This window comes from Anastrepha ludens, chromosome 3 (assembly GCF_028408465.1).
Source record: "Anastrepha ludens isolate Willacy chromosome 3, idAnaLude1.1, whole genome shotgun sequence".
NCBI classification, from domain to species: domain Eukaryota; kingdom Metazoa; phylum Arthropoda; class Insecta; order Diptera; family Tephritidae; genus Anastrepha; species Anastrepha ludens.
This window is the reverse complement of record NC_071499.1, coordinates 53,705,478-53,993,835: the sequence shown is the minus strand read 5'-3', so window position 1 is coordinate 53,993,835 and position 288,358 is coordinate 53,705,478. Positions and strand designations below refer to the sequence as shown.

The window sequence follows — 288,358 nt, the reverse complement described above, 5'->3', positions numbered from 1 at the left end:
AACGATCACAGGTATGGAGCCACTTCATTAAGGGAACACCCAAGTAAACCTGTTCCGGTGCATATCCTTTACTTTCATTAATAGAGAATGAATCTGTCAATTACTTACATATAACCTTAGATTGCAGCACCTTAAGATTTCCGGGTTTCCTTAAATGTGAGCATTTATTAAACAGTTTTCCACTATTTCCTCCGCCTCTTAGGAAATTTTCGGATTTTTTCCCAAAAGGTTGTCCTAGTTTTTGGGTAATCTACTTAAAAATTACCCAATTTTTAATTTCTTCTGCATGCTTCTTAACAATCAGTAATCTGTCTGATGTATTTCAGATTTTATTAGGTTTCCCAACGTCGGATAATTTTTGAAGAAAAGCAAGGACCTACTTAGGGTGTAATAGGTATTACCCATGACTTCTAACAGTCGATCAAAAAATTCACATGATCTCCTGAAATTTAACAAAGCCCACTTCAGTGTCTTGTTGAAGCCAAACGTATTCCAGATAATGCAGAATCACTTCTGGGTAAAACAAGTTATTGCTGTTATTCTTGTTATATCGCATAAAACATAAACGTCTTTGGGAAATGCTGATGAGCTGACAGCTGATGAATCCGGGCCGACCGGCTAACATATAACCAACTGTCGGGGGAGGCGGGCAAAAACTCCTTGAGCATGGACCTATCTCGGTTACCCGGTATACCGCGTTTTAGTTCGTATTTGAAGAAGTGCGGTTCAAGTAAACTTTCGGCTCACGAATCGCACCAAACAGTGCTTTTTTGAGAGGGCATTAGTAGCTGATGAGTGAATTTGTGAATTGTGTACCTCTAAAACGCGATTATTTTGCTTAAGCACATAGCCACTAAGTTAGAAGTGAGAATGATGTACATATTATATGTCGTACTGAGTGTCTTCTGTTACCTGGAGAATACGCTTCAGAAGGCATATCATGAATACGGGAACCTAAGACAATAGCAACCAAGCAGAAACTTACCAAATTGCCATTTTCAGAAAGCCAATTTAGTTGCCTAGAAAATGTTTTCTTTTTTTTCTTGTTCACTCCTCTCGGGAGCATAGGGCCTCGACAAGACCTGTCTTGCGTTGGTTTCGTTAATCTATTTGATTTCTGACAGGGTAGGTGATTAGCCTGCAGTTATCAGTCCTAAGTAGTGGGAATGCCCACGTGTCGTTGCTTTGGAAAGACGCCTTCTTACTGCTTGGAGCGCCATCTGTGTTTCACGTTTTTCTGGCAGAAGGATCACACAGATGGTTGAGGACTTCGCTAAAATGGTGTGTCTGCGCTATTACCGCCTAGAACAACATATCTTTCTTAAATATATTCTTTAAATGCAGAAAACCTACACAACACTAACGACCTATTTACATGCACCTTAAATCAACTACAACTTCAAATGATCTAACATGCCTATCTTTTTGGTGTGATCTCGTCAGAATAGCACAATTTTTGGGGTCAAATGTTGAATTATCGTCATAACAACAATTCAAAGTCTCACAGGTGTTAAAATAATAAAAACAAAAGCCATGAAACCAAACAATTAATCGAGTTACAAGAGGTAAGACTAGACTTGCTCGGAAAGACGTGAAACATGCAGCTGACAGATCACAAAACTTGAGGTATTAATGTGCCTAAAGTAATACTCAACCATTCATAGCATTTACTGAACTTTCAAAAGTAAATTCTCTTGTCTTAAAGTTCTAAATTTCTTACAAAAACTCGCTAGACATACTAAATATATGTACATATATAAGTATAATATTCATCACAACAAGCTTATATTTACATACTTTGCTGACTATGCTGATGCAGAAATATTTTACGTAATTTGCGAAAGTAAATATTTATTAAATTCATGTAATCAAATTAGAAAAATTACAAAATTCTCAAGGAAATTTTCGTAAGCTGGAAAAGACTCTACGTCCTCGAGAGGTAAACAAGCCAGATAATATACGCATGGAAAAGCTCATATATAAGTAAACAAATTTGTATGCGTGCCGGTGCACTGCAGGAAAAACGTGAGACGAATTTGTGGTGTATTATCGAATACACCTCTTTCTTCTGTATTTAACTGGCATGGCCTTGTGACGTTTTGCTGTACTCATTACTCAAATAAGTGCGATTGAGAGATTGAGGCGATAAAGAAGAATTCGCGAAAGGAGCTGAAAGGGACTCCAAAAGTGATTTCGAAGAAGTGTTGTAAGATGAGTACTGGCTAACGTGGAGATTACTTTGTGGGGTATAAAATAAATATCAAAGAATATAATTGAACCATTTTCGTTTATTTTCACGAATTCCGCGTACTTTTTGAACAAATTAAGAAACAAATTCTAGTTCGAAATTCACTATTTCTCGAGTAGGTAGCTAAGAGTTTCCCAACAGGGTGTGTTCCAAAAGTACATACGCCCACATGCGAATTTACAGCACATAAAAATGCACGTATACAATAACAAAATAAACAATGGAAATTCCCAAATGAAATATACGAGCAGTTGAGCAAACGTTCGTAATTCTCCAGAACGGTTTTAAAATTTGGGTGAAGTAAAAACTATGCGAGTGAAAAAAAGTAAAAACAAAAAATTCACATGGAGAATTTTTCACAAATGGAAATGAGAGCAAAAGAACAATTAGCCGGCCAAAAGAGGCAATCAGTGGTTGGAGTAAGCAAATGTGGAAATTCGAAGCGAGTTGCTGCTGATGGAGTGGACGCATGGGGGTTGCCATGGTTGCCATGCCATTTCAGTGCCAATTATTCGATGCTGAGACCCTATTTACTTTTTTTATCGCTCCGCTCTATGGTTTACATAGTCAATAGCCACCTTTCACAGTAACATTTGCTCGTTCTTTCATTGGCAGTCTATTTTCTGGCTTGTTATTGCCATTTCGTTGCTTGTTTTCCTTTGCTTTTTCGCAATTTAATGGGTCTCTTGATTTTGGAATATTTCCAGAAGTTAAAACTTTTATTTCAACAGGCAGACTTGGGTTGCGCGTCGCAGCTCAGTGAAATATAAATGAAAGCGATGAAGGGGCAGGGCACAGCAACAGGGTACCGGTTTCTACACAAATACAATACAGTGGCAGTCACATAAAAAGCAGTGCCCACATTGTAAAGTTTTTACTACTGTTTTTTTCTTTTTATAACAATTTAGTTCAAACTAAAAAAAAAAATAACTGAAAGTATCAAATTTGGACAAAATAAAAAAAATATATACGGGTAATGAGTACTTTTTCTTATTTTTTGATCTTTCACCGAGATTCGAACCGACGTTCTCCCTCTGAATTCCGAATGGTAGTCACGCACCAACCCATTCGGCCACAGTGGCCACCAATGAATACCTACATATTTAAAGTAATTAAATAAATAGTAAAATTAAAAAAAAATATATAAGAACTCTGAAACGAACTTTACCCGACAGAGCATTTAGTGATTATCATAAGCGGCATATGTCTAATAAATAAGAGTCAAAGGTCATTACATTATTGCCCGTTCAGTATATACATATAAATATTTATTTAAATTAATATAAAAAAAATATTAATTTTTTTCTTTTCCTCCCTTTTTGCTGTGATATAGAGCTAATTATTTCTGTACTAGAAGGGATTAATATCTAATCTATTCCAGCTGTAATTATCTGTAATTATTTGTGCAAAAACTCATTCAACTAACGAATCTATTTTTATTCGAAAATAGTGGAAGCATTAGAAACCACCAAATTTAACAATTGTGCCAAATTTCAACAATGTCTATTTTGGCAAAATCCTAATTCGAACTTAGCTAAAATAGCAAGTGCAAGCAAAAGTGAAGTGCATAAATATATCAAAAATCCGAAAAATAACCAAACTTTAGAAGGAGTTCTTAAGAAAATTTATACTGCCTACCTTCACCAAAATTAAATAAAAATGTATTTTTCTGCCAAGAAGAAGGGCTTGTAAAAAGGTATATTTTCGATCTAGTAGTGGGCGCCCAATAAAACTCTTTTGAAGAATGCTATTACCAAGCAAAATGGTGTAAAGTACTGCAGTGTCTGAAAGAATAATTTTTATGCAAACAGAAATCAAGAAATCCAACAAAATGTTAATGCTAGATGCTTCACTATCAAATCATCAATACGAAGTCTCAGAAAAGCTACAAAGGACTTATGGTACGATTTTCTAAACTACAATAAAATTCATGAATCGAAGCAATCCTGTAAGTCCAGCAGGTATAATATATACCTTCGTAGGTTTCCACCGATTGCTACATCGCACGGTAATCATAATTTTAGGTACAATAATAATAATAATCGAGGACTTTTAAAGCTTTTTGAGGTTAGGTTTGTATAGTTTGTATGGGAGGTAAATATGTTTTAAATTAAACTTATTACAGCCATTTTATGGGCGCTTACATATATTTTTATTATAAATAAAGGGTGGTTAAATTTCAAGGGCGGATGTTCTGGTTTTCATTTGACATTTTTCAATTTCAGACTAACTCAATTTGAACCATGGAAAGATACACAATTGAGCAACGCGTTAAAGTTATTCAGGCTTATTATGAGAACGGGTGTTCCAATCAAAATGCATATCGCGCACTTCGTGAAGAAAATCATCTTCAGTGATGAGGAACATTTTCACCTCAGTGGATTCGTCAATAAGCAGAATTGCCACATTTGGGCGAATAATAGACCAAGAGTGATTGCCGAAAAACCAATGCACCCACAAAGAGTGACTGTTTGGTGCGGTTTATGGGCCGGCAGCATCATTGGGCTGTATTTTTTCCAAAATGAGGCCGGTCAGGCAGTTACTGTGAATAGTGTTTGCTATCGTGAGATGATAACGAGCTTTTTATGGCTCGAATTGGAAGATATGGATGTGGACGATATGTGGTTTCAACAGGACGGTGCCACTTGTCACACAGCTAACGAAACAATGGCTCTTTTGCGTGAAAAATTTGATGGCCGAATAATCTCAAGTGGCGGCGATGTCAATTGGCCGCCAAGATCATGTGATTTGACACCGTTGGACTTCTTTCTTTGGGGTTATTTGAAAGAAAAGGTGTACGTCGATAAGCCAGCAACAGTTCAAGAGCCAAAGGATGAGATAATTCGGCACATTAACGGCATAGAACCTCAATTATGCCTCAGCGTCATCGAAAATTTGGACCATCGGATGGAGGTATGCCGCCGAGGCGTAATTGAGCCATACCAATATTATCATAATAAAGAGAAATTACAATAATTTCCTAAAAAAGTTGTATTTTATTCAAAATCAACACCGGCCCTTGAAACTTAACCACCCTTTTCATTTCACAGTTGAACGTTCATCGTTGCGCTTTTTATGCCATTTTGAAGCGTTATTGAGGTTTGTATTGTTAGGTTTGTATGGGAGTTATGCGTTAAAGTAAATCGATTTGGTTAATGTTTTGTATATTTACTAACTATATTATTGTAAATATTATATGTGGACGAAATTTGGGAGTCCAATATTGATTGGTGCCCTTTACATGACTTCTTAAGGCGTTTTTAAGGTTAGGTTTGTAAAGGAGGTATGCGTTAAAGTAAATCGATTAGGCTAGTTTTTTTTATACTTATTTAATAGGTAAAATATTGTAAATATATAAAAGAAACTTTAGATCCCTACATTAATCGGTGCATTTTACATCATAGTTTTAACGCAATTTTGAGGCTAAATTTGTATGGGGGTATGCGTTAAAAAAACCTTTCACGCACATTTTTCATTTCTTTCTTCATTTATGTCTATAGAGATAACATAAGAAAAACTTAAGCCAAAAAATGTAAGGGGGTAAACCACTGTCAGAAAGAAAAAACTGAATTCGAATGCCATACAAAACCACATACAGATAATTTTTCAACAAATTCTGATTTAAAAGCTTGACAATCTGTTGATTTTTGTTTTTTAATTTCGTTTACGAATTTTTATTTTGCGAGTTCGAAATCGGTTTAAAATTTAAACAACAAATTAAATTATTGCTATTAATTTTTTATAACCAATATTAATTTTTGTTTTTAATTTTTTGCAAACTTTTCAACTTTGAGTTATATGGTTTTTGTTGTAATATATTTTTATAAAGGAATAAAATCTAAACAAGCAATAACTATACGAATAGACAAAACTCTGCAATATGTCGCACTGCTAATGTTGTGACCGCCACTGTACGGGTGTTTGTATGGGCAGAGTGCTACTTGACGGCAAGTTCATATTTTATGGCACTTGAAGTTGGTTATTTGGCCAGCGTGTATCCAATTTAAAGAAATTTAATGAACGCCAATACGCTGTACAAATGCCCAGCAAGTGTCTTGCGTACATGCAAAAGTGTATGCATGTATGTGTTTGCCGGTTTGTACGTGTGCCATGAACGCATCACTACCCCAAACCCCAAACGCCAGGGCATACAGGTGGATCAACTCAATGGCTACCAAAAAACCAAAGCAAAAGGCTGCTTGCTTGCGAGTCGCAGGTGAATAATAAATATGGCAAATTATGTAAGAAATATGAGAAAGCACTCGTATACTTGCAGATAGTGCATAACACACTACAACTGGTGGCGTGCGGATATATGCTTTTACCGTTTTTTTGCTTTATTATAATTTTCATTTATTTATTTATATTTCCACTGAGGAAGCTATGCGGCTAAATGAGCAAAAAGTAACAAACTTTGCAGTGAGTTATTAATTTTACAATTTATTTTTTCTCTCGAATCCCATAATTGGGAGTCACGCTCGGGCAACTAGCAAAGCCGAGAATGGTTGTATAAATTTACTGCATGTGGAAGTTCCCAGAAATAAAGTAAATGAATATGCACGCAGCAGCATGTGACGTTTAGCAACGCATGAGGGTAAAAAAAAAATTAATTACGAATAGTTTTCATAATTTTTTGGTATTGCGAAGCTCTAAAATTTAATGAATCCATTTGCATGCGACGGATGTGGCTATGGCTGTGGCTGCAGCAACAGCGGCTGCATTAAGGCTACCACAATTCACCGCAAAAACAACTACGGAATCAACAGCTGCTCCAACTAAATATTGCAAATACTGCAGCTACTGCATGCTGTCATAGCGGCATTGGTAATTATACTGAAATTGAAGCGGCGACGAAATGTGGCGTGGCACTTTTTGCCATAGAAACTTTCACGAGCGTGAAATTGTGTGGCAAAACAGTCGTATAATAATACTTCTTGCGTACATTTATATGGATTGGGTAAAAAGTATACGGAAATTTTAATTGGCAAGACGTAAGGAAGAAGAGATATCGCCTGGTTTTGTCTTCAATAGAATATACCTTTGGAACCATTGGGGGTGTAACAAAGAGTGCAGGAGTAATGTTTTTTCACCCCAAGCAGATTAAGAATAGAACGGAATAAAATTGAGGAGCCCAACATCTTATGCCTATATATAAAGGGTGGGGCAGAACTAATGCCATAATGCGAATGTGCCATAATGTTCACAAATGATGTCTAATGTCCGTTATTGTGCTTCGAATTTTTTGCCATATATAGACAGAGAATTGACAGAGTTTGAATTTGCAGTCTGTGGATCTAACACAACGTCAATCACATCGTCCTTTTACTGGTCACCGAATTCGGCTGAGCACCTCATCATCAAATTCATATAAATCGAGTGAAATCTGCACACAAGGGGTTTATTGGTTTTGATTTGCGTTCCCTACATTTCTCAGAAACTTTATATATACAGTGTACTCTATATTAAGCGGGAACCTAAGGGACTGAAAAATTTGACCACTTAAGAGAGTTTTCCGCTAATGAGAAAAATGCAAAAAAAGTTAATAACATGTTATGGGTTGGTTATCCGCTCAAGAGAAAAAAATTAAAAACAAATCTTAAGGTTTTGTGGTATGTACTGCATACGTTTATAGGAGGTGTTCGCTTAGAGAGGCGTCCGTTAGCAGATGTACATATATATTGTATATATATATATTAAATATATAATTGGCGCTTACATCCTTGTTTTTCCGCAAATTGAACTTACAGTTTGTTGGTAGATGTTTTCTCTTTATGAGGACCTTTTTCTTTCATTTGGTGGTTCAAGCCCGTCTACCGAAATGACAGTTACGCACCAACCCATTCGGCTATGGCGGCCGCTATTTAGAACGGCAGCTCAAAACTTTTGCTCGGTGCCAGCTGATTCATTTAATGGCACCACATTTAATCACCGGCTCAGTTGATTGTTCCTCTCTGTTGAGTAGAATTAACTTTAATATGCCTGTAGTCTTGCGTTATTTTTTGTTGTTGTTGTAGCAGCATAAACATTCCTCATATATGTTTGGGAAATACTGCTGGAGTGACAGTTCTTGGCCGAATATATGTAAATTCGAGTCGTGCCGGTAACGTACAATCGACTGTCGTGGGAACGTGTACTCTTGCGTCATTTTGATCTGTTTTACGTCAACACTAGCAAGATTGAATATAGTTTTACGCTGCGATTAATAGAATAATCTTCGAGTCGAATAAGTTCTTTGTTTCACTGGATTTTATTTTCAAAAAACAAAAAAAAGGTGGCAACACCGGCACAAGTTTTTTTTGTTAAACTACTTAAAATGCATTAAAAAATAGGAAACATTTTTTTGTTTGGTAAACTACCTTAAAATGGATTAAAAAAGGTGGCAATACCAGGAAACTTTTTTTTTTTGTTAAACTACCTTAAAATTAATTTATTTGTTATCTACATATGTCTTATTATTCATCTAATATACAATTGGTGATAAATTGCTATTTTGCAATAAAATTCAGGTGGCAACGCTATCAAATAATCTTTGTTTAGAAGATTTTTTTTTTTTAATTAATATTTCCTATTATAAACATGCTGTAATACTAAAGTATATTTTTTAATAAATTACTTTAATTTTTCATATAAACAGGTGGCAACACCCTGATAATCAGCGATATGCAACAAGCATTACAGTACACAATGTACGAGGTCAGCGGCAGCCAAACAGGCGATATTTGACAAAGAAATGGACTCTTAAGTCGTAGTGTGACAAGTATGGTGGGAGGGGACAAGCCCAACTGTGGTGGTTTCGTTCGAAAGTAAACAAAACTGGGGGAGGATTAAAGTGCATACAACTTTCGACGGACTGCATTGAAAAGTAACTGACGTAGAGCTTAGTGCTCAATAGCCTCTTACTTAACGGTAGTGCCGGGAGGGGATCGATGCATTGACGGTAGGATGTTTGATTTGGGTTAAAGACCCACACTGACAGGGTAAACGCTTTCGATGCTTCCTCCTCGTAAAACAAAAAAAAAAAACAAAAACCCTGCTGAAATGAATGTTACACATAAGCCATCTACGAACCATAGGCTTTCCGTAGGTGCTAAACACGAGGTAGTAGTCCTTGAGTGATGATCTTTCGAAGAAATTAACGAATATGCGAATTTAGCGGGAAAAATTACCAACTTGGTGAGAGAAAAAATCATCAAAAATCAATGAGAATTTTCAGCCAAATCAAACTTACTTTTTATTACACTTATACCCCCTGTAGTGTAGAATTAAAAAAAAATCGAAATTTTTTTCTTGCATATTTTCAAATTGAAACATTTAAGAATATGTCGTTAAGAGGATTTTTAAAAATTCCTATTACTTCATGAGTTATAGCCTTTTTGGTGACACGGCATCGGTTCCGATCCGTCTTGTCTGAAAACTTTGAACGCATTTTTCTCAAAACTACTTTTTTCGAGCTGGCGGTAAGGATATCTCGAGTTCTAATGTACCGGATTACTTCAAATTTGGAGAGGATGTTCTTTATACATTTTTTCATAGCCATAGACCTTAGCTCGAAACTATAGCTTTTCATTTAGTAATTTAAAAAATATCGGAGTTGTTGAAAAAATATGCAAACAAATTTTTTTTTTTCAAACAGCCGCCATATTGTGAAGAAATTTTTTTTTAACTTGTCCAAGGCTTATTCGATAGCGGCATCTATAGTGATTAAGAATCCGTTTAGTTTTTATTTTCCAGATCACCAGGAGGTTTGGAGTCATGCACGCCAGGACACCCTCTTTTTTTGGGCGCCCTACTTTCACTGCACATCATTTCGTCAATTTTAATATTTTTTGTTTTGGGTTATTTTTTAATGTAATAATTAATAATCAATAAACAAATAATAAAAAAAATTGATGATAAAAATTTTTTTGTTTCCTTTGTACAGCGCTTCAAAAACTGGGCGAAATTCATGCCTCTGTACTAGAATACCCCTTAAATTAAATGGGCTTTAAAACTGCGTAGTAGAATTTTTTTAACTCTGATTAAATTTTGATAAAACACATTTCTGATTCAAATCTTAATAAAAATTTGTCGAATTTGTATAAATCTTGTACACAGTTTTAAACTTTGATTTATATGATATTTGTTTTAGAATCAACTTTGTTTTCAAAAAAATTAATGAAAATGAAAAAAAAAAAACAAAGGAAAAGTAGTCAAAACTGATGAAAATATCGCGTAATTATTATTTTCACCGTGGGCCTCCATCAGTTTAGAGATAGCTGAATCGATTTTTGAACCGATTTTGAGTGGAGGAAATTTAAATACATATGTAGGCAAGAAGTATTAAATTATGCTTGAAATCGCAGCACTGTTGCGCGTCTAAAATAGATTTCTCCCTATGCAACAAAAAAAAACATATGTGAAGGAGATAAAGCGTTTGAAAAGAGATAGATTACGTTTGAAATCGCAGCATGCTAATTCTTTTATACATTTCAAATGAAACAATCAATGCAATTAGAATCGCAATCTTAGAATGCCAGCGGTACCCAAATGCATTCAAGTCAATCGCTAGCAGCCGCTTGCAGCAGCCTGCTTAAATTGTGCAACTACCCAAAAAATTGTCGCTTTGCTTTATTTGCATAATATTTATATTACCTAATTAGCCAAAATGGATATTGAAATACAAAATCATTAGGGATGTCAACCAATTAAATTGACCTACAACTCGGCAAATTTGTGGAAAACTCAGAAATAAATGTACATACATATACTCATATATGTATATATGTATGTACATATGTATTCAAGGCTTTCGCTTTAATGAAAAATTGGAGCGCGAAAGTTATACCGCAGCCACTCACTGATGTAATTTTTCTCATATGAGAATAGGTGTAACTTATCCTTCCAATTCATAGGCAGGCACGCGGCCTGCCTGCTATGCATATATGTATGTATGTACCCAAATGTATGTAAGCATGTTACACATGTGTGGACATATCATTTTACTGTTGATTGCGCTGTGAAACTTTTGTGGTGCACTTATTGTTGTTATTTTTGCACCCACGAAATTTTAGCTCAATGCCACATTTTGGAAACTTTTTGCGGCAAGTGGTTATAGAGTTTGCGTACGTCATGCACACAACCACCATAAAAATGTATCTATGTATGTGTATGGGTGTATATATGCTCATATATTTGCGCTCATAAGGATAAGGATATGTGGGAAAATGTAGCACATATAGGTTCTTCATTCTTTGTGTGCGCTACGCTCAAATTGCCAGCAGCATTTAAAGCACTCAAGTGCAGTTGATGCGAAAATTTTCTGTGCCTTCCTATGTCGTAATTCGGTAGAGTAAACAAAAATCCGCTGCCGCAACATTCATCATCTCGCTTTACGGGAATACACCAAGCAATAATCCCATTCAGCAGCGTATAACCTCCACTTGCTGCTCAGCTTAGCTAGCGAAGCGAACGAAAGTAGTTTGGGGGAAAACTTTTGCGTGCTATTTCTCTCACTTTACCTTAACCCTTCCCTCCGCTCGACTAACGTCTGATTCATAAGTAACGCGTTTTACCTACTGTGCTCATTTTTACAACAAGTTTTCGATGCGCATCCAGCTTTGTAGTAGTTAACTTTTTGTTCAAGTTTAATTTAATTTGATTTCGTTTAATTCAATTTAATCCCATTTCATTGTGATTACCTCCCTTGGCACACTCTTGGCACACAATTTTCGATTGATTACTACTTTTCACTTCAGTTTCTTAACTTATTCCTTCTATTGCGCTGTCATATTCTTTGTCTTGCGGTGGATATACACCTCTATATGCATGTTGTATGTATACATATATGCACTTACGCATACACAGTTTGCTCACACACATTTGGCGCAGCAAGGCGAGCGAAGGAAGTTCTAAAACAGCACATCAGTTCAACAATTGTATACCTGCAAAACTTTTAGTGCTGTGTTTGAAGAATTATTTACACTGTGCAACATCAAAAATTTTATGGATTATTTTTTCTTAGGAGATGCATGTGAAACGAAATTTTATGGCGAACATTTTTATATAATTTTTTAAGTTCTTTTCGGACACTGAAGAAAAGCCAGAGTGAGATAAGCTGTGGGGATCCTACAGAGAAAGAGACTGTTGAGAACTTTCTTTGCAAATGTCCGACTCAGGCGGCTAGGCGCTTGATATTTCTTAGCGTGCCCTTTAGGGATGGCCTGAGGAAAGTCTCCAGCCTAGATCCTTTTTCTTTCCTTGACCACATCAACAGTACTGGATGGCTTTAGATGGTTTCTCTTCCTTAAATTTTTCGCAGGTAGGTACGTAACTACTACTTGCAGTGTACCTGGGGTACACAATCTAATCTACCTGCCTACCTTAGGTTTTTTTTTTTTACAAATTTCAAAAACTTGATTTTTATTTGAGGATTACGAACGATTACTGAGCTACGCTTGTGTTAACCGCTTTATGCTGCTGATTAGTTCATCATGTTTTTAATATCCAGTCCCGCTATCTCAGCGAGTGTAGCAAATAACTAAGAGACAAGATGTCTAAATCTTAGCCCGTGAGAGCAGGGCAGCTAAGGAGAAGCTGCTGAGATGATTCCACCTCGCAAGAAGCACTCGAGTCTTACAGCATGTATACCTAAGGATACGCCGCTAGTGCCCTGTGAGGACACCCACGGGATTCGAGAGCTGAGATTTTGTCAACCCCAGAAGATCCCTCGAACGACTCTGATCCACAAGTGGCCAGAAAGATTTCGCGACCTTATAAGTTTGTGTACTGCTCATCGCTCGCTGAGTTGACGCGAAGCCCACCTTTCCCAGATCAGACCGCAACTGGTCAACGCGATCCGAATTCTCTCCTTTCGTGCCTTGTCTGGCTAGCTCATCTGCCTCGCAGTTTCCGGCAATGTCGCTATGACCAGGTACACAGATGAGCTGTGACAGTTATTACTCAAGTGAGTAGCCAGGCTACTGCTTCATTGATTGCGGTTACCTCTGCTTGGAAGTAACTATAGTGGTCCGGCGGTAACTGGAACTTGAGTATGATGGGGATCTCCTCCCAGAAAGCACCTCCGCCGACCCTTCCTTCCAACTTCGATCCAGGCCCTGTCTCCAAATGCTGCACCCCACGCACTCTTCCCTTGATGGAATGAGATTGGAGAATTTTCCGGTTGGACTAAGCGAGGGTGTACAGTGATCCCTCGTCAAGGGGATGAACCCAAAGTTTCTAAGGATACTTGATACCTTGGGTTTAAAAGTTTTTTATTTAAAAGTGTATTTTTTAATACGAAATTAATTGAATAAAAATAGGTAAAGAAATTGAAATAAATAAAAAAAACATTGGTTTAAAAGTGTTTAATTTAAAACTTGGTTTTAAGGATTTTTATTTAAAAGTGTATTTTTTTAATATAAATTTAACCAAAAATAATATATATTACAAAATAAAAATACTTTTGGTTAAAAAAATGGACCAAAAACAAAAGAAACAATGTTTTATTTGAATTTATTTTTCATATCAATTTAAAATTTTTGTTGTGAGGTTTTATAGAAATTCATTATTGAAATTTCATTATTGATCAGTGTTTTTGTGTTTTCTTTCCCACTAATGTTTTTTCTTATCAACCATGCAGAATCCACGCCAACCACAAATTCGCACGTAACGATACAAAAGACCGCAACGTCACGTGAAATGGTTCAAAAAGTGAAGAAGCGATTTGAGCGAAATCCCTGCCGAAGTGCCAATCAAATGCTGAAAGAACTGAAAATATCTGACCGTAACATCCGCCACATACTGAAAAATCATCTCAAAGTTAAGCCTTACAAGATCCAAAAGGCGCATGGTCTCACACCAAAGCAGCAACAAGTCAGACTTGAGAGAGCGAAGGAGTTGCTTCGCTTGGCCGAAAGCGGCGAAATGCGAAATATTATCGGGAAAGTATTCTGGAGGTTGCTTTGAAGCATTTGAAGGCAGACCATGAATGTTTCAACAGGACTCAGCACCGTCTCACATAGCTCGAGTCAACCAAAAGTGGCTAAAAAAACAACTTTCCGACGTTCATAACGTCCACACAATGGCTCTCAAATTAACCAGACGCGAGTCCGATGGATTATTCCCTTTGGGTAATTTTGGAGAGGTCCGAACTAAAAGATTCACTAGTCTCAAGGCGCTGAAAAGAGCCATTGTCCGTGAGTGGGACAAAATACCTGCAAGTACATTCGGGCAGCTTGCGATTCGTTTCTAGACCATCTCAAGGTCATAGTCAAGACTCTTGATTCTTAATTTTGTATTATTACACTTGATTTACTTTGGATTGAATAAAAGTAATTTTCCAAATTAAATTAATGGGCTTTTTAATTGGTTACACTTCGAGTGCCGGACCCTGTATAATCGTATAAGTCGCCTTATTTTGAAATTCGAATATCCTAATGTTTATTTGAGAAATCACAATACTCTTACACCGATAAAAGACAATTTAAAATTAAATTTTAAAAGAAAATTTTGGCATAGTTGCGGGTCAATGTCAATGTAATCAATGCCGCTATGTAATCAAGAATAGCTTTTCAAAAATCCCGAAGAAAAATGGCATCTAATAATCAATTCGCACAAGGCGCTGCCGTTTTCTAACCGCCTTTGCGAAACTTTCACCATTTCGGTAGTGGACTTCCATATTTTCTAAATATTTTCGGTCGGTGTAATTCTCCATGACTCAAAGTTCACACATAAACTCTGCCCCACATAAAAAAGATGGCGCTTAATTTAAAATGGGGCACCTAAATATTACCAGTACATAACTAACATTTACTCAATGTCGTTTATCGCAAGCCATGCAAAAATTTATCGGTTTGCCCTGAAATATGGCGCTCCAATAAATTTGTTATCAGCCAACCGATTCGCGGTTGGCTTCCATTGTTGACGTGAGTGCTTCGAGCTTCGAATAACTCTACTCGTATGTCATCGACACTCAGCCGGCAAATCCCATGTTGGCATAACCGTGAAACAATCGCATTAATCACTACTTTGTCGGTGTAGCTAAAAGGTGATCGAATACATTTTTTTGTTTTTGTTCCTCTGCACTTGACAAAAATGCGGCGAGTACGATGTTTTTTTCTTGTTTCTGGTTTTTTGCTGTTTGCAATCATCACTCGTTCTTTTGAATTAGTAATTGAGTATTATTCAGACTACTGAATTACCCGGCTGACAGAAAGCGTAAAGTGGATGGCATAAAATTTTGACAATTACGTATTATTCGTAATGAAAACAACAAAAAAACAAAGACACTAAAGACAAATGAAAATGAAAAATATATTTGTAACATTTCCGCTTCTTCCAATTCCGAATTGATGATTCTATTATCTTGTTTGACTTTATTCAAAGCACTGCCGGTGGGAACAAGGGACAGGTTTTCGTACTAAGTTTGCGATTGTAAAACTAGAAGCAATAGTAAAAATTTAATTGGCATACAGTGTGTTTCAGCTTTGCTTTGTTTTTAATCTGCGGTAGAATTTTTTGTTTGTTTTTTTTCGTGGTATATCTGTTACAAATCCAAGCATAGTCTGTGCGATCAATAATGAAATCCAATATCTGCCAAATTGGCCATCCATTTAAGGTACTGGATGTTTTTTAGCTGCATGAGCACTATCGGTACCGAAAACTATGGTTTGCTAGCTGTGAATGGCGAACTGTGTTGACATTTCTGTTCAGTATGGTTTGACGAGTCACCTGGAATCGTTTACCGGCAGAACAACGCTATAGCGGCGAAAAATAGACATATTTTGGGATTTTCTTAACGGAGCAGTGAAATAAAGAAAAACACTTTTTTGTTTTCAAAGTAATATAAATGAAAATAGCAGCTGCACAACTATTTTTCAAAACCAACCAAATCCAAAAACACATCCATGTCGAATGTAATTGAGAATACGCACAAAAATACGATTTTCTTAAATTGTCGACAGTGACCTCACCAATAAATGAAAGTTTGAGTATGGTTTACAAGTGTATAGCTCGTGGTGCAAGGTTAATAGATTTACCAGGTTTGGCCATTAGCTATGGGGAAAAACAAAATTGTGCGGGCAACTTCGTCCGTCACATCACAGCACCCTCGGCAACCGATTTCTGCTTAAGGTGATAGATTACCATGTTTTTTATTTAGCCATGGTGAAAAAGAAAATTGTGAGGGGAACTTTCGCTGCCACGCCACTTGGGAGATTCACCCGAACTCAGCACGATCATTTCACATATTGTATATTCACACACTCGTGCAATGAGTCGTTGTTCAACAACAACGAAGAAACATGAGCAATGGCTGAGTTCATTTTTTTCGTATATCACCAACACAATCTCAATTTTCCCCAATCTCATATCCTCTGTTTCGTCAACCTATCAGCTGATTCTGTCAAATTCCCTACGCTCATGGTGGTGCGAGTTGCTCTGGGTACCGTTGGCTACAGCCTGCGGAAAACACTATAGTATCATAGCATGTTGACCAGTTTTGACTAGTTTTTTCTTTTTTTCTTTTTAATTTTCATACATTTTTATAAACAATATAGTTTATAACAAATAGCAAACAAATCAAAGTGTCAAACTTTGTACAAAATTTATAAAAAATCGAAAAATAGTCAAAAAAAGAAAAGTAGTCAAAACTTTAGTTTTTCCGCGAGTTGTATTATTTCATAAGCCAGTCAAGTAGCACAAAAGCGCCGTTTTGATACCATTTTGAGACCTCCAACAGGCAGATATCTACAGCCAGACAGAGCTGTTTATAGAATTGAGAAGATTGATGGGATTTAGGTAGGCACACTGCATTAGGCTGTCGAAGAAAGTAGCACCCAGTGATCATAATCGTCTAGCTGTCAAGCCCAAACATTTACAGAGAAAGTGCTCAACGGTCTCCTTCTACGAAAGGCCCCCACAGTTTCTGCAATGGGGGTTAAATGGTAACCCTAGCTTTTCCGCGTGAGCGCCGATCGTCCAGTGACCGGTAAACACAGCTACGAGTTTGGAAATTGAATGGCGAGGAGTCCAAGGGACTTTCTGCGTCCTGCCTTTATTGTACCGGAGCCAAAGGATTTTCAAAATAGCACATGAAGAAATGCTTTTCTGCGCTTTTCTGAGAAATAAATTGAGCAGTTACCCTTTAACAAATGTCAGGGGGATGCAGATGCCCGGGTAGGAGGTATCTGAGGCCAATTCAGTCCCCTTCCTGGCAAGCTCATCAGCAATCTCATTTTCCTCTACGTTCCTATGTCCTGGAACCCAACTCAGAGAAATGTTACCTGCACACCCACGAGATTTGATCTTCTCCTTACAGGAGTTTACTAGTTTCGTTCTGCACCATGGCGTCGTCAGAGCCTTGATTGCAACTTGACTATCGGAGAAAATGTTAATATCTCCCTCGCACCCACGTTCCCAAAGCATTTTGCATGCCTGAAGGATCGCAAAGACTTCTGCTTGAAAAACAATAGCAGTATTTGGTAGTTTAAAGTAGATAGATAAATTGGCTGATTTAGAGAAAACCACTGTGAAGACAGTGAAGACAGAGGTGCAAGCTTCGGTGCAGATTTTCCCCTCCATCGAATCCTGCTTATTTGTTTAATACTAATAATACTAATTGTACAACGACAACCGATGACCTCTTTTCATTCTATACGAAGTCTTGCTTTTAAGGGAAGAGCACGATCTAGTTGCTTCTTTCAATAATATATTTCAAAAGCAGCTTGAGAATTGCACACTTTTGAGCTATGCGAATGAAATAATAAATAAATAACTCATTCGCTTAAACAGAAGCGTAGCTAATCTTATTCAAATATGTGTACCACTTGATATCATTCAAATTCACGAAATTAATCTACCAACAAACTTTCCATGCAATAAAGCGATTCTTTGAAGAGCTGAATCAACTGTAGCACCGTTTCTATTAAAAAAATTAGTCAACCAACCAATATTCGACGACCGTTTATAAAAACGGTTACATAAAAAATTCTTGGTCAGCTCAGGAAGCACTCCATACAAACATCTGCTTCGAATGAAGAAGTTAACCCAGTAATTCGCTATAAATTTAAAACTCTATAAGCGGAAGTTTAATTTTTTATGTAGTCAAAAAATATAAATTGGGCCTTGTCACCTAAAAGATGTTCGAGCAAGAATTGGAGTCAAGTTTTTGAATGTTCAAATCCATTCAGTAGCCACCGGATGTAACAAGAAAATCTCATTTACACTAAATAAATATATACAGTGACTCACAAACGTTGCCAGGCTACTCATTAATACTGAAACACAACAAAGCAAATTTCCGTCAAAAGAAGCAATAACATTTTTAACGATATATTTTAGTCAAATGAATTTTGTGAGTTTGCTCAACAGATGTTACTTTTTTTTTTTTTTTTTTTTTCAGGCCATTCATGTCATTTCACAGTGATGGACTTTGCAATAATCATACAGTAGTAGGGTATGGATTAATGAGTTTAAAATGGAAACATTGTCGCTCATATAAACATAACGAGTAGGGCCGTGAATTTGAGGCGCTAAATGGCCACTGCATGTGTCGACCAGTCATGTCACATGCTGACGATTGTTCGATAATGGCTAAATTCACGGCGACCTTCTTTACCACCTGGAGAAACGCGGTCAAACTGCAGTTAAAGGAGAAAGTCGATGGCACACCAAAACCTACGGGCAATAACTCCAAAATTTTGCAGCTACCAGAGCGTTCAATAATGTGTGTGACTGACAATTAGATGGCGGCACTAGTACTAAATCAATATTTTTTTCGAAAGTTGGCAACCTTTTTAGGCTTACTGTCAAACTCATATGTTAATCCAACCATTTTTTTACAAAGTGCTTTAAGTGACGCTACTTTTGAGTTTTAAAAAAAATGAATTCAAAGCAATTCCGTGTGCTGATTTATCATTGCTTTTTAATGAAAAAAAAAAATACTGTTCAATGCCAGGAATGGCTTGAAAAACATTATTCGGACTCTGCTCCATCAAAAAGAAGCTTTTATTATTGGTATGCCGAATTCAAACGTGGTCGTACAGACACCGATGACATTCCATCTACTGGAAGGCCAAATGACGCTGTTATTCTGGAAAACGTTGAAAAAGCACTGAAAATCATTATGTCCGACCGTAAAGTGAAAGTGAGGGAGATTGCTGACATTCTAAAGATATCAGCAGGCAGTGTACACACCATAATACACGAACATTCGGGTATGAAAAAGGTGTTTTCCAAATGGGTGCCGCGTTTGCTCACACCGGAAAAAAAACAACAACGAATCGATGATTCAAAGAGCTGTTTGGACATGTTTACGCGCAATAAGTCGGAGTTTTTGCGTCGGTACATCACAATGGATGAAACATGGATCCACCATTTCACTCCAGAGTCAGAAAAAAGTGTTGTTCCACCAAGACAATGCACCGTGTCACAAATCAATGAAAACGATGGCAAAATTGAACGAATTGGGCTTCGAATTGCTTCCCCATCCACCGCATTCTCCAGATTTGGCCCCCAGCGACTACTGGCTCTTCGCAGGCCTCAAAAAGATGTTGCGTGGGAAGAGATTTGGCTCAAATGATGAAGTAATCGCCGTAACTGAGGCCTATTTTGAAGGCAAAGAAAAATCGTTTTACAAAGGCGGTATCGAAAGATTGGAAAAGCGTTGGAATGATTGTATCTCCCTAAAAGGGGACTATGTTGATGAATAAAAACGAATTTGGCAAAAAAATGTGTTTTAATTAATTAGTCACACACATTATTGAACGAAGGTAAGGTCCAAAACCGCAACAAGACCGTCAAATCGCTAGCAACACTTGGGGCAAAAACAAAGTAATGTTGCTGGCGACATCTAAAGTAATTGGCCAGTCGGTTCTAAACTACGAAACGGCAGTCGAAACGCATTTTTTTTTTTTGTTTTTTTGTCGGGACAACTAGCAAGTGCAGCACTCAGACATTAATTAAGTCCATTGTACTACACTTGGACTCCCTTTTAATTTTCTTTAAATCTACCCGATCTCCGAAGAAATCTGAGTAGATCTTGTGGTGCCAAGGAGCCAAGATGGTCGCTTCTTAACACATCAGTGCCAAAGACCTCAAACCTGATTCGAGCGAAAGCGGTACAGACACACAGGAAGTGGTCCGCCGTCTCATCCTCCTCTTCACAAGTTGGGCAGAGTACACTGTCTGAGATGTCCAACCTTTCCATGTGCTTTGCCCACCTAAAGTGGCCCGTCATTAGTCCAACCAGCCGTCTGCACTCCCCTCTGCTTAATGACAGAAGGGTTTGCGACAGTCGATCGGACACGACAGGTAACATCAGTTTAGTCCATCTGTAGCCTCTCTCAGCCTGCCAAGCTCGCTTGTGGGTGGTAGTTACCCATTTGCTAACCGTGGCTGTGATGGCCGCAGAAGGGAGTGGCAAAACGGGCTCTGGGCCAAAGAAGCTGACCTCAGAGCCCATCTTAGCTAAGGAGTCAGAGGTCTCGTGCCCCGGGACCCATGTTAGCCTCAGGCTATTATGTCTACCGACATAGTTCAGCCTGGATTTACAGGACTTGACTACCCCTGATGTGGTTGGAGGGCTGTCTAAGGCGAAACGCTTACTTGTGGTGTCTTACAGTAGATGCCAAAGCCAACTTCAACGTCAAGCTTTGAGCCATCAGTAAAGAACCGTAACAAGTTTTTCCGACCAGGTATGTTGTATTGTCAACCCACTCACGCCTACCTGGAATTCTAGTACTAGATAACCTACTAAAAAATGGTTCATAAAAACAATAGTCAACATGATTAGTAGGACCCGAACCCAGTGTTATTTCAACAGAAAAAAAGGGTACCAAATTTTTCCTACACTTGTTTTTCACCTTAAGAGCCTGCAACCGTGGCAACTTTTGACGCTATACGCTTTCCTAACTAAAATTTGGTCAACTTTTAATTTTGCGACAACAGTCTCCCATCATGCAAGATAGGCAACATTCCTGCATTGAACAGAAACAATGATAGCATACATCTGACCGCATATTCGTACAAAAAAAAAAATGTTTTTTTTTTTCAAACACCAAAGGTTATTGTTAAAAATTTCGCCAATGAGAAGCTTCACTCAATGTATCGAGAATGTTTTTTTTTTTTAATATCGAGTTCGCAAAAGCATTGCCTATCAAATTTTCTGAATTTCAACACATACACAGTGCCACATAGTACACATGCACAGCATTGAAAACACTCAGCAAGTTTACTGAAATTCTGACACTTTTTATTGTAGCCGACTAACAGCCACACTGCAATTTAACTAAGCCATCTACATATGTATGTGTGCACGTACGCAGGCACAGAAGAGCATGAGCGAACCTGCATTATACATATACCTATGCACTTGTATATTTGCTGTCCAGTTGTACACCCGTTTTCCCCACGTGTGGGTGCATTCGCATGTGTGTATGTATAGCCATTCCGGTCGCCCTTACGAGTGAATAGGTATTGAACGACGCCGAGGCCAGGGTCAGAAATCACCACAAACGCACATACACACTCACATACATGCACATAGAAACAAGTATTGTATTACGTACCATCAAAGTCAGCTGGCCAGGCGTTTGGGTTAGGTGACATTGAAATGATTAAAAGCAACAGCAAAAAAAAAAAAAAACTCGTAACAAAAACTACTGGAATCGCAAATCGAAAAAAGAGCTATAAAAGTGGCTTGAAGTAGAAAGAATTGAATGAAAAGATGACCAGTTGATGGTCGTGTCGTCAGCAAGCAGCAAACAGTAAACGCAAGGCAAAACATAGAGAAAGGAACTGCGAGGAATTCGAGTTGGACGAAGCAAGTTCGTCTTGAGCTCTTGAACTGGGTTTATGGTATCACAGTGTGTCAAAAGCGATGACAAGCGGATGACTACAAGCATGCATACATACATACCTACTCGGTTTTTAAAAACAAAAATAACAACCAGTAAGTAAAAATGCTACGCCGTCAGTGTTAAGCCCTGTTGTCACATGACTCGTTCTTCCTGTACGCGAAGATGATGGCTACTGCGTTGGTCGACAGTCACTTTTTTGACTTAATCGACATACAGACATACTGTACACATACATATATGCATGAATGCATGAGTGGTTGTTGCGAGTCGCAAGCTTAGCACTCCGTCCACACCATCGGAATCGTATATTGAATTTTCCTTCACCTCCATTTTCATTCAATTAATTTCACACTATTAAGTTGAGTTTTGTTACTAGGTGCCATAGGTTTGGTATTTTTCGCGTTTTGTTCAACTGGCAGCCAGCAATTGGCAGCATGTCAGCGTATTATTTGCTCCTACCCACTACTATTCCTGTTGCTTTTATTTCTTTTCGACATGCTCTTAGCGCTTAGCGATTTTTCTTTGCCGCGTTGTACTACATACATATAGTATATCGACTGGGTGGCTTAGTCATCGATGCGGCCAACTGCCTGAACGGTGGCGATAAAAAAAAATGTTTGCATTGCGGTCACTAATCAAACTTAAGCACAACAAATAAAAACTAAATATATATTTGAACAAGACGTTATCAATGCAAAGTGTCATAAAAATGTATTTAGAAAATGGGTCTTTGACATGAGCCATATTAAGTAAATATACACTTAAAGTGCCGCAAAACTATCACATGATTTCCTTTTGCTGTAATTCCCTAAATCATTGAAAAAATGTATTTTATAATGGCCTATGTTTTTCAAAAAAACTTTAATATATCACATAAGATAATCAAGTTGTATGCAAATTTCGGCACTTCATTCATCAAAGTCTCCTCCACTAGATTATCGATTTCTTGCCAAAAGTTATTACTACGGGTCTTAAGGATTTACGGCTTGTTTTCTTAGACCAGCGCTTGTGAGTAACTGCATAGAAAGTAGTCAATGGTCATCAGACCTCGCGGGCCAACCAAAATCCCCTCAGAGAGAAATCACAAACGTCCTGGAAAATTATTTTTATGTAAAACCTCATTGCTGTCGCACACTGTGTATGGGGTGGCGCCATCTTACTGGGCATAGATACATATTCTCAAAAGTCCATATCACTCAGTTTCGACATTAAAAACTCGTTCAACATAGATGGAGCCGAAATAAGTTATAGTCCAGCACGAATTAGAGAAACCTAACAAAACGGCATCCGTGATCTAGTCGAAGAACAGCGCACAGCATTTTAACGATTTGAAGTGTGTTGTTGCTGTTGTTGTAACATCATTAACATGCTGCTAGAGTGACAGTCCTTGGCCGGATTAGGAGCCCTAAGAAAAAACGGTTATGTTGCGGCTTCGTCGAGCATATCACCATTGATATAATTTTTAAAATTCCGAAATATTTTTTGGTATCTGTGAAGACTTAAAATTAAGCAAATAGCAAACTAGGATTCTACATAGCTTACAATGGGAAGAGTGCAAATTCACCACCTATAACAGGAGAAAAAAGGGCGGATGAGTTAAGTGCATGTTTGAAGAGTTCAAATCTGTGGCGATTTTGCTCAAACTTCGACACAATGCATACATGTCTAGAGAAGGAAAATGTTATGTTCTATCCTAACGATATTGTCGACTAAGAGAGGCCGTTAAAATCTCGCGCAACGTATTGGTTAATAAATGTCCAGGTATAACGAAAGTGTGCGCAGTGGGGCCTAAGACAAAGCAGAAATGATTTGCTTGTAGGAAAGAAGTAAGAAACTTTCCTGTCTCTCTAAAAGAAAGTCTTTTATGGACTTTTATGGGCTTTCTTTTATGGGCTCTCCATAATAAAGTAACGCAACTATGATTAGCTGACTAATGTGCAGCTATCCAAACTGAGGACGAATTTTTTGCTCAAAAGTTATGCTAAAAGTAAAAATTTTAATTTTTGTGCATTTTTGTTTGTAAAATTCAAACAAAATATAAAAAAAATTAAGTTTTGTTCGATATTAAAAATAAAATAGGCTTATTTTTATAATTAAAATTTCTTACTCGATACTTAAATGTAAGCCAATTTTTCAGTATTTGATACTTTGCTTCGATATCAAAAACAAGTATAAGTATTGAGATGTTGGTATCGAATGATCACTAGGCCTAGCACCAAAACGAAAAATTAACCGTCCCACAGTGCGGCCGATTCCCGAAAAGCTGGCCAAAACTCAAAAAATTAAGTAATTGATTCAAAATTTCTTACTCGGGGGTTGTCGGGGTCGCTGATTACGAATTTGATCTTAAAATTTTGAAAATCCACCCCCTTCCACCCCTATTGGCCACCCCCTCACGTGAAATAGCGTATATTCAATAACATAATCAAGATGCATGTAAATTTATAGTTTTCGGGGTCGCAAGGTAGCAAGTGGTAGCAGCTGAATCTTGTTTTATTCAGTAACCATTACTTTTTTGAGTAACCTTTAATAGGTTTCAAAGCAGCATATGACGGCGTTGTATTACTATACAGTTTGAAAACTCAAATTTTATAAAAAAAATTTCAAAAAATGTATCTACGTATTGCTGCAGCTAAAAATTTTGTGTCGAGGTATTGATATGTACTAAAGATTTCTCGTATTTTACTAACCTTCCGAAGATGATTCCATTTGGTTTAGTTCAATTTACTCCATTACAAAATCTTTCAAATGTATACAACTTTCACTATTCATCGACAGTAATACGATGCTCAAACGAAGGCCACGTTGCGACTGAAAATACAGAGGATACTTAGGGTACAGGACGTTGCTATGAACGGTTTTCACTACTCAAGGCATTACTGTAGCCAACCCAAAGACAAAAAAACTCTATCTAGAAACTTTTTTTTTTCGACTTTTGGCCAGCTTTTTGGGAATCGGCCGCACTGTGCGTCCGTCATGTGGACTATTACTCTCGTGTCAGTTGGGAGGGTGGAGCAAAAGTATTTTTATTTATAAAAAGTAAAGTTCAAAAAAATATTAAAAAAATTATCAAAAAATAATAATAAATAAAATAAACAAATAAATAAATTTAAAAAACGAACAAAAAAAATTAAAAAACAAACAAAAATAAAACAAAAATAAAAGAAATTGAAAAAAATTTTGTATTCATTTTCATACGACTATTTTAAAACCAGCTCACAGAAAAAAAATATGTGGCTTAAATTTAGTTGCTACTCAACCTCAGCCTATAACTGGTATTGAAACATTAGGCGCCTTCAATTCGCCGCGCATTAGCAAATGGCGAATAGATGAAGCAACTGGTATAAATATGTTGGTTGCACTACAAAAGAACTGCCGAAAATTGCATTTGTTATGCACGCGCTCTGTCAGCACCGTTTGTGCTCTCGTTCCTCTCAATGTTGTTGTTGGCTCTAGACCAAAAACTAGCAATTGCAAGGTGCATATAAAAACAAGACGGGAACACCAAAAGAGAATTCGCAAAGTTGAAGCAACAAAATTTTGCTCTATAGGAACGCGATCTAATGAATCTTGTCGAATATGAGGAAATAGAGTTGGCAGCATTGAAAATAATGAGTTATACCAGTTACTCGCTAGCGACACTCTTCTCACTGACACTCTTGCTCAATAACCATGTTGTTGCATTCACATGTCAATTTTTCGTCGGGCGAGCAGAGGCCAAATATAGTCGAGAAGTGGCGAATCGAAGGCGCTTATTATAAGTATGGTTGCCTTCCGCTGGAATCGATCTCAATAACGGCCCTGTATATAAATATATATTTATGTATGCATTATATAAGTTTTGAGGAGAAAGTGAAAATGTTTGCATTTGCAATGAGAAAGCTTTCAAAATAAGAACTTTCGCGCGCCATTTCGATTTTCATTAGAAGCAAAAAACAAAAACAAAAATCGGGTTATAGCAACACACTCCGGTTCCCATAAATTAAATGATTATATAACATTATTTATTTAATGCCTGAATAAATGGCTGTAATTTCATTCAAACGAACTTGTTTTTGTAGACAATACATTCCAGAGCCTGTATTGTGTTGTTTGCAATTTGCTATTTGCTCTGCAATTGATTTTACAGATGTTATTTATTCAGCATTATTGTAGCTGCTTCAGTAATTTCTGTTATTGCAACTGGTACTGTTTTTTGTTCTACATAGTTTCGATTTCTATTATTTTCTCAATAAATAAATACATAGTCAAGTGCTTATGCATATATATGTGTGTATGCATGTATGTATGTATATACATATATTCCACAGCGAAGAACCAAACTGCTCAGCAAACATTCCATGTAGTTCATGAACTGGTATCTGATGGAAGAAGTCACACAGCAAGTAGTTCACGAGGGACCAGAAGTGTACCAGTTGCAAATTGACCAATTTGGGGGGTTTTTGAAACATAATATTCTTCTATATATATTACTATAAATATAATAAGGGTAAACCTCCAATAAATCTAAATCTAAATAAGTGGGAAGGCATTAACGATAAGTATGCACGCAATTAGAATTTGATGATCATAAATGTCGATTAAGACAAGACTATAACAACACTAGTACACAAATATTTTCTTAAAAAGTGGTACCTCGTTAACAAAATGTTTTTCAGACTAATTTTGACTCCCTGAACACGAAAATGAGTTCCATTTACTGCCAAATAACTAGGCATTCATTTGGATAAAAGCGCAAAAGGAAAGCCTTATGATAAATATTTCGAAGTATATATGTATTGGCTGTTATACCGTAAATTCCCGCTCTCAGTGGACAAGAAGCTTATCCCTATTTTGAGCTCAAACGAGTCTGGACTTATGGAATCCAACAGTGGAACACAGCAACAAATTTGGCTATTTTGCAACGCTTTCAAGACACTGCAAGGCTCTGCATGAATTCAGACACAATTAGTTCAAATAATTGTAAAAGGTATCTTATGAATTATAAGTATAGACAGAATACGAATTAATTGCAAAAACTAAAAATTATTTCCAAAGACAAATTTTGAAATATAGGCAAAAAATCAGTTTTCTAGGTAATTTTGCAAAACTAGAGACTCTCATAATGCCCGTTCCAATACATGGCGCAGAAGCTTGGACGATGACAATATTCGATGACTTGTCTCTGGGTGTGTTTGTGAGAAAGATTCTGTGGAATATTTTTGGACCTTAAACGCCGAGTGTCGTAGGCGATGGAACAATGAGCTGTATGAGCTTTACGACGACATAGACATAGCGCAGCGAATAAAAATCCAGCGGCTTCGTTGGCTGCGTCATGTCCTCCGAATGGAAACAAACACTCCGATTCTGAAAGTATTCGATACGGTACTAGCTGGTGGTAGCAGAGCAAGAGAAAGGTCTCATCTACGTTAAAAGATCAGGTGGAGAAGGACTTGCCTTCACTTGGTGTGCCCAACATTTTTTATGAGGAGCTTTTTTGTGGCAAAAATGCACTCGGAGATTTACCATTGACTGCTAGGGGGTGACCGCTATTAGAAACAATTTTTTCTATAATTTTGGTGTTTCATACACGGAGTTTTGTCCTGGGTACTTCCGAATGGTCGTCCCGCAACAACACTTTGCTTTGATATATTTTCAACTACGGACTTTTAAATTCGAAATATAAGAACATTTTCAAGCTTTTTCGAAAATTCTGTAATGCTAATCATTCTTTTTAGTTGATAAACTTTATAAAAAAATTCTCATTTTCTGGAGTTTTCTTGGCAATAACTGCAAAAACGCCTAGAAAACACATTTTTTGGCTATGTCTTGAGCTTGCTTCTTTGGGAAAATAACTTAAATTAATTTCAGTGTTTAATGACGCCAAATTAGACAAAAAACAATTTTTAAGGAAGCATTTTTTTCGCATAATATACATTACGATATTTTTCTTAAATAGTTTGTTTATTTTCAATTGAGAATGTCATCTACGTGTATAATTTATGAAGGAATAAAAAAGTGAAATATGGTCTGAACTAGTTCCTTGACTGTTATAGTGCTGATAGAGAGACCAACAAGTTCATTAAATGGTATTGTCTAAGCTGACAGTTGACATTTCGAGGAACATCACCAGCCTAGAGCATCGAGTTGCTATGTTAGCATTGAAAAAATATAGAAAACGAACTACTTCAGCTGAAAAACAAACTTGTAGTAAGGCAGTACAGAACTAGTAGGTTCAACTCCAGGGTAAGAATGTGCACAACCTACGGTGGTGAGTTGTGGGATGGTTGTTGGCTGATTCACTATCCCACCTTCTGACTAAGCATATTTTCAGTATTGCGCGAACCAACAAAAAACCTGAAATGTTGCTTTTATTATGATTGTTGTAGTTGCTACCAGGTATTTTTTTTTTAATTTCGCGTTTTATGATCATGACTGTTACCGATACTGTTGCTCTAATATATTCCAATTGTTGCTATAACAATACCAAGCATTTCAACCATTCTGTGTCGTGTTAACGCGTTCAAGTCTGTTTGTAAAAACAAATTCGAAAAAAAAAGTACATATATTTATTTTTATTTGGTCGTATGTATTACCATGTATTTTTAATTGTTTTTTTATTATTGTTTTTGTTTTTTTATGTCGTTGTACTTACATTTAAGGTATTTTATGTTTGCCACTCTGCCCTACCGCACACTTCATAATGACACACATACATACATACGTAGGCTTCTTTATAAGTATGTACACAAGTACATAGATAGCAATCAGTAAGTGTATAATTAAATATTTTATTGTTTACATGAAGCAAACTAGACTGAATCTGTTCACACATACAAATTTTAGCCCACATTCACTTGTATGTTTGCTCATAAGTAAGTAGGAAACACTATTTATGGAGTGCTTGTACAGCTGTAGGGCTGACATGTAGCAATTGCGTATAACGCCTTGGCAATGAAGGGTACACGAAATTGCTGTCAACATAACTGAAGTCAATAGTTGAACATTTCACTCTTCCTCTCTTTTCTCGAGGGGAGTTCGAAGGGGTGTAGGAATGTAGGAATGTAGAGATTGAAAAGGAGAGAGGCGATTTTTGCTTGGCGCTTATTTGTGATTAAATTAAACAACAATTCCTAAATTAAACAACAAATCTTCTTCTCGAATGTGATGCTGAGATGGGGAGAAGATAAATTAGATGCTACGGCCAGATGTGGCCAGAAGAAAGGCGCATACGCTAATGGATAAAAGTCTTCGTCAGGATAAGATATTTACACTTTGATGATAGGGCACGCCCACAAAACAATTACACTTCTTTTTTTGTTTGTTCCGTTTTTTATTTTTTTTATTTTTAGGAGATTCAATAATTATTTTACATCATTTTAGTACTAATAATTATTTATTCATATTTGAATAGCTCATAAGAAAATTGATTAAAATAAAATAAGGTACTCATTCATGTGGACAAAAGTGTTCGTCACCACCATCGTCTATTGCATTTAAAAGATGTAAACATATTATGATGATATGGCAGCTTCAAAATCGATCGACTACATTAAAAGTAACTGTATTTCTATTGATATTCGTTAAAAGAAAAGTTGGCTATGATGATTCAAAAGAGAAAAAAAAACTACGTTTGAAAAGCGAAAAGTTTTAATGCCTACAAAGCCAATAAAAAAACAAAAAAAAAAGGAATTAGTGCAAAGACCTCGAACGACCATATTTAGCATTATATAATAACTCGCCATAAAAATGTTGTGGAGTTTGAGAATCACCCAAGAACCAGGCGGCCTCCCGCGCACTCAAAACGTGAAAAACGAGAGATAATTACAATTATAAAAGAAGAACCCAAAACCCTACAAAGCCAATAAGAAAACAAAAAAAAAGGAATTAGTGGAAAGACCTCGAACGACCATATTTAGCATTATATAATAACTCGCCATAAAAATGTTGTGGAGTTTGAGAATCACCCAAGAACCAGGCGGCCTCCCGCGCACTCAAAACGTGAAAAACGAGAGATAATTACAATTATAAAAGAAGAACCCAAAACACTTATCATCATGGCAACAGTACTGAACTAGATGTCTGGGAGCAATGTACACCCTCGTAATGTCTGTATTGTGTTGTTGTTGTAGCAGTAACTTTGCCCTGTCAGTGTAGTGTAAATCACCGGTCGTCTTCGTCTAGCTCATCTAACGGTAGACCCAGAAAACTTGCTCTTTCGACAAGTTGGGCCCAGAGGGAGAGGGGTGTTAGATGAGTGGGTTTGATAGGGCATGTGAAAATGTGCTTAGTGTCGTGCGGGGTGCCTTCACATGCTGGACATATGTTTAGTATGTCGGGGTCAATTCTGTATAGGCAGGAGTTAAGCTGCTACAGTATGCAGAACGCAAGGTTACGCGGGACTCTCGGGAAAGTTGGAGCTCTGCAATGGGTGGTGGTTTAAATCCGATGACGGCATTCGGGGCTCGGGGGCTTAAGAAGGTGGTAAAAGTCTCCCGATGAATATCGCTAATTGTCTGTCTGTACCCTGCCCGATCCAATAATTGTCGGTCTGTTTTGTCCTAGATCTCGTCTGCGTAATTGAGGTGGTGCCTCATGAAGTGCCTGGGAGGCGGCTCAGACTCAAGCAAGTGTTTGCTTGGGTGGATTCTGCGGTCTGTAGTGCGTTAAACCCTGCCGGCTACAACTCCCGAGTTTGCCGGAAAAAAGCCTTTGATAACCAAGATGAATCAAATAAAGCAACTCTGCTTTGCTTAAAACCATATAAACAAGGGAGGTGACTTTTGGGACATGGTGGTATTTTCCGATGAAAGTAAGTTTTGCGTTTATCGGTCGGGTGGGCGTATTTTGGTTTGGAGAAGATTGAATACTGCAATACATCAGAAGCATCTTCAGACGACGGTTAAACACAGTAGCGGTAGAGTCATGGTGTGGAGTTGTATGTCGTGACAACGACCCCAAACATACTGCCGAAATTGTTCGGATAAGCGAATTAGGGAACGCCACATAACATCAGATAATAGACTAAAAGAAGTTTTAATGGAAGAATGTAATGATTTTAATTAAATATTTTATTCCAGCAAGATCTCATATGCTGACGTTTGTTCGATAATGGCGTCCGGCAAAGCCATTGATGACTTTTGTTCCAAAGTGAAAGTTAAAGTGCAGTTAAAGGTGAAAGTCGACGACACATCAATACCGAGATTCTCGCTTCGTTTACCTTCCCTTAAAAGTGAATTTTGGTGTATTAAAACATCGGAAAAATACCTCTCCTCTGCACCTTTCTGTTTCTGCAATAGGCGACGGATATCGGTGGACGGAAAACTGTACGCTTTACGGCGTTTACTACAGAGACATTGTACAATTATTACATCGGCTAACGGCTAGCCGTCTATTGGCTTAGTGCTTTGCGGACTGACTGTGACTTTCGTAAAATTTCTAAGGACGTTCGTCATTGCAGGACTAATCTCGGTAGACATTTGGCAAAATAAATGAAAATAGTATAAACATATAAGGCTATCTGAACGCGACGTTAGAGCAAGACGTATATAAATTGCAGCAGAAGAAAGGCGTCGTTCGATCGCCTACTGGCAAGACCAGTGGAATAGTTCACCTAAGGATAGATGGACGTGTAAGTTAATTCCCATCCTTACGATGTGGTTAGAAAGAAATCATGGAGGAATAAACTACCACCTAACTCGATTCCTATCAGGGCGCGCGTTAGAAAATACCTCTATAGATTTGGCCATGAAAATTCACCAAACTGACCAATCTTCACGGACAGGGAAGGAGATGTTAATCACGTCTTATTCCAATGCTCACACTGTGCTCCCGAAATGTCTGAAGGCTTAAACAGAGAAAATATTGTAGATTTTAAGCTGAAATCAGGTGACAACTGGAAGGGAATCTGCTCATAGCTAACACTTATTCACAATGATCTAAGTCGCACGGAGTTTCGTAGACGTCAATAATAACTACGAGCTTCTGAACTAACCAGTTCCGTGAGGTAATACCTTGTTGGCAGATCTGCGGAGAGAGTGGTAGATTGTGGAGAGGTGTTTACTGCATACTACTTTGACGATACAGCAGTACTCATGAAAGTTTTCTCTTCACGGACGTCATCTCATGCTGATTATTAGGGTATCGTATATTTTTTCATCGAATCGTGGCTTTTTTACATGAAAGATAGTTACCGCTGTATATACAGTATCTACTACTTGCATCTTTGAAGAAAATCGATAACTAGAGCTTACAAGAGGATAGGGCGATGCATAAACAAAGTTTGCCACGAATAATCTGCAGCGTAATTCTCGGAAATGTCCCTATGACTAGTGAAATATTATAGCAAAACTAACTGAATATTGAAGCCTACTTTTTCATAAATATGATTTGTATACCAAAAACATCACATTAACTTGCCAAGAACCGATCGATTTGAACCAAACCAACTTTTTATTGAAGGTCAAATGCCGACAGCATCCAAAATTATAACCAATAACTCGGCCAGCTGAACTCAGCAATTGCTCTCTGCTACCATACCAAAAACAATAGAAATATTTGATTTTCTATGACCATTTCATTTCCATTAGTCATTAGTGATGGCAAAATGATTATTCGAAGTGTGTTTTATCACAATAAAGTAGCTCAGTGAAATGATTATTGTTACGCTGAGCATGAAATTTTTTTTGTAATTTTGTGATAGCCGACAAAGTCAACTGCTACCGCATAAACGCAATTTCATGACACATTACCTACTTTGATGAGCACCGGCAATTCAGTAGCATACCCTTTACTATACATCCCTCCACATTTTCCAAGGCATTGGCCGTGACTCGCACTTGAATCTTGAATGGAGTAAAGGCCGAATAAAATATAAAGATAATCAAAGTTGCGGGTGCCGGTTGTTATAGCAATACTAAAATTATGTCACTAAAACTTAAACGTGTTGAAAATTTGACAAATGGATATACTTTTGTTTTTGTAATGTACATATTTGTATTTTCTCCAACGGTCAGTAAACAGTGAGTTGATAACAAATAATTTGAGGAAAAAAGAATATAGGAACACGCCCAAATATGCAAAATTGTACATATATTTCAGCGGATGATTGATGAGTTCTAGCCAAGGGAAAAATTCAAACAAAGAATGAAAATAAAAGTTTCAAAGAAAAAAACTGCACACAAAAAAAGTTAAGTGGAAAAAAATATAAAGAAGGGAATTTACAACGACAGGCATAAGAGAGTATAAATAATACAATAAAACAGCGAACATATGTTTTAAACAACAGATAAGCAAAACTACGATATGGTATTGAATAGGGTGTTTTTGTTGGTGCCATATTCACAGTAGCAAGCTAACTCATATTGGGTAGTTAAATTGATATCTGTAACTGAGCGTAGAAATACGCTGATTTTGAATGCTCGAAGAAGTTAACAGGCAAATTCCAAGAAAAATATATTCACGTCGCGCGTTTTCAATTAAATGAATTTTGATTATTTTAAAGATTTATAAGTTATGAACAATACAGAAGACTCTACAAATAAATTTTCCAATTTCTAATGGACCAATCAAAAATTAGAAACTAAGACTGCGTTCTTACGACAGTCGGTTTTACGCTAGGGTAACTAACTGGACTGCCACTTCAGCAGCATTTCCAAAAAAAAATATATGGAGATGGTTTATGCTTTTAGAACAACAAGAGCAGCAACAACAATCATACTAAATATAAATTGATTTACATATTTATTTTTATTCAAATATACAACCATAAGATGAGTTAGGAGGGCAAGCAGAGAGCCTTGAGGGACACCTCTAGTTATAGGTAAGCAGTTGGATGCAGTGTTACCAAAACATACTGCTTGTAATCAATCACCAAGGTATGTCTGCACAAGAGTTGACGCCGACGTTTAAAGAAATGAAATAGCGAGTTTTTAAGTTTTAATATTAAGAGTTTATGGTTCACAGAGTCAAACGCTTTGGAATGAAATATAAAACAATTTTGTTTACTTGGACCGCTGGTCAGGCCAGACGCCTTTATATAGGTAGAAATGCATATTGTCGATACATACAGGGTGAGCCAAGTAGTGTTTGGAGTTTAATATAAGGCCTCTGCTTTTGCCAAGAACTAGCAAGTGGCGAATAGATGAAGCAACTGGTACAAATGAACATATGTTGGAAACGCGGGAAGAGAGCTGCCTGGGTAAGGCAGTGCAGTTTACCAGTCTAATGACATTCCCATGACAGCCGGTTCTACGTTACCGGAATGACTCGGGTTTTTTCCGACCAAGGGCTGCCGCTCCAGTAAACTAGCCCAGTGTAGTGTACCGTACCCCAATAGTCTAATGAGCTATAGCCATACTCGCTAGCGGTGAATCTTACTCGATAACTTTGTCGTTGTTGTAGCAGCATAAACATTCCCTATGCATATACGAGAAATCCTGCGGAAGAGACATTCATTGGCCGGATATAAATCCGGTACGTTCCGGTTACGTAGAACCGAGTGTTGTAGGAACGCTCGATAATTTTGCTGTTGCTTTCGCATGCAAAATTTTCGTCAAGTTAATCGAGCATAGAGATAGTAAGCGGGGAAATGGCGAATAGAAGAGGCCTTTAATGCGGCTTCATGCATACATACTTTTGAGTGACCCTTTCTTTGGAAAGTGTAAATATTGTCATTAAACATGGAATACAATTCCATATAATAAAGGGTTATTCAATAGGTGCGCTTCAACTTTTTTCCGATAGGGAGGACGAACGACGCAAAATTTTTTATTTTTCGCTTGTCATTTGTAAACTTCATTAGTATACATTTCATCATGGAACGCTACACACTTGAGCAACGATTGCAAATCGTGCAAATTTTTTATGAAAATAATCGTTCTGTTGCTGCTACTTTAAGAGCATTACGGCCATTTTACGGTACATTTAACAAGCCGTCCCGTTTTGGGGTTATGTGAAGTCATTGGTCTACTGTAACAAGCCGGCGACGATTTGTGAGCTCAGAGCCAATATTGAACGTGAAATTGCTGCAATTTCGGCCGATTTATGCAAGAGTGGTCGAAAATTGGGTTCAACGATTGGACTTCGTAAAACGTGCACGCGGTGGTCATGCAAAAGAAATCGAATTTCATACTTAAATATATATGTACAAACTCGATAATAAAAAAAAAAAATAGTTAAAAAAGTCAAACCGTTTGTGTTTTATTCAAAAAAGTTCAAAAGTTGAAGCGCTCTTACTGAAAAACCCTATAGATTTCCACGGCTGTCTTTACAGTAACTCGTCTGTAAACCCAATTTTTCAGTACTCTTTCGCGAATTCGCGCACTTATCTCACCAAAGACAACTTCAATTTCATGTTTTGCAATGTACAATCGTCTCCGGATGATTGGCTCAACATACGAGGGTTGCTTTTTATATTTCTTGCAATGGAAAAATGAACATTGTTGGTTGAAAACGGTTTTGTTTTGCAAAATAGTCTACATGATAACCAACACACTGCTGCATTTGTTTGAGTTAATTTATGAAACACTTTGTCCGATCACGCTTCCTGGGTGTTTTATTAAAATTCGTGAAATTCAACGCGCACACACCTTTTTTACCACAAAGTGATTATGCCAAATCTTCTAGATATGCGCCATAATAATGTTCAATCTCACAATATGTGACATGGCTATCTTGCTCAATTATTTCACGCATAGCATCGGTATTTTCTGATACAACTGATCGTGGACGACCTTCTCGCAAAACGCCGGTGTGCTAAGAGCAACCGTAGGAAAATTCATTGTGCCAGTTTTTTAGGGTCCTAAGCAGAGCGCTTACTCGCCGTATAATGACTTAAGTTCACCGATGCATTCTTATCTTATTAATCCACGGCGAAAATTTTGAAAAATGTTCGCACAAAAATGTTAAAGGCTTAATTATAATTTTTTGGCGAGATACATTTTTATAGTAGCTGTAGCTAAGATAACTCAAACATTAAAACCTTCTGAGTACTTTTATGGTAAAATATGTCAAACTATATCTACTGGCAACGTAATATGGCACTTGGCAAGACCTGAATAACCCAAAGACAAAAATATAAACAACAACCCTCGTATAAAGTGTGTTTCATAATTATGAAAATATAGTTCTACTACAAATATCAAATAAATTACAATTCAAACATTGAGAAAATACGAAAAAAATCAACAAATTTTCATCCAGATTTCAAACTTTTTAATCAGAATTTTTAGAAAAATTTCCAATATGCAGTTTTACAGCTTAATGGAGTCAAATCGCTACCATTAGGCGGCTAATTGCCATTATCGCTTAGGAAGATTATTCGATTTTAGTATTTCCCCAACTTTTTTCATTGATCAATTCTGTAAATTTACTTAACCATAAACTAAACTAACACGAAATACACCACAAATTTTATTTCAGCAATCAAAGTCGATAGTGCAAATTGCATCTACATAAGGTAAGGCACCCTGTAAGAATGTATGTACATATAAAGCTGTAAATATAATATTATCGAACTGTCATTTAATTTGTGTAGTTTATTTGCACTTTATCGAAGATGAGGTTCTTTAGAAACCATAAAAAGCAAAGAGAAGCAATAAAAATATATATTTATGTAAGTCAGAAACGTTTAAAATCCATGATAAACTTACTCACAAACAGCCTACCAAAGGCAATATTACAATAACAGCCATCATAATGACTTAATGCAAGGTCCAACCGATCGAGATAAAATATATTCATTTTAGTACTAAATCCAGTAGGGTATTTATAGTTGAAGAAAGAAGAAAGCATGGGGTAACTGCCTAGCAACGGCAGCTACACAGTTTGATTAACAGACGATATTGAATTGCCAGCAAAGGCTTTTTAGTTGACTATTACATAACGGATTATAGAATGAAGTGATAAGCGAATTTAAAATATCTTTCTCGTTACATACTATTGTAAATTTAATTTAAAATGTAAAAAAAAATGTAAAAATTTAGAAACGTGAAAGTAATTAGGCATGAGAAACGAATACTGATTTTTAATTGTCAAAGCAAGCTTGGCACGAACGGCATGAGTATTCTTTATTGACAAGACAATTTGCCGGTTATACTTGAAGCTTTTGTGAAAAGTAAACAAAAACCAAATCATTATCAAATCAATAGCACAGTTTAAGCGGGGTAAAGTAAAAACACGATTTACAATTGCCAACCTTAACAGAACCCAATTTCTGTTTAAAAAGTACCCCTTATATACATACCTATTAGGGCGGGTCGATTTAAAAATCGCTCATTGCTCTGTGAAAATCGTATTCTAGGGATCAAAATAAGAAACTTTGTCGAAGGAACCATATCTCTAAAACGAATTCTGATGTCCCCCAATTTGGGTCGAACGAAAAATCCCACTTTGACCCATTTAGAGTGCTCCAATCGAGTCCAAATGTATGACCGACCCTCACTAACTTTGGACGGCCGATCCACCCATGCCAGTGGCACACCCCCTGGAACTCCCCTGGGGGGTTCCCCATACAATCAATTCAAAATATCACCATTTTTGGCCTTTACATGAGAAAAGAAACTAAAAAGTTCGACCCAAATTGGGGGACATCAGAATTCGTTTTAGAGGTATGGTTCTTTCGGCAAAGTTTCTTATTTTGATCCCTAGAATATGATTTTCACAGAGCAATGAGCGATTTTTTTGCCTCCCCACAAATCGACCCGGCCTAATACATATATTTCATAGCCTTCCAAGTGAAATCTATGGTAGTCGTGGCAGTTATTCCAACACTAATATACAAGTATATGTAAGACCAGATATTCAAAGTACGCTAAAACTTGGAAAAGACCACGATTTTAAAGCTGCATTCGACTGTACGAAAAGGACCTCTCCGTGCCGTTTGATGCCAAACGAGATTTCAGACAGGATGACTCGCATTCGTGTGACTTCTCTCTCCTCCGTTGGACACCTTTTCTAAAATCTTCGGTTTGACTTCTTTTTCGCCCTGTTCTAGGATCTTTTTTAAAAGGTTATATCCATGAATCGAATAAAAATTAAATTTTAGGAAGCTACCGGGAAGCTCAAGTCGTTAGCTATAATAGAAATATATTAAATTCGCGTCCAACGGCGAAAAAGTCTGGCCAGACCCGGGTGCCCAACGCAGGGTTAAAGAAAAAAAAGAAAAGATCGTGCTGGAAAAGATCGCTCAGGCACACTGTTTTTTAACAGCGTACAATTGTTGGCGTATGCCGGTAAGTTGACATCAACCACGCTGTTAGTTCCGCCTTTTTTAAACGATCGAGGTGGTAAGAGACTTCGTTGCCGACGACGAGTATCGCAGGCGATTGAACGACGACATAGACATAGCGCAGCGAATAAAGGTCCAGCGGCTACGTTGGCTGGGTCATGTCGTCCAAATGGTTACAAACGCTCTGGCTCGGAAAGTATTCGATGCGGTACCGGCTGGCGGTAGCAGGGGAAGAGAAAGACCTGCTCGGCGTTGGAGAGATCAGGTGGAGAAGGACTTGACTTCACTTGGTGAGTCCAACTGGCACCGGTTAGCACGTGAAAAATACGACTTGCACGCTTTGTTAAACTCGGGCAAAATCGCGTAAGCGGTTATCGCGTCAATCAAGAAGATGAGAATATAAGGAATGACCGAATATCGAAATATTTTTAGGTCGAACCGAACCAGAATAAAACCTTTTCTTGGAATTTGTTCTTAAGGTATAAAAATTAAGAAATCTTAGCCCAAAGTTCGCCGACGCCGAACCGAAACTTGATAGAACTTTTGTGGCAGGCACGACATTCGGTTCTATGTAACCGGAACCTCCCGTATTTACATATATCCGGTCAAGAACTGTTACTTCAGCAGCATTTCCCGTATATGTATGGGCAATGTTTATATTGCTACAACAACAAAAACAAAAACCTTTGTGGCTGAACATGGCCGAGTCAAAACCAAAGTTCGGCTAGTCTCTACATATTTCAATCTTCAAAACTCTTTTCACAGACCAATTTGTGGCCTAAAAGGTAACTTCACCGGTGGGAAGAGGAAAATGTTTGGATTTTCCATTGACTAAGCCGTGAATTTTGGGTTTTGGGTAATCTGAGATGCGTCATGCTAATCATTGTTATCTTTTCGCTATCTGCGGCACAGGTTCGAAAACAAAGAAAAAAACCGAATCGGTTGGTCTTCTTACTTTTCCACTACCTACCTTCCGAGAGGTGAAAGTACAACCAGCACCTGATTTTCAGAAAAATGAGAACACAAGACCATTAGTTCATCATAAGATTAGCACTTGACAGAAGAACATTTTCCCAAGTCTGTAAATCAGAACCGGCTCTCACTATTCTCACATGTGTATCATCAGCACTAGCGCAACAATAAAATATAAATCATTTAAGACTTGGGAGGGATATAAAGTAGGTATATATATATATGTATATTTTTTTTGTAAAATACGAATGAATGTCGAAATAAAAAATTATAAAAAAAGAAATAAAAAGGGTGAGCGCAAAAAGCTACTTTAGCTCAAGTGCAAAAAGTACAACAAAAGCAATTTATTATTGAGAAAATGGGCAGAATGCTTAGACGTAGACAAAATAGCTTTACGTAGCATGCAACTATGACTCTGCGATTTTAGTACGATTGTAGATATAAAGTAGCTATATAATCAAATATTCGTGCATATAGTACATCTACATATGTATTTAAGTGTATGTGCGCAAATATATATGGGCATATAAGATATTTGCAGCCGTTGAGCATTTCTCAATTTCTCATTCGTATGCCAGCAAGCATATATGCACTCGTATTTATGGGCACAAATATGTGCATATGTATGTATGTATGGCTATGTATCCAAGAAACAAGTATTATTCATCCACCACATACTATGGCGCGTATGGCCACTAACCGGATGCCGCGCCAGAAGCCTCACTCCTTGATTGTCTTTTATGGGATGCATTATAGGGAGACAGACATGCAGTCGAGTCGCACTGTCTGTTCATATGCTAGAATGCGCAGACGTGGCTGATTGCGGCAGATGAGAATAGGGAAAAATTTGAAAGCAGAAAGTGCGTACCGCACTTGATATACGATCTTCAATAGAACTATTCACATTTTGCCGTTATTAATGGCTGGACTATTCATTCCACTTTAGTTGCAACAGACATTGCTTAAAGTTTTTCTACAATTCTTCTTCTTTTCGCTTGATGGTGTAGCGACGACGTCAGCTTGGCTGCGCCAAAATAACGACACATTAAGCAAAATCAAGTATACTTTTAGGGGATAAAGCCGTAAATTTTTGTTTTGTAGGTGAAATGTAGAAAAAAGTTTGTATTGACGCGTCGAAGAAACTTTTGCAAATCAAAAGTCTTCTTACGCTACTCACAACGTGGTGTAAATATTTACTATAATTCGTTTATGTACATATTTATTTACTTTTATTTGCTTACATTTGAATGTATGGCTGATGAGACTTTTGCATTGATGGGTTTGCAAGTGAACCGAAAAGCAAAACAAGAAAAACCAAACAAAAAAAAAAAAAAAACAGAAGAAAATAAAATGCCCATGCACGCAGTAAAATGTTTTTTTCCCAGCCTAGTACATATGTACGTACATATGAATGTATTTATTCACAAACGTTGAAATTTATGTTGATAAGACTTAATGACTGGCGCTTTGCTAAAGATTTCTGTGTTTACCTAACCTAATTAGTTGGCTAACCAAACCAGTTTTCGAAATTTTTGTAGCAAAACAAAATTAGACGTGGAAAATTTTGCGTGCCTGAGACGAATATGGGCACAAACTTTTTTTACGCAAAAAAAATTGTATGCAAAGTGCTTGGGTGTTTACTAAGTTCCTATGATAGACGCTTCTATGCTTCCAGAGCGATTTGAAATCACCTACATAGATATATCCGACCAACAACTAAGAATAATATGAAAAATAAAGCAAGACTGCACAGATCCTGGTGTAATTATGCGAGTAATTTTGCCCTGACGCAATTCTAGTTGAACTGTAAGAGAAAACTGAGTGGTTGCAGTCGAAATAGTGAACTTTCGTGAGCAATATTGAAAATGTAAGTTAATGTAAGAATAGGAGGGTATTTGAAACGACATTGAAAATTAATATGAATTATTGAAAATTAATTAAATTAATAAATTAAACTATTAAGGTGTGCAATTAATAACGAAACATCCAAATCGTTTAGCGAATTACAAGACATGGCTCGTAACAGAGAGGGCTGCAAATGTTTTGTAGATAGGCTAGTTTCGTAATTTTGTAATGTTAATTAAGATTTTTATTAAAGTAAAAATAGGAGGGAGCTTAAAAGGTCCCTGAAAATTTTTATGTGTGGAAACAAAACTTTAAAATTACATCAAATCATCTTCATGTTCTGTCAAATAAACCAAGCAATGCGAAAAAAGTAATTTTAAAAGAAGAATAACCCGGTAAGACTCATGGGAGCTCACGAAATTAAACAATTTTTATTCTTTGTTTTGTAAATGGTCATAAACCCGTTCTTCATAAAGTAAATGTTTTTTTTTTATTTAAATATACCAGTTTACCAATGGCTTTTTAAGAACGAGTTGGAAAATTAAGAAATCAACCAAAATCAAAAGTTTAATATCTGTATATCAGTAGGTTAGGTTGGGTTTTGGTGGAAGGGACCACTTAGACGGACGGGGGTCCACACTGACGCCTATTGTGATACTATACAACAAAAAATTAGGTAAAAATTGAGATCTCTCCACGAAACTTTGGAGAAATATTATCCGCCAATTCATTATCGCCACAGATGTGTCTGGATATAGTGAACGTCCGATGTATTGAACACATTGATATAGTGAACATTGATTTTTTTAAATGGAATATTCTAAATTGTGAACAAAATTCCACAACAACAGCTAGCTAAAAAGCACGCAAAATAGTGAGAAATGAAAGCTGGTATTGTCTTACATTGTAATCTGACGAATGCTATTTTTTGTTGTTGTTGTCGTTTTATTAATAACGTTTTCAGAATGCTAATAAATTTATAGTGTCATCATATATTCGACAAAATTACTTTCTTTAAGGGGGAAACCAGTTTAGCAGGCTGAAGTTTTGGAGTTTTTCCTGAATTTTTTGAACAAGGAAGGAATAATCAGAAACTGTTTAAATATGGCGTGTGTTTTATTCATATTTGTAAGTACACTTTAAAATTTTTTCAAGCCATTACCGCCGGAAATAGTGGCGTTAGAGCGTGCTGTCCATGGACGATCGCCATCAGAGTATCTTGTTGGTGGCCATTCCTGAAATTGCAATTTTTCTCTGCAATCTACATTTCTTTTTTTCGTTCAAAACATGTTTCCTAAGAATATGAACCTAATAAAATAATATTGAAAATTGCAAGTTTCTGAGGTGTTTGAACATGTCATTTTTTCAGACCATATTTTTTCATATATTTTGCTTAAAAAAAATTTGTAATGATAATACCTATAATCCCAGAATTAGGTCATATGAATTGAATAAAGAATACTTCAAAAGAATTTCATAACGATTGGTCGATAGCTTTTTGAACTAAAGTGCCCACCAGTTGAAAAAAGCCCTCATAGAATCGCGAATAATGCGAATTTCGCTTTAAAGTTTTTACCACATATTCTTGAGTAGTTATACTAACAATTTATGCAATAAAAAAAATGTTGATTTTTGATCAGTCTAAACTGGTTTCCCCCCTTAAAGGAAAACTTTGGAATCATTGTAAATATTAAAGTTCAGGAAAATCGGTTGCTTCATCTTTGGCAAAAACATAAGCAGTTTTGAAAATAAACAACAAGAAACGAAAAATTTTACCTCTCACCAGACAATTTTAGGATATAAGAAGGAAGACTTTGGGAAAAAATCAATATTTTTTCTAATATTGCAATATTTTGCCTTTATATATACACAGATGTGTATGTTGAGCATATGTAGTTTTTGGAAAAAAAATGTTCATCTTTATATAGTGAACAACCTCAGCACTGTGAGCGGGCCTAGCCCTAGTTACTTTATTATATGCAGAAACGATTGTAATTATATAAAAAGATTTTAAAGCACGCTCATATACATAGATATATGTATATATGTAGATATTTACATTGGTACTAATTTATAAAAATTGTCAAACAAAATTTTTGTATTACTCACTTTTTTTCCTATTTATAAACGTTGTTGCAATATTTAACAGTAATTGTGACGTTCTGTCTTTTTTTTTTGTTTTTTTTTTTCATTAGTTTGGAATTTATAAAAGAAATCGAAAACGAGTCGATAGCGAAATTTGTTTGTTGTTGTTGTAGCAGCATAAGCATTCCCCATACATGTACGGGTAATGCTGGTGAAGTGACACTCCTTGGCCGGATATAAATCCGGGTGTTCCGGTTACTTAGAGCCGACTGTCGTGGGAACGACAATGTAATGGACAAAACTGTTTGCTTGAATATTTTAAACGAGAATTAAAAAACAGTGTGGAGCAACTGCAAATAGCGAATCCATTCACCTTTCAGCAAAACAACGACTAGAAGCTCACGGCTTTTTTGTTTACGAAACTTACGACTTTATGTGAGGGTCCGTGACTCATAGTATATAGAAAACATAACATACTTTGTAGCGTCAAAGTTCTTATTTTCAACAATATTTTATGCAATTATTTAATTTATAACTCACTCACTTTCTCCGCATTGTAAAAAAAATTCCTACAATTAATTAATTATAATCATATAAATTTTTATATTCATATTCGTACTTTTTATTTCCAGCAATAATTACAATTATTTAAATCACTGCTATAAATATACAAATAAAAATTGTTTTAATACTTACGGATAGAAGAAGAAGAGGAACGTTGTGGATAACAGTAGAATCCAGGCAAATGTAGCAGGAATGTAGCGAGTCTTCATGTCGCATTTGGGCATTCTGATACTAATTCAATCAAATTATTATTATTTCCTGGCTCGTTATTTGCTGATCTCAAATTCGTTTGTCACACAGCCGTTGAACAGATTAAAAATATAGGAGGTAACAGCTGTTGACAGTATAGATGCAGCCAATGCAGCAAAAGAACGGAAGCACTAAGCACAATATGTAAATACACCTTAATTAGTAATTAAATTTTGTCAGAGATAACAGCAGATGAGTTGATAGGACCAAAAGTCGCGATGAGACTGACGTACAAACACATACATAAATAGTGAAGCTTACGGTAGTTATGAGGAGCACATTTGGTATAGGTAATTTAGTATTTGGTTTACTTAATTTTATCAAATACACATTTACACATTGCTCGCATGTAATTTTAGTTTCTTTTTATTTACATACACGTCTCCTTCACCTTCAATGAAGACACACACACGCCCAACCGTAGCGTACCGTACTGCACTCCACCGCGCCGCATGCAATTTTTATGCATATAACTTTGTTTCTTCCACGCGCACCGTCACGGTCGTTTAACAATTGTCGGACGTCATTCGTCGCTTGTCGGACTTTTTTGCTATGCTTTTTTACTGACCCGCTGTTGTGTATATTTTTTTTTATTTACTTTCAATACAACCTTTTTTCTATTCTACACTTTTACACCGCATTCGATTTAGTTGCACATTACACATCAAGCATTTAGCCACTGCCGCACTTCACCCTTGCGTACCTTGGCTAATAATACACTTCCAATTTCCATTTTCTCCTTGCCTATTGAATTTTCCCACTGCTTAGCGTACGACTACGCCTCCAAGTGTCTAATACACACAGAGATTGCCAAAAATTAGCTACTATAGTTGTGACACAAAACTATAAAATTGATATATTTATGAAAAATTGTCGGAATTTCACTTGACTGGATTTGCTCTTTCTCCTTGAGAATGACGACGGGTTTCCTTCGCGTTCATGTCAAGCAGCCAGCAGCGAGTTTTCCTTCTGCGGTGTCACTACACCTCACATTTGACAGCACTTTTTGCAAGTCCAAAATACCAACAGCACCCAATGAAATTATTTCAGCCACTCTGTTTTCAAATGAATTTATAAAAATTAAACTCACTTCGTTCGAAATTAATAAATTATTTAGAATATTTGTCGACTCTCGTACAATTTATTCATTAATTTGAAGGATTTTCACACCGCTCTATGTTAACACTCGCACTCGCTCGATCGGTCGTTTTCGTACAAATTGACTTTTTTCACTTTAGCCTGACACACCGGTGCAGGGCTGTATTTAAGCGTATGGAGAAATACGTCAATTAGAACGAGAGAAAAACAAACTAGTCAAAGCACATAAGGGGTATTTGTAGTCCGGTGTAAAATGGCAAAATTATGGAATTGCATTTTCAAACTGCTTCAAATGTATTTTTCGCTCGGTTTTTATCTCTTTATTTGTCATTTGATTATTTTCGTTTTCTGTTTAGGTGTTATTAATTTTTTTTACGAAACTAATCAGCTTATTCTGGAGACAGACAAAGTTACGAAATATAGCACGTACATGTAATGGATTCTTGCTACTGCTAATTTGTGATACTACGGCAAATTAAAATGTGTGTAATGTAAGACCATTTGCGATTAACTCTGCTTTATTTTTGGTTTCGATTGTTAATTACTGTTGTTGCAACAGTGAACAAAGTTTTGCCAAGCCAACGTTCGTCGCCGTCTATCTCATTTAATTGTAGGCGCTGGAAAATGGCTGTTTTACCAGAATCGGAAAGTGGTGTTAGAAAAGTGCGTTTAAGGGTATGTGAAGAGGTGTCCGAGTAGTACGATGTATGTTCAATTCTGGGTAAATTGGAGAACAATTTGCTGCAATATCCCGAACGTAATTGTGCCGAGTGAAAAAATATCTAAAAATATAACACCTGCATACTAATCACAACAAAAATATGGTACCTGCTTATCACAACGGTTCGACAATAATTTGAAAACGCCCACTACCTCTGCGCAGTAATGCGCATTTTGGTGTTGTTAAGTTTTTCTTTCAGTTAAATACGGGTTCATATGATATTATAAGTATTGAGATTAGTACGAATATCAATCATAAGGCAGTTATTGAAATTTTTATTTAAGTTATTATATACAAAATATAATAAAATCCACGTTTAAATGATTCGTAAAAAAAACAATTATCTATGAAAGAGATACTCAACTTTAAAGCGGTTATGAACTCTTTAATTAATTTTTTAACCATAGGTCCATTAAATAAATTAATCAGTTCCTGGCGATTGCATGTCATTTTGCCTGACAGATATGTGTCTTAAAAAAACGGTTTTTGAAGTAAAACTTCTTGGGCGACGATGGACGAGCGAGAATGAAGAGTCAAGTTTGAAGGCCGTGCAACGTTTTGGACATTTTCGTTCCGCGAGAGGGAAAAAAGATATAACATAGAGGAAAAGGAGAGAGAGAGCTATACCTTATATATATTTGATGATGAGTTTGTGTTGTACAGTACAATAGTTGGAATTGTTCGGCGTCGCCGCGACTATTTCAGACTATTCAACATGTTTTCATATGGTGTCTATTTGCTCTTGAATTTTTTGTAAATTTTGTTTATTTGTATTTTCTGCAAATATGGTGAATTTATTTAGATATATATTCTTTCTCTCTCTCTCTCTCTCTCTCATTCTCTCTCGGGTCTCTACCTCTTTCTTTGTCTGCCTTATAAGTTTCACTTCTGTTATGTGTGCTACGCTACATGCACTTTTTTTTTGTGATATTTGATATTTGTTTATTTTAATATATACCCTCCAGCCTGCGGGGATGTAGAGCAAAATAGTTCTTGCACAATAATTTTCTCGAAAAAGAAAATAATAAAAACTTTCTTATATTTGAATTACCCTGTTTCGTTAAATTTTGACAGTAGTGCGGTTTATTGATTTTTTGTTTTGCATAAGGAAGGCGGTATAGCAAGTTTAAACAATATTTGACACGAAATCGAAAAGTTATTAAAGCAGCATTCTTGAAAGCATTCTTAAACCATTTCCGGATATCTATAATAACGATTAACAACTTTTTGTGTTTCGCCTATAATTTCATTAACTGTTATGTTCGCAAAAATACATCTGCTTACTTGAAGGAAAACTTCTATACTTGAACCCTAAAGGTATGGTCAGCTGTCATACGGTGGTGCTCGGCATTTAGCGGCCATTTTCGACGAATCTTCGTTTTCTGTTTACATCGTTCAAGTTGAAGTAGCAAGTTTCGAAAATCTTTGCTATTTAATAACCAAAAATTTAACAAATTAGCTTGAATACTGTATAAAATAGTTGAAAATGTCGCGTAGCGTTAGAGCAGAAACCCGTAGCCGAGCAAAAGATGACATCAAACGGGTAATGAATGCAGTGGAAAAAGTGAGACATTGGTAAGATGGCCTCCATCTAATAAGAAAATGTGCCATATGAAATTTGAACTTATTTTGAAATTGCAGGGAGAAAAAATGGGTAACTATTGGCGATACCACGATGAAAATTTACAAATGGGTGCCAATATCAAATTCAGAAAAGAAAAAAGTGAGCAGCACTAATAAGAGTGACAAGGAAAATTCACAGAAAGGCACGCCAACTCCACCACAAATAACGCCCTACGCCGGTCTAACTGCGGAAGATTCGAACACCTGTGAGTCGAAGCACACAAACTGATAAGTTCAAATGTTTGCATTCGAATTTAATTTTTTTGCTGCAAAAATATCTGAACATAACTGACAGTGAAACAATTAAATTAAACTATTGTTTTTCTTGCTCTTCAGGTTTTTCTATGGTGAGCGATTCTCAAGGTGCCACCGAATTCGTCTCTAGCATGCCATTTTCTGAGGACTCCAATTCACAGGGCAGTGAGGGACCAGTGAAACGGCTAAAGACTAGTGATTAATCATTTGAACCTCACTAAATCCACTCGCATCAGTTGCAACACACAATCAGTCAAACTCGAAAACTAAGCAATTTTTACGAATGGAAAATCATTAACGTTATAGAAAAAAAAGAAAATAATGTCTTTAACTCCAAGGGATATTTAACGCTAAGCAAAGCATAATACTTGTGCCCGGCGTAACTGCACACTGCATATAAATATACAAAAGTACTACTGCTACTAACTATGTTTAAGCAATTTATATTAAATAATTTTAATTTACTTACAAATATGAAATGTGCGCCTAGCTTAGTCATCATTATTGTAGTATTAAGTGGAATACTCCTCCAACTTGTAATTTATGTAATAATCCACTTTGTCCGTGCATTTGTGTGGAGACGAATGGAGAATGCGTACCAATCTTATTAATAGTGTTGATTATAATGAAGACAAGTCCATTGTATTATTTAATTTTTATTTTTCCTTAGTTAATTGTAGTGCGAGCAGACATTTTATTAAGGCCTGCGTAATTTAAATACAACAATCAAAAAAACAAAAAAAGAAAACAATGGCGATAATCGTGCACATTGTACGGTTGACGCAATGAGGCTGTCTGAAGGCACGTGCGTAACTTAAAATCTATCTAATTCAAGTATCTGTCAGTTAAAGAATATCAATTATTAATTTATTAAAGTTTGTATTAAAGATTTCATTTTTGCTCTAAGAAAAAAATCATGGCAATTTTATTATTGTTGCGGGAATTGAGGCGCCTATATTTATTGTTGTAACATAATGAAGAGCTTGCCAAAAACGTTGGAGGAATAGTGCTGCAGTGAGTGAGCCTTGAGCGTAAATCGACCGTAAACTCGACCGTCATGGAAATAAAAGGTGGGTTGTTGTAACAACAAGACTTTCTTATATTTGATTGTTGTTGTTGTTGTGGTATCAGTAATGCAAGCCCTGTGAGTGTAGGGTATATTACCAGTATATTTAATAACATTCTTTGGTTGATTTCAGATCGATATGCAAGCTACGAAATACATAAATTTTATATTTTTTCTTAATCGGCGTATCCATGCTGGATGTTCGCGATTACATACAAACGTCATTATGATCTTAGTCGTACGGTTGTCAGGTCATCAAATTTGGTCTACAAGAATAATTATTAGTAGCACCGGTGCTTTTGCTTCTACCTTCAAATGGTCCTAAGGGCTTAGGTTGATGTAAATATTAAAAAAAAAAAAAATTTTTGTTTTTTTACTTAAAATATAATCTAATAACTTAAAAGTTACTTATACAAAGGATTAAGGTGGGTAAAGTATCCAAACATTTCTTTTCTGAATTTCATCCTAGTCAGTGTCAGTCCGAATATGACTGTCAAACCGAAGAGAATAAACCCAGTTATTAGAAAAAATGTCGCTTACTTTTCGTTAGGGTCAATATACATTTTTGTATATCTTTTGCGAGAACTTAATTTTATTCGAGGAAAATTGAACTGTTTTTTTTACAGTTTTTATAAATCAAATGGAAGAACGAAGTTGAAAAGTAAACACAATTTTAACTAAAAAGAAGATATTTCCTTCGTTTGACATCTGGAAGGTGGCGCAAAATTAATCATCTAATTTGGTTTTTGAATAACTTTTATTTAATAAAAAAATTACTGAGTGATGGGAATCTTTACGCGCTCCATTGCATGTCTGTTTGTATACGGCAGCTTACGAAGCCATTTGCGGAAATTATAAATCCTCCGAAAGAGGTATTAATTTTGCGCCACCTTGTAGATACATATATTGATATACATACTAGTGTGAATATAAGCGTTCGAAAAGGTTTTTTGAAAATTTAGTAATTTGAAACTTTAAAGTCCTTTGAAAAATTAAATTTTTGAGAACATTAGATCTATGGCTTCACGTTCATATGAAACTTTTCCTGAATAAGTTTTATAAAATTTACCTTCACCAAAAAAAAAAAAAGAAATAAAAAAAAAGGGTCGACCGATATAGGTAAACGCCGGACAAAAGCCGTGGAAACAACGCGCACTACTCTGAGCGTTTATCACCTGCACAAACGCAGCGATTCCAGGACCGCAGCAACGGCACAAATTACCGCAAGGCAATACTAATAAATCCGACGCCGGAATGGGTAGCACTTTATATGCATTTAGTACGCACAAGCACTAGCCAGGAAATGGAAATAAGCGCCAAAAAGTAGGCACCAAAAAAAAAACGCCAAAAAATTGGGGCCAAAAAACGTCCCAAACAGTACCAAGGAAATATAACGCCAAAACGTAGGCACCAAAAATATATTTCTTACAAGTTTGCACCAACAAACAAGCTCCAAAATGTAGGCAGAGTTATTTCTCACTAGAAATTAACAATCACAAGGAAACACTCAGGAAAAATAGCCTAAACTGTATCTAAGATATACAGTATTGGCCAAAACTAAAGCACCCCCCTAATGGCATTTCAAATAATGCTAAATCTCTCAATCAAACATCTTGAAATATGGCATATACATATGTCATGTGCTTCCTTGTTACTTAAGTATTTATAAAATATAATACCAAATATACAGTGTTTTGGTTATACTGAAAAAAAAAAAATTGAAATGTACATATTATTTAAAAACTGAATGGTGAAAACTAAAGCACCCCACATTTTTTTTCTTAACTACGGCTTTGTTTTGTTGTTTTTAAGTTAATTTCTCTTCCTAACGGTATTTAAAGCTGAGTCAAAGTTCGTTAGAATAATTTGTGCAAAACACGTGCGGATTTAGTAAGACAAAACATTTCATACGGGAAATCAGCAAATATGGCCAGAAATACGTATTCAAATGAATTTAAAAATAAAATAATAAGTGAATTGCAAAGTGGTTTATCGCGACACAAAATTAGTGAGAAATATTCAATTAATAGAAGTGTAATATCGCGACTTATAAGAAAATGTGAACAAACGGGTTCTATTTCTGCAATCCATAGTGGAGAAAGACTACACGACAAGACGACTCCACGATTAAAAGAAAAATTCAGAGTGATCCCACAGTCTCTTCTAAACAAATAAAAATTGATTTAAGTTGGCCGGTAAGTTCTAGAACGATCAGAAGACAAGCATTGGAGGCCGGACTTTTCAGTCGACGACCTGCTAAAAAGCCACTTATTTCCGCGAAAAACAAAAACTCGAGTTTGCTAAATTGCATATTAATTGGACAGTTCAAAAATGGAAAACTGTATTATTCTCTGATGAATCCAAATATAATTTGAAACATTCAAATGGAATAAGGCGAGTAAGAAGGCCAAAGCAACAGCGACTAAATCCGAAGTATTGTACCAAGTATGGTGGGGGGAACATTTTGGTCTGGGGTTGTTTCTCTGGCCAGGGTATCGGGCCTATTCATCGAATAGAGGGAATTATGGACCGTTTTATGTACACAAACATCCTTAAAGGTGTAATGCTACCCCACGCTGAGGAGGAAATGCCACTGAGATGGAGGTTCCAGCAGGATAATGATCCGAAGCATACCTCTAGGCACTGTAAAACGTGGTTACAGCAAAATGCTATAGAGGTCTTAGACTGGCCAGCTCAATCTCCCGATCTCAATCCCATTGAGAATTTGTGAGAGATTGTAAATTCGAAAATTAATAGGGAAAATTGCAGCACAAGGGAAGCCCTGTTTGAAGCGGTTAAAGGGTACAACATTTCTCCGGAAATTATTAGTAACCTAATATCTTCTATGCCAAAAAGATGTTCTGAAGTTATCAAAAATAATGGGTTTAGTACAACATACTGAAGAATAAAAACAATTATTTTCGCTTTTAATGGGGGGTGCCCTAGTTTTGTCCAGACAAGTTTTGAATAATATTGATATTTTTTAATTTAATTTTTAATATAAGAAATATTGCAAATTTTTTGTTATGTTTATTAATCACCAAGATAGTAAGAAGAAACAAGGTGTAAAAGTAAGTAATATTCGATGTTGTTTTATTGAGTTATTTGACATTATTTGAAATGCCATTAGGGGGGTGCTTTAGTTTTGGCCAATACTGTATATAAGGTATAGATCTCTCTCTCCTTTTCCTCTACGTTATATCTTTTTCTCTCTCGCGGAACGAAAATGCCCAAACCGTTGCATGACCTTGAAATTTTACTCTCCATTCTCGCTCGTCCATCGACGCCTAAGAAGTTTCACTTCAATAAATAAGTCACTATTATAAAAATTTATACAGTTATGTATACGTAAAAATATAATAAAGGGCCTTCCTCAAAATTTGGATTAATCTCATTTACCCGCAGAAAATACACTTTTTTCTGCCTCTACAGAATTTGACTTTGAATTCTTCTCATTTTCCCGCTGAAAAAGTTCCCAAAATACACTTTTTCCTGCCTCTCCCGTGTCCTAACCTCAACACACACGAACTTTGCAGAAATTTATGCTGGATGTAGGATATCCGGTGGTATAGTTTTTATTTTCGAAAGCAAGCTTTTGGTTGGTTACTTATACGCTTCCACGACAGTCGGTTGTACGTAACCGGAACGACCCGGATTTATATCCGGCCAAGGACTGTCACTTCAGCAGCATTCCCCGTCCTTGTACGGGGAATGTTTATGCTGATACAACAACAACAACAACAACATGGTTACTTATATGCGCTTTAGATTTCAAATTAAACTCATTTCATTATTTGGTGTTTTTTTAATTTTTTATTTAATTTAATACTTTCACACTTTGTATACAAAACGTTTTGAATTGCGGTTGTGTATAATCGCTTAACAAAAGTTAAATGCTAATGTTTCCAATAATAAACGAATTTAAAATAAAACTACTAACGGTTATTTTATATGGCTTACTTTTTTTCAATAAAAATTTGGCAATTTACAATACATTTATAGTTTTTCGTTATCCAATTCTTCTGGCTTTTAAATTTAAGCTACGACAATGTTAAATTTAACAATTTAAATTAATAAATTTTTATTGTGTCTATATAAATATGCGTCTAATATTTATTACTTTTCGTTTTTGCAACATTTTTCTTGCCTTTAATTTAATCTAAGCACTTACTAATCACTATTATAGCACATTTATAAAAATTGAAAATATCTAATATATTTAAACAATCGCAAATCGTTCAGGACACACAGCAAAATCTAATAGCAAGTTCGTATGCTGCCGCGCTTCACCATTCACTTAATGGATGGTAGAATGCAATGCATTTCGTATATCACTTGGCTTTCTCCAGCACAATTTATTTGTATTTCTTCATGAAATCCGCGTGGAAAGTTTTGAATTTATCCAACATTATTTTCAGTTTGTCGGTCTGAGGCAGAATCGTGGTGCGGAAGTGATATGTGCCCTCTTTCTGGCCAAAACCGCTGCCGGGCACAATGCAAATACCTGGAAATTAAGAAAAAGGAATTAACAATGTAAACGAAAAATATTAATTTGAACAACTAAAAGAGTATCGGGTGTTTTTTTTTATATGCAAGAGAACTATAGATATCGATAATTACGGTTCGTTCCGACGACAGTCGGTTGTACGTAACCGGAACGACCCGGATTTATATCCTGCCAAGGACTGTTACTTCAGCAGCATGGGGAATGTTTATTGCTCGCAAGAAAAATTTTAAGAAAGCTCTTTGGCCCAAAAATAATGGATGATGGTACGTATAGAATCCGATTGAACTCTGAACTGAACGTTCTAACTCAGAACGAGACAGCTGTGCGTTTTGTTAAAGCTCAGCGCATAAGACGGCTAGGTCATGTGATCCGTATGCCTGTTGACTGTACCGTAAAGAAAGCCTTGACAGGGAAGCTAATGGACGTGAAGGCCAAAGGTAGACCGAGGAACCGTTGGATAGACGCAGTAGAACACGATCTTAAGAAGCTGGGAATAGGTAACTACGAAGCAACAGCTCAAGATAGACCGCTTTGGAGGAGCATTTTGAAGGAAGCTTTGACGCACCCCGTGTTGTAACGCTATGAAAGAAATATAATAATAATAACAACAACAACAACAACAACATAACTATGGTTTGACAGCTGAGCAATGGCAAACTGTGTTGACAGGTTTGTTCAGTAAGTTTCCATTTGTTGAACAACATCAAGACGCACACCACAAATAGAAGGGGGAGCTCGGCCAAGCGCCTAACAGATGTACACGCGTCAATTATTTCTTTTATTTTTAAGGTTTGGGAAGTCATCATGAATCGCTTAACGTCAGAGCAACGTCAAAAATTGAAAAGATCGAATGGACCATGTAACTCGTGCCCGCGGCGGATATTTCACCGATATATATTAATATAAAAAAAAAAAAAATAAATGCCATGAAATTGTCTACCAGTTCTAACAAAAAAAATACAATAATGATAAAATAAAATCATTCCAATAATATTTCCGTTTATCATTATCAATTTAAGTATAGGGTACGCAGATGGCATTTCTGTAATAATTAAAGGCATCCACGAAAGGACCATAAAGGACTTAATGCAGGATGCCTTAAAAATAACCTGGGAGTGGTGTAGAAAAGATGGATTATTAGTCAACCCTTCTAAAACCACTATTATCCCATTTACCAGTAAAAGGGTTCTAAATATACCCACCCTGAGAATAAATGGAATAGAGGTACCTCTAAAGGAAGAGGTTAAATATCTAGGAATTATCTTGGATAAGAAACTCACAAAACTACAAAGGCTGGGGTGCCTAAGCATAACAGGAGCCATGACAACTACCCCAACTGCTGGCATGGAAGCGCTTTTAAATTTACCACCGCTACATTTAGCAATACAAGAGGAAGCTACTTTGCAAACACTCTCTTTTCATATGAAAGAAAAACTTAAACCAGGAGATCTTACTGAACACCTCAATATCTTGAACAGGGTTCAACATGCAGTACGCATAACCCAGGCGAATGACCACACGGAACTCGTACTCAATTTTATAAAGAGATACAAGGTTATCTTCCCCTCTAGGGAAGAGTGAAACACTAACCCAACATGGATAAATGATGACTCACAAAAAAGGTACACAGATCGTTCCAAAACGCTCCAAGGAGTAGGAGCAGGAATAGTGGGGCCTAGAGCACACAAATCCCCAACACTAAGTACAGATACCACAATTTTCCATGCAGAGCTCTTCGCCATAATGGAAACAGTAGAAATCATATCCAAAAGAGGGTTCGAAAAAGCAAAAATTAAAATACTTTCTGATAGCCAATCGGTTCTGAAAGCCTTAAATAGCTTCACATTCAAGCCGAAAGACCTAATAGAGTGTAACAATGCACTCAACAAACTGGCCACTCATAATCAGGTCTGACTTATTTGGGTACCAGGGCATGAGGGACATGAAGGAAACGAGAAGACAGACTTTTATGCCAAGACTATGCAGGTTCTGTTGTGATAAAGAGGCGTTTATGGAATACTTAATTACCAACTGTGAGGCATTAGGCCACAGGAGACACATAATCCTGGGCTCGTACCTACTAGAGGAGGAAGACCTACAATTGCTCCCTCCTAAGGAGCTGATTCGATTCCGCGGTATACTAAACAATTATAATTAAGTAAGTAGGGGCGCACAATAGATCAATATGGTCGCAGTGCATAAAGGCCTTAGCCTAACCCGTACAACCATTACCATTACCATTACCATAATTTATCATTTTAAGTTCTCAAGCTCTTAAAAAAACACCCGCTACATAATAGCAGTCGAAATTGTAAGCCGGCTCCATCGGCAAGTGTACTAACCACTCGATTCCAGCAATTCAAATGCATAGAAAGTGTCGGGTGTCATATTCTTCGCCTTAGCTGCCGCGATGGCCTTTGGTGGTATGACGATTTGCGGGAAAGCATACATCGCACCTTGGACCACATTCACCTTGAAACCTTCGAAGCTATTGAATGTTTTGTACACTAATTCAGCGCGCTCCTTAAGACTATCCAGCACCGATGCCTTCTCAGCGATGTATTGCTCATATGAGGGCTCACCCTTCTCCGGTGGGTAAACCTATAAATAAAAAATAAATAAGAAGTGCGAATGTAAATATGTAAAAAACCTGCACGCCTGCCAACAAATGTGTGTTTCATCGACTACAACTCACCAATGCGCTCACAGCCACCTGACCAGCAGAGGTGGGACACAATGAAGCTGTAATGGATTTTGTCAGTATGGCTTGCACCTGAGGGCACATGTTCAGGATCTCCATGTAGCCGCCGCGTATACCACATTCGCCTAGATAGCCTTTCGATGTCGACAAAAAGCTGCACAATTCCATTTCTCTGTAGGGTGAACCCATTTCATGTGCTACGCTTTTGAAGGAATAGAACTTCGAATTTGGCGCGTAAATATTGGCCTGATACACTTCGTCGGCCAACAACAGCAGTTTGTGCTTGTGCGCGAATTTAATCACATCGACGATATTTTCACGCGTTAGCACCTGACCGGTGGGATTGCCTGGATTGATGATGACTATCGCGCGTGGTTCGCAAGTTTGACGTGCTTCTTGATAGGCGCGCTCCAGTTCGGACACCTCCATACTCCAATTTTGTTCTTCATTTAGGTAGTAACCGATACGAGTCATGGCATATTCAGAAATTGTGGCCGAGTACAGAGGATATTGGGGTATGGGCACCATCACGCCGGGACGCTTGCCACCGACCTTAGCACTGCAATATATGATAAGATTAATGGAGAATGAAGGGATGCTATTATGAAAACACTTGTAAATGTTTGTACATTAGGATGGGGGGGGAAATAAATTTGTGCAATGGCCAGAAAAAACAAAACCAAAAATGGTAATCATTTTGTGCTTTGGCCACAAAAAAAACTGAGAGCCTTATTTTTTTTCTTTTTTTAATTTACCCGTCGTCCACGCCATTGAATTCCCATGAGTAAATTGTAATTTTCCGTAAATTTAGTGTATTTTTTATATGGCAGCACGGGTAAATATTAAAAAAAAATAAATACAAATTTTTTCCAATAAAAAAATTTCAATAAAAATTATATTAAAAATAAAAATAAAAAAAAATTTGTTTTTGGATTTTTTTTATTGCAAAAAAGAAAAAAAAACTTTATTGGAATTTTTTTATTGGAAAAAATTCTTTTATTCGAATTTTTTTATTGGAAAATTTTTTTTAAATTTCGTTTTAATATTTATTTTTCTTTTTTATATGAAAAAAAAAACGTTTTTCCAATTAAAAAAAAATTGTTTTCCAATTTTTTTATTGGGAAAAATTTTTTTATTGGACAAATAATTTTTTAATTGGAAACAATGTTTTTGGTTTCTGTTTTTAGTATAAAAAAATAAAAATAAAAAATTCGAATAAAAAACTTTTTTGTTAAAAATTACTTTTGTTAAAAAATTACAATATAAATAATTTTTTTTTTTTTTACCACAGACCAAACTTAGCGAGTAGCATCAAGAGAAAACAATCGTTTTTTGGCCCAACCATGCAATTGCAATTTAAATACTCACCGTACAAGCGACAATATGCTCTTGATGCCTGGTGTGGCCCCAGCAGTTAGATAAATATTCTCCCAATTGGTTGGAATGCCGTCACGCTTCTCAATGAAATCAGCCACTTGTCGACGAATCGCCTCAATGCCGGCCGAATCAGTGTAGGAACCCACTGAGTGGCCTTGACATCCTCCTAAGATTATGCGAGCACGCTTCTTCACATCCTCTGGGTAGTTGGGCGAATCGAGGAGGCTCGTGTCGAACGTCAGCGCCATCAACTGCGGAGAAAACAGTTAAAAATCGATCGGGTTTGATGGGTATGAAAGTACACAGTCTACATACATACATACATAACACTCCATTGATACCAAATTAATATTTTGGAAATATTTTGAATTCTTTTCTAAACTGTTTTCTAAACTTTTGCAAATTTGTTGGAGTACATCACTTTCCATTGAAAAAAAAAAACCAAAATGAAAATTTTGCTGCTTTTCCATCGGAGTTATAAAGTTTTTGATGTTTTAAGACATTTTTAAATTTTTTTTATGCAGATTTGTTAAGTTTAAACTCTTCAATCATCTGGGGTAATATTTTCAAAAAAATATTTTTAAAAACTAAGTTTATTTACATAAAGCTGTTCCTCTGACGCACGTACAGATTTACTTCTTAATATTTTACCTTTGTTTGTTTTTTTTTTTTTTTTGTTTTGTAAAAAGGGAAAGTAGGTAAATTTGGAAACGTGCGAGGACCGTGCTTTACGTTTGACAAAAACTTATCCTTTCCATCCTTCCTTCCGCACAATAATCAGCGCTTTATTTGCATTGCGGATGCTAAAAAACAAGCAAAAAACAAAGAAATCCACACAGTTACACATTGCATTAGTGGCGCCAGTAAGCGGGCAGCCGCGGTAATAGCGCAGACACACCACTTTAGCAAAGTCCTCAACCATCTGCGCGATCCTTTTGCCAGAAAAATATGACACACAGATGGCGCTCAAAGCAGTAAAAAGCCGTTGTTGCTAAGCAACGACAGGTGGGCATTTCCACTACTTAGGACTGATAACGAAAGGCTAATCACCTACCCTGTCAGAAATCAAATAGATTAACGTAACCAACGCAAGACAAGTCTTGTCGAAGCCCTATGCTGCGGAGTGAACAAGAAAAACTAATTTTAGTCTTAAAATATAAGATTTATAGTTCGGTTAGCGAAATTCGCTACTTTTTTCGGCGAAGCACCTTAATATTAGTTTGGGGCAAAAGAAATTCATTATTTTTGCGCAAATGGTTTAAGGGGACAGATACCTGTAAAATTTCGAAAAAAACCATTTTTTTCGTAAAATGTTAATATAATCCTTTAACATATTCTTAAAAAAATTTTTACAAGGTAAACTCAAGTATTTCTTATATTATTGATCGTCAACCGTGACGACTCTATTCTTTGCGCTCGAGCGCTGGGAGAGGTATAGTTACGTTGTATTCAAACTTTAGACGCGTTTTTCTCAAAACTATATTTTTCGAATTGGCGTACACGATAACTCGAAAAGTTATTGACCGATCTCCCTGAAATTTTGCACACATCTTTTCTATGATATTACTTTCAATGTAAATTTAGAATTTTTCGAAAAGTTAATTTTTTTTAAGCAAAAATAGTAGGAAAATTCGCCCCAAAATCCTTTTTTTGTCAAGTATTTTATTCTGCGAATTTTTTTCCATTACATTAATAAACAAAAAAATGTTTGGTTTTTTGTATTCAGGTCACTGACGCCGATGCTACAATGCCCGCCGATTGAGAAGCCCCGCTGCGACCTTCCTGGAAGAATTGAGTGTACATCCGCCATTTTAAATGATTAAAATAAAAAAAATTATTATTATTTTATGTATAAATATGATAAACTGTATGCCAATTTTGAAAAAAATATATTGACTTCTTCATTTTAAATAATTTTAATGAAAATCAGGGAAAATATGGCCGTTTACAGGAATCTTTCCGCTTAAAACTGTTTTATAGTCGATCTTTAGCCCCTGGTCGACTACTACTTATATGCCGGTCTGTGACTTCTTCGACATTTTCTTTAACATCACAAAACGGAATCGACGGAACCAAATTTGCACATAATTAGCTGTTACAGCATCGGCACCAGAAACACCATTTACAATTTCAGCGTCCTGGCTTACATTTTCGATTTTACCAAAGGAAAACTTTAAAATGTACCAAATTTACTCTTTGTTGCCTTGCATTGTTAACACCCTGTAACTTACAATTGAATGGAACAAACAAAAAAAGGAAAAAACAATTTTTAGTGTGAAATATCACCCTGACAACGAGCATAAACTTTAAATTGTTTGATCGATACTTTACGAGATATCGATACTCTACCCAGCAATTAATGCATTTCTTTTCCCCCCTCTCCCCCAGCTAATATGTATGTACCTATGTATGTACATGTACTTATACATGCTGGTAAATCCATTCGCTTTCTTACCTGTCTCAGGAAGGTGAGAGGCTTTTGTCCCATAGCATGACAATCACCAATGTTAGCACGGATGACCTGATCGAAAGGCTTATTCGCGCCCTGAAATTATAGAAACAAAAAATGTATAATGTAAAAATATATATAATATACAAAATAAAAAATATATATATTCTTAGTTTATCTCACTGTTAAATCAATTTAATATTTAAATGTGGGGTTTTATTTTCATTTTATTTAAAAAAAATGCACCCAAGCAAGACTGTGTAAAGCAATCGTCAATAAACGAAATGAAAGGAAATAGCGGCAATTAAGGGGTGGTCTAGAAATTTCCAAAAATCGATTTTTTGTTTTAACGATATTTCGAAAGTATTACTGTGAAATTTTCATGCGTAAATTCCCAATATTGTAGCTTCTACAGCCCATTAACCAAGTAGAGCGCGGTCAAAGAGTCTGCGCGGTCCTGTACTTAAAATTTTAAACTCATTTATCTCGAAACGACTTTTTCGGCCTGGTGCGAACAACACCATCGAGGGCCAATTTTTCGGGAGGCTCAACTTCAGCGCCATTTTTAAAATTATTAAAATTAATTTTTTTTTTATGTAAAAGGAGTTAAATAAAAAGCCTAAAAAATTCAAATATCGTTTTTCATTTTCTTTTTCATTGTAAAAAAAAATGCCTGAAAATACCCAAAATTTTCAAGCTCAATACCACCGGGACCCCTTAAGCTACTAATAAAAAAGGTTTTACAATAAGAGGTGTTATTTTGCTATTCGAAGAATGGTTTCGTTGCTTGTGAGGCACGTAGCGCCGTCTTGGTGAAAATAAACGTTGTCCAGATCAATACCATCCAATTCCGGCTATAAAAAATCGTTAATCATCTCTCGATAGCGCAATCCATTCACCGTAACTGTAGCTACAGCTTCATTTTCGCAAAAGTAAGGTCCAATGACTCCGCCGGACCATAAACAGCAACAAACAGTCACACGTTGCGGATAGAGAGGCTTTTCAACAATAATTCTTGGATTTTCTGAGCCCGAGATCCGACAATTATGCTTGTTGACGAAGCCACCGAGTTGGAAATGGGCCTCATCACTTAAGATGATTTTTCGATGGAGTTCCGGATAATTTTCATGAATTTCAACGACTCAATCAGCAAAGACACGACGTTGTTGATGAGCGGCCGGCTTACGAGCCTTATAGTGAATTTTAATAATTTCAATGCGTTGTTTAAACGTGTATCGTTTCATTTTTATTAATGGCGTAGTTTCTACTTGTTAAATATAAAAAAATGACAGTTTCAAAAGTGACATCTACCGAAATAGCGAGCTATTCAAAATAACACCTATTATTGGAAAACCCTTTACTTAGGCACTGTAATTGAAATCTGCATGTTTTTCATGACAATTTTTTTCGCTAATTTTAATTTAAAAAAAAGTAGGTCATTCTACCGCCAAAGCAACATATTTCTAAAGCTTCAAACTTTATGAAAAATAAAAATTATAAATAAATAAATAATTGTTGCCTACACTTGTCTTAGGTGTTTGGCCGAGCTCCTCCTTCTATTCGGGGCTGGCATCTTGATGTTGTTCCACGAATGGAAGGATCTACAGTTTTAAGCCGACTCCGAATGACAAATGGTTTTTATGAAGAGCTTTTACATGACAGAAACACATCATTCCCGACCGAGGGGCGACCGCTATTAGAAAAAACTTTTTCTATCATTTTGGCGTTTCATGCACGGAGATTCGAACCTACGCACTTCCGAATGGTAATCATTCACCAACCCATTCGGCTACGATGGCCGCTATACAAACTTAGTCTATGAAAATTAATGACTTTCAAACAAGAATTAAATCTAACAGTTTAAAATTCAATTAAAAATCAATTACCCTGTTTCACCTTAGAGTCAAACCTATTGTGTCTCAACTACATACTTTACTACCAGTTTGCTTTTTACGCCAAGTAGTAGTTCGTCTTTTATCTTTTTCGAATGCTAGCAACTGGTATTTTTAAGATGGCGTTGACCTACGAAATATCAATTGTCAGCTTATGTATCACTACCGCAGAAGTTAACGAGCTACTCCGCTTCCAAGTCACCTATGCAGCAGCGAATAAAGCACTCGTAGTACAGGATGAACCGTACAAACTGATGTCCGATTCCATGGAATTTATATTCGTCAAATTCCCTTGAGTGCATCTTTAATTATTGAAGCATTCCTATTTATAGTAAGGGAAAAATATAATATTTGTTTTGCACCCAACAGTTGGGCATTTTGCAATTGGTACAAAACTAGTCGCTTTTGAACTAGTATGCTTTCCTGTTTATGAGCCAGGTAGTAGTTCGGTTTTTCCCGTTAGGAAAATTATGGTCGACACATGTATGTGCACATGTGTATACCTACATGTTCATGTGTATATATATGTTTGTATGTAAGTGCGTAGTTCATTGATAATCTGCTGTGCAAGTGCATTGTATATTTTTGAACTGCGGTCGGTTATAAAAGAGCTAATAAGATACGTGTGCCAATAAAGCATAATTAATTTATAACGTAACAAAGGGTTGTTAATTTCTTTACCGTCAAAAGATAAGTATTCGTAGGTTGTGTCTATAAGGAATGTTAGGAACGATGAAAGAGAAGTAAATACAAATATTTGATGACGCCGAAAATAACTTGTACGTATGCCATACACAAGCACAAGTGCATGCATATAATAATGGAAAGTCCCTTATACAAAGTGGGGCAAAATTTATCACCCTTATCGGAAGATTTATAATTTTTCCAAATGCCGTCGTAAGTCAATCATATTTGGGACTTGTGAACTAAATAGCTGCCGTATACAAACAGGCAAAGTATGGCGCACGTAAAGGTTAAAATAAAGGTTCCCATCACTTAAGATAGTTTTTTTATTTAGTAAAAATGTTATGCAAAAACAAAAATATATGATTAATTTTGCGCCACCTTGGCTTTCCATACGACCGTAAACCTTTGAATTTCAGATTCTTTTGCTACTTGATAATTTCGTAGCATTTGGGGTGTAATTGCATTGTGTCAAACGGTTTAGCAAAGTTTAAATTTTTTTCTAATCAAGAAGTTATTGCTAATCAAAATTTTGAGTCGTCCTTTTCTCAGAAATTTTTATCTCGTAATCTACTGATTCTAGAAAAAACTTGTGTTAACAAAAGTTGAAACGACTGAATTCAGGCTTAGTAATTCATTTTTTTTGAAATGGCTAAATTTTATTAAATTTTTGAAGAGAAAATGCTTAGGCGTCGATAGACGAGCGAGAAGGGAGCGTACAATTTCAAGGCCATCAACGTTTTGGGCATTTTCGTTAAGCGAGAGAGAAAAAAGATGTAACGTAGAGGAAAGGAGAGATACACTTTAGGCTTTTTTTTCCTGAGTTTTTCCTTTTGGTTGCTAATTTCTAGTGAGCAATAACACTGCCTACTTTTTGGCGCTTGTTTGTGGGTGCAAACTTGCAGGAAATAAATTTTTGTTGCCTACTTTTTGGCGTTATATTTGCTTGGTGCCTACTGTTTGGGGCGTTTTTTGGTCCCAATTTTTTTGGTGTTTTCTTTGGTGCCTACTTTCTGGCGCTTATTTCCGTCTCCTGGCTAGTGCTTGTGCGTACTATGAAGTGCTATCCATTCCGGCGTCGGATTTATTAGTATTGCCTTGCGACATTTTGCGCCGTTGCTGCGGTCCTGGAATCGCTGCGTTTATTCGGATGATAAACGCTCGGAGTAGTGCGCGTTGTTGCCAAGGCTTTTGGCCGACGTTTACCTACACCGGTCGACCCTTCTCCGTTTTTTGAAAATTTTGTCTATTTGTATTCTCTGCAAATGTTGTGAATTTATTTAGATATATATTCCTTCTCTCTCTCTCTCTCACTCTCTCTCGGGTCTCTCCCTCTTTCTTTTTCTGCCTTGAAAGTTTCACTTCTGTTATGTGTACTACGCTACACGCACTTTTTTAATTATTGTAATTTCTTTTTTTAATAAAATCTAATTTAAATAAATGTTAATAAAAAATATTTTTTTTTGTTTTTTACCCTAAGGAATGTTCAAATGTTGCAAATCCATATTTTGTTAAAGTTTGAAGTGTCTTTAAGAAAAATTTAAGGGGTTAGGGTAGTCAGAATTTATAAAACATATGCACTTTGTTAAAGTATAATATCTTAAAAATATTGTGTGAAAATTTCAAGTGAATCTGACAAATAATTTTCGAGTTATTCAACAATTAACAAAGTGCGCTGGGCACTCCGGACCTCGGTAGCAAAACTTTAAATGCGTTTCTTTCAAAACTATGTTTTTTGAACTGGCGATCACTGTAACTTAAAAACCGCTTGGTAGATTTCAATAAAATTTATACTGCTTTTGAAAAACATAAAAAACTCGTGCCTGATTGAAGGATTTTTTTTTCAAAAATTTCGACTTTTTTAAACAATTAATTGTCGGTTTTTATCGAAAATCTGAAAAAGAAATCTGAAATTTGAAAAAAAGCTTCGATCAGGCGCTAGATTCTCTATTAGTAAAACTATTTTCTCTTGTCCGATTGATTTTAGCTGAATCTCCAAGGACTTGTGAGCATCACCCAAAATGCAGTGATTTACTAAATTAATTATTTTATTTTTGTACTAAGATGCAGCATCTAAAACTAAGAAAACTATTTTTTTATACTCCCTTCATCAAAAATTAGTTCCTTGGATAAAAATGACTTTCATTTATATGTAATTACTTTCGATTTATGTTGCTTCTAAACAAAGTGATATTTAAATTTTATATTTATTTTAGTTCAAGGTTCAATCAAAACTGAATGAATTTCTGTTTTTCCAAATATTCATTATTATTAATTTTGTATAGCTTGCGAGTAATAAATTAGAGTAAAATTTTCTTTTACTAAATAAAAAGAAAAAAATATTTTTAGTGATTGAACTCTTTAGTTTGACCTTTACGCGCTCCATTGCATGTCTGTCTGTCTAGTTCAGAAGTGTCAAATTTGATTAACGCGCTACGCCATTTGCCAAAATTACAAATTTTCCGATAGGGTGATTTATTTTGTAGTTAATACTTATCTCATCTACGTTTTCTGTCCGTTTTGTAAAAATGTAAAAAGCAAAATAAATCAAAATAGTTGAACTTTCCTTCAATGAAATGCAATGAAACGCAAAGCAACATCCGCCTGCCTTTTTCCTCTTCGCACCTGAGTCATATAGTTGTGCCCACAAACCAATTCATCAAGTCAAAATTCATCATCAAGTAATGACTGCAATGTGCCATGTGATTTGTTACTACCCCACAAAAATAATTAGATTTCATTTAGTGGTAGCGCACTGATCACTATGATAATTGAGTACTACAATAACAACGTAACATACAAAACGAGTGCATCACAATTGAAAACCGCAAGCGAATGCATTGCATTTGTAGTTTTAAATTTTCACTTGTGTGGTCTCCAAGTGCACTTGCACACTTGTATGCACTGTATGTGTAGTTATGTGCATCAGCTGGTGGGTGTTTTGCGCCAAGGTATGAAATATAAGAATATTACAAAATTCACATTCAAATGACCTCTCCGCAGCAAGTTTCTAAGATCTGAATGCAATTTACAATTATTATGGGAAATTAACTAGTTTCCGAGTAGTGCCATGAAGCCATGATTAGTTCACTTTGCTTCCCGATTTTATATGAATGAAATTTTCGACGTATTGGCCGCTTACAAGTACATACATAAATATCTATAACCGACTACTTCAAGGAAGAATTTTGATTTAGTTTTGTGTAGTAGGTCGATGCAAAATTGTTTTGTACAGCCGGCCGAAAGCCTCCGCTGCTAGCGCTGCGTTTTATTCAGTTTACATAATAATTTCTTATCATGTAAGCTTTTTAAAATAAAAATAAATAATTAAAATTTTTCTTAAAAATTCAATGGATAAATTTAGTAAATGTAGTAAAGTTGTAAGTAAGAAATTACAACTTTACTACATTTACTAAATTTATATTTTATAGGACCAAAATTAAGAAAGCTGTAAAACTGGGTATCAAAAATCTTTCTAGAAATTCTACTTCAAAGTCATGGAATTGTGTTGAAAAGTTTGGAGAATTTTGGAAAAATTGGATTTACGTGGTTTTTGATAAGCAATGATCCATACTTTTCCAAAAAAATTATGAAAATTCACAAAAACAAAAGAAAAATAGTAAAAACTGGCCAAAAGTGTTGAGGTGAGGAAGTTTGGGAAATTTTCTTAATTTTTGAATAGAGGCTTAAATTTGGATTTATACGGTCTTAGACAATGATCTATAATCTATAAAAAAAAATATGAAGAATAACAAAAACAAATGCCAAAAAAAATTTTCAAATTGTTAAAAATGTTGTTGTGAAGGAGTTTAGGGAATTTTTGAATTTGTTATTAAGACTTCAATTTGAATTTATACGGCCTTTCTTCGACAGATTATACTTAAAAAAAGAAATAATGAAAATAAAAAAAAAAAGCAAAAAGTGTACACATAACCGAAGTGCAACTTTCAAGGCAGACAAACAAAGAGGGAGCGACCCGAGAGAGAATGAGAGAGAGAGAGAAAGAATATACATCTAAATAAATTCACAACATTTCCAGAGAATACAAATTGTCAAAATTTACAAAAATAATACACGTGGAATATCAACTGCTTATATACTATAGCGTCTGTCGCCAAGGCGTGCTGCCACTATACGTTGCTCTCTCTCGCTCCGATGTATTAGCGTGGCGTTAGAGCCGTGCGCACATATAGCGTCTAACACTATAATGTGCATAGACAAGGCACGCGCATGCGCAATACTATCTATCCTATTCTAACAATATGTTGTTCTCTTTCGCTCTACTATAGTAATATGGCGTTAGTGCTGAACGTTTACGCGTCCCTCTCTTTCTTTCTCTCTTATATTCTAACGCCTTGTATATAATATGGATATACGTGGTTCTCTCTTGCTCCTACAATACGAGTAACGTCGTACGACTTAGACTAGAGCCTTAGCTTAGAGGGAGAAAAGACGAAGGACCGCACAAAAGGGAGATGTGAATAGCCTAAAGAGTATCTAAGATATATATAAGGTATAGCTCTCTCTCTCTATCTTCTTTTCCTCTACGTTATATCTTTTTTCTCTCTTGCGGAACGAAAATGCTCAAAATGTTGCATGGTCTCTCCATTCTTGCTCTTCCATCGACGCCTAAGAAACAATGGAAAAAACTAGTAAAAATGTTGAGCTATTGCATCGTTTTGTCGGCAGCTGTACTCCAATTTCTCGTATTGTGAAAATTTAACGAAGTAAGCGGTAAAAGCAACGAATTGAAAACAATTTTTTATGTGTCCCCGCGAATGAAAAATCGAAAGAGAATTTCCAGTGTCTCCCTTCAAGGTGCCTCTATGTGTAAATCGGGTCTAAGGCCGCTTAATCCATAGGAAAATTTTATTTAAAAATATTTGTCTGGTGATCTTCAAATGCTCTGGTGAGCATCATTTTCAAATGCAGTGCCCCAAAGGATGCTTTCAGTGCCACAAAGGATGTTTCTTCCTGTCCGTTGACTTTCTAGTTACCGCCATTTTGGGTGGGAAAGGGTTCTTTAAGTTTGCATTTTTCATCAGCGCAAATTTACGTACATTTCTGCCAGGAAATTTTACGTCTTCTAACCTTTTACGAACGGTTCTACTTGATATAATATTTTGAATATCTGCTGCAATCATTTTACACGTAAAGAAAGGTTTTTTCGACAAGTACGATCTTCCTTTCTATTTCTTTACCTAATTATCTTACACTTGTCTCAATGTCCATATGTTCGTTACTTCTTACTTCCTTCATATATTTTATACTCCGCTTTTACCTACAGCACCTCATACAAATTTTACATGGTTCGAAACTCTGCGTGAAATTTTAATTTCATCAAAACGCAACTTTTCCATAAAAATGTTCCTCAACAAATTTTGACGATTTAAAATCCGTTTGTGCCGAAAACCTAATACCTTAACGATTTCATAAAGGGGAACTCACAATGAAGTGCAAATGGCCTGCCAGCATGGCACTTGTAAAGTATGATGACAAACATATACATTTTGTTGTTGTATTGCCACAGTAATTTGCGAATGCCTGTCGAAATAATGGAAAAATTTGTCACCATGAATTTCGCCGAACGTTGGTTACATCGCTTTGGCGCGCATGACTTCTTATTACGGCAATGCAATTACCAAAAGCGCGGGCATTACTACGAGTGCGTTAATGACTTTCGTTTGACGTCGATCAAGAAAACCCTAATTACCTGACGATTTATATATATATAAATGTGTACCTATGTATTTAAATTAATATTTAATATAGCGTGCTTGGCCAGCGGCGTTTGGCTAGCAACACAATCGGTTGAAATCTGTACCTAAGTGCCTATTCGGTTATCAATATTTACTTATCACTTGTTTGATAAAAAACAAATCTCTATACATTTCATAAGAGGCAAACAACGTGAACGGAATTCATATATTGACGGACTCTCTGAAGTTATTATGCGCACTTCATACATTCTGTCAAAAAAGTACCAGGAATTGTTCAATAAAACTCAAAATAATTCTTTAATCATCAAAATTTATTTTGTCGCCTTCAAAATAGGCTCCATTCGAAGCAATACACACTTTTTAAACGCGTTTGAAGAACTCTTCTTCAGCGAATTCTCCTTAAGCATGAAATTATGGCATTGCCCATTGATGTTTAGTGAGAGACCGAGAGACCCGCGTAACCTTGCACAACCCACTCATCTAACACCTCTCTCCCTCTGGAACCATCCTGTAGAAACAGTAAGTTTCCTGGGCCTACCTTTAAATGAGCTAGACACTAACAGGGTTAAGTATACTGCTACAACAACAACATCACAGTATCTGCTGATTATTCGATTTTAACAATTACACACTTTTTTGAAGCGAAAGATCATCATTTTTTAAATGCCAACTATAGACTAAATTTCTGATCTCACTTTAGGTGTAAAAGAGAAAATCGATAGCTCAAATTCCAAATAAAAAATCTATAGAGAATAAGGGGTTTTCCAATAACAGGTGTTATGTGTTAAACAGGAGAGATGATTAACGATTTTTTATGGCCGGAATTGGATGGTATTGATCTGGACCACGTTCATTTTCAACAAGACGGCGCTACGTGCCACACAAGCAACGAAACCATTGATCTTTTACGGGTAAAGTTTCCGGACGGTGTTATCTGTCAAAGACGTGATCACAAATTGGCCACCGAGATCTTATGATTTAACACCTTGTGACTTTTTTCTTTGGGGCCACGTCAAAGAGAAGGTCTACGCCAACCGCCCAGGGTCGATTCAAGACCTCAAAGATGGAATTCGTGAGGCTATCGAGGACTTAGGGCAGCCACTTCGCAATTCGGTTATGGAAAATTTCATGAAAAGGATATTGTCCTGTAAGCGTGGTCGGGGTGGTCATTTGCCTGATACTAATAGGTCTATTTATAAGTTCGTGCGGTTTTACAACAGATGGCGTAACTTGATTATTATTCCATCGATCCACATTTCCAAACATTCATTGGAGAGCTACTGTCGTAAGGCACAAACGTCAGTATAAGTTTTTTATTTGAAGCGTAAACAACAATATTTTTACCACACTTGAAAATGTCGAATTTCGTGCCAAATAATGTGTTTTTGCGGGGAATTCTTCTTCATTATTTTAATATGAAGAAAAAAGCAGCCGAAAGTCATCGTATCTTGGTGGAAGTTTATGGTGAGCATGCTCTATCTGAGCGAACGTGCCAGAAGTGGTTTGCACGCTTTAAAAGTGGTGATTTTGGCTTGGGAGACGAAGAACGCGAGGGTGCGCCGCCAAAGTTCATGGATACCGAATTGGAGGAATTGCTCGATCAAGATCCGGCTCAAACGCAAGAAGAGGTTGCAAAAACTTTGGGAGTTGATCAATCAACCATTTCCAAACGTTTAAAAGCCATGGGAATGATCCGAAAGGTAGGCCATTGGGTGCCGTATGAATTGAAGCCAAGAGACGTTGAACGCCGTTTTATGGCATGCGAACAACTGCTTCAACGGCACAAAAGAAAGGGTTTTTTGCATCGAATTGTGACTGGCGATGAAAAGTGGGTCCATTACGACAATCCAAAACGTCGGGCAACGTATGGATACCCTGGCCTTGCTTCAACATCGACGTCGGCGCAGAATATTCATGGCCTGAAGGTTATGCTGTGTATCTGGTGGGACCAGCTGGGTGTTGTGTATTATGAGCTACTGAAACCGAATGAAACGATTACGGGGGATGTCTACCGACGACAATTGATGCGTTTGAGCCGAGCACTGCGAGAAAAACGGCCGCAATACGCCGATAGACACGACAAAGTTATTTTGCAACATGACAATGCTCGGCCACATGTTGCACAAGTGGTCAAAACATACTTAGAAACGCTCAAATGGGATGTCCTACCCCACCCGCCGTATAGTCCAGACCTTGCGCCATCCGATTACTATCTCTTCCGATCGATGCAACATGGCCTGGCTGACCAGCACTTCCGTAATTACGATGAAGTCAAAAAATGGATCGATTCGTGGATTGCGGCAAAACCGACCGAATTTTTCACAAAGGGAATCCGTGAATTGCCAGAAAGATGGGAAAAAGTAGTAGTAAGCGATGGACAATATTTTGAATATTAAATTTGTAACCATTTTACGTCAATAAAGTTTCAAATTTCGAAAAAAAACCGCACGAACTTATTCATAACCCTATTATTTTCCATTATTTTTCTTCCTCCTTATATATAATGAAGAAAACATCCGATCATTTGTATTAGAAAATAGCATTTTTCTTTGAACATCAAAATAACACCTATTATTGGAAAACCCTATACATTTGCTGGAATGTTGGTGCAACTGTCCTCTATAGTGTCGCAGAATTTGAGCGTATCTGTCAATTAGCTTGTTTTGGCATTTAATTATATCAGTCATCCGCAGATGTGCTCTGCGATTTTCACTATGGATAAAAATATCGAGGTTGGTCTTAAATTTTGTGTTTTGAACGGGATTTTCTATATCGAATCGGTGAAAATGTTGCAGAAAACCTATGGCAAGTGTGCTTTATAACAAAAAAACGGGTCTACGAGTGGCATAAGGTTTTTGCAGAGGGCCGAGAAGTCGTGGAAGATTTGCCTCGCTCTGGTCGCCCATCAACGTCTTCAACGGATGAAAACATCGACAGAGTAAAGGAAGTGGTGCTGGAAAACCATCATTTAAGTTTGAGGGAGGTAACTCGTGACCTTAGCGTGTCTCACGAATCAATTCGCAGCATTTTACACTATCGATGGCCATGCGGCGCGTGGCTGCTCGACTCGTTCCAAGAGAGTTGAATTTTTTTTTTAAATTCATCCGAAAAAGGTGGCTGAAGACATGCTTGCGCAAGAGAATTCGGACTCAATGTGTATCCAGCGCATCATAATAGATGATGAGACGTGGGTATATGAGTTTGACATGCAAACCAGTCAACATGCAACCAAGCGGCTGAATGGCACTATCCGCTTGAGTCGAAACCCAAAAAACCACGTCAAAGTCGGTCAAAAGTGAAATTCATGCTACTCGTTTTCTTTGATTATCGTGGTGTTGTGCACTCGTAATTCATTCCAAATGATCGTATATAAGGTATATAAAGAATATTATTTGGAAGTTATGTGACATTTCAGAGAGAATGTGCGTAGGAAACGGCCCAATTTGTGGAAAGATAACGCTCCGTCTCAAAAGGCTCATATTGTGAACACCTTTTTGCCCAAAAACTCGACAAATATCATCGAACACCCACCGTATTCACCAGATTTTGTCCCCTGTTACTTTTTCCTTTTCCCAAAACTTAAATTGCCATTCCGCGGACGCCGCTTTGAGTCGATAGAGCCCATTAAGTTCAGTTTTATGTGTTGCACTATAAAATTGTGCTCAATGTAGCATTTTCCAACTGAAAACTGGAATATTTAATTGAAGAATCAAGATTAATAGGTAAAACTGACCAATGCGAAAACCTTTAAAATTTTCCATCATAGCCAAACCAGCCTGGCTGTCAGATACATAATCATGTACTTATGCACGTCTGGTCACCCTAGTGCCCATGTTAATTATTAGCAGTCGCTAATTAGAAAATAATAGCAAGCGACAATTTAAGAAATTAAAAAACAAAATTATTAAAACAAAGTAATTAGCAAAGTAGATGCGTGAATTACGAGTATCGGCTGATTCGCGCACGATCAACACATTATTAAGTGCTCGCTTTATTGAGCACTTGTTGCGATCATTAGTTTATGGTTATTGCTAAGGCAAATACAGATATATATGTAGGCGTGCACTTACAATTGGATACAAAAGCCGCATTTGTTGACTTTGTGACTTTACCAATTAAGCACTTAGATACATATATACACACATATACGTACATATATACACACATATATCAACTAATAATCAGGCTGATAATCATGAGAAGCGAAAACGTTAGCAACAAAGCAGAAAGTTTTGGTCGTATACTCGTAAATTAGTACACTCATGGTCAAGATCACAAATACGCGAAATTTTGAGCAGTTTGATTACCTTCCTTTTTTTCATATTTATTCGTTTTTATAAAATATAAACCATTCTACTATGAATATCATTAAAATTTAAGTTTTAAACTTTGTAGTACACTTGTAATAATAATTTCCTTAATAAGAATTAAAAAAAAAATGTGGGTACGCAGTTTTATAGCCCATTATATTTTAGTGTGATAAGGAGCAAGTGAAAAGTGGCTCAAAATTCTCCTTGATTTTTGATGATTTTGTCTCCTGGACGGTGTTGCCTATTTTCTACATATAACAAAAAGATGATATATTATTGACATATGACATATATTTTTGTTTAAATAAAAGTTTTCGGTAAAAACGCTACGAACTTATTCCCCAACCCAATGTTTAGGCCGGATGGCCGCAGGTTTGTCTGGAGAACACAAGGTCAAGCGCTCAATCTGTCTAATGAGGTTGGTACTGTGAAACGTGGTGGCGCGCATGTATTGATTTGGGCACCAATGACGTCTAATGGAGTGGGCACATCTAGCTTTATTGAAGGCTCTACGACAAAGATTTATCTAGAAATCTTACCAAAACTGTCGAAAAATTACAATTACCAGCAATGTTTATCTTCAGGCATGACATCGACCCAAAGAATTCGGCGCTGATTGTAAGGGAATGACTGCTTTACAATGTAATCAAAAGTATTGCCCCATTTGTTTTTATTTCATAAAAAAGTGATTCCAAAACAAAATTGGATGACTAATTTGGCACCATTATTAATACGATTGCCATACAATTTTGGTAAGTGGTTCTCAGCATGCCAGCGAATGTTCATAAATTTGTTTGCATCCGGTAGCGCAGGGGTCGAATGCCCTCAAAATTGTATTTACTTGTACGTACCGATTTGGTACTTTTTAATACTCAAACCATATGGATGCACGGAAAAGATAAATAATTTGAGAAAAATGAACATTAAAAGGGTTTACAAAATTTGTATTTATATGTCATAGGCATCATAAAAAAATTATCCATTAATCCAGAGGCATAGATGTCTTCAGACAGAAGCATATCACCATAAACATATTGAGTTTCCGGAGCAAATGCAATAGACAATGTCTATTAGACATACATATAGTATACATAGTACATGTGTATGTATGTAGAGTATCACAAAGCTTAAGAAAAAAATATTCTCTTGATACATAAAATTACTTTGCTTTGGCAGCATAGCAAAGCAGGCCGGCTGTGGTTGTGCTAATAGTTGTATATTTATTATCGATTCAGGCTTGCTTCTCATAGTCACATCAAGTTGAAGAGGTTTTGCATTGAATTTTCTTTTTAACCACTTCTATTTTTTATTTATTTTTTCTTATTGTGATAACACATACCCTGTGGTGTCACAGACTATAAGTATAAAGTAGTATAAAAGCCCTGCAATGAAAAGCTAAACTACTCAGCAAATATTCTTGTTCATGAACTGGTTTTTGTTTGAAGAAGTCAGACTAGTTCGAAAGTGACTACAATTGTACCAATTGAAAAATTGTAAGTGCATGCAAAATAAATATTCTTTTATGGGAATGCTTTAAAAGTTGGGAATGCAAGCAATGAGTTTTAAACTAGTGGATGAAGTCCATGTTGGGCATAGATGTTTATTAACTGATATGACACTGATTTATGAATTACACCTTACCCAAGAGTACATACTTCAGAAAGTGTCAAACGTATTTCAGAAACCGTAAAATGTTTTGCAGATTAGATAATTGGAAATAGTAAACTGCAAAATGTACTTCAAAATAGTTTATTCTACTTTGGAAACTATAAAATGTACTTAAGAATAGTCAAATGTATTTCAGAAACCGTAAAATATATTTCAGAGTAATCAATTGTACTTCAGAAACCGTAAAATATATTTCGGAATATTTAAGTTTACTTCAGAATAGTCAATTGTACTTCAAAAACTGAGAAATGTATTTCAGAATGATCAATTGTACTTCTGAAAGCGTCAAATGAATTTCAGAAAATGTAAAATGTACTTAAGAAGACGAAAAAATCTTTTTATAATGTCTATTTAAGAATGAAACAATTAATTAATTAAAGCAGATTTAAATTATGTACTAACTGAGATATGCCAGTAGTTGCCAACAAAGATGGTACATCTGTATGAAAAGAGGTAGAATATTGAATGGTCCTGTCAGAATCGCCACCAACTACTGTCGCTTTTGCTTCGTTAATAAGCCGCTCCATGTACGACAGCCTTTGTTCGACAACACTCGGACCAAATGCAGCTGGCGTGTCAATATTTGTCTTAAAGTACAATTGACTATTTTGAAGCACATTTTACACCTTCTAAAATACAATAAACCATTTCCAAATACATTTTATGGGTTTTAAAGAAAAATTGACTATTTCGAAATACATTTTACAGTTTCTGAAGTACATGTTACAGTTTCTGAATCACAATTGAGTACGTACATTTGATGCTTTCTGAAGTACATTTAACACTTTCTGAAGTATATTTTACAACTTAGGGTACAGAATAACTATTCCCAAATACATTTTACGGTCTTTGAAGATAAATTGACTATTTCGAAATATATTTTACAGTTTCGGAATTACAATTGACTAGGTTGAAGTACATTTGATGCTTTTGAAGTGCATTTTATAGTTTCTGAAACATAATTGACTGTTCTGAAATACATTTAACGCTTTCTGATATATATTTTACAGCCTACTAAAGTACATTTGATGCTTTCTGAAGTAGTTTTTAAAGCTTCTAAAACACAATAAACTATTCCCAAATCCATTTTACGATTTTCAACGTAAAATATACCTAATTTACTCATTGATATTGTTTTTTTTTCTTAAATGAATTAAATATCTAGCTTTAAGTAAAAGTATTGCTTAATGTTAAAAAAAAAAAAACAGATCGAAATAAAGAGGTTGATTTAAAAATTATAAAAAAAAAATTACATTCGACGCTTTCCGAGGCACATTTTACAGCTTCAGCAAAACATTTTACAGTTTCTGAAATGCTCTTGGACAAGGTGTTGGCATGATTTGGGGTATTGGCTGACAATTGACATTGCATAGGGTATCGCCACGTTCAAAATCAAAATTTCTGGCCTTGAAAAAATATAAAGGACGGACAAACGTGGCTGCAAAGCAACTGGTAGTAAAGTAGTTCAGAAGTAATAGCTTTGACGGCAGGGACAAACTTCATGTGTACTATATCCTAAGAAATTTATATATATTCGTGAAAGACCATTTAAGGAGCGAAGGAGACGCAATCAATAATCAAGAAGGACAAGGTAAATTGGCTTATTTTATAGGTTGAATAACAAAATTGAATTCACAAAAAAGATGCTAGTTAAGATGACTAGCCAGTCATAACAGGCTTGACTAGGTTTGGTTTTTTTGTTTTTTGTCGTAAACATTTTCACTTTTTTCCAGTGTAAAAACAAATCTAGTATTTTTGCTTACACCAAAGTGGTCTAGAGAATAACTTACCAAAGGGAATTGACGTTTACAATTAATTCAGTCCGTCTAGCACGTCTTGCATGCCACAAGATCAAAATGAGCGAGACAAGGGCAAACGAGATTTTATCGAGAACTTATGGCGTTGCTCTTCTAAAAAGTGGATTAAAGGAAAACGTATGTATGTGTATACGCGCATACAGATACAGCGACATTGTTTTGTTTTCCGCTGGAAAAGTAAAACAACCCAAAGAACAATGACTTAGAAAAGCGCTTATTCGCAGGCAACTTGACTTTTGTACATACATACATAATACATACGCACGCTCCGAGTTTTAAGAAGCACCAAATTTCTTGGATGCCAAATTTTTAAGCTCTAATGCTATGAGCTAATTAAAGCGCACACATTCATAGGTTCATACGGCAAACACACGCTTGCCTACATACATACATAGGCATGAATGGGAATATGTACCTAACTAAAAAGAAGGCGCTTAATTATTCTTCTATTCAAAATTTCCACTTGGCCTACACAAAGCGAATTCGCCCATTGAAAGTGTAAGTAGTTCGGTGCGAATGGTTGCTCATCAATGAAACATCGCATTTACCGGCAGTTGGTACTACAATGCAGCATACTTGTGCGCTATATATACAGACACAGGTATCAATGTATGCAAATGCACCTATGTGTGAGGCAAATACTATTTTAGAGTGGATAAAATTGGCGTCATCAACTAAAAAGCAAAGCGAGGTAAGTAACCCCAAGCTAAGCGTCTGCTTGGTATGACGTGTCGCGACTTTTGTGTCTCTGTTATGATGCTTTTTTTGCGCATGTTTTCAACAAACAGTTTTTATTTGTATGTACATACAGCCACTCACAACTTATTTGATACAGATATGATTTTTTGGTAGCCGTCTACAAGGTGAAGTCCAACATAAAAATGTTTTTGATGGCGCCATATTTGTAATGAGTTGGAAGTTACATCCCTAGCTGACTTTCAGTGAAAGCTTGGTGACATTCGGTTCAGTGGAAGCGAAGTTATTGCCTCTAAAGTGTCAGTATGTTTGTGTCATCGGTACAAAAATGAGTTTCGAGCAAAGAGCTAACATCAAATTTTGTTTTAAAATCGGTAAAACATTTACCGAACTATTTGAATTGATGAAAAAAGTTTATGGCGATGATTGTCTATCTTGTGCCAGAGATTATGAGTGCTTTACACATTTCTGATATGGTTGTGAGGACATAAATGACTATGAACAAACGGACGCCCAAAATCAGTAATCACCGAAAACTCCATCGAAATTGTTCGAAAATTTATCAAAACTGAACGGACATCGTCGTTGCACTGAGGAGCAAACATTGCTCAGAATTCAACATACGAAAGACCTCATTAAAGAGGAGAGAAAAGACGAGAACTTCCTATACAACATAGTAACTGGTGATGAAACGTGGAGTTTCTAACATGAACCTGAATGGAACCCGAATGGAACCCAAAAAATCGAGTTTGGAGAAGTCAAAAATCAAGTCGATGCTCATTTGTTTTTACTATTTGGGAATTGTCCACACACAGTTCGTGGCAATGGACCAAACCGTCAATGCAATTTTCTATCTTGGCGTTTTGAGGCGGTTGTTGCATCGCATTTGTCGAATTCGCCCTGAATACCGCGAGGGAGGAAACTGGCGCTTATTGCATGATAATGCACCATCTCATCGATTCACTCTTGTGACTGATTTTTTGACTACAAATCGCATTTTAACCACCAATCACTCACCGTGTTCGCCTGATATGGCTCTCTGTGACTTCTACCTATTCGGAAAATTGCTTTCGGTCAGGAACGGAAAACGTTTTGCGTCCGTAGAGGTCATCCAAAAGGCTTATATCGACATCCTGAAGAACATTCCGATCAATGACCTGAAACACTCTTTCGAAAAGCTTTTAGCCCGCGCAATATAGTGTATTGAGGCCAGGGGTAATATTTTGAATAAATAAACTCGAAGTTATCAGACCAAAACTCATGTCGTTTCTATTCTAGCTCAGTCTTGTTTATTTGGGACTTCATCTTGTATATTTCACAATAATGGAAATGGAAAAACAGAGTATGAAGATATTTTATTTATTGTGCTTTATTTCATTTCTCAGCATAAAATTCGAAAAAGTGCACACTCATTTCATTGTAACAAAAAAAAAAAATTGAAACATAAAGAGAGTCACGCCGCAGTTTAAAAGATGCAACTTAAAAAAGAGCAACTATTTATTTATTATAATTGTTTTTAATTTTAAGGTATTTTGTACTTTGTTGCGCTCGGCGCAAATGCGTTTTTCTCAAAACTATGTTTTTTTGAACTGGAGATCACTGTAACTTAAAAACCGCTTGGTAGATTTCAATAAAATGTAAACTGCTTTTGAAAAACATAAAAAACTCGTGCCTGATCGAAGGATTTTTTTTTCAAAATTTCAATTTTTTTTCAACATTAATTGTCGGTTTTTTTTTCGAACATCTGAAAAATATTTCCTGGCAGCCATATTGATTATTTTCAAAAAAAGCTCCAATCAGGCTAGTCGTGCGGCTATTAATAAAACTAATTTCTCTTGTCCGATTGATTTTAGATGAATCTCCAAGGACTTGTGATGATCACCGCAAGGGACTTCTGGCGGAACGGGCTCCAGAGCGATAACTTTTACAATTTTTATTTTATTTTTTTGATGTTTGCTAAAGTCAAGTCGAAACATGATGCATTAATGCTATGGTTTTATTTTTGTAAAATAAAGCAATTCACTGCAAAAAAAAAAATTATTGAAAATCATCATTTTTTCGGGCCTCTGAGTACCCCTAACCCCTTTTTTAAGATCAGATTTGTTATGGATGCCATATTTTCTTATATTTGTCTTCAAAAGCGGACGGTTTTGATTCAAATTGAACATCAAAAAGCGAACTTCTGGTACCTAGAAACCACATACATAGATTTCCTTCTAAAAAAATTTTATTTTATTTTGAGCTTTAATAAATAAAATAAAAAATAATGATGCTCAAAATTCATTTTCCATGAAATTTTTGTTCAGAATCCCTAGTAGAATACTATAGTGGCCGAAAAAAAGCCGATTATATTTTTGAAGAACAAATTGACCCGCCCTAATGCATATGCATTGCAATACAGTTGGCCAGTTACTATTTTTATTGCGCTTTAAATGACTAAGTATAGTAATCAAGATCGTTGAAGGTCGAGAAATTAAGTCAGTTCGCTCAATATTGATTTAATTTTTAATGCCTGGCCTAGGGCAAGGAAAATTGCGAACTTTATTGCACACGATTACAGTCAAATGCAATTTAAGACATGCATTTTGTTTTACTTCTTTTTACCTAAAATGTGGTTTTGTACTGCACACTTGTGTGTGTGTAGTGGGAAACTTCAAGGCTGTGCATTGAACTTGATTCACCTGCTGTGACAAATTTTATACTTTCATACTTTTGTTGCATTTGACAAAAATCCATAAACTATTACGAGTTGAAGTAACGAAAAATGTAAATACACTTCGGCAAGATGATAAAATAAAAAGTAAAACAACTGCAAAGCGGAAAATATATTTTTATTGCTAGAAATATTTCACATTTTACGATTCTAGCGGTTTCTCCTGAGTCATCTATGTATGTGCGCATCTGTATTCTTGCATTTAAGTGTATGTATGCGTGTGCTCATATAATTACATACCCATATACTCGTGCATACCCACCTACATGGACATACACTTATACTGAATTGAGCACTTCTTGAAATTTTCTTACTATGAATCGAGTGAGGGAAAGGAATCATAGCCACTGAGTTCGTCGAGTGAAGAATACGTAATGGAAAATCGATTTTCTATTTCCCCAAACGGTTGACCAGGTGCGAACGTTTTACTTCTCCTTGTGCGTATACTTATATATGGATGTATGTGTGCATGTAAATTAAGAAGTTTGTAAGCATGCTTGCGCATATGCCTTGAATACATTTGAGGTCACTCTCCTTGACGATTGAGACACTTTAAGCACACCTACGGCGAATTGCTTTTGAAATCGACATTTGCGCTCTAATTTTTGGTTTCTGTATAGCAGTGGTATCTGTTGGTGGCAACAAATCAGGAATAGTGAGGCGTCTGACAGCACTACACTTGGCACGTTTCAATGCTAGAGAATGCAATGCAAATATCCTTCATTCTACAGCAGAAAAAGTCATCCTCCACCATGACTCTTTTACTACTGAATTGAGACTGAGTACAGATTTCAATATAAAAGTTTCTTTTAGAATGGATGGCACTAAAACCCCGATATCAAATTCAACAATTTGATAGGCAGAAGGCGTGTTTTCGCCATTTTGATCTAAAATATGCAAGGAAAGCTCGAAACAGAAAAGCAGCAGGTAAATAAATAGATATTCTCTTTTTATTCCTGCTCTCTGAGAGTAACACATGAATACATTTCCCGCAGCCTGCGAACCAGTGAGGGTTGAAGGAGGATCTTTATATAAAAAAAAAAGCCATCAACTGTGAAAGTTTACCGATCATATGTAAAGGGTAGTCGGGTGCTAATAGCCTGATGCTAACATGGGTCCCGGGACATGAGGGTAATGAGACCTCTGACTCCTTAGCTAGGATGGGCTATGAGCCCAACTTCTTTGGCCCGGAGCCCATTCTGCCACTCCCTTCTGTCGCTATCAAAACCATGATTAGCAAATGGGTTACTACAACCCACAAGCGAGCTTGGCAGGCTGAGAGAGGCTGCAGATGGACAAAACTGATGTTATCTGTCATGTCCGACCGATTGTTGGAAATCCTCCTGTCATTAAGCAGAAAGTACTGCAGGAGGCTGGTTGGACGGATGACGGTCCACTTTCTGTGGGCGAAGCACATGGAAAAGGTAGGCATCTCAGACAGTGTACTCTGCCCAGCTTGTGAAGAGGAGGATGAGACAGCGGACCTTTTTCTGTGCATCTGCCCCGTCTTCGCTCGAATCAGGCTTGAGGTCTTTGATACCGGATGAACGGTTAATTGAAACGCAAGATTTCCACAACATAAGAACATTTGATTCCAACAAGACGACGCTACTTGTCATACGGCTCGTGAAACAATGCGTCCTCGTTTCGGTGAACAATTCATCTCTTGTCTCGGACCAGTTTATTGGCCACCAAGATCGTGTGATATCACACTTTTGGACTTTGAGTTGTGGGGGTTGCAAAATCTAAATACTTTGTGGATAAACCAGCTTCGACTCTAGCGAGTCAATCCAAATTGATGTTTACGGATGGCCGAATTACGGCGCAGTAGCGAGCAACATTTGAAAGGGATTATCTTAAAACAATAAATCTCATGAATGATTCTACACAAAAATAACAAAGATTGTCCAAGCAATTTGAATTTTCGTTGTTTTATTTCAATACCTTATTGTTGTTTTATTAGATACCTATAATTTGATTAGCCTTTATAAGTGTCAAGGAAATTTATACATAAGAACCCTGGCAAATATTTGACGTCGTTGAGTCTTGTACGATGCTCATATTTATTCACACAATAATCATCTACTAATTCCTAAAACGCAGCCACTGAAGACTCCCCTACGCTTGACAGTTTCTACTATGTTAGGAGACGTCAAAGATCAAAACATGCACTCGCCTCCAACTAAAAATGGTCTGCCTTCTGCTTTCCAAAGAGTCTTTTGCGATCCAAATGATTAGTTGGATATAAACGAACAGTCTCAACAGCTGTCCTACACACACACACACACACATACACACGAGGTGTGTTCAAAAAGTATCGCGAATTTTGAATTTTCGCAGGTTAAGTATATTCGAATTTCAACTTTTTTGTGGCGATACGTTGGTACTCATGTCTCTCACTCATGCCGACGAGTTCGGTCATTTTGAATGTTCAGTTAATTATTGACAATTGCTTTGCTTGCTCGTGTGTCGGCTCGTCTTCGATGTTTCTCTTCTTCTTCTTAATTGGCGCTATAACCGCTTACGCGATTTTGGCCGAGTTTAGCAAAGCGCGCCAGTCGTTTCTTTCTCGTGCTAACCGGCGCCAGTTGGACACACCAAGTGAAGCCAAGTCCTTCTCCACCTGATCTTTCCAACGCAGAGGAGGCCGCCCCCTTCCTCTGCTACCACCAGCTGGTACCGCATCGAATACTTTCAAAGCCGGAGCGTTTGTATCCATTCGGACGACATGACCCAGCCAACGTAGCCGCTGGATCTTTATTCGCTGCGCTATGTCTATGTCGTCGTAAAGCTGATGCAGCTCATCGTTCCATCGTCTACGATATTCGCCATTGCCAACGTGCAAAGGTCCAAAAATCTTACGCAGAATCTTTCTCTCGAACACTCCAAGCGTCGCTTCATCGGGTGTTGTCATCGTCCAAGCTTCTGCACCATACGTTAGGACGGGCACGATGAGAGTCTTGTAGAGTGTTAGTTTTGTTCATCGAGAGAGGACTTTACTGCTCAGTTGCCTACTTAGTCCAAAGTAGCACTTGTTGGCAAGAGAGATTCTACGCTGGATTTCAAGGCTGACATTGTTATCGGTGTTAATGCTGGTTCCTAAATAGACGAAGTCTTTTACAACCTCGAAATTATAACTGTCTACAGTGACGTGGGTGCCGATACGCGAGTGCGCCGACTGTTTGTTTGAAGACAGGAGGTACTTCGTTTTGTCCTCGTTCACCACCAGACCCATTCGCTTTGCCTCTTTGTCCAGTTTGGAGAAGGCAGAACTAACAGCGCGGTTGTTAAGGCCGATGATCGGCAAACGCCAGCAATTGTACGCTCTTATAAAAAATTGTGCCTGAGCGATTAAGTTCTGCGGCTCGTACGATGCTCTCCAACATCAGGTTAAAGAAGTCACACGACAGCGAGTCACCCTGTCTGAAACCTCGTTTGGTATCAAACGGCTCGGAGAGGTTCTTCCCAATTCTGACGGCGCTGCTGGTGTTGAGCAACGTCATCTTACATAGCCGTATTAGTTTTGCGGGGATACCAAATTCAGACATCGCGGCATACAGGTAACTCCTTTCCGTACTGTCGAATGCAGCTTTGAAATCGACGAAAAGATGGTGTGTGTCGATTCTCCTTTCATGGGTCTTTTCCAAGATTTGGCGTATTGAGAATATTTGGTCGATGGTAGACCTTCCAGGTCTGAAGCCACACTGATAAGGTCCAATCAGTTGGTTGACGGTGGGCTTCAGCCTTTCACACAATACGCTCGCTAGAACCTTATAGGCGATATTTAGAAGACTAATCCCGCGATAATTGGCACAAATTGCAGAATCGCCCTTCTTATGGATTGGGCAGAGCACACACATCATCTTCAATGTTTACCTATTCAAAAAGATGGATCAAAGAACCTGTATAAAATTTTGTGTGAAAAATGAAATTAAGTGCGCGGATGCATTCCGAATGTTGACTGTGTATACGCAGAAGCTACTTTGGACCAAAGCAACGTTTATCGGTGGTACAAGATGTTCTCAGAAGGCCGAGAAATGTGAACGACGAAAAGCGTTCCGCCGTGCCGGACGCCCGAGCAGTTCAACAACGAACTTCAGACGAAATGAATTGATGAAGTGAAGAAAATGGTTTTGGCCAATCGTCGAATCACCGTTAGAGAAGTTGCTGAGGACCAAGACACATCGATTGGCTCGTGCCATTCGATTTTTTTCAATGATTTGGGCATGAGACGGGCCGCCACAAAATGCGTACCAAAACTGCTCAATTTCGACCAAAAGCAGCATCGCATGAACATTGCTAATGAGATGTTGGACTCTGTCCGCGACGACCCAAATTTGCTCCAGAGGGTCATAACTCGTGACGAATGGTAGGCTTATGGTTATGACGTGGAAACCAAAGCTCAATCATCTCAAAGCGCCAAGTTCGGTCGAATGTAAAAGTTTTGCTTACCGTTTTCCTCGATTGCATTGCAAAGGCGTTGTGCATCATGAGTTCTTGACACAGGGTAAAACGGTCAATACAGGAAAGAAATAGTACCTGCAATTTATGCGCAATTTGCGCGAAGCAATCTACCAGAAACGCCCGGATTTGTGGAAGAACAACACACTAATGATGCCACAGCCACCGTATTCCCTAGATCTGGCCCCCTGTAAAGTCTTCTTGTTCCCGAAACTGAAGAGGCCCATGAAATAACGACGCTACGCTACGATTGACGAGATTAAGACGGCATTGAAGGAGGAGCTGAACAAGATTAAAAAAAAATATTTTTTGTAGTGCTTCGAAGATTGGAAAAAATGTTGGCACAAGTGCATAATATCTAAGGGGGATTACTTTGAAGGGGACGAAATATATAGATATTAATGAATGAATAAAAAAATTTTCAAAAATACAAAATTCGCGATATTTTTTTAACACACCTCGTAAGTCTAGCAACAGTAATAACATTTCAATTAAACTGCAAGCGATTCTACACCGCAACAAACAAATATGATATGTACAGGGGGCGCAAAATTAATCATCTTATTTTGTTTTTGAATAACTTTTTTACAAAAAACCAAAGAAAGGGGGAAAAAAGACCCGAGAGGGTGATTCTTTTTATTTAATATATGTATAATAATAATAATTTATTATAAATTAAAAAATAGTGATTATTATTTTGCCATAAAAGGAGCACTAGTTGCTTAGACTTACGGCTCACTACTCCAATAAGATTATTTGTTGACTAGAAAACTGAAGTTATTAGACAGCTAATTTTCTGGTAAAAGTTTATTAATAAAGAAATTAAGTGATGTGGGAAGTAAGCTCATACGATATACGGACGCTTATTTATATATAAGTAGATATTTAAGTAAACAGGCTTTTGGTTTAAATAAATTTTCTCAGATGCGCTCTGATCAGGTCCTCAGTCATTTTTACAATGTTTTCGTGGGAAGGAGTCTTTAGCATTTCCGATGGGAGATGGTAGCCCAAACTTGTCTTCCTGAGATTCATAAAATGCGTGCAGTCAGCCGAAAGGTGAGACACAGATTTATATTCATACAAATAGTGCTTATGTGCCTATTACATACGAGTATTCATGCAAGTACGAGTGCATGCACAGTGCTGTGATCGCCATCAGCGAGTATCTCTCTAACGCATCCGCGTTTTGCTTCAGTGCTTTGCTTTTGCTAAGTGATAAATTATATATGTGCCTTTTTTTGCTTCTAACAACTATGTGGCTAATTTATTTGCTTATTTCCCTTGCAATCTGTTTCTAAGCAAATATTTGCAAGCACTTATTTGTTTGTTTACGGCTGAGAGCGGTTAATATTGTATGCGGAAAGCTGATAACAAATATTGAAGAAATATCAGCTGAACAAAAGGCAAACATCAGTGATCAAAGTGGGCTACGGCATAAACCAGAAAAAATACGTAAATAATTCTCGCACAAATGTTTTTATATTATATGCGAACATTTGGTATTTATATTATAGCTGACCATTAAGCTGAATGCGATGGATGCAAATATACGCTAATATACGGAATATACAAATATACATACACATATGTAAATGAATCCAGGAGCACTAATTTATTTATGGCTATTTTTGTGTGAATATATTTTTAGTAGGCACTTACGGCGGCTAAAATCAAAACTTATGTAAAAAAAGAATATAAAAGTAAATTGTAAAAATAAAAATCATGTCTTAGATTTTTCCCAAGTAATAAAATACGCGAGTCAATAGGTTAGCCTTCTCCAAACTAGATAAGGAAGCAAGGTGATAGTGAACGAAAACTTAAGGAAGTGCTTCTTTATTATCAGTCGAATTAGCTGACTTGCTTTGGCTTTCATTTGACTTTTAAGATTTCGCGATTATAGATAACTTCGCTAACTTGTGGACCTGCATCAACATTGGCAAGTGCTACTTTTGAGCAAATAGGCAATTCAGAAGTAGCAGTAGCGTTTCTTCTAAACACGCTTCTCTCTCTCTGTCTCTCTCTCTCTCTCTCTCTACAAGCCTTTTTTAAAAGCAGTTTCCTCGAGGGAAATATCAAATGAGAGTATCTTAGTTTATCCCAAAAAGTTCTGTGAAACATACATAGACTCTTATTTCTGTTTTTATTTGTATTGTTTATTGAACTTATAATAAATTAAAAGCTTGATGGAATATATATCAGCAGGCCTTCAAAAGTTCATCAGCCCGTTTTAAGGGGTTAGGGTTTGTTTTTGCATTTCTTAAAGTATAAAAAAGTTGCGGCCGCCGTAGCCGAATGGGCACTACCATTCGGAATTCAGAGAGAAGGTAGGTTCAAATTTCGATGAAAGGCTAAACTGAAGAAAAAGTTTTTTCTAATAGCGGTCGCCCCTCGGCAGGCAATGGCAAACCTCCGAGGGTGTTTCTTCCTCCTCATAAAAAATATTAGCCGTTCGGAGTCGGCTTGAAACTGTAGGTCCCTCCATTTGTGGAACAACATCAAGACGGACACCACAAATAGGAGGAGGAGCTCGGTCAAACACCCAAAAAGGGTGTACGCGCCACTTATATATATATATATGTATATAATTCTCTATACTCAGTTTCTCATCAACTTAAAGGGCTTTAAAGTTTCAACAGACTAAATTTTTATAGCCTTAAATATGTACTTTTACTCACTCTATGATATTAAATAAAAAAAAAACTACTTTTCGCCAGGTCAAATATCTGTTGAAAAATGTATCCTTAATCTCCTAATGAATTTGTTTTTAAATAGAAATGTGAAATTTATACACATATTTTTAATAGTAACAGGTGGCACAAAATTAATCTTCCCATTTTTTGGAATAATTTTTTTTACTAAATAAAAAAAAATTACTAAATAAAAAAAAAATTTTTCAGTAATAGAAATATTTATTTTAACCTTTATAACCTAGACAGACGGCAGCGTTAATCAAGATTACCGGTGCACCTAATTCCGATTACAATTGTAGTGTGACAGACGGTTGTTACGCGGATTAGTGAACAGCTGCTTTCCTTATTGGATAATTTTGTCAGTAAAAGATGGATCGCAGGCAACAAATAAAGGGTTTAGCTGCCCTGATATTAAGAAATAATTATTTATTAAAAAAATCTTAAATTGCAATTTTTCAAGCTACTCCGAAATATCAAAACAATTAATGTAATTCCGAATTTGTTAGTGCAATCTAGCATTGCATCCAGTCCTTGTCGTTCTCTTTAAAAGTTCCATTATTTTTCATTCACAATAGATATTAACATTTTTTGCCAATGTTGCCATTGAAAATTCCCCTAATCCGTTAAATTAGCTGTCAATCCTCATTGGTTGCACTCAATTCCTGAGATAATTCCGAAATAAGTTGTTAATCCCGATCAACGCCACCGTTTGTTTAAGCTATTACGCCCTCCATTGCTTATCTGTTTGTATACGGCAGCAGTCTGGTTCACAAGTGTCGAATATGATTGACGCATGACGTCAATCACGCATATATTATAAAATTGCCGCTAAGTTGATTAATTTTGGGCCACTTTGTACTACCGTTTTTCACAGCAGGTCATGTTGTTGAACATTTTAATGACTTTAACTCATTTTACTGCATTTTGGCAAATTGTTTTCGAAACTCCAATTAACTGCGCTATTTTTTTTTTTTAATAATTTAATGCTTTATATAATTCTTTGTTATTTGCCGAGTCTCTAGACTTCAGTGCGGCTGTTAATATTTCACCAACAGACAAAGAACCAATAATACTGAATATAAAGTTTTATTAAAAACTCAAGTTTTATCATCCCAATTGAAAAACAAAAAAACACTTTGATAAGACGGCGATCGTTGTTGTGCAAAACAAGTTTTTTTATCGGGTATTGAAGTGTAATTAAAATCTATAAGGCAAATCTATACTACCTTAATTTTTCTTTATAAAGTGCAGGTCAAAAAACCGTACTCTCAATCAGCTGAATTATTTTCATTGTGTCTGGAAATTTTATCAATAAAAATGGTTTATGCTTTACTAGAAATAAAATGTGAGTTTAGCGAATTAGAAAACAAGGGAAAAATTTTGTGATATACTATGCAGGTGATACTTAGTGTAAATCTTTTAATTAATTGCAAACCAGTATAACCGAACCTACCTACCTATGTATGGATGCATATATGTATGTGTATTCTGCACACATTGCTGCTTGTAGAAAATGTGCTCACACAAAAGAAGAAAACAATACAATAAGCATGTGGAAGAAAGACTAAAGGGAGGCGCGTGTTTTCAAAACCAGTTTGCTGTTTGAATAATGCTCCGTGTGTAGAGATATGTGGAATGATTTTTTTGAAATTAATATATTTCATACATAACTATTTGTGAGGAAAACAGATGCATAGGAATTCAGGCTTTTTAAAAAATGTGTGAAAGTAATAGGACTATGAATAAGTTCGTGCGGTTTTTTTTCAAAATTTGAAACTTTATTGACGTAAAATGGTTACAAATTTAATATTCAAAATATTGTCCATCGCTTACTACTACTTTTTCCCATCTTTCTGGCAATTCACGGATTCCCTTTGTGAAAAATTCGGTCGGTTTTGCCGCAATCCACGAATCGATCCATTTTTTGACTTCATCGTAATTACGGAAGTGCTGGTCAGCCAGGCCATGTTGCATCGATCGGAAGAGATAGTAATCGGATGGCGCAAGGTCTGGACTATACGGCGGGTGGGGTAGGACATCCCATTTGAGGGTTTCTAAGTATGTTTTGACCACTTGTGCAACATGTGGCCGAGCATTGTCATGTTGCAAAATAACTTTGTCGTGTCTATCGGCGTATTGCGGCCGTTTTTCTCGCAGTGCTCGGCTCAAACGCATCAATTGTCGTCGGTAGACATCCCCCGTAATCGTTTCATTCGGTTTCAGTAGCTCATAATACACAACACCCAGCTGGTCCCACCAGATACACAGCATAACCTTCAGGCCATGAATATTCTGCGCCGACGTCGATGTTGAAGCATGGCCAGGGTATCCATACGTTGCCCGACGTTTTGGATTGTCGTAATGGACCCACTTTTCATCGCCAGTCACAATTCGATGCAAAAAACCCTTTCTTTTGTGCCGTTGAAGCAGTTGTTCGCATGCCATAAAACGGCGTTCAACGTCTCTTGGCTTCAATTCATACGGCACCCAATGGCCTACCTTTCGGATCATTCCCATGGCTTTTAAACGTTTGGAAATGGTTGATTGATCAACTCCCAAAGTTTTTGCAACCTCTTCTTGCGTTTGAGCCGGATCTTGATCGAGCAATTCCTCCAATTCGGTATCCATGAACTTTGGCGGCGCACCCTCGCGTTCTTCGTCTTCCAAGCCAAAATCACCACTTTTAAAGCGTGCAAACCACTTCTGGCACGTTCGCTCAGATAGAGCATGCTCACCATAAACTTCCACCAAGATACGATGACTTTCGGCTGCTTTTTTCTTCATATTAAAATAATGAAGAAGAATTCCCCGCAAAAACACATTATTTGGCACGAAATTCGACATTTTCAAGTGTGGTAAAAATATTGTTGTTTACGCTTCAAATAAAAAACTTATACTGACGTTTGTGCCTTACGACAGTAGCTCTCCAATGAATGTTTGGAAATGTGGATCGATGGAATAATAATCAAGTTACGCCATCTGTTGTAAAACCGCACGAACTTATAAATAGACCTATTAATATAAAGAAAAAGAGCGTATGGCCTCATGAAACACACATTTCATTTTCAGCGAATACATTTGTTTAGAGGTATCAGTTGCATCTATTGCCATAAATTATAATTCAATAATATACATATATACATACATATACTCTCTCTCACATTCTCGAAAAACGAAGTAAAAGCAGCAATAAAAATACTCAAAACAAAGAAAGCTCCTGCACATTATCTCAATACTGGAGAACTACCCAAACAACTGCCCGTTGAAGAAATCTCCTTTTTCACGTATACACAGTAATGATATGTTGTTGTTCTTGTAGCAGCATAAACATTCCCCATACATTTACGAGGAATGCTGCTGAACTGACATCCCTTGGCCGGATATAAACGGATATGAACGGCGTTCCGGTAACGTAGAGCCGACTGTCATGGGAACGACATTATAATGCTATCATACTAACTGGTCTTGTTCCTTCCCAATGGAGAGTCGCACAGATGAAAAAATTATCCGTAAACCAGGAAAAAGCGCAGAAAAAGTGAAATCAGCTTATCGTCCATTGCCTCTAAAGTTATGGAATCTCTTTTTTTTCAAAAGAATGATGCTCATAATTGAAGACCGAAAATTAATCCCAAATCATCAATTCGGCTTCAGAAAAATACACGGTAGCATCGAACAAGTACACAGACTCGTAAATAGTATTCACAAAGCTTTTGAGCAGAAGTCTTTGATCGCGTTTGGCATGACGGCTTAGTCCGCAAAATAAAACTCACTCTACCAACTAATTACTATACTTTTATCATATCCTAATAGGACTATGAATAAGTTCGTGCGGTTTTTTGTCGAAATTTGAAACTTTACTGACGTAAAATGGTTACAAATTTAATATTCAAAATATTGTCCATCGCTTACTACTACTTTTTCCCATCTTTCTGGCAATTCACGGATTCCCTTTGTGAAAAATTCGGTCGGTTTTGCCGCAATCCACGAATCGATCCATTTTTTGACTTCATCGTAATTACGGAAGTGCTGGTCAGCCAGGCCATGTTGCATCGATCGGAAGAGATAGTAATCGGATGGCGCAAGGTCTGGACTATACGGCGGGTGGGGTAGGACATCCCATTTGAGCGTTTCTAAGTATGTTTTGACCACTTGTGCAACATGTGGCCGAGCATTGTCATGTTGCAAAATAACTTTGTCGTGTCTATCGGCGTATTGCGGCCGTTTTTCTCGCAGTGCTCGGCTCAAACGCATCAATTGTCGTCGGTAGACATCCCCCGTAATCGTTTCATTCGGTTTCAGTAGCTCATAATACACAACACCCAGCTGGTCCCACCAGATACACAGCATAACCTTCAGGCCATGAATATTCTGCGCCGACGTCGATGTTGAAGCATGGCCAGGGTATCCATACGTTGCCCGACGTTTTGGATTGTCGTAATGGACCCACTTTTCATCGCCAGTCACAATTCGATGCAAAAAACCCTTTCTTTTGTGCCGTTGAAGCAGTTGTTCGCATGCCATAAAACGGCGTTCAACGTCTCTTGGCTTCAATTCATACGGCACCCAATGGCCTACCTTTCGGATCATTCCCATGGCTTTTAAACGTTTGGAAATGGTTGATTGATCAACTCCCAAAGTTTTTGCAACCTCTTCTTGCGTTTGAGCCGGATCTTGATCGAGCAATTCCTCCAATTCGGTATCCATGAACTTTGGCGGCGCACCCTCGCGTTCTTCGTCTTCCAAGCCAAAATCACCACTTTTAAAGCGTGCAAACCACTTCTGGCACGTTCGCTCAGATAGAGCATGCTCACCATAAACTTCCACCAAGATACGATGACTTTCGGCTGCTTTTTTCTTCATATTAAAATAATGAAGAAGAATTCCCCGCAAAAACACATTATTTGGCACGAAATTCGACATTTTCAAGTGTGGTAAAAATATTGTTGTTTACGCTTCAAATAAAAAACTTATACTGACGTTTGTGCCTTACGACAGTAGCTCTCCAATGAATGTTTGGAAATGTGGATCGATGGAATAATAATCAAGTTACGCCATCTGTTGTAAAACCGTAACGAACTTATTCATAGTCCTATTACTTCAAAGACCGGCAGTTCTTTGTTAAACAAAATGAGGAACAGTCTGAAGTCTATGAAAATTTAGCTGGCATACCGCAAGGTACTTTAATGGACTCCATACTTTACAAACAAAATCTATTAATCACAGAAGAAACTAGTGTCGGAACTTTTGCAGATGACATCGCCCTACTCGCTATAGACTCCAAGCCCGAAAAGGTTTCCGTTAAACCCCAGAAAGGACTTAATAAAATAGCTCAAGGGCTGAAAGACTGGAAAATGGAAGCTAACGAGACAAAATCTGTTCAAGTTCCTTTTACACTCAAACGAAAGACTTTCTCACCCATTTAAATTCAATAATGTAATCATTCCGCAAAATAATGTAACAAAATTTCATGGAAATTGACCAAACGCAAAGTAGTGGGAATTAAATTACGAATCCTATACTGGTTGCTTAATCGAAAATCTCATGTTTCTCTCTTAACCAGTTAACTGTGATTGACGAGTATACTCCTCATGGATAAGTGGCAAAATTTTGTGTATTGACGAGTAAACTCGTCACGCGTATAAATTAGTGACCATTGGCTTTTTAAATTACAATTTTTGAGAAAAACAACACATATTCTCAAATTTCAAGATGTTTAGAATATTTTGAGGCTATGCCGGAATAAAACAAACAAATAGAAAATATAAACAGTTTGAGATGATGTCATGCTTCCCCGTATGCACTGGTTGAAAAAGTTCACCAGTTCGCATAATGAATTTATTTATGTGCGATGATAACGTTTTTTAGATGTTAACCTAAAAGAGGTAAAGGCAAAAGTCAAAAATCAGGAAGCAATCCCGGTACTGGTGTTCGATTTGCAAAGTCCCATTATGTATAATACCCTGTTTCGCTGAGTATCACTCCACAGCAAGAATTCGAATTCTTACTTTTATATGTATAATATTTAATTGAATTTATTGCGTTTTTAGTTTATTATGTATATTACATACATTGCTTATGTTAACCAAAGAAGCAAAGAAAATAAAATTTTTAATTTTATAAAATTAACCCATCTTTTTTATCCAATATCTTACCAGTGCAACTTACTCTGTGATTGACGAATATACTCGTCATAGCTCAATTCTGGCGACACAAAACTGTGCGCACTTTTAAATGGGAGCGCCACAGTTAACTGGTAAATCAACTCAGCTATCTTAAAGCCAATATGGACCTAAGGCATACACTCTGGGGCGCAGCAGTCAACTCTAATGGGGGGCTACAGCGAACTCTAACAACAAAATACTCCAAAGATTCCCGTCAAAAAACCCAAGAATGTTTACCAACGCACCATATAACATCACAAATATCCAAATACATTGTGATCTCAAATTTCTCACAATAGTTGAAGAAATAAAAAAGCATGCCACACCTCACAATAAAAGACTTGAAAATCACACACAAATCCTTTTATCACAGAAATAACTCTCAATCCCATCTACTTTAACAGACTGAAGAGGAAGTCAACAATGGACTTAAGCAAAAATCTAGAAATGTCTCCGCCACTGGGTACCTTCCATGCATGGCTTAGTACATATAATGCCTTAGTTTTAAGTACAAATATTGCTGAATGTTAGAAAACAGGATAGCAATAAATAAATGGATTCAAAAAACGCATACTCAAATATATATGCATGTCTTGCTTTAACAAATTTTGCCACTGAATGATTAATTTCTGTTATGAGAAATAACAAAACATATGGCTTTTATTAAAGTCGACAATTATAATACGCTCAGTGTGCACGTGGCTTTAGGTAGGTAGCACAAAAGCTAACAACCCGAACACTTATTGAATAACTAATCAGTAAACAGCTCCTTAATTTCGAATTGTACACTTGATAGGGAGGGCAGACTATTTCTCATTAATGTTCAAATTAAATGAATTTAAATACTTGATATTCATCCAATTGAAAGCATTCTAAAAATTGTTATATTTTATTTGAGTATGCAGAGAGCTCTGGAACGAAATTTAGTTTTCTGACACAGTAAATTTTCTTTTAGTAAATCTACTTTCTATTTCGCGCTTTGGCGATCGTTTACAGAAGAAGAAATAAAATTAACAGACAGATCTTTCGACAGATGGTTAAAAATTCAAATATTTGAAAAAAGTTAAGGTTAATGTGAATTTCAATAAAAAATTTTTAGCACACAAAAAAAAATTGGTTTTAAAAACTAAAGTGATTTAAATAATATCAGAATCTATGAAATTTATTTTAATGCCCGATTTTATAACACAAACAGAAAAATTTGTATTTTTTGAAATTAATATATATTTTGATGCCAGTATTTTGATTCTCTATTTGTGGCCCTACATATGTTCACCTAGGAGCAACGAGAAAAAATATATATTTTATATATACATATATGTATGTATATTGATTCTAAACGTAGTAAATGACCTAAACCTTTTTCTTTTTTATGTCGTTAAATTAAAGTATTTGAAGTAGCGACATTCGCAAGTCGCTTTAAAAGTCGGTGCCGCTGAAGTCACTAAGAGGACAGGAAAGATTTCCGGGATCAGTTGAGTTGAGATCAGTAATTTTGTTTTAAAATTAAACACAATAAATTAATTTCAACGAATTCTGTCCTTCCTAATATCCATATATTTGGTTTAAATCACTAAGTGCGAAATAACTCCGAAAAGCTAAACTTGCTTCGATTAGCTGGTACTCCCATCAGAGAAATTTGCCGATCGCAAAGGGTTAACTCTCGTGAACGCGATTCCATGTCAAGTGATCCAAGTATTTTCGTTAATGTCGTAAAATTTTTTGAAAATCGGTTTGTTTGTAAGCTTCGGCAAATAAGAATCAGGGTAAAAAAATTTAATAATTTCGAGATTTTTTCAATGCTGAAAATTCTGGTACATAGTTTTTTTAAGTAACATATCTTTGGTTCACTTTAACATTTTGAAAATTTTTTCTCGTTTAATTGCTTAGGCTAAAATAAATTTTGAAAAAAAAAATTTCGCGTACTTTGTTTTGATTTTTGAGAAACACTACTTTTAGATTATTTCTTACTTTAGCGGAAAACATTTCTTTTTGTTGAAAGCTTTTGGGAAAATATTTTGCCATATTTAAAAAAAAAATTATTTTATTTAAAAAAAAAAATATTTTATTTTTGGAAATAAAAATGTATTTTAGTTTTGAGGAATTTTTTTTTATTTTTGAAAATTTTGCAAAAAAAAATTGTTTTTTTGAAAATTTTTGTATCCAAAAGTGTGGACCTTCACACAGTGGAACATTTTCTTGCCATTTTTGAAAAACACCATTTTTAGATTTTTTTTTACTTTTTGGAAAAAATTTTTTTTGTTACACATGTTTGGGAAAACATTTTGTGTCATATTAAAAAACAAAAACAATTTTATTTTATTTTGAAAAAAAAAAGTTTTTTTATTTTTGAAAACATAAGAAAAAAATTTTTTTTTGTTTGGTATTATATCCAACAAGCGGAGGACCCTCAAACAGGAGAGCATTTTTTTGCCATTTTTGGAAAACAATTCTTCTTACTTTTTCGAAAAAAAAAGTTGGTTTGTTAAAAGTTTTTGGGAAAACATTTTGTAATATTAAAAAAACAAATATTTATTCAAAAAAAAAGTTTTTATTAAAAAACAAAAATTCCAAAAAAAAATTTATTTACAAAAAAAAAAAAAAAAAAAAATTTTTTGAAAAACACAACTTTGACTTTCTTCTTAGCTTTTTAAATTTCTTTCGGTTAAAATTTTTTGGGAAACATTTTATCATATTGAAAAAAAAAAAATTAACTAAAAAAAAGTTCGTTATTAAAAGTAATTTTTTTTTTTTTTTTAATTTATGACAACATTTTTTTTGTAACTTTTTAAAAACTTTTCCCCTGAGAATTTGTTTCATTAAACTAAGACTATGCTGAATAATTCCTTAAAGTTTCATAGTGGCATTTCCATAACTTTTCGAGTTATACTCAAATGCGTACTTAGCAAACCATTGAAAAATTTGATGATTTGCAAACGGACGTAGTATACGAATAAACATGCCAGCGCTTCGCTAAAGCAGTATTTTGCACTGATTTTTCACAGGCTCTCTGCACTGGGTTCAATATAATTCGAAAAATAATGCGGGTCCCACAATGAAACTGCCAGGGATTATTAAGCATAGTGGCAGCTGTTAAATTAATAATAAAAAAATGAAAACTTTCTGAGAGAGAAAGTTTTACAAAAATGATTAAAAAATGCTTTCTCAAAAATTTTACACAAAAAAATTAAATTTTTCCAAAAAAATTTTTTTTTTTTCAAAAATTAAATGTTTTTCCAAAAATTAAATATTTTTCCAAAAATTAAATATTTTTACAAAAATTATATGTTTTCCGAAAATAAAATTTTTACAGAAAAAAATTTTTTTGGATATAATTTTTTCTAAGAAATTATAAAGAAAGTTTAAAAATCTTTAAGATAACGGAAGATATTTCACTTTAAAAAAATTCAAAAGTTATCAAAATTTCTAACATTGAATAAATCTAAAAATTATTAAATTATTTTGAAAATTTGTTCAGCTTATCCCTTTTAACATTGAAGCTGATTTTCAGAAAACTTGACGACAATGCTCAAAATACTTATCACTTCACATGGAATCGCTCATGACTTTTTTCGCTTTATGACATTCACGATTCAAACTCAAATTCAAGTTGATCGAATTAAGGTGACCATATGCAAATACATACATACACATATAACAATGAATGCTCTCAATTTTGTTTGCAGCGCAAATATGGCAGTCCTTCTGCTTGCTCTTTGCAGCTGCTTGGCAGTATGAATGAGTGGGCAAATTCTAACTTATGCTTCGGCATTTTGAATATGCTTTTTTTTCTATGTGTTCATGAGTGGCATGTTAATACTGAAAAATTATAAAACATCGCTTATTCGTCGTAGTTTTTAAATAAGTAAATATGTGAAATGTAGTGTAAAGCGATAAATACAATCTTTCTTTGTGATAAAGTGAACAATAGACGAGAGAAAATGTTCTTAATTTGTGTGCCATTTTGTCGATAGCTCAACTTATGAAACTGATGTTGCAGTTAAAGGCTCTTCTCTACTTGGCGGAGGTTTAGCACTATAACTCTTTTCCACGACAAACTGTTCTACGTGACTGCAACGTCCTAGATTCACAAATATCTAACAAGCGGCGGACCCCAAACCAACTTTTTTGCCCTACTTTTTAAAGAAGGACTGTGCGATATCTTTCACAAAACCTCTGACTACTTATTCCAATGTTTCTTATTGTTGTGGGTTTAGTTGAATAATTGCCTCACTGTTACCATGAATTCTCACTTAAGTTCATTTGACCAAAACACAACTTACCTTTGCCAACTCCTTTTCAATTTGGCCAGCACGTATGACCAGCGGACCGCGCACCGCATACTCCAATTCAATGAATTGCGGATTAATGTTCTCTAAAGATAGGCATTTGCCCGAAGCAGCGGCGTTTTGCGATGATGACGAAGACATTTCGCGTTTGGCGTTTATAAATGACGCTGCAGTGAGTCCACAACTCCGGCTAGTATTCGCCTGTGCGATGTTCACCAACGAAGCACTAAATCAATTGGGAAAAAACAAGGCAAAATTGTTAAGTTTTTACACAACTTCCACTCCTATTTTTGCAAAGAAAACACGAGCTTTTGTTGCATGCGATTCGTTTCGTTCACGTTTACTTTGTTTGTTAGATGTTTGAGAAAGAAAAAGAAAAACAAAAACAACAAGGTGGACTACGGCAACAGCAGCGACTGATTGCAACGATACAACACTTCCAAAGCGTCTCGAGCGACTGTGTATTTTGTGTGCACTAATAGCCAGAAGTAGGCTGATAATATGGCCCGACGGGCAATGTATACTTTTCATTCATCCGATGTGGAGAACGAGTGAGAAAGCACACAGTAAACGACAAATAGCAGCGACAAAGCTAAGCAAACGTTAAAATTTTATTAAACATTTACTTTAAAACAAGCTGAAACAACTGAAACGAAAAGCTACGCGTCGACGAACTGAAATGTCAAATTCACAAACAATTGAAAATGGGGTGGCTTACTTCCAATGACGATAGACGGCAGTACTGATGCGATTCATGTTTGCAGCTTTGCTTTTATGTTGTTCCTCTTCCTGTTTGGTTTTGTTTTGATATGAAGGGGAGTAAAGTTGGTTTTTTTTGTCTGTTGTGTTTAGTGATGGTTGGCACCCGTGCTATTATTTTTAGTGGAGCTGGAAGTTGTTGTTAGTATGAATTGCTAAAAAACAAACAGAGAAAATAAGAAGAGAGAGAAGAAGATATAGTGAGAGAGTGTAAAAGACGTGAGTAAGAGAGCATCATTAAATAAGATTCAGTATAAGAAATTAATGTATTTTTTATCGTTGTATTTTGTTTTCGCATACTTTTCGGAAAGTTGTTTGGCTGGCGTACTTTGACATTTTAAATTTGTTTATAGCAAAGACTGAAACTACAATGGCAACGAAAATGACGCATTAAGGAAATGCCAAAAACTCGACACGAATCGAATTATAGGTGCACAAATTTGTTGCATGAAGCTTTTAGTTGAGACACGCACCGGTATTCAATTCACAAAAGCTTGCATGATTTACGGAGCGGCTGAAGATAAAAAAAATTGCTGCTTATAATTTAACAGCTGTGAACGTGGCAGACAAACAAATGTGCACATCTACATATATTCGCAAATAAAAAAATGAATAAAAATTATAGAGTACATATGTATGTATGTATGTAAATTCAATCACTCGAATCAAAAATAAAAAAAATAAATACATTTCAGGCTGGGATATATGTATGTACATACCTGTGTATGTTTATACGTGCATACCAACGTCTTGCCAAATGATCGTCGAGAGGAAAATAAAATAAAAATATAGAGAATAGAAATTAATGCTTCTATATTTTTCTCTCAACTGGCCAACGATAATGGTAAACAATAGCTGAGTTTTAATGCCCATATGTATACATCTATACATACCTATCTATTGGTGTCTGGGAAGCGGCTGTAACGATTTATTTGCAATTTCGTATTTAGACGAGCTTTTACCTTCTTTGATGTTACTAAATTGTTTTCACATTATTTCAAAAATGAAAAATATCACAACCTGGACACAATGAAGGGTATTATAGGCAGCTGTAGCTCACATATATTTTAGTATAGGCTTGCCACCTCAAATTCAATATCAAATTTGGATTTCGTTAATTAATTAAAAAGTCAAAATTCCATAGCAGAAGAAATATTTGAATGCATTTCTAAGATTGACACTTATCTCAATGGAATTAAAGATTCAATAAAATGTCACAGTGTGACTATCAGATATAAGATGTTTTAAGCCAGAGAGAATTTTGAATAGTGCTGCCCACTACATAATGTAAAATTGTTTATTAAATAATTTTTGAGAAAGTTAATTTTTAGTTATAGGATATGTTTAGATACCAAACGAAATACTTGTAAACACACATACACACATGCAAACGCATCAGTAAACTTTAATACGCCGTACAAAGTTCGGCCACGAAGGTATTTACATAAATCTAATTTGTGTACTTTCTATAAGTAAAGCGTTTTTCAGTAAGAGCGCTTCAACTTTTGAACTTTTTTGAATACAACTCAAACGGTTTGACTTTTTTAACTATTTTTTTTTTTTATTATCGAGTTTGAACATATACATTTAAGTATGAAATTCGATTTCTTTTGCATGACCACCGCGTGCACGTTTTACGAAGTCCAATCGTTGAACCCAATTTTCGACCACTCTATTGCATAAATCGGCCGAAATTCCAGCAATTTCGCGTTCAATATTGGCTCTGAGCTCACAAATCGTCGCCGGCTAGTTACTGTAGACCAATGACTTCACATAACCCCAAAACGAGACGGCTTGTTAAATGGATCGTAAAATGGCCGTAATGCTCTTAAAGTAGCAGCAACAGAACGATTATTTTCATAAAAAATTTGCACGATTTGCAATCGTTGCTCAAGTGTGTAGCGTTCCATGATGAAATGTATACTAATGAAGTTTACAAATGACAAGCGAAAAATAAAAAATATTGCGTCGTTCGCCCTCCCTATCGGAAAAAAGTTGAAGCGCACCTATTAAAAAACCCTATACTTAAATATGTGTAGTTTTATAACTGATGCATACATCCCTTGCTAGATGACTTGCCGAGCTTTCCCTTCAATGTGTGGTCTGCCTTTTGACTTGGCCTACAAATGCAGAGATGTACCGAGTTCTACGGTAGATGGATTTTATGAAATTTTGCAAAATGGGATTTGGAGGCTTACCAATGCCTGGAGAGGGGCGACCGTTATTAATTTTTTTTTAATTTAATTTGATGTTTCACGAGAACGGTGGGCGTCGAACTACACAACCACCCCGCTAAAACGGCCTGTACTCACACATGTGTATGTGCTTATATACATACATGCATACATACATACATACATAGACATTTGTTCATTTTATCAGCGCAAAGTAAATAGATTGCGGTGTCTTTAGTCTAAACAAAAAACTCAAGAGCACTCAAAAGTCAAGTAGAAAATTGCTAATGCCTATTGATTGATATTGAGTGGTGCGCCTTTGTGGGTGTGTGTTAAGCGACGAGACACTAGAAAAGAAATGGAAGTATTTGTGCACTTGCATGCAACAACATTTTTCTTGATAAAATATTTTCAATAAAACTGCTCATTTGCAAGTACCTCGCCAAGTTTTGGAATATCGGATGTTTTTTTTTTTTAAGATTGAGAATGTTTGTATTGTTTGAATGAATTTTTTTATTGTAATCTGGTAGATAATTTCTTGGCATTTATTTCTTGAATATGATGTGGCTAAGTCCAATTTTTACTTTTTCCATTAAATCTGGTCGTATGACGCTAATGGTGACTTGAATATTGCAATAAATCGATTGTTAAGCGCGCTGTACGGCAAGTGGTCGATGTTTTGGAAACAAAACAGGTTCGATAGCTCTCTCTCTATTCACCGTTACGGCAGTTCCCTCCTCCTTTCGAAAGAAATAAGGGCCGATGATACCGCCAGTATTCTATGAACTGCGCGCGCAGATTTATTTTCTTTTTTCCAAAGTAAATTTCCACAATTTGGAAGCGTTGTTTAGGCATTAAACGTTTTTTCATGACTTGCTAACAGAAATGCTAACACAGCTTGCCATCAAGGCGAACTGAGTATCTAAGGTGGCGCCATTAACAGTTACTTTATTTTTTGTGATTTTGACAAGTCTAACGTCAGCTCCCTTCGCCATACAAAACAAACAAAAGGAGGAGAAATTACAAGTTTGTGAAAAATTCAGTGAATGGCTTGGTAAAATTTTGATTTTTGAGATTTAAAATAAACAAACTAATGAAAGCGAAGTGCCGCAAGTTAAATTTTGAAAGCACAAATTAATATAAAGCCTTCAAATGCAGTTTGTTTACGTTTTTATGCGGAAGACGCTGTGGCAGGAAAGTACGTGTGTGTGCGTATAATTTCTTGTATTTGGTTGTTTCCATTGCTTTCGCTTACTCTTCTTCTTCACAAACAAGTAATTCCTCTTCCTTTTGCCTGTTTATTCATGGGCTCTTACGACTCGGCGAATTCTGAGGGCGCAATTGTATATTCTATCATTCTTGGTTTGCCATTCTCAGCTGTTAAACCATAGTTATCGATATTGATAGTTCTCATCCTTGCACCCATACAAGTTGGCGCAAAATTAATCATCCAATTTTGTTTTTGAATAACTTCTTTACTAAAAAAAACAAATAATTTTCTTCACAAGTGTCGAATATGATTGATGTACGACACAATTTGCAAAGATTAAAAATCTTACGATAGGGTGACTAATTTTGCGCCACCTTGTACTACACACCAACGTAGAGAACAGTGGCGGCCTGTCTGACAGGCAGCATGGCTTTAGAAGCGGCAGATCTACCTCAGGAGCCCTCCAAGATGTAATAGCTCGCGTAGAACATGCCCAGGCAGGTAATCGGTACTCCAACCGCTTAGTATTAATAGCCACACTGGATATTAGAAATGCTTTCAACAGTTTAAGTTGGGACGACGTAGTTGAAGCCTTAAAGGTAAAATTCAAGATCCCGAATAATCTATTGAAGATTATTCATAGCTATCTAAGCAATCGCGTGCTCTTATACGAAACGCGAGAAGGGTGTAAGACTAAACAAATAACAGCAGGTGCGGCCCAAGGATCAATACGATGAAATCCTTCGAATAGAGATGCCTGAGGATGTGCATTTAGTGGAATACGCAGATGACATTGCAGCTGTAATAATCGCCCGAAACACTGACGAAGCCAAAAGGAAGTTAAATCAGGTGATGATCCGAGTTCAGATATGGCTAGAAGACCATGGATTAAAGCTGACCGCTGAGAAAACAGAGCTAATCCTTCTAACGAACAGACGTATCCCATTAGAAGTAGATGTACAAGTACTCGATGCCACTTTATCGACAAAAAGAGTGGTCAAGTACCTAGGAGTGCAATTAGACACAAGGCTAACTTACTGGGCGCACAGAAATCATGCTGCCAAAGTAAGCGGCATGTTAAGTAAGCTCATGGCAAACCTTGGAGGTCCAACGCAGAACAAGCGAAAACTTTTAATGGACACGACGAGCTCGACTCTCTTATACGAATGCGAAATATTGGCAGATTCGCTAAGGGTACAATACCGGTGGGAAACTCTGCAACTCTACCTGGTCACATTATGGGAAACAAAATAGTAGATGAGATAGCAAAAAGAGCTGTTAGACTACCATTTGAACAACAGAAAGACCTACAAAAACCGCTAAATACAGTACAGAACGAAAAAGACGACTACATGAAAAAGCGAGTGGAAGCTAGGTGGTCTATGTAATCTGACCACATGCAAAACAGCAAAAGTCATGTGTAGAACAAAGTGCAAAAAACTGACTCAATTCGTGCTTACACTCTCACGAAAAGACTGTAGAGCTATTGTAGGTATGCTGACAGTCATAAGGGGGCGTCCATAAATTACGTGAGGTGTTTTTTCCAATTTTCTGACCCTCCCTTCCCCCCCTGGTGAGATGTCGTGAGATTTTATTCAACCCCCTCCCCCATCCCCCAGTCTCACGTGAGATTTTTCAAAATGTGGGTTTCTTATGTAAACGCGTTGGATATTTATTGTAAAAAGAAAAAAAAGTTGCTTCGTGCTTTTATTTACTAGTTAAGACTAGTAATCAATATTGCTGAGAGTTATATATTAAGTGTAATAAAAATTTAACAATAGAAGACTTAAATCGTAACTACTGCGATTAAAAAAAGAATATCTACTCCAATTCAGTCCATGGAGAATCATGCGCGGTTTCAAGAGAGACTATTGGGACCAACATGCCCATATGATTTTCAGTAAAATCATGTGCTCCTTCAACTTCGTTCTAATCTAACCACTCTAAGCCGTTGACGCTTGCGCACAGTAACTCATTAGCTCGTCTTGTGACAATCCGTGAGGGTCGCACTTTGCGGAACATACGCGCTTGCTTAGCTGGTGCAATGTGAGCTGCTCGCCTGTGCTCTGCAGCTCTTGTGATAGATGCGAAGTAAATACCGCATGTACGCAGCATATTTTCTCTAAATCATCACGTATACTTGGGCAATAGAGATCAATAGGCGTGCTGATGAAGGCATTCAGCGGTTGAATCTGTACGCGTATTAGAAATGGAGCAAAGGAATTCCGTCATGTTCTTTAAAGTCCGGAATTGTCAAACGTCAACCTGAGTGATAGGGCGTTCGCTCATAGTGGCGCGAAAACAACCGACGGGCTACACTGTACCGCAAATTCAGATTAAATTGAGCTATTTGGTATAAAACAAATATGGTGGTTTGACAGTAGTAATGTATAACGTCGAAGTATGAATGAAATTATTTTCTTTTGAACGAATTAGTGAATGATCTTAATCATACTACGATTACGCTTGAGATTAAATCTTAAGCATGTATATTACAATTTTTTTGTTTCAATCAGAAAAAAATTGCGTGATATTTGCCGAGACCCCCCCTCTCTCCAACGTAAGATTAGATGAGATTTGACTCGACCCCCTCCCCCCCTTAAACATCTCACGTAATTTATGGACGCCCCCTAATATGTTGGCTGCACATGCTCACAAAATAGAGAATGCTAGGTCGGACAAATGCAGGATATTCAGGGAGGATGTTGAGGAAACTGCGGGACACCTTTTGTGCGTCTGTCCGGCATTTTTAAAATCGCGCTTAAAATGCCTGGGAGTCCCATTGTTTGAGGGTCTGGAGGACGTTTCAAAAGCGGATCTCCCAGCTTAGATTCGCCAAAAGCGCTGACATCCTACATGATGTCTACTTTCAGTACTCTTAGAGGTCGGTCTCTATCTGGTATCGCTAGGGACCAAAAGGTCTATGCGTGGCTTAATGCCAACCAGGCTAACCTAATCTAACCTTATACTGTTATTAACAATCATTACAAAAGTGTTTAGATAACTACTCACTACTTTGCTTTAGCCGCGGGAAAAAACTGAGAAACTGTTCATTTGTGATATTTCCATTATCTACTTATGCCATATAATTGAAACATATGCTTCTTCTGTATTGCTTTAAAGTGCAAATTTTTTTTACGCTTACAAAGCAAATATACAATAGTTGACTAAAGAACTACTCATTGTTGCCATCACAAACACCTCAGTGTTTAAAGTGCTCTGCAATGTCTTGTTGGGCATACTCACACACACATTGTTTATTCTTAGTATATTTTGTTAATTAAATACTTTGTTTCATATAAATAATATGAAACACGTAATGATATGACGCAAAACTAAAATAAAACGAGATAAGAATATTCAATATTCATAACTCGAACTTTGAACTCCATTAAATAAGTGAGCACGCATTTTAAACAACCTAAAACGATTTGTGCATCTGTAACAAGGAAACGAAATTCATACTTCTACAATATATTGAGTAAAGAAACATGAAGGTTATATTAAAATGATAGAAATATGATTATTACTAAGTAGTTTGTTGATGGGAGAAGCCCTGAAGCAATAAAAGTATGTTCATTCCTAGGAAGGTAAGCATCCATAGGGCAAAAAAGGTGGATTGGTTCATTTCCTATGGTTTAGGTACGGTTTAGGCTCAATTTTTATTATAATTTTTTCATAACTCTTTTATTTATTACTCGATTTCAAATTGCGACATATAATTGAAAATATAATTTTAAGTGCTACTTGACCGTAAAATATCTTTATTTTGATGTAAGCATTTCTTAAGCTTTCATGTGACTATTTAAATTAAATTAAACTATTTTATTTAAAATATACATAGCTTTTATGAAAAAATACTAAATGAGTTACACAAAACAGTTTTTTTGTTTTTTGCAAATTGCCTGATTAAGGTAGGCTTGGCAGCCGTATCGCACATAGCGACAGCGATGCCACTTAGGCCACGAAATGGGCCCGTTGTGAGCCGCAGGGCCTGAGCTACATTTCCCCTTCCAGATTGAACCATCGTGAGCTTTGGACAAAGCGTAAAAGGTTGTTGATACCTAAAGTGTATAGATTCTCTATATTCATTAAGAAGTAGAATCTTAAGTATCGGTTTCTGTTTCGGGTTTGAGCTGCGCATGTGCAAAAAAGGTGTTGAATTGTTTCCAACTCCTCCTCATTTCTGCAGCTACGACAGAAGTCATGCACGTAAACGCCTAATCTCCATGCTCGATTTCTTATGAGACAGTGTCCTGTGAATGCCTCTACTAAGTTCCTAATTTGAAGTCTACTCAATTTTAAAATATTCTTGAACAGTCGTAGATGTAGGCTTGGCCATGTTTCCTTAGCAATTTCACAGGTATTGGCACTAATCCATCTTTGATTTACAAAATTGATTAGTGCGCCCATAACAAGAAACTTACAAGTGGCGAGAAGTACCCCCATAAAATTATTTATCTTTGGCATACAGGTACATTCTCTTGCAAGTTCGTCAGCCCTATAATTCCCTAGTATATCCCTGTGGCCTGGAACCCAGCATAAGATAATACGTTATTGTTTGGCCATCTCATTAGGAGATTGCCGACAATGTAAGACACTCCTTCAAGTTATTTGGAATGCATCCAGGGCCCGTAGGGCAGCTTGGCTGTTTGATAGAATGCAGATATCTGTTGATGATACCCTGTTTATCTCTAACCATCTTAAGGCTTTAGGAATAGCGTTTATTTCGGTCTGAAAACTCTACAGTGATTCGATAGTTTAAAGAATTCACTGATAAAAAGCGCTTCGCAATATAACTCTGATCCTACACCGGTGTCCATTTTAGATCTGCCTGTGTAGATCTTAACGGGAGTGTTGGGTGATGGATCTTCCTCAAGCTACTCCAGTCTAGAAGGGATTTTCATTGAGAAATGGGAGAGCGATAATCACAATCAAGATGGTTGAATATCCTTGTGTGACAGTCTTTCATTGTGAGCTCGCTCTGAGCTTTAAAGCAGCAAAGCCCGCTTAGTATTTGTAGAAGAGATCTAGGGGTGGCAGATGGAGTCCATATTACCTAAAGACACTTTGAATTAACGGCAAAGTGGATTTGACTTTATCACTATTCGATCCTGCCTAGAAATTTTGGAATTACTGTAGCTTATTTATTATCTGTTATTTCCTCCTCCATTTTGTGGCGTGCGTCTTGATGTTTTACCACAAATGGAGGGACCTACACTTTTAAGCCGACTCCAAACGACAGATATTTTTTATGAGTAGTTTTTTCATTGCAGAAATACACTCGAAGGCTATGAACAGTGCTTGGGAGTTTCTGGGAGTTTCCTAAACGAGCCTCTTTTCAGAGATAATATAATTGTAGGTGTGCATACATCCAAATACTGTAATAAATTCTTCTCCTAGCAATCCAAGTTACATATGTATGTATGTATGTTTGTATGTGGAATATTTGCACATTATTCTACTGACGTCGTTATCCAATATCGTAGGCAGAGGGCTGGTCATATCAACCTGGTGTTTATGTACTTATCATACATACCTATAAGCAAGTTTTGCTACCATAATTTGTTTAAGTCAGGTAGCGATAGCAGATAACGCAATTTATACATACATACATGCGTTCATACACAGAACAATTTTTGATTTTCCATTTTGCACTTTCTTTCGCCTTTGTTTCTATGGGTAATAAATTTATATTTGCTAAAAATATTTAAACAAAATAATCACCAGAAAATATGAACACGTTTTCGCGCTTTCATCGGAAGTTAGGTGTCTTTGAGAGATACTTGACTCCAAACTCCATTGGAAGCTACCCATTGAAAATCGGGTAAAGAAGGCCAGCAAAGCTTTTAACTTCTGCAAGTATATATTCGGCAAAAAATGGGGCCTTAAGGCACAGGTCGTGCTTTGGATGTACAACTTAGTGGTTCTGCCAATTTTGACGTACGGGTACCTGGTTTGGTGGAAAGCTCTTCGGAAGGGCTATAATATCACTAAACTGTGAAGGTTGCAAAAGACTGCTTCCATTGGCTACACCGGACCACGTAAAACTTGCCCCAGTGCTGTCCTGAATGTCCTTTTGCACTTACTGTCCATTGACTTTCAATAAATTTTATCGCTACGCAAAGCGCAATCAGCTTAAAGGAGGTTGGCCTCTGGAGGAAATCTCTCAAGGGACATGGTAGAGTTTTCAGGCAGTCAACAGCGTATTTTTCTGAACTTCGTCGGATCTCTTTATCCGCACACTGGAGTTTGAAGGTCGTGCGAGGGAATTCTTTCCAAGTAGGCAAAATTGGAATGAGCGAAAATCTGTACCGATACTGTATACGTTTGTCTTTACTGACGGCTCCAAGATGGAATCGGGAGTAGGAACAGGGGTTTTCTCTACATCAGCAAATTTAGCTGTTTTCTTAAAATCGCCGAATACGGCTAGAGTTTTCCAGGCAGGTATTTTTGCGATCCTGCAGGTATGCAAAATGCTTAGGTATCGTGGGTGCGAGAGAGATATTAACGTTTTTTCCGTTAGCCCAGTCGCGATCAAGACACTGATGGCGCCATGGTGCAGATCCAAACTGGTCAACTCCTATAAAGAGGAGATCAAATCTCTTGTGGGTTCAGGTAGCATTTCTCTGATCTGGGTTCCAGGACATATGAACATAGAGGGAATGATATTGTTGATGAGCTCGCCAGGAAGGGGTCGACTGAATTGGTCTCAGAGGTCTCCTACCCGGTCATCGGCATCCCACTTACTGTTGCTGAGGGGAAATTGAACAACTTATTTCCAAGAAAAGCTCTGAACAGATGCAGCTCCATTTCTTTAAGTGCTATTTTGAAAACCCCATTGCAATACACGCAAAGTGCAGAAGTGTTGGGGACTTCACACTATTAAATTTCCAAATTCTTAGCTGTCTTTACCGGTCATTGAACGATTGGTACACACGCAGAAAGCTGGGTTTTCCATTTAATACCCATTACAGAAGCTCTTGGGATCTTTCAGACGAGGAGCCTATTGAGCATTTTCTCTATAAATGTCTGAGACTCTAACCTAAATCCCATCAATTTTCTCCATTACATCAACAGCTCTGGCTGGTTGTAGATATCAGCATGTTGGTGACCTCATAATGGTATCAAAACGGCGCTTTGGTGCTACTTCGGGAGTGCCAAACTGGTATTTCAACCATTTCACCTCCCAACATGCAAAACCATCACCTAACACACGCCTCGAGTCGCTAAGAAATTAGCATTTGAATATACTATCCAAATACATACAAACATATTTACACATGTATGTAATTATATTGCAAACAAATTAATTAGAAAAGAAAAGAAAACGCAAAAGCGTTCGAATTCGTGTTCTCAGTGCCTGCTTTTTTAATGAAATGTTAATAGTCACAATCACATTATATAATAATTATTTTCATAACTTTACTTTCATTTCATTTGATATACAGCCGTGCCACATCTACGTTTTTATAGTATTTACTATTTAAATATAAATTCCTTACGATTTCAATACAGCCACAATCACAGATTATTGACCGATTTTTCTCATTTTCAAAAACAACCTACCAACTTATATTTTTACTTGTTTTTCTATGAAACATCAATGATATTATTGGGTTGGGGAATAAGTTCATAGCGTTTTTAAATTTTCTTTTATTGCTAACTGTTTGGCAACGGGTAAGTATTCATTCGATAGAACTCTTTCTGCTTTACAAAAATATGTTAATTGTATTTTTGAGTTATTTAATTTTTTATTAGTTTTGAAGCTTAGAAATGGAATACCCAGGAGGCAAAAATCAACATTTCAGACACCTACTCTTCTTTGCTTTTCATTGAGGTCAAAAAGCTGTTGAAGAAGATCATGGTGGGACTGGGAGGGCATGGTGCACTGGAAAACGCTCGAAAAGAATGCAACGGTCAACAAGGAGCTCTACATTACCTAGCTACACCACGTGAATGAGGCTATTCGACGGAAAAGACCTGATCAACATGGTCAAACCATACTCCAACACGACCACGCCAGGCCCCATGCTACACAAGTCTTCAAAACCGCACTCGAAGAGTTCGAATTTGAGGTCCTTTAGCATCTGCCGTATTCTCCGGGCTTGTACTGACCGATTAGCAATGTTTCCGCTCCCTGTCAAGCCATATGAAGGGAGTTTCCTTCCCCAATGAAAAATTGGAGTTCAGAGAGAACGTAGGTTCGAATCTCGGTGAAAAACCAAAATGAAGAAAAAGTTTTTCTAATGGCGGTCACCCCTCGACAGGCATTGGCAAACCTCCGAGTGAATTTCTGCCATGAATAAAGCTCTTCATAAAAAATATTTGCCGTTCGGAGTCGGCTTGAAACTGTAGGCCCCTCCATTTGACGCACATCACATATAGGAGTAGGAGATCGGCCAAACACCTAAAAAGGGTGTACGCGCCAAATATATATTATATATATAATGAAAACGGCGAGAAAATGCCTTTGCAATGATGCCTTATAATTCTCTATCGGTTAAGATTTGACCGAGTTATTCAAATTGTCTTTAAACCTATCTTCCCGGAAATTTTAAAAATCTCATTATTTTGATTCCCTTGAAAGAATTTTTTTACATTTTTACACAGTCCTTTTAACCCTTAGAGTACCGAGTCTATTTTATAATAAAGCGTGGTTAAATTTCAAGGGCCGCTGTTGAATGTGAACCACACCTAAACGTCAAGGACACCGTTGGACTTCTTTCTTTGGGGTTATTTGAAAGAAAAGGTTTACGTCGATAAGCCAGCAATAATTCAATAGCTAAAGGATGAGATAATTCGGCACAATAACGGCATAGAACCTCAATTATGGCTCAGCGTTATCGAAAATTTGGACCATCGGATGGAGGTGTCATGTCGAGGCCGCGGCGGCCATTTGGCCGATGTTTTATTCCACACGTAATTGAACCATACCAATATTATCATAATAACGAGAAATGATAATAATTCCCTAAAAAACTTGAAACTTAACCACCCTTTATAAAGGCGGAGTGGGGTAACTTGGGTTGCCTAAATGGAAAACTTACCTTATAATTATAAATTAATTAATAATAGAATGCCACTAATAAGTTTTTATACAGGATTTAAAATAAAACTCGACAACCTAAAGGGGAAAAGAGAGAAAGAAATTATTTACGAAGTTATTAAAGAAAAACTAATCTTTAGCGACCCACTCCGTACTCTAAAAGTTAAACTTAAACTGTTTTATTATCTCAGCTCACATAAAACTTAATAATTTTCCCAAATACTTTAGTGGAGGTCTTTAAATATAATGAATTTTATAATCCCGAGTGAAAAACAGTACCAATTTTTTATGTAGCTGATAGCCCTGGCAGCTAGAGCTTAATGAATTATAATTTATATTGTAATTAATATAAATAAATAAATAAAATTTTTATGTGGTTAGTGAGGCACCCTATTGTGCATATGTATGCATGTATGTATGTACATGCCGTTAATTGTTCTACACAAACGCACTTTCTTGAGTCTCTCGCCTCAATTCGTTGACTGCGGTGCGGTGCGGTGTCCAAAAGTGATGAGGTCTTCAGCTTATCAATGCTTCTTGACATTCGTTTCTCGCTGTTTCATAAACAATTGTGAATGAGTTGCGCAACGCATGCCGAAATACGCCAAATATTTGTTAACCACAAGGGAGGAAAATATTGAAGTATAAGAAGAAGAATAAAAACGAGTTAATGCACGTGTGCATGAATATGTGTTTATGTGTATACAAATACGGATATGCGTGTGTATGCACTCATCGTGAATATACTATTTACCTTTTTGAGCTTCTCAAAAACAAAAGAAAAAAACCATCTCGCAATTTATATTTATTAGTTAACTTGAATTATTATTTAACTTTTCAACGAAAAATGAATTGGCCAGCCTTCGGCGCAAAGAAAACCAAAAAAGAAAAATGAACTACGTCTGTGTGTGCAAGTATTTAGCGAAATACTCTAATGAGCACACATAGAAATGTCAATGCCGGCTTTGCGACGTTCGCCAATATGAAAAAAGAAGTACATATGGCCGCCATCTCAATGCCAATGTGCGTTTCTATGCACTTGCACACCTCGCAGATGGACACCCCACCTGCGCCATGCGACCATCACCTAAAAGTGGGTCAAATGCAGCTTGATGCGAAAGTTTTTGTTTGATTTTCATTTTGAGCCGTCGGCTAGCAATTACACTAAACAAAAAATGCACTTATTCCCATTTCATTATTCTTCATGACTTGCAGGTATTGTTATTTGTTATTTTTCTTTTCAGTTTGTAGTTTTCTTTTGTTTTTTACACAAATATTTGCTATTGCTTATATTTACTCGTTTTACTTCTGCTATTTTTCACTTTTTATTGATTGTTTAATTTTTCCATTTACATGCATTTAGAAAATTGCTTTAGAATTTCAACGGCACTCACTTTTTTTTCGAAACACAATTAAGTGTTGCTAAATAGCTGTAAGATTTGCACCAACAATAATTTGTTCTTAAATATGTATAGGTAAATATGAAATGGCAAAAAAAAAGCAATACCACTTAAGTACCCACCACGCACTACGATTGCTCCAGCCAGACTGGCGAGAATGTGGACATTCAAGTCTATGGCGGTCCCAAGAATGTTCAATCACATGCTCGCTCTTCAAATGTACGAGTATGCTCTCTCAGCCAGCTGCTTATAATGCTTAGCAAATATGTATGGGGCTGGGTGGTATCCAAAAAGCTTGCGCAAATGAGAGCTTGAGCTAGAGAAATAGAAATAGATGGCATGTGAGTGCAGGAGAGTTTTATTGGAACTCAACCAAAAATTTTGTTAATAATATAAGTTTAACGAACTGCCAATTGCAAGCGAGTCTCTACTAAAAAACTTAAAAAACAAAAAAAATATGTATGTAGAAAAAGTAGATTAAAACTGACTGGACTTTGAAATGTTGATATTTTAAAATGAAAATATTTATAAATAAAAAATATATTCTCATATGTTTTGAAAATTGCGAAAAAAATATAAACAACTTTATGTAGGTGTGAAGCAGAAATTTTTATACGCAGCTCGTTTGCATTCGGGTGCACATTTCTATTCTGCTGCAGCACATTTTAATTTTTATATGTACATAAGTAGATTTTTAAGTTAAATTGTAAGTATCCTTTTAAGTTGTTAACTTTATTTAGAATTATGTGCATACTTATAATTAAATTAACTTTTTTAGATATCCAACAATTCCTTTAAAAAATAATGGTGAAGGTTGCCTATACTTTCACTCCCGGAAATATCGAAAGCAAGCGGCTCTAACTCCGACCACTTTGTATAACCGCTGCCTAAAAGCAAGCAACACTCAAGCAAGTCTCAACTATCATATTAAAGGAGTTGCTGCAGCGCTGTCCCAGTGTGACTCAAACTGCCATGCTACCATATGTTTTGATTGTTACAGTCGACTCCGCTTATGGTGCTCACACTCACCAACGCCAACGTGCGCGCGTATCAGCTGACACGATGAAATCAATGAGAGCCCTATGTAAATGAATTCTCACCAACGTTCCGTTCCGAAGTATCGTAGATCGTTGTTTCATTGTGCCATTGATACGGGCGTATTGGCCTCTGGTGACGATACAGCATGCTTGACTGAGCTTTGTATGTGTTAGTGCAGTCGGGTGGCGTCGTGTCACACATACTTGTTGTCGGTAAAAATCAAAAATTTTAGATATTAGCGTCAAGCACCCGACACGCACACATATAAAGTTCTTGTCAAACAATGCTTGACCGTCACCAGAGGCCATATGTTTACGTTGATGAGAGTGAGCGCCATTTATTGTAGTTCGCTGTTTTACCTCCGTGAAAGCGCAGCGAGGTATGAGACCTCTTCTATTTGTTACTTCTGCTCGCTATCTCTCTGCTCGGCTCACTTGACGACAAATTTGCATGTGAAAGCAATAACAAAGTTATCGAACAAGATTCGCTGCTAGCGAGTACGACTGACATAAAATTGGCTTAACTCACTATTTTAAAAACAAATTTAATTTTACGCAGCTCTATTCCAGCGCTATCTTAGCAGCGCTTATTTAAACCAGTTGCTTCATCTATTGCCCACCTGCTAATGCTTAGCGAAAAGATTATTATCTTTGGGGTGCCGTTAAAGACCAGTGTTATGCCAACAAACCAGCAAAAGTTGATGCACTGAAGACCAACATACGCGATGTCATAGCTGAAATACAGCCGCATACAATCGAAAATGTGTTGAAAAATTGGACCGATAGTATGGGGTAGCATGGTTAGCCGAGGCAGCCATATGAATGAAGTTGTGTTCCATCATTAACCGGAAGGATTGTACTTCAAAATAAAAAAAAAAACAGTTTGAAAAAGTATTGAGTAATTTCTTTTTTATAGCATTTTTAGTTCCGTAAAGTTATATGGCGGACCCTATATAATCGGTTTGAGTTAAAAGCACATATACGGTCCCCTTAGTGTTTCCAAAGCGAATCTATTTAAGGTGGTGGCATTTGAGCAACAACAACTTTTGTTTTTAATAAGAACTGTCAAGGAAAACTGAATAGCAGAATGGTTTGAATGACAACCAGATACAATTAGTTTGTCGCGCATTCACAACAACAATTTTCCTGCATTCTGTTTTACTGGCATTTCTAAATTAAAAGCGAATGGAAGAAGAGGAAATCAACTACTCTAATGACACCACCTTCTATTAGATACGCCTTGAGGGTTGCATTTCAAAAGTCAGCGACTATTGTGAATGGGCTCCTCAATGATCCTTTTGTGTTTCGAGCTAAACGTTAAACTGATGGATGCACAAACAACCTTCTTTTGGGGTGCCGTGTCGTAAATTCGTCTTCTTTCATACGGGTGACATGGCCAAGCCGTAGCTTAGATGCTGTCTTTCTACACGCTTAACTATGTCCATGTCCCTTTACAGTTCATACAACTCGTTGTTCCACCGTACGCGGTACTCCTCACTAACGTGGAAGGGGCCAAAGATCTTACGTAAACCTCTTCTCTCGAAGGTTCCCGAAACTTTTTCATCCGCTGTTGACATCATCTATGCTTCTGCGGCATATATTAGAATGGGAGTGATGAGCCTTTTGTAGATTGCCAGTTTAGTCCTTTGAGAGAGAGCTCTACTTCTCAGTTGCCTGCTGAGCCTAAAGTAACACCTCTTGGCAAGAGTTATTCTCCGTTTGATCTTCAGTTTGACGTCATTTCCGTTGTTAATGTTGGTCTCAAGGTAGACAAAGTCTTGCAAAACTTCGAATTGTTGTTTGTCAACACTGATCTATTCTCCAAGACGCGAACAATCCCCGTGTGTTGACAGCAGGTACTTTGTTTTACCCTCATTCACCGCAAGACCCACATTGCTCGCCTCTCTCTTTAAACTTTAGTACTCCGAGCATACAGCGCGGTTGGTTTCGCCGATAATGTCGAAGTCGCGGAAGAGGTTGAAGAAGTCACAAGTTAGAAAATCGCCGTGTCTGAAACCTTGCTTGGTATCGAACGGCTCGGAGAGGTTACTTCCAATTCTGACGGCGCTTGTGGTAGTTCGCAATGCCATCTTACACAGCCTTATTAGTTTTGCGGGGATACCCAAGTGGTAGAAGTGATTTCTATCCATGCTATCAAAGGCGACTTAAACGTTTGTACGAAAGGTTTTCGACTGGTGATGCTCTTTCTAATCCAAAGAGGCCAAAAAAAACTTTACAATGAATTATCCGCATTGATTTGCATTTATTTCCGTATAAGATTCTATTTACGCAAAGATTGTTGCCTGCGGACAAGCCTCGTCGATTGGAATGGGCCCAAAGAGTCATCGAAATCCGTCGGGTCTGTCGAATATGGGCAACCCTGTATATGTTAAGCAGGCTTATCTCGCGGTAATTTGCTTTTGTACAGGTTGGTTCAATGATTTTTTTTGATGAAATACGTTTAATTTTTATTTCATCATGTTTTTAGTCCATTTTATCTATTTATGAAACAAAATATATGTTAAATACTCACCACGAAACTAACCAACCTGTAAACTAATTTATTTAGAGGCAGAAGAGAGAGAGAGAATCTGAAATTTAGTTAAGAAGAAAGTTTGCATTAAGAAAAGTGGTATTTTCGCAATAAAAGAGAGGATAAAATGAAATATTTAATTTATTGTAATTTTACATAGTAAAAAATTTTGTCTTTGTATTAAAGATTATCTTCTTTAAATATGGTTTAATTACTTCTTCATTGAATTAAAGCTTTAATCGGATTTTTATAAATTAAGCCCTGGTGGCAGCATTATGTAGCCACCACAGTGTTATGGAAACTGATAATCACTATTTGTCTGCCCAAAGTGCCGCCTAAACTGTGCAGAACTTTTAAATTTTAAATCTCAGTAGTGCCGCTGAAACTGCGCCACCCTGTGTATTAACCGCTAATTGGTTAATACAGTGCCTCTCAAACTTACCTTTCGCTGTTGCTAGCTGAACATTTTCTGGGCGCCTGATAAAATTTGGACAAACGACGGCATGCTTGGAATTGCGAATTTGGTTTTGGAAGTGAGTGAGTCCTGCGGTAGTTAGTTAGGATTTCCTTCTAAAAAAAATTGTTGCTTTATATACTTCGTGAATAAAATAAAAATTATAATTCAAAAAATTCTTCGAAATGGTGTCTCACGAAGTGTGGACAGTGGCACCTTTTTGCTGGTGTCACATAATCATCAACTCTATCTAACTCATCGCATTTTGGTATAAGGAGCGCGTTCAATATCGTTTGCCAGTGACAGGGGTGTTGTGTTCCATTGGCGTCTTCAAGAAAGTATGACCCAATTGCATGTTCGGGGTGAAAACCGAATACTTTTTTTTGGAGCAGTGTTGGCCCATAAAGGAAAGGAGGATTTTCGGTTTCCCAAAACCAGGTATTTTGATAGTCTCTATGCCCACAAAAATGCCCATCGCTCACCCTTACATTATCGAAATACCATCTTGATCAAAAAGTCCCCAGAATATATTCAGAAAATTAAAATAAAAGTTTATTCTTCAAAAGTGATATTTTCGCCTTCGAAGTACTCCCCATAAACTGTAAATCACATATGCCAACGTTTGATGCAACTCTCAAAAAATTTCTGGAACTCTATTTTCAGTATAACAATCAGAGTCCTCTTCGATCTTTCCATTACTTCTTTCGGCGGTTGAAGCGCCGAAGTGGTTCCCCCTAGTGGTTTTTGGACTCGATCGAACAGAAAAAATTGACTGGGAGCCATATCAGGTGAATTCGATTCCTGTTGGATGATATTTGTTTCGGTCAAAAATTCACGAATAACGGTGGCACGGGGCGACGGTGCAAAATTCTCGAGTTGTTTTCCCACAAATCCTTTTTTTTTACGAATTGCTTCACGCAAACGTCTCATAACGCCCAAATAATAGTACTTATTAATTGACTTGATTTGACATTCTGGCAAAATATCGTTGTAGTCCATAAAAACCGTGAGCATCGCTTTGGTTTTTAACTGAAAACGACGTAGATTTTTTGGACTTGATTCATTTGGAGCTCCCCACTCACTGGTCAGATGTCTGGATTGCGTGTCGTACCCATAAACCCAGCTAGCATCTGCAGTTATGATGCGTGTGATGAATGTTGGGCCGGCTTCAGCCTAGGAAAACATGTATTTGGCGATATCGACGCCCTTCTTTGCATGAAATTCAGGTGAAATTCAGCAACACGGCGCATACCAAAATCATTATCTATGATATAATGTCCTGAGCGGATCCACAAGCAATGTTCAACTCCTCTGCCAGCTCACTTATGGTTAATTGGCGGTTATTGATCTCTTTGTGACTTTTCTTTCACTTTACTGATGTTTTCATCACTTTTCGATGTCGACGGGTTGTCCCTACGTTAGTGTACCTCGATTTACTCACGATCTCTCTGCAGCGTTCATGCCACTCGTAAACGGTCATTTTCTTTAGGGTATCATTACCGAAACAGTTTCCCAAAATTGATAAGGTTTTTGCACCAGTGAATCTATTTTTAACGGAGACTTAATACACACTCGCGGTTGCCAATTCAAATCCATTTTTAAAACTATAAAAAATCGAAAGCACGTGCATAGGCAGGTTTACTCAAGACGGCGTAACTTTTGCAAATGTCAAGCAATGGCGATAAAATTCCGGTTGGAATGTTAATCAAAGGCGTGATAACCTAACAAAAACGTAACAGAACTCAAATCAGCTGACTTGGAGCGTCATCTGGCGGTTGTTCGGGGAACTTTGTGATCAAGGTACACCAGACATTTTATTCTTCAGCTGCAACCGCCTCTGAATGTACACCACACAGATTGGGTGGTTGGCTAAATAGCAAACATCCCCTAACTCGTCTTTTTACAATACGGGTCGGTTTTTGCTTATTATTTTCTTGAAGTTTACGTCCTTGCTATTTTCCCTCTAATATTTTAAAGTTCAGTTTCAGTTGCAGGTTAATTATTTCCATGTCACTTTTCTAATTTCAGATGTATAGAGTCCAGTGTCGAGTCCGTACATCGTCACCCAAAATGATGATCCAAGTTTCGGCACATAAGTGCCGCTCAAATTGCCTTCTGAAATTGTTGGTGCTGCAGTAACGGTCAAACTGCATGAGAAAAAGTTGCTTGCTGCATCTTTCTGCGCGCTTGTCAGAATTGCGGGAAAGCAGAATTTTGGTGTCTACCAAAGTGTATTCCAAACTGTGTTAGAAATTTACTGCATTTGCATTGACCGACTGACTTGAGAAAGTGAAGCCATTGTGCGAGTAATTCGTTTCGTATAAAGTACAAAAAAGGAAAAAAGAAACACATTTTTATTATTTCAACAAATTGTCCTTTTTTATTTAATATTTATTTCTCTTTACTAGTATTAAATTATGCTAACATTCTTAAATGAAAGGAAGCACAGATTTGTAATACAATTTCAATATTTCTTTTTAAAAAACATATTTCATATTTTTTATATTTCATTTTATCGAATTAAAAACTAAAGAAAAGCTTTGCTTTAACAGGAAACAGAAAACTTAGTATTGCAAATGAGAAAAATAGAAAAATATAAAGTTAAAGGTTGGTTCCTCTTTTTTAGTTATTTAATTGAAATTTGTCTATTTTTGGATTTATTTTTTTTAATTTTATTTTGCATTTTTAATTCAGAGGCCGTTGGCTGTCAACAAAAAGTGCTGGTTAAATGTAACATATTTTTTAAATAAAAAATTACATATTTTCTAAAATTTAAAATGTCTTGAAATACAAAGTTTTTAACATTTTGGGTTTTTAAATTTATTTTTTGCCTTTTTTGTGATGAAAACACATACTTTTGTTGATTTTTGGAATATTGCAATAATTTCATAAATATTTACTAAAAAAGATTTACTTGTAATAATGCTTTTTTTGTTTTTTTGGTGATTTGAGGTATTGCAATAATTTCGGAAATATTTAAAACAACTTTATTGCTAATATTTTACTTTCTGAAAATTTGAAGTTTAGTTCATGAATATTTTTAGTTATTTTTTGTACAAATTATAAAAAAAAACGTCTGTTAGTAGGCTTTTGGAATGTCGCAATAGTTTCTCTAAAATTACTGTAGAAAATTAACTATTAATTAAAATTTAAATGTGTTTCATGGGAGAAAGCCGCTTTAGTTGAGCCTTGGAATGTTGTAATAATGCTAAAGAAAATTTTTAACTGAAAGGTTTTTTAGTTGAGCCTTGGAATGTTGTAATAAATTCAAAAAAAGTTTATTCACCATTTTTTTGCCGATACTTTTATTTCTGTACATTCCAAGTGTGGTTTGTGAACATTTCGAGTCCTTAATTGTTTTTTAGAAAATATGAAGAAAACTATTTGCAAAATTTATTAAACCAAATTATTTACCCGAATTTAGTCCTTTAGTTTGAGCTTTGGAATGTTGTAAGAAATTTAAAGAAAGTTTGAAATTTAAAATTTTTCAATGCAAAGTTTTTTGGTTGAGTTTTGGAATCTTGCATTTTATCAAAAAAAAAAAAAAATTTGAAATGAAATTATTTAGTAACATAACTGTTGTTTACTATAAATGTTTTTCATGGAAAAAAGCTGCTTTAGTTGAGTTTTGGAATGTCGCAATAAATTAAAAAAAAAAGTTTAAAAGTAATTTGTTGACCGTTAACTTTGTTTCTGAAATTCTAAGTGTGTTTCGTGAAGATTTCGGGTGTTTAATTTGTTTCTTATAAACTATGAAAAAATGTGTTTTTAAACCAAATTATTTACCTGAATTTTCGTTTGAAACATTTAAATGAGTTTTATGGAATTAGTCTTTAAGTTTGAGTTTTGGAACGTTGCAATGAAAATTTTAAAAAAATTATTTTCTTTAATTTCCTTTTATTTTTAATTGAAATGTGCTCCATGAAACCCATCCTTTGATTAAGTTTTGGAATGTTGCAATAATTACAAAATTATTTAGAAAAAATTCTTTTAACTTTGAAATTATATAGAGAAAATTATTTTCATTTCTCCAATTATTTTGAAAAAAATATTTTAATTTATGAATTTTTTTTTGAAAAAAATTCTTTTAATTTCTGAAATTATGTGGAAAAAATTATTTTAATTTCTGAAACTATTTAGAAAAAAATATTTTAATTTTTGAATTTTTTTTTGAAAAAAATTATTTTAACTTCTGAAATTATTTAGAAAAAATTATTTTAATTTCTGAAATTATGTGGAAAAAATTATTTTAATTTCTGAAACTAGTTAGAAAAAAATTTTTTAATTTCTGAATTTTTTTTGAAAAAAATTATTTTAATTTCTGAAATTATTTAGAAAAAATTATTATGGACATTACAGGTTTTTAAAAGGTTTTTTTCATTACGAGAATTACGGAATTTTTTTACTTAAATTTGTTTCCTTAAAAAATCGCTTCAAGGGTGCTGCATGGACGTTTTGGTCTTTAATTTTTTTTTATAGAAAATATAGAAAAACATCTTTGCAAAAATTACTTAGAGAAATTATTTACTCCCATTTTTTTTTTTTTTTGTAATTTAAACTTTCATAAAAAAATGTTTTAATTGAGTTTTGGAATGTTGCAATGATTTCAAAAAGTTTTAAAAAACATTTATTAAATGTTATTTTTATTTCTGAAAATTTTAGTTGCATTTCATGGGCATTTCGGATTTTTATTTTTTGATTTATAAAATATGAAAAAAACATTAAAAATTTGAATTTGCTGTTTTTGGAAAAATTCAAATGTGTTTCATGAAAAAGCTCTTTAATTGAGTTCTAGAGTGTTGTTGTAATAATTTAAAAAATAAAACAAAAAAATTTTGTGTTTCATGGACTTTTAGGGGTTTAAATTTGTTTTTCTCTTTAATTGTGTTCTAGAGTGTTGTTGTAATAATTTAAAAAATAAAACAAAAAAATTTTGTGTTTCATGGACTTTTAGGGGTTTAAATTTGTTTTTTTTATGAAAAAAAATTGTTTATTCGAAGTTTTTTGCTTTTTCGTTAAAATTTCACGGATCTATGAACTTCATATGGGTTTTAAATTTTGCTTTTTTATGAAAGAAAATTGTTTATTCCAAGTTTTTTGAGTTTTAGTTAAATTTTTTTTGATGACAAAGCCATTGGTTGAGCATATGCGAATGAATACAAAAAAAAATTTTTATTTTTTGAAAATTTCTTTTATTTTTTAAATTATAGAAATAAGTTTTTAGTTTGAGTTTTGAATATTTAAAATTCCTTCAAGAATATTTTAAACAATATACATACAGATAACAGTGAATACGAGGAAAAGTTAGTGGAAGAGAAGTTTGCTTGTTCTTAATACGAAAGTGGCTGCAAAAAGTAGGCTACAGATCTGCGCTTTTCACTTTTCATTAAAACTTAATTGGAAAACCTTTGACACTAAATATGTATTATATTTTGAAATAAAGTTACAAAAACATTATAATAATTATTATTGCATTACATTACACAACTTATATGCGTTAACTTTGCCAACGGTACATTTTTTGTTTCATTTTGTTTTCTTGTTTTTTTTCCAATATTTCCTCCGTCTTCTTGCTTTCACTTAAACTTTCTTGCTGTTCAACTTCAACTCTCAACTTTCAACTTTCAACTTTTTTCTTCATGCTAATCTTGCTTTTCTTGCGTGAATATATGCAATAATAATAAAAAAGTGTATAACGTACATACATATACATACAAATATATATTTATCAATATTAATAATAGTTAATGAATAAGGTGTGTTTTGTTTTTCTTTTTGTTTTTGTTTTAAATAAATCAATAATTAGCAATAACATAAATCATATACGCCGTTCGGGAGCTGCTCTCGCCATACGTGGTGAATATTTCCCCTTTTCGTTTCAACTTTTTAGGCCAGCAGACGCATTCTAACTTTAACTGTTTGTTTTGTTTTTTGTTTTTTGCTTTTTAATTACTCATTTGCACTAATCTAAAACATTTTAAAATATATATATAAAAATTGTTTACTTTTGTTTTGCTTTTCATAGATTGCTTTTGCTTTTGAGTTTTTATGTTTTTTTTTCTGTTTACTTTTTCACTATTTTTGCGTTTCCGTTTTCGTTTTGCTTGACGCACTTCATTCGCCTGCCTAATATAGAAAAATATATATGGAAATATACTTTAAACACTCTCATTGCAAATTTATATATAAGTATACCTCTACGCGCCTTTAGTACATACATACATTTAGTATATGCAACTTTTTTAAATTAAAATTATTTTTTAATTAATTTTTTGCGTTACATTTTCTCTATTATCTTTCAGCTTGGTTTTTCGCCATTATCATATATATATCTATATATATATATATTTTTTTTTAAATACAAATTAGCATTTTTTCGCATTGTTTTTGTGGTAATATTGTCATTTAGCAATCAGAAAAATATATGCACGTGTATATATGTATAACTATGTTTATATTTGTATACGATATCCTCAACACTAAGCAAAATGTGATGTGTTGTTGTTTTTGTTTTTGTTATATTTTTCGTTTTTCAAAATAGTCACAAAGGTAATTGATTGTGGATTGTAAAATACAGCACAACGCTTGCTTTGGAATGTATAGTATTACAGTGGCATGGGAGCGTGGAAGTGTGGGTTAAAAAAAAACAAAAAAAGAGAACAGAATAAAGTAAAACAAGTGGCCTAAATAAAGTTTAAGTTTTTAATATTTACTCATTAAAATATTCATATGCACATAATTTAACTTAATATTTAATAATTGCATTAGTAGTTTTCGCTCTTTTCGCATTTGCATTTGCATTTGCTTCATTTTCATTTCCATTTTCACTTTCATTTTATTAGCCGCGTTTTCGCCAGCAGCGCACACATACATATGCACGAGTATGTAAATACATACATACATACATACATCAGCTGAATTGTAGGCATTCGCACAAAAAGGATATGTCTAGCTAACGGTGTTGTGATTTTCAAGTTTCTTATTTTTGTTTTTGTTGTAGTTTTTGTATTTTGTTTTTTGCTTCTTCTGTGCAATTCGTCTTACACAAACACTTACATTGTAAAATTCGTAAAAGCAGAACGTTTAATAAACCGTTCAGTTGTTGTTGTTGCAGTTTTTGTAGTCGGTGTTCAAAAATTTAGAAAAAGTTTGCTGCTTTTAAGGTTAAAAATATGTTTTAATTGCATTGTTTTGCTTTTGTTGTTGTTGTTTTTGTTGATTTTTTACCTAATTACTTTCTAATTATTATTTTTTGTTTCAACTTTTGGTTGTTCATTTCATACATAAATTTTTAATTTACAAGCAGTTTTCGTTACTTTGTTTTTGTTTTTTTTCTAAAGCGTAGTAAATCTGTCTGTTTGTTGTTTTCTTTTAGTTTTTGTTTTCGTTTTAGTTACAATGCAATAGTTGGAATATGTATTCGTTACATTTGATTTGTTATTGTTGTTGTTGTTGTTGCTGTTGCTGCTTTTGTGGTGGTGGTGTTGGTAATTTTGATGGATTTCGTTTTATGTAATTTTATATCAGCATTCAGACTTGTCCTCTTCAACAAGGTATTGCGTATCCTTGCCGGTATCCGCTGATGGATCCAGTTCCCTGGTACGCAATTGCAATTGCGGTGATGATTTGTGTGTTATGCTGCTGGGCGCGAGTATGGCCGAGACGGGCTCGGTGAATGGACCAATCGGTTTCGATTTGGAGGGATCATGTGGCACTTCGTAAATGCCTGCGAAGCATGAGAAGAGAACAGAAAGAGCATTAGTGTGGATGTAAAAGATGTGCGCATACACTTGTGATCATATATGTAATTAAGCCACTTTTTTTATGAAAACCTGGCTCGGTGTCGCAAGTACTGCGGTTTCTTCCAAACAAATTAAAATATTTTTTTTTTTACTGATAGCAAATGGGCAATCGAGAGCTTTTCCCCTTTCAAATTTCCAGGTATCGATGGTATCATGCCAGTAATGCTTCAGAAGACTAAAGCCTTGGTGGTTCCCGCTCTTCAAAAGATCTTTTTGGCGTGTATTTCGCTAAACCACGTTCCAGCAAGCTGGAAGAAAACCAACGTGGTCTTCATTCCTAAGGTAGGAAGGAGGGGCCACGTCCTGGCCAAGGACTTCAGACCTATAAGTCTTACCTCCTTTATTCTCAAGGTGTTTGAAAGAGTGATCGACTATAACATCCGTGAGCACTTTGAAACCAGACTTTCTTCAGCCCAATACGCTTACCTGAAAAGGAAATCTACCGAGTCAGCTTTACATAAGGTAGTAGGGACCGTAGAGAAATCTCTGGAGGGAAAACAATTACGGCTAAGTGAATTGTAACTGCTCTAAATAGGATAGGGGTAGAAAGGCCTATCTACCTCTGGATATCGTCCCTGCTTGGTGGTAGGGAAATAAATGATGTGACAGGAGGGGCTAGAGTAACTAGATTCATACATAGGGGTACACCGCAGGGCGGTTTTGCCTATTTTAACTTATGGATGCCTGGTTTGGTGGGAAGCTCTTCGGAAGGGCTATAATATCACTAAACTGGGGAGGGTGCAAAGGACTGCATGTATTGGCATCACCGGAGCATGTAAAACTTGTCCCAGTGCTGCCCTTAAAGTAGTTTTGCACTTACTTCCCATCGACTTTTCCGTCATTTCCATCGCAGCTCAAAGTGCAATCAGGTTAAAGGAGATTGGCCTCTGGAGACAATCTCTCAAGGGACATGGTAGTATTTTCGGTCTTCACTGTCTTCACTGACGGTTCCAAGATGGAATCGGGAGTCGGAGCAGGGATATTCTCTAAATCAGCCAATTTATCTATCTCCTTTAAACTGCCGAACACTGCTAGTGTTTTTCAAGCAGAAGTCTTTGCGATCTTGCAGGCATGCAAAGTGCTTAAGGAACGCGGGAGCGAGGGAGATATTAACATTTTCTCTGGTAGTCAAGCCGCGTTAAGGCTTTGACGACACCATGGTGCAGAACGAAATTAGTAAACTTATGTTAAGAAGAGATTAAATCTCTTGGGTGTGCAGTTAACATTTTTTTGATTTGGGTTCCAGGACATAGAAACATGGAGGGAAATGAAATTGCTGATGAGCTTGCCAGGAAGGGAACTGAATTGGCCTCAGAGACCTCCTACCCGGCCATCAGCATCCCCCTGACAGTTGTAAAAGGGACCTGCACAAATTATTTCTCAGGAAAGCGCAGAAAAGATTGGGCTCCATTTCTTCATGTGCTATTTCGAAAACCCTTTGGCCCCAATACGAAATACGAAGGGCTCAGAAAGTTCTTTGGGCTCCTCGCCATTCAATTTCCAAACTCCTAGCTGTGTTTACCGGTCACTAGACGATTGGCACACACGCGGAAATGCTAGGGTTACCATTTAATCCCCGTTGCAGAAGCTGTGGGGACCTTTCAGAGAAGGAGACTGTAGAGCATTATCTCTGTAAATGTCCGGATTTGGCAGCTAGAAGACTAAGGTCACTGGGAGCTATCTTCTTCGACAGCCTGGGGCAGTATGCCAACCTAAATCCAATAAAGTTTCTCAATTATATCAACAGCTCTGGTTGGCTGTAGATATGCTTTTGAGTACTCTTTCTTTAGAATTTGTTCTAAAATAAGAAGCAGCTTTTCCAAAGCGGACATCGCCGATTTATTGAACAGCTCAAGGTGACCCAGACAGCGTGAAAATTAGACGTTTTACATTGCTTCATGGTTTTCGACGATCTCAAGGTTACGGCATTTGAAGTCAAAAAGTTTGAAACATTTCTTTACATCGCCAGACCATTAAGAGATACTACATAGGTGGTATCTTTAGGAGGAAGGCACAAAAATCAGTTCATACGAATAGTTCCGTTATATGATCGCTATTATTAGCACCCTTTATAGCTGAGTATACACAGTTATTGCCCATAAAATTACCTGTTCCATTGCTCAGGCTTGGATCGGTGTTGGTGCCCGACTGCACAGCATCGTACATGGGATTCGAGAAATCGCGCGTTTTAGCCGTATTCACAGTCTGTAGATTATAACCCTCAATAGGAGCTACATCGTTGGACGGACCAGCGGTTGTGCCACCAGGGAAACCTGGAGCGTTGAACTCAACATTTGTGCCGTGGCGGAAGGTAACACTTTGTGATGATGTTAATGTGGGCAGACGCGCCAATTTACCACTAAGAGGAAAAGGAAGAAACGAAAAAATGTTTTTAATAAACATAGCAAGCAATTATAAACTTTATTCCGTTACTTACAATGGCTTTTTGCGTATGACGTACCACGCGCCACCCGCCGTCAGCAAGACCAGCAGTATCACCATTATGGGTACTACAACTGCCGTCACATTGGTGCCACCATGTCCGAATGCGCCTGCCACACTGCGATCGCAGTGATCGCCCTTAAAGTCAGGCTGGCATTCACAGTACAAATCGCCACGTTCATCTTCGCGACAAAGACCGCCATTCTGGCATGGACAAATACGTGGCGCGGGACGTGGTCGCTCCGCTGCGGCATCACAGATCACTTCGGCGGTGCTGCGATGCGATGGTAGCAGACCAGAATTATCCGGACAAGCGCAGCGATGCCCGCCAGGCACAAGTAGACATAAATGTGAGCAGCTGGACTCGTAGCAAGGATTTCGCAGCGATGTATTGTAACGTTGTTCGTGGTAGACCTTAAGGCCGGACGGATTGACAAGATTACGATGTATGATTACCTGTACGCCACGTCCGAATTTATCTTGACGTATCACTTCACCAGAGTCACGTGTTACCCAGTACATTGTCGATTCGAAGACATCCAAAGAGATGGGATGTCGCAGCTGATCCCCTTTCACTATCATCTTGCGACGCGAGCCATCGGTGCGCATTGATTCGATGGTGTTCAATTTCGTATCCACCCAATAAATGATGTGCTCTTGTGAGTAGTCAATGGTAAGCCCTGTAGGGTGACGAATTTGCTCAGTGATGAGTGGACGACGCTTCGAACCGTCCATCCAAGATACTTCAATCTTTGGCGCAGAACCTGCATCAGCCCAGTAGGTACGTCCCAATTGTGGATTTACTACAATGGAGGTTGGTACTTCGAGTCCTGCATTCACTATTGAACGTCGGTAGCGTCCATCTGTTTTGGCTACCATAACGCGACCGCGTGGTTTCGAGCCGGTGCGATCCACTTCAGTCCAGTAGAGATTGGATGCCAACCAGTCAATGGCAACAGCTGTCGGTTTGGAACCACCCTTCATATTCAAATCTTGCGCAAACCCGATCTTCGCTTGACCATCCAAGGCATTCACCATGTAAGAACGTTTGATTGTCTTATCATAACTGTCCGCCCAGAAGACGATTTGTTGTTGTGCGTCATAATCCAAAGCTTCAATGCGTTTCTCCGCTGCTATCACATCAAATTCTTCACGCTTCTGTACATCCAAGCCGCGTATTTCTGGTCCGTTAGCAAACACTAACACAATGTCTTCTTTCTGAGCTCGGCATACGCCGGATTGACTGTCAGCCAATCGGAAGCCTTCGCGGCACGAACACGAGTAAGTGCCATTGAGATTGTTACATATATGCGAGCAGGTGTGTTGGCGTGTCGTGCACTCATTCACATCCAAACAGCGCTTCTTATTTTCCGCCGAAATAATGTAGCCCGGATAACAAGCGCAGATGTAGCCGCCATCGGTCAGATTGTGGCAGTGGTGCTCGCAACCGCCGCGTGTCAATTCCGAACAGGTGTTTGTGTGGTGGCAGCCTAACTCATCGGAAGCATCGCCGCAATCATCAGAGTAATCACAGACCTGTGCGCGCTCAATGCAGTTCTTATTGGCGCATTGATATTGCGTGTAAAGATCGCATGGTTTTTGCTTGTTAGCGCACAACGTCATATTATTTTCATCTGAACCATCACCACAATTGTCGACACCGTCGCAAATCTGATAGCGCGCCACACAACGATGATTGGCGCATTGGAAGCGGCGTAGTGTGTCGCAATTGAAGTCGGTACACACCTTAACATCCTCATCTGAGCCATCACCACAGTCGTCAGTGCCATCACAGAGGTCAGAGGGCGAGACGCAGAGATTATTGTTGCACTGGAAGCGTGACTCAGGGCAGTAGCGTCCGCCAGGGAATCGTGGGGGACAGTCAATCTCATCGGACATATCACGACAATCGCGATCACCATCACAGCGGAAGTATGAAGCAATGCAGTGACCAGACATGCACTGGAAGGTGCCGTTTTTGCACTGATACCCCTCACATTTCATCTCATCCGAGTTGTCACCACAATCGTCCTCATGATCGCACTGCCAACGCGACGAAATGCATTTGCCATTGGCGCAATGGAACTCCGACTCTGAGCATTCACGATATTTACCCTTACAAATGGCGTCATTCTCATCACTGCCATCTCCGCAGTCGTCCGAGAAGTCGCACATCCATTGCCTGAAGTTAGAAGAAAGATGGGAAATATAGGTAAAGTTAGTTTTCGTAGGATATAAAAGAATGAGCCATCAACCCACTTTGGTATGCATCGATTGTTGGCGCATTTGAAGTCCGTCTCCGTTGAGCATTTTGGACAGTTCTCGGGCAATTCATCGCTATTGTCGCGACAATCGTCTTTGCCATCACAGAAGAGCCATTTCGGTATGCAGCGGTAGTTTGATTGTCCGGGACAGCGTTGCCAACCAGTGGTGCAGTTGCGTTGGCGGCACATGTAGGCCGGCTCATCGGAATCATCACCGCAATCATTGTCGAAGTCGCACATCCACAGTTTGGGTATACAGCGCCCATTCTTGCAGCTGAATTCCGTGTCTGGGTCGCAGGCGCGTTTGTCTGTGGAGAGAAAAAAATAAATATTTAAAAATTATGTGAAAACACAAATCGAATTTAGGTTGTACTTACGACATACAGCCGGATCCTCGTCACTGCCATCCTTACAATCAGCATCGCCATCACAACGCCAGCTATCCAATATACAGCGTCCGCTGGACTTGCATTTGAAATCGGACTCGGGACAGGGCAGATCACAATTCTGTTCGTCGCTGCCATCACCGCAATCGTCGGTGCCATCACAAATGGTCGCTGATGGCGTACAGTTCGTATTCTTGCACTGGAATGTGCCGGCGCGGCAATGACGTGTCGGACAAGTCGCTGGCTCATCAGAACCATCCTTACAATCCTTTTCTCCATCACATCGCCAGAACCAAGGTATACATTTCTCATCGTTACCACCACAGCGGTGCTGACCGGCCGTGCAGTTGGCTATGCACGTCTTACTATTGCGTGCCAGATAGAATTGGTTGGGACAAGCGCATTTATAGCTCGGCGCACCCTCCTCGATGTAGCCTTCAATATTAAAGTAAGTGGACTCGGGCGGTGGCGCAATCAGACACAAATGTGAGCAGCCGCCATTGTCTTTGCCACAGGGGTTCGTGTAGGGCAGTTGCCTTAGTGGATGGTTGATATGTATGTCATATGGACGGTGGGTGGTGTTACGCAATACTGTGTAATTCTGGCCAGTAAATTTGTTGGCGCGCATTATGCCCTTCAAATTCCAATCGGTCCAGTAAAGATAGTCATCGAAGAGTGAGAGTGCGAAAATATGCGGCACTTTCGCGCCAGATAACACTACGTGCCGGTGGCGACCTTCCAAATCGGTATAAGCAACATAGTCCAGATGCGCATCAGCCCAGTAAATGCGGTCCGTAAAGTAATCAATGGTCAAGGCGTTTGGCCAAGCAATATCATCGTCCCAGGTTAGTATGCGCGTGAAGTTGGTGCCATCCATGCCCATTTTGGCGATGTAGGCTTGCAAATGCCACGACGTAAAGTATAAGTAGCCAATGCCCGGATGCACAACTAATGCACGCGGATCGATAACGCCACTGCGGAGCGTCTTGCGTTTTGTGCCATCCAGTTCCGAAACATCCAAGTTCTTCGAGTGTCTATCGAGCCAATATAGCTTGCGACCCACCCAATCGACAGCAATGCCTTCCAAGCCATGCGAATCGTGACGTATGATTGCTTCACGCTCGGGCTTCTCATCATCATTGCCATATTTGGCGCGGAAGATGGTTTTGGCAGTCACATCGCAGAAGTACATATACTGTTCCTGTATATCAAAGTCCAGCGCGACTACATTCATTAGATCCTGGTGCATCAGATTGTATTGGCCACCGTCCAGCGACATGTTGCGTACATAGTATTTGTTGGTAAATACCAGCCAGGGCGTGGTGTTGTCCTTACGCTTGCAGGTATGCTCGTCCGTCTGACGTTCATAGTAGCGTTCGTCGCACTTGCAGTAGTAGCCGCCAGGTGTGTTGGAACAATGCTGTGAGCAAGCGCCGGGTAGTTCAAGACATTCGTCGATATCAGCACAGGCCTTACCGTCTGGCATGAGTCTATGGACAGTGGGTATAAAGAAAGTTAAAAGTTAGGGGTCACTCAAGTTAAATTCTAGGGGTTACTCACTTATAGCCTTGATTACAGTCACAATAGTAGCCTGTTAGCGTATCCACACACTTGTGTCCGCACTGATGTATCTCCACCTTGGCACACTCGTCCACATTACAATGCGCCGGTTCATCTGATTCGTCGGCGCAATCAGGCACTTTATTGCACACTAAATGATAATCGATACACTGACCATTCGTACACGTAAATTGGCCATTGGGACATGTTGTATTATCTTTTTTGCAGCCCACTTCATCGGAGTGATCGCCACAATCGTCCTCGCCATCGCAACGATACTGATTGCGTATGCATTTGAAGTTCTGGCAGGTGAATTCCTGATCGGAACAGCTCTTGTATTTGGAGCTGCAGAATTTACCTTCGTCAGAGCCATCACCACAATCGTTGTCATGATCACAAGTCCAGCCCTAAAGCGTAAAAAGTAAACGTCGTTGAAATTCGCATGTGTCGATTAAAGAGAAACCTCAACACTCTTACCTTATTAATGCATCGGCCATTGTCGCAAGTGAACATGTCCTCGCCACAAGGCTGTTGGGTGGCGCAATTGTGTAATGTTGTGTTCTCGTCGGCCCCATCTACGCAATCCGGATCGCCGTCACATATCCATTTCTTGGGTATGCATTGTGCGCGTCCCCAGGCCTTATTTTCGAGGCAGGTGAACTCCGTTTCTTCATCACATTTGCGGTCGTCTAGAAAAGGAAAGGAAAAGAAAAATAGCATTGCATGTTATGTCCATTATATCCCAATCGACTCTCGTAACTTACTGCACTGGTGTCTGCTGTCCTCATCACTGTTATCGAGACAATCGTTATCGCCATCGCATATGTAAATCCGGGGTATGCAATTGCCATTGTCGCATGTGAACAGATCACCGAAGCAAGTGCGTCCCTCCGACTTGCAATACTCTGGTGGTTCGTCAGCGCCATCGCCACAATCGTCATCGCCATCACAGTACCAAGTTGCTGGTATACAGCGATGGTTCGGGCAACGGAAGCTGTTAGTGGGGCAGGTGCGTTGTCCACAGTGTAGTGGGTCCTCATCTGAATTGTCGCCGCAATCGTTGTCGCCATCGCATAACCAATAAGGTTCGACGCAGATGTTAGTGTTCTCGCATTTGAGATGGTTCGGCGGACAGGTCGTATTTGTTGGGCAGCGTTCGTGCGTTTCATCCGAGGTTGTATTGTCTTTGCAATCATTGACGCCATTACAAACTTGCGCCATAGGTATGCAGCGTCCATTGCCGCATGTGAACTCCCCATCCACGCAGGGTGGATAAGTGCAATCGATCTCATCAGAGCCATCTTTGCAATCATTCTCATGATCACATTTCCAGGACTTGAATATGCATCGTCCATTGTTGCAACGGAACTCTGTAGGCGAGCATGAATGGTATGCGCAGTAGTTTGATTCTTCGTCTGAGTTGTCGCCGCAATCATCATCGCCATCGCATGACCACATACGCGAGATACATTTGCCGTTCTGGCAATAGAATTTGCTGGCCTCGCATGTATTGTTGCGTGGCGCGCACATGCGTCCCTCATTGACGACCTTCGAGCCGTCGTCGCACTTGCACTCCGCTTTACCGTTTGGCGCCGGATGACAACTTTGCGCGCAGCCGCCGTTCTTTATTAAACAAGGGTTGGTAGAACATTTCTGTCTGTCAGCGCTATAGACTCGTATGTCACGTGGTGAGTCTTCCAATCGCTTCACCATCTCCACGACATTGGCACCTGTATGCTTCTCGGCGCGATAGACGCCGCGCAGCTGCAAATCAGTCCAGTAAATGTAGTTGCGGAATACTGTTATAGCGAACGGGTATATTGTGGCATCCACAAGGAGTTCACGGTTTCTACCATCCAAGTCGGAACGTTCTATTTTCTCACGTACAGCGTCAGTCCAATAAAGTTTGCGTTCATCATAGTCGATCGCCAGACCACTGGGTTGGGAGAGTTCTTTATCAACAATGGCGCGTTTCAACGATCCAGCCATGGTAGTGCGGAAGATCTTGCCCGATGTTCCAAAACGACCCCAATCGGTGAAATAAAGCGTGCCGTTGCAAGGATCCAGCACAATTGCACGCGGACGTTCCACACGCGCAATCATTACCAGATCAGTGCTATCTAAGTTCATAGCATAAATAGAATTATTCGAGCTGTCCGTCCAGTAAATCTTTTTCTGTGTCCAATCATAGGCGATACCTTCAGGATTAATGCCTCTACTCAGCACCACATTGACATCATTACTATTCGGGTTATAAGCCTTCGTATAGGCAATCTTGGCCCATGGACGGATTTGTGTGAAAAACATGTGATTTTCTGCAAAGTCAAAATCAAGGCCGACAACATTTGTTAGATTGCTCATCGGTGTGAATGGCACTTGTGTGGAATGTGGGTCCAAGTTGACCGCACGTATTTCAGTGCGAGTAGCGAATACGAGATACTCATTGACCACCTCACACTTGCGCTCATCCGCGGCCAACTTTCCAGTGGAACAATCACAGCGGTAATTTAGACGCGGGGGGTTCGTTTGTTCAGGCGGGAAGCTGAAACAGAGCTGATCACAGCCACCATTGCCGAGGCGTGCACAAGGATTACCGTCATCCTGTGGTTGATTATTTATATTATAGATGGCAATATCGCGCAGTTTCTGGAGATTTGTGCGCACACGTACGGGTGTCGATTCGTTACCCGATAGTTTAGAGGCCTTGAAAACGGTCATCAGATTTCGATCTACCCAGTAAACATCGCTAAGATAAATGGCAATACCCATTGGGTTGGGTAAATTACGACGAATGATCTTACGGTTGCCGCCTGAGTACGAAATCTTTTGTATTGTATCCAACTTTGAGTCAACCCAGTACACATCGTGTGTGATCATATCCACTGTTAAGTCACGTGGATTAGATATGCCGGATGTTACCATTGGTGTCCAGTTTGACCCATCCAAGTATGCTTTGCCAATACGCGGGTGCTGTCCATAATCGATCCAGTACAGCAGACGTTTTATTGGATTAACAGCTAGTTCGCGTGGTGCATCGGTTGTGGTCTTTACGAGCACTTTGCGGTTGCTGCCGTCTAACCAACAGACTTCCACATAGTTTTCATGTGGGTATATATTTGTGAAGTACATATTGCCAGCGACCCAATCGATGGTCAGGCCACGAATGCCATTGCTGCCAATACCATCCTTAACGATATGTTGTAGCTCTGTGCCATTCGGGCGCCGCCTGAAGATGCCATTCCATGTGCCACGATTGTATTCAGCCCAGTAGATCCATTGTTCGCGGAAGAGTACATCCACGTGCAGAATGTGATGGGCGGGTCCGCTGATTGGCACCATCGCCTCAGAACTATCGGTTAAGCTGTAGCCGCGCGTCACATCCAACTGTGAAACAACAGCGAAAGTCTTGTAAGCCACACAATTAATATCGTTTTCTTTGCGGTAGCCAACACCACAGGCACAGGTGCGTGACGAAACATCATCGGGAATGCAGAGATGCTCGCAACCGCCGTTGTTCATTTGACAGGGATGCTGCATCATAGGGCGTTTTTTGAAGATAATCATGCTCTTGAGATCGGGTTCGTTGTCGACTATAACCTTGGGATTATCGCCGCGTGGTAAATCAACACGCACAATTTTCTCGTATACAGGATCGAGATAGTATAGGCGGGAGTCTAAAATGCCCAAACTTCTCGGACGCGAAATGGCATTCTCTTCTGAAAGCAACACACGATGGTCTTCGCCATGGTAGTCCATGACACAGATAGATGCCGGATATTGCGTGCTATAATACACCAGTTTCTTTTCGATGTCCAAAGCAATACTCTCTGGGTGATCGATTTCGGATTTCAGCATCATCGGATTGTTGCCATTCATATTCACGCGCCCAATCTTCACTGGTACACCAAAACCACCCTCATCGATCCAAAACAGTTTGCCATCGTTGGGGTCCAGCACTATTTGTTTCGGTTTTGAAACTGATGTTTGATTACCATCGTTGGCAAGAATGATAGTGCGATACTTAATTTTACCATCCACACGCACAGCTTCTATATTACTGGCAATGCGATTGCCCATATAGAGATTACGGCCCAGCCAGTCAAAGGCAATGGTGTAAGGCGAGCCAACAATGCCGGTGTCAGTGCCGAGGAATTGCGTTTTGTTACCGCCGCCGTAAGGTGTGGAGAATATAGTGCAGTTTTCATCATCATCCTCCCGCCCTTGTATCCAATAAAGTGTTTCACCTTTACGATCGAAGTCTAAGCCAGTGCTGCTCTCAATGCCGATAACAGGCGCGAGTGAACCAGCGCGCGCATCACCACCATTCAACGGTATATCGACAATCTGCGTGCCCTTTACAACAACTAAGAATGGGTTCTCTTCTTCCAGGCAACGTCCCTCGCTCATTAGACGATAGCCCGGCCGACACTTGCACGAATAGCCTTCTTTAGCGCTTGGACTCAGCAAGCAAAGATGCTGGCAGATCGACTTTTCACATGGATTTGAGTACAGTGGTTGGAGTGAGGGATGGTGCACGTGTATGGAGAGTGGTTGACTGATTAGGTGAGAAACCACTGTCTGATTCTTACCGCGAAATTTGTTAGCAGATAGCACACGATTTAGTTGGCGATCTGTCCAGTAAAGTGTATCCTCGAAGAGTGAGAGCGAATGCGGATGCAGCAAGTAGTGACTGCTTGCCAAAACTTGTTGCCGACCTGTGCCATTGTAATAGCAGAAGTCAATGAAATCCAGTTTAGAATCAGCGAAGTATACTCGTTTTGTGGCAATGTCCAATGTTAGACCATTCGGCCAGTAAATTTTCGTGTTAATGATTGTTTCACGCATTGTGCCGTCCATGCCAATGCGTTCGATGCGCGGATTTTCACCCCAATCGGTCCAGAAGATGAAACGTGCATCGGGGCTAGGGTCGAGGCACATACCACGTGGTTGCGTGATGTTCTCGCGCACCAAAACCAACCGGTTCGAACCATTCTCAGCAGAAACCTCGATCGTGTTCAATTTACTGTCCAGCCAGTAGAGATTTCGTGCAACCCAATCGTAGGCTAAACCTTCAACCAAGTCCAAGCCGGTGTTGATTATTTCCTGCGGTTCCTGACCACGATCCAAGCGTGAGATTTTCTTTAGTTTCATATCGCTCCAGAAAATCGTGCCTGTATGCATATTTGAAGCTGTTGCAACGACGTTTTCCACAATTATTGGCACGCGCTCCAAGCCCTGCTCTTTCAAATCCGCAACAAGTATGGAATGACGATTAGATATGATTAGGAAAGCAGCAGAGTGATTAACCGCTTTGCAGAAGTGTTTGTTCGGCTCTAATAGGTAACCATCTGTACATGAGCAGAAATAGGAGCCCTTCGTATTGGTACACTGTTGCGAGCAGAGGCCTGGTGGATCGCACTCGTTCATATCGACGCAAGTGTATCCATCTTCGCCAATCTCTGAGCCAGGTGGGCAAACACAGGTGGCGCCCAAAGGTGTCTTTTGACAGCCGTTCGAACAGAGACCACCTTGATGTGTACACTCTGCCAGATCGCAACCTTCGCCTTCATCCGCGCCATTCGGACAATCAGCAGTGCCATCGCATACTGAAGTCATGTTAACGCAACGTTCGCTAACTCCCGGACATTTCCATTGACCGTACGGACACTTGAAGGGTGGTGGTACACACGCATGCAACGAACTCTCATCAGATCCATCACCACAATCGTCTTTGCCATCACAAATATACGCCTTAAAAACGCAGTTTGAATTATTACATTTGAAGAAGTTTTGTGCGCAAGTGATCTGACCGCAATCCTCCTCATCGGACTGATCGGAACAATCGTTGGAGCCATCACAATGCCAAGCAATGGGTATGCAGAAACCAGAAGACTTACAACGGAAGTGTTTTTCTAAATTGCATTGATTCGGACCCATAGACGGACAGTCCAGCTCATCGCTGCCATCATTACAATCTGGTATGCCATCACATTTGTAAGATTCCTCGACGCACTGTCGTAGATCGGCACACTTAAACTGGTTCGCTAAGCACGTGATCGGCGGGCAGTCCTTTTCATCCTGTTTGTCGAAGCAATCATCATCGCCATCGCAAACCCAACTCTGAGGTATGCAGTGACCGGTGCGCGGGCAGGTAAACTGGAAGTAGGCGCAGGTTTTCTCCGCACAAAAATCACCCTCATCAGAGCCATCACCGCAATCGTTTTCGCTATCACACTTCCACATATTCGGTATGCAACGGCCATTGTCGCAGGCGAACTGTGCGGTGCCGCAAGTGACATTACCGCATTCGAATTCGTCAGAGTTGTCGCCGCAGTCATTCTCCTGATCGCAACGGAAGTTGAGTGGTATACAACGACCGGACTTGCATTGGAACTCATTGGAGCCGCATGTTGGTTCTGTTGCGAATAAAAGGTAAAATGAAATTATTATTAACCATTTTACAGGGTTTCAAGCCCTTCAAATAATACTCACTTGTGCAATTCTGCTCTTCATCGCTGTTGTCCAAACAATCGTCATCTCCATCGCACACCCACGATTTGGGTATACAGCGCTGGTTGTTGCAGGTGAAGTCCCACGAGTTGGGACAGGGCTGCACTGGTGGTTCGGCATTGGGATCCGCCGCGCATGAACGCTGATCCTCTGCCAGCCGCTCTCCATACGGACAAGAGCAACGCGTCTGCAATGTCGGTTGCATGGAATCATTTCTCGGTATAGCAAAGCAAATTTTCTCACAACCGCCATTGTTTACATGGCAAGGGTGTATGTCGGCGATAGTTTGAACCTCATGACTGTATACCTTCACGCCATAGAGGCGGTTCGTTTGCGGTTCGCGTACCATCATTTCCTCCTGTTCGCCAGTGAGTTTGTGCAGACGTATAATGGCATCCAGCCGCCAGTCCGTGATATACATCCATTCGTTGTGTATCACAATGGAGAAGGGATGACGCACCAAGCGCGAATTGACTGTCTTGATGTCAGTACCATCGAGATTAGAGTGCTGCACATGATCCAGCAGTGCATCACACCAATAAACGCGATCCTCTTTGAAATCGATCGAGAGACCATTAGGCCAGCCGAGCGTGACGTTCTTGAAAACAAGCAAATTGGTGCCATCTGTGTTTGCGCGCGTAATATTCGCAGGTCGGTCCCATTCTGAGAAGAAGATGTAACCTCGATTTGGATGCACAACAATGGCGCGCGGGCGTTTGAGTTCCTTCAATAGCGTGCGTCGATAGGTTACGTTACGTGTAGAGAGCACATTTAGCGTACCTTTGCGTGAATCAATGTAGTACAGATTCTTTGATGCCCAATCCACGGCCAGACCTTCGACACCTTCGTTCTGTGAGGCAAGCACAATTTCGCGTCCAGTGCCATTGCGATGTACGCGATAGATCACATCTTGCAGCACATCCGAATAGTAGATGAACTCATCGCGTGAATCGAAATCCAAACCCACAAAGCGTGCACGTCTCGATACCACTGGTAGTATAGCGTCGCTAAAGCCCTCAATAACTGGCTCGAGCACCTTACCTTTGATGAAGCGCTGTTGGGAGTACATGAGAAATTCGCGCACAAGTTTACAATTCTTTAGGTCAGTTTGAAGTTGATAATTTGTGTGGCAAGCGCAACGATAACCCAGACCAGTGGGTGCACCCTTAACTGCCGTCACGATGCACATGTGGTTGCAGCCCCCATTGTTGTTGCCGCATGGATTAGATACGCGCGGTTGACTAAGCGCATGTACAGCGACAATGCCCTTCGGTTCGCGTATGTCCTTCGCTTTGTAGGTGACTTGTATGGAAGTGGGGCCGGTGTACTTATCCACGGACATGATGCCTTGTTTTGTGGCGTCCGTCCAGTAGATGCGATTTTCGAAGAGTGCCAGCCGTGATGGACTTGGCACTTGCTGTCCACGCAAAACCATTATGCGTTGATTACCCTCATAGTTGACGGTCTCAATATAGTCCAGTAGGGAGTCACACCAGTAAACGCGTTTCGCAATGATATCCACAGTCACGCCAGATGCTTTATACGCTGCTTCGGAAACGATCGAACGCGCATGCGTGCCATCCATGTGCGCGCGCAGCACCTGACCACCGTCAGCTACGAACATAAGACCTGATGTTGGATCGAGCGCCAAATCTGCAGGGCTGGTAAGATTTGAACCCAATACGACCGCATGCCAATGACCGCCCAATTCAAAAACATCTATTTTCTGTCCAATCAAGTCGGCCACATAGATCTTGTCGCCCACCCAATCCACGGCCAGCGCGACGGGTGCCCAAGTACCGGGCAGGGTAAGATCCAAGGGGGATATAGCACCGTTGAAGACATCCAGTGGTATGGACTGCACCTTACGCGTCTTAATATCGGACCAATAAAGCGTATTGCGCTGGTAGTGGTAGGCCACACCCGACGCGGCAGTGGCATTGGCCAGCACACGTGGATCACCGCCATGTGCGGACATGCGTACAACGGCACGATCATGCGCAAATATCAGCTGCAGATAATTGGCATCAGGCGCAATACATTTCGAGTTATTGAAAAGGCTGTAGCCCTGCGCGCACTGGCAGGTAAATGAACCATCGGTATTCGTACATAATTGATCGCAGTGACCCCATTCGGCACACTCATCCAGATCCATGCAAGTGCGGTTGTCGGCAGAAATCGCCTGACCAGTCGGGCAATAGCAGACGCCACCTGTCAGTGAGGGACCGCAACGATATTCACAACTGAGTGCAGGGCAAGAACCGGTAGCTGTGGGGAGAAAAACGTAAACAAATTGTAAGGAGCACTGGGAACGCGAGGAAAGTAGGCAGCATAAAGCACACGTTTGGCAAACTTACAGCAGGCGGTCTCCTCGTCGCTGCCATCCTCACAATCGCGCTTGCCATCGCACAGTTGAGATTTTAGTATACACTTGGGTGTGCCATTTGGGCCTCCGCGCGGACAAAGGAACTTGTTATCAGGACATGCGATTGCTGTGCAATTGGCCTCATCACTTTCGTCGGCACAATCGTGATATCCATCACAATAGAAGTTGGATGGGATGCATAAGGCATTCGTGCAACGGAATTGGCCATGATGGCAGGGGGGAAAGTCTGTAAGTGAATCGAGAAATCGAGTGTGAATGCAAAACAATGTGACGGTGAAGATGTATGTAATACGTGACTGAGAGCAACTGAATGAGTTACGTTTGTGGGATGCGCTTTAAGAAGAATGAAAAGAGTGAAAAGTGAGCATAGAATGGTATGAACGGAATAATGGGAGTGGCTACAATGATTCAGAGGCTCGTAGTTTGGTTAGTTGTGGAAACTTGGAGAGATTAAAAAAATAGTTGAAGTATGGTTAGCTGTTGTGAGTGCATATGGTTGGGACAGTGTGTGAAAAATGGTTAGCTGGTTGAATGGAAATCTGGAAGCAAGAAATATTACAAAAAAAAAAAAACCACAATGATGATATTGAGGCATGGCGAGGCATACGCTTCGTCCGATGTAGTAGACACGGAATGCTTCACGCGTAGTGGATAAACATGGCGAACTGTTTTGAATACAAAACAAAAAACCGAGGCGCGTCATACGTCAGCCAATCTCTCAGTCGAAGCAAAATAAATGGGCGTCGTTGGCAGTTGGCCATTTTGAAAGATGTGCATTCGTAGCCCAAAAGAACCAAAGCATATTTGGCATAATTTCTTGAAGCGGCAATTGTCAGTTGACAGTTTGAGAGAAAGTTCAGCGAGCAGCTTAGCTCTTTTGTTTCAGCCTTTGTTTAGGAAACGCTTGAAAAATGGCATTTGCTGCACATACGCACGGCCCTTTAGACAACTCGCCACTCGTAAATGCACATGCATGATTTAAGGTACAGAAGCTTTTGTAATGCTAATAGTGATGGTGATGGCGATGGTAATGTTGATGGCGATGATGATGATAACTTCACGTCTGAATACTTACTGCAGCCCTGCTCATCAGATTTGTCACCGCAATCGTCTTTGTGATTACACTTGAGCGAAGCGTCAATACACTTCTGCCCATTGGCACAACGAAACTGATCCAAACGACACGAGATGCCTGTGCAACCCTCCTCATCGCGTCCATTGCGACAGTCCAGATAACCGTCACAACGTTTCTCCTTCGGCACACAGGGACCGGACAAGCGACTACCGTCGGATGGAGCCAAACCGCCGGGTGCATTGCAGAACACATCGCTCGATTGACATTTTCTGTAAGCTATTGAGTGTACGCCAAGCAAGATGAGTGTGCGGAGTGGCGACGACGATGGTTATGATGAGTGACGACAACATTTGTAATGGTTATGGTGGCGGCGGTGGTGGTGGTGGTGATGGTGGCAGAAAATTTGTGTTAACAGCCAGCAGAGACGCAGCCAAGCAGCGGAAGTGCAAAGCATTTTTCAACGAGAAATTGGAAACGGAGATGTATTGTCGGCATTTGAGTTTGAGTTGCATGCAGTTGAAAACACGCGCATGTATATGTGTGCGAATGTACGTGTACGCATTCGACCAGCATCAATAGCGTAATGTAGTTGTCAATAGCGTTGGTTATACAGACACACCCACACACACACACACACACATACATGGCATACAGTTGATGGTGACCATAGAGGACAGGCAGATTGTGAAGGCAACAAAACGGAAAATTGGAGCATCATCAAAGGCGATAGAGTGGCAAGGCAGCGGCGACGACAGCAACGTTAGTATTGGTGACGGTTTGAGCATCGATGGGCAGCGGTTGCAACAGGAGCAGTCACGTTAGCAACGCACCACAGCAGCAGATGGAGGCCAAACGATGAATGGAAAGCATGAAAAGAGAAAAAATAGAGCGAAAAAAAACAAAGAATTAGTAAATCGAATTGAATTTTTTCAAGTGTAAAACTTGTACGCACTAGCATACATATGCACATACATACATACTTATATGGAAGGTAAAAAATAGATCGGAAGCTTTAAACATTGAAAGGACAAAATAATCTAAAAACTGCAATTGCTGCCTGCTGCTATGCTGTGTTATGTTCCAGTTCACAATAAAGTTCTATTATTGTTTTTTCTTTTTATTGCCAACTGTGCGTAAACGTACGTAAGTAGGAGTGCTTTTTAAGCGCCCCCCCAACTAACTATCAGTTGCCATTTTTCCACCAATGGTTGAATGCTAAAGAGAAAATTGAAAACTAAAGGAATAAGTAAAATAAGAAAATGAAAGAAAGCAACATAATTGCCTTTTTCAAATGCTAATAGTTTTTTTTTTTTGTTTTTTTGTTTTGTTTGTCTCTGTAGTTCAGCAGCAAAGCAATGCTTTTTGTTATCAATGTGCAATGCACTTGCCAGCCACTATTCGGGCACTGCTCCTTCGCTTTTACTACCACTTCTGCATTTCGCTTTTGTTGTTGTATCTGGCGCTGGTCGATGGCAGCAGCAAATATGCAGGAAGCAATCCTTCGTTTCATTTTCCGTTTGCTGTCTGAAGCAGTAAATTGAAAGCTTGCTCAGGCATGATTTTTATTACTAAATACATACGTACATGTAAATGAACGAGCGTGCACACACACATACATATACAGCAGATACTTTTGTGTGCATTGATGGACTTTGGCGTACTATTTAAAAGGCAGAGAAGGAAGCTTTGAAAGATTTTCATAACAGGAAGAATGCTCATACAAAATTAATATCAAATATCAACCCGATAAGTTGACGCGTGAGCTATTTCAGGTTACTTTGTTTATCTAGAAGCCAGCATTAACACCGTTAACAATGTCAGCCTGGGAATCCAACGTAGAATCTCACTTGCCAACAAGTGCTACTTTGGACTAAGTGGCCTAATGAGTAGTAAAGTACTCTCTCGACGAACAAAACTAACACTCTACAAGGCACTCATCATGCCCGTCCTATCATATGGCGTCCAATATCCGACGAGGCGTCCCTTGGAGTGTTTGAGAGAAAGATTTTTGCGCAAGATTTTTTGAACCTTTGCACGTTGAAACGACAAGTATCGCAGGCGATGGAACAATGAGCTGTATGACCTTTACGACGACAAAGACACAGCCCAGGCAAGCAGCTACAGTTGCAAGTACGATATGAAGATGAACTGTTTCTGGACAGGACGACGGCAAGCGCTGACATTTGAGTCAATCACTCACAGTAACATCAGATAGAAGATAAGACGATAGTTCGTAAATACTGCACTAGCGCAAATTTTCCGATGTTCCATTTCCTCCAGAACCACTTATCAAACCAGTGGGAGGAGTGGATACTATCGCTGGCGTAAAATATCCATACGTTCACAAGAGAGGGACCTAGATGCAGGTACATGGTTGTGTCAATAGACATAGTACAGGTGGAGCCGCCGTTGATGAAATGCTTACAACGGTCCCAGGGTGGAAATCAGCAGAGAAAGGGGTATAATATAGTTTGAGTGGGAGCCCCACATGCAGGCTCTGCAAGTTTGCCACTAGGCCCTGAACCCATTCTAGGTGTCAATTTCGCATCGATTCAACTATGGACTTTATGAGGTCTACCCACAGAGGTCGTTGGTCTGAGTTGAACTCGTGCAGAGTAGCCAAGTGCTTTGTGAAAGAACCAAACAGGAAAACAGCTACCTTTCTCCTAAAATTCAGCAGGAAGGACCTGGGAGTACTGGTGGGTATACTCACAGGGCACAACGTCTGTGGTCAGCATATGGCTACCATGGGGGTCGTAGATAGCCCGATATGTCTATGCTGCCTTGAGAATGACGGCACTGCAGAGCATTTTCTCTCTAGCTGCCCTGCATTTTCCAGAATCAGACTTAGGATATTGGGTTGCGGAACACTCTTCCTCTTCCGGATCTCTTAAAATTCAACAATGAATCCAAGAGATTTGTGGAAGAGTGACCTCAAACTAATTTACGCGTCTTACTACCCACTTTTTATCTTTCCCATCTCTATTCTTTCTACTGATTTCTATCCGGGTGTAGTACAATGGTCTACCGACTGAGTGCTTGGACTTGTCCAACCCCCCACAAATCTAATCTAATCTAAATGCCCCACATACCACTGGTGCGACGGCGCTGATGATGTTTCTGACATTTTGATTTTAACCTGCTACCCTAAAAACAAAAAAAAAACGAAAAGACATAGCGCATCTAGTGAAGATCCAGCGACTTCGTTGGCTGCATGGTGTCATCCGAATAGAAACAAACGCTCCGCCTCTGAAAGTATTCGATGTGGTACCAGCTGGAGGTAGCAGAGAAAGAGTAAGACCAAAAGAGGAAGAGAAAGACCTGCTCTGCGTTGCAAAGATCAGATGGAGAAGGACTTGGCTTCACTTGGTGTTTCCAATTGGTGTCGGTTAGCATGAGAAAGAAACAACTGGCGCGCTTGTTTAAACTCGGCCAAAATCGCGGCTATCGCTTCAATGAAGAAGAGGAAGAAGTGAATTTAGGTTGAGTATTAACGCCTGAAAGATTGGGGGCTCACTTGGACGGGCCGATGATTGTGATACTAGATAGACCCTCAGGTTTAGTTAAAAAATAAAAACTTTTTAGTCTAAATCTTGACCGCCTAGAGAAAACAGTGCAACTGAGTAGTGTATGCCAAAATGATTTCATATCACCATCCTTTCTCATCTATTGTAGAAGGGACCACAAGATATGCTGGAGACAAATTAGTCACCATCGAACAACGACTACGAACGAATTTCGATTTTGATATACCTAAAATCATCCTCAGCTGCATCCACTTTGCGGGACTTTGTAGCTTTACATGTCAGCGCTCTTGTCCAATGTTCGTTGAACTGTCATATGGTATTCTATATAGGGAACTTCCACGTTGCACAGAATGCATAAATTTTGCCAACCTCAAGTGTTGCCGCGTACGAGCTCTCAGTAATTCATTTATTTATTTATTAATCAACTAAGAGGATGCTTACAGACTATAAGATAGATACACATATGGAAACCAAGACCTTACGACCAGCGCCTGATAGTAACTTCTTAAAAATAGACTTAGATATCCATAAAAAACAATTCATTACAACGGAAAATGCGTGAGGGAACATTAAAATTAATTTTATTGAGCAGATATGGACAGTCTAATGAGCCCGCACAAATATCAAAGACAAAAAACTTCGACAACAAGACACGCCTAGACTCTCAGAACATGAGATTTAACAATAAGCAAGGATAAGGATAAGACGGAATGGGATCAACGAATTGCATCGAACGCACAAAAGCTCTCTGAACAGACTCTAATCTATTAATATACTTGTAGACTGCATGAAACGGTCTCCAAACGAGTACCGCGTAATCTAACCTGGACCGAACTACGGACGAGTAAAACAGTTTGAGAGTAAAGAGTAAAGGGATTAGAAAGCGAAGAACTATTTCGAGGAATAAAGGCTAACATTCCGAACGATTTGGATATAAAATAGTTTATGGGGGTGGTGAAGTTGAGCTTGTAGTCAAAATAAACATTCAGAGCTTTTAGTTTACTAATTCTCGCTAGCGGCGAGTTTGAGATGTGTTAAGACGTTGGAACAAAATTAAAAGCAAGCGAAGTAAAGTGGCATTTAATAGAACAACCGATTGCGCACACACCACCGATATAAGATATTCAACGCACACTGGAGAGTGGATGCATCTTCTGGACATTTCAGTTCATAATAGATTTTTAGATCATCCGCGTATAGAAGGAAATGGAAAGGAACTCATGGAAGAACTGAATGAAATATCGTTAATGCAGAGGACAAATAGTAACGGACCTACGACCCTACCTCGGAGGACATCAGACGAAGCAACAAAAGATTGAGATGATATATTAGTCAGTCGAAGGACAGAGTGTCAATTATTAAGATAGGAAGTTACCCACTTAAGAAATTGAGAATGAAAGCCGAAACCCTTAAGTTTAGCTATTTATATAGGGTGAGATACCATATCAAAAGCCTTGCAAATATCTGTATAGATTGCATCTATTTGTAAACCCTTTTGAAAGGTATCCAAACAATCCTCCGTAAAGGCCACTAATTGCGTTAACGTAGATCTGCCCGGAACAAACCCATTTTGATTGGGACATAACAAATGTTTAACGGCAAAGTATATTTATATATTTGATCAGCCGTACGCCGGCACCTTTCAGGGATATCTTCGAATGACCGCTGATATTTTAACAAGAGTATAATTTACCTTTACAAAATTCTATCTCGGCTGCATTATGACGGCAGATATTGGAGCGGATCATGCGTAAAGGCAGTATTGTTGTACGGAAGCGAAACATGGTCTCTAATACCACCACACAGAGGCTACAATCCTGCATCAACAAATGCCTCCGCATTCTCTGCAGAATATTCTGGCCAAACACCATCAGCAAACACGCGCTGTGGAGATTAACGAATGAGGAACCCATCCTACGGCAAATCAAACACAGAAAGGATAGGTCACACATTGAGTAAACCACCAGATAGAATCACGAGAATGGCACTGGACTGGAACTTGCGAGGGAGCATAGGTCGCGGTCGACCAAAAAGCACTTGGAGAAGGTCGATGCTGCGCAAACTAGCAGATGCCGACATCTCATGGGACGATGGAAAAACAACAGCACAGAAACGTGTACGATGGAAGAGTCTTGTCGAAGCCCTATGCTTCCGAGATGAGTGAACAAGGAAAAAAAAATAATAATTTACCCGTTATGTGGCATTAAAAATTATTTCAATCACATTGAACCTCATTGGGATCCATTTGCATAAAAATAATAGTAGCAAATTATGGTGGATCCAGACTTAGAAAATGTTGTCTAGAATTCGATCCAATATAAAGAGCACCGAAGTACAAGCTCTAGACTACCATTTGGTAGTTAATTTGGTTACTCTACATAAATAACTATACAACACGGACGGACTCATTGACAAGCTTTGGCAGTTTATTTCTTTCTCATTTAATTAAAAAAAAAATGTATGAAAATATGACTCATTCTCTTACAAAAACCATATAATTTCAAGATTTAAGCCTTGCCCAAATGAAAAAAAATATAATAAAAAATAAAGAGTTTTCCAATAAGAGGTGTTATTTTGATATTCAAAGAAAAATGCTATTTTTTAAAAAGTGGCCCAGTTGTGACGCACCTCAAGAAATTTACTGGAAATGAGAAAATATGAAAGGAATGTCACACCAATTGTTGTGATTTAATGATTTATTTATTTTGAAGGCTTTCAATGGCAAAAATAATGAAAAATACAAAAGAAAATGTCCTTCAATGGCCATAAATGACAACGATTTTTATTCATCATCGTCATCTAAATATTCCTAGTCGTCGTCCACGTCACTTTCGCAGTGTTTGCAAGTGAAATAACTTGCCTGCATGTTGGCGCACTTCAAATGAACTGGACGCTTGCATACGTTGCAATTGATCGAGTTGGCAGTTGGTTTTTTTTAAACAACAACAAAAATGTAGGAATTCGGCAGTTCTATATGATCGTAGTGCAAAAAAAAGGTGCGTCATAACTGGGCCACCCGCTGAGTCACAACCGGGTCACGATGCTATTTTGTGTATGACAAGCAAGTTTTTTATAGACACCACATAATCACATAAATCCATATAGAATCACAAAATATACGGCAAATACAATATTTTGATGCATTACACTCGCCTTTTCACTGTTAATTTCACAAAATTTTGGTACTTTGAAAAAAATCAAAATAACTTTTTCCCACGATTTTCAACACGATGTTTGGTGCGTGTATACACAATGCGACTACTAACGTTGGTGTCTGCACGTCTGCTGAACGTCAAACGAACATGATTGGCAGGGCTCAAACTGTCATTTTCATACCGCATGTCAAAAATATTTAGCTGCGTCACAACTGGGCCTGCGTCACAACTGGGCCCCCTCCCTTATTTTTTAGTATAAATGATCGGATGTTTATTTCATTATCAAGAGGAAGGTATGCCATTAATAGTGGAAACTAACATCAGGCAAATGACCACCACGACCACGCTTACAGGACAATATCCTTTTCATGAAATTTTCCATACCCGAATTGCAAAGTGGCTGCTCTATGCCCTCGATAGCCTCACGAATTCTATCTTTGAGGTCTTGAATCGCCCCTGGGCTGTTGGCGTAGACCTTCTCTTTCACGTGGCCCCAAAGAAAAAAGTCACAAGGTGTTAAATCACAAGATCTCGGTGGCCAATTGTGATCACCTCATCGAGAGATAACACGGTCCGGAAACTTTTCTCGTAAAAGATCAATGGCTTCGTTGCTTGTGAGGCACGTAGCCCCGACTTGTTCAAAATAAACGTTGTCCAGAGCAATACAATCCAATTCCGGCCATAAAAAATCGTTAATCATCTCTCGATAGCGATAGATAACACCTGTTATTGGAAAACTCTTTAGTTCAAATAATTTTCATCGAAATTTCGCTTTTAATCAGCATTTTTAGAAGAATTTCGAGTACTGATTTTTGGTATAATAAAGTGAAAGATTGATTGAAGATCATTTTTTTTCCAGACGATATTGGATGTTTTTTTCATATAAAAATTAAAAAACAAAAAATCTTAAGCATTCTTAAATACATACAATTTTTTTTATTATTATTTTTCGTATTTAATTTTTGTTTGTTAATTTCCACAACGAAGTTTTCAGAACACATTCCAGCTCTACACCGTTTCCATAGACACTTCAGTGTCTTCTCACAACTATGTAGTCATATATTCTATAAAAGTAATATAATTATTATTTATAAGTTTTGTATGCAGTGACAGTTGTATTGTTCAAGTGTCCCATAGGAGATAAAAATTAATCATGTATATATTGTACTTAGTACTATAACAACACTGCAATATTTGTGTGTGAGTGACACCACCAAGGCGGATCTTTAAATCAACGCATTGTTAACGCAAACAAAAGTGAGAAAGCAAATAAATTATATCGAAAATCGAGAGAGGAAGGAGAAGGAGAGAAGTCAACACCTCACTTGAATGTTTTTTTCTTTTTATCACAGACATGGTCATCAGAAAGTGTTGAAAGAACGACCAATGGCCGACTGAAAGCACAAAAGGCACCCAACGGAGAGGCGAAATGAGTTGTGAGCGCGGCAGTTTATGAATAAGTAACGGACGAAGACCATTGCGCACACTTTAACTCATCATTTTCACTACAACTCAAAAGTGTCGCACACACAATATATGAGCACAGCACATATAAGCACGTACATTGTACAAGTATGCATGTAGTATGGGTGAGTAAATATTTATATTATAGGATGTGTGTTCGTGAATGAATGTTCGTAGGGATAAGTGGTGAGATTTTTCTCTCTACTCACACCCGTAGCACGATTGTCAATTTTACAGTAAAAGGTAGGGAAGTGCGGCAGCCAATGCGTAGTGGCATCCTCAATGCGAATGACCGTCTGAGTGATTGCTTTAATAAAACTATGAATGTAGTGATACCCATGTCTGCATAAAAGACAAAATTAATACATTAAAGTGAGCGATTAAAAAAATTATATTTATAACTAAGTTGCCTGAGGTCGAGGTGATTTTGTAACCAACGCTGCGCCGTCGAAATTACGATTCCCTTTGTTATTTTGAACCAAAAAATTGTTCTACCGTACAGGTCTAAAACGAACTTCAAGGTACTGAAACTTGGTTTTTATAGATTTTGTATGGAATTTTCAATTCATAATAACTGACGAAAAAATAACTATGGAATTTGTTCCATAAATTTCAATTAAAATCTTACGCTGTTACGATATGGATTACTTTACGCTTGAGCAAAGTCTCGAAATATTGAAAACTTACTTCCCAAGAGTCGTTTAGCGGCCTAAAAACTGAATTTACTGAAATGAGATTTCAGATGATAACCATTTCTTCAAAAAAAAAGGTGCGTCTAGGGATCTAGCAACTTGGTATCGATTGGTAAAAAGCCGATGCATTATAAAAAGCAGAGAGTTAGCAGCACATTTTGGGTATCAATGGCAATTTTTTCGAAGAAGCAGCTGAAAATGGCGTTTTGTTAGTGTTGATCATCGGATTTTTACTACATTTTTTATATTACATTCTGTCAAAAAATTATCAGCAACTGTTCATTTAAAAAGCGCGCGTTACACATCCATATGTCTACATTTTTTTTTGCTGTAATGTTGGTACAAATGTCCCTCTATAGTGACGCTGCGATCATAAAACGATTCTCAATGAGATTTTCCAAAAAATTGTGAGCTCAACGAAAAAACAAACAAAGTCTTCTTCAACACGCGGTCATAAAAAGCGTTTTTTGTACCAAACCGTCACAGGAGATGAGAAATAGTGTCTATACGAGTACATCAATATGAACCAAAGAAAGAAGTCGGTGGGTCCAGGAGATATGCCAAAGCCAAGAGTCTAGCCGGATCTTCATTCAAAGAAGATCATGATGTGGGTTTGGTGGGACTGGGAGGGCATGGTGCACTGGGAAATGCTCGAGGGGCTCTACATTGCCCCGGTTCAGCGCGTGAATGAGGCTATTCGACTGAAATATCGCCATACTCCTTCACGGCAACGCCAGGCCCCATGTTACACACGCCGTGAAAGCTGCACCCCAAGACCTACGGACCTTGCATCAACCGATTACCATCTTTTCCGCTCCGAAAGTTGGCACCTTTGATATCAAAGAGGTCCTTAAAAACTGGTTCAACAACTTCTTTAACACCAGACCAGATATCAGGCGATTTTTTGGCGGAGCGGTGGAAAGAGGTTTTAAACAACAACGGCGAATATATTTTTATTGTTTTTAATAATAATTATAAAAATAATTATTTTTTAAATAAAAGTCTTCGATAGAAACGCCACGAACTTATTCCCGCTACTTGTGCTACTTGAAAACGATTTTGTAGTGGGACTTACACTTTTGAACCATTCATGAGAATTATCAGAAAAATTATTAAATAATTTAATTTAAATCATTTTTTTAATATTTCAGAAGGCAATTTTTCAAAAAGTTAAGTCGCCAACTAATCTGGCAAGCACATGCTTACTTATGTATGTATTTGTAAGCATTATCGCAGTTCTCTATACATATAAAAGTATAAATACAATACATACATATATAAATGTAAGTGTGTGCTTGTATGTGTGACCATATGAATGACAACGCATTGTATTGTTAACGGATTTTATATTACATTTGCTGCTGTTGGTCAAGCAATAAATTATGTACAATATTTTATTGTATTTTATATGTTCAATATATTTGCTACGCACACACATACACACAAACACACATTTGAGCACCACAGCTATGGCTCGTACGCCACTTATCATTTTCGATTTTCCACACGTTGCCACAGAGAAAAGGATAATACCGGATATTGAAGGAAAACTCTTGTACGCTCTCCAAGCACTACAATCATACATACATATATTTAACTGCATATTTGAGTTTTGGGTGGCATGTATTTGTCATATCACGGACACACACATACATACAAATCGTACTTATATGTATTTTCTGCAAACAGAAGCTTTATATTGGGTATGGGAATAAGTTTCCGTCCTCGTAAAAGAGGTGTCGCTGCTGATACTATTTTTGTATTCGCTCTGGTAATATACTGGTGATTTGAAGGTGTATGTGTGAGGTCTTGATGGCAGTAGTTGACATTCGTTTGAAGCGTAAAGATTCTCTTTTATGTGACGTCAAGAATGTCTACGTTCGTTCCGAAAAAACAGCACTTGCGGGAAGTCATGCTTAATTGTTGTTGTTGTTGTTGTTGGAGTGGTTGAATATTTCCACTAAAATAATCCTAATTAGTGACCAGCATCGTTTTACTACCGCTGTCTCGTGTGATGATGTCTTTTTTGTTTTATTTTGTGATTCCAAGTTAGATCCATTTCGTGAGGTCTAAGTATAGCAGCAAGTCCTTTATCTCGATGTTTGAGTTCTCCTTAATTTGCTGTAAGAACGGCTTACCGATGGAGTAAAGTCCGAGACCCCATTTTTTACCTAACATTCTCTTACACGTGTAAAGTGATTTATTCGCTTTCTTTACCCGGTACTCTACGTTGGACTTCCAGCTGAGTTCGGTATCTAGGATAACACCTAGGTAGATATTTTGCTTGCTGGATTAGTGTGAGACTTACGCTGTTTAGTTTTGGGGGATTAAAGTTTGGTACCTTGGTTTTTTTAGTGAATAGCATCAGTTCAGTTTTTCTCGGGTTTTCTCTTAAACTAATACCAGAGCTCCGTCCATAATCTCACTGATTGTGCTTGGAAACATTCCTCAAAAACCATAAGCACTATGTCGTCCACGTCCTCCACGTGCTCCACTACTTTAATTCCCTTTCGGTTGAATTTGGTAAGGATATTGTTGATAACTAGTAACCACAGCAGAGGGGATAAGACTCCTCCCTGAGGGGTTCCCCTGTGGACAGAGCGTTTTATCGTGCTGCTGCCCACCTCACCGATGATTATTCTAAAGGGTGGTTAAGCTTCAAGGGCCGGTATTGATTTTCAATAAAATACAATTATTTTAGGAAATTATTGTCATTTCTCCTTATTATGATAATATTGGTATGGCTCAATTATAACAAAATATCGGCCAAATAGCCATCGAGGCCTCGGCGGCACACCTCCATCCGATGGTCCAAATTTTCGACGACGCTGAGGCATAATTGAGGTTCTATGTCGTTAATGTGCCGAGTAATGTCATCCTTTGGCTCTTGAATTGTTACTGGCTTATCGACGTACACCTTTTCTTTCAAATAACCCCAAAGAAAGAAGTCCAACGGTGTCGTTGACGTTTAGGTGTGGTTCACATTCAACATCGGCCCTTGAAATTTAACCACCCTTTAGTTTTAAGCATGTTCTCTATCCATTCGTTGAGACCTATGCCTGTGCCTAACATATTAAGAGCCTCAATTATGGATATTGTGCTAACATTGTTGAACGCCCCCTCTATGTCGAGAAAAGCGACTAGTGAGTACATCCAACAATAATAGACCCATACTTCATTGTTACCTTTTAAATAAAAGTGCAGCTGAAACGTGTCGTATATTGATCAATATTTACGGTCATCATGCTCCATCAAATACAACTTGTAAAGAGTGGTTTCGACGCTTCCAAAGTGGCAATTTCGACGTGACTGATAAAGATCGCGAAGGGGCGCCGAAAAAAAACGAAGATACTCAACCGCAACAATTATTGGATGAAGACGCATGTCGAGCCCTTGATGAGATGTCTACAGGTAAATAGTTGGATGTTGACAGATCAACCGTCGGTAAACGTTTGCATGCGATGGGAGTGGTTCAGAAAGCAACTAACTGGGTGCCACATCAATTGAAGGAGCGGGATATCGAGAGACGTTTGGTGACGTGTGAGACGCTTCTCGGCAGAAAAGATAAGGCAATGCAGAAAACCTTCATTGGCGATGAAAAATGGATCTATTATTAGGTGCGCAACTAAGTTCTCGCTGCTTTTTTTTAATGAAAATACAACTTTATTCTGAAAAAATGGTTACAAGTGAATCATTGAAAGTATTGCCCATCGCTGGCTACTACTTTTTCCCATCTTTCTGGGAGATCTCGTATACCGTCGCGGTATAACTGTTCATCTTTTGAGGCTACCCACGAATCAATCTATTTTTTGCTGTCTTCATATGAATGGAACTGCTGGTCAGCTAGACTATGTGCCATTGATCGGAACAGCTGATAATCGGACGGCGCAATATCTGGATAATATGGCGGGTGGGGTAGGATTTCCCATTTCAGTGTTTCGAGGTAAGTTTTAACGGGTTTGGCAACGAGAGACCGAGCGTTGTCATGCTGTAGAATCACTTTTTCATGCCTCTCCGCGTATTGCGGCCGGTTCTCGCACAGTGCTCGGCTCCATCGCATCAATTGAAGTCGATACCCTTTATTTCGAATGATAGAAAACACTTCCTCCAAATGACGATCATTCTGCACAAAACCAGACATTTTCACAAAACCAAAAGTATATGATAATAAAACAAACTCACTAATGCTTCGAAGCAGTTTGTTTACCATATGTCTAAGCTTGGCTTATAACGTTTAGGTTATGTTAGAATCGACTAGCACACACTGCTGGCGGCATCTATTGACAAACAACGAGAACTTAGTTGCGCACCTAATATGATAACCCTAAGCCTCAAAAAAGTTGGAGCCTGCCAGATGAACCAGGTCCATCGACAGTGAAAAAAATATTCATGCTTCAAAGGTTATGTTGTGCATTTGGTGGGATCAGAAGGGTGTCATCAATTATGAACTACTTAAACCATCTGAAACCATCACTGGCGATCGTTACCGACTGCATCTAACGCATTTGAATCGAGCTCTCAAAGAAAAGCAGCCGGAATGGAACGGTAGACATGACAAACTGATTTTGCTGCATGACAACGGCAGGAGGCCAAACGTTGCTAAATCGGTCCAGAAATATTTAGAGGGATTGAATTAGGAAGCCTTGTCTCACACGCCGTATTCCTCAAACATTGCACCTTCGGATTACCTGTTCGAATCTGTTCCGATTAATGCAGTCAGCCTTTATTGGAGAGCGGTTAACTTGTTATAAGAACATCGTAAACTGACTCAATGAATGGATCAAGTCAAAAGAACTCGAATTTTTTGTCAGTGGAATCCGTATGCTGCCTGAAAGATGGCGTAAAGCTGTAGCTTCCAATGGCACATACTTCACAAAATATCATGTATTATTTAGTTGTTTAAATAATTCGTAACTTTGACTAAGAAAGAACGAAAACTTATTCCCGTACCCAATATTTATAAAGAGCATTAAAGTTGGCTTACGATTGGTTGGAAATTTGTTTCACGTGTCGCATTTCACACTACACTCAAATTCTTTGTTATTCTATACGGAAAATATATTGGTATTTAAATCAATTGATTGGTATCATATTTGAGTGCAATTAAAATACGCGTGTCGGATAATTTCGCATTAAATTCGAAAATTTTTGCCACTTGCCCTGGAAATGCCAGCTTCAATTATACTGATGGGGCAAATGTGAATATGAGAAGGCAATGAGAGTATCTTCAAAAAGGAATACTCCATAGGTGAAATGTGCATGAAACATCAAAATGATGGAAAAAGTTTTTTCTAATAGCGGTTGGCCCTCGGCAGGAGTGTATTTCTGCCATGTAAAAGCTCCTCATAAAAATATCTGCCGTTCGGAGTCGGCTTGAAACTGCACTTCCCTCCATTTGTGAAACAACATCAAGACGCACTCCACAAAAAGGTGGAGGAGCTCGGCCAAACACCTGACAGAAGTGCGGCAATTATTTATATTTATTGTTTTTAATACTCCTTTCGATATGTAAGTATGCATCATATAAGCGCTCGTATAGTCGTCAGAAAATTTCAATGCAATTCACTCAGAAGTGAATCCGATTAAGTTGTTGAGATTTAATCACGCACGCAAAAACTCAAGCCGCATCAATTACTGAAGTGCTTTCTGCCTACCATCAGCTGCGTCTGCAGAAGATCTTTTGCGTGGAGCTACTGTCAATTTATTACATACATATTTGTGATATTAAAAAATCCTTACAGCGGCGGTTTAAAGCTTTGAACTAACTTCGTAAATAAATCAGTTGCATCAAAAACTTTCAAAACGCCTTCGAAAAGCTTAGCCTGGTCAATCATCGTACTTTAGTTAGTTTGCAAAGTTTAAAGTTTCCACGCTAGTCGGTTTTATGAATATGTTTTCGCTAAAAATATTCAGCATGCTCCGGTGATGCCAATAGAAGTAGTATTTTGCACCCTTTCCAGTTTATTGATCATATAGCCCTTTTGAAGAGCTTCCCATTTGGCATGGCACCCGCATGTTAAAATTGGCAGAACCTCTGCGTTCTACATATAAGAATTCCATGGTATTTCATATGAGCTATGATGCTCACATATTAATAGGTCTATTTATAAGTTCGTGCGGTTTTACAACAGATGGCGTAACTTCATTATTATTCCATCGATCCACATTTCCAAACATTCATTGGAGAGCTACTGTCGTAAGGCACAAACTTCAGTATAAGTTTTTTATTTGAAGCGTAAACAACAATATTTTTACCACACTTGAAAATGTCGAATTTCGTGCCAAATAATGTGTTTTTGCGGGGAATTCTTCTTCATTATTTTAATATGAAGAAAAAAGCAGCCGAAAGTCATCGTATCTTGGTGGAAGTTTATGGTGAGCATGCTCTATCTGAGCGAACGTGCCAGAAGTGGTTTGCACGCTTTAAAAGTGGTGATTTTGGCTTGGAAGACGAAGAACGCGAGGGTGCGCCGCCAAAGTTCATGGATACCGAATTGGAGGAATTGCTCGATCAAGATCCGGCTCAAACGCAAGAAGAGGTTGCAAAAACTTTGGGAGTTGATCAATCAACCATTTCCAAACGTTTAAAAGCCATGGGAATGATCCGAAAGGTAGGCCATTGGGTGCCGTATGAATTGAAGCCAAGAGACGTTGAACGCCGTTTTATGGCATGCGAACAACTGCTTCAACGGCACAAAAGAAAGGGGTTTTTGCATCGAATTGTGACTGGCGATGAAAAGTGGGTCCATTACGACAATCCAAAACGTCGGGCAACGTATGGATACCCTGGCCATGCTTCAACATCGACGTCGGCGCAGAATATTCATGGCCTGAAGGTTATGCTGTGTATCTGGTGGGACCAGCTGGGTGTTGTGTATTATGAGCTACTGAAACCGAATGAAACGATTACGGGGGATGTCTACCGACGACAATTGATGCGTTTGAGCCGAGCACTGCGAGAAAAACGGCCGCAATACGCCGATAGACACGACAAAGTTATTTTGCAACATGACAATGCTCGGCCACATGTTGCACAAGTGGTCAAAACATACTTAGAAACGCTCAAATGGGATGTCCTACCCCACCCGCCGTATAGTCCAGACCTTGCGCCATCCGATTACTATCTCTTCCGATCGATGCAACATGGCCTGGCTGACCAGCACTTCCGTAATTACGATGAAGTCAAAAAATGGATCGATTCGTGGATTGCGGCAAAACCGACCGAATTTTTCACAAAGGGAATCCGTGAATTGCCAGAAAGATGGGAAAAAGTAGTAGTAAGCGATGGACAATATTTGGAATATTAAATTTGTAACCATTTTACGTCAATAAAGTTTCAAATTTCGAAAAAAAACCGCACGAACTTATTCATAGTCCTATTAATATTTTAATATTGCAAATATTTAAGTCTTTAATGGTTACTAATTTAATTAAAGTTTTCCTTCGTCAAAATTAATAAACGTTTTTCTTACTTTGCTTTATTTCTTAATAACCCAAGCGCTTTAAAGCAAACTCGTAAGCGCACTTACATACATATGTACCACATGTATATATGTGCATCAAAAACAAATAAAAAGCTAAACCAGAAACCTTGTACCTTCGTAATCTGCTTGTTAAAACTTCCGCCATACAACTTTATAGCTGTTATCTGCAAACTTTTCCACTTTTAGTGTAGCGAAATTTATAATTGAATTTCCAGCTAATTGATGCGAAAGTATAATGCTAATATTGTAATAAAATTTCATATGTATCTACACGTTTATATAAGCGTATAAAGACCACTTACAAAATAAAATATTTATAGAGAAAAAACACAAAACTTTGCAAAAAGGTCGATTATCTTTTCGAAAGTTACAAGCATACCTAAGAAAAGCGGCTGGTTAAGTACATAAGCAAGCAGTTTGACTGTGAGCACACCGTCAACGAGTATCGGGTGAATACTCGCTCCTACATTCACTCTCATACATGTAAATATACAAATACTATGTACAATGACCCAATTAAGAAGTCCCTGGAGTTTTAACAAACAACTTTGATACCTTGAAAACTACTGTGCAAATGGTTGTTAGCAGCAGAGGTAGGACAGAGGATGATACCATTATTTTGAAGCAATAACATGCAATTATATTTTATAAAAGAGAGCACTAAGCGAACAAGTTGATTTGCATGCTATACCAGGAGAAGTCCAAAATAAACAAGACTGAGCTAAAATAGAAACAACAGGAGCTTTGTTCTGATAACTTCGAGTTTATTTATTTAAAATAGTCCCCTCTGGCCTCGATACACTGTTTTGCGCTATCTAAAAGCTTTTCGAAGGAGTGTTTCAGGTCATTAATCGGAAAGTCCTTCAGAATATCGGTACAAACCTTTTGGGTGGCCTCTACGGACACAAAACGTTTTACTTTCATGGAAAAATGCAATCCATCAGGTTTTCTAAGAGAATCAGGCCTAACTGACCGATCTTGTTGAAGTAAAGATTTCAGGTACATTTTCGACATTCATTGACATTTCATCAGGGAAAGACTTACGTCTCAACAACACTTACAAATCGTCCAGCTGTAGTACGAAAATCGACACTCTGTGAAAAATGTTCAGCGCGGACTCAGGCCAACTTATGGTGCTCGACGATGAGGCCCATGTTTGGCTTAATGGCTACGTCAATAGGTAAAATTGCCGTATTTTGGCTGAAGAGCAACCCGAAGCCATTCAAGAACAGCCATTACATTCATTGAAAACCGAAAAACCGACCGAAGTCCTCAAGCGAGTCATCCAAAATTGGTGTTTACGGATGACCGTATTACGGCGCAGTTGCGGGCAATATTTGAAAGGGACTTCTTCTTCTTCTTAATTGGCGCGATAACCGCTTACGCGATTTTGGCCGAGCTTAACAAAGCGCGCCAGTCGTTTCTTTCTCGTGCTAACCGGCGCCAGTTGGACACACCAAGTGAAGCCAAGTCCTTCTCCACCTGATCTTTCCAACGCAGAGGAGGCCTTCCTCTTCCTCTGCTACCACCAGCTGGTACCGCATCGAATACTTTCAAAGCCGGAGCGTTTGTATCCATTCGGACGACATGACCCAGCCAACGAAGCCGCTGGATCTTTATTCGCTGCGCTATGTCTGTGTCGTCGTAAAGCTCATACAGCTCATCGTTCCATCGCCTGCGATATTCGCCGTTGCCAACGTGCAAAGGTCCAAAAATCTTACGCAGAATCTTTCTCTCAAACACTCCAAGCGTCGCTTCATCGGATGTTGTCATCGTCCACGCTTCTGCGCCATACGTTAGGACGGGCATGATGAGAGTCTTGTAGAGTGTTAGTTTTGTTCGTCGAGAGAGGACTTTACTGCTCAGTTGCCTACTTAGTCCAAAGTAGCACTTGTTGGCAAGAGAGATTCTACGTTGGATTTCAAGGCTGACATTGTTATCGGTGTTAATGCTGGTTCCTAAATAAACGAAGTCTTTTACAACCTCGAAATTATAACTGTCTACAGTGACGTGAGTGCCGATACGCGTTTGAAGACAGGAGGTACTTCGTTTTGTCCTCGTTCACCACCAAACCCATTCGCTTTGCCTCTTTATCCAGTTTGGAGAAGGCAGAACTAACAGCGCGGTTGTTAAGGCCGATGATATCAATATCATCGGCATACGCCAACAATTGTACGCTCTTATAAAATATTGTGCCTGAGCGATTAAGTTCTGCGGCTCGTACGATGCTCTCCAACATCAGGTTAAAGAAGTCACACGACAGCGAGTCACCCTGTCTGAAACCTCGTTTGGTATCAAACGGCTCGGAGAGGTCCTTCCCAATTCTGACGGCGCTGCTGGTGTTGAGCAACGTCATCTTACATAGCCGTATTAGTTTTGCGGGGATACCAAATTCAGACATAGCGGCATACAGGTAACTCCTTTCCGTACTGTCGAATGCAGCTTTGAAGTCGACGAAAAGATGGTGTGTGTCGATTCTCCTTTCATGGGTCTTTTCCAAGATTTGGCGTATTGTGAATATTTGGTCGATGGTAGACTTTTCAGGTCTGAAGCCACACTGATAAGGTCCAATCAGTTGGTTGACGGTGGGCTTCAGCCTTTCACACAATACGCTCGCTAGAACCTTATAGGCGATATTTAGAAGACTAATCCCGCGGTAATTGGCACAAATTGCAGGATCGCCCTTCTTATGGATTGGGCAGAGCACACTTAAATTCCAATCGGCAGGCATGCTTTCATCCGACCATATTTTGCATAGGAGCTGATACATGCACCTTACCAGCTCCTCGCCGCCATGTTTGAATAGCTCAGCCGGCAGTCCGTCGGCGCCCGCGGCTTTGTTGTTCTTTAGCCGTGATATTGCTATTCTCACCTCGTCATGGTCGGGTAACGGAACGACAATTCCGTCGTTTGAAAGGGACTATGTATACAAAATAAGTGTCGTGAATGAGATTTTTATTTCAACCTAAAATCCGATACCTCTAAGTTCATAACCGATTCCGCTTTTCGAGCTTTTATTGTCTTATTGAAAAGTATCTTGGACCTTTTTCGAAGTTTGGTGAGTTCAGCGTTCTCCACGCGACCTCATTTTTCTGCCGACTTCGTCCTAGCAGACATACTTCCTCTAAACAATCAATCAAATTACTCGCTTCTTCAATTGATTGTAAGATTAATGATTATTAAAAAACAAAAAGCCTCCCTGGTGGATATCTGGTGATTTGTGTGCAACGTAACACGTTTCAGAAAAAAACATTCAAGTCGAGAAGGTATAGAAACCTGGGCTGGAGCAACTGACGTTCAAATACTTATAACTTCATCAAGTTTGCTCCGATCGACTTCAAATTTCGACACAATAAAATAAAATAAATACATAAATGACGCGTTGACTTATGTTAGATATTGGCCGAGCTTTTCCTCGCATTTATGGCGTGCGTCTTGATGTTGTTCCTCAAATGGAGGGTCCTATAGCTTTAATCCACTGGAAATGGGTTTTATGAGGAGGCTTTTCATGTCAGAAATACACTCGGAGGTTTGCCATTGTCTGACGAGTGGCGACGTCTATTAGAAAAACTTTTTCTGTTTCATGAACGGAGATTCGAACCTACGCATCCCCGAATGGTAGTATTTGACGCAATATTCTTGAGATATTATGCATTCATAAAGCAAGTATGAAAAAACAGTTTCAATACTTTAGTACAACTCTGCTGTGTGCTTCTAATTCTAGTTATACAGGTATTGCTTGGTTGTCAAGCACAAAGATGCCTGCCAAATCGATTGTTTGCAACTAAAAAATATTAGAAAAAATATGCGCCCGCAATTAAGCTGTCCAAAGCGGTGATATTCCTCATTAATGCATAAACTTTATTCTTCTCACTTGGCTTCACTGACTAACAATAGCAAGTTTTCTCCTAAAAGTTATAACAATTAACAAAATCCAAGTAACTAAGTTTTCAGCTAAAAGCAAAACAACAATAACTCTCTCGCCCGCTCTCATAAAAACTAAATAGTAAACATAATTGAATAAAGAACAACTGCGATTAAAGCTTCGCCGCTTGCCCTACTAAACGCGAGCACATTGAGGCAGTTCGCAAGAAGAAGTTCATTAGCGTAGCGGAAGTTGATATTTCAGCTGTCTACCGGTTCTTTTTACGACTTCCCTAACGCGATTTACTACTGCTGATACTTACTCAGCGAGTCGGAGAGGACCACGTACTAAATTTGAGTGCCGCGCGACAGTTATTTAATAGTTGGAATATGAGTAGAGGACAAACTTGATGGGCTAAGAGACTAACGATTTAATGGTTGGTCGCTTAACGAACGACCAGAGGTGCCAGCGGGTATAATTAAATTTTCCGAGTGGTCACCACCTGACGGCAGGGTGAAATTAGAGAAAAACTCGATTATGGTTGGCGGTAAAGTGGGCAGTGAAATGGCAAAAAAGTGCTATGTAAAACAACAATAACATTTGATTATAAAGTAGCAAAGAAAGTTGTGTGGTGCAGAATGTGAAAGGGGTGACAAACTTAGGCTGGTTACTATGTGTAAGTATGTAGTTCGCAAACTTTAGTTAAATCGCAAAGCTGAATAGCTGAACAGCTGCACTCAGTCTCATTCATTGACAGCAACATATTATAGGTATTTGCCGCTTTCTTTTGTTTCCTGCAACTTTTTTGCTGCTCAAAAACTCATCTAATCCAATTATGTTTTATATTGACTTGAAAATCACTTTCTTGCTATCGTTCCCATGCAGCAACTTGAAAGACAAACATAACTTTTTTATTCCGCAAACAAAGTAGTAGAAAAAGAAAAATGTGCAAGTATGGCTAAAAGAGTAGACAATAAAATGGAAGCAAAATTGAAGCAAGTAGAAAATTTGCTGCTAGTGGCAGTCATTGTGGGAAGTCATTTCCAACTATTAGCCGCATTTCATGAAGTATTCAGCGTTGGCAGATTATTGGTGTGGTGAGGCAGCACAAAATTGTTGGTAAAGTAATTTTTAAGAAATTTGCTTCGGCAAGTTTTCTATATACACCGTCTGTGCCCGCCGTGCTCCACCCTTATGCACCAAACGCGACGTTGACAAAATTTTCGTAATTACATGCGACAAGTGGCTGGCTGAATGGCTGGTCGCATAACTTGTTGGTTTTCTTTTAAGCGCATCATACGCAGGCCGAGCACTATTCTTGTATGCTATATGCATATGTATGTATATGTGGATGTATGTACATGTCGATGTATATGTACTTTTATAATATATATGCATTGCATGCAGAGCCGCACCGATTGGCAAACATATAAGTCGACTTTAAATACATTTTGCGCGCTGAAAATATGAAGTGCATTAAGACTCGTTTCGCCTTTCCATCGTGGCGTCGTTTGCATTTGCGCTTCATATCCACTTATTTTCACACTGAATGGCAATTTTTTCGCTGCTCGCTTTGCCTTCATTCATGTCACTCATTCACTTATATGTTGACTAAAGCGTATTACGGTAGTTAAGAGAGAAAATTACGCCCAAGTGCAGTCTTAAATACACATAAATATGCCCATATGCGTTTTATGGATGTACGCACCGAACGTACAGAGCGGCAGTGCACCTTCGCTGGTAGCGGAAGTTCTGTTGCAATGCAAAAAGTTAAAGGCCGCTTGTGGAAATATGCAGATTTATGGAAAACTAGGATTTTTCAAAAGTGCTTCTTCCAAATAGGAACGCATGGACTATAATGGTCATATATGTAGGATATTCGATAAGAATGTATGTTTTTTTTTTTATTTTGCTTTTGACAGTTACAATTTTTATAAACGAGATTAGCAGACGCTTACGACTCGTTTATGTCCATAATCAGTCAAATCAAATAGTCAGTGTTGATCGATGAGACTCACTTCTGATCCGGTGGGTTGTGGCCCTAAGCAAATTCGTATAATTTTGCTTTTGGAGTACTAAGATTTCGAAATCCTTGAGGCTATATTTTTTTAAGGAGACCTGTAAAATTTCGAAAAAAAAAAAAAATTCCTGCAAGAATTGAGTGTACATCCGCCATTTTAAATGAGGGAGTGGACGTGACCATAAGTGGTAGAAGACACAAGCAATTTACTCTTTAATAGGTTGTTCAATAAGTTTCGCGGTTCGATAAAAGAGGGCATCGCTACTAGCCATTTTTTTGTTTTTATGTTGTTAACTCTTTATTTGAATGTATGTGAAGTTTCATTTCAATCTGCCAATTCGTTCTTTGTTTACAAACCATTAACTATCGACGTGTCAGAGCTTCGCACTGCTATGCTTTAACTACATGCGCATCAACAAGAAAAACATGGTCGTCGTACAACATCCAGAGGACGAGTTAACTGTTAAGATGTTTACTTCCAAATATTTCACGTACCACTGCAACCCTTACAGGTCATGGGAAGGTAGGGGATCATGCAGCCAGACTCAACTTTCACTTCAATCCCATCTGCAGAAGTAGTCAGGCGGAGGGGTGAAGAAAGTCTTTTTCACTATTTATGCGAATGCGCAGGTCTAGCTAGGGCTAGACTTTGCTCTTTCAGTGAGCCTCTTCTTTTCTTTCTATTGATTTTATTCACTCCGCTCGGGAGCATACGACATCGACGAGACTCTTTGACCGTACATGGACTATTGTTTTTGTGCCGTCCCATGTGACATTGGCATCTGTTAGTTCGCGCAACATCGTAATATTTGGCCGACCGCGACTTTTACTCCCTTGCGGATCACTGTCCAGTGCCATTCTCGTGATGCTATCTGGTAGTTTTCTATGCGTGTAACCTACTCATCGCCACTTTCTGCGTTTGATTTGCCTTTCGGTAAGCTTTTCCTACCGCAAATTAAGTAAAGGGCTACTAGGCATAGAGCTAAAAAATGTGCTGCTATACTTCGATCTCATGAAATGGATCTGACTCAAAAGAAAAAACAGAAAAAAACAACAAGACATCACATGAGAACCGTAGAATTAGGATTATTTCAGTCGAACAACAACAACTACAAAACACGAGACTGACAAAATGCATTTTTAGAACCTGCCAAGCGTAATGTTGTTTGTTGAATCTTATGAGCAGGACTTCTTAGTCATTTTTATTTGGAGAAAAGTTTTTTTTTAAGTTCTTTAAAAGCAAATATCTGAAATAAATCCGATATAATTGCACTTTCTCTTTAATGTCAGTCGGCGAATTGAATCAATTGCTAATCTCTGTGCGCGCCACTCTAAGCCACGGGTAATAGGAATCAACATTTTTCGCTCTCTGGACCCACTTTATGTTTATGTAAGTACTTGCAAATGTGTATGTAAATAGGGTCACATAATTGTTGACATGTATGTGTGCACGATTTTATGTTGCATGCTTGTTGACAGCTGGCGAAAATACTTTATTGCATGGCATTTTTAAGAGGTTATTGCCACAGAAAAGTCCATTCATATTGTGGCACGCAAGGTTGCCAGCACAAATAAATAAGTCACATCACATATGTGCATGTGTGTGTGTGTCTACTTATATATGCGCATATTTGCATGCATACGATTGTTGTAAACTTTACACTTTTGCCCATAGTGAATTACGACAGGCGACATTTCTGGTGTTCAACCGGAGGGGGGCAAAGCGCGCCTATGTGTTGCACGTAGGATAAAGCAACATGCACACACACACATACGCGTTGCATGTTGCTGTTAGTTAGTTGTTTATGCAGTAGCAGTACTTGTTTGTTGTTGATTTACTGTTGCTCTGTTTCGGCTGTCACTCGACGGCGCACGCGACCTTTGTTGCTGTTATTGGAAAGTATCTGTGCGACAACTTATCGGTAGCAGTTAAGGTAAATACACACACACACAATCCGATAAGAAGCAGAGTTGAGTTACTGAACTCATATATGTATTTCGTTGCTTGGTTTTTCTTTTTGCTTTTAACTCACACACATAGTTCATCAACTATGAAAAGTTTATTTATTTAACTCATCAAAAAGCAATTCGTCGTCTGGTCGTCTGGGCACACCAACTCACTTCACACTTGCAATGCAGCTCATACGAGCAGTCTGAGTAGTCTCGATGCTTTTTTATGTCGAAGTGTTTTTTTTATTGCTGCAGTTTCTTCATTACAACTTACAATATTCGGCTTATGCGGGGGTATTTGTACATAAGTATGTGTGTGCTACTGCCTATTGCCAGTCAGACGTCCATAGCCTGGATGCGTTTTGGGAATAAATTTGTTTGATTGCTTCGTAAGCATTTAAAGATAGCAACAAAAAGAGTAAGCAGAGGAAGTAGGAAGTTCTATGGCAACTTTGTGCATTGGGAATTCTTAGTTTCAGTTGCTGTCAGACAGCAGAATATTTCGTACCAATAAGTAGTTGCATTCCTTGAAACTTCTAAGTGCTCAACTGTGTCAACTATTGGACCAAGTGTTTGTACGCAGAAAGTTACAAATGCAGGAAAGTGCATGCGGGCTAACTGTTTGTGTCTGCAGGCACGTACCGTATATGTGCTGTGCATATGTATGTGTGCATATGTAATAAAACGATTTTGATTTTTTTGTTGTTGTTTTCAAGCTAGTCTGGGTAGGTAAAGTGAGTGATTGATAAATTTTGACTACATTTTTTTCAAAATTTACATTTTTAATAAAAAGACAGTTTAATCTATAATAAAAACCATATTAATTCCAGCCTTAAACTACTTACAAGATTTATAAGAATTTAACAATTTTTCATAAGAATTTTAAACTTTTTAATCGTCATTGTTAGCTCAACAACCCGGTTCGGGTCTTGGCTGTAACATTTATCTCCAGAGCGATTTATCCTTCGCTTGAGTTCTCGTGGCAATTTATATAATATATATGTATATATATGCAGCCATGGGCAGATAAATATCACAAATATGAACCTTATATGCTAAGTTTTTAGTACGAACTCTGCTTTGATCAAATAAATGTGTTTGTTTGCATTTACTACCGTTATTAAGCTTACATTTATGCGAGGAATTTACCGTTTTTTTCCATGGAATTTTTTGCGTTCTATTTTATTTATGCTTATTGCTGTTTTAAAGTGGCCACAAAAATATCACATTTTAACTCGTTCAGCGGCGAGAAAGACTTAGATATTGATTTTTTAGTATAATTTTTTGTTTCTTAAATAAAATTTTGAAGGAATTACTAAAAATGGGACGTGGAAAACATTGCACGCCGGAGAAAAGAGCTCTTCTATACCGTATGAGTCAAAACGGAAAAAGCTATGCAGAAATAGCTGAAATGATGATGTGCTCTCGAAAAATGGTTTATAATGCTCTTAATTTAGTAAAAAAAGATTCATCCCAACTAAGCAAAAAAACGGAAAGACAACCAAAACCGCGAACAACTGGTGTTAATGTGGATAGAGCTATAATACGCAAGGGCAAAGCAGATCCTTTTAAGTCGGCACGGCAAATAATGCTTGAAATAAACCAAGAATCTGGTGTACAGGTGTCCAGAAAGCTTGTAGGAAGGCGACTTAACGAAGCTCAACTGTTTGACCGCATAAGCTGGAAAGACCACTCCTCTCAAAAAGACATATCGAGCACCGACTTGCCTTTGCAAAAGCCCACAAAGACAAATCTATTCAGTTTTGGAAAAACGTACATTGGACCGACGAAACCAAAATAAATAGGATGGGACCAGATGGGAAAACTATTGTACGTCTTCCAAAAAATCAAGCGGTAAATACTAGGTTCACAAAAAAACCGATTAAACACGGCGGCGGAAGAGCTTGGGGCTTGGGGAGCTTTTTCCTGGCATGGTGTTGGGCCGATTGTTCGCGTGGTTGGTAAAATAGATTTCAGTATCTGGATATACTCCAGTATCTGGATATACTCTAGTATCTGGATATACTCCAGAATAAAATGGAATGTGTTTGAGTTTATGCCATTAAATTGGACATTTATGCAGGACAATGATCCAAAGCATACTGCAAAGACAGTGAAGCAATGGCTCAGAAGAGAAAAAATTTATGTACTGGATTGGCCGGCGCAGAGCCCTGATCTCAAACCAATAGAAAATTTGTGGAATCACGTTAAGGTCAAAATCGCTAATAAAATTTTTAAAAATTTTGATGATTTGTGGGCCGCAGTTGAGGAGGCTTGGTACTCGATTCCAAAGGAAAGATGCCACAAGCTTGTAGAAAGTTTGGAGCGACGGCTTGAAGAAGTAATCAAAAACGGTGGACATAGTACAAAATACAAATCTGGTAAAACAATATTGTTACTCAACTATCTGATTTGTTTACTATTTTTGCTTTTATTTGGAATTTTTTAGGATGTGTGTCCAGGAGATTTCGTGAGTTATCAACGTTCTCGTAAATTAAATCAGAGCTGAAATTCTTTTTGATAATTTTTTTGATTTAAAGCGGAAGTAAATAAGTCTTTTTATTTTTTATGTTACTTTTCCCCAATAAAAAATAATAATTTTTAAAACATATTCAACTCTTTGCTTTCAAAGTCTAAATGTGCTATTTAACCATGGTCATAAGCTGTATATCTATGCTCATCAAAATATATATATATACGCAAGTCACGCATGACTACCGCCAAACTAAATACATAATTTTTTCAGTATTCATTCATATTTCACCATGGAAAGACTTGAGTCTCAACAACACTCACAAATCGTGCAACTGTATTACGAAAAGCGACACTCTCTGCAAAATGTTCAGTGTGGACTCAGACCAACTTATGGTGTACATACCCACCTTACCGAACGTACTATGCGGCAAACCATCGGCAAAATTGAGAATAAATTTACATTGTTGGATAACACTCGATCGATTAGACTACGTACAACCTGAAGTGAAGAGAATACTGCGGCTATAAATGAGAGTTTTGCCGTAGATGCCGAAAAACGATTCCGCGTCGATCTCAACAATTTGGCCTATTTTATGACATACATTAGACTATTTTACGCAAAAATCTTAGTTTTAAAGGGTGTAAAATACAGCTAGTGCAAGATCTGAAGCCGGCCGGTCTTCTAAAGCGTCATAATTTAAGACGTCGGGCTCTTGAAAAACTCGCCGAAGATCCGCGTTTTGGGACCCAAATTTTGTTCAGTAATGAGGTCTATTTTTGGCTTAATGGCTATGTCAATAAACAAAATTGGCATATTTGGGCTGAAGGGCAACCGGAAGTCATTCAATAACAGCCATTACACCCATTGAAAGCAACAGTTTGGTGCGGATTATGGGCTGGAGGAATCATCGGCTCATATTTCCCATTTCTTCAAAGACGAGGCTGACGCCAATGTGACAATGAATGGGGAACACCATGATAAACGGCTTTTTGATGCCGGATGCACGGGAATTGAAGCCCGAGCTCTGCAAAATATTTGATTTTAACAAGATGGCGCTACTTTCCATACAGCACGTGAAACAATGGATTTACTGCGTCCTCGTTTCGGTGAGCAATTTATCTCTTGTCACGAATCAATGGATTGGCCACCAAGATTGTGTGATACCACATTTTTGGAATTTTATTTTTGGGGTATGTAAAGTCTAAATGCTTTGTGCTTTGTGGTTAAACAAGTTTCGATTGACTAAATCAGCATTGGAAGCCAACATTACTAAAGTCATTCACGAAATACCTACTGAAGCTCTCTAGCGAGTCATTCAAAATTAGTGTTTACGGATGGCCGAATTACGGCGCAGTTGCGGCCAACATTTGAAAGGGATTATTTAAAAAAAAAAATGTCATGAATGTTTCTACAAATAATAATAAAGATTGCCCAATCACTTTGAATTTTCATTGTTTTATTTCAATTTAAAATCCGATAGTTCTAAATAGATCACCTTTCGGTTCGGCTGAACCGAATGTCACCAAGGTTTCACTGCAATTCACGTAGAGATGTAACTTCTACATAGTGTACTATAATCTATGCTTTTCTTAGTGAGGCAGAGTCAGCAATTAGCATACGAAATAGCTGAAGAATCACCTACAACAGAAAGTCCAATATTCTTTGCACATCCATTTTTATCAACCTGCATTAGTAGGCGCAGCAGCAACTGACTCCGACGCCGACGCCGATGCCGATGCCGACGTTGACGTCATCTACGCTTGCACTACATTATTGAAATCATCAGCATTAGAGCGCAACACAGTGAGTACAGTTGAATTCTCATTGAGCGAAGATGGAGACAAATGAACCAAGAGAGGCTGTTCAGTTATTGCAGTGCTGCCTGTGCGCCCTTTATATTATATATATATGTTATTGCCGCTTACGCCTTTTTGAGTGTTTGGCTGAACTCCTCCTCCTATTTGTTTTGTGCATCTTGATGTTGCTCCATAAAAATGGAGGGATTCACAGTTGTATGCTGCCTCCGGAAGGACAGATGAACTTTTTTTCTGAAGAGGTTTTTCATGGCAGAAATACACTCGGTTGTCTGCCATTGACTGTCAACTTTGCTATATTTTTTTCTTTCATGCTTTCGATGGGAAGTTGCTTGTTTGTCCATTTCACGATGAGGGCAGTGTAACCCTCGAAGGGGCATTTCGATGTGGTTATATTTAAAGAAAAATTTAAGAGTAAGGGGAATTTTCAGAATCTTCAAAAAACCGATTTTTTTTACAGATTATTATTCTTTATAGTTTTAGACGTATTTTTGTGGAAGTAGATTGTAAAAAGTCTCCATAGTTGCGAAGTAATGGTAGAAAATGTAACTGCCCGACGAGAGTTTGATGCGCACAGGTAGCTGTCCTTCGTTCGAGGCAGCTGGTCGTTTAAGCTCGTTTTTCTCGAAACTACTTTTTCCGGTACGGTCTGAATGATAACTCGTACAGTTTTTAATATTTTTTATGCTTTTTTTTAATATTCGAAAGTGTTTTCTTTATAGTGGTTGAGCCGGATTTTTGATATTTTTATTAAAAAATTTTATAAACATAATTAAAGAGTGACATTTATTACGTAAATTGCATACGTTTTTTTTTTAAATGCCGTAAATTGCAACATTTTTCGAAATTCAAAGAACCGGCTTGACAGACTATAACTACAATTTTATTTTAGTAGAACTATTTTACTTTTTACAGGTCCATCAACATTTCAAGGAGAAATGGTGTAGATCGTGGAGCAACTTTTTTCTTATTGTACTTTGGGTCACGTGATTTTTGATATACTAATTTTTGTAAAGAAAAATTAAAATAAATTTTTTATAAAGTTTAAGTACTAATAAACAATGTATACATTTTTTTTATATTTATTTCTATTGTTATCCCTTCTAAAAACAGTTTACCTTTTAGCGCATTTTTAGCGCTGCTGGACGTATGTAACCCCGTAAGTCGGCATTCGAATGCGAAAATTGTTAAACCCCTATTGAAAAACCAGTTATCGCATTGAACGTTAACATTTAATGAAAGTTGTAAAACACCACAGGGTGACTAGAAGTTCAATTAAATGTTGCCCCCTCTACAACGCGACGTCAGCTTTTCCGCAATTCTTTTACCATAGATTCTAATCTAACAAATTACCACCTTCATTAAAAGACACAACCATTCATTATCATTTAAACAAATTTTCATTTAACTGTAACAATTAAGTGAACTTTAAATTTATAGCACCAATATGCTGGCGCTGTTTGTAGTGGCACAAGTTGTGGCAATATGTTGAGCCTGCTTAAATGTGTCAGGCTGGGTAAACAATTCACACCTGCTAAACTCTTTGTTGGCCACCCAGCGAATGGCAAGTAATAAGATGCAAGTAAACACAAGGAGATACATGTATGTATATATGTATGTATGTATGTATGTGTACACACTTATCTATATGCACACCGATACAAACACAAGCACACGCACACATTTATATACATAAACAGTAAATACAATATAAACAAAAATATTTAAAGGCCATTTGGTTGTCAGCGCCTACTTGGAATTGCCTGCTATCGGCGTTTATCACTGTTTGCCTATCTGCGTATATTTGCCCATTCGCTCTGCTGCTTGCTTGTCGGCTTGCGCAAACAATGCGATGAGCAAGCAAACAAGCATACAAGCTGACAGATAAACAGACAGACAGGCATGAAGGCTGACAACAGTAGGGCAAAGATACACAAAGATGTAAGTATGCATGTGTGTGTGTTTGGTTAAACAGATACACATACACGCACACACTTACACCCTAGAATGTATTTGTGTGTGTATGTATGCAGGGTTATTCCAGGGCCTTTCTTTGGGTGTTCGCTGATTCCTTGTCTGCTAAGACATGGAAACACACACACACGTATATATATATATATATATATATACAGTTGCGAACACGAAAGTAGTAGCAATAAAAAATATTATATTTTTGCAAAACATTTTTAATTTAAGGCCCTCGCCTCTTTTGAAATGGCGTTTTTTGGGTGTTTCTTTAAATGCGTTTAAAAAGGAAATCGTTTAGGCAAGTCTCAGCAATGCACCATATTCAAATACAATGCACCATATTCAAAATGCACCATATTAATAAAGCGGAATGGTATTTTTTTCACAGGTCTTTGAACAGTCAAGCAACTTATTGTAAATTGAAGGTGGGGTGGCAATCTTAAAGTTACACCTAGATAAAGTAGTTCTTATTTAATTTAAAACAATGAGTTAGTGATGGAGAAATATTTGCGTTTTTCGAGATACATAGATATAGACCACAATATCACCAGCAAGAACAGTGGGCTTAAACGATGATAACGAGATTTGCATTGAAGTTGCTTCCAGCCACAAATATAGGCGCTTTACGAGTGTTCTTTAGATTAATCTCATAGTTATTTGAGGCAGAGAAGCAGCAGAGCCAGCAGAAGCAGCAACGTCAGCATACGAAATAGCCGCAGAATCACCTACAACAGAGAGTCTAACATTCTTTGTACATCCAACATTAACAACCTGTATTAGTAGGCGCCGCAGCAACTGACTCCGACGCCGACGTTAACGTCATCGTCGCTTGCATTGCATTATTGGAATCATCAGCATTAGAGCTCAATACAGTGAGTACTGTTCAATTCTCATTGAGCGAAGATGGAAAGAAATTAACCAAGCAGGCTGTTCAGTTATTGCAGTGTTGCGTTTGTTGGTGTCTCTGTTTTTAGAGATTTGATGTTTAGTTTTTGCAGTTAAATACATATTCCTTAGCTGCACTGACATTGGTTGTATTTGCATAGTTAGCAAAAGAATTGCGAAAACTTGTAATTTCTGAGCTAAATGAAGAGATGACCGCATTCTTGTCATTGTTTATTGAGCACAGAGAGCGAACTGCAGCAAAGAAGCTATCCCACTTTTGGGATATATGAGAATTAACACTACTCGGAGCATTTAACACAGTGAGTATTTGCGTATTCTCGGAGCGCAGAGCATTCAAAGTTTCAGCAATATCGAGCAGCGTTAAATGCCGACTATTGAGTTTATCAACTGAATTGTCACAATGCCCCAAGTTTTTATTAGCAATAGGGGACGGATAACGAATAGATGCTCGATAAATTGCTTGATTACGATCAACTTTTTGACCGCAAGTACAAGAAATTCTGATGTTAAATACTGAGTTTTTATTCATTAGATTATTTTTTAGGGCTAATTTTCAAAGTAGAGTCACTGTCTAACAGCGAGAAATAGGCACGGATTTATAATAATTAATATTGGCAAATTTACTAGGAAATAAAAATAGACTGAGGGGCGAACCAAATCATGACACTCACCAAATTAAAAAACAGAGTGCGTGTAGCGTATTACACATAACAGAAGTGAAACTTTCAAGGCAGACAACCAAGACGGAGAGACTCGACAGAGAATGAGAGTGAGAGGGAGAGAAGGATTATATATCTATATAAATTTATATAAATTCACAACATTTGCAGAGAATACAAATAGACAAAATTTACAAAAAACGGAGAAGGGTCGACCGGTGTACGTCGGACACCCTGACCCTGACAACAACGCGCACTACTCCGAGCGTTTATCACCCGCACAAACGCAGCGATTCCAGGACCGCAGCAACGGCACAAATTACCGCAAGGCAATAACAATAAATCCGACGCCGGAATGGATAGCACTTTATAGCACCCACAAGCACTAGCCAGGAAACGGAAATAAGCGCCAAGAAAAACGGCAAAAAATTGGGACCAAAAAACGCTCCCAACAGTAGGCACCAAATATATATTTCCTCCAAGTTTGCACCAACAAACAAGCGCTAAAAAGTAGGCAGTGTTATTTCTCACTAGAAATTAGCAACCACAAGGAAAAACTCAGGAAAAATAGCCTAAAGTATATCTAAGATATATATAAAGTCTAGCTCTCTCTCTCCTTTTCCTCTACGTTATATCTTTTTCCTCTCTCGCGGAACGAAAATGCCCAGAACGTTGCATGGCCTTGGCATTTTACTGTCCATTCTCGCTCGGCCATTGACGCCTAAGAAGTTTCACTTCAAAAATATATTGTATTGTAATATATAGAAAATAAAAAACGTACTTTCATCTAAATCTGTGCAAACTTATTTAAAAATTTTGTTTTATTATTTATTTTTAATTTAATTATTATATATTCCTTAAAAAACTCCTTAAATTAAGCCTTTTAACCTGAAAAAACTGAAGGCATTGCTAAGCCAATGTTGCATTTAAAAACAAAGTGATGCCAATAAAGAAACATTGTTTACGTAGTTGCCAGATTTATTCAAATAAACTCTACACAACTGAAATCCCACAATCCTTTGTAGAAATTTGGTATTGAAATTTGCCTTTGTATGGTTTTTAGGAAAAAAATAGATGACTTCAAAATAGTTCTTGGAGGGCACTACTATTTTCATGTTCGCAGCTGTACAAGTGTAGTAGAGTCCTCTGCAAGTGCCTACCAAATTTACCCCCATTAAATTGCTTCACTTGTCTTATCACTTTGTTGACAAAATGTACTTGGCTGTGTCGGCTAACACAGCGCATTTTCGTTTGATGAGTAACAGGAAGTGACAAAATGTGTGCTTCGCAACAACAAAAGTGTCAAACAAATATACGATATGTGTAGAGCAAATATCGTTCATAAGCGTGCTTAATGTATGTGTGGGTGGGTGTGTGGGTGTGCTACTATTAAATTACATGTGTGTATGAGCGCTGTTTTGTTTCTATTTAGATTTAAATAAGCTACGAAATATTGTTTTTTGCTTCCTGTATAAAATTTATATGCGCGCATTTTCTTAGCATCCTGGAATTTTATAGTCATCAAAATTTATTTATGTATGTGTGTTTAGATAAAAGAGAGTACGCAGAACAAATTTTTGACTTTTAACAAGCTTTTGTATTTTAGTCGGAATGTAATTTAACTTGAGCCTTTGTGAAAGCCTATTTGAAGTGCTGACAATTGGGTGTACGTACATAAATAGCTTTAAAGTGAATAAAGAGTGGTGGTTTTAAAATTTATAGCAATGGAAGTAAGAGAAGTGCGTGCGTATTGCGTGCAATGGTAAGAAAGTTCCGCATTGCGAGTAACTGTGTATTCAAATTTTTTGTATCTTCTTTCCTATAAGAAATTCTTATTGCTGGAGCATCTCACTACCCGAAAATGCTTCATACTAAGTTCAAAAATGTTCAAAGCGTTTATAGAAGCCAGGCTTGCCTTGAAGTTCTTGGAAGAGGAGTAGATAATAAAATGGCAGATGAAACTCTGTTATGCGAAGCACTTAAATCTGATGCTTGCTGATAAACCGCTATCAATGCAACTTGGTTTAAAAGTATTAATAATAATCGTATGTGCATTTCAAACGAACTAAAAATTTATAATGCGTGCTCAAGGTCGATCATTCAATTGAGAGACTTCTACATTTTTTATTGAAAAAAATATTTTCTTTAACCCCAAATACTCCAAATAATATGATTCACATGGAAACAGATTTCCTTCCTCAATATCTACCTACCATACACTCCAAGTACTTTGTCATGTGGTGTTTTATAGCGCCAAGTCACAGGCTTCCGCACACCCTTGCTGAGGAGACTGTGCGCCTCGGCCCTCATTGGGTGAATAGGTGGAAAGGTATCTCGCTAATGCTAAATATGGATCCTCTTACTGCTTTAACTTCGGAGTCCTTGTCTTTGTTCATGTCTTCGTTTTTAGGCTAACTTAAGAATAAAAAACTTTCGCCTTTTCTAGGCATCGCTGTTAAGGGGGTGGTAGGGTTTAGCGCTAAAAAAAAACACTTTTTTTTTTGAATTTTTTACAGAAATATGGCTTAAGATACTTTAATAAAATCAGTTGCATGTTATTGTACATCTTTTCAATAAGTTTTTAAAAAATATTAATAATAAAATATTGACAAATAAGCCCATGACAGAGTTTTTTTGGAGATATGTTTTTCGAGAGGTGCTCTGCGGTGCCAATCGGCATTCGTCGTAGAATCATCTGAAACTAAAAAGTCGACTTTTTCAGTTAAAGTATGACGTAATGCTCCCCCCCCCCCCCCCCCCCCATTAATAAAATTTTTTTTTTTCATTTTTGTAGTTTTGGTGGCAAAAAAACGTGAAAAACAACCTTAAAAAAAAAAAAAAAAAGGGGGGGGGGGGTATTTTTGATTTAGAAAACGTGTGCCAAATTTGAAAAGAATCGGTTGAATAGTTTCGGAGCAGTGATTGGCACCGACTTTTAAGAAGTCGTTTCGGGAAAAACGCGTTTGAAAAAATGACTCTGAAAAATTATCGATTCGAGGTAGAGTGCCTACAAAGGCTATAACTTTGAGAGTTCTGCTCCGATCCACTTAAAATTTTGACACAACATTCTTGAAATGATTTACTATAAGATGAGTGAAGAAAAAAAATTTCGATTTTGTGACCCTAACCCCCCCCCCCCCCCTTAATCAGAATCACACAATTTGTATGTTAACTTAGCACTTAGAGATATTAAATATTTTAGCGATAGTTTTTCTGCTTACGCTATTAGCTTAATTTTTCGTGCAAGAGGAAGTCTTCTTAACCTAAATGCGAGACCTTTTAAGAATGAACTTTTTACCGCCTGTACAGTTTGTAACTTAGATGCCCCTGAAAACAATCAATACGCATAGGCATCTGCCCAATTTCAAAAACTTGTCGTTTACAGCATTTTGGTGAGAACACGTTATATTTATCTAATATTACAATATAAGTAATGTAAAGTATGGCTGTGGTTGTAGGGCTTTGCGTTAATATTTATCCTGCTGTCTTAAGTATATAAACTTGATTTAAGATTAATTTTCATAAGTACTTTTTTGAGTTTAAATAATAATATTTCGTGCATGCGGAAGTTTTATTTATTTTTTTTATTTTGAACCTGAATCCTCTGAATTAAAAATGGCGACTGCTCCCAATCAGACCTTCAAACTATTGGCCATTCAGATATTGTGGTTTCGCTGCTCGAACCAAAGATTGTTTGAGACTTTCCGAATTGCTGTGAGGCCTTCAACTGACCATATTCTCCAATTCTGATGACAATCTGTAGTCTAACGGATTCTGATCTGGACTTCCAGATGGCCAATCTTATCCAACTATGAACCCAGGAACATTGTTTTATAGCCACTGTGAGGTGGTTTCTGCCTTATGGGATGGAATCTTGTTGGAAGATCCAACGCTCTCCATCAAAGAGAGTTTTGCACAACTGGTGCACCACGCCATCTAAGGCATCCTCCTGGTTCATTTTTGCTCCAGTCTTAACCCTTTTTTCGTCGAAATGAAGGGATGTAAGGCCTTCACAAGACACTACCACCCAAACCATTACGGAACCTGGATTGTGGGTATGCTGAACACTTGAAATAACATTTTTTTGCGTCTTTAGAAGTTTTAGCATAGATTTATTCATTTTGCTTATTAAAAACTTATTCAGCAGGGAAAATTTTCTTACCTATGAAAATAATATTTTCATGGCCGTTCACCGCGTGCCACCGTCGAGTTTAAATTTCGCGTTTAAAGCTCGTTGCTAAAAGCTGACCAGTTGACTGACGGAAGGTTTTCACGTCGGTATCATCTCTAATTAATCTGGTCATTCATTTCCTTGGACATGATTTTCTGCTTTCTCGGAGGATGTCTGCGAATTTTTTCTCGAACGGCTTTTATGGCTGCACTGGTTCGAGCCACGCGAGGACGACCACTCCTTTTGCTTTTATATTCAATGATTTATTTAAAAAACAAAATTTTTACTATTTTTTATAGGGATCCTGAAAACCACTAAAAACAATGTAGCAAAAAATTGGCAAAAAGTAATACACAATTCTTTATTTAAAAAACAAAAGTTTAAAAGAAATTTTTAGCGACTCTGAAAACCACTAAGAAAAATATAAAAATAAAAATAAAAATATTCACCTTTTTCATTCTTTTGGTTTTTTTAATTTGGTATAATTTTGGAGTAGTGTGGGCTAGTGTGTCTTTAATTTAAAAAAATCTAAATTTAAAAAGAAAAATAAAAATTTAAAAATAAAATAAAAATAATGAAATACAGCCGAAGATTGTTGCGTTGCATATTAGTAAATAAGGAAAAATACTAAAAGTTATATGACAACCCTATTATAACATATTTTTTGACTCCCAGGAGTACGTGTCATTTTATTCTCGTATTGCAACCATTTTAATTAATTTATATTTGAAAAAAGACCTTGTACGAATATTCTCAGGATTACTTCACTGTGCATTTCTCGATTGTTACCTAAGTATATGCCCTGACATTGTATTCAAAGTTCTATTTTTATTATTATTTACACCTAAAATTAAAGTAACCATAAAAATATCTTTCTTTTGATACTCACATTGTGGTATTTTATTTAGTTTTTCTGTTACATCAAAGCAGGTGGCAAACCTTATACAAAACCCTTAGGGGTATCACCTATTTAGGTAAATTTAGCAATTCCATATGAATTGTTGGAACCGTTTCTCAGAAAGCAATGAACATACATTTTTATATGTAATACATATGTGCATATGAACATGTACACACAGCATGTATATACCTATCATATTAAGAAGAGACACGGGGCGTATACGTTACCTAATTTATATTTGATTTGTATAATATCAGAGAGTGGCGTGTTTGTACTTCAATATGGATGAGTAAGATTCTCTAGAAGATTCTTTTTTCTTTGAAGTGAATTGTGAGCTGCCATACCATAATAAGGCAAAGGAATCTGAACCAATAAGTTAGCTTATGCTTAAGATTTTTGGAATTTTGAAATTTCATTGCTTTCTTTCTGCATGCCGAAGCAGAAATTCCATTTGTTAAATGCACGTCATTCACATAATGTGAGGATGCGCATAAACACTAAAATAATAGAAAAATATCCTTTGTAAGGTGGTTGGACGAGCAGCGAGGGAGCGTAGACTTAACTTTATGCACTTCAAATATAAAAGAGGGGGTGGCGTATACGTAATCAGTAGAATATTGAAATCAGAGAGGCATGATAAGCGGTTTTGACGATATTCAACAGAGTTTGGAAATATATTACTTAGTAAAAAAACTTACGACAACTGAATGTTAAGAAGCTGACGGGACTTCGTAGACAGCCCGATATGCCTATGCCTGCATTTTCCATAATCAGACTTAGGATATTGGGTTGCGATATACTGAGTATGGATAAAGTTCATACTCTTCTTCTTCCGGATCTCTTAAAATTCATCAATGAATACAAGAGATTTGTGGAAAAGTGACCTCAAACTAATTTACGCGTCTTACCACCCACTTTTTATCTTTCCTATCTCTATTCTTTCTAATGAAATCTATCCGGGTGTAGCACAATGGTCTACCGACTGAGTGCTTGGACTAATTAAGTTTTTTATTGCTTTCTTTAACTTTATATTACATATAACTTCAGCTTCTAGGAAATATGAGAAATATTTTATCAAAAGCAAATATATGAAAATAGAATAAGTGACAATTAATCTTCCATTACTGCACAAATTAAAAAATATTTGTTCAATTCATAAATTTTCAACCACTTGCAGCCACTCATGCGTTCATGCATTCATTCCAAACACAAATTAAAAACTGGAGAAGAAAAATTAATAATTTCTTTGGTATTTTCTCCCTACCTACAAACACATGCACCACAAATATGTCATGCCATAAAAATTAAAAGCACACAAGAAAATAAAAAAATGATGCAATATAAATAAATTGAAATTAAAATTTTCCTTTTGTTCGCCACTCAGTGCACTTTCACTGTTCGTTGCATTCAACTACCGTTCACGACTTTTTGGCTTTTGTTTGCATGAAGTGCTCATTTGGAATGCAGTCAAAAGAACTCCCTAAGTCTCAAAACTTTGCGCAGTCTTCATTTTCCAACTTCAACGTTTGCCATAGAAAATCGCCCTAGAGTCATCCGCAGCGCGCCCCACAAGCCGCTCTCAGTCTTCTATATGCATTGTGAGCAATTGGGAGAAGTTGAAATTTGGCATAATAATCAGCAGCAGCAGCAACAACAATAACAATAACAAGCAAAATAATATAAACCATTTGTTTTGTGCATATAGCGCGAAAAGTAATGAAAAGTACAATAATAATGCAAAAACAAAAATATAAATTCAAAAGTGAAATAACAAAGCAGATTTGAAAATAAAAGCAACGAAGTGCTTGTGAAGGGATGCCTTTAGGTGTTTGCTTTTTATACTACGAGTACATTTGCATACAAAGCTAAAAAGTTAAAAAGTATGCAGGTTCGAAAATTCTCATACATATTTTGATGGCAAAAAATGAAAAAAAATTAAATAAAAATAAAAAAATGTTATCTTATGAAAGTCGAATATAGCACAATAAACACGTGTAGGAGTATACATTCTATTACAAGAAAAAAAAATCATCCAACTTTTTATGAAAAAAAGATGAAACATTTTTCAGAGAGTTGTATGTAGGTAGTAGATATTTTGGCTGAGTGTTTAAGTTTCCCAAAGATTTGTGCTTCAAAAGTTGGCAGGTGACCAGAATTTCGGTCAATCGCTCAAGAGTTGTGAGTAAATTGCGTCTACACTGATTTCTTCAAGGTCTTTGACACTGTTTCAAATATACCTACATTCTGTCACAAAAATATCGGCCATTGTTCATTTAAAAAGCGCGCGTTGCACAAGTGTCTAAATTTTTTTTGGAATGTTGGTGCAATTGTTCCCTATAGTGCCACAGAGTTTGAGCGTGATCAGTTTTTGGCATTTAATTATATCAGTCAACCACCGGTGTGCTCTGCGGCTTTCACTATGGATAAAAATATGGAATTAAGAATTAGTCTTAAATTTTGTGTTTTGAACTGGGTTTCGTGTGCCGAATCGATGAAAATGTGGCAGAAAGTCTATGGCGAGTGTGCTTTATGGAAAACACAGGCCTGCGAGTGGTATAAGGCTTTTGCAGAAGGCCGAGAAATCGTGGAAGATTTGCCCCCTTCTGCTCGTCCATCGACGTCTTCAACGGATGAAAACGTCGACAAAATGAAGGAAATGGTGCTGGAAAACCATCATTTAAGTTTGAGGGAGGTAGCTCGTGACCTTAGCGTATGTTACGAATCAATTTGCAACAGGGTGTACCTCAATTGGGTATGAGACGTGTGGCTGCTCGACTCGTTCCAAGAGAATTGAATTTCTTTCAAAAAATGCATCGGAAGAAGGTGGCTGAAGACATGTTTGAGCAAGTGAATTCGGACCCAATGTTTATTCAGGTAACAGGTGATGAGACGTGGGTATATGAGTTTGAAATGCAAACCAGTCCACAGTCAACAGGCGGCTGAATGGCGCTATCCGCATGAGCCGAAACCCAAAAAACCACGTCAAAGTCGGTCAAATGTGAAATCCATGCTACTCGTTTTCTTTCATCATTGTGGTGTTGTGCACTCGGAATTCGTTCCAAATGGTTCTACGGGAAATAATGAATATTATTTGGAAGTTACGCGACGTTTGAGAGGGAATGTGCATAGGAAACGGCCCAATTTTTGACCAAAAACTCGACAAATATCATTGAACAACCACCGTATTCACCGGATTTAGCCCCGTGTGACTTTTTTCTTTTCCCAAAACAAGCTGAAGAAGATCTCTTCAAACGCATTTAAAAGGTGCTGTGATGACTGGAATAATCGTTAGCATATATGTAGTGCTTTGAAGGCGCCAAAATAAATTTCGATGATTAAACAATTATTTTGCCTTTTATTGAACAATTCCCGGTACTTTTTTGACATAATGTAATTCTTGTATTTGTGTAAACTGAGCTCTCTTCGCTTTCACTCGGTTTTCCTTTTATGGTTGAAATCTTATCTTAGTGAGAGGGTGAATTTTCTGCTACTTTCATTGCTACTTTTGGAGTACCTGAAGGTATTGTTGTGGGCCCCCACTATTTGTCTTATTTATAAATGGTATTTTTATTTATAATAGGAGCGTACACCCTTTTTGGGCTGAGCTCCTCCTCCTATTTGTGGCGTGCGACTTGATGTTGTTCCATAAATGGAGCGACCTACAAATTTCAAGCCGACTCCGAATGGTAGATATTTTTTATGAGAAGAAATACACTCGGAGGTTTGCCATTGCCTGCCAGGGGGCGACCGGTATTAGAAAAATCTTTTTCTTAATTTTGATGTTTCTCCGAGATTCGAACCGACGTTCTCTCTGTGAATTCCGAAAGGTAGTCACGCACCAACCCATTCGGCTACGGCGGCCGAAGATGTATTAGAAGATGCTTTTCATTTGCCAGGCATCTATGATATACATACGACTTAAAATTATTTACCACAACATGAAACGCGGTGGATGTGCTTTGGCCCAGGCCTACCTTAAGGAACTCGTTTCCTAGTGTACTTATTCATGTATTTCTTTAAATACAAAAAAAAAATGTTTTCAAAGTCTCTTACTCTAAATCTCGCTATATTCAAAAATCATCTTATTATATCTTTAATAATGACCTCCCATCTGTGGATGGTCCAATCCTCGAAGCAGTTCTTCTGATATGCACTTTTCGGTATGTCCTTGAGCTTTCTCAGCGATTCGGTTTTTATCTCTTCAATCGTCTCAATACGGCGTCCTCTCATGGGTGTCTTCAATCTTGGGAACAGGAAGAAGACGCAGGGCGCCAATTCTAGTGAATACGGTGGCTGATATATGATAACGGTGTTGTTTTTGGTCAAATAATCCCTCAAAAGCAAAGATGAATTAGCAGCCATGCATTTTTCCCACAATTCAGGCCGCTTTTTTTCATATTGCGCAAACGGCGCATACTCAAGATAATATTCCTTATTTACCGTATGACCTTATGGTAAGAACTCCTGATGCACTACGCCATGGTAATCGAAGAAAACAGTGAGCAAAACCTTGACACTTCATCGAACCTGGCGTGCTTTGTTTGGTCTAGGCTCTCATGTACTCTTCAACTGGGACGATTGGGGTTTGGTTTCGGTCTCATAACTATGAGCGATGCTCATCCGACGTTGTTTTTGGTCAAAATTCAGCAATTTTGGAACAAACATCGCTGCCACGCGCTTCATGCCCAAAATATCCGAAAAGATTGCATGAGCCAACCGATATGCCAATATCCTCGGAAACTTCTCTAATTGTGAGACGACGATTCTCCAATTTTCATCACTTTCTCAGCATTTTCATCGGTTGTTAATGCGCTGGGGCGTCCAGAGCGAGCCTCGTCATTCACAGCTTCTCGACCTTCTGTGAAAAGCTCTCATTGTATGCCAACGAGGTAATGATCCGAGTCGATGTTGGGTCCTCGGATCGTACGTACATCTGAAACACTAAAAGCGTGTCTTCCGTCTATCAAAACATGATCGATCTGGTTTCGTGTTTTTTGATCAGGATCTGGTGCTGCAGACTACCATATTTCGGACCCCGGCGATGTCGATCAGCTTCAGTCCGTTATCGGAAGTTTCGTTGGGTAGTCTGAATTTTCCAACTGTGAGACCAAAACTTCCCTTCTTGCCCACTCTTGCGTTGAAGTCGCCAAGCACGAATTTTATGTCATGGCCGGGGCAGCGCTCATAGGAACATTGCAGGCGCTCATAGAAGGAATATTTGGTCGCATCGTCCTGGCTTCCATCGAGGCGTGGACGCAAATGAGCGGGGTATTAAAAAATCGCGCTTTGATTAGGATTATTGTGAGACGCTCGTCCACCGGAGTGAACGACAGTACTTGGCGACGAAGTCTCTCTCATACAATAAATCCAACACCGAATTTGCGCTCCTTTACATGGCAACTGTAGGAGACGTCGCAAGCTCCTAAGTTTTTCCTGCCTTGCCCCGTCCATCGCATCTCTTGAATGACCGTGATACCGGCTTTTACTTTCACGAGGACATCAACCAGCCGGGAAGAGGCACCTTCCCATTAAGGGACCGGACATTACAGGTGCATGTCCTCAAATCGATATCCTTAGTTCGTTTGCAGGGGCCGTCATCAGTGCAGGAAGGTCTCATCCGAGGCTTTGTTTGAGTTTTCATTTCCCAAACCCAGCGCACAACTAGCTATCCTGGGATGATTCGCCTTATCACTTTGGCTCGCTCTCGAACGGGTGTACCGAAGCTAAGCAGAGGATACTTGGGCTAATCCCGGAAGTTGTGAGCTGCTTGAATCATATGTAAAGGAATCGTCCTGGTCACTCACAAGTGAATCGCGATCAGTAACTTTCCCCACATGGATTTCTACATATGAAACCATCCTCTCCAGATAAATATATCGATTAATAAAAAATATTTGCTACCAACTACACACTGATTATTTTGTTTTATAAAAAGTTCGGTTTTTATTTGTATTCGAGGGTGTATATTTGCTAGCTTATGTAAATGGCGGTTGGAAAAGCAAATAAATCAAAGAACAATTTTTTTAAAATTTGCATATATTTTTGCTATGGGGGAGTAATGCATTTTCTACTCACTGCACTGCGCTTCGTCCGATTTGTCCTCACAATCCTCCGTCATATCACAACGAAAATGCGGCGGTATGCAGTAGGTCTTATTAAAGACATATTGGCCGCAGCTGATTTGTCCCGCTTCGCATTCAGGTGGCGCTGGTGGGGAATAAGAATGAACAGAATTTTTAAAAAGGGACGGAAAGTGACAATAAAATGCTATATTTTATAGATACAAGAAAATATAATCACAAATAATATAGTTTATATGCACATATAAATAAAAATTGGCGCGTAAACCCTTGATTGAGGGTTTGGCTGAGCTCCTACATCTAAGGAAAGCACGTTGGTTTGGCCACGCCTCTCTTTTGTACATTCTGAATAGTCACTCACGTTCGACAGTTTCTTTAAGACCAGCATACCGTCAAGAAGAGACTGGCAAACACCAAAACCATGGAGAAGGCGGGAATTAAATTTCTATACAGTTGGTGCCAAGTTAGACAATAGAGTTGGCTATGAAGCATTTTTGAAGCAATTGGGACTTCAACTATCCGCTGGACTACCAGACTACTGCAGCGGCTATCAGGTAGAAGTTCCAGCAATAAAAGAAGTGTACGTATACCGGAACAAAAACTACAAAAAATGCATTCTCGAATAGCCAGGCGGCCATTAATTCAATGAGTGCGGTTATGCTAAGATTAAAGGTTTCACAGGACACCCGAGCAGCCCCTAATGATATTAGTGTCGTATGCGAGATCAGTCTGTTTTGGGTTCCTTGGCACCGTGATATTGAGGGAAACTGTAAAGCCGATGAGCTAGTCAGGAAAGGTTCTACTCTTCAACTGCTCAGTGGCAGAATTACAATTGGGATACTTAGAGAATGCGAGCAAATTAATAATTAAGAATAACATTGTCGAAGAGGCTATTTTGTATTTTGTATTTTGTTTTTTTTTGTTTTTGTGCTTTCGTCGAGCAAGTTGTTCGCGTATTTAGATTTTTCGTCAGATCTTTGACATTTACAGTCGGATCTTAAAATGTGGCATATCTATGCTTTTGTCTCGAGAAAACAATTTTATTGTTCCAAATTTCATTGAACTTTAGTGCTCCGTTCAGGTATTTGATCACCAGATCTCAGTTCACGAGACCAAAGCCCGCTAAAAATCATTAAACTTTTGCTAAGGAAATATTCCAATTACGTTGATCGTTTCAAATTCCCGTACAAAGTCAGACAGATGGCGCTACTAGCGGTTATCGAGGTTATATTTCGTTAGTAGCGCCTCTTGGAAGAACACATAGCAAGTTTCAGGCAGATCGGTGTATTTCTTTGTGTTTGGCATTCGTTTGAATCGAGGAAGTCAAGTGATTTTCCTGCTCCATCACGACAACGCACCAGCTCACGCCTCAGCAATGGTGAAAGCAAAATTAATGGAATACTCGTTTCATATCCCCCCTATTCTCCAGATTTGGCTTCCTCGGCTCCCTCGGACTACTATTTGTTGAACAATTTGAAGAAATGGCTGGCGGAGAAAAGAGTTTATTAAAACGAGGAGGTGATTGCAGAAACGAATGGCTACTCTTCAGACTTGCACAAATTCTATTATTCGGAAGGTATCACCAAACTAGAACAGTGCTGGACGAAGTGTAAATATCTAAAAGGAGACTATTGTAAGTCGAAAATTTAAAAAATTAACCCAAACAATTAAGTAATTTTTATTTTTGCACGGACGCTTTAAACGATCCTCGTAGTGCAGCAAAAATATTGAAGAAAAATGTATTATGGAATGAAAGGATCATCTTTTTACACTTTTCGCCATATGCTCTACATTTACAGTCGGTTCTTAGAATATATAGAGTATAGAGTATATATATCGATGGTTTTGGAGACAATTCAAGCAGAGTATTTTTTTTTTTTTGGTTCAAAGTACATTGACCTCAAGTGCCTCTTCTGGTATTAGAAAGAACATTTTTTTTCCGAAATTACCATGGAAATATACTTCAAACTTAGGGTGTACGGTGAAATTTTTTTTTCTGTACGACCTAATGTATATGCTTTAGGTCATGAGAAATGATTAGGCAGAAATCAGAAAATCAAGGTCGAGCACTGATTCGGATTAGGCAATCATTTGAGACTACGGGATTAACCTTTAGCTCTTCGTATCTCGGTTTTTAGGTGGACACAAATACTGGAAGCAGTAGAATAAAATACAAATAGCGACTCTTGCAGAAATCGAGCACTCATATATTACATTGCAAGATGCGCGCTTGCACTCGGTTTCCCTATTAATTTTCTTCAAATCTGCTCGACCTCCGAAGAAATCTGAGTAGATCTTGTGGTGCCAAGAAGCCAAGGTGGTCGGTTCTTAACACATCAGTGCCAAAGACCTCAAGCCTAATTCGAGCGGAGGCTGCACAGGAAGTGGTTCGCCGTCTCATCAGGTAACATCAGTTTTGTCCATCTCTAGCCTCTCTCAGCCTGCTAAGCTCGCTAAGGAAGTTGCCCTCAGAGCCCATTCTGGGTAAATAGTGAGATAAGTCGTTACCCGTGATACCCACGTGTCCCAGGACCCATGTTAGCATTAGCCTATTATGTCTATCGACATAGTTCAGCCTGGATTTAAAGGACTCGATTACCCTTGAAGTGGTTGGGTGGCTGTCTAAGGCCATGAGCGCAGCGTGGCTGTCGCTGCACACGGCGAGGATACTACCGATTTTTGCGCTATTTAATATAACATTACCTACTAGCAAAAGTTGTGCTATAAAAGCGGAAAGTGATCAGCAAATATGTGGGCTTGTATGCTCCAAATACTTATAATAATATGCCTTTAGAGTTTTTCACTTACAGGCAAAAAATTCCTAATGCGAAGAAATCCTCTATTATAATTTTATATGTCCGCTTGGTGAAGGAGCTAACTATTCATAAATTAATTTAATCTTTTAATATATATATACTTTTATCTCTTATCTCTTATCTTATCTTGTCTTTATCTCTTAAGCTAAATATTGCCAATATTTGTTTGTTATTTTGTTAATTTTTTTTTATTGCAGAGAATACTTACGACACGATTGTTGTTCATCTTCGCCGCCTTCGCAATCCTTCTGATAGTTGCACACGCCCAGCGAGGGTATGCATTTACCATCGTTGCAGCGAAAATATCCTGTTATACATGGCACATTGAAGGCTGAACTAGGCTCGCTGCTACTGTCGCGGCCACTAAAGCTGACTGGAATTAGAAAAAAGAAAGTGGTGATTTAGATAACCAATTTTTCATAAAGTTTTCTAGTATACAAATTAGTATAAATCAGTGAAAAGCAAATTTGTTAAAAATATTTGCTACCAAGATATAATTTTAAAGATTTTGTTTAGAGATTTTCGTTAAATAAAAACGGAGTAAATTAAATTAAATGAAATAAAATAAAATAAAATAATGGGGAAAACCAAATCCACGCTATTTATTCATTTGTCGTCCCGGTGGTATCGTATAGCTTCGGAATTGTAAAATGGTCATCTACTGAAATAGAAAATCTACAACGAATAATACGTACAATTATGACTAAATACAAGTCACGTCATCCAAAAAGCTCTGTCGTTCGAATGATGCTACCTAGAAAAGCGGGCGGCAGAGGACAGATTGATGTTAGAGCACTGCATGACAAACTTATCTTAAACATAAGAGCAACAACTTCCAACATAAGTGCTCCCAATCTGATCTGCACAAGGCTGCAAGTGCTGCGGATGATAATTGCACCCCAGTTCGGATGAATCAATCCTACGAAATCAGGAACGCAACCCCAATAGATGAAAAAATCCAAAGATGGTCTGAAATGGCTATCCACGGCGTATATCGAAAAGACTTGCTGAGCCCACATGTCGACCAAAAATTGTCGCCCTTATGGCTTGACAACAGGTCGATATTTGCCAAAACGGAGGGTACCATTTTCGCCATACAAGATGGTGTGATTCCTACTAAAAATTACATTAAATACGTAATGCGAGATCCAAATGCCGCTGCAGACAGATGTCGAAGATGCAATAGTCGAAGTGAGACATTAGACCACCGGCTAGCGGGATGCACCACACTGGCACACTCTATGTACCTGAAGCGACATAATGACATCGCGAAAATAATCCATCTAAAACTGACGCAGATGTACAACTTCAATCCAAGCAAAATACCGTACTTCAGATACACCCCACCTTCTATATTATGACCGAACAATTTTAACAAATGCCACAAGAGACCACAATAGGCCATATATTTTCTTTATTGATACATCTCAAGCGACTGGTTATATAGTTGATATTGCTGTTCCTCTAAACAGAAACATGCAAAAAACATATGCAGAAAAAATATCCAAATATTCTGACTTAGGCATTGATGTCAAACGCCAGTGGAAGCTAAGGAAGGTGCACATACTACCAATTATCATCTCAGCCCACGCACTAGTGCATAAAAACTTAGCAGACAACGTGAAAACTCTTCAACTCCCAGAATATTTAATTTTCGACATGCAGAAAGCAGCTTTACTCAATTCTTGTCATATAGTCCGAAACTTTTTACAGTAAACGTTTTTCTTGTTTGTAAAATTGTTAACTATTTTATACATATATTTTATTGTAATCCGGTACAACTGTTATAAATTATTGGCTTGCAGCAAAGCTGTCGCCAATTAATGTAAATCACTCCTTTTTTAGGATGCAAAAAAAAAAAAACATAAAATAAAATAAAATAAATTAAAATAAAATAAAATAAAATAAACTAAAATAAAATAAAATAAAATAAAATAAAATAAAATAAAATAAAATGAAATAAAATAAAAAAAATAAAATTATAGAACTGAAACGGATATACAATAGAACTGAAACGGATGCACAAAGCGAGGGAAGTGAATATAATTCCAATAATTATATCGTCCACTGGAGTAGTGCCTAAGCATTTAATAAAAAACTTGAAGAAGTATGACTGCCAACACCTCTTAGAAGACATGCAGAAGTCGACCATACTGGACACATGTGCAATAGTTCGTAGATTTTTAAATATTTAAACAATAGTAATCGCATGGGCGTAGAACTTGGACCACGCTCCACCAGAGCACAATCCTTTGAAAATTTTATCGGGGATGTGTAATCTCCGGCAATAGCCGAGATGGATTAAGCTCAAATAAAATAAAATAAAATTAAACTAAATTAAATTAAATTAAATTAATTAATTTGTATCTCTTAATTTAAGTAAATAATTCTCAGGAAAAATTTTTAATTGAAAATTGAATAATAGCTAAGTACTCGTATAACTAATTATGCCAAAACATAATTTGCAACCATTACTTTTTAGTAAATATTTTCAGAAAAGTTTCTTTAAATGAAAAAATATGAAAGCTGTCAAAAATATAAGGCTGGATTTTGGAGAGATGCATTTTCTTCGACCGCAGTCGAATAACGCGCATTGATCGAGGAACTCGCAATCTAATGTAAAGTCGGTTGTTCTGTTGTAAAAAAATTAAATGACGAAAAAATTTTACAACAGTTATGGTGACCATAGTAGTTATGTAGCATTGCGGCTTCTTTAATTTCTAAAAAGAAGAAGTAGCTAAAGTACAAGTCCTCTTCCTGCCAATGCTATAGAATCTGCTCGAAAAACTGTTCTTTTTTTGGTATAATAAAATACTGAACGACTGTTTGATGCCTGTGTGGCCCTTGTGGATATTTAAATATTGAAAAATTTATGAATATAAAAATGTTTGAATGCTCCAAATGCATATTTGCCGTTTACTCTTTGATTTCTAGGTTATTTTTTCTAAACTTAAGGTGTCGCGGTGGTCTAGAATTTTCAAAAAATCGATGTTTTTGATATTTCGCAAATATAGGTTTTTAAGATTATTCTGTCAAATTTTTGGAAGGATATTCCCAGTATTTTCAATTCTACAACCGTTTTAGCAGGTAGAGTCAGATTCGTCGTACGGCAGCATCAATGGTCGCATTATCCACTCTCAAAACTTTGAACTCAATTAATTCAAATCTACTTTTTCGGTCTGGTGTTGTCAAAACAAAGAAACTATGTCGTTCACCACATTAATGATTATCGCCCGTACTAGAATCATATTATTATTAGTTCAATTTTTTTCGTATTTTTTTAATAAAAACTGAAAAAACTGATTTGTAGAGTGTCAAATTCATAACCGGCCCATTTTGTCAAAGTTTTGCTCTTTGTTTTCATTTTAGTACATAGGGACATAGTTACAATCATTACTGATTAATAAATTTCTTTGGTTTTTGTGTTTCAGTTAGACAGAAGAGCCAAAATGTATGGTACAACACCGTCCAGGTATAATTTTTCGGGAGGGTCAACTCAGCGCCTATTTTTAATTATGAAAATTAATTTTTTTTTTCATTTTTGTATGTGAAAGAAGTTGAATAAAAAGCCTAAAACAATTAAATATTGTTTTTCATTGTTTTTATTGTAAACCAAATTGCTGAAAATACCCTAAATTTTCGAGCTCTAGCCCACCGGGATGCCTATCTCTGCAAAATTTCTCCCTACTAAACATAAACTCTGAAGTCGCACCATTTTCAATTGTACTCAACACCCTTGACCCATTACGGCCTTTCTGTATGTCAAGTAGCATAACGGTTTTACAAATATTTATCAAGACATTCGCTTTGTAAATAGTCGCTCCATTGTCCGTTCAACTCTTATTTACGTTGCAATAAATTCTATGCAGTATTTATGTGTTTTAAGATATGACGAGTATGACCCCATTTAAAGGCACTCTGCGATCCTCCCCACTCACCCGTTTAGCGCAACTACTCGTATTTGTCGCAGTGCATTTCCTCGGGATGCGCCTGCTCGCTGTTGTGCCGGTGACCTTCCAAGGACGATGTAGCGTAAACAACAATGCAGTGCTTATACTTGGCTAAAACTTCCTTTCACTCTTCGGAGCGAAGCTATCGTAAAGCATTGCACATTGTTATTGTGGCATGGTTATTGTGCGAAGAAGCTTTTGGCGTTGTACTGTTGAATGCGAGTTAAAAGCATTGGATGCTTCATGCAGATACGCGCAAATTTAAAAGCGGCATGGCAACAAAATAGACATTTCTGAGTTAAGTTCATACGTGGCATTGTGTTTGGATATTTATATGTGCAAGTATGTACGAAAATACGTAAATAGCTGGCCGTCACTGTTGGTTAGTGGTAATGGTAGCAATAACAATGGGTCCTGTGTTCTATACTCAACAAATCAAATTCTTTTCTACGAGCAAACGGCAAGCCAAGGTAATTTTCCGAGGCTGTTTCTCTCATTTAAATTTCTCTCATAAAAAAAATTTGTTACTTGGAGGCAGCATAAAATTGTTGATTCCTCCATTTGAAGAAATAACATCAAGATACACACACCCCAATTGTCGAACCTTGGCCTAAATCCTTTTAAAGGAGGTATAAGGCTATATATTATTTTTAGAAATGAATACCTGCTAGGGATGTTAGTCCTGTGATCCCGATCTTTTTGAGGTATCGAAAATACGAGGATTGTTGGGATTTTTCAGAAATTGTTCTTTCTTCTGAAGCATGTGACATAGAGAGAGAGAGAAAATCTTCTTTTATAGCCAAAAAGCAACATTGAAAAACGATACACTTTGTACGTATCAGTCGATACCAGCTGGTTCAGGTTTTTTGTATTCAATCTTATACACTATAAAATATGTCTCTGTAAGAGATGACGTGTTGTTTTAAATAATATTAGTGAACGGCCTCTGACTTTATCCTTTTGGAATTCAAACCATATTAATCATTAACACAACAATAACAGACTGCGGTCACTGGCTCACTCCCTTCACAATCGCATACTACACGACTAGGTTCATTGCGACGCTTCGCCTAGCCGGCCTCCAAGTTTCCATAGCATGCGGCGCTTAAAGACTTAGCGAATATTTTGTCTTATCGCCATTAACTTCAAGGCCGACTAGGTCGTCAGCATAGCCGCAGATCTGGACGCTTTTCGTAAAAATGGAAGATGAAGTTTTTCAATGTATCGCTCCCACCTTGGATGTTGTTTCTGTCAGGGTCATTGATACCAAATTTTTCAAAAATTTGGCATTTTACAAACTATTGATCAGTAGTTGATCTGTTCGCTCTGAATCCACATTGATACTCGCCCAGAATATTTTTTGCCACCGGACTAACTGTGGTGCCCTGGAACCCATATAAGTATAAGTATAAGTATAAGCATAAATATAAGTATAAGTATAAGTATAAGTATAAGTATAAGTATAAATATAAGTATAAGTATAAGTATAAGTATAAGTATAAGTATAAGTATAAGTATAAGTATAAGTATAAGTATAAGTATAAGCATAAATATAAGTATAAGTATAAGTATAAGTATGAGTATAAATATAAGTATAAGTATAAGTATAAGTATAAGTATAAGTATAAGTATAAGTATAAGTATAAGTATAAGTATAAGTATAAGTATAAGTATAAGTATAAGTATAAGTATAAGTATAAGTATAAGTATAAGTATAAGTATAAGTATAAGTATAAGTATAAGTATAAGTATAAGTATAAGTATAAGTATAAGTATAAGTATAAGTATAAGTATAAGTATAAGTATAAGTATAAGTATAAGTATAAGTATAAGTATAAGTATAAGTATAAGTATAAGTATAAGTATAAGTATAAGTATAAGTATAAGTATAAGTATAAGTATAAGTATAAGTATAAGTATAAGTATAAGTATAAGTATAAGTATAAGTATAAGTATAAGTATAAGTATAAGTATAAGTATAAGTATAAGTATAAGTATAAGTATAAGTATAAGTATAAGTATAAGTATAAGTATAAGTATAAGTATAAGTATAAGTATAAGTATAAGTATAAGTATAAGTATAAGTATAAGTATAAGTATAAGTATAAGTATAAGTATAAGTATAAGTATAAGTATAAGTATAAGTATAAGTATAAGTATAAGTATAAGTATGAGCTTATTCCGTCTTGCACCAGAATACAGCTTCTTTTTACATTCTTGAACAATTTTAGAGGTTTACTTTGCGTTCTCCCGAGCCTTTAGTGCAGCCTGACTGTCACTAAAAACTCCAACTCCAGCCTAAGCTGACACGCCAAAATCTATGCATTCTGTTTTAAGAAACTCATTTGATCCACAAATGCCCCTAAAATAGTTTGACCAAGTTTTCTTGTAATAAACTATTTTTCAATAAATCGAAATGCTACCAGGTTACGTTCGCTAAAGTTCACTTTCGCAGGTCACATTAGATATAAATTTCAAAATTGTATGCTTTATTAGTATTTGTAAGGCGTAGCGGTCCAGTACCTTCTCCTCTCTATGAGAATATGACGCCTTATCACACCTGTTCTTTAACTCGTATCCAAAAAGCTGTCATTGGCTTTGGTCTACATTTCCTTCGTTTCAAATTTCATTATCTTAATATAGCTTTTGCGGATCCGGAGAAAATCTATATGAAGATTTCAGTAGGTATGGGAGGCGCTACGCCCCTTTTCAATAGTATCATACGGAGAAGCTACTTTGCACCAAAGCAACCTTTATCGGTGGTACAAAATACTCTCAGAAGGTCGAGAAGATGTGAACGACGGAAAGCGTGCCGACGTGCCGGACGCCCGAGCACTTCAACAACAGACGAAAAAGTTGAGGAAGTGAAGAAAATGGTATTGGCTAATCGTCGAATCACCGTTAGAGAAGTTGCTGAGGACCTAGACACATCGTTTGGCTCGTGCCATTCGATTTTTATTCAATGATTTGGGCATGAGAGGGGTCGCCGTAAAATTCGGACCAAAACCGCTGAATTTCGACCAAAAGCAGCATCGCATGAATCGCAGATCGGGCCCCCTGTGACTTTTTCTTTTTCCTGAAACTAAAGAGGCCAATGAAAGGACGACGCTACGCTACGATTGATGAGATAAAGACAGCATCGAAGGAGGAGCTCAACAAGATAAGAAAAGTGATTTTTTGAAGTGCTTCGAAGATTGGAAAAAAACGTTGGCACAAATGCATAATATCTCATGGGGATAACTTTAAAGGGGACAAAGTTGATATTAATCAATAAATTAATAATTTTTGAAAAAACACAAAATTCGCGATACTTTTCGAACACACCTCGTATTTCTGTACTAGAGCAATTTATTTCCTTTAAATCGGTGCAAGTGACATTGAAATCGCGCAAACGATACACTCAAAAACGGGAATTAAATATTTTATTATATAAATTCCGAGAACCTTTCCTGGACTGCGGGATTGCAAATCCCGGAATTATTTGCCAACAGTTTTAGGATTTTCGTATACAAGCGCATAGTTATATTACGAGATACCAGCATTCTGCACCGGAAGTTGAAATGGGACGAAATGCAAGGCAAACAAAAAAAAAAAAAACAATAATGATAAACTAGAAGTGAAAGTATGCGCCTTATTTTTTTTAGTTTCAAATTTTTAACCGTAACGACACTCGTGGCTTTCTCCCCAGTGTAAAAAGTTTCACTCGTTTCACGCGAGTGCAAAAAGCACACGAAAGTGCCAAGGATCTCGCATAGCCCGCAGTTTTAGTTTTCATCTCATTTTCACTCGCCATTACAGTCACTTTAGCTTAAGTTGTTTTTGTTGTCTCGATTTTCATAGTGTTCATATCTATTTGTTTATTTTTCTCCACATTTAAGTGTGAACGTAAACATTTTTCCCTCGTTTACTTAAATAAACCTGGCGTTAATCTACGATTTCAATGGTGGCAACGCTGAAAGCCTCGAAATCCAACGTCGCGTCATTCAGGTCGTGCAATTTGGTAAACAGTCGCAAATGAAATGAATGACAACAACACGACTCTTAGTGCCTAAGTAATAGAAAATTTAATTCTAGTAACCTTAAAGTAGAGGAGCTATGGTGGTGTGCTTTTGACAATAACAAATAGCCGTTTTGGTAGCGACAAATGAGGAAAATTCAAAACGAAAATGAATGTTGCATGCAAATCAAGAGTGAAATCTTACAAGAAAATGTAAAACATTACTGCGCTTAGAAATAGAAGAGATGCATAGCTTAGAAAACTTTTTTTATTTTTATTCCTTTATTCTTCCTCTTGGGAACATAGTGCTTCAATAAAACATTTAAAATTTATTCTGTTAACTGCTGTTCTCTTTACGACATCCCACGTTTGGTTAACTGTTTCTAGTTCATGCAGGTTAGAACGCCTCCAAGTCGTCTGTGTCCTTGTGGGTTCCATTCCAATGCTGTTCTGCTCAAGCTTTCTCTGTCCTTTGAGAGAGTGTGCCCGATCCATCGTCATTTACAACACTTCTTATTACTACAACACTTATTTATCACTTTTTGGATTGGTTCTTGCTGTGTGATCTGCATCTGAACTTTCCATATTATCCGAAAGCATTTATTTGACGGCCGCCATGGCCAAATGGGTTGGTGCGTGACTACCATTCAGAATTCAGAGAGTGAACGTCGGTTCGAAACTCGGTGAAAGATGATAAAATTAAGGAAACGTTTTTTCTAATAGCGGTCGCCCCTCGGCAGGCAATGGCAAACCTCCGAGTGTATTTCTGCCATGAAAAAGCTCCTCATAAAAATATCTGCCGTTCGGAGTCGGCTTGAAACTATAGGACCCTCCATTTGTGGAACAACATCAAGACGCACACCACAAATAGGAGGAGGAGCTCAGCCAAATACCCAAAAAGGGTGTACGCGCCAATTATATATATATATATATATTTATTTGTGAAGCTTTGTAGTTTCTGCGTTCTCGATACCAGCCACGTTTAAGAGCCATATAATAGTGTGGATTTTACGCGTGAGTTGAACAATCTTGCTTTAGTTTTCTGCGAGATTTATCTATGTTTCCAAATTGCCTGTAACCGTCTAAAGGCTGACATAGCTTTACGCAGACGGTTTTCTGCCTCTTCTTCAGCTCAACAATTAGTGGAAGTTATGCTACGGAAATAACAGAAACTTTCAACATACTGCACGGCTTCTCTCTCGATTACAATATTGTTGGGATTTGTATTGTTGATTACCGTTTTCTTGCTGTTTATTTCCAGACCAACGTTTCGTGCAGCGATGACTAGAAAATCTAAAGGGTGTTTTTTTTAGAGGTTAGGCTTTCAAGTTGGAACTACTTTTTTCGTAGATGGTCTTTTTGACAGCTGTCACTTGATTTATGCTCAGTTTGGTTTGCTATTTCATAATGAATAGACTTACACCTGAACAACGTTTGCAAATCGTGCAAATTTGGGCCCAAAACGAGATGGCCACCGATCCCGATTTTCACAAGAAAATTTTGTTCAGCGATGAAGCTCACTTTTGGTTGAATGGGTATGTCAATAAGCAAAATTGTCGCATTTGGAGTGAACATAATCCACAAGCCATTGCTGAGACGCCGTTACATCCTCAAAAAGTCACTGTTTGGTGTGCTCTATAGGCAGAGGGAATCATTGGTCCATATTTCTTTAAAAATGAAGCCGGCCATAATGTTACAGTCAATGGAGAGCGCTATAGAGCCATGATTAATGACTTTTTCGTGCCTGAATTGGACGATGTTGATGTGGACGACCTTTGGTTCCAACAAGACGGCGTTACATGCCATACAGCCAACGCAACAATCTATTTATTGAAGGAAACTTTTGGTGAGCGCATTATCTCGCGCCGTGGACCTGTGGCGTGGCCTCCAAGATCGTGCGATATAACACCACTGGACTATTTCTTGTGGGGCTATGTGAAGTCGCTTGTCTACGCAGATAAGCCCGAGACGATTGACGTCTTGGAAGAGAATATTCGGCGCGTTATTGCTGACATACGGCCCTAATTGCTGCAAAAAGTGGTCGAAAATTGGGCCTCTCGGCTGGAATTTATTCGAGCCAGCCGCGGCGGCCACTTGCCCGAAATCATTTTTAAAACATAATGGCAAACCCTTATCTTTATAATAAAGCTAAATTCTTGGCCATAACATTCAATTATATGCGTTTTATTTCATATTGAAAACTTAACCTTTAAAAAAAACACCCTTTATTTTGGCTTGCATGTCAGAATGCCTGTGTGAAAGCAGGCAAATATCGTCAGCATAGTCGAGGGCGTGTAGTTGGCGGTATAGCGTCCAAGTGATGTCTTGGCTCATTTTTTCAACATACTGCATCACTTCGTCAAGTGTGACCGCGAAAAGATGTGGCGACAGTGGACAATGTGCCCTGTTTCACGCCGGATCTTGTTCTAAATGCAGTGCTTATGGCGCCATTGTGGAGAACTGTTAGCTCCGCAGTACAGTACAGAGAAAACTTTAAGATAGCAAAAAAAGATTCTAAATGGTCAGAGCGCCAAAGAAATGGCAAGGGGACATAGGCTTTCTATTGACGATATCAGTCGATGCACTAAAATGCTGTGCTTACATTTTAAGTTGAATCCTATTTTGGGTCAAAGGATGCAGGTGGATGGAAGGAATTACATTTGACATAAGCTGGGCAGAAATACTACTATTACATATAGTTCTAAGTGGGTCCAGTAGAAGTCTTAAATTTGATTCATAAAAATCTTGTCTCATACCATTACAATTCAGAAAAGTGCAAACTAATTAGAAAGTCTTAAGAACAAATTATTCTGCAACACTCACCTGAGAATACACCCCTCAGATCACAAATGAAAAGCAGGGATTTAAATTTTTACCACCTTAAAATGGAATGTGGAGTAATTTTAGTTTTTTGTTTTTTACATATTTTTTTATTAAAAAAAATTGTGATTTGTTCTCCCCTCACTCTAACTTACCTGACCTTATTCTTATTCGATTTTCCATTTGCTAAGCTTCATTGCATTTTAACTATTCTAAGCGCTTGAATGACAATTTAATAATAGCGTGAAAAGGAAAATTCTGTATTTTGTCCTTGCTGATGTACCTAAATGAAATGTTCAGGATAATAACGCAATCCATTTGTATGAAATTAGTGTCACGTCGTAATTTTATAAGGATACGTTTTATTGAGTTTACCACTTCTCCTTATCGCCTGCAGAAAAGGAGCAAAGCGTCAAAAACAACTAAAACTGCCAGCTTGAACAATGGAAGCATTAAAACAAATGTTAAATGAACACCAATACACACACAAAAAGTCATAATAATAACAATAAATCGTCGTACATTGCCCTTTTGCCCCGATGAGAGCATACAAATACACAACATACGGTCATACAACCATACATACATATATTCCTATCAAGCAAGCGTTCTATAATCACTGCTCGTTCTCGCAACAATTCACCAACTCATTCATTCATTCATTCACCTAACAATAATCATTTTTATGCACACACATACATGCATATACCATGAGTGTGTGTGTGTGCAAAAACTGCACCATGCAGGGAAAATACGAGCGAATGAGAAATATTTTTGTCTCAGAGGAAGCCACAGAGTTCGCGCGATGGAGAAGTTGGAGAATGGAAGAGAGGTTTTGTTCTACGCAGCACTACAACAACTAAAGATCTATTAAGATTCAAGCAAATATTAGACTCACTCTTGTAGAAAATTTCTATTATGGAGACTTTGAATTTTGTGTCGCGGTTAAGTTCCTCATTAAGCAAGAAAAAGCAACATGCATACATTTTCAACTATAAGCAAAAAAAGTGATGTAATAAGATTTATAAAATCTCAGAGGATAAGATAGTTCAGACACGTGTTTAGAATACCCAAGGCGAGAACAACACGAGAAAGCCAGTTGAATTACTGTCTGTTGAAAACCGAAGAAGAGGATGGTTCAAAAAGTGATGGCTCGAAGAGGTAGAAGTTGCCTTTGAAAAGCTAAATGTATGGCGTGGAAGGAGGTGGCCTTAGATAGAGACAGATGGCGCAAGGTTGTGAATGACACACCAAAGACTGTGATGTTAAGAAGAAGAAGATACATTTTCAAGTGCTGCAATATATTTGCGAAAACCCTCACCAAAAAAAAACATTGATTTACATATAAGTAGTATAATTTATTTAGCCTAATTGAATAACTAATTGAAGACAATCAGTGACTCAGCCGGCTGATTTAGGCGAAGTCATCAGACATTACAAAAAATGGAAAAACTTGTTCTCAAAGAGGCACCTTTGAAAAAGAAATAAATTGCAAACATAATTCGGATAGAGACGATTGAAGATAGCTTTGAACACTTTTCAGTATCGTCGTGGTGAGTTCATTTCAGAATCAATAACGTGCCCAGTATCCGTGGGAGTTTTTGAATCTGAGTAATAAGAAATGGAATGAATTTATGCATTTTCTCGTTAATTTAGATACAATTTGGTTTTATCACCCAGAAGATAAATCAAAGTAAGAGTTTTTGCAGTGGAGCAGAAAGATGGAAAATCGGCCAAAAAGTTTCAGGTGCCACAATCGGCTGGAAAGATGAAAACCAGGGATTTTCGTTTTTTTTAGAAGACATTTTATTGATAATATTATAGGCAGTGTGATTTCGAAACACTTCACAACTATTTCTTCAGTGCAGATTTAGACTGTTGTCAACTTCTATTTCATTTTCTAACATAAAAGTAAAAATCATTACATATTCTCAATTTGTATTATTACCACTGAAGGGTTTGAAATCGATATTAGTAGACAAGAAAACAACCTGCCGGCTGGCTAGCAAGTTCACGCAGCGCCTCCCTGTATGTTCCAAAAAACAAATCGAAAAAAATTTACTGATCATGATATGGAAGTACATACAGTCGGATTTTTCAACCTGTCTTGAAGGGTTTTAAAAAAAAAAACTTGTGGAAGTTTTGCTAAGTTGATCTCCGAAGTTTCCTTATCACTGTAGCATATTTCAAGCTAAGCTTCTATGCTGTAACCAAAACAGCTGATTTAGCGTTGGAATTTACTTCCCTCCACACTCGCACAAATACCTTCATCGATAGTCAAGCTGCTATTAAAGCAATAATGGCTGAAATGACAAGCTTGGGATGTCTGCAACACTGTGGATCCAAAATGGACGAGTTATGCGAGAATAGACACGTCACAATATACTGAGTACCAGGGCACAAGGGAATAGAGGGAAATGAGAGAGTTATTGATCATGCCAAGGCAGGCAGCCGCTTGGCTAGGATGAGTACATCGAACGTTTATCCCTCACTCTCGGTTTTGTAGACAGAACTAGACGAGAAACTATCTCTGGAAGCACAGTCTACATGGGCAGGCTCGACCTCCCGCAAGATTGCCAAGTTAATGCTACGAACTTGCAACACGAAAACAATCAATTTTATTTTATCACTCGCAAGGAAGGAATGCAAAATATTGGTTGGAGTACTGACGGGTCATTGTGTCACTCCGTGACACGCAGCTAAAATAGGATTGGTCGAGATTGACGCGTGTAACTTATGCGAAGACGAAAAGGGTACGTTAGAACACCTCCTTTGCCACTGCTCTGCTCTTAGCAGAACTCGTTTCAACTGCCTGGGATCGGTATACGTTTCACCGCTAAAAAATATGGCGGACAAAAGTTTAAACTGTTTATTAAAACTCGCCAAGCCACGTATCACGAACTATGTTTAACACGATTCCAACAAAACTGGTAACACTTCGAACCTATGCAGGGCCGTAGAGAGCATATCCGGGCCCCGGGGGAAAATCCGGGCCCCGGGGGAAAATTTCAAATGCGGGCCCTTTCCAATGATGTCTAATTCATATAAATACGTATAATCTCGAGTCCGGGCCCCTCTGAAAACTCCGGACAGTGGGGGATCGAAATGCATACGGAGAACTTTGAGATTCCGTACAACTCTCATTAAAGAAGCTGTGGGGATCCTGCAGAGAACAAACACTGTTTAAGACTTTTTTTGTAAATACCCGGGTTGGACGGCTTAGGCGCTTGAGGTTTCTTTTTTGTGCCTTTTGGGGACAGCCTTAGGCAGTTCTTCACCTTAGATTCCTTTTCTCTCCTCAATTACATCAATAGCACTGGATGGCTGTAGATGGTTTTTCTTCCTTTAAGTTTTGTAATCTTTCGAAGGTCTACATTTTGGTGTCAAAATGGCACTTTAGTGCTACTTTTAGTGTACCCGTACCCTCTTGTCATCTAACCGACCTATTGCTAAGACACTCTTGCAGCATATATATTTAGCATCATCACTTATACCCGGAGGCCATCAAGACGAAACGGGGAGAAGATGTGCATTTGGTGGGGCAGTGCAGGCACAAAGACACCCTGGAAACTACAAAGATCAGTGCAGACATCGCAAATGTAAGACGAACTGGGAGCTTTAGAAAATTCTGTGCATTATTCCACATTTATGGAGTAAACCCCTTATCACTCTGGGCGCATTTGAATACAAATCACTGCAGAACGTCACTGAGCGTAAAATATCAGCCGCGGTAGTTACGTTTCAAATGGTTAGCCAACGGCAATAAAACGCCAAAAAATGCAGATGGATTAGTCGTACTCTAGGCAAAGACGAAAACTGCATTACCCGAAAAGCACTGGTGTGGAATCCTCTGGCAAATGCTGGTCGCAGACCTGGTAGGCCAAGGGCAAGTTGGAGGTAAGCAGTCGCAAGAGAAGCTAAAAGAATCGGGAAGAGCTGGAGCGAATCAAAGTACATTGCCCACAATCGCACGAGACGAGGATCGGAAGAAAAAGAATGATATGGAAACGTCACATATATAGATGCCTCTTGAATGTTCAGTTCTCTCCATTTATCATTATTTCGAACTCAAAATATAGCAGCATCTCAGTATAAAACGAATGCCTTTCCCTACCGGGTACGCCCTTCACTTTCCCCAGCATGTCCTTTTGCTGTTTGCAGAGTGACGAACAACTGCTGTTTGCGCAGCGAGTGTTTGCACTTCACGTGCTTGTTTGTACGAGTACTGTCATGCGTTGGAGCTATGCCCTGAAGGATGTAATAATTAATTTGCAGTGCTGCCCAGCTCCCATCAACGTCGCCACCCGAACAATAACTATTCTTATCATCAAGTCAACGTTACAGTGCGGTTTTGGAATTATTGTGCAGCTCAGCTTAGCAAAAAACGGGCATACCCGCATGCTTTTGGTGATTAGCTGCCTTTCGCAATGGTCTACATACAACGTCATAGTAATCGTCATTGGAGGTTGGAGGCTGCCGCAACTTTCTAACACTTAGTTGGAGAAAAGTAGAGAGAGAAAGAATGGAAACAAAGGTGTGTCATGTAAATTTAGTCACAGTAGCCTGCAGCTTAGTAGGGTTAACCGAAGAAAGCAATGAAATAATATACGTATGATGCATATCACATGAGGTACGTGGATTTTATGGAGATTATTTTTGAATCTGTATACTATATGTCTATGAGCAAATTGAAATGGAATTTCAGTGATTTTGAAATAAATATTTTTTTTAACCTTTTCTAATAAAAATCTTAAGGAGCATTTTTCCAAGTTTCGTTCTGTCTGCCTTTTTACACATTTTCAGGCTAATCATTGAAAATGTTGAAGCTATTTTGACCTGATTTTCATTAGCAAGTAGAGAACTTTTCTGATAGTGTTAAAAGTTATAACATTCAAAAGAAAAATATATCCGTTCGGCGGCTCTGAAATCGAGATATTTTCTATTTTGATTTAACTCATAATCGTTAGTTAAGTGAAAACCTAGTTAACGCCTAACAAAACTAGTTAAGTGAGACCCTACAATTTGCTTAAAGGGATTGAGGTACAGTGCACTCGCGATAACTCGAACTAATTAAAACAGGCGCTGTTCGATTTATCGAATTTGTTCGACTTATCAATTGAGTGTGCTATGTTAAAAAAACAGTCATCGATATCGATTTTTTTCAATTAAATTTATTTATTTATTTACATATGGATATGAACATGAATATGTTTAAAATAATTAATTCGTTTCAATATTTTTCATCAAATATTTGGCAGTCTTTGTGTCAGTTACACAAAAAAAGTCAGCTTTAACAGAAAAGTTAGGCCGAAAAGAAAGTTGTAATGTGTGTTTGTCTTTTCTTGCCTGCAGCAATGTTGAATATGACTTTTTCACGCAGCAATTGAAGAGTGTTAACCTTTGCGGGGCTTACTTGTTCAGTTGTGGCCCACTGAATTACCTTATTGATAGAGCTAACTGCCTCCTCAGATGATATCCGCTCACATGTCTCAGTTGTGTTGTTAAACTCAGACTCAGAATCACTAGTTTCAATTATTACTTCTGTGTCGGTAAATTCGGCACCATCATTCCATTTGTTAACATCATAAAGCGTAAATTCGACCTGTAAATTATGTTTTTCATGTTATGTTCTTTCAAGATGAGTCCACTTATTGGGTAATCCTTTTTTCTTTGGCACAGAAACCATTTGTATAAAGCGGCTTTCATTTTAGGAAACTCAGAAGCTTTTAAAGTTCTCCTCTTCCCAGGACCCAAAAACGTGTTGTTTACTGCTTTTAAAATTACCTTGTCTTTCTTTTTTATAAGACTTATGGTGGACTTGGCTACCCCATATTCCTTCGCTAGAGAAGTAACACTACATCCACGTTTAATTTTGTTAAGGACTTCAGCCCTCTCTTTTAATGTTAAACACTTCAACCTTTTACGATCCATTACTCACATGCACTGATACACTACAAATGACAAATTTAAAGCAATTTGGTCAATGCAAGATGTTGTTCCCAGAAAACTAACGGGATATTAACGTCGAAATATTCATATGGACAATACACTAGTATACATATAATTTATATACATATACTATTACATATGTATGTATGTACAAAATGTACATGCTTGAAAAGAATATATTGTTTGTAAATTTGTTTTTTTGTTCGAGTTATAGCGCTTTAATATTGTTCGAGTTACAAACTAGTCAATAGGGAAAAAAATGTGTTCGAGTTAGCACGTCGTTCGACTTAGCGGCTATTCGAGTTACCGCGAGTGCACTGTATTTAAAAAAGGCATACTTAAATATATTAAGATTTCATTTGGGCAAACCCGTTAAGGCCGGCGGGCCAATTAAAAGGTCAAAAAAATCGATGTTTTTTTTTCCTGAAATCAATAGCTTAGATATTCAAGAACATGAGACACAAATTTTCAGAGTTAAATTCCAAGTATTTGCAGAGCTACAGAGCCGAGCGTAGTGCGGCGTCGAGCAACCGTGCGCTTATTGTTGTACTTTGAAGCGCGTTTTCTCGGCTTTTCATTTTCACGATTTTACCTAATTTATGTACACGATTGCAAAAAAACTAAACGAGCTATCTATTTCATTCAAAATGCGTTATCTTCAGTATTGTTTTCTCTTCTATGTGAACTAAAAAAAACATCCTAAAACTTTTTTTAAGCGACTTTTTTACCCAGTTGAAGAGTTTTTTTTTCCTTGAAAAACCACTTTTTTTTTCTAATATACCTTCCCCAAAAATTCGAATTTTACGTGTTTCTCCCAATTTTCTTAGTTCACATCGAAGATAATTACATCAAAATTAATAATCTTTTTTTTTTTTGCTTTCAGATGAAAATTGCAAGTTGTATCTTGTACAGAAGTTGGATACTTCAGTGGCAAGGCGCTCTGGGAATCTATTGATAACTCGGCTTACAATATATTGTTGGAGATTGTACAAATTTTTTTTTTATTTCAAATAGATATTAAACTATCCCCAAAACTTCATTTGGCTAATTGTTTTTTTTCTCATCCTACAACGCTTCACGAAAACTACTGAATTTAGGACATCTAATTGGCCCGCCGGCCTTAAGATTTTCTGGAGGGTACACATTTTTCACACTCATGTTGAGTTTCTGGTTGAAATCGATTCATAGCTCTGTAAAATTAGAAACCATCTAATTTGGTAGACAACAGTGCCACCATTTATATTATATACACGAGTGTGAAATCACTTGAAATTGAAGAATAAATTGTTGCGCCTATAACTCCCTTCTGCAGCATAAATCCATCGCGGACGCTATAGCCGAGGGTGCTGCGCTTGACCACAATCAGCTGTTCTCCATTTGTATCACCCTAAAAAATCTTTTTTTTTTAACTTCACTTTAAACCTAAGTAAAATTTTAAATGGCAGATCAGAAAACTTTTAAATACATCAGCCCAAGAGCTTAACAAGGAGCGAAGGAAAATACCTTAATGGGTATGATAAAGTGATGTTAGAGGTTGGGTGAGAAAAGGAATCATATTAATTAAAAAAAAATGATTATACCAAGAAAATTGAATATAACTTTTATTTTGGTTTACAAATATTTAAAAAAATGTGTGAGATGGCAACTCTATTTAAAAATGTTAGAAGTTGTTTTAAGTAAAGGAGTTCTATAAATAAAGAAAGGGTCTGACCAAGAAAGTTTAATAGCATTTTTTTTGGCTTTTAAATATAATATCATATTTTAAAAAAACTTCACTCTATTCAAAAATGTTAGAAGTTATTGAGGAAAATAATAAAATAATTAAATAAAAAAATAACTATACCAAAAAAATGAAATAGAATTTTTATTTTGGCTTACAAATATTAAAAAAAATGTGTGACATGGCAACTCTATTAACAAGTGTAGAGGTTAGTTGAGAAAACAAGTCTTATTAAATAAAAAATTGTTTGAACAATAAAATTAAAATAATTTTTACTTAAACTTTCAAATATACCAAAAATTTCCGGCAACTCTATTAAAAAAGGTTATTTGAAAAAAATGGGTCTATTTCCAATAAAACATTGCAGGACATAGAAAATTCAAAATAATTTTTACAAATATTCAACAAAAAAAATTGTAACTTGGCAACTCTATTATAACATCACGAACTAAATGGTCCTACTTGTTAGCCATAAAAGTCACATACGAGTACATACAAATATTTGAAAGCGTCTAAGCGGGTGTCCGCGAAACATTTTATGCACGACATTCACGTACTGAACAGGAATGCAAACAATAGCAAACACTAACAAGACAACATAACTAACAAACAGAAGTGCATTCTACAATCAGAACAAAATAAACAATGGAAATAAAATACAAGAGTGAAAAAATATATGGCACACATAAACAAAAATAAATTCATGTGAAAGCGGGCAAAAGCGCATTCCCAGGCAAATTGAATGACCAAGACAAAATGTGAATAGAAGAAGGAAGACAACGAGACAAGAGAGAGAGAAAGTGTTAGAGATCACGTGCATTTATAAATGGACGACTTTGGTGTGTATGTATGTGTGCAGTCGAGTTAGCCATCGACTCGGTATCCTTGCCACTGTACCATGGTCTTTGGCGTTATTTGCAGCACTTGGTGCGATATCCAAGCATGAATGTTCGTGTGTATGTTGGAGTGCCACACCCTATCAATGACGGAGGTACTCAAGTTTAAACTGTTGCCATGTAAGGGCGAGTGTAATGTGCAAATGTATGGGTGTGAGAAATGTGTGTTTATTTAAAGAAGACTGCAATAAGATTGTATGACTGTTTTCAAGTGAGAAAATTGTTCTTTATTTTCATTATATGACGTTAAAAAATCGTATACCAAAATTGAGAAGAAAATTGTTGTTTAATTTCATTATTTGACTTAAAAAATCGTATACCAAAGTTTTCAACATTTATTAAAAATTAAAATTATAATTTTTTTTTCAATTTTTATTCAGCTTATTTCTTGTTACACTCAAGCCAACAAATAAACCTATTTTTTAAATAATCGACTTCTTCTTCTTCTTAATTGGCGCTATAACCGCTTACGCGATTTTGGCCGAGTTTAACAAAGCGCGCCAGTCGTTTCTTTCTCGTGCTAACCGGCGCCAGTTGGACACACCAAGTGAAGCCAAGTCCTTCTCCACCTGATCTTTCCAACGCAGAGGAGGCCGCCCTCTTCCTCTGCTACCACCAGCTGGTACCGCATCGAATACTTTCAAAGCCGGAGCGTTTGTATCCATTCGGACGACATGACCCAGCCAACGTAGCCGCTGGATCTTTATTCGCTGCGCTATGTCTATGTCGTCGTAAAGCTCATACAGCTCATCGTTCCATCGTCTGCGATATTCGCTGTTGCCAACGTGCAAAGGTCCAAAAATCTTACGCAGAATCTTTCTCTCGAACACTCCAAGCGTCGCTTCATCGGATGTTGTCATCGTCCACGCTTCTGCGCCATACGTTAGGACGGGCATGATGAGAGTCTTGTAGAGTGTTAGTTTTGTTCGTCGAGAGAGGACTTTACTACTCAATTGCCTACTTAGTCCAAAGTAGCACTTGTTGGCAAGAGAGATTCTACGTTGGATTTCAAGGCTGACATTGTTATCGGTGTTAATGCTGGTTCCTAAATAGACGAAGTCTTTTACAACCTCAAAATTATAACTGTCAACAGTGACGTGGGTGCCGATACGCGAGTGCGCCGACTGTTTGTTTGAAGACAGGAGGTACTTCGTTTTGTCCTCGTTCACCACCAGACCCATTCGCTTTGCCTCTTTATCCAGTTTGGAGAAGGCAGAACTAACAGCGCGGTTGTTAAAATAATCGACTATAATGTCCAAAATACTTGGATCTCTTCACAAGAAATCGCTAAACTGCTACTTAGAAAATGTTCTAGTTGGTAATTCGATGAAAGATGAGAACATAGCGCGCTGAATTTTAAAGCGGTTATGTCCGAAACTGCACCAGAAACGAACGCAAGCAGTGTGCGCTCTGAAAACTGAGAAAATATCTACTGGACTGTTATAGGAGCCTTTATCTATACCTAGTCGTTCTGCCTGCTTAGCAAGTGGATTGAGTTTTTCTGCCTGATACAGCGTTTTTACATTTCGGGCTCCTATACGTGTTGATTTCATTAATTTGAAACTTCAGTAACAAGTTATTTCGGGTTATTTCCCTATCCGCACGGTGGTCTGCCAATATTTCGTAAATTAGCCGCTTGATGCAAGGCAACGCTATTTGCAGCCGTCCATTCTTGATCACACGCTGCCGTGCCTGATTTTGATCCGCGAGTGGTATTCTATTTTCCACCTAAACTGTATACCTGCGGGGCTTTTCCCAATCCGCCACCCGTTGACGCGTCTTAAGGGAGACTGGTAACTTCTCACGGTAGTACTATGCATCATCGATACGGCGTAAAAGTAATGAATAATAATAATCGGAGTGTCCTTAGAACACTACTGAATTGGCATCCATTTTCGAAAACCCTGTAGAAGCTGCAAAATTGTTGAGGCCGAAGTAATGATTCCTCATTGCCTCAGTTACTATCTCGCACCGTTTAAGAATAATCTTAGGCAGCTCAGGAATCTCTTTTATCCCTCACCTACTCTGTTAGTTCTGTCGAACACCGTTCCAAAGCAGGCTTCGACATCTCGGGATTCTCAATTTTTTCAACTGATTTAAAGATGTTGATTTGACACGTTGAGTGTTTGCTTATATATAATATAAAAATAAATAAAAAATGGGCGAGACCCACGCGGGTTTTGAGCCACTTGGAACTTGCACCTTATTATACTAGAATTCAATGGGCTATAAAACTACATATCTGAAGTTTTCTTAAAAGGTATGATTGAAAAATACGAAATTTTTATGAAAATTTCTTAATGTTCTTAATTGACATAAAATTTGAAGCTTTTATTTATATGAGTTTTTTAGGAGATTGAACCATATCTTCACAACAAATTATCACAATTAAATAAGAGACTAACAATTGTAAAAAATGTGTGAATAAGTCTTAGTGGCATAGTTATTTAACGCACTGTATATGAGAGAGCACACATACGTACATACATTAGGGTGCATCACCTTCCCTACAAATAAAAATTGGTACTATATTTCTATCGGAATTATAAAATCGATAATATTTTAAGACTTTCCTCAAAATAGTTCAGACATTCAGATATTCAAATTTACTTGCGCTGGATCGACTTCAAAGTATTTCCAAAAAATCTGACTATTTTGATTGCTTTGATAAAATTTTGCAACATTTGCGCGCAGACTTGTTAAGCTTCATCACGATATAATTTTTAGAAAAATATTTTGAAAAACTAATTTTATTTATAAAAAACTCAGTTTTGGGAGATATTTTCCATTGGTCCTCTGCACATAAATCTTAATGTTTTCTCAAAATATTTTGACGAAGGATATAAAATATAATCAATTTAACAATTACGGTGGTAAATCCGCAACTTTTCTCGGTGATGCATCTTAAAGTATGTACCTGTATCAAGTGCAGAAAAGTGAAGATCATTAATGTGAAACTAAGGAAATATGGTAATAATAGGCAGCACTGGTTCTGTGCTTGCGCACTCGGACTTTTTTTTATTTGAAATATATGAAAAAAAAACACATTTTTAAAAAATAGTTCCATTTTCCTTTTCGTAGGCCATATGCCAGGTAAGAAAATTCTTAATAAATTCAATATAAAAATTTAATTTTTTTGCCACAAAAATTACCAAGATTTGCTTCAAAAGCAGGTGAAAATTCCTTTTACTGTATACCCGCCCCCGGACGAGTCTTTTTATTTTAAGCTGCATTACTTTGGCAAGTTTTTCTCTCACTATCTCCACTTCAGGCTACGTTCGCAGCCGTTTATTATTTCCTTTTGAATGTAATATTCAGCGGATTCGCATGAAGAGTTTCTTCTTTTTTACTCGCATTATTTTTCATTACTTGCATCGAAAGCCTCTTATATTTTGGGCGTGACTCGGATGGAGGGGTTCAGAAAGTGAAGAACGAAATTTCATTTTATGCATCATTCGTGTTTCTTTAAGCCATTCATCAAGCAATACCAATAATATCAACGCCATATCTTCAAAAGCATATTTTCATCAAAGCGCCACTCGTTGCTCATCATCAATACAATGGCAGTGTTGCCAACCCACTCGACTCATGCTGTATGTTGTTCTCTCTTTGAGTTGTTGAGGTTTCATTGCCTGCTATGGTCAATGCAACGTATCAATGGCTTATTGCATTTTTGTGCATATTATCCAATACAGTAAAGGACGGCCTTCATGCCTGTGCAGTTGAGTGGGTGAGCAGTGCCCAAAGGGGCTCACATACCGTGCCAAAATATCACCAAGCATGGAGCTGCACGTATGTTTGTAAGTACAATAACCAATTCTTCACTCGCTTTTATCCTCCTTGATTCTCCATGCCACTTTTCGATTCATATTGGATTTAGGTTTTTTTTTTTAAATTATGCCACCATTTCCTCCACCTTTCAATGCCCATAGAATATTGTTTTTTTTTCCTTTTTCCGGCATACTGAATACTTCTTATTAACTTTTTTTCGTTTTCTTTTTAATCTCGAATAAATTCTTTTATTTCTTGGCTGCAGTGAAGCCTTTAAAGTCGCCATTTCCATTGAATTGAGAAAATTATTCGACTGATAGGGCTTTTGTGTGCTGAGATAGCACAGGAAAAAATTATGCCTGCCGGAAAGTTAGCCGAGAAATGCTGTACTAAATATGGCTTCAATACTTTCAATTTTATTGCAGTTATGCAAATTTTTGCCGATAAGGAGCCAATATGAATATAAAGGAGGTAAATGCGATAGAAAGGCTACTCGTAAATGTGTGAGGATGCGAAAATTTTTGTGTGTGCATATGAATTTGCGCGTAACAGCTTCAATACGGAAAGTACTTTGGCTTGGCTGCGTAAATTAAATTTCAGTGAATTGAACTTAGGGAATATTTTCACGCTTGAATATGAGGCTCATAATTCGTTCTTTAATGAGTCAGCTATAGTTTTTTATGGCATTACTTTACTTTGAAAGCATGTAGCTCTTACATATAAAAAATTGTACCATCTGCTTCTGCTTTCATAGAAAACGAATTGTGGTGTTTTGGATTTACACAATTCCGACCAGAGCAAACGTAGCGCCGAAACTCTGAGGCATTAAGTTTAAAAGTTTATTAAAATTAAGAACTTAATGGAGAGTAAACTTATAATTGAGATTTAAAGTAAAAAAAAAAATTAAAAATATTGACTACATTTCGTTGGGATATGGCAAGACGCAGGAAGTTCAAAACTCAGGCAAGTGTTTTGGTTGAAAAAAAAAATATATATATAGAAAAAATATATATAATATATTAAAAATATAAAAATATATATTATAAAAAAATATATAAGAAAATATTCATAAAAAAGTATATAAATAAAAAAATTATATTGTATAATGAAAAAAAAATATAAAAAAATATTTATAAAAAAGTACATATAAAAATATTTATATATATAAAAATATATACAACAATGAAAGTCAACTACTACAATTATATTACGCAGTGCTTGACCTTTTTTTTTGGCGCACAAATCTTTCCTAAAAAATTTTAAAAATGCTAAACTTGATGTTGAGATTCAATTATCTTTCGTGTTTGAAGTTGTCTTGAAATGAACACCAGTTCGTATGATGAGATCACATCAAATTTATATTTATGTATAAAATAATAGGTTTCCAATTGGTTCCAATTATATCGTTTATCATGTGATGAGATCATATGATCAGAATTCATCATTATATCACTTGATGAGAACTTGTGGTGAGATCTTATGCCGATATCATATGACGAGAACTTTTCATTAAATCGCACGATGAGAACTTGTGGTGAGATCTTATGACGATATCATATGATGAGAATTTTTCATTATATCACTTGATGAGAACTTGAGATGAGATCTTATGACGATATCATATGATGAGATCATAAGCTGTTATCTACGCTTGTTTTCAGACAGGTTCAAAGGTGAAAAAAACTAATAATAAATATCATAATCATAGCTTGCCATTGATATTTTTGGTGGGTAGAACTGGCACCGTGTTACTCACTCCTAAATAAAAACTTTTAAAATCGACTTATTATTAATAATAATAATGATAATGCTTATGAGATAGTGGTCGGTATAACCAAGTATGGGTGAACGTGGCATATGGAAACTTTGATGGAAGGCTTCGGCTTCGACAAGAAATTTCGCCAAATTGAAGGTATCAGAAATTAAGCAAACGAGAAAATAATTGGAAGAAAGTATCCGAATATATTTGAACCAAGAATGATAGGAACAAGATTGCACCCATCAGAGAGTGCATCATGTCGCATCAGCTGAGTTCTGCAATGTTGCCAACCATTTGCTCTTCGCAATAAATTTAGTGCTTTTTTATACCCAAAATGCAAACATTTTTAAGTTTGGTGTTTAATTCTTTTTTTTTTTTTTAATTTAAAGCTACCGAAACTGTAAGTTAAAAAAACTGTATTATTAAACAAAATAATGTTAAAAAAGGTCCCTCTGAGAAGATTTTAGTGTTAATGAAAATTTATTGATTCTTTTTATTCAAATTTTATGATATTTTGAAAGTGAAAATTTAATTCCTTGCTTCTTTTAAGGTTATGTTAGAATATTAAATCTTCTTCTCTCAACTCTTCTTAACATTGAAACCTTTTTTGCACATTTTTAAATGCGTTTAAATTTATTGAATGCGAATTAAAACCATAGAGGTGTAATTTCTTCCGGTCCTCAATCCTTAATGGAACATAGGACATCAAGAGGTGTATGCATAGTAAAACTAAGCAACAAAATACCAGAAAATACTGAAGAAGCCATAACGACATTTTTACATAAAGAGTAACTTATCTTGTTACAAAACCGGAAATATGGCAAACAAGTCGTTCTTTTAACAAAAAACTCATAAATTAAATTGTACATAACCCTAACCCATTTATTAAAAAAGTCACATTTTAAAGACAATTTGGCACGCATACAAAGTAAATTAAGTAATTCAAAAAAAAAATTGGTATTTTATTTTCTTTAAATGGAAGTTTAGTGCGTTTTTATATCCAAAGCTAGGCAACACTGCAGTAGCGAGAGAGAGATTTGACTGCTGAAAGGAGATGAACGCCAACAATAACCACAATCGCGGGCAATACGACCAGGTGTTAAAAAAAAGTAAAGCTCATAAAACTGAGTGAATTTTTGAAATAATTTTTAAAAAATGTATATTTGTATTAGAACAGGCTAGAAAAATGTCTTGAAGAAAGAACTAAAAGTCCGAGACTAAATGACAAAAACAAAAATGCTAAATCAAGTTACGAAAATGGTTATCTGGTAATACGACGTCACTCATTGTCAACTTTGCTGAGAGCAAAGTAACGGTACCACGATAGGCGACATCGCATTATTCATTCCATCATGTATTTGAACAATGAGAAAGCTTCTCACTTCGAGAACGACATAATATTGTACAGCTCTACCATGACAGCTCTCAAATCTCAAGGCACGCACTGTAAGTGCAGGTGTTAAAGCGGTATGAGCTTTCCCAGAGTATACGAGTACATAATATGCGCTGAACTGTTACTACGTATATGAGGAGAAATAAATGAAAAGCAAATATACTTGATTAATTTCGCATGCTGCGGTCTTAAAGCTTTAAGTGAATCTACTTTTTGGTTGCATGTTCAATTTATTTCCAATTAATTTTGTATTAAAAGGGTATTAGTGTTATTAAAAATTAACCTACGTATATGAGCAAGCTGTCGGCAAAATTAATAGGGTGCCTAAATAAATGGGATTATGAGAAATTAATGAACTGTGCATCTTGGCATTTATTTACATACAGACATACAGAAATATGGATACATTTATGGTAGTGCTCATAAAATAAATCAATGTGCTTAATGTATGTAAAAATATGTGTGTGTTTAATATTTATATCAGCATTTATGAGCACATAAAGATATATACGCACATATTTAACAATTATTTACGAATACAATAAATTATTAAATCACAGTGTATTGCGTATTAATAATGCCATCAAAATAAATAAATTATGCCACTTGAAGGGGAGCGAAATGACATAAATTTGCAGGTGGTATGATAAGAGTGGTTAATACCAGATACATACTCACATGCATATATAACTTGTCCCATTATAAATACGCTATAGGCTTGCGTAATTATGATTATTTGCACAACTACACCTACAGCGGCCGCCGTAACCGAATGGCTTGGTGCGTGATTACCATTCGGTATGCGCAGGTTCGATGCTCTGTGCATGAAACAACAAATGTTAGAAAAAGCGCTCGCCCCTCAGCACGCAATAGCAAACCTCGGAGTGTATTTCTGGCAAGAAAAAGCTCCTTAAAAAAAAAAAAATTATCTACCGCTTGGAGTCAACTTAAAACTGCAGGCCCATTTGAAAAACAACATCAAGACGCACACCACACATAGGAGGAGGTACTCGGCCAAACACCCAAAATGGTAAAAGCGCCAATTATAAATATACATACATATATGCATGTACCTGCACAAATATAAATATATTGACTTAAATGTAATTACTTCAATTTTAAACGATTGCAAATAACCATTTTGCTTATATCGGGAATTTATGAAATTTAAATTTATTAGTTTGACACTGCCAATTAAGCGACAAAAGTGAAGATATGGAGGAGGAAGCTAGGGTAAAAATGAGAGGTGTAAGAAATCACTAATAAAATACACTCTACGGTTAGCCATTCGAATGTTTATGTATGCACTTTGATAGTGGAAAATATGTACCTACATACAGGGTGATTCATGAGTTTTGCTCATATAGTGGTTAACGCAGAAGTTTCCAATTTTTGCGGTGAAAATATGGAAGGTTTAAAATATTTGCTCTTTGTAAATCTATGTGTTCGTTAACATCATGTCGGCTCCATTAGCAGTGAATGCAACATTGCCATTAGCATTAACAGTAGCTGTCCCTGCAAGCAGTAGCTTCTCTGTTCGGCAACAACGAGGCGAACGAGCAGAACCGACAAGTAATGCAATTCAGAGAGCTTATGGAAATTGTATTTGTAGGTTGGTTTGCCGCAGAGGCGAGTACGTGTCGGCAGTCAAATAAGTATGTTAAGCAGCGCATGTGTACACGAGTATACATACGAGTAGTCTGCGACTGCGCTTGTGAATAAAATTGCTTTTGGTAGAAAAATGAGCAAGCAGCGTGATTGAGAATTAGTTGTTCGTGTGTGTTTTGATTTGATTACTACAAATATTTTATTTTTGTACGTACATGCATACATATACATACATATGTATATTTAATTCAATTACAAACTTACCTCCAACTAACTTTCAGCAATAGGACAGAAAAAAATTTTTCTTAGAAACTTATAAATCTAGAAAGTTAGAATTGGAGAAGAGCGTTACGAATAATTCTTGGGGGTGTAATTTTTGGGAGCGGTCTATCAATATCGCCTGTAATAATATTGAAAACAAACGAGGGAGCAAGAATCGATCTTCTACTTTCTAAGGACTTCAGGTTGATCAATAGCAAACGAGATGAGATGGAATCAGAAAAGTTTAATGAATTTGGTATAAATTTTAGAGACACTTTTTGTACACGTTCGTTTCTGTAGAAGTAGAAGTGAGGTGGGAAAGTGGGTAGAAAGAAAGCACGGTGAGGTTAATTATAACCTCACGCAGTTTTTGCCCAGGCATGGGTCTTTTTGCAAGTATTTATGGCGAATAGGAGAGGCGAACCTACCAAACTGCAGTTATGCAGATACTGAGTATGATGATGCGGAGCACACCTTCTTTAAATGCGAGAGGTGGAACATAGAGAGAACAGCTCTATACCGAGCTCTATTGCTTTATTTACACCTGCAGAAAAAATCGAGAAAATGTTGATAGACGAAGACAAATGGAATGTCGTCACAAATTTCGTGTAGGATATCTGAAAAAAAAGCGGGAAATGGAAACTTATGTTGAAGAGCATTGAGCATAGGTTTTTCAAAACAGGTGACCCTGGTCCTACTTAGGACTCCGTTTTGGATCTCAATGCGAAACAATACGAAAGCAGTCCCGGGGTGGAGGGAAAAATCCAAGAGAAGAGGAGGGATATTTTTAGTGGGATCCACATACACATAGTAACGATGGTTACTATATGGTCCAAGGCATTTTTAACCCATTCTCACCGCCAAAAAAAAAAAATCTGTCGAATGACCGGTCTCATTATGGTTCAACTGCAATGGTTCATCTATCCATTCTTATTAAATTCGAATAGCAATCTCTAAATTAAAGGCAGGTCGGTAGGTAAGTAGGTAGGTAGGTCTGGTGGCATGTCTGGAGACATGTCGTAGATCAATTGTGATACCACTGGAAATTCTTCTTTACACTATGCGATCCCTTTTAAACCAACCTGTGACTTAACTTCGTTAGTTTAAGATGCGTTATACTCGCTACATCTGTCAAAAATGCACTACCGCGCGTGTAGAGTCTTCTTCTAGTTAATTCTTCACACTCACAAAGCAGTTGTCTTACACCTACTTTCCTCCTCTTCTGTATTTTAGCAGCCTTTATAACAATCGCAGTATGGAACTCCCAGGCTTTTAGCATGATCACCTATTAGGCAATGACCAGTTAACATACCTAACAAAGTTTTGTATACTCTCTGTTGAGGATAAATTAAAACAAAACAAGCAAAAAAATGATTTTATAAATCCTTACTCAGAAAAACGAAAATTTTTGTAGTAGCACGTTTAATCGGTCACCCTGTGTATGTGCTCAATAGCTGAAGTATGCATTGCAGTGTGCAAGTTTTTTGTGTATATGTGCGCCGATTCTCACATGCCAGCCAGCCAGTCAGCCAATTAATTACATACTTTATTAATTAATTAATAATTTGTGAAATTACTCCTTTGTGGGCTTTATAGGGCAATGTTTAAATGACAATGTGTGCATATTAACAATGGCGATATTACAGACGACAACAACAACAAACAATTCCTGACACTACTACATCTCCATACAAACTCACTCATATGACAATAATATCTTGCGTATTTGTATGCACCCAAGCGTAGGTGTGTATAACTGATGTCTGCATACATTCATGCGTACATAAATGCTTTCATGCATATCTACGAGTACGTACAAATATATAATATTATATTTCATACGTTTGGCTTGTCAAAGGCAAACCGCGCAAACGGCCAGCCATTTAGAGACATTTGCAAGCGCACATTGCCAAGCTAATTATGACCCCAGCCGCAGAGCAGCAGCAATTAAACTATGCTATGAGGGGAAGAAAGAGACGGGGAGATAGAGAGTTGCAAAAGGAATCGTTTGCAAAAAGACAATTACAAACTTTTTTTGCATTTGCGTGTATGTATGTATGTGTGTTTACTTTGCAAATATATGGCTACGGGGCAATTAGTTCATCTATGGTGCGGGTTGCTACTGGAAAAAGGATTTATTTGTCATATTCCCGGTGGAGTCTTTACCGTGGATTCACACACATACACATGCACGCTGGTGCACATATAATATAAATGTAATGCATCTATTGAGGTCATTGTTTATACATACACACACACACATATATATATATGAAATGCATAAATGACAATAAGTATTACACGCAGGTGAATTGCAGGTGAAGGAGTTGGGCGAAATACGAAGTGGTATAGTTAAAAACGGAAATTGATGCTATTTTTCATTTGAAGGGGCGAGCTCATATGGACGATGACTGTAACGGAATAGATTTGTGGTTGACTACTATACGACTAGTCACGGGTTAAGTTAAGTTAGGTTGAAGCGGTTGTTCTGTGGGACATACTCAGGCTTATAGAACATTGTTACGCCATGTGTGATTTCTACAGAGCTGAGATCTTTCAATTCATTAAAAAATTGTCTACCTAAGGTAATAAGCTGGATAGAGTAGGACAATGGCCCAGGAGGTGCGCGATCGTCTCTTCCTCTTCCTCATCTATAAAGCTTCTGTAGAAGTTATGTGGTTGCACACCGATCCTTTGGACGTGTCTACCTATAAGGCTGTGGCCCGTTATAACTGAGATCAGTGTGCTAAGACTGTGCTTATGTTGGCTTAGCAGAGTTTTTGTGCATTTAGCATTGAGAGTCGGTCATAATTGGGCAATTTTTCAGGTGGCTGCATTACGCCATCTTTCATTCGCTGCTCTAATGATGAGTAGCTTTTATGCTTGTAAGGATGCCCAGTTTTGCTAGTTTATAGGCTTTGCAGTTACTCCCAATGTCGTAATGGCCAGGAACCCATGTTACCTTTAGGTGAAATGACTAAGCCATCTCGTTAAGAGAAAGATATGCAGCATTTCATGGCTACCTTGGAGGTTGTCGACTGTTTTGTGAGGTATTTCATCGCTGCATGCCGATCAGTGAAAATTTATCATCACCAGATATCGCATCAAACTGTACCACTGCTGCGGCTTTCATTGTTGCTATTTTGCTCTTGAGCTTTGAGCCATCTGTGTATATATGGATGAGCTCACCCTTTCTTACATCGTCCCATTTCCACTCATTCCTAAGGGTAGGAGGTTCGTGAACGTTGTAAAGGCATGCGTAGTCAGAAGAGCATAGTCCACCAGTCCAGGAGGCTCCGAAAATGAGACCAATTTAGCTTCCTATCCAGTACAAGGCCTAGATATTTCGCCCTTTCTGCTACTCTAAGAGGTTTTCCTCCTAGGGATGCTTCTTGAAGAGCAGGTGTTTTTTGTTTTCTGCTAAAAGTGGTTCTGGGTTCGATGCCACAGAAATTTTTTCTGTCAATATCAGACACAGTAGTGTACTATTCAATAGAATCGCCTGAAATTTTAATATGTTATTCATAACATCAATGGCTATCACCTGTACTAGAATTATATAACAAATGGCAATAATAATGCCATTTGTTCGTATATTTTTGATTAAAAAACTGAAAAAAATCCGATTTTTAGAGTGTCAAATTCAAAACCCCGATATTTTGTCATAGTTTTTTTTTGTTTTTATTCTAGTACATAGGGACATAGCTACGGTCTTACTGATTAATAATTTTTTTGCTTTTTGTGTTTCAGATAAATAGAAGAGCCAAAATGGACAATACCATCCAGGTCTAATTTTTCGGGAGAGTCAATTACAGTGCCATTTTTAAAATTATTAAGGTAAACATTTTTTTGTTCATTTTTGTATGTAAAAGAAGTTAAGTAAAAAGCCTAAAAAATTTAAATACCGTTTTTAATTTTTGTATGGTAAAAAAATCCTGAAAATACCCTAAACTTTCAAACTCTAGGCCACCGGGGCCCCTTAAGGACAGCACACCAAAGAGGACAATAGACGCCGTCGCTGGACAGAAAAAGCTCTGCGAGTAAAAACGAGGAAGCACTGAGTCATACCCAAAAAATATGTATATATGCAAGAGAATTTATATAAAGTATATATATATATAATATATTTTATATATTTTTCCCCTTGTTCGCTCCTCTGGGGAGTATAGGACCTCGCCAAGACTTGTCTTGCGTTGGTTTCGTTAATCGATTTGATTTCTGACAGGGTAGGTGATTAGCCTGCCGCTATCAGTCCTAAGTAGTGGGAATGCCCGCCTATCGTTGATTAGGAACAACGTCTTTTTACTGCATGGAGCGCCATCTGTGTGTCACATTTTTCTACCACATTTTTTACACAGATGGTTGAGGACTTCGCTAAAGTGGTGCGTCTGCGCTATTACCGCGGCCGCCGGCTTCCTCTTGCTGGCGCCATTGATGCAATGTGTAACTGAGTTTTTTTCTCTTTGGTTTTGCTTGCTTTAGTAGCTACAATGCAAATAATGCACTGACTATTGTGCGGGAGGATGGAAAGTATAAGTTTTTGGGTTTGAGGAATAATTTTTTTGTTTTTTTTGTTTTTTAGAAACATGGAAGGTAGGTAACTTTGGAAAAGTGCGAGGACCGTGCTCTACAATAACTGGCATTTGAACCCACAACCTCTGAGATAGCAGGTTAGTGCACTTACGCTAAACTACCGAGGCCGCTATATAAAAAATTCTAACTGAAAAATTGTTCCGCTCAGCCAAATTCATTGATTTCTTAGGCAGAAACGTATTGAATTTCCTAAGCAAGCACTTTAGCATCTTTTTTTTTTTTGGGTTTCGGGGGCTACTAGAAGTGAGCACTATGCAATAACTAACATGCTCACAATCGTATGTTCACAATACGCCATGTCTTGGAAAGGACCAATGAAAGGAGAAACAGCACACACCATCTTTTCGTCAACTTCAAAGCGACATTCGACAGTACGAAAAGGAGTATTTGCCGCAATGTCTGAATTTGGTATCCCCGCAGAACTAATATGGCTATGCAAGATGACGTTACAGCGCCATCAGAATTGGGAAGCACCTCTCCGAGCCGTTTGATACGAAACGAGGTTTCAATCAGGATTTTTTGTAAGAGCATACAATTGGCGGCGTATGCCCACGATATCGATAGACGCCGATGTTAGTAATGCCTTTTCCAAAATGGATATACTTGTAGAGCAAAGCGAATGTGTCTGTGGGTGAACGAGAAAAAAGGAAGTACCTCCTGTCATCGAACAAACAGTCGGCGCACTCGCATATGGGCACTCACGTTACTGTTGAGAGTTATGATTTCGAGGTTATAAAAGACTTCGTTTATTTAGGAACCAGCATTAACAACGGTAATAATGCCAGCCTGAAAATCCAACGTAGAATCTCTCTTGCCAACAAGTGCTACTTCGGGATTAAGTAGGCAATTGAGTAGTGAAGCCCTCTCTCGACGAACAAAACTAACACTCTACAAGGCTCTCATCATACGCGTTACTTGAAATAACTCCAAAACTATTAGTTTGTGAAGCCATATTTTTACCATTTTTGCTTTTTTTGGTCCCTATTATTAGCGCCTTACATATTTCACATTCTTTCTTAACCCCCTGCATAGCCAGAATGGATGCTTAAAAACAAGTTACGGATTACTTGCAGGGTAATTGTGTTCCCTGTAGATAAACCAACAAGCCGTTTTCCTGGTACACATAAATGCACCAATTGAAATTTACACTTATTCTTCCCTGATTATATATTTTTGAGCAACTCCCTAAACAGACAGACAGGTAATGAGCATCTCCTACAGATTAAAATGATATGTTTTTCTCGCATGCAACAGCAGTTGACACATTTTACGAGGAAAAAAATGAGTTGAGATTAACCCATGCACACACCACATACATACATACACACACACACACACACACGCCACATACATACACACACACGCACACTAGTGTACATTCGAACACTCATACTCGTGAAAATAATGACATCCGTCCGCCTACATGAAAGGAAGCAAAAAACGAAAACAAAAACAGATAGTGAAATTAATCGCAGCATTAACATGGCAACACCGGTCGCTTTAAAGAGGTTATTGTGTTATATGTGACCCAAGGGATAGATTTATGCCACGCAATGAATGAAGTGCCTACAAAATTGGTGGCTGGCGACTGGCTGCTGATGTGGCCGCTACAGGCAGGGGTAGCGCAACCACCAAAAAAGCACACACATCCACGTGTGGGTATACACAGACACATACGCGTAGCATTTTACCTTCCTTTTTGTTTTTGTTCGTCTCTTTGTCTGTGTACTCCTTTTTATGCCGTTCACTAACGCTTTCACTGCTGTTTTCCTTTACTGCATTTTAGACAGCCTACGCGTTTTCACCGCACTCGCATGATGCGCTCCACCAGCTGAAGTAGGAGAGTTGAGTGCGGCTTGTTGGACCGTGAATTGTCGCGCATTTTCGTCGGCTCAGTGGCCATAATTCTTGCTGAATTGCCGTTGGTGCCTAAGCTTAAACTTTTCCCATTCACCGTTAAGTACCGGCACTGGTGTCTGCGCGCCTATATATGAGAGTAAGTGTGCGAGTGCGAGCGTGTGTGTGTGTGTGTGAGCTCATGTTTACGTTTGAACGACATTTAACACAATTTACTAGTTCACTTCATTTTGGTGCCTCATTTTCGTGGTTTGTAATAGACTATCAAAATAACAAAAGGCAAAAAGCAAAAAAAGAGAAAAACACAAAAAAATAGCAAAAAGATAAAGCAGAATGAAAGCGAAAATTACATTGTTTTTGCTGCTGTTTAGCTTAATATGCGGTTTGCTTTTGGCGGCCACAATTTCACTGCTCCTGTTGTTGCCGGCAATTTATTTGTTTTTACGCAAAATATTTTCGCTTGTTGTTGGTGTTGTTAGTTAGCAAGCAGCTCGTGTGCTGTGCCTTGTGTCTATTGTCTATTACACCGTGGCTATAATGAAGTGAAGTGCCACTTTATGCAGCGGGTTAATGGCGATTATTTAAAGCGGCTGTGTGCTTGTGAGCTGCCGTTAAGTGGTGTTGGGCAAAGCTTGCCGGGAAAATGGTGAGCTATTTGCGCTACATTTACAAGCGCATATTTGTTTTACACGTCCGTAAGTGTTTGCCTCTGTGTTTGTTTGTTTGTTGTATGCATGGCGTCGGATAGATGAGTGGATTGTGAATAACATTTTGCGGTGTTGCGTTGAATGAGTACCGCCAGAATTTTTTTGTGCGCACTTCGAAATTCATTGCAATAAAAGTTTTAATAAAGAGGTAAAATTATTTTATTAGGGAAAATGAATAAAAAAGAGGATGAATCCAAATTTGCTTGTTCTAAAAAAGTATCTGCAAAGGTTTTTTATATTTTTAAACCATACTTTTTATGAAACACACAAAATATTAAGCGTTTAATAATTTTGAATGATTACATGTGAACTAAAAATGATTTATTTTTCTAGCAATTTTTTTTACTTCTTTAAAAAGAACTAGAAAGTGTGATTTGGATTCTATAGAGGCCCAATTTCTTAGGAAAAGAACTGCAAAGAGGAGATTTTCGATTATCTAGCGGTTATGATATGCAACGCTACTGGCGATGAGACTCGGCCTATGCTACTGCTCATTTACGGCTGAGACAGGCAGAGTTGTTAGTGTCTAATCTAAGTTTATTAATTTTAATTTTAATTTATTTTAATGCATTAAAAGATTGAACATTTTTGCAACAATTATCAATGAATTAAAAAATGTTACTTATTTTAATTTTAATTTATTTTAATATTAATACTGTAAACTCTTAATTTTATTATTATGATTAATTTTGCGCCACCTTGTATATAGCAAAAAAGATTTTAAAATTTTTAGAATAAATCCAATTTGGTTATTTAGTACAGTCCAAAATATTTACGACCATAGTTAGGTAGGGAGGTGAAATGGTTGAAGTACCAGTTTGGCACTCCCCTAGTGGCACCAAAGCGCCGTTTTGATACCATTACGAGACCTCGAACAGGCAGATAACTACAGTCAACCAGAGCTTGTCATGTAATGTAGACAATTGATGGGTTTTAGATTGGAGTCTCAGATATTTATAGAGAAAATGCTCAATAGGCTCCTCCTCTGAAAGATCACAATGGCTTCTGTAATGAGTATCAAATGGAAAATCCAGCTTTTCTGCGCGTGTGCCAATCGTTTAAGGTAAAGTGTTAGGATTTAAGTTGGCGCACTGCTCCAGATTGTCGAAGAAAGGAGCACCCAGTGACCGTAATTGTCTATCTGCCAAACCCGGACATTTACAGATAAAGTTTCCAACAGCCTCCCTCTCTGGAGGGTCCCTACAGCTTCTGTAATGGGGCTAAACAATAAGCCTAGCTTTTCCGCTTTCTTGCCGCTCATCCAATGACCTGTAAACACAGCTACGCGTTTGGAAATTGAATAGCGTGGAGTCCTTAGCACTTTCCGAGTCCTCCGTCTATTGTACTGGGACCAAAGGGTTTTCGAAATAGCACACGAAGAAGTGGAGCTCCATCTGATCTATGCTTTCCTGAGAAATAAGTTGTGCAATTCCCCCTTAACAATAGTCAGGGGGATGCCGATGACCGGGTAAAAGGTCTCTGAGATCAATTAAGTCCCCTTCCTGGCAAGCTTCTTGCACAATCAAAAGATTTCCTCTCCTCCTTACAGGAGTTGACCAGTTTAGATCTGCACCATGGCGTCGCCAGCGCCTCGGTCGCGGCTTCACTATCGGAAAAAATGTTAAGATATCCCTCGTTCCCACATTATCTAACCATTTTGCAGGCCTGCAGGATCGGGAAGACTTCTGCCTGAAAAACAATAAGCGTATTCTGCAATTTAAAGAAAATAGATAGATTGGCTGATGTAGAGAACCGTATTGAAGCCATCAGTGAAGGCAGAAGTAGAGAGGACGATTAAATGATTTGAAATTTTGTATTTACGACTTTTGAAATTGAAATTTTAATTGGTCCAGCCAAGGAGCACCAAGGGATTTGGTGGCTCCTAGAACCCTCAGGCTAAAAAGCTCATTGTATTTAGAGCTCTGGAAAGAGGGTAGATGGTTAAAGAGGAATATAGACAGAGACAGAGGTGGTTAGTCCTGTGAGAATTTTCCAGATTCTTTGGTAAATCTGTTAATATCGTCCAGTTTTAGAGAACGAATAGTACTCATTCTCATGGCAGTGGAGCCCAAAAGTCGTAGCCTTGCTCTAGCAAAGGTAGGACACTCACAGAGAAAGAGCTCAGTGCTATCCGCCTCCTCTAAGACAGGCACTCTGGGTCCTTAATGATTCCAATGGTGGCCATATTCTAACCCTATGGGTTGTGTCCTGTAATAATACCGATCATCAACCGAACGTCTTTACTTCCAAATTTTAGTAGAAAGTTTGACAGTTTTGTGTTCGGTCTTGTCACAAAACACTTTGCAGTACCGGACCATCGCTCTTTAAGGAAATTGCATACATAATCGTTGATCTAAATCATGTTTCCTGCGGAACTGATTCCGGTTATTGGCTCTGGTCGTTGTGGGGGAACCGCTGATCCACGGTTAGCCAATTTCGTTTCCTTGGACACCGGAGTGTCCTGGAATCCATGTAAGTACTAGCCTGTTCTGTATTCCGACAGAATTAAGCTTCTTCATACATTCTTGAATTGAAGAAATCGTAAGGAAATCAAACGAAAGATGGCGTAATGAAACCACCTGTAAAATCGCCCAACTGTGGCAGACTCTCAATGCCAAAAGTACGAAATTTTTGCTAAGACAAAATAAGCTCAACATTAGCACACTGATTTTAGTCATAACGGGATAATGTCTAATAGGTAGGCACGCCCGAAAGATGCGTGTGCAAGCACATAACTTCCGTAGAAGTTATCTTGATGAGAAAGAGACAATCTTGCGCCTTCTGTGCCATTGTCATGCTCTATCTAGACGGAGATTTGCTATTCTAAGCAAACAATTCTTTAACGAATTGGAAGATCTCAGTTTTCGAAAAGCACACACTGGTTTTAGGAGAAATAGGAAAAGCTCTCCACGCGGCATCACAAAGGGCTATGAGCCTGAGTGTGCCCCCCAGGTCAACCGCTTCAATCTTACCTAACCTACATTCTTGAACAATCTCCGAGGTTTGCTTCGCGTTTTCCAGGGCCTTTAGTGCAGCTTGACTGTCACTTAAAACTCCAATCTGTTTACCGCTCCATATCCTTTCGATTATCCATTCGTCTACTTTCAGGATGGCAAAAATTTTCGTTTGGAAAACAGTTGCCATTTTCCCCATAGCATAGTGATACTTATTACTATCGTTTAAGTACCATCCGGCTCCAAACCCTATTTCATTCTTGGACCCATCGGTAAAAAAATATCCGTCAAGCCTCCCTGAATGCATTCTGGATTGACAAATCTGGCATCAAATTTCCTTCCAAATGAAACTGTGGGGAGAAGGTCGTCTTAAGGTGCCAAAAATAGTGGATACTGCTCAGATAGCAACTTAAAGTTTTCTCTGTGTCCCGAAGTTTCGCCTTCGTGCCAGAAACCATGTTTATGGAGTCTACACATAGCTTTTATTGCATGCTGTTGTATCTTAAGATCCATCTTACGACTTTTACTTTTCCCGCACTAAGCCAAACCGATTTTTTCTATCAACTGTCACCATGACTTTTTTCCATCTATGTTCTCATGCTTGTAATAGATCACTGGAACTCGACGTCCATTTAGTCATTCACTGGGAACACGAAAAGAGTAACAACATTTGTGTAGCTCCAACAAAACAAAAAAACCTCACCGCATTGAATAAGAATTTTATGGCATACCTGACAGAAATACAAATTTAAATGTAAAGATGCATGCAACAACTCTACGTAAATACGTAAAATGAAATTGATTCACTTTTTAAAAATATATTACAGTTTTACGTTCGACTCTGCTCACCGCATGCTTTCAATGCTGTAGTTGCACTTAAAATAATAAATTTTTCAAATTTAATTAATGTTAATGCACTCTACGTAAATCCACAAAAAGGGCAGTGAGTAGAAAGCCGAGTATGCAAGGCAGCACAAAAAAAATAAATAAATAAAATAAAAAGAAATTCAAAAAAGAACGAAAAGGCATAAAGAACCTTTAAATTTCATTATTTTATTTGTCGTTGTGCGATTGGCATCATTATCCAACTCACCAACTCCGAATACAGGCAACTTAACTGGTTTGCATTTCATATGGATTCAAATAGACCAACGCAACGCGCGTTATGTTTTTTCTTTTCTTTTGCCGCATATGTCTGTATGTGCCTGCATGTATGTGTATGTGTGTGAACATGTGAGCATTATGCGTCCGCTGGCTGGCTGGTTGGCATGCACAAAGTGAATATTTTACATAATGCTTAAAAGCTTTCCATTGCTTTTACAATTTTCTTTTTCGAATTGCTTTTGCTTTTCCAAAAGCGATCGCAATTGCATTCGGCCGTAGTGGCTGGCTGCCTGGCTGGCTCACGGGCTGACTCACGGGCTGCCTAGCTGGTTGTAAACTGGCTTGCTTGCAGCTTAACTGGTGCACGTTAGCGCATGAGTGACAACATTAATGTGAGTATTCGGCGAATCCCTGCATTTGCAACGAATTCAAGTCATCAAAAATATATTAAAAGATGTTTTTTCCTTTATTTATTATTTTTTATATTTCTATTTTCAATTTTGCTTAGTACTCCATATTTACGTCAGCTATTAGAGTATTTGCAGTAAAATTAAGGACTGCAACGAATGAGTAATTTGAAATTCTATGATTGGAATGCTAATATTTAGTTGAGTGAAAAATGCATAGGTTAGGTAAACGTTTGCATTTGTCGGCAATTTTGTATGTAGTTACAATTAAACGACAAATTTATAAGGCTTTTAAAGCGCTAACATCAACTTCCGATCACCAATATCCTGCCTGTTCGTCCTGTCGTCACATATCGACCATTTACCTACAACTTTATGAGGCTCAGTTACACCTAATGCCACAACTCAATTATCTGCGCCAAATGACTCGTAGTGAGTGAATGATATGTGAGTATGTGCAAGTTTTGAATGTAGGCGTGTATATGTGCATGCGTGTGTGTATATGTACATGCGCGTGTGTGTGTGTGGGGCGCATGACATGGCGTATCAGCTGCGTTAAGCGCGCAAAGATAGTTTGTCATCTGCCACATCAACAGCCCCTTAATGGCATTTCCGCTACGTGAGCTGGTCTTTTTATATTCAAACATTTACGCACACATAGATATGCATATATACATACATACGAATGCATACATACATGAATATGGTCATTGGCGTATCTAGGTGCTCATTAGAGGGGATTAGTTAAAAAATGTGCGGTAAGCTGTGCTTGATTTGTCTAAAAAAAAATGCTTAAATAAAGTAACTTTAATTCGAAAGGTTGCAAAAATCTACAATAGTGGCAAATTAGCAAAAGGAAGGCACCTTGTGGAATTTTTGTGTTGTACAAACGAAATACTGACCGTAGTGAATGGGAAATCGCTGAGACTCAAGCCCTATTGAAATATTTACTGACGGCATAAAGTTGATGTGTGGGGATTGCAAGAACTGTAGCCTCTTTAATTTTTGTATAAAAATCTAAACTCGAATGCATAGTGTTGTCATAAATGTTGCCATAAATGATTTTTTTTTCGTATTGTAACTGGCGATAAAAAGTGGATCTAATTCGGTAATCCAAATAGAAAAAGTGCGGGGTGCCCGACAGGCATGCATTAACCGCAATGGACAAGTCAAATAATCATGACGCGAGACTGTGTACTTATTTGAATATGTTTGGTGAGGTTGTACTGGCTGTCCACTAGGGCACACACTCAGCCTTATAGTGCATTGTGAAGTCGCATGTCGAACCAGTCCTTATCTCCCCGAAAACTAGTGCGAACTTTTCGAAAATTTTAATAGCTGCCTGATTTACACAGTACTGAGATCTTCCAAATTATTAAAAAATGTCCACCTGGAATGGTGAATGTACGTCTAGATAGAGCAAGAATATGGCATGGAAAGTGCGAGATCATCTCTTACTTTTGCTCATCTAATGGGTTCGGGAAAAAGTTCACAGTTCACAGCGATTTGTGTGCTGTTTGGCAAAGCGTAGGCATTCATTTGATATAACTCTTTCTGCTCTACAAAACTATGTTATTTGTATTTTTGAGTTATTAAATTTTTTATTGGCTTTGAGGCTTAGAAATGGAATATCCAGGAGGTAAAAATCAATATTTTCGACACCTGCTCTGCTTTGCTTTTCATTGAGGTCAAAAAGCTACCGAAAAAGGTCGGTTCATTTGCGACGAGTACGGAGAAGGTGTCGTAGGTGAGGCTACAGCACGGAAATGGTTTGCACAGTTCAAAAATGGCGACTTTGATGTCGATGACACGTCCCGCAGCGAAAGGTCTTCTGAGTTCGATGAAGGGGAACGGTCGCCAAACCATTCGTAAATTGGCAGGAAAATAAACCGTTATCATAAAACAATTCTGAACCACCTTCATTCAATGGAATTTATCGAAAAATTGGGAGACTGGGTGCCTCACGAGCTCAACGAAAAGAAACAAAGAAAGTTGCCTTGAAATTGCTGCTCAGCATCTCGCCCGCCATCGAGCAACACGCGGTCATAAACAACGCTTTTTGTACCGAACCGTCACGAGAGATGAGAAATGATGCCTATACGACTACATTAATATGAAGCAAAGAAAGGAGTGGGAGGCTCCAGGAGATATGCAAAAGTCGGGAGTCAAGCCAGATCTTCATCCAAAGAGACTGGGAGGACATGGTGCACTGGGAAATACTCGAAAATAATGCCACGATCAACAAGGACCTCTCCATTGCCCAGCTACACTGCGTGCATGAGGCAATTCGACTGAAAAGACCTGATCGATATGGTCAAACCATACTCCTTCGTGACAACGCCAGGCCCTATGTTGCAAAAGTCTTCAAAGCCGCACTCCAAGAGCTCGAATGGGAGGACCTTGCGTCAACCGATGACCAGAAAAACCGCTCCCTGTCAAGCCATATGAAGGGCATTACCTTCGATAACAAAGAGGTCCTTAGAAATGGGCTCAACAACTTATTTGACACCAGACAGGTTTTGAGAATTTTTTTTATTTTTTTTATAAAAGTAGAAAGAAAATCGTTACTTTATACAAAAATTAGAAAAATTTCCCAGATTTTTCATAACAGCTCCACGATTTTTAACTCGAATCTCTAGGGAAATTGTTGGTATGCTGTTTTGTAGCTTATTAAATTTTAGTATAATAAAAGGGAAGGAGCTAAAAAATCCCATTGATCTTTTATAACTTTTCTTTCCTTGACAGTGTTGTGCATTTTCTCCCCACGAAAAAAGTTTGCGTTGTTATACAAAGTACGTAAAAAAACTTGGATGTGACATAACAAATGACCACGGTGACCTAAACGGCATTTGTTAATCCAGGAAAAATGTCTAACCCGGGTGATTAAGATACCTTCAACCTTTCTAATGCAAGCCAAAAGGTTTTTAGCGATGAATTTCTAATACCATGAAAAGGGTTTCAGCATGCTATACAGCAGTTGAAGATATTCAGCCTTTGCCAAGTCAAGCAAGAAATTTACACAAAATATACTAGGTTGCCGAATGGGTTAATACGTGACTACTATTCGAGAGAGTATAGTGCGTCGAATCTCAGTGCTAAAAACAGCGGTCGCCCCTCGGCAGGCAATAGCAAACGTCCGAGTGTGTTTCTGCCGTGAAAAAGCTCCTCATGAAAAATATCTGCTGTTCGGAGTCGGCTTAAAACTGTAGGTCCCTCCATTAGAGGAACAATAACAAGACACACGCGAACAAATAGAAGAGCTCGGCCAAGCACCTAACAGAAGCGTCAATTAATCATCCTATTTTGTTTTTGAATACATTTTTTTATTCATCAAAAATTATTGACGTACAGCGCCATTTGCAAAAATTACAAATCTTCCGATAGGCTGATCAATTTTGCGCCACCTTGTATATTACCAAAAGTGAACTGGAAGAGCTCCTATCCTTGTTCCGCCCTTGCTTATTCTCCTATTTGCACTTGCATATGTATGTATGTATTTATGCACATAAAAATATTATCGTACGTGCATGTTTTAGCGATACACTCAACAGAGGTGCCCAGACGTTTACAATGCTTCGGCGCGCATATAAATGAGTTGCGCTGCTGATGAACTGGCAGGTGGCAGGCAGCAGGCGGACGGGCCGTGGTCAGGCCCGCCTATGCGGCTGAAATGACCGCGGAGGCAGGTGCTGCTGTAGGAGTTGTTCAGCATTGGATATGTCAAGTCTGCCTTTTTTTCTTCCCCTCGCCAAGCCTTCAATATGGTCAATAAATTTGCGTCCGCATACACACACGCGGCAGTAATTACGCTTATTTGTATGTATGTATTATATGTGTTGTTTTAATATTTGCACGAATTGAGTTTGTGCATTTTATTTTATTATCTCGCTGCAATTTTCACAAAATATTCCTTTTTGTGGGCATTTTTATGTTTCTTTATGAATATTCGCCTCTCCCATGCGCTTAAATAACCAATACATACGTATGTAGATATGTACTAAAAACAAATGCATACAAACAAAAATAATGTCACTAAACTTAATTATAAAAAAGTGCCTATAAAATATTGTTACACAAAATGAAATAAAAATTTTGCGCGCAGAAAATGTGAAAAGTTCAAAAAATACGCGCATATAAAACCCACGTGTAAATGGTAATAAAATTTTTGGTTCGCTGCACACCACTTTTTACATACACCGATGCGCATGCATATGCGTCTGTACACGCCTTGGGTATTGGTGTTTGTGTTGGTGTTTCTGGGAACTTTGCCATATTTTCACAAATTTACTTTTATTAAATTTATGCATTTCACATTGAAATTTTTTTACGTTGACAGTTTTGAATTTTTGTTGGGACTCGGTACTGAGGCGTAAATGATTCAGTAATATTTATTTGGCTGGCGTTGATTAAATGTTTTAAAGCATAAATGGGCCTCTTTTTTATCAAAACAAAATAAAAACAAAAGTTCTTTGTTTATGGTAAATGGGTTGTCGTATTGCACATAAGGAATGTGTCAACGCTGTGTTGGCATTTATTTATTTTTATATGCACAAATTTGGTCACGAGGAGGGGCGGGGGGGCATATGAACTCGCATATGTTTTTGTATCATATAAAGGAGCCTAGCGCTTTTATTGGCCATTAAAAATTAACGTGAACGCTTTAAGAAATTATGTGCAATAAAATCTCTCGCTTTTCATCGTACACAAAAAAGTATTATATCAGGTGGCCCAAAATTCATCATCAAATATTTTTTTTTGATAAACTTTTTTACCACAAGACAACAAAAATTGTTTGTGCTTTACGCGCTCTATTGCTTGTCTGTTTGTATACTCCAGCTGTTTGGTTCACAAGTGTCAAATACGATTCACGTACGACGCCATTTGCAAAAATTATAAATCTTCTGATGGGCTGAATAATTTTACAAAATTGGTTGCCTGCGGGCTTATGAAATTAGATGCGCTCAAGTTTTTCTCTCGAAACAATAACTTTTTTTGTATGTAGTATTAAAAAAAAATTCGGAATTGTTGAAAAAATATGCAAAAAAATATTGGTATTGTGAAAAAACGTTTTTAACTTGTCCAAGACTCAGCACAGAGTGCAGATAAACACGTCCGATTCGTACTAGCTCTTCCTTTGAGAACTTTAAGTCCCCTGGACCTGACGGAATATATCGAGCAATGCTTAAAAAAGGAGGAGACAGGCTGATTGAGACCCTAAAAAGGATATTCGCAGCCTGTCTTGCACTTGGTTATATACCATCCCAAGAGCGATGCGTAAGAGTAGTACTTATTCCGAAAAAGTTTTAGACCAATCAGTTTGACATCGTTCATGTTGAAAAGTCTGGAACGAGTGGTGGAGAAACATATTCGAGTGGGGGTATTGCCGAGAAGTCCACTTAGTAGAAATCAACACGCTTACCAGAGCGGGAAATCATGTCAATCAGCCTTACACGATATTGTTAGCAAGATTGAAGCCGGGATGGTAGCTGATGAATACACAATGGGCGTGTTCGTGGACATTGAGGGGGCTTTTGATAATGCCACTTTCGGCTCAATATGTTCTTCTGCCGAACGGCACGGAGTTAATCAAATCATTGTTAAATGGATATTTTCCATGCTCTCTAAAAGGCTGTTAACCGCTAGTGAGAACAGTGACGAACTAATCACCGTCAGGGCCAAACAAGGATGTCCCCAAGGGGGTGTTCTTTCTCTGCTGCTGTGGTGCTTGGTCGTCGACTCTCTACTAGCGGAACGGCAGGAACTCAGTTTTCATGTCCAAGCATATGCGAACGATGTCTGTGCGCTAACATCGGATAAATCTGTGAGTGACAGTCAGGCTGCACTGAAGACCCTGGAGAACGCGAAGGAAACCTCAAAGAATGTTCAAGGATGTAAGAAGAAGCTTAATTCTGTCGCAAGACAAAACAGGCTTCTACTTACTTGGGTTCCAGAACACTCTGGTGTTCAAGGAAACGAAATTGCCGATGAATTGGCCAACCGTGAATCAGCGGTTTCCCCACAAGGGCCAAAGCCAATAATCGAAATCAGTTCCGCAGGAGCAAATTTAAGAAAGCCTCTCAGAGCACGCTCGATGCAATTAATAGGACATGGTCTCCAAACGAACGTAGCATATTCCAAACTTGAACGTATGAAAGTCGTGTAAAGCAGTGTAAGTGCCTACAGATTGAGAGAACTGTGCACAGTTCCATCTAACAATGTTTGATGTTGAATAGGATTTCCGGACTTCCATATTGAGTCAATATGACTATTAAATGAGAAATTCGATGAAAAACTAACGCCAAAATCTTTTGTTTCATCCACAGTTCCTAACAAACATACGGTACCGAGTCAACAAAGCATTATGAATATTCGGCAAAATGATATTCAAGCATTTCTTAATATGCAAAGATAAGTGATAAGTGAAGTTTATGCTTGTGATTCAGTTATTTTATGAAAGAAAAAATGTTTAAATTATGTGCATAGCACAAATAACTAAATTTTCTTGATTACCCCTGTCGCTAAAATTTATCTTTAAACAAATTTATTTAGAGTCTGGACAGCAGAATGCACCACATCTAAAATCTGTAGCAATATTATTTTAGAATATAAACTTTAATTGGCTCCTAGAAACCAAACCTACCTACATAACTTTAAATGGAGAGACAAATTTTAATTCCTATTTTTACACTTGCGAACGTATTTTCCCTTTTCTACTACCACTATGATGGATTCATCAACGCATTTATCAATGCTCTCGCATCCACTGCCGCCTGACCGGAAATGGAGCAGAACAAATTCAACCATATCATAAATAAAATGTGGCTGCTCCTCCACATTCATACGGTCAACTGACACGACTGACTTTTATGTTTATTGGTACTTTTGCCATTTTGTTACTTTTTATTGTCCATACATAATTTATTGGGCCGTGTTTTGAATTATGGGCATAAGGAAATCAAATAAATAGTTTTGGGAACATTCGGTCAGCAGGAAAAAAAAGCAAGGAAATAAATAAAATAAATGACGCCGATCCCAGAGCCACTGTCAAGCAGGCAGTCGCAGTCAGTCAAAAAAGCTGAGAGTCAGTCAGTAAGTTGGTAAGGCAGTAATTTTGAAATACAGTCCTTTAGTTAAACCGGCAGTTAGTTAGCCATGCAATAAGATTTTACTCGTATTTAGTCAACTGTGATGCTAAGAGTATAAGGTGGCGCAGAATTAATCACACCATCGGAAGTTTTATAATTTTTGCAAATGATATGGCACGCCAAGACAGTTGCCGTATACAAACAGACGAGTAATGGAGCGCGTAAAGGTCAAAATAAAGATTTCCCTCACTCAAAATAATTTTTTTGCATTTAGTAAAAATCAGAAATTATAAATCTCCACACTTTAAACATCCCAGATTAAATAACCGCGTCTCCCGCTTTAATTGGAAGTTAAGTATCTTGAAAATATTCTTAATTCTATACTCCGTTCGAATCTACATATTGAAAATCGGGTGAAGAAGGCCATTATAACTTTCTTTTCCTGCTAATCTGTGTTAGGCATTAAATGGGGACTTAAGAAACAGGTTGTTACTTGAATGTACAACTTAGTGCTTCTACGAACTTCAACGTACAGAGGTGCCTGGTTTGATGCGAAGCTCTTTGTAAGGGCTATAATATAACTAAACCAATGGGGGTGCAAAAGACTGTTTGTATTGGCATCACCGGAGCATGCAGAACTTGTCCCAGTGCTGCTCCTAAAAGGACCCGGTGGTCTAGAAATTTTAAAAAATCGATTTTTTTTATATTGTATTGCATTATAGTTTCTACAGCCGATTAACTGGTAGAGAGCGTGCTCCTGTACCTGAAACTTTAAACTCATTTATCTCGAAACGTCGTTTTTCGGCCTGGTGCTGTGAAAAAAAAAAAAAACTATTCAACCAAATCGTCTGAAAATTTAATATGTTGTTAACAGCAGCAATGGCTATCGCTCGTACTAGAATCATATTATTATTTCAATTATTTCGTATTTTTTTTATTAAAAAACTGAAAAAGAAACCGATTTTTAGAGTGTCAAATTTAAGACCATGCCATTTTGTTAATTTTTGTTTTATGATAAACAATTTTTTTGGCCATTTTTTAAATTATTAAAGTTAAAATAAATTGCCTTTATTTTTGGAGTTAAAAGCAGTTAAATAAAATGCCTAAAAATTTAAATATAGTTTTTCATTTTTTTATTCTAAAAAAAATTCTTGAAAATTCCCTAATTCTTGAGCACTACACCAGCGGGACCCCCTAATGTCGTTTTGCTTTTACTTCCCATCAACTTATCATTTCTATCGTTGTGCAAAGCCAATCAGGTTACAGCAGGTTGGCCTCTGGAGGCAATTTCACAAGGGACATGGTAGCATTTTCAGCCAGTCAACACCACATTTCTCTGGACTTCTTACAGATCTCTCTAACCGCAAACTGGAGTCTGAGAGTCGTGCGCGGGCAAACTTTTCAAGTAGGGAGGACTGCAACAAGGGAAAATCTGCACCGAGGTTGGTATCTCTGTCTTCATTGACAGCTCCAAGATGGAATGGGGAATCGGAACAGGGCGTTTCTTTAACCAGCCGAATACTGCTAATGCTTGTCAGGCAAAAGTCTCTCCGATCCTACCGGCATGCTGAATGCTTAGGGTACGCGGGAACGAGGGAGAGATACTAACACTTTTACCGATAACCAAGCTGCGATCAAGGCACTGATGACGCCTAGTGCAGATCCAAACGAATCAACTTCTGTAAAGAAGAGATCAAATATCTGGGTTGTGCAGATAACATTTCTCAGATCTGGGTTCCAGAAGATAGGAACATAGATGGACATGAAATTGCTGATGAGCAATCTGCAATCGACTGAATTGGTCTTAGAGGTCTCCTTGCCAGACATCCGCATCCCCGGCATTTTATGTGTGCTATTTCGAAAACCGTTTGCACCCAGTACAGTAGACGCTGGATGCAGAAAGTTCTAGGAACTCCACGCTATTCAATTTTCAAAATTGTAGCTGTGTTTACCGGCCATTGGACGATCGGCACACCCGCATAAAAGCTAGGTTTACCAAGTAAGCTCCTCTGCAGAGCTGTGGGTACTTTTCAGAGACAGAGAGTGTTGGGCACTTCTCTTTTCTTTTCGAAGTCCGGGTTTGGCACCTAGACGATTACGTTAACTGGGTGCTAATTTCTTTGACAGCCTGAGGCAGTGCTTCAACCTAAATCCCATCAGCCTTCTCCGTTACTAGATCAACTCTGGTTGGCCGCAAATATCTGTCAGTTGGAGGTCTCCAAATGATATCAAATGGCTCTTTAGTGCTACTTGGGGAATGCCAGAGTGGTACTTCAACCATTTCATATAACTGCCTAAAAAAGTTATTTAAGAACAAAATAGAATGATTAATTTTGCGCCACTATTATATTGCAATAATTGCCAATTTTGCGCCACAATTTAGTGAATGTGTCGTTCACATGCTGGGTGTAACGCATTCCGTCATATCAGCCTGAAAATATGTTGGCTGGGTTTCAAATCACAAAGAAATCTTGGATGGGCGGAAATCGGAGTAGTCAAATAAAATAGCAAAGCAGACGAAAAACGTAGCGTTTGGCATGTTCGTAAAAATTTGATGGCACACAGCATTGGTATTCAATTCAGACGTAGATAAACGCACGCATACAAATATGCTTTGAATATATAAATATTTATAGCGGTATATTTATTTTGGTATGCGTCCATTTATTTTCATAGCTGATGCAGCTACTGCCGTGTTCGTCCTTTTGTACCATTGTGGCAGCGGTTTTTTTAAATAAAAAAAATTTATTTTCATACTTTTATCTTTAAATTGTGAATATGAATTTCTTTACTTTCCTACAAACATACATATGTATGCACCTATATTCGAATGCAAACAAATTTCTAAATAAAATTTTAATGCAAGTCGCGTTTTAGTTAACTTTATTGCATTTAAGATTGTTGTTGTTCTTGCGAGCATTGTTTTATTTTTATTGGCTTATAGGTATGGCTTTGGGAAATTGGTTGAGTTTTTGTATGCAGAATTCATAAGGATTCAGTAATAAATAGAATATATTTTTTCTTACGTAATTATGCGGTTATATATGTATTACAGCGTATGTATGTATGTATGTGTCGAGCAATCTGCTACCTTAAATATTTAGATGCCCAAATTCAGTTATTTACTGGTGTGAACGATTGTACATAACAATGGAAATTTTTGACGATTCCTGAATAAGAAATTGAAATCATTTCCCAAACGGAATTAACGTTGCCACGTGCATACCTATGAGACAGGATTTTTGTTTTTATAAAAAACGAAGATAAAAATATTAAATTACCGAAAATACCTTAATCAAAGTGTTGGTGGCCATAACGGGAGGAGTATAATAAGCACCAAAGGTGAAAATAATTTTATTTCTGCTGGAGATTTCTGGGGCCATAAGGCTATTTCCAACGACCTTCAACTGCACTTTACGCATTGTTGTAGTTAAATATTAAATTTAAGTGTATAAATTTACATGAAACTGTTATTGTATCAATGCTTGTCAATGCTCTCTTTCAAACGCAGTTTATAACCTACTTCCCCTTAGACTTCGCTCACATTTCGCTCAGCTGTCGAACTTACATAGGTGAGCAGCGTATTTAGATCAACGAATACCCTTGAAATTGTTCTTGTTGTTATATCAAACTCACTTTCAGAGCGGGAGTTTCATATGATTTTGCTAGCATAACAGAAAATGTTATGCGTAACAGTGAGAGGGACAAATTTTAGCATTTTTTACGAGATAATTCACAGCGAGCGTCACAATTATACAAACAAGAGAAGAAAATTAATTAAGTTTTATGAAGTAGAATTTTCGTTAAGAAAATAACTTTTCCTTTTATATCTACAGTGAATCAATAAAGTATTGGCACACTCAAAAATTTAAAGTTCTCAGTGCTATAGCTTTTCTTCTAATGAAAGTAAAGAGTGGTTAAGTTTCAAGGGCCGGTGTTGATTTTGAATAAAACAAATTTTTTTTTGGGGAATTATTGTCATTTGTATTTATTATGATAATATTGGTATGGCTCAATTATGTATGGAATAAAATATCGGCCAAGTGGCCGCCGCGGCCTCGGCGGCACATCTTCATCTAATGGTCCAAATTTTCGATCACGCTGAGGCATAATTGAGGATCTATGACGTTAATGTGCCGAATCATCTCCTCCTTTAGCTTTTCAATTGTTGCTGGCTTATCGACGTCCACCTTTTCTTTCAAATAAATCCAAAGAAATAAGTCGAACGGTGTCAAATCACATGCTCTTGGCGGCCAATTGACATCGCCGCGACGTGAGATTATTCGGCCATCAAATTTTTCGCGCAAAAGAGCCATTGTTTCGTTAGTTGTGTGACAAGTGGCACCGTCCTGTTGAAACCACATATCGTCCACATTCATATCTTCCAACTCGGGCCATAAAAAGTTCGTTATCATCTCACGGTAGCGAACTTTATTCACAGTAACTGCCTGAACGGCCTCATTTTGGAAAAAATATGGCCCAACCGCACCAAACAGTCACTCTTTGTGGGTGCATTGGTTTTTCGGAAATCACTCTTGGATTATCATTCGCCGAAATGCGGCAATTCTGCTTATTGACGAATCCACTGAGGTGAAAATGTGCCTCATCACTGAAGATGATTTTCTTCGAAAATTGGTCATTCACTGTTGCCATTTCCTGCCACCATTCTGACCATTGAAATGTTTGAAATGGTCAGGTGGCTTCAGTTCTTGAGTCAATTGCACCTTGTAAGCGTATAAATGCAAGTTTTTATGCATAATGTTCATCAACGACGAGCGTGAGAGGTGCAATTGTTGGGCACGACGACGAGTTGAGGTGGACGGCTCTTCAACCACACTATCGCCAACAGCAGCAATATTTTCTGCAGTATGAGCTGTACGAGCATGCACTGGTCTTTTCACATCTCCTACAGACCCGGTTTGCTCAAACTTTTGCACAATTTTTCTGATTGTACGTACATACATTTGGACGATTAAATTGACCGAAAAATCACGAAGTGCATTTTGATTTGAACGCCCGCTTTCATAATAAGCCTGAATAACTTTAACGCATTGCTCGATTGTGTATCTTTCCATGGTTCAAATTGAGTTAGTCTGAATTGAAAAGTGTCAAATGAAATGCAGAGAAAAACTTGATGTTTAGGTGTGGTTCACACTCAACATCGGCCCTTGAACTTTAACCACTCTTTATAAAAAAATAAAAAACGGTATTTTCTAAATACACTTAATTATTACGTGTCTGAACAAAAAAAAAAATTAATTTCAACTTAGGTTTACAAACCCAACCTAGAAAGTTAAAATAAGGCACAAATTCACATCAAAAAAGTATTAGCACAGGTAGCGTAATCACCTTGCTCCATTGCAGCTGTAACTGAATAACGGCCTCCAAACGTCTCCACATACTATTTACCATATTTGAAGTTTCGCAAGGTGTTATTGTACTCCATTCAACAATTACTGCCTCTTTCAGAGAATCCTTGTCGTTATGTGGGAAGATCCGTTCCAGAAGATGCAACACATGCTCAATAGGATTTAAGTTCGGCGATTGGGGGAGTGATTTAAGCTGTTTGGAATGGTCTATCAACCACTCCTGCACAAGATAAGATGAATGTTTTGGGTCTTTATCTTGTTGAAATTGCCAGGTTGTCCCATTAAGGCCCAGTTTTTCGTTACTTGGAGTTAAAATTTCTTTAAGAATGTCGCGATACACATGCGATTATCCATTGTCTCATCTATGCACACGGGCTTTCCGACACCTGACGCGCCGCGAAACACCCCCAAACCATTACATTTCTTACACCTTGTTTAACTGCTTTGAGCAGGTTGTTCTCTTGAAGCTCTTTATTTGGCTCTCGCCAAATCTTTTGTGCTCCATCTGACTCAAATAAAATGAATTGATTCATCACTAACTATGGTGGTGTTCCAAAAAGCGTCGGGCTTATTGAAATGCTGTTTAGCAAATTCTAGCCTCCTTTTCTTATTTACCTTCGAAATTAAGGGTTTCCGTCGAGGAACCCAGCCATGATACCCAGCCTTATATTTATAAGGTATTCCGAACAGTTGGGTGTTGAAATTGATTTCAAATGGATTTTGCAGGGTCTCGCACAATTTGACAGCCGAAGTTTTTGGATTTTGTCCCACCGTGCTTTTCTTTCTTGAAGAGAAAAATCGAGAAATCATGAAAGCGGAAGTTTTTGTTAAACATACGTTTAATATTCAAGAGTAGAAGAAAATAGCGAGTCTGTCAAAAGTGACGCATAGATGCCGGTAATAAGGAGTACCTAGACGCTACCTTTTTTATGCCATCTGTGACATTTGTTAAGTAGGCAGATGTGCAAATTTACGCGATAGCACAACGCGTTAGGGTTATTGACAACATATCGTAAAATGCCTGATTTTTTTAGTGCAAATAATCATCCGAAGGAGTCGACAATTCAAAGGTTGGTGAAGAAATTGCAAGAAACTGGTACTGGACTGGCAAACCAAGAACTGAACGTTCCCGTTGAGAATATTGCTGCTATAGTGCGAAGTGTTGCTGCACATCATTTAAGCTTCAGCCTCAATATCTCGATATGCTCCACAATGTGGCATTCATGAATCGAATCTTGTAGAGGTGCTCATGGTGGACATTTAAACTGCGTCATTTTGCAGATATTTTTGTTAAGAACCGTATTTTTAATAAACCAATAGGGAGACCTGGAAGAATCTGAATATTTACATGTTTCATTGGAAAACAACATCTACACGCGTCATTTGAAATACTCTCTATTTTAAAGTGTTTATCTAAGATGATTCAATGGACGATTACAATAACGATTCAATTTCAGACAGTAAATATTTATTTCAATATTCGGATCCCAATACCATTTAGTGGATTCATTTTCAGCAGAAACATTATTTCTTAGGTTTCCAACTTTCAGCGGAACATAAAATAGAATAAAAGGGACCTATACTTTTAGGTCGACTCCGAACGGCAGATATTTTTTATGAGAAGCTTTTTCATGGCAAAAATACTCTCGGAGGCGAAACTCGTTCGAATGATTGCTACTATCGAGAGGAAGAATACTTATTAAGTTGATTTTTTTATTTTTATTTTGATTTTTATTTTTCTTTTTTATTTTTATTTATTTTTTGGTTTAATCTTTATACCCATTTGAAGAGTTTAAAGTAGAGAACACCAAGTTTTGTTTAATTTTATTAATGCATCTCTCATTGAACTTTTAAAAGTGTAAAGTATATCTGTATATGTACGTAAGTAATTTACGATTATTAAAAAATTACTTTCATTCACATTTGTTTTTTTATTAAATTACATGCACACAATTTTCTTTGGTCAATTGTGCAGCAAACGAACTGTGTTGAGGGCCTGAAAGGATATTTTCGAGAGGAAAAAATTTATAAAAACAAACTCGTATTGTGCAAGTTTTGGTGGCATGCAATTTCTTTTCTCTTATGGGTGGCAAGTGAAAAACGGTATGCTGGAGCGGTAAAGGCGGGAACGAAACGTAAATTTGGCAGTCAATTGTCCGCAATGAAATATGCCATAAAAACAACAGAATGGCTTTAAATTGCAGTGGAAATATTCCCTATTTGTTTTTGTGTATATACAGCGTGCATCCTGGGTGCATTTTATGGGCGCTAGCTTGATTTTGTTTGATGACCAATTGGGTTTTTATGATATTTGCCAGTTTAAATTTGACCGTCATTGGGAGAAATGGGAGACTAGTTAGGTGTATGGGTAACCTTTATTTAACGAATTTGAAAATTGTGATTGATAGGAGCATTCAACCCATAGTTAGTTCTAGAGCAACGAATATTTAAAGTTGCCAACTGCCGGAGACTCCAAAGCGGAATATTATTGCACGAATTTTATGTATGTAGAAGGAAATAATACTAAAAATAAAATGAATATCAACCTTCTGCTTACCAGTGTTTTCAAACTAATCAATATTTTTTTCTAATAGCTGAGGAGATGCCCCAACACACTTTATGTGGTTGCTTTGCAGTGTCTGGAGCTTGTTGAATGTAAAAAAGTTAACAGAAGGCTGTTATGCTAGGAAACTGCTTTAAAAAGTCTGCAGGGGCCTTATATAAGACATTAATGGCATCGAAGCGATGTCGAGATATAAACGATTTCCTAGTTCACAGTTCTATTCCATTCTATCGAATATCTTACCGTGCTACAAGGGTTACCTTTTATATTTTGCGTCTTGCAACTCTACGTTTGATGAGCTGTACTTTGATAATTTGATCGAAAAATTTGGTACATAAATTTTAAGCATATCACTTACGAACTTTATTTGTTCTTTTTTCAGTACATTCAAACAAATTTGTTATGAACTAGTTCACAACTAATCAAGCATGCAAAATATTAACAAACAAAAAAAAAATGGCTACGAAGAGACTACTTTGAAACTAGTTTGTCATGAACTACTTCACAACTAGTTAATTTAGGTGTAATTGTTTTACTTGCACGCTGTTTACAAAACAAAGGACGTTTACGAAGAGACTACTTTGAAATTAGGTTGCCCTGCACTAACTCATAACTAGCCATTTTAGGAGTGAGTGTTGGACTTGCAAGCATGCAAAATATTAACCAAAAAAAAAACAACAATGGTTAGGAAGAGACTACTTTGAAACTAGTTTGTCACGAACTAGTTCACAATTTATTATTACAGGAGTCATTGTTGCATTTGCAAGTAAGCAAAAAATTAACTAAAAAAAAGGTTAGGAAGAGCCTACTTTGAAACTAGTTTGTCATGAACTAGTTCACGACTAGTTATTTAAAGAGTGATTGCTGTACATGCGAGCACAGTAACCCACGAGGAATATTTGAGTGGTGCATCACAATGGCTTGTCGAGTCTATACTTTACAAAACACTTTTAAGAAAATAGTATACTTTACAGATTTGTGTGTGTGTGTATGGTATGGAATATACTTTTTTCATTCTAGTCGCTTCTGAACTATTGTAGTTTTTATTTATCTCCGTGCTAACCTTATTTAAATGCATGTCACAGAAGGGGCTGCTGTATCTTTTCTTATTTCTTGGAAATTTTCCACGAGCGCAGCATATTAAGTATATGAAAAATGGAGAAAAAATTGGAAATGGATGAAAGTCGAAATATTTTTTTATTAACATAAATAAAAAATAGAATAAAATAGGCACGCGGTCCCAGTACAGCTGAAAGACAATAGATTTAGAATTTAGTTTAATGGTCTTACGCCCATTTCTTATCTCATCGACTCGCTCTCTTTCTATTCCGCCAACCACCTGCCTGTCATAGTGCGGCTATCAAAATACTGTTATCCTTGCTTTATGTTTGTTTAAATTTTTTTAATATATGTGCTTTTAAATGATGTCGTAAACAATAAAACCTGGCGAAGGTGCAAATATACTTAATCTTCATAAAATGCCATGGCTTGTATGAAGAGTGACAAGCACTTGCGACTAGAACGGTGAACGGGAACAAATAAGGAATCAGCGAGAGGAGAATAGGAAAAAGTGAAGAATTTATTTATAATCGTTGCAGTCAGGTAAATATTAATGAAAAGCAAAACTATTTATGAATCCAAAATACGCTCACTCAACACTCCTGGCGCAACTTGGTGTGGCAAGCATGCGGCAAAATTATTTTGGCGCGCTCGTGTATTCATTTATAAACAAACAATGGCGGGAAGAATTTAAATAAAAAAACTTTGGGTATGCAAATGCAATGAATTAATAAACTACCCCAATAAATATTGATAAAACGCAAGCTTTTTTTGAGCTGTTAACAAATGGAGATAATTTTAATGGATGCTATCGAAAATAAAGAGCTTCGAGCAATGAACACAAATGAAAGTAAAAAATGAGATTATTTTATTGATTAGTTTGATGCTGGTGAATCTGTAATTTTACTGAAAGCAGGGATAGTATAAACTTTTTTATCTCTATACATACTAGCAGCCTATTTCCACCAAGCGCTAAATGCAATTTGTGCTTAACTTGCAGTTAATCATTACATTTAAATACAAAATTCACGTGAAATTGTTGTTGTCGCATGAAAACGCATTAACTACTTACTTTCAGAGCGGAGTTAATCCACTCTCGTTAGGCTAGCAGAAAATGTTATATTATTTTAACAGTCATAGGTATAACAGCAATACCGGAAGTGTTAACATTTCTTGCAAGATGCATTCGGGCCCAACCAGAGCCGGTACTATGAAAGCCTTTCAAACAAGTATTTCGCGGAGGAATTTGTGAATAGCAAATGCCAAAAAATAAAAATCATAAAAATGTTCTCTTCGCTACCATAACTATATATACTTATATATATTATTATATCGGGTCTTTCTTTAAGAGTGTGAGAACTTAAAGTGAAAATACAAAACAGAAATATTGTTGGAATGGTTTTTCTGGTTGATGATTTCATGGCATTTATTTTTTGACTATGATATCAGACTTTTGTCAGCCACGGCTACGAATTTTACGGCCCATTCAGTCATCCCAATTTTACTACTTTTTCCAATAAATCTAAATACCAAATCTAAGTGAGCCCAATCAACAAAAATTCAACGTAAACTATGTTCGTTTAGCTTCAATTTTTGCATGAGCTGTATTTCATAGGCCCGTAAGTCAAGTTCCTTTCATCAAATTTTCCACGTAGTCGAAGGACGAGGACCATAAAGTTGAGAACGATGACGAATCGACATTTCGTTGCCCTCTTCAATACTTCCGCTCTAAGCACTTCGCGGACAATTTTATTTATTTATTTATTTTCAAAGTAAATTTCCACAAGTTGGAAGCGTTGTTCTGGGGTTAAACGATTGAAGATGACTTGCCAAAACTTACTGCCTTACTGAACAGAAATGTCAACACAGTTCGCCATTTTCAACTATCAAACCATAATTATCGATATCGACAGTTCTCATGCAGCCAAAAACACCCGGTATTAAAAAAATATTACAGAGGTGGTATGAATTATTGGAGGATCGTTGGAATAAGTATCTGGAAGTTGGAAACGATTATGGGTAGAATAAAAAAAAATAAAACAATTTTTTTAAGTTCACTTTTTCTTGCGCTTACTTTTCATACAATTGGCATATATTACTCTTCCTTCTATTTCGCATCTGGAATAATGGTTGTCCTTGTACCATAAAAAGTTTCTTCATGGAAAGCACTTTTCGAACGATTAGTTAATTGATAGTGAAAGCAAAACTAAAATCCAATTTTAGAAAGAGTTCATATCGCTCATTTGCTTCAATAGAGACATGCGGTCATTTATGCATACTTAAATAGGTAGTAGAAATGGTTGAAGTACCTAAACAAATTTTAGTAATTGAGTGACAAGTCAAATATATATTACGACATGACTCAGCCACCTGTCGAAAACTTCAAGAGCGGCTGCTTCTAATTGTTTGATTGTCCAGTCTTCAGCGCCACAGGAGCACAGGGATGATGAGCGTCTGGTGGAGTATTGTTTTCGTTCGTCGAGAGAGGGCTTTACTGCTCAATTGTGCACTTAGCCCAAAGTAGTAGCTGTTGGCAAGTGTTATCCCTCGTTTGATTTCAAGGCTGACATCGTTGTTGCTGCTAATAGCGCAATCAAGATAAATAAAGTCCTTGACTACGTCAAGTTTATAGTTGTTAACTTCGATCTGTGGTTGAAGACGCTGCGACTCTTTGCAGGACGCCAGCATAAACTTGGTTTTACCCTCGTTTGCCGTCAGACCCAATCGTGCAACCTCCTTTTCAATAACCCTAAAAGCGCGGCGACATCCTGCTTGGCATGACCGATGATGTCGATATCATCAGCATACGCAAAGTGCGGGACAGTTGTATATAAAAAAGTTCCGTTTCGTTCTGCACCCGCCCTGAAAACCGCACTCTCCATAACAAAGTTGAAGAGCTCGCATGACAATCGGCCACCTTGTCTGAAACCGCGAACGGTTACAAAAGGCGTTGGAGAGGTTCTTTCCTATCTTGACGGAGCTTTGTATGCTGCTGAACGTCATTCTGCACAGCACAATTTTAGTTTATCACATAGCAGGCAGAAGGGAATTTTATATGCAATGGAGATAAGGCTTATCTCTCGATAGTTGGCGCAGTTTATGGATAGGATAGAGCAAAGTGGTTCTTTAGGATAGGACAAAGGATGCTGAGTCTCCAATCACCGTTGATGCATGCTCGCAACTCATCTCCTCCAGTTTTAAACAGTTCGACAGGCAGGCCGTTAGCTCTGGCAGCTTTTTTGTTTTTAAGTTGTTGCATTGGAATTTTCACTTCTGTGCAAATGTTCGGGTCTGGCGGATAGACATTTGAGGTTCCCTACTAGACTCCAACCTATACTCCGTTTCTCTTATCCACTACATCAACAGCAATGGATGACTGTAGATGTTTTTCTTCCTTTAAGTTTTGCAATTTTTCGCAGGTAGTGATCTTCATTATGGTATCAAAGCGGCACTCTAGTGCTGCTTGTAGTGTACCCTGGGTGCAGGGTCGGCACTCCATCATCCCTGATTGGGAATATCCCGCAGCTCCGGAGGCAGGATTATTGTGTTCTGCGTCTGCCAACAACTTGGAGAAAAGTTCCCTCCACAATCTCAGTTCACCTTACGAATCCATGACTAGATCACCATTTTCGTCCCAACAGGATAACGCCCGGTCTTCAAACCTTATGACAAACACTTCACTTTTTGCTAAAATTTTTGGGCGTCATTCCTCGTGTGACTCATCTCGATTTCTTACATTGGCAGTAGATGTGTATGATAATTCTGAAGTAACTTTTATCAAAAAATATTAAGTTCTTAACTGCGGAACAGACGTCAGCTCATATCAATAAAGTAAAAAACTTTTTTCCTATGATTTCTATTGGCCAAGAATTTGTGCTTTTGACAACCATTTCTACATGGACCGTAGCAATTAAAAGCCTATAAAAAATAGTTTACTTTAACTCCTTATGACTTCAAGAAATCTCAATAATGTAATTGTAAAGCCTTGAAAAAGATATAAGAGCCGACAGAAATGTGTAATAAAAAAATTTGCAATGACTTAAAATAAATTAATCCAAGAGCATTCAAAATCTTTAGGTAAGTGACTTAAAATTGGCAATAGAAGCACTCCTACCAGCCAAGTGTCCTTACTGCTTCTAAGCCATAGCAAGAGCACGGCTTCGTTCACCATCACTTCAGGGGCAGTGAGGCGTACAGCAAATCATTCCTGTTATCAATGTCTCATTACGTGCACGCGAGAATCGCAAAGAAGTCATAAAAACATATTTTATTGCCTTTTTTGCCTTCAACATTGTCTTAAAATGGCAATAAATGTAAAAAAACAAAATCGTAAAAGTAAACGCAGCAAGAAACAAAAGCATTTATCGTACACTAAAAGATTAGAAAATGTCGAGAGATGCCGCTTAACTGACACATGGCACGAAAGCGGCGGCAGATACTATACAAGATGATGGCTGCTAGCAAGGTGCGGATAAGTTCTCTTACCGGAACCAACAAACTCTGTGTTAGGCAACAAACAGCAGTTTAATGCTGCGCTCACCATCGCCAGGAAATGGCAAGTAAGTAGAAAGCTGTGCTCGTCGAAAAGTATAAAACTGGCACTGTATGAGTGTTACTTCGTTGCCACAAATGGTGAATTGCTCAACTCTTGCATGACGATTTTCACTGCGATGCACTGAAGCAAAACATACGGCTTCGTTCGCGCGAGATGGAAATGGAGCTCGAGATGGAGTTGGAGAAGAGGAAAATGTCTAAGAAATGTGTATGACGGAAATGTCCTGCACGAATGGGCAGAACTGTGTCCATATATGTACATACAGATGGATGTATGTATATATACACTCGTGTTCACAATAATAGCAGTGCACATAATACGAAATTTTGACAATTTATTTACTTTTTAAGTATTTATTTTTATTTCCTTATAAAAATATATTTTTTATAAAGTGGCGCAAAATTAATCACCCTCTCCGAAGTCTTACAGTATTTGCAAATACCGCCGTACGTTAATCATATTTGACATTTGCGATTCAGAGAGCTGAAATATAGCAACAGACAAGCAATGGAGCGCGAAAAGGGCAAAAGATTTCCATTAATCAAAATATATTTTTTTTATTAAGTAAAAAAGTTTACGGAGCGCGAGATGGGCAAACGATTTCCATCACTCAAATTATTTTTTTATTAATTAAAAAAGTTATCAAAAACAGAATTTATGATTAATTAACACGTTCACCCCACCGCTGTTATTCATGGTCTTCGCCCACAGACGGCAATGTTTACATCTTTTCGCTCTATCGGGAGCGATTGCAGGTCATAAAACGAAATTTTTTCGTAAGGGTAGTCGTTTATGGCATCTTATCTCATAGGTACCGTCTAATAAAGTACCATTGGTGATACGCGCTGCCAGATGACGCAATCTTGTGCGGGCCACCGGTGGAACGCGCCGGCGTGAACGTGTTAATAAAACAAAAACTAATAAACTTAGCATAATGTTAAAATTTTTTATTTCTTACAAAATTAAAAAAAACATAACTTTTTAATCCGAGTTATAAGAGAAATTTCGAGTACGTAGCTCCATAGCCCATTAAATTTTGCTGTAATAAAGTTTATCTTTCATGTGGCTCAAGAATAGCGTTGATTTTTCATAATTTTTTTTTTGCAGGCGGTTTTTTGCATTTTGTTCAGACCATTCCTTCAATAAGAAAAAGAAGAAAATATCAAAAATCAGCGCCAGTTTTTCAGCCACTTTAGTCTGGCATAATAAAAAAAAAAATAATTGGCGCGTACACTTCTGTGAGGTGTTTGGCCGAGCTGCTCCTCCTATTTCTGATTTTTTTTTGTCGGGATAGACTAGCAAGTCCATTGTACTGCACTCGGATTATCTTTTTAATTTTATTTAAATGTACTCGACCTCCGAAGAAATCTGAGTGGTGCCAAGGAGCCAAGGTGATCGCTTCTTAACACATCAATGCCAAATACCTCAAGCCTGATTCGAGCGAAGGCGGGGCAGACGAACAGAAAGTTGTCCACCGCCTCATCCTCCTCTCCACATGCTGGGCAGAGTGCACTGTCTGAGATGCTCTTCTTTTTCATGTGATTTGCCTATAGAAAGTGGCCAGCCATGAGTCCAACCAGTATCCAACAGTCCCCTCTGCTTAGTAACAGAAGGAACTGCAACAGTCGGTGGGACATGACAGGTAATATCAGTTTTGTCCATCTGCAGCCTCTCTCAACCTGCCATGCTCGCTTGTGGGTTAGTGTAATCAGTTTGCTAACCGTGGCTTTGATGGCGGCAGAAGGTAGTGGCAGAACGGGCTCCGAGCCAAGGAAGTTGGCCTTCGAGCCCATTCTGGCCAAAGAGTCAGAGATCGCGTTACCTGCGATACCCACATGTCCCGGGACCCTTGTTAGCATCAAGGCATTATGTCTACCGACATAGTTCAACCTGGATTTACAGGACTCGTTTACCCCTGATGTGGTTTGGGGGCTGTTTAAGGCAATGAGCGCAGCTTGGCTGTCGCTGCAGACACTATTTATGGTGAGCGTTGTAATGTTGTTCTAGAAATGGAGTGTTTTTAAGCCGACTCTAGACGGCAAATGTTTTTTATGAGAAGCTTTTTCATGGCGAAAAACACTCGTAAGTTTGCCATTGCCTGCCGAGGGACGGCGGCTATTAGAAACAACTTTTTCTATTCTTTGGTGATCATGCACGAAGACTCGAATCTACGCAATGCTGAATGGTAGTCACGTACCAACCCATTCGGCTACGGCGACTGCCGTAACAACAGGTCTGGCATTATATGAGTATTATACCAAAATTGACAGTAAAAAAATGGACGCTAAAACTATATATCTAGAATTTTTTTATAAATTCAAATATTGCGTGAAAAGATATCTCTTGTAGTATGAAACATATTCTTATTAAAAAATTAAAAAAAACTTTGAAAAAGAAATAAATTTGCAAAACTTTGCAATACCATTTTGATCAACAAGTTCCAGGAAAAGCCGCCAGATGACGCTCAAGGTTAACTGATTTGAGTTCTGTTCTGTTTTTTTTTGTTTGGTCTTTTTACTTAGTTGCCACGTCTTTCATTAACATTCTTACAAATGATTGATCGCCATTTCTTGATATTTGTAAAAGTTACACTGTCTTGAGTAAATCTACCTCAGCAAGTCCTTTCGATTTTTTACCGTTCTGAAAATGGTTTTGAATTTGCAACAACGCGTTTGTATTTAAATTTGCGGTAAAAATGGACTCAATGGTGCGAAAACCTTGGAAATGTTGAGAAATTGTTTCAGTAATCAATCGTTAAAGAAAACAGCCGTTTGCGAGTGGTATGAACGCTTCAAAAGAGATCGTGAGTCCAGCGAACGCAGTGCCAGGCCGCGCACACCGAAAACTGATTAAGACATCAATAAAGTGATAGAAAAGTTGATCAATAACTGAAAGTTAGCATTCAGAGAGCTGACAGAGGATTTAAACATATCTTATGGATCCGTCCAGGACATATCAGTTACTGATTTTGGTTGCGACGTGTAAAGTTGGTCCCAAAGGACCTGAATTTAATGCAACAAATGAGACAAAGGCGATATTGCCAAAGACATGATTTCGAAGGTTTAATTCGATCCAAAAATTCAGCGAACTCATCATTACTCGTGAGACGTGGGTTTATGAGTACGACACGCAATCCAGGCACCAGGCGAATAAGTGGAGAGCTCCGAATGAATCAGGACCAAAAAAGCTACGTCTTTTTCAGTCAAAAACCAAAGCGATGCTCACGGTTTTTATGGATTACAACGGCATTGTAAACCACCAATTTTTGCCAGAATGTCAAATCGGGTCAATTAATAAGGACTAACGCTTGGGCGTTATCAGACGTTTACGTGAAGCAATTCGCCAAAAAAAAAGAATTTGGGGCAAAACAGCTCGTGGGTTTTGAACCGTCGCATAGTGCCATCATCATTCCTGAATTTTTGACCAAGAACGAAACGAATACCATCCAATAGCTATAGGATTTACTCGATATGGCTTCCTGCCATTTTCTTCTGTTTGATGAAGTCAGAAAAGCACTACGGTGAACCACATCGGCGTTTTAACAGCCGAAAGGAAGTAATGGAAAAATTGAAGACGGTTCTGAAAATAGAGTTCCAGAAATGTTTCGAGAGCTGGATCAAACGCTGGCATAAGTGCGTTGCAGTTGGTGGGGAGTTCTTAGAAGGCGAAAGTAACACTTTTGAGGAATAAACTTGTGTTTTGAAATTTCTGAATCTATTCTGGAAACTTTTTGATCAGGCTGCTATTATTGTGAACACAAGTGTATATGTATGTAGTTGTCTCGGGTGCTACTGTTAGATGCACGCCTGCTCGGTTGTATGCTTGCATTTGCAGCTGGCCATAAGCTGCTCATGTCAGTAGGGTATTCTATTTCTGTCACGTCGACATCTCGTGTCGGTTGTCAGTTTAAGTGTTGGGTGCGCAACTGCTTTTACTGAAGATTGTCGTCTTAAGGGATTTATTGTGCTTTAACTGTTGAAACAGTACGAGAGCACACAGCGGCCACTTTTCCTCAGTACATAGTTCGTCATTTTTTTATTACCCTGCGACATCGCCATTATCTCTACATTTGCGAAGGAAAGTCTGCTGTCTGGTGTGCTCGTAAATGTCTATCTGCTCGGAGGAATTGCAGGCAGTAGTCGGTTGCTGTTAAGTAGCGTGTGAAAATAAATGAAGCATTCTTGCATGTTGTAAGCAAAAAGTAACGGTTGTGATGACAATATTGCAAGAAAATGACTACGTCACTGATTTCGGTACTTTAAAGGACACAAAGCTGGGTGTTGGTATTGCAAATCTAGTGTTTGAAAAGGTTTAAGATTTATATTTAATGTAGTACTTGCCTCTAGAAGCTCGTTAGGTTTTTTTGAGATCCTAAAATGTCTAAGTTCTCGCACTATTTACTATTGAAGAATTTTGAAAAAATCTATTATAAAAATAAAAAATAAATAATTGGCGCCTACACTTCTGCTAGGTGTTCGTGGTGTGCGTCTTGATGTTGCTCCACTAATGGAGGGACCTATAGTTTTAAGCCGAATCCGAATGGCAAATCGTTTTTAGAGCAGCTTTTTCATGGCAGAAATACACTCGGGGGTTTGCCATTGCCTTCCGAGGGGCAACCGCTATTAGAAAAAAAACGTTTTCAAACGTTTTCACTGGAATCAGTGTTTTTAAAAAAATCTCTTTTTTACTTCAATATGTTTTGAACGTTCAATCCTCTGAAAAGAAATCCCTTTTCTCTTTCTGTACTTGCACAACAAATCATCAAAGTTAGGTTTGCTTGTTTACTTCTTAGGACCGGTTTTGCTTTTTCAAAGTTCAGGATAGACTTAATTTTCTCTTAATTGTTTTGAGTTAAATATTTTTTTTACTAATAGCTCCAATTTAAGAATAATTGAATAGCAACAACCAATTTTGAAAATGAAAATAAAAAGATGAGGTTTTCATGGATGCCTATAAACTCTATCGAAAAAGCGCTGTATGCTTTGCCTAGCACTTCGGCCAACGACTATCACAGCTAACGAATCTAGAATCTAGGGAATTGGATATTTCGTTCAGTAATGTCGAAGTTGGTGATGGCCAAACGTATGATTTTACACATCCACGAGATTGATGTGCTCGCCAGGACCGTGATTTGCTTTTGAGTAGCATTACGACTGTTAATCATTTGAGCTTCCGCTCAAATTTCACTTTACTATTATTCAAAAAGAAAAGAAAGATACCTAACCAAATAGAGAAGAAGCATCAGCTCACTGTAAATATGCTCACGGCTCACGGCTGTAAATTTCAGTCTCGTATACTGATTTAAGTACACAAGATTTCGGCTGACTTAAGGCCGAATCTTTTTTCTAATATATGAAAATAAGGGGAAAATTACTTCGTCGATCATTTTGTAGAAAAAATTTGGGGTTTAATCAAATTTAAATTAGAGTTTCAGCAACGATAGTTGTTTACGAATTGTAGTTTGTTTTCTTTAGATATCCTCTTAAAGTGGGCGTATCTGTGATTAAAAACGTAAAACCTCAAACAAGCTTTAGTTGCAACATCACTAAGGAGAAAAGTCGGAGCGGGGTTAGGGTAATATTTGCTGTTTATGACCCAATATAATATTCAATACAATAGTGGTGAGGTTGTTGCAATGATTCTTTTCTGATTATAAGGACGTCAGAGATGAGAAGCAATAGTCGAAAATGCGATAGAAAGATAAAAACATAGATGAAAAAATAGATGAAAAGCAGGAAATCGAACCGGACATTTATTCGTTTGCCTAGAAACTAAAGGCTAACCAGAAAACAATTTGAAGGCACTCGCATATGGCTGGTTTCAAGAAGAAGCTCATTTTATGGGACCGAATTGATGTATGCAATTCTTTACTCATTTTTGAAGCTGATAATAACTGGCGATGGAAAAATTGGCTACATACGAGCGAAAAATCAGCTCAAAAAGATTATAACCAATTTTCGGCATGGGCCAACCAAAGCGACAGGCAGGTTCGAGTTAACGGCCGAGAGGGTTTTGCTGTGTGTTTGGTTGGATTGGAAGGGAACCATCCATTATGAAGTGCTCCCATCAGGCCAAACACTCAATTCGGACCACTACTGTCAATAATCGACCTCAATGAAAAGCCTATGGGACATAAGTGACCGAAATTGGCGAGTGAAGAGGGTTCTTATGAAACACAACATCATGGAAGTAGTTCATAAGCACAACAGATAAACAGTTTCGTATGAGAGTGTTCTGCCTTTGCTAGAGCAAGTTTTGGGTTCCAATGTCGTGAGAATAAGTAATATTCGTTCTCTAAAACTGGAGGATATTTACAGATTTGCCAAAGAATCTGGAAAATTCTCACAGGTCTAACTATCTTTATCTCTGTCTCTATTCTTTCCTATCTCTTTCTCTGATACTTTTCTCCTTCCCTCCTTGACTATCTACCCTCTTTCCAGAGCTCTAAATACAATTAGGCTGGGTATTTTAGGAGCCACCAAATCTCTTGGTGCTTCTTGGCTCGACCCATTCAAATTTTAATTTCATAAATCGCCAGACCGCATAAAATTTTAACGAACCGTAACGAACTACAGCTCGGAGACCGTAGCCGAATGGATGGGAGCATGACTACCGTTCCAAAGTGTGTAGCTTTAAATCTCCCTGCATGAAACACCAAGTGATAGAAAAATTTTGTTTTAATAACATAGCGGTCGCCCCTCGGCAGCTCATCCCAAATCTCCGAGTGCATTTCTGCCATGACAAAAAGCACCTCATAAAAAGTATCAGCCGTTCGGAGTCGGCTTAAAACTGTAGATCACTCCATTTGTAAAACAACATCAAGACGCACACCATAAATTGGAAGAAGAACTTGGCCAAACATCCAAACACGGTGTAAGCACCACCCATATATATATGGGGAATTCGATCATATCCGCCGTATAGTCCAGAGCTACCATCCAGCCATTATCACTTATTTTAGCATTTGAAGAAAAATTTCTTGCTGATACAAAACAGGCCTCAAGAGAGATTTATGAAAATAAGCTGGGCAAGTTTTTTACAGACTGGGATGAAGGTTAGTTCAATTGTGAAATTATAAAATTGCTTTCAAAATTAACAAGTATTATCGAGTAAGTAAGGAACGGTAAACCGAACATTATATAGGCGCTCATATTTTGGGAAAATTTTATTTAGACTGGCTGTGGATTTTTGGGATCAAACAAACTCATAGACACTGAGATTTATGGCTTGTACCAATAGAGGGAAGGGAATTTAATCTTAACATAAAATAGTGGTCGTGGTTTCTAGCTGATCTTAATAGTATGCCGGTTCTAAAGGTGGGCGTTTTTTTAAGTTTGGCCGCGTTTTCTTAAGTAGATATTCAGATATATGGATTTATTTACTAAAACGTGGTCAGAGGAAGAAGAAAAATGGCAAGGTTTAGATTTTTCGTTCTTCCATATACAGCCGCTCGTTCTGAGTCAAACCAGCCGCCTATTTGTAAGACGAAAACTGAATGGATTTTGGAAGTGAACCTTCTTCGGCGTCGATGGACGAGCGAGAATGGAGAGTACAATTTCGAGGCCATGCAACGTTTCGGGCATTTTCGTTCCGCGAGAGAGATAAAAGATATAACGTAGAGAAAAAGGAGAGAGAGAGCTATACCTTATATACATCTTAGATACACTTTAGGCTATTTTTCCTGAGTTTTTCCTTGTGGTTGCTAATTTCACTCCCTACTATTTGGCGCTTGTTTGTTGGTGCAAACTTGTAGGAAATATATTTTTGGTGCCTACTTTTAGGCGTTATATTTCTTTGGTGTCTATTGTTTGGGGCGTTTTTTTGTTCCAATTTTTTTGGCGTTTTTTTTTTTGGTGCCTCCTTTTTGGCGCTTATTTCCGTTTCTTGGCTAGTGTTTGTGCACACTATAAAGTGCTATCCATTTCGGCGTTGGATTTATTGGTATTGTTGCGGTAATTTGTGCCATTGATGCGGTCCTGGAAGCGCTGCGTTTGTGCGGGTGATAAACGCTCGGAGTAGTGCGCGTTGTTGCCACGGTTTGTGTCCGACGTTTACCTACACCGGTCGACCCTTCTCCGTTTTTGTAAATTTTTTCTATTTGTATTCTCTGCAAATGTTGTGAATTTATTTAGATTTATATTCTTTCTCTCTTTCTCGCTCTCTTATTCTCTCTCGGGTCTCTCCCTCTTTCTTTGCCAGCCTTGAAAGTTTCACTTCTGTTATGTGTACTACGCTACATGCACTTTTTGTGTTTTTGCAATTCGATGACAAAAAGGCTCCAATGTAGTTGATATCTGCCGATCATTTCCCTATCCGGCATCGCGTTCGATGCGAGGCTGACAACTCCACATATACATACATATATCTCGGTCACTTTATACTGTTAAATACAACCGTGCGCGAGTATAAAAATGACGCATCTTCATCGAAAAATCCTAACTATGTTAATTTCATCCACGAACCAAAGTTCAGAACTTTTTGTATGACTAATACATGCGTACACCACCCTTATCAACCACAGAGTTGTAACGGAAATGCAAAAGTTTTTAAGAAACCTCGAAAGAGCTGAATAGTCCCCAATACACTTACATTCGCACTCATACAACTTAAAATAGTTTTGCATTTCAAACAAATTTCGGACACAAGAAGTTCAAACTTCATCCGAATGCTGTGCGGGTAGGCACCAAACTTCCGAAACATTTCAGAAACGATTTGCTTAACTAGCCTTAAAAGTAATTTTAAATTTAAGTGCATAGTAAACATTTATTTTAAGTGCATAGTATTCAGTTAAGAAAATCTGCGCTCTAGAAGAGCGCGCAATTAAATTTATGCAAATAATTTTTCACAATCTCGCTTCGCCTTCAACCAGTACGTGACTTTGCATGCATGTATGTGTGCAAGTATGTACGTGTGAGACACATGGCGAGTATGTAGTGATTTTGTGAAGTCGGCACCAAATGTTTTTTACTACCATGCGTATGAATATTAAACAAATATGAGCAACATGCACGACAGCTTGGCGGCGACGAAATAAAACTTTCATAAACCTTTAAATATGAACACTAATGATTTCATTTAAGGCTGCTGACAGTGAACTGCCAACAAAGCTATTGAAAGTGCAACTACAACGACGTCTAGTAGGATAACTCGTGTATGTATTGTATATAGGTATGTATGTATGGGTGCTTACATTGTGTGGTGGCAACTCCTTGCCACTGGCGCAGTGCGATCATAAAAATTAGCAGCAGGGGTTGAATAACGAAAGCGCATACTTGTATGCACGTATGCATGTAGTTGTTGTTGCGGTTGTGGCATGACCATAAAAGTGCAGCTATAAGCTGCACAATGAAATGCACAGTGGGCCACAGCTTATTTGATGCAGTACGCGATCTGAAATTTAAATCGGAAAATATTCTAAACTAAGAAAAATACTGAATGGGCAATCCTCCTTACAGTCCTGATTTGGCACCTAAGGATTTATGTTTCATTTCTCGGACATCAAAAATAAATTGCAAGATCAATGTTTTTTAACATTTTTCAATGCCTGAAAAAGCTGTTGAAGTCTTTAAACAGCTCATTTGGGAGGTTTCCACTTCTGAGTGGTAAAAGTGCTTGGGAGATTTATGCAAGAGAATGCAGGAGTGTATTGACTTCCAAGAGGAATATTTTGAAAATCAATAAAGCTATTTTCATTATTATTTTACTGTGTTGTCATAAAAAGCAACACTTCTGTAATAATTAGAGGTGGTCACAAGTGCGTTATTGAAAAAAATGGGTAGCCGTGCAACAAAAGCATCTGTTTCTACACCATTATGGAAATGGTTCATCATCAGCGTTGTTTCCTTGAATCCTTAGCGGGACACAGGACACCGAAAACACCTACGCACCATCTCGTTTTATTACTGGACAACGCCTTCACCTGCTTCCAGCTTAACCCGAGTTAAGCCGTGTCGCTATCCACAGTGCTTTTGCGGGTTTCCCTTGGACTGTCAGGCGCTCAATCTCTCACTCTGAGTGGGTTCCATTCCATTGCCTGCTTCGCTTTGTTATCGTCTTACTTGAGTAAAGAATGACTTCTAATTTCTGTCTTCTAATTCAAATGTCTTGAGGCTCTATGCTTGCGTTTTCGAGCAATTCCTTGTTTGGCATTATTTTTGGCCAGAAAATTCGGCTGACAAAAACTTGTAAGCGACTGTTTATACCGGTGCTGATTTTCCAGGTAGAGCTACTGTACAGCAGTACCGACTGCACATTCGCATTGAAGAGCCTAACCTTTAAACTGAAGCTCGGTTAAAAAGGGTTAATCGGCCCATAAAAGTTGGTAAAATAATGAGACTTACTGCATCTGTTATGCAACACATCACTGAGCGGTTCGTACATGAAAAGCGAGTGGAAAATAAAGCAGAACCTGAACCTTAGGTTAACCTTGGAGCACACTGTAGATATTCAGCAGGAATTAGGAAAAACATGCAGTGACACGACTTTAAAGACCGAGTTGCTCTTAAGTATACCCATATTAAGCCAAAAAACTAAGGGTGCCGGTTAAAGTTCACTAAGGAGTATATTTGCAAGACCTCGGACTTGTGGATGAGAGTAAATTGAACATTTTTGGCGCCGACGGCATGTCTAACGTTTGGTGAAAGAAGAACACAGAGCTTAATAAAGATAATCTTAGAGCTACTGTGAATTATGGATGAGGTAGAGCAATGATTTGCAGCTGTATGCCCGCAATTCTTGTAAGAGTGTTAGTGTTCATTGAAGGAATAATGAACTAAAATGTGTGTATGTAAGTTGATATTCTTCAAAATTATTACGGGAATCTTGATGTAAGCAGAAAGGTCCGATTGCCCAACGATAATAATCTAAAACATAAAGTAGTAATCGAAAAATCGTGGCTCCCTATTTGATTAGGCACCGTTTCATGATATCAAAGTGAGTGAAAATTTATGGGCTCAGTTAAGCATAGTACTAAGAGCGCGTTTCACGTGAAAATGCTATCAAAATGCACCCAATTGCATTGCCATGAAATATGCGTGAAATTTCATATGTATCTCATGGCAAAGTAGCACTCCGAGCAACATGCCAGCAACAATTTTTCACACCTATTTGAAAATTAAAAATTGAGCGAAAAAGGACAATTTGTTGTCGTTGAAGTCGTTCGGCTTACCTGTCTTGCTTAGAGGAGGCAGATGGCACTGAGCATTTTCTCTGTGAGTGTCCTGCATGTGCTAGAGCAATTCGTAGAATTTTTGGTTCCGATGTCATGAGAATGAGTAAAATTCGTTCTCTCAAGCTGGAGCATATTTTTAGATTTGCCAAAGAATCTGTAAAATTCTCGCAGGACTAGCTATCCCTGGCCTTGTCTCTATTCAATCCTATCTCTTTCTCTCCTTGACTATCTGCCCCTTTACTTTCAAGAGCTTTGAATACAATAGGCTTTTTAGCCTGAGTGTTTTATAAGCTACCAAATCTCTCGACGCTTCGTGGGTCGACCTTTTGAAATTTCGATTTCAAAAGTTTTCGACAGTTCGTTTGCGAGTAAAGTGCGTGAGTTCGAATACTCCGAAGATATGGAGTTTTTAAGCGAAATGCCTTAGCAAAGAGTGGAGTGTAAGTAAATCTTCTTTTTATTTTTTTGTATCAATATATTATAAACGGCCGATGTTGAATGTGAACCACACCTAAACGTCAACAACACAGTTGCACTTCTTTCTTTGGGGTTATTTGAAAGAAAAGGTGTACGTCGATAAGCCAGCAACAATTCAAGAGCTAAGGGATGAGATAATTCGGCACATTAACGACATAGAACCTCAATTATGCCTCAGCGTCATCGAAAATTTGGACCATCGGATGGAGATGTGCCGCCGAGGCTGCAGCGTCCATTTGGCCAATATTTTATTCCGTACGTAATTGAGCCATACCAATATTATCATAATAAAGACAAATGACAATAATTTCCTAAAAAAATTGTATTTTATTCAAAATCAACGCCGGCCCTTGAAACTTAACCACCCTTTATTTGTATGTTCGTTAATTTGTTTAAAAACACTTTTCTGAACAAAATTTTCTAATTGCTTTTACGGCGATGCTTAAATGTTTGACAATACTCCGCATTTGAAAATCTATGTTCCAAGCTACATTTCACGGCAAGCCAAATGCTTGTTGCTGACGAAATTTCATGGCTGTGAAGGTACTAGTAGCCCTCCGACAAAAAAACAAAAACAAAAAACATAATCAAATCCAAAAAATTTCGATCAAAGAGAACTTAAATAACACCCCATTAGTGAAAAGGCAGAAACTGACTCCAGGAGTCACCCAAAAGCTGGTTAATTCAATGCCAACGAGGATCCTGGACTTTTCTTATGGCAAAAAGCTAAAGTTAAATTTTTGATACTAAAAGTGATTTTAAAATTCTCTACCAATAATTTAAACTGTATCAAATAAGCTGTGTTCTGAAATATGGCGGTATTTAATTTTAAGTTAGTTTTCACCATTTTCGTTAAGCTGTGACCCACTGCATATTGGGGCAGAGAGGGGGAGTGATAGAGAAGTAAACAGTTGTGTGAGTGCATACAAAAAAATCGTGGGGAAAAATAATTTTCCGCACACGGATATCACATTGAAAATAATATTGAAATGAAATTGAGAAAAAAGCTCGGCGAAATGATAGCGACAGCAGCGATAAAGTATCATGAAGCATGAATGCGAAAGACACCACCACTGACTGCAGCTTACAGAATGCACAGCGCGCTCGACTGAGCTACAGCAATATCCGTTGGTGAACTGCGCGTCCACTTTGAGGCGAGGACAGAAATGCTGTTTCAAGTGCAGTTGCATGCGAGCGAGTGAAGTGTCGCCTTGGCTACAACAGATTTTCGCCGCTGGGCCATGTTTAAGTGAAAAGTAATGCCAACCAATTACGTTTAATTTCGAGCGCCAGACTGGCGTTGAAACCAAGTCAGTTGTCGGCAACCAGCCATCATTTTCCATTCACTATCTACCAACCACCATCCACCATTTGCCATTTTTGTAGCGTGACATGCTGGTACATAGTATTGCAGCGAGGCATTCATGCAACTTCAATGCAAGTGCGCTTTAGCGAAATACGCCGCTTGCATGTAAAATGTTTTTCAAGCGGCACACAAAAAGGTCACCCACGCGCGCATTCGCGCATCCATACACACACGGAATTTCGTGCATACGCACAAATCCTTACATATTTCTAGCGAGCGTGCATGTGTTGGCATACAAATGAAATTGTCTGCAGATTTGTATGTATTTGTGCAATTTTGTAACATCACTGCCACACGTCACTGGCTCCTGGAAGAGTGAATGAGCTCGGGCGCTGAGAGACATATTAAGCAAATGTGTGATCTGAGTGCCATAATGACATACCAGAAACAGCGTAAGAGGCATTACTTACAGCATTACTTGTTGTTGTTGTTGGGATAGAGAATGTGCGCACATCCGCTACGCCTCTGAATGGCGTGCTGACACACAAATGCGAATGCGAATGCGAATGCGAACGCGAACTTATGTTAATGTTTATACGAGTATTTGAATCTATATGCTATTCATAAATTGCGGTGAGGTAGAATTTGCGCTTGAAGATGAGCAGTTATACCTGGTTGCTGTAATCAAGGCATGAATACAAGTAACAAAAAGCGCAAATATTTTCTATTTTTTTAAGTTATGCTGAAGCTATGAGATTCACGGTGCGTATGAGCTTCAAAGTTTCTTTCGTATTAAATTTCAACAAATGGTCGGGAAGCCGCTTTTGCGAGAAGAAGTAAGGTTGTTACTTATGCCGAGGGCGTGGTAGTTGCATATATAGGGCCCGCCATCTATCGTTACGGATTTGAACTAGGTATTATTTAAAGAATGGTAACACTTAGCTGTCATCTGATTTGACAGAAAATTAGTTTTATTCTTCCGCTGAACGAAAATGGTTGTGTATACGCTCAAGGAACGCTGGGAAATAAAACGAAAATTACGTACGGCAATGGGGAGAAGAAAAGCACCGAATGAAGCGTATGCGCGGTTACTGGGTTACTTATTGACAAACCAACGCGTGACCGACCAAAAACTGTGCGTACACCCGAAAATATTGCTGCTGTGGCCGAGAGTGTTCGTGAATCACCAGGAAAATCAGTTCACCGTCGTTCTTAACAATTGGACATTTCGGAGACATCATTGAGACGAATATTGCGTAAAGACCTTGGTATGACGCCGTATGGGATGGTGCATGGCTAGCCGAGGCAGCCATATGAGTGAAGTTGTGTTCCATCATTAACCGGAAGGATTGTACTTAAAAAAAAAAAACAGTTTCGAAAATATTGAGTAGTTTCTTTTTTATAGGACTTTTAATTCCGTAAAGTTATATGGCGGACCCTGTACATACTAAAGGGTGATTTTTTAGCTATTATCTTTTTAAACAGTTGGTTTAAACAGCTGACGCACGTTTCGTGTTTTGTTTCACTGTCAAACATCTTTAGTTTGGTCTATAATTTAACTATGAATCGTCTTACAAACGAACAAAGCTTGCAAATCATTGAATTTTATTATAAAAATGCGTGTTCTGTTAAAAAAGTTTAAGATTCACTTCTTTATCGAAAAATTGTGTTCAGCGACGAAGCTCATTTTTGGATCAATGGGTACGTAAATAAGCAGAATTGTCGATTTTGTAGTGAAGATCAGCCAGAAGAATTGCAAGATCTACTAATGTATCCAGAAAAGGTCACAGTTTGGTGCGGTTTATGGGCTGGAAGTATCATTGGACCGTACTTCTTCAAAGATGCTGCGAATCGTAACGTAACTGTGAATGGTATGCGCTACCGTGAAATGATATCCAACTTTTTTTTGCCCAAAATGCTAGAGCTTGACTTGCATGACATGTGGTTTCAGATCGTGCGATAGAGAGCCTTTAGATTATTTTTTGTGGGGCTATGTTAAAGCTCATGTCTATTCAGACGAGTCTGCTTCAATTAACGCATTGGAAGACAACATTAAAGCATTTATGTGTGAGATACCGGCCGAAAGATTGGAAAGAGTATGCCAAAATTGGACTAAGCGGATGGACCATTTGAAGCGCAGTCGCGGTCAACATTTGCATGTTGCATGAAATAATCTTCAAACATTAAATTATATGAACTGTACTATCGATTTAAATAAAAATTGCATGCATTTTTCTGAATTTTACGTGTGTTTTTTTGAAAAACTTTCCTATAGCTCTTAAAAAATCACCCTTTAGGTTGTTCAATAAGTTTTGCGGTTCGATAAGAGAGGGCGTAGCTACTAGCCAACATTTTTATTTTGTTATGTTGGTACTTTCTTCATATCAACGTACGCGAAGTTTCATTTCAATCTGCCAATTCGGTCAGTTTTTACTAGCCATTTAGCATCGACGTGTCACAGTATTTTCTTCAATTGAAAAAAAAAAATATATTTTCAATTTTTGGTTTAAAAGGTTTAAGAGCCAAGGAAATTTGTGAACGAATGTTCAAAGTGTATCAGCACTTTTCCTCATCACTTAAAGCAAAGATAGGTTGCTGAATTTAAATGTGGTCGTATAAGCCTTGAAGACAATCGCCGTGAAGGACGTCTAAAAACAGCAACAGTACCAAAAATCGTAGAAACAATACGAGTGGGTAGTGTAGACAATATTTTGACTGAAGTTTTGGGTTTCAGCTGTGTGCGTCCAACAATGGAACAGAAACCCATTCTAATGCGACTTTCTCAGCAACATTTAGAGCTTTAAAGTGGGTCTCGTGCGTTCGTGCGTCGATTCATCAGACTTAGGTCTATCACCATAATCGTAAATCGAAACAAGAGGCTAGAGAGTGGTGTGAACCTGGGTCTTCGGCGCCGATACGAGTAAGTGTCTAAATATCGTTCAGAAACGTCTTTAGTTCAGTCTTCAAGGCATCCTTTTTGTGGGATGCGAAAGGAATTTTGATTGTGGATTACTGAGAAACTGGTAAGCAATAATTTCTGAATATTATTGTAACCTTTTAGACCAGCTGAAAGAAAAACTTCGCGAAAAAAGACCCAGTTTGAACAAGAAAAAAAAAATTCTTGTTCATTAGGACAATGCACCCTGTCACAAGAGCATTTTGACAATGGCTAAAATCCAAGAATTAAAGTTCGAATTGTTGCAGCATCTATCGTTTTCACCAGATTTGGCCCCTAGCGACTTTCATCTGTTGACAGATCTAAAAAAATGCATGCGTGGAAAGCGTTTTTCAGCAAATGATGAGGTCATAACAGCTGTGGAAGCGTATTTTGCAGCTCTTTCAGATTTTTACTTCAGGGATGGAATTCAAAAATAGGCATCTCATTGAAACAAGTGTTTTGTTGTTCAGGGAGACTATACTAAATAATTAAAATAATGTATTTCTAAACATTAAATTGTGTTTTTCTTATAGAACTGCAAAACTTATTGAACAGCCTCGTATGTATGTAAGTTTTCTTAAGCACTGTATTGATTTGATATCGATAACGTTTTCAAAAGTGTCTACGTAGTCCAATCGTTGCAGCAGAGAGAAACCTGCCCGCTGTACGAGAGGCTATGAAGGGAGACTTCGGACTTCCGCTATACTCAATGGCGTCCGCTTGAATTTGCCAAACAAAGCCAACTTTCAGGCCGCGCTTCCGGACTAAAAACTGAACTGGAAGGAAGTTCAGCCTTGCGTGAACATCACATTGGCCATCGACATTTGTAAGAGAGCTTTAGGCAAGTAATAGAGGCAAAATACTGACAAGACTTATCTTTCCGTGCCGAGTGATTGCATGGTAGCCCCTATTGAGTAAGGTGGTGAATCATAACTTAGTTACTTTCTAATGGTGTTTTCACTTCTACGCAAAAATGTTGCCCTTTCGTGGTGTACAATAAAATGTTCAATGCAGATTCAATACAGTCAATCCCGCAAAAGTGCATGTTTATGTCTACTGAGGAAAGAGCGAAAAACACTACAAGTATGTATCTGCCTTTATCTTGCACACGCATTTCTTAAACTTAATGAACCACAGGTGTAGTCTGAGTGACACAGCCTAAACCCAATAAGCACAAAAGATGCCACTTGTAGCACCACTACTTTTTAATAGTCGAACCATCTTGATTTGACTATGAATCTGCCTATGTTGCCTACTTTCTTTTCCAAAATTTCTTTCAAATTAACCATGGGGAGTTCTCTCAGTATTCTATTTGGTAGAGTACCCAGACTTGTGCACACACACAGATAGAGAAATACTGTTTCCTTAGCTTTTTCTTGATTACAACTTCTACATCTATCGTTGTACGGTCACCCCATTTTCCTGGCATGACCTCCAAAAGGCCAGTTGCAGGGTTTTGTTGTTCTAAATATATCTGTACATGGCTTCCTTAAGAACTCGCCACTTCTGGATTTGTTGAAATTAGGCCTCGTCTGTTTAGTTATCTTGCTGGTATCCATGTTAGTCCATCTGGCAATGGTCTGCAACTGACCCTGCACAAAAAGGCATCGTATGGAGTTTCACAAGACATCTTGAGGACCTGGACTTCGCCGATGATTCATAGATCTGCCTCCTCTCTCACAAACTCTCTGACAAGCAAGCGAAGGCGGACAAATTAGTCGCTCTGGTACGCACTGTCCACTGAAGGTCAACATTGCCAAGACCAAGGCCATGAGAGTTAACCACAATAACGCAAGGCAGATATTGGTTGACGAATGCCCGGTGGAATTCGTTGAAAGCTTCTGCTACCTCGGCTGCATCATCAGTAACGACGCACTGTGGCGATTAATGAACGAGGAACCCATCTTAAGGCAAATCAAATGCAGAAAGTGGCGACACATTGAGAAAACCACCAAATAGCATCACGAGGAAGGCACTGGACTAGAACCCGCAAGGGAGCAGAGGTCACGGCTGACCAAAAAACACTTGGAGAAGGTCGATGGTACGCGGGTGAACTAGCAGATGACGACATCTCATGGGACGGTGCAAAAACAACAGCACAGAACCGTGTATGATGGAAGCGTCTTGTCGAGGCCCTATGCATATTTTGAATAATAAATGGTGATTGAAAGAATTGAATAATTATTTTTTAAAAGATCTCAAGCTTGAATTTCTAATTTTGAAAATTTATAATAGAAATCCGATAGAAAAATATTAAAATGATTCAAGCCGCATTAGAAAATTACTATTTGGCTTTTGGCCCATAAAATGTCAGAATCGACAAACTAAGATTGACAGTGCAGAGTAATTTAAATGAAACTCAGACAATTTGGTGATCAAATAAATACAATAAAAAAATCAAATCAGCCGTAGAGCTAACTTTTCAATGTGCCTAAGAATAATTGAAAATCTTCTTTTTTGTTTACAATAAAATTTATAAAAATCACCTAAATAAAGGGTGGTTAAATTTCAAGGGCCGATATTGAATGTGAACCACACCTAATCGTCAAGTTTTTTTCTACATTTCATTTGAAATTTTCCAATTTCAGACTAACTCAATATGAACAATAGAAAGATGCACAATCGAGCAACGCGGTAAAGTTATTCAAGCTTATTATGAAAACGGGCTTTCAAATCAAAATGCATATCGCGCACCTCGTCTTCATCTTCATCTTCAGTGATGAGGCACATTTTCACCTCAGTGGATTCGTCAATAAGCAGAATTTCCGCATTTGGGCAAATGATAATCCAAGACTGATTGCCGAAAAACCAATGCACACACAAAGGGTGTCTGTTTGGTACGGTTTATGGGCCGGCGGCATCATTGGGCCGTATTTTTTCCAAAATGAGGCCGGTCGGGCAGTTACTGTGAATAGTGTTCGCTACCGTGAGATGATAACGAACTTTTTATGGCCCGAGTTGGGAGATATGGTTATGGACGATATGTAGTTTCAACAGAACGGTGCCACTTGTCACACAGCTAACGAAACAATGGCTCTTTTGCGCGAAAAATTTGATGGCCGAATAATCTCGCGTCGCGGCGATGTCAATTGGCCGCCAAGATCATGTGATTTGACACCGTTGGACTTCTTTCTTTGGGGTTATTTGAAAGAAAAGGTGTACGTCGATAAGCCAGCAACAATTCAAGAGCTAAAGGATGAGATAATTCGGCACATTAACGGCATAGAACCTCAATTATGCCTCAGCGTCATCGAAAATTTGGACCATCGGATGGAGATGTGCCGCTGAAGTCGTGGCGGCCATTTGGCCGATATTTTGCTCCATACGTAATTGAACCACATTAATATCATCGTAATAAATAGAAATGACAATAATTTCTTAAAGAAATGGTATTTTATTCAAAATCAGCACCGGCCCTTAAAACTTAACCACCCTTTATAAAATTTCAAAATTAATACAGGTAAAATGAACAAAGTACAATAAAAGTAAAAAAGGTATGATCTCTACAGTGATTCTCTTTATTCCACATTTATAATGGCACTAATTTCTTTCAATATTCATCTTAAGTGCTTAGTGCTGATACAAATTAAAAATTTGGCTATGAAATTCTGCTAAAACTGTAGTTAGCTGAACAAATTTCGAAAATCTCCGGCAATTATTGGAATAGTAAACTGACGGCTAGCGCAAAATCTATGAGCGCGAGTGTGTTGGTAATTTCATAGGCAATTTCATGTTAGTTTATAAAATAAAATTAATATTAACCTTAAACGAAATTCGCTATTCGAATTCATCTAAAATTTATGGCATTACCATTAACATATTTTATTTTTTTATTAATATATTATTTTTATTTTTTTTATTTATGCAAATAAACTCCCAAATCGATTTTCAATATCCCTGGTTTATATTATTTTCAATAAATTGGGCTCAAGGCCGGAATACTAATATTTTTAATGATTTTTTTTTAATTATTTTATGTGCTTAAAAGTAGCTGAGTGGATGTGCTGCTAACATACAAATGAAAATATATGCCCTCGCGCTTAGTGTGAACAAGCATGCCAACAAACATAGTACTCGTAGATATAATAATTGATGTCAATATTTTGCGTTGGATTAATTACTTGTCATTGGCAGCCATCAACACCAACGGTATAAACATTATCAACAGCGAGTTATTCGAAATATTCATTCAATATGCGGCATAAATAAATACGTACACACACATACACGTACATATATATAGTATGGTATGCAAAACTTATGTAAATATACATGGATGCATTTTCATATACAGTAGAAACTCGATTTTTGCACACCTGGATATTTGCGACACAATTTTTTCCATTACGTTCTCAGTATTCATAGAGAGGGCACACTTGGACGAAAATCAAGAATTCGTCCTTTGTGATACCAGGAGATAAAGGAGATAAGAAGGCTGGGCAGAAAGGAAGGAGGAGTTGGAGGGGATGTTTATTTGTTGAACGATAACTGATTTACGGTGGGGTTAACCTGTTCGTACTACTGATGAAATTCATCAGGTTTTATAATAGCCATGCCTCCTATTTAGCTGGCGTGGCAAGGAGATAAGAGCCAAGATGCTTAAATCTTAGTCAAGATGTGTAAACCTCGTTTTTCGGGTTAACTACCTCGCAGGTCCCTTGTCTAGTCAGCTCATCTGCCTCGCACTTCCTGCGATCTCACTGTGTCCACGTATCCAGATGAGCTTTATATTGAAGAATTCGGATTTAATCGAAAGTGAGGTCAGGCATTTCCGAACCATTTTCGAGTGCATTATCATCGAACGAAGTTATTAACCTCCATTACAGTTATTACACAAGTGAGCTGCCAATCAGCTGCTTCTTTAATTGCCGCTAACTCTGTTTGGAATACACTGCAGGGGTCTGGTAACCTGAACTTGAGCCTGAAGGACTTGAGCCCTTGCAGAATCCTCCTGTGTCAACCATTTCATCTAATTTTGAGCCATTCGGGCACAGATTCTCCAAACCCTACCTCCAAATACTGCGCCCGGCCCATTCTTTCCTTGGAATGGAGGTGGAGCATGTTCCGCTCGAACTAAACAGTGGTGCGCATTGATCAGTCGCCAAAGGGTTGAACCCAAAGTCCTAAGGATACTTGATTATCCGTGATTGAGGTCAAGATTGAGTCTCTCAGTTTGAGAATGGTTTCACAGAACATTTGTTCCGGAGGATGGTCATTTTTTTTTTTTAAACCAATATAATAAAAATTGCTTAAGTAAACAGGTAAAAAAGTGCCTTTGTGCGCAAAACCTTCCGGAAAAAAGCACTTTGATGATCAACCATGTCATCCCAAAGAAGGCGAGTTAAAGAGCTACGACGGCCAAATATCGGTGATGTGATTTGCTCCTAACTGTATGGCTCTAACCAGAACCCATGCATGAACTACAAAAAATCCCCTTAAGTTACATTATTGCTCAGGGGGAAACTATCGATGAGTTACTCCGCAATATCGCCCTGAAAAATGCAATATGCCTGTTAAAAAGCTGCATGGGATGCTCTTATCGCAACTTATATTCAGTCATAGTTTCGAAAACTGTTTGAGCGTCTGACTGGGATTGTGGCAATATCATTCCTCTTTTGGAGCTACGATTACAGACAACTGAAGATGCATTTAATATTCAATTCATTGCAATTTTAAGGCGGGAAGTAGAAGCATTGCAGCAAGTCTCCCAATCTGAAATCGAGTATTGGATTGTTGGAGCTCATTCGGAGCCCACAGCTTTGAATGAAGAAGACTGCAATGAAGACGGCGAAACAGTCGGTGAAGGAACTAACGATGTGATGCTATGCTAAATACGAATAAAATCACATCGGAAGAGGCAGCATTCAGCATTCAATATATGCTTGGATTGGACAGAGCAAAACAATGCTTTCTTAAGCGATGTTATGACGCTGCAGAGGCTCAGGAACAGTGTGGTACTGAACAGGCCAATGTGTACAAAACAAACCAAAATCGAAAATTTCTTTAATTTCAAATGAAACTTAGCGCTTCAAAGTGTATTCAATTAGTATAATAAAAACAAATAAATTTGGATTGCTATTAGCACAAAAGCACTATTTTAATTTTTATGGAGCTGATGGCCTAGCCGCTAATGCTTTTAAAATCATTGTGATGATAATTCATTACTTTTCCAATTTTTAAATAAAAAAAATTGTATGGAAAAAACCTGTTTTCATTGCGTGCTAGAATCAAGTTTTTACTGTATATTTATATAATCAGTAGATTGTATGTTATATGCACAGCAGATTGTATATTTTCCATGCACATTCAATCTAATGTAATGCGGCAATTTGCATGCAGCAAGCACATAATTTTATTACCCTGTCAACACAAGCGCACACGAACGGCGAGAAGGATGCTGTGAACCGAGCGACCGACATAAACTGATGAGTGGCGCGTATTATCCATTTTAATGGGTGCTGCCGAAGCATAACATTAATCAATGCGAAATTTATTTGTGGGCCTATTTTGCTGCATAATTCTAGGAGTACCAACCCATGCCGCAGCCGCTCGTCTACGAAAGCATCTGCACGGACACATACACGGCTGAATAATTTTCAAAATCACTCAGGAATGGTGGGTGCTGCTGTGCCCCTCCGTTCCAAGAATGCTCATCAAATGCTGTCAACACGCAGCGGCAGCGTAGGCATAATCAACGTCAACAATGTGGCACAGTGGTGCAGTGGCGGCAGCAGAATTGATGGCACCGCCGCCTAAAGATCGACATCTAAAAGAGTGAATGCAGACGTGAATACGGCAACGGAAATAATAATAAATGTGGTCCCAATACGTGCAATGGCAAACACATTGACATGCATGCGCCTGGAATCACAGAAGCTGGCGAAATTGTGCGAGCATGATTGTTTATAGAAATGGCAGGCCTCTGAGTTTGGAGTGACTATCCTGCAATTATGGAATGTATAAATAAACTTTGTGTTAAAGATACCTACACTAGAGTTTAGTGACTAGTTTCGTACTAGTGCCACGATGACCAGTTACGAAGTATTTATTGCATATGTTATTTAATTAAAAAAAACCAAAGATAATCTTTCATGTTGAAGCTAAAAGTGCCAGTGCCTGATGAGAATTTAAAGACTAGACGGCGACCAGTTGCAAAATGGCCAATTCATGATTTATTGATAGTAAATATAGTCATATGACAATTTAATATCCTATTACCTGATCTGGAATTTAGGAACTAGACTGTAACTAGTTGCACAGTGCCAAGTTGAAATTACATTGTTACCAAATTTTAAGAAAACTGTGTAAATTACAATTAATGTTGTATTGTACGATTAGGAATATTGGGAATTTAGGGACCAAACTGTAACCAGTTGCAAAATGGCCAATTCAAGATTTATTGATAGCAAATATTTTAATATGACAATTTAATATCCTATTACCTGATCTGAAATTTTGGAACTAGAATGTAACTAGTTGCAGAGTGCCCAGTTGAAATTATATTGCTACCAAATTTTAAGAAAACTGTATAAATTATAATAAATGTTGTAGTGTACAATCTAGAATATTGGGCATTTAGGGACCAGACTGTAACCAGTTGCAAAGTTTCCAATTTAAGTTATACAGTCGCCATTTGTATTAAAATTAAACGTCCTTATGACTTCCTTGTAATTTGGAATTAGAGAGTGACCATTTGCAGTTTCAAATTACAATTAAATTTTGTAGTGTCCGATATAGAATATGAGGAATTTAGGGACCAGACTGTAACCAGTTGTAAAATCTCCAATTTGAGCTTTACTGTTAGAAACAATCAAAATTTGTATAAAAAGTGAACATTTTAGTGAGTAATAATTTGGAATTTAAAGGTGACCAGTTGCAAAAATTCAAGCTTTCTTCAGTGGACAGAGATATACCAGGGAACTGTAGGGCAGACCAACTTGCAAGAGAAGGTACCTGTATGCCACACATAAGTAATTTTATGGAGATACCTCTCGCAACTTGTAAGCTTCTCATTAAGGACGCACTAATCAATTCTGCAAATTCTAAATTTACGTCTGTCCAAGAGTATTATAAAACTGAGTAGACTTCAAATCAGGACCTTAGTAGGGGCCCTCACAGGACATTGTCTCATAGGAAATCATGCAGGGAGATTAGGCGTATACACGCATGATTTCTGTCGTAGCTGCAGAAATGAGGAGGAATTGGAAACAATTCAACACCTTTTTTGCACATGCCCGGCTCTAGCCAGAAGCAGAAACCGATTTTTAAAATCCTACTTCTTAACGAATATAGATAATCTATACACTTTAGGTATCAACAACCTTTTACGCTTTGTCAAAAGCTCAGGATGGTTCAATATGGAAAGGGAAATGTAGCCCAGCCCCCGCGGCTCACAACGGACCCATTCAGTGGTCTAAGTGGCATCGTTGTCTCTATGTGCGATGCGGCTGCCAAACCTACCTACCTTCTTCAGTGGAAGTCTTCGTAACGTTACATTTATGAAAAAATAATGCTTCCAAGCAATCATAGTTTGTGAAAGATATGAAATCGTGAAAAATTATGAAGCAATAAAAAATACTCATTGGCATTCGTTTGCGCAGTGACTTGCAATACAGTCATATCAGAATTAGAGCCCCGCTTCTGGATGTAAAAAATTCCAGGTAAAAAATTAATAAATTCCAGGTAAATCTTAAATTTTTACCAAAATAGTTGAGTGCTTAATATTTAAGTTTGAAAAAAAAAACCAAGTCGTAATCCCTTTTTAGTGTTTATTCATTTGTTGTTGAGAAAGTGTTCAAACAGACAGTTTTGTTATGCACTGTAAATTTGTGTGCGGCACCGAATAAATAAAATGTTTCTGTCCCTTAGCGCCAATGAATTGCATTAAATCGTCGTATTTCGTAATAAGTAATCTCCTAAGCCCTATGCGACCGGCACCACTTCGTCCCTAGGCATTGGCTTTGGCACACACTACTACTACACCGCTTTGCTGCACGTAAATTAATGACACACAGTTAATTGCATCAATTTTTTTGCCATTCCTATCTGTCGCCCGCTTGGCACCGCCCTCCATTCCACAAAATGCGCCTCGTCGGGCATTTTCAATAGAGCGGAAGGATTTAGTGCTGGCGGAAGTGGATGGGTAGCAATGTGGATATATCGAGATTTATGTAATGGTGTGCGTTTGTCAGCTCACGAAATTTGGTGCGCTCGCGTGAGCATTAATTTTGTCAACTTCCGTTATAGAGTTACAAACATTTCATTTCCTATTTGCACATTTTCGTACACTGCCAATTCCAGTTGGTGCTGCAGTTTTCCCTTTTCCCTTTGTGGTATTTGGAAAATGTGAAAATTATTGCAAAATTGCGAAATTAGCATTTTCAGTTAAGCCACTCCAAGCCACATCACTGCTGCTAATGCCAATACAAAAACCTTTACCAATACGACAACACACATTCGCATGCACCCGTTATAGATGCCTGATATGTGCTTGTATATGTGTGTTACATATACATGCAACTGTTTGTACTCGTATCTCTGCCAGATACTTGCCTGAATGCGCTCATTGCACATATTTGCGCAATTATTGGTTGCAACACTGAGGTTGCCGCAAGTACCACTCGGCTAGACCAGCTGGAGAAGGCGGTGAGAGGTATAAAGAGGCCAGGCAATAATGTTCCAGTTATTATCAGTTGCATATATGTAACTGTATGCATGTATAAGGTACCTTTGACAACAGCAACAACAACAACAGCCAATTTAAGAAATTTTCAACCATCCATTTGAGAAAGTCGGCAGCGTTGGTATTTTAGTGAGCGTTCCTAGCGTAAGTAGAACGCGATTTTATGGGCCTCATAGCCTGTAGAACTTGCATATACGAGTATGTAGATATGTAATAATGGCATTGCTATAGTTGCCATTTCAGCTGTTTGTGAACAGTTGTGTAGTTTCATTGATTTGCTTGCAGCTTCATTTATTTACTTGTCTGCCTGCGAGTTAACGTAGTTGCAGCAATTCGCACTGATCTTGTTTGTGGTATCAAGCAGTGGTAGTTGTTGGAAAATAGCTGCTCTTACAGTTCACAAAATCAATGCAGAATTTTGAGGTAATTTCGATTGTTTTCGCTTTGATTGGTATTAGTACGTATGTATAGGTGCGCTTGTGTGAAATTATGCAAATACTTTTCTGTATATGTACACTACGTTAAATAAGTATTGCACTAAGACTTGTGGACAATTTTTCACAATTAATTTGTTTGCTATTTGATTTTAATCATTTTTTGATGAAAATAGAGTTCCTTCTATAGTAAAATCCACCATATTTACTGATGCTTTCCATTTCAATTGAACCGGGCTATTCGGGTCATGTTCTTCATTTTCAATTTAACTCAAATATGTTGTTCTCTGTTTTACAATTGCTTCTACATGAAGTCATTTGTGTAAGTAATAACGATCATTTTAAACCCTTAATGATTCTGGGTTCGGTTCATTTTTGACTAAGTTATGAGCATTTAAAAAAAAAATTTCTTATATAATGAAAAAAAAAAATCGATTTTGAGCCGAAGAACAAAATTGCCGATAAATCTTGAAAAAAAATTTTTTCGGGCTAACAAAAAAATACGTGTCTCATTAATTTGACCAGAGAGCAACATATTTAAGTTACATCGAAATCGAAGAACATGTCCCGAATAGCCCGGTTCAACTGAAATGGAAAGCATCTACTATAATCGAACAAAAATTTCATCAAAGCTGCATATTTATAATCAGAATTTTTAGAAAGTTTGACACTTTTTAACTCGAATTTCTAGAAAAATTTCAGGAATGTAGTTTAATGGTTCATTGAATTTTGTTAATAAAATCCAACTATTCGTTCTAAGTAGCTGATTTTTTACAATATTTCTTTGAAGCGGTCTTCGACAAACTTAAAAAAAAAATCAATATAGATAAACAAATTTTTTTTATCAGAATTTCTAGAGAAATTCCAAGTATGCAGTTTTATAGTCCATGAAATTTTGTTATGATAAAGTGCGAGTTTGTTCACGGTATTAGGCGTTTTCTTGCATGAAAACAAAAAAAGAAGAGAGTGCATAAGCCCGCCAGCAATACAAAAAAAAAAAAAATACATTGTAACATCGTTAACAATAAAAAAACTGACGAACAATGCATCCTCATATCGGCCTATATCACTGCTGCGCATTTGATCAAAAGTATTTGAAAAACTACTTGCCGAACGCCTCAACAAAGCTATTAAGCATTAATTTGGCTTCCGTCTACCTATGAAATGAGACTTTCAGCTATTAGTCCATAGATGACGCTAGGAGTATTTTTAAACCTTCCCAAATACCTTGTTTTTTTCGTCTGTCAACATTATTCAATTCATTGTGTGTTACGTTTCATACAAAAATGCATTTTTGTCGCTCTTCAAAATGTCGAATTTCGTGCCTTCAAACTATGGTTTGCGGACATCGTGAAACCGCTTGTGAAATGCTGCTCTCCCGGTTCAAAAGGAAGTCTTTTTTGCATCGAATCGTTACGGGTGATGAAAAATGGGTGTGCTTCTCCAATTCCAAGCGTAAACGATCGTATGGTCCGCCCGGCAACAAGCCAAAAACAACGGCCAAACCAAATCGCTTCGGCCGCAAGACAATGCGGTGTGTTTTCTGGGATCAGCGTGGTATGATTTGGTACGAGCTATTAAAACCAGGTGGAACAGTTGACGGTGCACGCTACCAACGACAATTGGTCGATTTGAACAGCGCTACACACCGAAAATGCCCAGAATATGCCGATCGGCGTTACAAAGTAATTTTTCTTGATGACAATGCACCGCCACATCGAACAAGAGCGACCCGGGAATTGGTGGAGACGTACGATTGGGAACCGCTGGTACATGCGGCTTACTCACCAGACTTGGCGCCTTCCGATTATCACTTTTTTGCATCGATGGACCACGCACTTTCCGAGCAGCGCTTCAATTCACACGAAGAAGCCAAAAAATGGCTCGATGATTGGTTTGCGGTCAAAAACGGCCAATTTTTTTGGCGCGGCATCCACATATTATATTTCCTGAGAGATGGGAAAAATGTGTCGCTAGCGATGGCTATTATTTTGAATTTTTTATTTTTAAATTTGTTACCAGTTTTTTTAATAAACGTTTGAAATTGAAAAAAAACGTCTCATTTCATAGGTATATACCTGGTAAAACATTCAACAATCGGTCAAGTCTTCATAGGCTAACTCAAGTTATAGAAAATGTCTTCGAAAAGAAAAAAAAGTGTGCTCTACTGCTTTCCTAGAAGCATTCAAGGCTTTCTATGAGGTATGTCACGTTGGCCTTTCTAACAAAAAAAAAGAAGCTTTTGCCAACTCAGTATTAAAATATTTTAAAACCTATTTATCTGATTGTTTCTTTCGTTTTAAATACGACGACGCGTACTCTGAACTGAAAGAAATTAAAACTGGTGTCCCACTGCGGAGCGTTTTAGGGCCCATCATTTACCTAATTTTCACATACGATTTGCCTATCGATCAGAACTGGAACTGAACCAATTTGAATATATGGAATGCAACTATGGGGTTGCTCAAAATCCACATTCAAAGATTCCAGGATAAGGCGTTGCTATGCGCCCTGGTATGTACGCATCACCGACCTTGATCGCAATCTCGACATAGAAACAGGCGCCATGGTAGTTAGGAAAAATGCTATCTCATCATGTCAAGAGCGAAGTCTCAGCCTTCACCGACCAACAAAATAAAAGTTCTCAAAAATCAACACGATTTTTGAGCCACATGAAAATTGCATTTTATCACATCAAAACTCAATGGGCTGCAAAACTGCGTAGTGGAAACTTTTTTAAAAATTCTGATTAAAAAATGTGGAATTCTGACGAAAATACTAACTTTTTTTAAACGGACACCAAGTTCGAAACTCGAATTAATATGAAAAATATAATTTATATGAGATATATTTTATATTCAATAATATATGTTCATAAGAAAATACTAAAATTAAATGAGAAAAATCTTGATTCCTAAAATTCGTCAATAAGCCCCTGTGCAATAATTAATTAAGGAGGGAGCCTGGTTTATGAGGTCTAAAAATTGCATCCCTTTGCGATTTTTTTTTTTAAGGAAAAAATTAATTTAGCACTGCAACGTTTTTTCTATCTTTAATGAACATTTAAAAAGTATAAACATTTTTGTACTGGTTAAAATAAGTTGAAAAAAATGTTTAACATAGAAATTATAGAGCGCTGCAACGCTGGAGTTTCCAACTGGCGTACAAGATACAGCTCGTAATTATTATCTAAAGCAAAAAATTCAAATGGATTTCTAATTATCATGATCTTTTATTCTAGATGAACTAAGAAAACTGATAGAAATTCCAAAATTTCAACTTTTTGGAGGTTTTAAACAAAAAAATGCCTTTTTATAAAAAAAAATTCACTTCAACTTGGTATAAAAATCTTGAAAACATTTTTTTAATCTATTTTTTTAGTTCAAATAGAAGAGAATTTAATACTGAAGGGAACAAGGTAGGATTCATTTCAAAAGATTCATTAGTTTTTTTTTCATTCATGTACGCCAATTCAAAGAAATCATAAAAATGAAAAGTCGAGAAAAGAAGATAAAATTTGTACTATAGCTGTCCGGTCACAGCGTAACTACCTATCGCTCGCCTACCTTTGGCTTTGTATCTACGGAAATATTGAGAATTAGGCTCTGTAACTTTGTGTGAATATTCTGAAATATATTAGAAATCGCTTAAAACAAAAAAAAAAAAATAATTTTTTTGACCTTATAAACCAGGCTCCCCCCTTAACGCAGTGTATGGGGATATGTTGATTGGCATACTTCGTAAGTTTTTTCAATCTCCTTAGATTACTTGATATCCATGCATTTATCGGAGCTTTAAAAACAAATGTGAAGAAAATGGTTCCTATGCTACACTAAACTACTAAGTAGCTTAGGTAGTGAGCGGACCTAGCGTACTAATAGAGTTTAACCTGTCCACATTCCAATGAAAATCGAAGTTTAGTGTAATCAGATTGGAGTGATCAAATTGGATGTACTTTTTTCAATAGGGTTGTTTTAACAGATCACGCGTGACTACTGTCAAACTAAATATATAATTTTTTCAGTATTCATTGATATTTCATCACGGAAAGACTTAGCCGAGACAACAGCGTTTGCGAATCGAAAAATTCTAATACGAAAATCGACGCTCTGAGAAAAGTGTTCATCGGGCGCTCAGGCCAACTTGTACATAAGCGTTCATCGATGACACCAATTTTTGGCTTAACTGCAACATAAATAAGCAAAATTGTCATATTTGGGCTGAAGAGCAACCCAAAGCCATTCAAGAACAGTCATTAGATCCATTGAAAACAACCGGTTGGTGCGGCCTATGTGCTGGAGGAATCATCGGCCCATATTTCTGCAAAGGCGAGGCTGGCGCCAATGTGACAGTGAATGGTGTATGCTATCACGCCATGATAAACGACATTTTGACGTCGGATGTACGGAAATTGAAGCTGGTGATTTCACAAGATTTGGTTCCAAGAAGGCAGTGGATTTACGGCGCCGTTATTTTGGTGAGCATTTAATCTCTCGTCTCGTACCAATGTATTGACCACCAAGATCGTGTGATATCACACCTTTGGACTATTATTTGTGGTGGTAAGTGAAGTCTAAATGCTTTGTGGATAAACCAGCTTCGATTGAGGCATTGCAAGAAAACATTACTAAAGTTATTCAAGAGATACCGACCGAAGCTCTCCAGCAGGTCATTCAAAATTAGTGTTCACTGATGGCTGAATTACGGCGTTGTTGCGGTCTACATTTGAAGGGACTTTCTTTAAAGAATAGATGTCATGAATGGTTCTAAACAAAAATAATACAGATTGCGCAATCTATTTGAAGTTTCGTTGCCTTATTGCAAGTCAAAATCGGATATCTCTAAATTGTTCAGCCTTTATATCTAATACTAGTATAAAAGCTGGTAGTCGAACCATTTCGGCATACACAATTTTTGTTTTTCAATAAATACCATCCAAATTTCCCAATATTGCGTATTCTAAGAGCCACTCTGATGCCTTCCCTTCGTTTTGTCTGCATTCAAGAGTGTGCGAGCATTCATACTCTACTCTACTGCAATACATTGGAAAATGCTTTAGATCTTCAAGTGCTTAAGCGCATTTATGGTTTCCAACTCACTTGATGCTTGGTAGACGTGCTTATACTCGTATATCGATTACCCATCTTGAGCCTATTGCCACTAACACCTCCTTGTAGGTAATTCCATTGAAAATTTAGTTGGAAACTACGATAGAATCACATTTATGTATACGAAATCATTCGAAAGTTAACTGAAGCATGACTTTTGCCCAGCGGTGTGGCAACATTGAAGAGTATGCTCGTGATACAAGTGATTTGGGGAAGGACTACACACACTTACTTACACACATAGCCACGTATTTTATATGAAACCGATTTTCACTTCCGGTGACTGTGGTCGATTTTAACATGCTGCCCATGGTACTCGTAAGCGTAAGATGAAGAGGAAGAGCGAAAGGTAAATAGTTGTAGGGAAATCCGAGATTCAAGGCTATACAGCCTAAAAGCACGCAACGGATGTGGTCGTAAGAAAAAAGTAAAACAAAATCGAGAAATCGGCAGCTGAAACGGAAGTAAAAATGGAAAGTGGTTACTGGTGAACTCGAGCGAGTGTGCGCTGTGTAAATTCGTTTGCTATGCAAGCGTAAGTGTGTGAATGCTTGATTGTGGTATTAGTGCGGAGGAATTCTGTGGTGGACCTACGTACGTAGTACGTGTGCGTGTATATCGATTTCCGCTTCCGTTACGCTGTATTGAGTACAAAAATATGGCGTTACATACAAATATACACAGCGTAGCACATAGCCGTACGGTATTGAGTTTGGCTTGCAAATTTGGTGCGTGTGCGCCAAGGCGCTTGTTTTGCATGGCATGCCGCAACCGGATGTGCATACTCGCATTCAATGAAAAGGCACCACAATTCAACCGCTTTGCGTATTCGCTTGCGATTTTCGGCGGTAACCTGTTTGGGAGGTTAATGGGTATACAAGTGCAACTCTATACAAATTCCTATCTTTATAGACGAGTATATATTTTTTCCTTGTATATTTTATTATATATTTTTTACTGCCACGGTGAAGGCTTCTCTACGAACAGTGGACGGCTTACTGAATTGTAGCTTTTAAAATTTACAATCCCACATTTATTTCAATACTAATATGCATAGGACCCTGGAGCTACCAGTTTCACGAAAAGCGTTCAGATTTGCGGCTATGCTGACGACCTTGACATCGTTGAGAGAAACCAATGCACACTTGCTGACTGTACGCAGGAGCTGTTAACTAAGACAATCTCTTGCAGTTAAGGTCGTTACGATAAAATACCTCGTTATGTCTTCAAGCGCTACACGCTATGGCAACTTGGAGGTCAGCGCATATATTTTTCACAAAATGGAGAATTTTAAATATCACAGTGCAAACCTTAGTAGCGCTGCAGAGCCCCTAATTAGCGTGAATGATAGACTACGAGGTGCGAATAAAAGTTATTTTGCTCACCTGAAACTTCTTAAAAATAAATTATTATCGAGGTCGTGTAAGCTACAAATCTACAAGAAGCTAATAAGACAAGTAGCAACATATGGCTGCGAAGCATGGGTACTAACATCTAAGATAAAAAACTACCTTCTTCGTTGTGAGTATAAAATTCCAGGTAGGATATTTGGACCAGTGAGAGAAGCTAATAGATCTTTCAGAAAAAAATAAAATGATGAGATCGAACAGCAGATATCAGGTAAAAACATTTTGCGTTTCGCTAAAGCTGAGCGACTGAGATGGTTTGGACACCTACTCAGGAAGGACGACAGCAGAATTACGGGAAAGGTCTTCAGCTCTCTTATAAACGCCAGTAAAATGCGCGGAAGACCGCCAAGAAGATGGGCCAGATGATCTTGATGTAAATTTACGTTTTAAAAATGCTAGGATAAGCGACGCAATGAATCGAATCGTATGGAGGGCGATTGTGAAGGAAGCGCTGGCTCAACCCGAGCTATGATGATGATGATGGATAGACATGCGTGTGCACTTCTTTACCTGAATGGAAACTGAGAGAATATTGACTTAATGGTATTTTAGACGGTGAAATAGTAAATCTAACTGTTGTGAAATGTGACAAAATCAGCACTGAAACTAATATTGCGCACAGTGAACCAGTGTCTTGTATGCTACAACAAGTTAAGTGTACTCAATTCACTCACAAAATTCTGGAAAAGCTTAAGCGCAGTGTCAATATTAACATTCTCTCCGACAGTCAAGCAGCTCTAAAATCACTGGATAGCTTCTTATTCTAATCACGGTTGGTCTGGGAATATTTTAAAATCCTCAAAAAAGCCATTCAAGTACAGTCATTAGATCCATTGAAAACCGATTGGTGCGGCTTATGGGCTGGAGGCATCATAGGCCCATATTTCTTCAAAGACGAGGCTGGCGCTAATGTGACAGTGAATGGTGAAAGGTATCGTGGCATGATAAACGACATTTTGACGCCACATGAACGGAAATTGAAGCCGGTGATCTTAGAATATTTGAGTCCAAGCAGTCGGTAAATCCATCGTCGTTTCGGTGAGCAATTAGTCTGTCGTCTCGGACCAGTATATTGACCACCAAGATCGTGTGATATCACACCTTTTTATTTATTTGTGGGACTATGCAAAGTCGTAAATGCTTTGTCGGTAAACCAGCTTCGATTGAGCCATTGCAAGAAAACATTACTAAAGTTATTTACGAGATACCGACCGAAGCCAAAAATCCTCAATATTCCAGCATCAAGAAACTTTGCTACCTTGATGTGGGTTCTGGGACACGAAGGCTACGAAGGGACTGAAACTGCGGACACTTAAGCGAAAAAGGGGGGGCAAACACTCCCTTCATAGGTCCTGAACCTTTCTGCGGGGGTAAATACCAGCTTCAAAAGTGCCTTTCTGCGTGAGCAGGAACAACGAGATCTAATTGATTACTGGAGAGCTTAAACGGGCACGCGGCAATCGAAAAGATTCATAGATCCTGAACGGATAAAGGCAGGTGAAATCCTTAACCTTATCAGAAAGGACATACATCTTTACACTGAACTATTAACAAGACACTTAATTATCATAAGAAAAAGATAGGTGCGATAGAAAACGATTTCTGTAGACTCTGAAAAGACGCACAAGAAACAGCAGAATACGTTCTAAGCGACTTCCCAGCGGTGAGACGACGCAGACTAAATTACCTCGGAAATGGGGGGGCAAACTTCCTGGTAGAAATTAAGCCTATAGCAGTTTTAGGATTTATTAACAGCCTAAAACTGTTTGAGTAGGCTACATGGCTACACAATAGAACTATTCAGGTCGTAGTGCACAAACAGCCAATCAGTAATAATAATAAACAGTGCCTGGGCTTCACGAAATTTTGTTTGCCCAATAGTTTACTATGGAGAATAAGACTTCTCAGAGATAGAAAAATAATTTTATTGCAATCTATGCAAGTAAAATTATAGCACCGCTCCTTGTTATTAAATAATTAAAAAAATATTGAAGGGATTTACATTTTTTTTGTAGTTTATTCCTTAGACACCTGGTTTGGACATAAGTTACAAGGTGATGCGAGAGGTAGCGCTACTGTAAAGTATTCAGAAAAGTTCGACTTATATGCAAAATGTTACGGGGCGCATTGTTACTAACAAAATGAGGAAATTGGAATTACCTACTATGAAACGTATTGTAGTAATTGCCAGTAGACTACCAACATTTAAGGGAGAATACTTAAGGCTTAAATTGTTTTTTGGTTGTTTGGCTGAACTCCTTCTCCTATTTGCGACGTGGGTCTTGATGTAGTGCAAAAATATAGAGATACCTATAGTTTTAAGTTGACTCCGAACGGCAGATGGTTTTTATGAGGAGCTATTTGATGGCAGAAATACACTCTGAGGTTTGCCATTGTCTGCTGAGGGGATAAGAGAAGGTTGGGTTTGGTAAGGTTAGGCAAGTTGCTTGTCTAAGACAAGACACTCGGTGGCCCTAAGGCCCATTGTGATACTTGCATTTGATTTCCATCTCTTGACTGAGTTGCTTGAGGCCATAAAAGACCATGAGGTCGAAATACAAATAAAGAATCTAACTAAGTTGCTTGAATCACTTGGATTTTTTTAAGAAGGTAATTAGTGCCTCCAGTGAGAAATTTTTGCAAATTTCCCAGGTCTTCAAAGGAATAATAGCCAAGATATTTGGCACGGCGTCTTTGGAGAGCACGACATTCACAGAGGAGGTGTTGTACGACTCAATTTCTCCTTCATATCCACAACTTTTTCAAAGTCTTTATGAGGTACACCCATTCTATGGTGTCAATAGCGCGGTGACCCGTCATAAAACCTGTGAGGGCGCTGATAGTTGATTGGTTGAATTCAGGAGACATTTTTTCATTTTAAGATTCAGTTCTGGCTAGAGCGCTTTGGAGAGCCGGAAGTTAGTAGTTAGAGACCATCATCTATTGGTTTCTGCGATTGGGTTCAAGTCAAGTTTAGAGGACTGCTTATGTCCTCTACCACACGCCTGAAGCTTCAGATCAGAGCATTTCCTTGCACACTCATCCACTTTTTTTATTTTCCTCCACTCCAGAGTGGCAAGAAGATAAGATTAGTTCAGTGAAAAATATTGTTTCAATAACAGTTTTTAGCGATACAGATAAAGTTAGTTTATTCTGTTCGTTTGCATATTAGAAATCGTTTTAGACTGCAAAGGTATTGGAAATCACGCGAGTGATAATGAATCGCAAGAGACGCCTGGAAAAAAGTTGTTTTCCAGTGTAAATCATAACTCGAAACAGGTTCAGCTGAAATAAAAGATCCAAAATTTATTTTTTAATGGAGATGTTTTTTTCGAGGTATCGCTGGGCGGATTGTTTTCCAGTTTTAAGTTCTTCATAAAATTTGGAAGCCACAAGACCTAATTTTCGGTAGAAAAAATTGGCGTAAAATAATATTAAATTATTTTTAATAATATTATTATATAAAAAGTAATAATTATTAACAAAAACGAAAAAGATTTTAGGAATATCTGCTGAATTATATGAAGAGGTACTGTGCAAAATTTCAAAACGATTGGTTTAGTAGATTTTGAGTGACTTTTAAAAATAACAAAAATATTATTTTGAGATAAAAGAAATCCATTAAATTCTCGGTAGATGGCTGTAGCGACCGACATTTAGTAAAGTATCAATCAAACAATTTAAATTTTATGCTCGTTGTCAAGGTGACATTTCACACTAAAGAAATTTTTTAGCTCTGTTTTGTTTGTTCCATTCAGTTGTGACTTATAGGGTAGGTAGGTAGGTAGGTAAGATGGCAAGAGTACCCCAGGTACACGTCAAGTAGCACTTACGTGCCGTTTAGATACCATAATGTGGACCACTACCTGTGAAAAGATTTAGGGAAAAGAAAAACCGTCTACAGCCATCCGGTGCTGTTGATGTAGTGCAGGAGAGAAAAGGGATTTAGGCTGGAGAATTTCTTCAAGTCATCCCCAAAGAGCACGCTAAGGAATCTTAAGCGCCTAGCCGCCAGAGCCGGACATTTGCAGAGAGTCTCTTTCTCTGCAGTATCCCCACAGCTTCTGCAATAGGGGTTGTTCGGAATTCCAAGCTTCTCCGCATGTGTACCGATCACCCAGTGACCAGTGAATACCGCAATGAGTTTGGAAAATGAATGGTGGGGGATTCCCATCATCTTAAGCGTTCTGTTTCTATCGTATTGAGGCTATAGTGGTTTCGAAATACAAAGTTACAGAGTATTCCAACTTAATATATTATATAAGAAAATATGTAGGAAATGCGCCTTAAGCTTAATTTTTCTTATGCAAAAATAATCCATAAAAAGTCGTATTGGCTTTCACTTCCTTCGATTTGGGTTTGTGTTGAGTTTTGTATTGGGTCTGCATATGAAGCTTTTTTTCTATTTCTACTTGTTTTTTTTTTACCTTATCTTCGTTTGCATGAAGTTCGTAAATGTTCCAACTATTTTTTTTTTGAGCTGACAAATGTTTTTGGATACCTCCGACCAACTCACTCGGCAAAGTTGGCACTCCAGTAAATATGTCGACGCATGAATGTAACCCTAAATGCTGGTGAAATTAAATTTTCAACAGCCAAGCACCGATAATATTTTGGCGCAAGCACACACACACACATACGCACCTATGGGCGCACACTCTAAGCAAGCCCTAAAACGGCAGTTACACGGCTACCTACATACATACACTAAAACTTAAATTTCTCGCCATTGCACACAAATGTTTTGTGCACTTAACTTTCGTTTAGCTGCGCCACTGCATAGCCGATTTCTGTGCGTTTTATGCAATGTGGTGCAGCAACGCGCCACTTTATTACGCTTTGCTGTAGCAAATAAATCTTTGCTGCGTTGTACGCTCTATTCTCGCTGCAAATGCCGCTTTGCGCACCCAGCGCTTTTGACCTCTACGGTGGCTGTTATTTAGGGTCGACGGCTGCTCATTCAATTTTGCGAATTTAGCGTTCACCACGTGTGGCAAGTGCACCTAACGCGAGCGAGGTGGTGTGTGTTACATTGTGCCAAGTTTAAACTGTGGTTTTTCTTGTTATTGCCTGGCAATGTTTGGGGGGGCGCGCATTTTGCTGAAGCGCACCAAATGTTGAAGCGCACAGACAGCCAGTTATTTTGGCTGCAATTCGATTTCGTTATCGTGCGACTTTGTCCAAAGTGTTATGGTTATGGCTGTTGTTGTTATTTGTTTTGTTCTATTTCGTTCTAAATGTGCGTTCATTTAGCGCTGCACAACAGCAGTAAAACAAAAGCGCATTTACTCAAATAAATGAGTTTTGTGCCAGCTGTTTATGAGCGCGCTGACGCAAGCAAGTAGGAGTCATAGGAAGGCTTTGCACTTTTCATGCTTTTTATGGCAATTTGGTTTTAAATCCACAAAATATACCCTGCGGCAACCATAATGCGGTTATCTTTGCGGTTGCTATTTATTTATTGCTTCATTGCCTCAAGTACTCATTCTATGGGATATGCAACTGGAAGTAGTTAAAAAATATATGTATATGCATTAGGGTGGCCAATTTTTGTTCGACATCCTTACCAGCAGATTCGTATTCTCCAAAAAAAAATTGTAGACAAATACGTCCATTAGAGCATAGCGCTAAAGTCGCAAACTTGTATCTTTAATTAATAGAAAGCTAATGTGAAGATGGGGCAAAATAAGTCACCTTACTGGAAGATTTATAATTCATGCAAATAGCGTCGTGAGTCAACTTTAGTTGCCATTGGGGCAGTGCGATGGAGCGCGTAAAGGTCAAAACAAAGATTTTCGTTACTATACATCATTTTTTTTAATAAGTAAAAAAGTAATTCAAAAACAAAATTGGATTATTAATTTCGCACCACCTTGAATTTTTGTATAAAGTAAAGTATTATGGAATATGCATTTTTTAAGGGGTTAGGGATAAACAGAGGCGCAAAAAAATGATAATTTTCAATATTTTTTTTTCCTAGTCAATTGATTTATTTAAAAAAAATAAAAACATAGCATTAATAAAACACGATTCGACTTGAATTGAGCAAAATTAAAAAAAAAAAAATATTGTAAAAGTTATCGCGTTTGTGTGGAGCTCATTTCTGCAGAAAATCCATCGGACAAAAGAAATTAGTTTTATTTATAGGTAATCTTGTGCCTGATCGAAGCTTATTTTCAAAATTAACTATATGGTGGTCTCAGGAAATATTTTTCAGATTTTCGAGTAAAAATTGAAATTCGAAAAAAATTGTTTAAAAAAATTCGAAATTTTTGAAAAAAAATCCTTCGATCAGGCACGAGTTTTTTATGCTTTTCAAAAGCAGTATACATTTTATTGAAAATCTACCAAGCGGTTTTTAAATTACAGTGATCGCCAGTTTAAAAAACATAGTTTTTAGAAAAACTCATTTAAAGTTTTGCTATCGGCTCCGGATTGCCCGAGCGCCCTTTGTTAAATGTTGAATAACTCGAAAAGTATTTATCGGATTTACTTCAAATTTTCACACAATATTTTTAAGATATTACACTTTAAGAAAATGCAAAAAGAATCAAATTTTTTTTTAAATTCTGACTATCCCTAACCCCTTAATACAAATTTGGGATTTTTGGGACAATTCTGCATTTTCGATACCTTTTTTTATGTAAAGAAAATCATTGTGTTTTGTTTCTTATTTAAAACTAAAAAAAAATTTGCAATTATTTTGGTTTATATCCTTTTTACCAGAACAGGAGGCGTGGCTTTTTTTTCTATTTTCTATCTTCATAACCTCAGCTGCTTCTCTGTTCGTTTATTAAGAGGTTACATACGTCCAAAATTTTCAAAAAGTCAATTTTTTTCGATATTTCGAAAGTATGGTATCTTAAGAATATACTGTGAAATTTTCATGTGAAAGTTCCCAATATTATAGCTTCTACAGCCTATTAACTAGGTAAAGAGCGGTCCGTGCGCTTCTGTACCTCAAACTTTAAACCCATCTATCTCAGTCTGCATGATAACTCATACAGTTTTTAATATTTTTTGATGCAGTTTTTTTTTAATTTTCGAAAGTGTGTTCTCTATACATTTGATTTTTAATATTTTTATTAAAAAATTTTATAAACATAGTTAAAGTGTAACATTTATGACGTAAAAGGCATACTTTTTTTTTAAATGGCGTAAACTGTAAAATTTTTCGAAATTGAAAAATCTGGCTCGGCAGGCTATAACTACAATTTTATTAACAAGAATTTTTTTTTACTTTTTACAGATCCATCGACGTTTCAAGGAGAAATGATGCAGAACATGGATCAGCTTTTTTCTCATTGTACTTTGGGTCACGTGATTTTTTATGGACTAATTTTTGTAAAGAAAAATAAACTTTTTTATAAAGTTTAAGTACTAATAAACAATGTATACATTTTTTTATATTTATTTCTATTGGTATCCCCTATAAAAACAATTTTTCTTTTAGCACATTTTTGGCGCTGCTGGACGTACACTATGTCCATCCTTAATTAAAGATAGCTTCTTTCTTTGAGACTTTGAGACAAAATTGACTTTAGGGCTATGCCCTAAGGGACTTTTTTTCTTATAAGTTTAAGTATTTAGAATCCGTACTTGCTAGAAACGATAGCGTAAAAAATCGTGCCACACAAATGTACCCACCCTAATGTGCATATAAGTTTATAATTTGCATTGCACATTTTGCGGTAATATTATTTACCATAAAATATTGTTAGTCTGGCTTACAGAAAATTATCAATGGCAATTGTGATGCTCGCTGTAGTACCTCGCGGTGCTTTCGTATTCCAATTTTTTTAGTAAAGTTTTTTCATATCGAAAAGTGTTTGTGTAATTACCTGAAATGAAAAGAGAGAGAGAAAGAGAGAATTGTAATATTTTATTTGATGTAAAAGCAAATCAACGTACTCATTTATATGAAAATATAAAGAAAAAGTAAATAAACGCAATGTGAAACTGAATTTGAAACCATCCAATTCCATCACATAAAAAAAAAAAATTTATACACATACATATTTGCTGGCAAATAAACATGCTACTCTAGTACCTACAAAAGATTTGTAAACATGTTGTTAGTTTCTTATGCAAGAAAGATTCAGTAAATAAAAGAATGAAAAAAAAATTGAAACTCGCAAGTGCTTTTGAAATATTTCTGTTGGTGCCTAAAATTAAGCTGCTCATTTGATGGTACTTTGTTCTTCTGTTCTTTGTTCTTTGTCTTTAAAGTTTCAACGAACTAAATTTTCCACTCCTTCTATTCAATTGGCAATAGCCTTTATGCACAGCGACAAGACTGATCTATTGTGAGCCCCTAAGTGCTTAATTTTAATTATTTAGTATTGCGAGGAATCAAACCAGTAAGTTTTCCTCCTCCAATAGGCACGAGCCCAGAATTCTGTGTCTCCTGTGACCTTGGTGATTAAGTGTTCCATGGGCTCTTCTTCATCATAGCAGAGCCTACATCAACCAGTGCTAGAAGTCCTATTGTATTGAAATGCTTATTGCAGGTAAAGTGGCCTGTAAGTGATAAACTAATACCTTTTTAATAGAGTGTTATATCACATTTTGCTGAGTTGGGTTTAAAGTTTAGGAACTTTTTGGAGTGATTAAGTCCATTTGTGCCGTTGCAATATTCCCTGGCTTTTTGTTTGCCTATTTTTTGGTTTCCTGTTTTAGGTCCAATAAATGGCCCTTTCGTCCCTTTTTTGGCATAAAAGTCTGCCTTATCGCTTCCTTTGAGTCCCGCATGTCCTGGTACCCAAATCAGGCAGATTTGATTAAGAGTCGCCAGTTTGTTGAGTGCTTTGTTAGACTCTATAAGGATATTTGAATTGAACCAAAAGCTATTTAAGGCTTTCAGGACTGATTGACTGTCCGAAAGTATTTTAATTTTGGCTTTTTCTAATCCTCTTTTGGATACGATTTCCACTGTTTCCCTTATGGCGAAAAACTAATAATAATGGCATAAATATTTAAAATAATGTTTTAAAACTCTAGTCCCTGCATACGAACTCCTTGGTTGGTTAAAGTGGTGATTCTTCCAGAATCCAACTAGCGCTTCCGCACCTTTTTGTTGCCACATCCGCGCTACCAACTTGTTTAACGGTTATTTACAACAAGACTATATCCAGTCTGTGCTGTTCAGGAAACAGTGACATTCTTGGGCGATCCATTATTGAGCTGCGAGGTTTCTCAGGCTAGAACTTTAATTCGGTCCCCTTTAACAGGAAAGTTTTAAGGTTAAGAAAATATGCTTGAAAAGAATCTCATAAAACGTCTAAGTAGCCCATAAAGTACTTTAATAAAATGTATATAGGCACAGATAATCAAAACAGCTGAAATCTTTAAAATCGCTTAAAACCAAAGTAAATGCGAAATCGCTTTCAAATATGCTTTGGATTTACTCTTATTGCATGCCGAATTGGCAGTAAGACATTGGAGATTAGTTTTTTAAGCTTTTTCAGAGAAATACAATAAAGGAAAGCATTAAAAAAGAGAGAAATGCCATGAATGGTAAACCTGAAAACCAAATTTAAATTAAGCGCATTGAGTAAAATTTGCA

The 288,358-nt window shown here is 37.7% G+C and overlaps 3 protein-coding genes across 7 annotated transcripts; 1 reads left to right on the top strand and 2 right to left on the bottom strand.

Annotated features, from left to right (window-relative positions):
* Positions 1-46,923: 46,923 nt before the first annotated feature.
* Positions 46,924-48,616, top strand: LOC128856442 (B-cell CLL/lymphoma 7 protein family member B). The gene is made up of 3 exons (XM_054091745.1): positions 46,924-47,399; positions 47,466-47,653; positions 47,784-48,616. Exons 1-3 carry the CDS (start codon positions 47,311-47,313, stop codon positions 47,903-47,905), a joined length of 399 nt encoding a protein of 132 aa, XP_053947720.1. The 5' UTR covers positions 46,924-47,310; the 3' UTR covers positions 47,906-48,616.
* A 4,094-nt stretch (positions 48,617-52,710) lies between these two features.
* On the bottom strand, positions 52,711-111,722 carry LOC128857955 (alanine aminotransferase 2). Of its 5 annotated transcripts, none has more exons than XM_054093816.1 (8): positions 111,618-111,722; positions 97,622-97,817; positions 96,898-97,129; positions 59,809-59,898; positions 57,345-57,604; positions 55,971-56,535; positions 55,618-55,876; positions 52,711-53,272 (listed from the first exon to the last, which is right to left on the bottom strand). In XM_054093816.1, the coding sequence occupies exons 2-8, from the start codon at positions 97,657-97,659 to the stop codon at positions 53,124-53,126; spliced, it is 1,593 nt and encodes a 530-aa protein (XP_053949791.1). In that variant the 5' UTR covers positions 97,660-97,817; positions 111,618-111,722; the 3' UTR covers positions 52,711-53,123. The 5 variants fall into 5 exon arrangements, with proteins under 5 accessions (XP_053949791.1, XP_053949788.1, XP_053949790.1 ...); XM_054093813.1 differs by having other exon boundaries at positions 111,490-111,656; XM_054093815.1 differs by lacking the exon at positions 111,618-111,722 and adding an exon at positions 98,556-98,574.
* Positions 111,723-121,441: 9,719 nt separating this feature from the next.
* Positions 121,442-255,757, bottom strand: LOC128857510 (low-density lipoprotein receptor-related protein 2). The gene is made up of 15 exons (XM_054093260.1): positions 255,723-255,757; positions 255,460-255,659; positions 186,101-186,265; positions 183,072-183,203; positions 139,945-140,220; positions 138,841-139,095; positions 136,466-138,751; positions 130,738-136,389; positions 130,451-130,662; positions 129,974-130,380; positions 128,405-129,903; positions 128,023-128,335; positions 125,759-127,945; positions 125,430-125,680; positions 121,442-123,245 (listed from the first exon to the last, which is right to left on the bottom strand). The coding sequence occupies exons 1-15, from the start codon at positions 255,755-255,757 to the stop codon at positions 123,043-123,045; spliced, it is 14,073 nt and encodes a 4,690-aa protein (XP_053949235.1). The 3' UTR covers positions 121,442-123,042.
* Between the last annotated feature and the right edge of the window lie 32,601 nt (positions 255,758-288,358).

What these genes read in the sequence shown, in the direction of transcription:
- LOC128856442 (XM_054091745.1), top strand. Translation starts at nt 47,311, where the DNA reads ATGTCGCGTAGCGTTAGAGCAGAAACCCGTAGCCGAGCAAAAGATGAC. An exon ending in GTGGAAAAAGTGAGACATTG is followed by an intron (nt 47,400 to 47,465) that starts GTAAGATGGCCT and finishes TTGAAATTGCAG; the next exon opens with GGAGAAAAAATGGGTAACTA. An exon ending in TGCGGAAGATTCGAACACCT is followed by an intron (nt 47,654 to 47,783) that starts GTGAGTCGAAGC and finishes CTTGCTCTTCAG; the next exon opens with GTTTTTCTATGGTGAGCGAT.
- LOC128857955 (XM_054093816.1), bottom strand. Translation starts at nt 97,659, where the DNA reads ATGAATCGCATCAGTACTGCCGTCTATCGTCATTGGAA. An exon ending in GCCGTCTATCGTCATTGGAA is followed by an intron (nt 97,130 to 97,621) that starts GTAAGCCACCCC and finishes CAATTGATTTAG; the next exon opens with TGCTTCGTTGGTGAACATCG. An exon ending in AGCATATTGTCGCTTGTACG is followed by an intron (nt 56,536 to 57,344) that starts GTGAGTATTTAA and finishes CATATATTGCAG; the next exon opens with TGCTAAGGTCGGTGGCAAGC.
- LOC128857510 (XM_054093260.1), bottom strand. Translation starts at nt 255,757, where the DNA reads ATGAAACATAAATCCTTAGGTGCCAAATCAGGACT. An exon ending in AACAATCGATGCATACCAAA is followed by an intron (nt 127,946 to 128,022) that starts GTGGGTTGATGG and finishes TTCTAACTTCAG; the next exon opens with GCAATGGATGTGCGACTTCT. An exon ending in GTCATACGCAAAAAGCCATT is followed by an intron (nt 125,681 to 125,758) that starts GTAAGTAACGGA and finishes TTTTCCTCTTAG; the next exon opens with TGGTAAATTGGCGCGTCTGC.